The sequence below is a fragment of the Colletotrichum spaethianum genome, assembly GCF_022836535.1.
Source record: "Colletotrichum spaethianum MAFF 239500 DNA, contig01, whole genome shotgun sequence".
In the NCBI taxonomy this organism is placed as follows: Eukaryota; Fungi; Ascomycota; class Sordariomycetes; order Glomerellales; family Glomerellaceae; genus Colletotrichum; species Colletotrichum spaethianum.
In genome coordinates, this window is record NW_026054771.1 from 1,670,954 (window position 1) to 1,943,036 (window position 272,083).

The following is a 272,083-nucleotide window of genomic DNA, read 5'->3' on the forward strand; positions in this document are numbered from 1 at the left end:
AATATAAAGCTAGATAGGTAGTATAAGGTTATAACTAATATATAGGTATAGACTACCTAGAAACCTTTAGTATTACCTGTAAACTAGAAAACTATAAAGCTATATTTATAATAGGTATTAAACTAGGCTGGATATTTAGGTAGTTTAACGTAACTAATGCCTTCTGCTATGCCAATATAAATAAAGATATATAGGTCTAATAACCTACAGGATTTTCTTATATAAATAATACCTATTAATATATAAATAATAACTATAAGAATAGTAACTTATACTATAAGCTAAATAAAGCTTTATATAGTTTAAAATAAAGCCCTAGACTTTAGTATAAATATTTAAGATCTATAATAAATAAATTAAGCTTTAAAGAATCTTTTTATAATAAAGGAATCTTTATAGCTAATAATAATACTATATAAGCTATATTAATGTATTATGTAGATAATATTATAATAGTAGCTTTGTTAGAAGAATATATAAATAAACTTCTAGATAAATATAATAAAAGGGATATATACCTTTATAATATGCCTTTAGACCTTAATATAAAACTAAGAAAAAATATAAGGTAAGTAACACAAGAAGATATAATAAGATACTAATAAGAAGTAGGATTTTTACTTTTTGCTAGCCTAAAAACTAGGCCTAATATTATATATCTAGTTAATATATATGCTTAATATATAAGTAATCCCTCTAAGGAGCATTTTATTGCCCTTAATAAAATGTAAGGATATTTAAATAAATACTCTAATAAAGGATTAGTATATAATTATAATATTAACCTCTAATTAGTTAGATTTTTAGACTTAAATTAAGCTAGAGACCTAGATAATAGGATATTAACTATAAGATATATAACTACTCTAAGGTATTATAATATAATAAGCTAAAATAGTATAAAACAGAAAACTGTTACTTTATCTACTTGTAAAGCTAAATATATGGCTTTGTATGAAGCTATTAAAGAAATAATATACTTATATAATTTATATAATTATATAATATTAAATTTAAATTTAAAACTAAATCTTAATATACCTATTATCCTTATAAATAATAAAGCCACATAACGGATAATAGAAAATCCAGAGCTATATAAGAAAGCAAAGCATATTAATATAAAATATCACTTTTCTAGACAAGCTGTTAATAATAATAAAGTATCCCTATTTTATATATATATAAGTAATAATATTACTAATATATTTATTAAAGTAATAAATAAAAATACGTTTAATTACTTTATAGAGACTATAAACCTTAATATAAAAGGGTTTTTACCTATAGAAACTAAAGATAATAATAATAACCTTAATATAAAGAAGGTTAAACAGCTAAAATACTAAGGTTTCCCTTTTAATAAATTTTTTTATATACTTTTTCCTTATAATATAAGGTTTTTTATTATAACAATATATATAACTATAATAATATATATAAATATATAACTATAGTTTTTCTTTTATATATAAAGGTTTTTACTATAAGATATAATATACTATAAGTTTATTTTAACCTAGAATAAACTTAAAGGGAAAACTAAGAATAAGATTTATTATAAGAACTCTTATCTTATCTAATTATATCTTTATATCTAATAACTATATAAACTTACTATATCTATATTTAAATTAAGTAAAATAGGAGCTTTATAACCATATATAACTTGTCTATATATAAGATAAGCTTATAAGAATCAGGTTAACCCTAGAATTCTAGTCTTAGATCTAGTTAACCCTAGAATTCCAGCCTTAGATCTAGTTAACCCTAGATTCCAAAAAACCAACTCCTAGATTCCAAATAAGATTATTTTATTAGATAATCATATTACTAATAAGATATCAAGAAAAGGATATAAGCCTAAGATATTCCCACCTTTTAGAAAGAAATGATAATATAATAATATAGAAAAAATACAATAACCTTATCTTTTTACCTTTACTTTTATTAAGTCTCTTTACTTCCCTATAACTATCTAAAAATATTACTAACATATTCTAAGTAATAAACTTTATAAAACACTAACTTTAATAAATAAAAGGCTATAAAAAGGCTATTTATTACTAGAAAAATAGCATTAAAGAGGTTTACTTTTATTAGAAAATAGCTAAAAAAAATTAAAGAGTTAATAATAGTACCCTTATCTCTAGACTTACCTCTTATATAAGCCTTTTTACTAATTTTCTTCTTATATAAACCTAGTTCTCTAATTAAAGCTTATACTAAAATAACTTCTAATTACTTTTAGCCTAGGTATTTAAATTCCTTTATAAGCACTAAAATAAACAATTTATTAACCTAATAAGCTACATTAAAGCAAATATCTTAATACTAAGAATTAAGAAGTAAAATTCTTATAATTCTTATATATAAATCTCTTTATAACTCTATAACTAAAAGTCCTATAAATATATAGTTATTTTTTCTAGATTCTTCTTTAAAAATAACCTATAAAAGTATATATTACTATATATAACTATACTAATACAAACTACTACAAACTAATATAGTCTACTATATATAAACGCATATACTTCTAAGTATTATATATACCGGCGCTTATACCTATCTACAAACATATACAAGTATATATATATATATACAAAAAACATATAAGTACCTCTCAGTACTTAAATATACGCTTAGATATACGCTTAGATACTATATATATCTAAGGGACTTTCTATATAACTAAGAGATATTTCCTCTACTTAGACAGTTTTTAAGGATAACGAAGTATAACAAAACCTTAATAGTTAATATATATATACCTTTTCTATCTACCTTTATTCTTCTCTACTTTTCCTTATAACTATTATAAATAACTCCCTATTATTCTTATAGTAAGAATAACAGGAGGTTATTTATTAGATAAAGTAAATTATTTAGATTATAAAGAGATATTTAAAGAGGTAGTTCTTTATTAAAGAGTAGTTATATTAAGAAAAGCTTAAACTAAAATAGATATGTTGTTTATAAAGCTAGATTATATTTAGAAGGTAAAAAGAATAGTGTTTTAAAAAGGTAACGCTATATTATCTTTTATTAATAGTAAAGATTTAGAGGTATTAGTGGTTTATAAAGTTTAGTTAATAAGGGGCTTTAGTATAGTTAACTTGTCTTTTTTTGCTTTTTTTAATCCTAGTAATTTATTCTAGTAGTTATTTAGTGAATTACTTACTGAGGGTTTTGTAGTTAAGGGTTCTAGGACCTGTAATAGTCCTAGAGGAGTTGTTAGGAATGCTAGAGGTTCTTAACTAGTTCTTATAAGTTATTCTTATGTTTATATTTTTTTTATTTAATAAGATATTATGTTTTTTTATTTTTTTTTTATTTATTAATAATTTATTTAACTTTATATTTTAGTTTATTAGGTTCTATAATAATATAATTATTAATATTTAATTTTTATAATACTAGTTTAAGTAAAATAATATGAAAGACTAAATAGATTTTTATTATATCTAGTAAGTTAAGTTTAAAGTTAATGTTTAAGATTTTTTAAATAATTTTAAAGGGTCTAAGTTTTTTATAATTTAATTTATTATTTAGCTATTTTATTTTAATATTATATTATAAAAGATATATATTATTTTTCTCTTTAAAGGTTAGTCCCTTAACTTTTAATATATTAATATATTTTTTTATTTATACTTTAATAAATTTAAGATCTTTAATAATATTCTCTTAGATTTTTTATAATTTATTATAATCTATTATAGCTTTTAGTACTTATAGTCTTTATTAAAGTTCTTTATATATTATAGGCTTAAATCTATAATTTAAGTAAAATAAGAAGTTTAGTATACTTTCTCTTATAGTATTATTATAAGCAAATTAGGCTATTAGTAATAGTAATACCTAATTATTTTAGTTATAGTTAACATAATATTATAAATATTATTTAAATATCTAATTAATTTATTTAGTTTATTTATTAGTTTATAGGTAAAAAGCAGTTAATAGCTTATAATTAGCTCCTAGTTATAAAATCAGGGATTTCTAAAACTTAGATATAAATAGTTTATCTTTATTAAATATAATTTCCTTAGGTAATTTATAGTTATTAATAATATATTTTAAAAATATATATACTAAATCTTTTATTATACTTAATTCTAAGTATAAGATAAAGTATATGTATTTTATAAGTTAGTTAATAATAACTAATATATTATTATAGTAGGTTCTTATAAGTAGTTCTTTTAACTTAAGGAGTTTAATAATAAAGTCTAAAGAGATTAAGTACTAGGCTTTTAATAACGCTAATAGTAGTTATAATTACTTATATAACTTATAAAGACTATTTTTACTTTTCTTATATATATTATAATCCTTAATTACTTTAACTACTTCTACTTAAGTAATTTACTTATTATAGTATTATTAAATTCACTTAAAGGTTTTTATTACACCTTAGTATCTATATACTTTAGTACTATGAATTTCTCTAATCTGTTTAGGTATTATTCTTTTAGTTATACTAGTATTAGTATATTAACTAATTATTAGGAGTTTTTAGGCTAGTATAAAGTCTTTTTTATTATTCTTTTTTAAGATAATAAGTATTTCTTCTAGTATTAGTGTTTTATAGTCTAGTCTTTTACTTAAAGTATTTATTCTTCTATTTTTAGATCTTTTAATATAAATAATTTAGAAGTTAAATTTAAAAAAGAATTTAAATTAATAAATTTATTATTTATTAAAAGCTTTTAAGGTAATAAAGTAAGCTAGGTTCTTATAATCTATATAAACCTTAACTTTATGCTTTATTCTTAATAGTTAAGGTTTTTATTCTTTAAATATTTTAATAATTACTATAAGTTCTTTATTATAGATTTAGTAGTTTAGTTTAAATCTATTAAGTTTTTAGAAAAAGAATATATTAAGGTATAACTTTCTCTTATTATCTTATTATCTAAGTTATTTACTAATAGTATAATTTAAAGTATTTATTTTAATTTTGAATGGTTTTTAAGGGTCTAAGATAATTAAGATTAGTTCTAATAAAACTTCTTATTTAATTTTATTAAATATTTTTTTTTATTTTTTAGTTTACTTAAAAAAGGTATCTTTTTTAGTAAGCTTAATAAGTAGATTAATTTTCTTTAAGTATCCTTTAAGGAATTATTAGTAAAAGTTAATAAATTCTAAAAAGGATTATATATCTTTAATATTTTAAGGCTATAGCTAGTCTTTTATTACTATAATTTTTCTATTTTTTATTTAAATTTTACTAAGTATAATAATAAATCTTAAGAAGTTAACTTATTAGCTATAAAATATACTTTTTTTTAGTTTTACTAAGAGCTTAGTTTCTTATAGCTTTTAAAGAACTTAGTAAACCTACTTCTTATAATCTTTAAGATTATAAAAAAAAATAAGAATATTATTTAGATAAACTGTTACCGGTCGGAGAGATGTATGAAGGATGATTGTATTAAGGTCTATCTTGACGTGCACACCGCTACTTATAGTTGGGCACGCACTACCCACGTGATGGCTGGCATCACGTGACGCTGGCAGTGGCCACCCTGCCAAGGGGGTAACAACTGCCCCCCGACGCTTTAATAAGCAATAGTCCCTATTGCTTCACTGGGCTAGTCCGGTAACCTTCTTCTGCAACGGCAGAAGGCGTGTCGGTAAGCGTGTTGGTAGGCGTGTTGGTAAACGTGTTGGTGGGTTTGTTGGTAAGCGCGTTGGTAAGTATGTCGGTAAGCGCGTCAGATAGATAGGGTTGAATTGAAGGTCGGCAGATAGGGGTGTCGTCTACTGCAGAGAGGTCGATCGCAACGTACGAGTGTAGGGCGTAGGTGTTGTTGCCTTTGTTTACCGAGGTTTGCTTCTCGGCCTGACTGGAAGGTCTGGCGGCTGACTCGAGGGTCAGCCAATTAATTGCCCTTACGTGAAGGTGCAATTATAGCTCTTTTAAGAAGTTGCTATCTTCCTGCCCTTTCTGTAAGGTGGCAGCTCCTTAGCCTTTGTTTACCGAGGTTCGCTTCTCGGCCTGACCGGAAGGTCTGGCAGCCGACTCAAAGGTCGGCCAATTGCCCTCACGTGAAGGTGCAATTATGGCTCTTTTGAGAAGTTGCTATCTTCCTGCCCTTTCTGTGAGGTGGCAGCTCCTTGGCCTTTCGGCCGATACACCTGTCTCCCTACCCGTACAGAGGTTGTGCTACCACTTGTTACCGGTCGGAGAGATGTATGAAGGATGATTGTATTAAGGTCTATCTTGACGTGCACACCGCTACTTATAGTTGGGTACGCACTACCCACGTGATGGCTGGCATCACGTGACGCTGGCAGTGGCCACCCTGCCAAGGGGGTAACATAAACTATAATAAATATATCTATAAATTCTTTAAGTATATAGTTAATTATAGTCTAAAAAATAATAGGTATATTTATAAGTCTAAAAGGTATTACTAAGTATTTATAGTTACCTTTATAAGTACAAAAACACGTTTTTTATTTCTTACTTTCTTTTATCTTAATTAAGTTATAAGCTCCCTTAAAGTTAAGAGCTATAAACTACTTAGCGTTATATAATAGGTCTTATAATTTAAAGATAAGAGGTAATAAATAATAATTCTTAATTATAATATTATTAAGTTATTAGTAATTTATATAAAGTTATAGTTTACTATTCTTTTTAGGTATAAACAAGATAAGGTATTCTACTAAGAATATAGATAGTTAGATATAACCTTTTTAGAGGTTTTCTTTAAGGTACTTATTAAGTACCTCTTATTTTGTTTTATTAAGTCTATAGATCTTATAAAACCTTAGGTATTCTTTTTCTTTAAAAAGAATCTTATAATTATAGATACTATATTCTAATAAGCTTATTTCTAATTCTTTAATAAATAGTTTTTTATATTTATAGTATTCTTTTAAAATTAAAGAAAATTATTCTTTTTTTTATTATTTATTAGTAAAGGACTTAAATTACTTATCTTTTATAGGTCTAATCTTCTTTATAATAGTAATATATCTATATTATTTTAGCTTACTTAGGGGTTATAGTATATAATATTAACCTATAACTAAGTTTATTTTTTATTAAAGTTAGCTTATTCTCTAATCTATTTACAGATTATACTTCTATAGCTATAAGATTCCTAGAATAATATTATAGTCTCTTATCTCTATTATATTAAAAATAAGTTATTCTTAATAGTTATAAGTAACTATAAAGAGTTATATAGTCTCTATATTAATAGTATTTTTACTATACTTAACCTTATCTCTTTTAATAGTTTTTAGCTAATAGTTATCTTTTTTTCTTTTTTATAATATTTTTTATTAATTTATTTATTATAGTAATATAAAGTTTTTTTATATATTAAAGTTAATTATTATAGCTAAGGACTATTTATTAATCTAGATTTTAAGTTTTAGGTGTTCTTTGTTACTTATTATAGTAAAGTAAAGGGATTTTTTTTTAAAGGCCTTCTATAATACCTTTATAGTTAGCGTTTATTGTTTTTTGACTATTAGTGGTCTTTATACTATAGGCAGGGTAGACTAAGTTATTCCTTATCTTTCTTTTGTTTCTTGAGTTCTTGTTTTTTATACCTTTAAGCTTATGCCTTAAAGATATAATAGATTCTATACTTATTTATTCTATAATCTTCCTATTATATAGTAATCTAGTTAATATATTTTATAAGGTATTTAGGGCTAAGAGTAAATATTACTATATTATACTTATTTATTTATTTAAGTTCTTATAGTTTTAACTAGTTATTTATATATACTTTAAGGATAACGTTAATACTATATCTTCTTAGAAAGAACTAGTATTTATACTTATATATTATATACTTAATATAATAGTCCTAGATATATTTTATCTAAAAGATTATTTAGTGTTTAGGGTATTTAGGATTAAGTATTATATAATCTTTAAGTCTTAGTTATATAAGTAATTATCTAGCTACTTAGTATATTTATAGTTTATAGAGTTCTATTTATTAGTTATCTTTGTCTAAGTATATAGTTTTCTTTATAATTTACTAAGGTATTATATTTTCTTTTTTTTTCTTTTTACTAAAAGTATTATTAACGCTAAAGGTCCTCTGAAGTGTTCTTTAAGGTTCTAGTGTAATATATAAGCTAATAGCCTCTATTAAAGATTCTAGGTAATACTTATATTTATTAGCTACTTAATATAATTATCTCTAGTATTATAGTAGTATTTTAATAGTTATTACTATATTATTTAAGATAAATAATCTAAGGTATACTATAAATAGTACTTAGTACTCCTAGATTTATAATATTCTATTTAACTATTCTTAAGCCTTTTTAGCTAACTTCTAGTTAGGGGTTTTTTGTTTTATTACTAAAACTTTAATTTTTAGTAGTTCTTAGCTTTATTTTAATTCCTTTTAGAATTATTTTTTAAGTATTCTAAGTTTTATAAGGTTTCTTTTTAGGTCTAATTTTTATTTAATTTATTAAATTAGTTTATATAAAGTATAACTAAAATAAGGTTTCTCTAAGAGTTATTTAATTCCTTTTATATATATATTTTAAAAGATTTAGATATACTTTTTATTATATCCTTTAACTATAATAAGCTTATAAGGTTTAATGCTTAGGACTGTTTATTAATTAATTATTAGGCCTAAGTTAAATAAAGTTCTGCTTTTAAGAACTAGCTTTTATAAAAAGGTATTTTTAAAGTTATAATTATTATTTACTTAATATTCTACTACTAAAGTCTTAACTTATAGTTCTTTAAAGTACTATTTTACTTGTTTTTTATATTTTTAGTAAATAGTATATTTATTATTATAATAAGTAGTCTATATAAGCGATTTATAAAAGATCTTATAAGCTATATTAAGATTCTTAGACTTCTTAAGGATTAATTAAAATTCTTTCTTTTTAAAGCTTTAATACTTATTAGTATAGTATCTTATTTTATTATAGTTATAACATTTAATAGTCTTAATATCTTATTTTAACTAATCTTTATTAGTTATACTTAGGTTTATAGGTCTACTATATTATTTATAAGTAATACTCTAGTTGTTTTTCTAGTAACTACTAGGTTATATAGACTTAGGTCTTTATAGTATATACTTTTTACTAGTATTTAGCTAAAAGTAGTAGTTTTTTCTCTTTTTTTTTTATTATTTATATAGCTAAGTATTAATTTAAATTACTATTTCTATATATTAAAAAAAGTTATTAAGTTAATCTATTTTTAATAATTTATCTTTTATTTCTTTTTTTAGTTCTTAGTAAAACATAAAGATTTTAATGTTATTAATATAGTCTAGTTATATATAGATTTTTTAGAACTTTATAGTATAACTAATAGCTAACTTAGTTTATTTAAGGTTTAATAAGTCTTATTTAGCTTATTATTTTTTATTTAGGTCTTAAAATAAAAATTTTAAGATATACTTAAATCCTATAAAGCTTCTAAAGATTTATTAGATCTCTAAGTTATAGTATTCTAGAGTTTTATTATCTAAATAGTCTTTTAAATAAGGTTTAAACTAAAAAAAAACTTATTCTTTAAAAAAGATATTTATATAGATAATTTTTTTTATTTTTATATAGAAGTTACTAAAATAAAACGTTTAATAGGTCTTAACTTATATTAAGAATCCCTTAAGTATTTTAAAAGTCTTATTATAAATAATAAAAGAATTAAGCTTAAGTTTTTTTTATTTATTTACTAAAATTAAAATAATATTAGTAATAGCTTAAAGAGTATAAACTTTTTTCTTAAAGTTATTAGTTTATTAGACTTTAACTTAAAGTTAATTAAAGAGTATTATATTATTATTAAATATCTATTATATATTTATAATATTTTTATAGGCTTTTTTAAGTTATTTAGCTATTTTAGTATTATTATTTTTATTATTAAAAGATTTAATACTTTTTATTTTTTAATTTAAGCTTATAGGTTTAAAGAGAATAATTACCTTTTTTTTAGATTTATTAAAAAATAAAGTTAAAGTAGCTTTAAAAGATATTATTATTATTTAGTAAATATTAAAATTAACTTATTAAATAAAAATAATTAAAGTATTATAATTAAATATTTAATAATAGTATTTTTTATTATTAAATAACTAAAATTAATACTTAGTAATAGTAAAGTAAGTTTAGTTAATAATTTAACTAAGTTATAGTTAACTAATAATTAGTTAATTATTTAAAATATAAGTAACTTATATAGCTTTATAATAAAAAAATAATTTAAAAGTTATTTATAATAAAATAAATTATAAAATTAATTATTAAAGAGCTATAAAAGTTTATCCTTAAATATATCTAAGTTTATTTTATATATAAGTTTAGTATTTAATACTATTATTCTAATTTTATTAGCCTATTAATAGTAATTATTTACTTAGTTCTATTAATTAATTACTTGTATCTACTGATCGATTAGTAGGTCTATTGATCGGTCAGTGGGTCCTGTAGAGTGATCACCTTATCTTATTTGCACGTGACTTGTACCATAGTTCTTCCTGTTCTGGGGAGTCATCTGTCCGTTCTTGTGTCTTGTCTATACAAATGTTATGCTGCCCGCGTCCTGCCTTGTCCGGGTGGGGCGTTACTGTTGGTAACTTGTTGGGTCGTAACATGATTCCACACTTCTGACCCCCCACTGTATCTTTAAGTACCTGCCACGCTAAGCAGGAGCGGGCTGTGGAGCCCTGGCCTAGCTTGGAGCTTGGGCCACACTCCGGCTGATTAGCCAATCATACGACCTCAGGATGTCTCGCCCACCGAAACAATTCAAGCAACTAGTCTGGTAATGAAAGCAGACGTCCTCTACAGCACAGGAGCCTTCACGTGTGTTGAGATCTTGCTATATCGCATGAAGAGTCAAAGAGTCGTCTAAAGAAACCCGCCTGATTGTCGCGGGTGATTACAGGTAGCTAGCTAGCTAATTGACCGCATAGGCCTTTGCTATTACATGTATTGTCTCATTTGTTTCCATGGTGGTTTGTAAAGTACCTGCGATTGCGAATTTCTGACCGTATACAATATTTTTGTCTTGCAAATACTCGCGTTTATATCTGAAGAAAACGGAAACTCCATGAGGAGGCCGAGCCCTTATGGTGTACACGTGCCATCCATGAAACTGAAGTGCATCGAATCATCCCCTTCAAGTGTTATGTCGAGGACCGACGCTTCTTGATGTGTACTACCAATGGCGGTTTCTTCCAAATGGCCCAGGCCTTGTGTTTTGAATACGGCTGCGTCCACTCGCGGGACGACTGACCTAGCTTCATGTCAAACTCCCAGAGCAAACGTGCCATGATCAAGCGCATCTCGTTATAAGCCAGGTGCTTGCCGACACAGTTTCGTGGGCCATATGAGAACGGCTGGATAGCGTCTCGCTTGTCCGCGTAGAACGGAGACGATGGGTCCTGAGCGACGTTAGGAAGCCATCTCTCAGGGAGGAAGGACTCCGGCTGCGCAAAGTTAGAAGTCGAGAGCCCGGCGGAAGATTGATGGACGCCAACCCGAGTCTGTGAGTTGTTCCTTTTCGTCAGCATTGATTGCATGGAAACTTGGGAGGACAAAAGACTGTAGTGACGAATGAAATGCGAATCAAGGCGTTTCGTTTAGTACTTACTCCGTGAGGGATGTGCATCCCCTCAATATAAATCAGCTCTCCAGTATTGGGGACAACTCTCTCGAGCGATGCTGGCACGGGGGGGTACAGCCTGAGTGTCTCATTGAGCACGGCAAGCAGGTAAGGCAAGCGTGCGGTGGCGTTGATGAAGTTGATATCGTCTGCTGATTCGAAAGCTTGTCGAACTTCCTCCACTGCTCTTTTATGAGTGTGGGGCGCTGATAAAAGGTAGAATATGCAAGCCGTCATGAGCGTGGCGGTGGTGTCGCTTCCAGCCACGAAAAGAGTGTTCGAGTTCGTGATTATCTCTTCAATAGAATTGAGCGTTTTCTCGTCTCTTCCCCGTTGAAGACCTTTCATAAAGTCCTTGCGAGCCTCCTCTGAGTCGTTTGCCAAACGCCTGTTCACGGCCTTTTTCGTGAAGTTGTATTGATCCATGAAACCCTTTTGCACGTCTCTTGCAAGGAACGGCATAACTATCATTGCCAGTGGGCCAAGCAGGCTGTTAAATTCGAAGATCTTCTTGCCTCTCTCAATGAACAAGAGTACAGAGTTTACCACATGATGTAGTTCGTTGTTCTCAAGGCCGCCCAAAGACTCTCCGAATGTCAAGTCGCCGACAATGTCGAAAGACACGATGTGAAACCACCTCCCCATCTCTGTAGGCATACGGGACTCTGCGACATCGGACAATCTTTGCACCAGCTTGTTGACGTAGCCGTGGATGATGGGCTCCTGCTCTGCTAATGACCTTGGAGAGAAAGCGTGAGCAACCCCGCGGCGGATTCGAGCGTGGTTCATATCGTCGGCGGTAAGTATGTTTGATTGAGGGTCGAATAGCTTGTTGGAAAAATATTTGGGGAATTGCCCGTGTCCGTGACCGTAGATGGTTTTCCAGGCCTCCGCGGTCGTAAACGAGACGGCGTCCGGCGTGTAGCGCACCGCATTGCCATACTTTTGATGGAAATGGCGAATATCCTGGTCAATAGTGCCGAGGAGTGTCTTCACCTTTGGGATGAATGGGAATATCGTCCACAACTTGGGGCCGGGAACATGACGTAGTGGGTGAAAGTAAGCCTGGTATATGCCTTTGACAATGTAAAGAAGTAGCCACGAACTGACAGCTAATATAGCGATTTGACTGATTGGCCCCGTACCCTTAGGGAAGAAAGAGCTTAAACCCATAGTGATGAAAACGTGTAAGCTGCTACGAACACTCATTAGCCCACTCCAGACCAGAATGACTTCAAAGAGCATCAACGAAGGGCGGAACAGATGCCTTTTATTTATTTAATGACCTCGATTATGCAACTTCTCTCATAAACTCTAGCTACACTCCGCATCTTGTTACCCCCTCACCCCTCTCTTTTGGCTTTGTTAACCTGAGGATGAAGTCGTTGCGCATCCCCGTCACCCCACATTTTACTCTGATCCGCTCTGAGACACCTCGCGGAAGCACCCGCCCTTATCTACCAACTCGCCTAAGAATAACGGGTTACATCATCTTATACGGACTACGAGGCGTCAGGAAAAGTCCGTGTTATGTATGGCGATGACTAATGATGTAACAGAAGATAATGCACACAGTGTCGGGGTCCATGTATTTTCCGTAACCGACGCGGTCGCAGAAAAATACGTCTCCGTCCCGTGCGGTTGAGTAGGCACAATCTCTGAAAGCAGGCCTCTTATTGTCCGCAATGAAAACGCACCGCGCGGATTCCGGAAAATAACGGTGTTAGGGCGTTAGGGCGCTCTGCTGCTGGGAAGTTACTTTTTTCCAGCAGGGGTCACCCACTTCTATTGCGATGCCTTTGGTGGGCAAAAGAGCCTTTCCAGGCAGCCCAGTTCTATTATGGGATTTTCTTCTCCCGTGAAATTTGTTGATCAAGTGTAGTTCAAATGCTTCAGTCTACTTGTTTCCACTACTGTGATAATAGAAGAAAAGTAATTGCGTTCTTTGGGGAGGGGTGAAGGAAGGCAGAGGTGGCGGGCGACTCGTACGGCGGCCAGTCCAGCTCAGCAGAACAGGATGCGTTGCATAAATCATTAACACTGTCTTAACCTCAAGTGCCGGATGGCACCGTACCCGGGCGGTTTATTCGCGGTGTGATTTCATGATGTACACGACGCAAGCAAGCGGGATAGGAACGGAACTCGAAAAACATGATTTGCGGTAGAACCTCGACAAAAGCTGAGAAGACGTATAGACAAAGCAGGGAAGAGAGAAGGATTGAACTAGCGGGCTAGATCTACCTTAAAACTAAGGGTAGGGTATGGCCATTATAAATGGAATAAATAAATACCCTAGTTTTGCCCTTTGGTGTAAGCTCTAAGATCTGGTCCCCTGGATTGTGGATAGCTTAAATTGTATACCTTTAGACAATGTTATGTATTATAGGTCTTGCTTAGCTACTTGGTCCTCGGCTCAGGCTCGCTTCAGTCTCGCAGGTGGTAAGAGCTCAAGTCAGCCGCCCAAGAGGGGTAGAGGGGACGGGGTCAATGTGACAAAGGTGGTTGATTGACCAATGGCAGAAGCTCGGAATGTCACCCATACAAAAAAAGTGAAGCATCAAAGGCAGATATCCTTATTGTGGGATTTCTAGTAGGGCCGCAAAGCTTTCCCAATTATCGGATAGTGAAATAGCAATGAAGGCAGTGAAGCAAGCAAAAAGCAAGTAACAGGCAGCAAGGCAAGTAAAGGTACGTCAAGATATTCGTAAGTGTTCATGGTTGAGCTTCCTTTGGTCAAGGTCAAGTAGGAGATTGGCTAAATCCTCTATGGACACTCGAGAATCCGAAGCAGAGCGGAGAAAACCCGACAATTTGCCCACAAGCCCATTGCTCAGCAAAGCTCAACCTCTGTCAGCTGGCTTCTGCTTGGGTAGGCTCCTTCCGGCTTGAAGGGTCAGTCACCGTCTTCAAGCAAGAAAGAAGAAAAGAAGAAAAAACAACCACGGAACCACCATCAATGCCGCTTTCTGAGACCTTTGCTAAAGACTGCTAGTAAAAAGCACGATGGATATTGATCTCTCTTTCATTGTCTCTCTTTGCTGTCCTTGCGACTTTGCTTTGCACACGGTCCGACACGGGCCTGAACAAGACCCTTGTTCTCTATTGATTCGCACACCCTCTTGCCATTTATGCTTCTCACTCCTTTGCAATTTGGTCGAGTTCCTGTCAGCTTGGTCAGTCTTGCATTGCGGCCTTGATTGTAGCGGTCCAGCACACCCTGCCGCCGCTCCAATGCATTGTAAAATATAGTATATTAAGACAAGAAGTAAGAGGTATAACGATGTCTATATACTCCTAGAGACTTTTCTACATGCTTATTACTACCCTACCCTCAAAAGCTCTTAACCTTCTGCATGCTACCCTCCTCCATAAGAGCCTTGTGCATATCAAAAGTGTTGAAAAGTAGATGAGGCTCGTGGCCCATGCCCTTACGAAGGCATTCGAACTCAGCCTTGTCAAAATAACGTTCCAGAATGGGCTGGTAGACCGGGTGGGCACATTTCTTGATAATGACACGAGCACGCTCGCGGGGGCTCAGGCCCCGGACATCTGCAAGGCCTTGCTCAGTCACGATAACGTCGAGATCCTGTAAAACAAAAACTATTAGCATGGTGATCCCAGCAGCCGTTTTAGATACGATAGGCAAAAAAGCCCATAAAAGGTGCTGCGTGTTGCACCACAACGCAGCCAAGGTGCGCGATGGGCAGCAGCGCAACGATGTAACTCAAAACAGGAAGTAAAGGGTCAAACTTAAATGTTCGGTTTGATCGATATGTGTACACATAGGGACGATACAGCTGACTCCGTGAGGGTCGGTTTTGGATGGGCGAGTGGAGGGAGTATGCATGATGCTATATTTGGCGTTGCGCAGGAAATCGGCGCTACCGCCGAGGCCGTTGAGCATGCGGGACCCCATAACGCACGTGCTGTTGGCGTGTGCGTAAATGTCAACTTCGACCGGGGTGTTCATGCCAATAACGCCGAGGCGGCGGATGATTTCGGGGGAGTTAGAAACCTGTTGGCTGCGGAGGAGGAGCTTGTTGTGGTAGTTGTCCCAGTTGTCATAGAAGCGCTGGAAACCGTCGGGAGAAAAGCGGACGGAAGTGGCAGTCGCGAAATCGAGGTGGCCCGAGTCGAAAAGGTCGAGGAAAGTGTCCTGGATGACTTCGGTCCAGACCTTGAGGTTCCAGAAGTTGGAGTCCTTGAGGCCGCCGACGACGGCGTTGGCGATATTGCCGATGCCGGACTGCAGCGGCAAGAGGTTCTTGGGCATGCGGCCGTGCCTGACCTCGTGCTCAAAGTACTCGATGAGGTGGCCGGCGATGGCGCGCGAGGAGGCGTCGGCGGGGGTGTTTGGTGCGGTCTGGTCGGGGTAGTCGGACTCGATGACACCGACGACCTTCTCGGTGTCGATGGGGATGGAGGTGGTGCCGATGCGGTCCTCGACGCCCGTGATGAGGTAGGGCTTGCGGCGCGGGGGCAGGTCGGTCATGGTGATGTCGTGCAGGCCGTCGAAGCTGGGCAGCGAGGTGTTGACCTCGATGATGATCTTGTCGGCCATCTGGACGAGCTCGGGAGTGGCGCCGACAGAGGCGCCCGGGACGATGCTGCCATCCTCCTTGATCTCGGTGGCCTCGACGACGACAACGTCGAGGTTCTTGTTGGGGCGGTCCTTGGTGTAAAAGCCGTAGACGAGGTCGACGGGGAACTGGGACAAGTGCTTGTCGTAGAAGTTGATGCGGCCCTCGTTGATGCCCTTGGAGATGGCCTTGCCGACCTGGTGAGGGCTGCGGCGCTCAATCATGTTGAGGCCGGCCCAGCGGTTCTCCGTCTCGGCGCCGGAGGAAGCGCCGACGAACAGGCTGTAGCGCAGCTGGCCCTGGAGGTTGTTCTGCTCGACGTGGTCGGCGAGGAAGGTCGGCATCTTCTTGGGGTAGCCGACGCCGGTGAAGCCGGACCAGCCGATGTAGGCGCCGTGGGGAAAGTGCTGGAGGAGGTCCTGGGGGCGGGTGAGCTTGTTCAGCATCGACGCGCGCTTGACGCGGGACCGCAGGGCGGCCGAGGCGACGGGAGACGCCATTCTGGGAGGATGTGGGATTTGGTGAGAAAAGCAAACACGAAGGAGAAGAGAGACGATCGCGGATCAGAGTGGAGAGGCTCACTGAGGGTCGAAGCCCGGGGGAAAGAGGGGAGATGGGGGTATGAGCCTGGCCAGAAAACCGGTCAAAGGGGAGAAGGAAGAACACAAGAACGGGGTGTCTTCGGAGCACGAAGTGGGTGACAGTGAGCTTTTGTAACGAGAGCTATTCGAGTGAAAGGGGCAGAGGGAAAATGTCGGCCGAGTCCCTTTTTCTCAGGGTGAGAGACGAGAGTGAGTGAAAGATCAGGTCACTTCGGTCTTCCCTGGAGCCCCTCGGTGGAGAATGACGCAGCACCGCCTGCGAAGCGACAGGGGAGCTCTGTGATCGTTGAGAGCTTTCTAGGAGAATGTGGACTCTTTTCCATGCATTAAATCATCAAGGGAGCTGATTTGATTGGCTTGGAGGGTGCTGTGGCTCGGTAACCGTCGGTAACACCCTTGCCAGGAGACAGCCGCACGGCCGCTAGAGCGGGAACCTTACTCACCTTACATAGTACAGCGCGGAAACAACGCCACGGGCCCTGGGCAGCCTGCTCTTGGTAGGGTTTGGGAGCACATCTTCCGGGCACCTCGACACGAGGCCCTCTCGGTGAGAGCCAGCGCTGGCAGCCATTGGCCAATCAGATGACCGGAACTTCGCGCCAATTGAGGACATCTGCTCGATTCTATTGTAATGCTACAATGTTTCTATAAGCTGGACATATGTGGATGGTCAATCTTTGTATTTTGGGCCTTCAAACAGCCCCCGCTGTCACCGTCCAAGCATCAGGTACCCAGCTTCGAATGTGCAAAAATAAAGTGGGTCATCTTCAAACTTCCGTAGATGCGAGCCATCCTTTCGGCACAGCTCGGCCGGACGAATCTCGGCTTTAAAGCGCGTTCGTCGCGCTCGGTCTCGCGCGCCGGACCCATTTTTCACCGGCCGGTCTCCGCTCCGCCTGGTCTGGATTGAGGGCATGCTCAGCCAACAAACAACACGCACACTCACCATAGTGCACTCAGAAGACCTGGGAATAGCTTCAAATCCTTCTAGCTCCCAACGCATTATTTTAGCTTTCTCTAACCTTGTCCCTTTTGTTTTCTACTCCGGGATCTTGGCCTCCTCCGCAGGGACACCCGCCTTCCATCGGTATGACGCCGCGACGTGCTCGTCCAGCGGACCTGTCTGTCCCTTCTTGCGGTAAAAGTTCTCTCTGTATGTGCCGCCAGGGACGGCGTAGTCGTCCCAGAATAGACCGCGACGCCGCAGCTCGGGAAGCAGCAGGTCGATGATGTCTTTGAAGGACTGCGGAAAGAGGGCGTACGCCTGCGCTCAGGTGTCAGCAACCGCCTATCGTCACGCCTCGATGTCCATGAAAGCATCGGCTTGCCACTCACAAAATTGAATCCATCGACGTCGGCCTCCTCAATCCATGCCTCAAGCCCGTCGGCAACCTGCGCGGCCGTGCCCACAAAGATGGGTCCGTTGCCGCCGATGCTGACATGCTCCGCGATCGTGTGCTTTGTCCACTTTGACGTGCCGGGCGAGAACCGCGCATAGCCCTCAACCGTGGACTTGACGGCATTGCTCTCAACCTGCCTCAGCTCCTCGTCGTCGCCGTATTTGCTCAGGTCGATGCCTGTCCAGCCGCCAAAGAGCGCCAGCGCGCCTTCGTGCGAGGCGTACTGTCGGTAGTCCGCCAGCTTCTTCTGCGCCTCCTCCTCCGTCGCTCCCAGGATCGGTGTGACGAGCGCGAGCACCTTGATGTCGTTCCCGTTGCGGCCGTACTGCGTGCGCGCGAGTTCGCGGATCTCGGCAATGTTCTTGGCGCAGACGGCGGGCGCGTGCGCCGACACGAAGATGGCCTCGGCGTGCTGCGCGGCGAACTGCTTGCCGGCCTTGGAGGTGCCGGCCTGCAGGAGGAGAGGCGTGCGCTGCGGGCTAGGCTGCACGATGTGCGGGCCGGGAACTTTGAAGAAGCGGCCGTTGTGGTCGATCTTGCGCACCAGGTCGGGCTGGGTATAGACACCGGACTTGCGGTCGAGCTTGACGGCGTCGTCGCGCCAAGAGGACTCGAAGAGCTTGTACATGACCTTGATGTACTCCTCGGCCTGTGCGTACCTGTCGTCGTGCTGTGGTTGTTAGTGCCTGAAATTGCGATTCGGTAAATGATCGAGGTTCTCACTTGGGGCTGCTGGGCGAGACCCATGTTCTTCGCCGCCGAATCGAGGTAGCTGGTCACGATCTGTCTCTGTCAGCATGCGGTTCGCTCACTCGCTGTCCATCAATCACTGACATTCCACCCTAAGCTGCAACGTTGTCAGTCTGAGATTACCGCAGAGGAAACGACAAGGACACCTACCGGCCACCACTGAGATGGTCTACTGTGGACAGCCGTCTTGCCAAATGGTACGGCTGTTCATATGTTGTCGAAACCGTCACGCCGAAACCGATGCTCTTCGTCACTGCAGCCATGGCGGCTATGGGTGCCAATGGCTCGTTAACAGGCCACTGAGCGCCAGAAATCTTCGCAGGGTCGAGAGATTGCGAGTACACGTCGTAGCCACCTTCGCGAGCGTTAGTAATCCCCTCAGAGGTAACAGGTGCTGGGCAACAAACGTACCAAGAACATCGGCGATGAAGATGCCGTGAAACTTGGCCTCCTCAAGTAGCTTCGCAAGCTCAACCCAATGGCTGATCTCGTTGAATCGCCATGACTGGTCGTCGGGATGCCTCCAGAGACCGGGCGACTGATGTCCACTGCCTATATCGCGGTTGTCAGCTACAGTCCATCTCGTGCTTCACATGGCGAGGAGGTCGCAGGCTCCTTACACATCTCCACGAAGGCATTGAGCACAAGGCTCTTCTTCGGTTTGCTTCCAGTCGTGTCGGCCATGGCTGCTTTGATGTAATCGCTCTGATATGCTTGTACTCTGGATGCACGTCAATCTCGTGTTTGAAAAGAGTTTGAAAGAGTGTGAGGACTGTATCACTGCAAAGCTTCAGGGAAAAAGTTGCGAGCTGTCCTCGACGACCGCGGGATAACAATAGGGCTTGGAGGGGTCGCGTCGAAACTGGCGTGACGTGACGCACCTTGGAGACTTTCCGGAGTTTGGTCTCACAAGTTACCCCAAAAGCCCCTCCCGATGTTCGGCGTGGGTCCGGTACCGTGGAGCCGGGGTGATGATGCCACCGGACGGCTCGGTGGCGCAAGACGCACGACGACACACAACGGGCATGGCGGACCCCACGCCAATGCCGCCCTCCCATGCAACCAACCCGTCGCCAAGCTACAAGGGAAGCTCCTGCACGAAGCCTCGGATGAGATCTTCAACACTCTCCTTATCTGTAACTAATAGCAGTCTAGCGGTTAAGCTGCAAGATGCACAGCTAGCTTGAAAGACAGCTTCAACAGTCTCCGCCGGCAATCGCATGTCGTGGAGCTCAGAGTTTAACGTGAGGCCATCACGTCATGTTAGCTCCGATGAGATGGGCCAACAGGAGACTTGCGGACTGTCTCGTGGCATGCTGACGGATGGTCAATACCCGTCAGTGACAAAACAGCGCCATTTACAAGGGGCAAGTGGAAGCGCCTGTGTCGCTGCGATATCGAGGTTGTGATTCGTTAATTGCTATTCACGCAGCGTCGTGATTCCACGATTACTCTGGGGACGACCACTTCATTGACACTATTTGCACAGGCGATTTGAGCTTGAGGTCATTCAATTAAGGTTCAGGCGAACAAATTAACTCAACCAAACAGGGAAATGTCTATCTCTATGGCACTATTGAACCCCCATCTTAGCGATCGGCGCCAGTCTACCGGAACATCGGAACCATTTGCCAAATCCCGACATCTTGGGAATGGTGCTGACTCGAGCGTGAATCCCGCGTCTATTGCTGCTTGGTATCCGACTCACCGTCCTCGCTCGACACCACGGCAGTAACACCCCGAACCTCCTCAACGTGCGCTTCCAGCCCGGAGCCGAAGTGTCTCAAGACAAACCACGCAGGCCCAATGGCAAGGGCCCATAGCGCAAAGTTGAAGTAGATGCCGCCCACCTCGCCGAAAATCGTGAGTGAGGTGAGGCCATAGCTGACAGCCTGCCATGCCGATTCGACACCACGGAGGAGTGCAGCGTAGCGGATAACTTCTTCCTCGCCCTTGGCTAGGTTCGTGACGATGAAGTAACTTGTCCTTGTTAGCGCGATGTTCTACCAGCTCCGAGTGGTGATGGAGGAGAAACTTACAGGAAGAGATAGTTGAGCTGGAACCCGATGGTGAGGAAGATGTAAACGGCAAAGGCAGAGCCGAAGCCCGGGCTGACCCAGTCATGCGTTGGGCGCGTCTGGCGGAAGCGCGTGGCGAGGATGGTGGCCCAAAGCCACCAGGCGCCCTGGGTGACAACGAGAGCCCAGAAGGTAGACCGGGTTCGGGTCTTGAGCGAGACCTTGGCACGATCGAGCCAGTGCTTTGGTTAAGTTAGTATTGTAGGATGGCTTTCATAATGGATCCCATCAACTGTGACTTACACCCAGGAGGTTGCCAGATATCACGGCAACAATTCCTGACAAGAAAGATCCCAAAGCTCTGGATCGAACAGAAAACCACGCTGCGCATCACCTATCAGCACCGTCCTATCCCAAGACATCAGGCTTGTCGAGACTTACTGGCAAGGTAGGTGAAGAACACAGCCTCCGCAAAAACAGCCTGGCCGATCCAGAGGATGATGAGGAGGAACTTGGGTGTGAACAAATTCTTCGTTGTAGCCTTGATCTCGTACCACGGGTTCTCCAAGATAGCCAAGCTGACCTTCCGCCCGTCCTGCCGCTCGACCTTTTCCGGTTTGTTCAGAAACAAGCCTACAAACGGGCCCGCTGCCTGGATGGCGATGAAGACGATGAAGACGGTGTACGATACCTTGCCGGCCTGGTCGTTGTCGGCGTTGAGGCCAAGGTTGATCGCACCGCCGAGGATCTGACCGCAAAGGCGGTACGTAAGCCAGTAGCCCAGGGCCTTGCCGCGGTTCCAAGGCTCTGGGTAGGCGATGGCGATGGCGGCCTCGGCCATCCAAAAGACACCGGCCGATATGCCGCAGAGAGCGGCGCCGAGGAGCATGAGCCACTCGATGCCGTAGCGGTTATTGGTGTACAAGCCAGCGGCGAAGGGGGCATATCCGATGCTGTTATGTGTACGCGTCAGCACATGCTCTATTCCAGACATCCGTTAGATGGATATGCTCACGTTCCAAAGATCAAAGCGCCTTTGATCCCGATGTAGTGGACGATGACCGAAGAGAAGTAGCATGACACGACCATCAGACAGAACGTCAGGGCGTTGGCGGCGTTGACTACCTTGGGCGATGCTGCGCCGCCAGCGCCGAGGGAGTTCATTGCGCCCCAAATACCAGGTGCTGCGAGGTTACACAAACCGAGGATGGTCATGTTGTAGAATGTCGAGCGGTACCACCGCACTTCGATGCTTCATGTCAGCATATCTGAGCATGTGGTGATTCAAAGTTGAACAGGAGGGCTGACCTGGGTGACGCTCCGACTTGGGAGGAATGACATCGCCCGCGGAGGCGTCGGCGTACTCTGCCATCTTGACGTGTCTTTGCAATCAAATAATGGTAAACGAAGGAACGATGTTGAACAACGACAATCTGGTTCAAGGAGACTGGCCAAGACCTGAGTATCCGGTTGGTACGTCGCCCATCGACCCCAATGGGAACGGGAATCCTTCGTCTTATGGATCAGACCAGGGAGACTTACAGACTGAGTATGCAGGGATGGGTGTCATAGTCAGGGTTGCCGTGCTGCTATTCGCAGCCTAGCTCCTGTCATAGAGGCAAGATTGATGTGCCATCGACACATGCCGGGACCAAAGGTGCAGGGTCCAGACAAACTTTTTTCTTCCCTCTTTTCTGACTATCCCAGTTCCACCCCCAGAGTTACTCCAATTATCTAGTAGCTCAGCGTTTGAAACTAAACTCGACAGGTATTTTGTACAAATTACTGGCGACTGGGGGCATTGGTTGAGTGGGTGGTTCTGCTCGGCGTTGCGAAATCAACCGGGTTCAGCACGCCATTCCGCTGCCGGCGCACAGATGCCAGAGTACCACTCACGCTGGCCCATCATCACCCAAAATAATTAGCTTGAACCAAAAAGCACGCGAGAATTGGAAACAAGCGCGAGTTACCAGAGCTTTCAGGACTGTGCAGTCCATGTCAACTGGCCCCAAGCACGTGGGATGGGCCCTTGTGGCTTTGAACGTATTCCGCTGAACTATTACATTAGGGTCTTTGGGTTTGTTAACCGGGATGTCACCGTCAATGATGACGGCTTGGCGTCGGCTCTCGGGTTGAAGGGTCTGCAAAGCGTACCATGCCGCCGGTAAACCGGTTAAGGCATAATCAGGTCCATATCGATAGTTGGTTCTGGGTGCTGGCTTTTTGAAAATGCCGGGAAGTTCACGTTATCGAGTGAGAGCTTTCTGTAAGGACTTTCAAACGAGCGAATTGAGTCTTGATGAACTGTGCTATCGAGAGATAATACTACCCTAAGGGTATAGCAGCCTCAACGAGAGGTGTGGCCCACTCGTTTTTCTTGATATCTATAATTCTTTCACCTTGAAAGTCTCGATTACCCAATTGGAGCATTTATGGCACACTCCACCAGCTCTCATGAACATCCTTAACATCAACACCACCAGCCTTCAGATATGGTGTGACATCAGCCTCCGGATCCAGTTCCTTCTTCGTACACCCTTTGCCGAAGTACCACAAGAAAGGGTTCTCCGATTCACCTACATACTCATACTCGAAATCCTCCCATCTCGGCTCCCGCTGCACGATAGTCGCCAATGTCGCCGACCCCGGCCACAGACCATGGATCCTCGACCCGGCCTTACCACTGTTATACCACGAGCTGCAGTTTTCCGACAAAACTGTGGTCGCGAAGAAAGCGTCCGAGTACTGTGTAAAGTTATCCGCCGCCTTTTTAGTAGGCTGGATGCTCTTGATGCCCTCGCGACTCGCCTTGCGCAGGATCCGCGCGAAATACGTGATCTGGTTCTCAACATTGTGCGGGACCGTGCCAGAGCGGCCGCTGCCGTTAGGTCCGTGGATGAAGAGCAGGTTGGGGAAACCTGGAGTAGCGGAGCCGAAGTAGGTGTAAGGCCCGTCGGGGCGCCAGAGTTGCGTGAGGTCCTGGCCCTTGGCTGTGATAGGGAACGGCGGCACCATGTCGACATTGGCGCCTGTTGCACAAAAGATTGCGTCGACTTCGCGGTGCTTGCCGTCTTCTGTCTCGATACCGGTTTCAGTGATGCGCTTGATGCGGGTTTGAATGTAATCCGTCTTCTCGGATGTGATGGCCTCGAGGTAGCCCGGTCCAGGGGTCAAGCGACGGCAGTGTGGGGAGAACTCAGGGATAAGGGCGTCGATGAGCTCCGGCTTTTTGGTAAGACGATCGTTCATGAATTTGCGGAAATTCTCCCGCGCGCCTTCGTTTTCACTAGATCCCTTGAGCCAACCGGTGAAGTGGCGAAAGTATTTGCTTTCGTTGTCCTTGCGGTACTTGAGGTACGCCTCCGGGTCTTTGCGGAAGGTCTCTTTCAAGTCTTCTGGGATAAGAATTGGCTCGATCGAGGTCTCATCGCCGGCAAAGGACGCCGTGATCCACGTCTTGTTTCGCGCATAGTGGTCCAGGTGTGAGACGACCTTGTGCAAGTTGGAGGTGAGTTGGATGCCGCTGGCACCGTTGCCGATCACGGCGACCTTTTTGTCCCTGGGGTCGAAGTTGGGATCCCAGTTCGAGGCATGTCTAAGAACGCCCTTAAAGTCCTTGAGACCAGGGTAGTCTGGCAGCTTCCAGGCGTTGAAGCGGCCAATGGCAGTCAGGACGAATTCGGCCTCTTCAATCCTGATTGCGTCCGTTTTTAGATCGCGGATGGTAATTTGCCATATCGAGCGCGAGTCGACCCAATTCAGACCCTCGACACGTTGTGAAAGCTGAAGGTACTTGTATACATCATACTTGCGCGCCAAACCCTGCCAGTAGTTGCGGATCTCAGCACCTTGAGCAAATTCCTCTGTCCACTGAGTGTTTGGATCGAAGGTCGACTGGTAGACGTGGGCTGGTACGTCGCAGCGGACGCCGGGGTAGATGTTTTCGAACCAAGTTCCACCCTGAATTCTCCCTGTTAGTCTTTGTCGAATCTTTGTGTCTTGGGTTTCTGAGGACTTACCACGTCTGCGTTCTTTTCGTAGACAGTAAGCTTGATGCCAGGAACCTTTGCTGGGAGAAGCACACCGGCGAGAACTCCAGAAAGACCTGCACCGACGACGGCCACCCGCAATTCTTGAGGCTCATCTATGTATCTGTCGACAAGCTTGATAGGGAAATCATCGTAAATAGACTTTGGGGGTGTGAGAAGTGAGTCTACTGTCCGGTCGATGAGTGTCTGTTGATCCAGGCCGCTTTTGGCGGGTGTCTCAGTCACAACGTCTTTTTGATCGTCGGTCGTACCCAGCACATCGCTAGTCGTGGGCGACGTTGTCGTCTCAATATGGTCACCCATCATGGAATATTTACGGTGCGTGTTACTTCAAAGACCACGTCCTAAGCCGATAAACTTAGACAGCTTCAAGCACAGCTCGAGGGCAGATGAGATGGGGGACCTCCATTTTGTCCAACCTCTAATCTGCCCCTCGCGGGACCGGACATCGGAATCACGTCAGACACTTGCTTGAACGCGTTACACGCCCAAGGAAGGGATGTTATAAGCTCTCAGATTTGGTTCAACCCGGGACCACCTCGTCAACCACAAAGTATCCTATCAGAGATGAGACATTGTTATCTCGAGCAACAGCTCGACACTCTGGGCAGCTGTCTACCCCACCATGAAGCTTCTGTTTTACCCCGCCGCTGATGGTGCGGGTAATCCTCCGCCATGGTTGTTGCCGGAGATGAGGTGCGCGGGATATGGGGAGCACGCCATCTCCCCACTTTCTTGGGGAATATCCACGAACGCTCAACCCCCAACTATGCGCTCCCCTACCTCCCTGGATCGGAGCTCAACACCACATGCAATCGAGGCTCCGACTTGCCGGTTGCGCCCTTTGAAGGCAATTGCAAAAGTACACTGATTTGTCTCCAATTCTGCGAGGTGATAGAGGGGATGCATGGATGATGCTATCTGGTGGTGTGGGACCGAATGGCTGGGGTTCGAGTGGTCTATCATAATAAAGAGGCGCCTCACCTTTCCTCTTTACATCTGATCAATTGTCACATCAATGAGCCCTGGTATGGTGCAATGGCCCATCCTCTGCGTGCTTTGTTGCTGTAACGTCTCGTCGCGCCCCTCCACTCCATGGTCGGGCTTGGTGCTATGCCAATACGCAGTAGCCTTCGACTTTTCACCTTGGGTAACGCCAGCGCCAAGTTTTGCTTCACAGGCCTGCGTGATATTCTTCTCTGGACCTTTGTATCAAGGCCTGAAAAGATTCTTCGTGGGCGCTTTGACATGGGACAGGAAAATTTGACAATAGGGGCTGGGGTGTCAGGTTTATACTAAAATTGAAGATTCCTTTGAATCCATTTTCCTCGATTGTATTGCTCCATTACCATGCAATAAAACCTTCAACATCTTTTTTCGTCTATTTTTGTTCAGGAACCAATTCCTGAGTCTCTATCATGGTGGTTCAAGCTCGTAGGCGGTGGTGGCATATCCAATGGTTCGCCGATACCGACACGCCGGAGGAACGCAAGCTCATCAACAAGTTGGACCTCCTCATCGTTCCATACGCGGTATTGAGTTATTGGGTCAAGTATATTGACCAGGCCAATCTCAACAACGCCTATGTCGCTGGACTCAAGGAAGACCTTGGGTTCAAAGGCAATGAGCTTGTACAGCTTCAGACATTCTACATCATTGGCGCTGTCACTGGGCAGCTACCAATGATGTTTATCCTTACTTATGTTCCAATTCATTGGCTCATTCCTTTCTTGGACATTGCTTGGGGTGTTTTCACGCTACTTCAGTTCCGCGTTACCGGCTTTGCTGAGCTTGCTGCATATCGGTTCCTCGTTGGATGGTTCGAGGCCGCCTTTTTTCCGGTCATGCACTATCTATTTGGTGAGTCGAGCCATAATAGAGCTGAGAATCCGTATGGTTTACTAACTACCCATAGGATCCTGGTATCGCGGCGATGAAATTGCAAGACGTGGTGGCATCTTTTATGTTGGCCTTTCCTTGGGCACGCTCACTGCCGGTCTCATTCAAGCCGGTGCCTCATCTCGGCTTGAAGGTGTGAATGGTCTTGCAGGATGGCGGTGGATGTACATCATCTGCGCTCTCATCACCATTCCCATTGGTATTCTGGGCTATTTCGTCATCCCAGGTACCCCTGAACAGCCGAACCGCCTAGTTTTGAAGAGAGAAAATATCGAGTTGAGCGTAGAAAGACTGAAGCGCGCTGGTCATTCATCACATGGCAAGCTCAGATTTGGTGCTTTAAAGAAAGTCTTCTTATCACCACAATTCTGGGGTATCATCCTTGTCGATGTTTTTTTCTGGAACGCCGGCATTCATACATCTTCCGGAAGCTTCCTGTTGTGGATCAAGAGTCTCGGTCGGTATTCCGCTGCAAAGGTCAACGAGCTCGGCACAATTGCACCTGCACTGGGTATCTTCTACACATTGTTCATCTGCTTCGCTTCAGATCTTGTTCTGGGCCCGGCATGGGCTATCACTCTATCGCATGCATGGAATATCATCGGATTGATCATTCTGGTCATTTGGAACGTTCCTGAACCTGCTAAGTGGTTCGCTTTCTCAACTATCTACTCATCATACGCGATGTCAAGCGTCTTCCATGGATGGGTGAATACTCAACTGCGATCATCGCCGGCCGAGCGTTCCTTCACTCTGGTTCTTATCAATGCAATATCTCAGTCTTCTACGGCATGGACTCCTCTGTTGGTATTTCCCACTGTTGAGGCCCCTCGGTATCCCAAAGGCTTTGCGTTCACACTCGGTTCTTCAATCCTTCTGATAATCGCCACTCACATTTTGCGGATATATTTGAAACGAAAAGAGTAAGTCGCTTCTGCCATTGGAACTTAAATGATTTCACCCAAGGTCACTGACGGTCATCCAGCCCGCAAGTCGAGAATTCAACTGGTTTTCCTGAGAGTGGCCCAGAAGGTCACACCACTATTGAAGGTAACAAACCATTGCCAATAGTGTTAAACGGTAGTGGTGACCGAAGCGACTGAAGAAACAGTCTTGGAAGTGCTGCTCGAAGCTGATTATCGGTGAGCATGGGATTCCACATTGTAAAGAGCTCAAGGTCGAGGAAGTCAAGGCGTGAGTCCTTGGAAGACGCACAAGCGGAGAGCTTTGTCATGTGCAAGTTTCCTAAAACCCTGAGAGTAGCCGGCTATTAATTGTGATAATACTGGTGTCCTATCAATTGAGTCCTCTTTATAACGAGGGCCTTTGTTACACCAACTCTTCCCACTACGTGAACGCTCGATGACTGATTACTCAAGCTAATCTGCCTTCGGTGTTCACGCTATATTCTACTTTAAGATATTTCCAAATGGAATGGATTTTTGCAATTTCCTTCTGCTGAACTCTAGTCCCCTACCTCGGTATTCTGGTTTGGTTCAAGTCGCTACTCCAACTCGTTCGAAGAAAAGCTGAAACTGGGCCATGTAGTATCACTCAACGTTGACCTAGAGCCCTATGTATCGACCAATTGGTCAGCATTGGAGAGCGTTATGTTGAAGCCTCGCTATTTCATCGTCAATAATTTCGGATTATGAAATCTTGTGGCCATAAAGTAAATATGTATGTGAGAAGATGAGGTCTTTTTTGGCCGTCTAATTAGTATCGTGTTATTTGAGATGGTTATCGTTGTGGCCTGCATGAATTTCTGCAAGCAGGTTTCGACCCGCTATGGAAACGCAGTTCTATTTGGCCCACCACACCGTCGGCGAACCAAGCGTCGGGTCGAGAACCAATGAGTAGACATTGTCAGGTCTTAGAGATCTTTATTGCTTGTCTGATGTCAAAATAGCCGACCGGCGTCGAGCCCGAAACGTAATTCTTTGCTTCATACTGAGGGAATGACGGATGGCACCATCCACGCCCGCAATCACGCCAACGTTCCGCCCTGCGTTGGAGACGTTGAATTGGAGACTACGTGCAGATAACGTTCCGCGCCAGTCCCACGCAACGGGCGACAACGGCGATGACGACATGGCGACTGGCTGAAGGAGTTTCTTGCGTCGTGTGTATGCGCCAAGTGGAAGAGATCAGGATGCTTCGTGTACGGTTAAAAAGCCGGAAGGCCGCGCAGTTTGAACAAAGCTGGTGGATGAGATTTAGGTATTACTTGATGCAAACATATCCAAAATGACTTCGGTACCGATACACAGCTCTATCAATGGTGACAGTGGCGTCAGTTCAAGGGTGAAGAAGCAAATCCTGCTGAACGCTTTTGATATGTCGACCGTCGGACACCTCTCTCCTGGGCAGTGGAAGGTTTGTCGCTCTTCTACGCAATTTTGTCGAAAGATGGATCATTTGGTAGCTAAGCGTCTTCCAGAACCCTGCCGACAAATCAGCAACCAAGAGAGATCTTAACTACTGGATTGATCTTGCGAAGCTGTTGGAAAGAGGTGGCATCAACGCCCTTTTCCTAGCCGATACGTATGGGGGTTACGATACATACGAAGGCAGTCTTGATAACTGTATTCGCCGCGCGGCCCAATGGCCAATGACGGATCCGACAATTGTGGGGAAAGTCCTTATCATTGAGGAGAGTCCTAGCTAACAAAGTCGTAGCCCATTAGCGCCATGGCGGCAGTGACCAAGAACCTCACTTTCGCCATCACCGCATCCACGTCTTTCGAGCCACCTTTTTTGCTTGCGAAACGCTTCTCGACTCTAGATCATTTCACGAGAGGTCGAATTGGCTGGAACATCGTCACTTCTTGGAAAAAGGCAGCGTTCAAGGCCATTGGACTTGATAGCCCAATTCCCCACGATGAGCGATACGCACAAGCGGATGAGTACCTGCGAGTGCTGTACAAGTTGGTCTCTCTCCTCGGGACCGTAGACTGTGTCTACTCTTGAATTGGTGCTAACCAATTGTATCAGGCTTTGGGAAGGTTCATGGGCAGACGACGCGATTACACCTGATCCCGAGAACGACAGCTATGCTGACCCCGATAAAATCCGAACAATTCACCATCACGGAAAGTTCTTCGATCTTGACACACGTCACATTGTCGATCCATCTCCTCAGAGAACCCCTTTCCTCTTTCAAGCAGGCACTTCAGCGGCCGGTTCCGAGTTCGCGGCTACCCACGCCGAGGGTATATTTGTTTCGTCTCATTCGCCACAGCTCCTACGGCCCAAGATCAAGCAGATCAGAGAGAAGGCCGCAGCTCTTGGCCGAGACCCTCAGTCTTTGAAGTTTTTCGCTACTTTCACTCCTATCGTTGGTCGAACAGATGAAGAGGCTCAAGCTAAGCATGAAGAGCTGAAGAAGTACGCCTCCGTAATTGGTGGATTGGTCCTCGTTAGTGGTTGGACGGGTATCGATCTCTCCAAGATCCCTGTCGACCAGGAAGTCACTGCTGCCGACTCACTGGAGGCACACAAGGTTCGCAGTATCCTCGATTCATTCACAACAACGAGCGAGCACGTACCTAAATGGACACCGCGGGTCATCGCTGAGCGAGCGGCAATTGGAGGTCTTGGCCCTGTATCCGTTGGAAGCCCACAGAAGGTGGCCGACGATCTGGAGTATTGGATTCGAGAGGGTGACCTAGATGGATTTAATCTCGGATATGTGACAACACCTGGTACATTTGAAGATGTTGTTGATCTTCTTATTCCCGAGCTTCGACGTCGAGGAATTTACCCAGAGGCACCCGCGGAGGATGTACAGCTGACGGCTAGAGAAAAGGTCTATGGTGAGGGGCAAAAGGGCTTAAGAACCGATCACCCCGGTTCTACTTACAAATACGACGTCTATAAGGAGGACAGCACCGAGTCACAAGAGCAGGATCCCATTCACTAAAGCACAGTTACATGTAAGTTCCACTTTCAATGGAAAATGGGCTTGGAAGGGTACCACTTGGGTGCATTAGGCAGACACCTATGCGTCAACATAAGGGCTAGCCTAAGCAGGCTAATGAGAGTTCAGTCACACAATGTATTTCTCTTTTTTGGGCGTTTTCTAGTTCCCCTTATCTGAATCAAATCACCTCGTGTCGTTTGCATAACTCTATAAGATACAAAATGAGTCTTTCAATCCTATCGTCCCTTAACGGGCTTATAGATGCTTGCATGGCTTTGCTACTATCATGGACCGTCTCTTTCACTTTGACTACGTCTATTCGCCCTTAGGTGACGGGCCCACATTCAGATTATTGAACTTCAATCGTCAGGAATATTCGATTGTTAAGTTCGTTTTAGCACTCGTGAGATCGATCTTGAGACATATCATGGCACCTGCTATGAAACCATGATATACACGTGAGGAAAAGACAGGTTTCTTGGACGACCTCAAGTGGATGAATGGAACAAATGGGGGTGGATGCGAGCTTGGCTGAGGGGTAGCACACACCTTGTATGTACATTTGGTAAAACCTTTTGACGTACCATATCAACAACGTGAATTTCAAGAGAATATAGGAATATTGAGTTTATGGATAGTTTCGAAAGCCTTGAGCATGCAGTTCTTTAAGCCTTCTTAAGGCCGATTAGAATCCCTTGGAACAAGTTCTCGCGGTCAAGGCCCTTAGTCAAAGTTTCGAAGGGAAAATTAAATATAGAACGAATTGACTCTATGTACATGTCTAATCGGAATATTTACACATTGAAGGGGCGCCCGCAGCTCTAATCTGTCCAGAACAACAGTCGAACCAGTCGAATCGATGCACCAGAATCAAGGTGGAGAGACCAATGTGGTTCTTTAAGCGACAGAGATGGTGTAGGCAGTGGTCTTGAACACGGCATTGCTTCCGGAGAAGGGCTCCGTACCGGCCTGCAGGCTGGTGACAACGTTGGTCTTGGCGACGCCCTGCTTGGAAGTGAGGTAGTTGAAGAAGCCCATCAAATCACCGTTGAAACTCTTGATAGCACTGGGCGCGACAAAGGAGTAGACAGTGGTGTCACCGTTGGGGCCTAGTGGTCGAAGTTAGACAGCAACCCTTTGTGATTCCGTAACGCTTCATTTACCTTTGTAGAGAGACCACTTGGTACCAGCGATGGTAGGAGTGTCAATGGTTTTGCCAGTGCTGGAGATTGGGCCGGCACCGCCGAGGGCGTTGAGCCAGATCATGATCTCGTACTTGTTGTTGGCACCAACAGAGGGAGCGAGCCAGAGGTCGTAAGCAACATCAGCTACAATGTTGGAGCCGGTGTAGCTGGCAAAGTTGTCAGATCGAGAAACCAGCAACAGGCTCGCGGGAATGAAACTCACCTCCAGGTCCACTTGGAAGGGATGGACTTGATAGCAGAGAGCTGCTTGTTGACCTTCTCGAGAGCAACGTTGGAGTAGGATTTGACCTGTCCCGCACCTCCGTTCCAAGTCCAGGATGTTGACCAAGCGACGGAGCCGGACTTCAGGGATTCGAAAGTGGTGCACTGGCTGCCAGAGGTGGCTTGCTTCGCGCCCCAGTTGTTGTGGTAGATAGTAAGACCTCCGGTAGTAACAGAGCCGAAAGAGTCACACATCTTGGTGGCGCGCTTGTCAACGGTCACGGGCGTGGGGGTGGCCACGGCCGTGACAGCCAGGATGGCCGAGACGACGTAAGAGGAGAAATGCATGGCAGAAGACGTTCAACGGCAAGGTTAGAATGAATGACTAAAACGAATGTGGTTTAGGAGAGAACGTAGTGTTAGAACGAACTTAAAAGCTTGTTGCCGAGTAGAAGTTCCCAGGCGGGCAGGCGGCAGTTGATATATACTTACTACATGATCTTACGTCAATGACGGAGGTTTTTTTTTTTTCCTTTTCTAGAAGAAGAGAAGTCCCTCCAATTACGGCGCAAAGTGCCGACTGGAACGCTAGTAGGCGGCCACAATGTTACGATAGGGGTGAGTACCCGACCCTGTGCTGCTTTCCTTGACCGGGATGTCAGAGCTAAGCTTCGGACGGAAAGCTTAATGCGGGTTTAGTGAGTGTCCACCATAGTGGTGTCCACTAGGTACGGTTTCAATTAAATCACTTTCCCAGCGCGCAAAGCCGTGGCCACGCGGTTTCCAAATGACTCCACCATTAGGGGATTGTGGGCGGGTAATCTTCTCATTGCGTTTATTCTCATATAAAATAGATTGTTTTTTGAGGGACAGTAATCAAGAAACCCTAAATTAGAAATGCAAATCCACATTATCCTTGGAGCAATATCCCAAAAGGTAATGGACAAAAAAGATAGAGGTGAGTCTCGACTCGTGTTCGATCAACTTAAGTTGACATTGAAGACCAGCCCCAATCATCATCTTGGAAATAAAAAAATCAAAAGAGTCTGTCCAGTTAACGTTACAACGATCCTCCGCTCTCGGGTCATCCCGAACATTGGCCTGGTAGTTGTTGTCGGCTGTTACAGTTCTTTTCGTCATATAGGCTTGTTCACTAGAGCACCCAAGCTTCAGTGAGCAACCCTGTCTTCACTAAACACAGGATCAGCCAGTACAATCGTTCTCCTTGCCCACCTCAATTCGAAACTCCGCTGCAGTATATATATGAAGCTGCCGCCACGGACAGGCTAAAATTTGGCACATGCAGTTCACACTAGGTCGCGCGCGGCTGCAGCGGCACTTGTTGCTTTCATCTTGCGACGTCAAACCTTCTGTGACCTATGTCTCAAGTGTATATTTGCCATGGCTACACAATCTGATGACCTGCGACCGAGTATTCGTAGCCGACTTTGCGACAAAACTTATAGAACGATGGGAGGTTGCTGGCGACACCTCAATGCCCCAATTTTGCCGACTGTCCCGGCTTGAGGATGCTGTGTCATTCGGTAGAGCCGAATTAGGCCAAGATCCGATCGAGCCGAAGACAAACGGAACCGGCTCAGCGGTGCTCTCCCAGATTCCCAGGATCTTCATCCCCTGCCGAGCAAGAGCACCTGCAGCCTCTCAGAAAGTCTGTCTCGGGGCACCGAAAACGAAAACGGTAACGGAGCCCGACTACCGACATGAGCGCATCCACACGAACCATACGTGCTGCGTCTGACGAAAATGCGGTCTAGACCTTGTTGATTTGCCATCCATTTCGCTTTTCCCGTTCTTGCTCGCTTAGGTTCAATGTCCGCCGTTGTCCTTCTCAAAGAAGACGATGGAAGACTATCATTGATGTGATGATTCTGAGCTGCCTCGATATCCGATACTACGTGGATTTGAACTGGCGAGTGGGTTCTGGCGAATTGACGCGCAGTGGGCAACGCTAGAAGGTCGTCTCAGCCGCCACGCCAGTATTCCCGTCCTGGCACCAACAACCAAATTAGGAGAAGAGGATATTAACTTAATCTCGACTTCTTTCAACTCTCGATTGCTGACTCGGGCTTATACAGGCAGAGACACAAGCAGAGGAGGCTATCATGCTCAGAAGTACTCCGTAATATGCAGGCGTTCAAAGTCAGCGTCGGTTGGATGCAACTGTGCCAACTCCGACCCTCATCTCGCTAAAACCTTGCAGTGCAGCACCGCAGCGGAATCCACTTGGGTAAGAGTGTTCTCTGCATTATACAACATTACCGGCTGTGTGTTCTAGTGGATTATGATTTCTCGTTCACAAGTATGTGCACTTGATCCCGAGAAGGTCGCAGGTTCGAGCCCTGCCACGGTCATAGCAATTTCTTTTGCCGTCGTGTTCAATCCCCTGTTTTGAGATGGAATGCCCGGGTTCACGATGTGACACCCGCACATTGACTAAGCATTTACAACTGTCACTGTGTGTTATTGTATGTTTTGCTTTTATCTAGTCATCTTATGTCTACGGCCGTGCCCCCAAGGAGAACATTTGTGACCAATCCCCGTGCTGTCCAGGAGGCATATAATACCTTACTCGACAATCAGCGAGTTTCTCATCTGTCAGTGCCCTTGGCGACTTATGTTGTACTTTCTAAGCCCAACTTTTGGCGTTGTTTCCTCATTCTTCTGGCGCAATCCGTGCTCAAGAGTATATCCACCTTGTCAATTGTTTTCTTCATTGCGTCCGCAATTCGTTCTGCAGGGTTGCACTCCGAATGCTTTTCATAGCAAGTCATATATGAAAGCACCCTTTTGAGAGATTTGAGCAGGTCCATGATGCTCTCGTCTGACCTGATCTCAACCTCTGTTCTTCTGGTGCCTCGGACGTATATCAATCCCGCAAACACACTCCCCAGAACAACATAGTCGCATTTCTTGTCTCTAGTGATGGGTATGTCGGAGATGCCGGCACACAGCCATTTTCCGTCTATCAACCTATTGATAAGGCTGTTCAGGTGTGCTGGCAGATCTGAAGCCAGTTGGCTCCGCAGTGTACGGATGTTTTCTGAGAAAGTATTAGATAATACCTGGTGAAGAATAGTGTGTCCTTCTGCTTACCAGATATCATGGGTGAGCCGAGAGAGTCGTGGATGTAGTTGTCCAAACGAACTCCTTCAGTAGTCACCATGTGGCCCTCGTTGTCGGCGACACAAGTGAGGGCAATCTTGATGATTGTTCTTGAGAAGAGCCTCTCATCGCCTAGTGTCCAAGCCATGCAGGCCAACATCCCCAGGTCATGTCCGTTTCGACTAGTTTCCGCACTCTTCAATACTCCATACCACTGCGTGATCCACGGTTGTAGAACCTGCTCCATTTCGTATGAGCTTGCGAGACACAAGGTGTTATAGATCTCCGTGAGAGTAGGATCTCTTGGTACTTGGTAGAACTTGGAATGGATGATGTTGAGAAGGATAACCAGGCCAGATGACTTGTCAAATTGACAAGCGTAGAGCGACGGGGTGCATTCCCAGCATTCGCCATCGTGCGTTCTGATCTCGGAAACCGTCTCGTAGAGCGACCTTCTCCAAAAGGGTGATGAGCGCTGTAATGTGTTGGAGCAAACGCGGTATGATCTAGTATCGCCAGAGGAAGGATCGGTCCCGATTCGCAGTAGCAAATCACCGTTGGGATCTATCTGAATCTCATCTTCGTCTGCTACAGTATCAACAGATGGTGTCTGGATCCATTCGGCCTCCATATCGCTGTCGTATTCATCAACCGCATCAGCAGCTGGGCGCAGAGCAAGGTTCTTGATCTCCATGACTATGATGTTTTGGTCCTCCGATTTTCAGACACTAGATGGGGGTTGTATTGGAAAGAAAATGAAATTTCTTAACGATGGCGGAATGCACAATGATGTCGTTCAAGGCGAGCACCGCCCGCCCGCTGCCCCAGCACGGAGGTCACGGGGCGTCTTGGGATGTCATGTCTTGTTACATGGCAGAGTTTCTTGGGTCACAAACTCTGTGTTGCGCAAAGACTGTGCACATGAGGGGAGCAGAAACACACGGAAGTACCAGTTTTACGTAATGATACAGGCTCAACCATGGGCCGATTGACCTGATAGGTTGATAATGCTTGGCATCTCGTACATGGAAACGGCCACAACCATGGTCGATAGTGTCAATTCCGCCAATGTCCCAGGCGAACTGTGACTGTTTCGCGGGGAAGGACCCGGGCTCCGGAGGTCAGGCGGGATGGTCCGTAGGGCTTGGCCTTGTTCAGACTAAGGGCCAAAGCTTCACCGCATACGTAGGGCTTGGTATGTGCAACGCAATTCAAGACTCATCGTGCGGAGAAGTGTCAAGTCCGGGCACCAGGGTAAGTCGTTTTGCTTTGTTTGACTTTTATCTGAAGCAACAGATTTACTTTTTGAGCGAACTTGGCTGGTCTCTGTTTAACTTATCAATTTCATAACTTAGTACTAAAGTATCAATGAATGTGTGTCGCTGACAGCATTTTTTGTGATCAATGGAGTGGATGGTTGAACATAAGTGCTGTGCAACTGATTCATTTGACAGAGTTACGAGGGCGTCATGATGCAAGGTTTGATAAATTGAGACTAGTAATCTATAAATAGTAATGTTTACACTAATGCGTGAAAGGAGAGAAAGAAGAGAGAAAAATAGCCCATGAAGCTCAGACGTAATGACCTGGACTCTTTATGATAGTGAAGTAGACTTGAGGCAGTTGCATCTTTGATTGTCAAAAGGACTGCCTCAACCGACCTCAGCGTCCTTCTCGATGAAGACAGCAGGGAAGTCGAAATAGCATGTAGGAAATTCACCTCAAGCCAGTTTGCTCAACTCAACCTTGTTTTTGTCATCCCCGCCATTTAGTGCACAGTTGATAATGGCACGGTAGTATGGGTTCCTGGTGCCAAGTCCATACGATGTCAACTTGTCATAGATCTCCAACTCGACCTCAATCCAGTCATTCCTGCATATTGCTTTCGGTGAGTTCGTCCTCACGCAGAAACAGTACTCCTCATCGTCCCTAAGCGCAATCCACTGGCGACCAGGGGCAAAGCCACGGTCTTCGCGCGGGCGGATGTTCTCGCGCTTGTCAGCGACAAGGTAGAGCTTGCAATCGCTCATGACATCGTTGGCTACCTTGGGCTTGGTGATGTTGCTGATGAGCTGCAGGGTGACTGTAACGGGCTTCATCATCATTGATTAGGAACCACCCCCCGTTAAAAAACTTGGCAATTTTGCTTTCGTAGGTATCCCATTTTGGGGCAGGCAGGGAGTTGTACTCTTCGTCACGGATTCCAGATTGAAGGCGACGCGTGATAAGGGTTTTGGTGCACAATAGCATCACCGAATTCCAGCAATGGTGTTCAATCCATCCTCGGCATTCAGATTTACTGCTTGGCTGGCTGGTTGGCCAAAATATTGACGCCTGTTATGACTGGTTGCTGGCTAAACAAATTCTAGGGGGCCGATGGCGATTGTCCTACGAGCAATCATGTTAATTTTCTAAAAGATAAGGACTTTGGTACTAGCCCCAGAGTGTTCTGACTGGCGAAGGACCCTGTCGCATCGGTTCGTAGCCGTTGGCAGCATGTCAGAATCCAATCCAAAGCTGCAGGGTAGAGGACACAGCCTTAATAAGGGGCCCATATGACCTGGGAGCACGGTTCCGGCCCCAACTACGGGATATGAAGGGCGTAGCAGCGTAAATAGACCCACCATCGTGGGAACATTCGTCGAGCTACATAGCACAGTTCAAGCAGATATGATTAGGCTTGTTTATCAGTGGACCCCGAGCATCTAGCTTTTGCCTGTCAGTGACGGGATTTGATCGTAGACACGACATAATTCGATCGACAAGAGAACTTCTTGGCAGGGAACGAGACTGAGAACCTAAGGGGCAAGCATATATTCTCCAACTGGTTAGCTCGCTTTCCGTCACTATTGCTAACAAGGTTGACCCGCTATTCGTTGGGTCTCCAAGCTGGTGGGTTCTAAATTTCACTTAGTCTTACAACACTTACCATTCTTCCTTATTGTGCTGGGAAGAACAAGTATTGTCCAGTCTCCAGGTCTTAACCTCCCATCCTGGTATCCGGGAAGGTGGCACAGCGGTCCGTATTCCTTCGCTGGAGATGGTTAAGCCACAATGGAATACCGAATCCTGCAATGAGCTGTAGCTATACTAGTGAAACTATTCTTATTACGTCTTCAATTTTCGTGGACCATTCATTGAATGACCGAGAAAGTCTTCGGTAACAATAGCGCCCTAAAACACCATACAGTGTAGACATGGCAAAATTTAGCGAACATGACATCACGATGCAGGACTTATCTCCAACCGCAAAGTCAATTTAGATCCCTTGATTTGTCAGTAACTACGAAACAAAATGTCATCCAAGGTTCTCCCTTTGTCTCACACTACCATCCTCTTTGCCCCTCTACTCATATGGTACAATAGGCGAGATTTTTAGTCCCTGGCTCTCCCCAGCACTACACTTGAAGCCAGGAGCAATTGGTTGCGGGCCAGTCAATTGGCCACCAGTGCAGGTTGCAAAATGTGTCTCATCTGGCAAGCAGGTAAGGTAGCCCTCGGTACAAGCATTAGGAGGAGTTGGTTGAGACATATTGGGCGAAGAAATTGGCTTAACCCCAGTCACGTCTGCAGGGGCTGGTGTAACAACCATGGTGGCAGTGGCGGTGATAGTAACCTCAGTTGTCACAGTCGTAACTCTCGTTGCAGGTCAAAAACTGGTCGGGGCTTCAGTCTTGCTAGGAGTCGTAACGCCGGGGCTAGGCTCAGCTGGGGGAGCAGACTCACCGGGTGCGACAGTCTCATCTGGGACAGTAGGCTCAACTGATGTCGTAGAAGGGACAGGATATGTCTCGGATGTAACAGATAAGGAGACAGAAGATGGCGCAGCGATAGGCGAGGCGGTGGAAATAATTGTGCCATATGTTGCAGTTGAATTTGGAGCAGCATTTCCAGTCGAGCTAGAAGGAGCATCGACCCCAACAGATGGTTCCGCCGGTGTTTTTGCTCGAGGGTTGCCATCACATGGCTGCTTGTACAAATTCTCTGTTCCCTCGGGGTGCTCGACATAGATACCAGGGTTGGGGAACGCAATAGGGATTTGTGCATTCAGGGCTTCTCCAGTAGTGCAACCGCTAGAAACCACACCAAGGTTTGCCATAAAGAGCTCAGGGAACTGCTCCCGCTTGGTCAGCGACGCACGGCGATCGGCAAAGTACTCACGCTTTATTTTGATGCCGGTAACAGTGATCGGGGCACAGTTCATGTAGTACTCGGGCTGGCCGCCAACTCTTGCAAGCCATATCCAAGCAAAGACATAGTCACCGGGTACGATGCTGGTGGGGATCTGGAACGGGTACTTATCTTCATTAGGGCCCTCGAGATTACCCTTTTGGTTGCGGGCCGGACATCCACCTTCAATGGAGTGAATGACCATCCATCTTGAGTCCTTAGTTGGTTTTGGGTCGGCACTAAGAGCTAACTGGCAGCTGCCACCTCCATGTACAGCTTGCCCTTTGAAGGTAGCTTCGAAAGTCTCGCCAATAGCAATGGTTGTTGGAGATCCGTCGATCTCATAGCCCGCTCCAGCCGGGATCTTGCAAGGAAAGTCGTCGCCTGTGGTAGAAATGGGATTCGTAGGACCGTCAGCGACAAACTTGAAGGGCTTTGGGTTCTCAAGAACGACGTGTCCCAAGGTTGTTGATGCCAGCATCGACGCAAAGAAGATAAATTGGTACATGTCAGAAGGCCTGCTAAGTATTAAGGGCTAAGAGGTAAAGACGCGAAGAATCGGATTTAAGAGAAAAGAAGAAAGGAATTTTGAAACTGAAGTGGCATAGTGATGATGAAGTGGGAGCTTTCGATGTCGGAGTTTTGTGAAGTGATGTTAGGATCAAGTTGTAGTTTAACATCTGAGACATTGTAAGTTAAGATATAAGTCAAGTCACCCACTTCTGGGCACCCCACCCATGTGGGCACCCACAAAACGAAGCTATCGCAACAACACCACCCTTTTCAATTGACTATCGCCAAGGCCCAGATGCAACTATGATACAGCTTTCTGCCTCACTAGGGCAATCAGATGCGCTGGATTCATTTGTGTCAATTTTAGCATCACTAGCCTTGATCTGGGCTTGCCGTATATCGCTAATGTTAGTGAACTTAGTGTTAGGGTCAATTTTAATAGTCTTCCTTTTCCTTACTATAGTGTTGTTGACTTAGGCTTGGAGAAGCTATATCTGGTGCTAGGTAATAGCTAGCTAAAAGGACTGCTCTTAGAAGCCTTTTTTGACCTTTCTAAAGAGCTAGCATTATGTTACGACCCAACAAGTTACCAACAGTAATGCCCCACCCGGACAAGGCAGGACGCGGGCGGCATGACATTTGTATGGACAAGACATAAGAATGGACGGATGACTCCCCGGAACAGGAAGAACTATAGTATAGGTCACGTACAGATAAGATAAAGTGATTACTCTATAAGACCTATTAACTAATTAATAGACTTACTAATTAATTAGTAGATATAAGTAATTAATTAATAGAACTAAGTAAATAATTATTATTAATAAGTTAATAAAATTAGAATAATAGTATTAGATACTAAACCTATATATAAGATAAACTTAAATATACTTAAGGATAAACTTTTATAGCTTTTTAATAATTAACTTTATAATTTACTTTATTATAAATAACTCTTAGATTATTTTTCTATTATAAAGCTATATAAGTTACTTATACTTTAAATAACTAACTAATTATTAACTAACTATAACCTAGTTAAATTACTAACTAAACTTACTTTATTATTACTAAGTATTAACTTTAGCTATTTAATAATAAAAAATACTATTATTAAATATTTAACTATAATACTTTAATTACTTTTATTTAGTAAATTAACTTTAATATTTATTAAATAATAATAATATCTTTTAAAGTTACTTTAACTTTATTTTTTAATAAATCTAAAAAAAAAGTAATTATTTCTTTTAAACTTATAAGCTTAGACTAAAAAATAAAAAGCATTAAATCCTTTAATAATAAAAATAATAATACTAAAATAACTAAATAACTTAAAAAAACCTATAAAGATATTATAAATATATAATAAATATTTAATAATAATATAATACTCTTTAATTAACTTTAAGCTAAAGTCTAATAAACTAATAACCTTAAAAAAAAAGTTTATACTCTTTAAGCTACTATTAATATTATTTTAACTTTAGTAAATAAATAAAAGAAACTTAAGCTTAACTCTTTTACTACTTATAATAAGACCCTTAGAATACTTAAAGGATTTTTAATATAAGTTAAGACCTACTAAACGTTTTACTTTAATAACTTTTATATAAAAATAAAAAGAATTATTTATATAAATATCTTTTTTAAAGAATAAGTCTTTTCTTAGTTTAAACTTTACTTAAAAAACTACTTAAATAATAAAACTTTAAAATACTATAACCTAGAGACCTAGTAAATCTTTAGAAGCTTTATAGGATTTAAGTATACCCTAAAATCCTTATTCTAAGACCTAAATAAGAAACAATAAGCTAAATAAGACTTATTAAACCTTAAATAAACCAAGTTAACTACTAGCTATATTATAAAGTTCTAAAGAATCTATATATAACTAAACTATATTAATAATACTAAAATCTTTATATTTTATTAAAAACTAAAAAAAGAAATAAAAAATAAATTATTAAAAATAAATTAACCTAATAACTTCTTCTAATATATAGAAATAGTAATTTAAATTAATACCTAGCTATATAAATAGTAAAAAGAAAAGAAAAAAAACTACTACTTTTAGTTAAATACTAGTAAAAAGTATATATTATAAGGACCTAAGTCTATATAACTTAGTAGTTACTAAAAAAACAACTAAAGTATTACTTATAAATAATATAGTAGACCTATAGACCTAAGTATAACTAATAAAAATTAGCTAAAATAAGATATTAAAACTATCAAATATTATAACTATAATAAAATAAAACACTATACTAATAAGTATTAAAGCCTTAAAAAGAAAAGATTTTAATTAGTTTCTAAGAAGTCTAAGAATCTTAATATAGCTTATAAGATCTTTTATAAACAGCTTATATAAACCGTTTACTATAATAATAAGTATACTACTTACTAAGAATATAAAAAATAAGTAAAATAATACCTTAAAGAACTATAAGTTAAGACTTTAATAGTAGGATATTAAATAAATAATAATTATAACCTTAAGGACACTTTTTTATAAAAGCTAATTCCTAAAAGTAGAACTCTATTTAACTTAGGCCTAATAATTAATTAATAAATAGTCCTAGGCATTAAACCTTATAGGCTTATTATAGTTAAAGGATATAATAAAAAGTATATTTAAATCCTTTAAAACGTATATATAAAAAGAATTAAATAACTCTTAGAAAAACCTTATTTTAGCTACACCTTATATAAACTAATCTAATAGATTAAGTAAAGATTAGACCTAAAAGGAAACTTTATAAAACTCAAAATACTTAAAGAATAATTTTAAAAGGAATTAAGATAAAGCTAAGAACTACTAAAAATTAAAGTTCTAGTAATAAAATAAAGAACTTTTAACTAGAAGTTAACTAAGAAGGCTTAAGAATAGTTAAATAGGATATTATAAATCTAAGAGTATTAAATACTATTTATAGTATACCTTAAATTATTTATTTTAAATAATATAATAATAACTATTAAAATACTATTATAGTACTAGAAATAGCTATATTAAGTAGCTAATAAATATAAGTATTACCTAGAATCTTTAATAGAGGCTATTAGCTTATATACTATACTAGAACCTTAAAGGATACTTTAAAGGACCTTTAACGTTAATAATACCTTTAATAAAAAGAAAAAAGAAGAAAATATAATACCTTAATAAATTATAAAGAAAACTATATACTTAGATAAAGATAACTAATAAATAGAACTTTATAGACTATAAATACACTAAGTAGCTAGATAATTACTTATATAACTAAGACTTAAAGATTATATAATACTTAATCCTAAACACCTTAAATACTAAACAATCTTCTAAGCAAAATACATCTAAGACTATTATATTAAGCATATAACATATAAGTATAAATACTAGTTCTTTCTAAAAAGATATAATATTAACATTATCCTTAAAGTATATATAAATAACTAATTAAAACTATAAGAACTTAAATAAATAAATAAGTATAACATAATAATATTTACTTTTAGCTTTAAATACCTTATAAAATATATTAACTAAATCACTATATAATAAAAAGATTATAAAATAGATAAGTATAGAATCTATTATATCTTTAAGGTATAAGCCTAAAGGTATAAAAAGTAAGAACTTAAGAAATAAAGAAAAAACAAAAAATAACCTAGTCTACTTTACCTATAGTATAAAGACCACTAATAGTTAAAAAATAATAAACGTTAACTATAAAGGTATTATAAAAGGCCTTTAAAGGAAAATCCCTTTACTCTACTATAATAAGTAATAAAGAACACTTAAAACTTAAAGTCTAGATTAATAAATAGTCCTTAGCTATAATAATTAATTCTAGTATATAAGAAAACTTTATATTACTATAATAAATAAACTAATAAAAAATACTATAAAGAAGAAAAAAAAATAGCTATTAGCTAAGAACTATTAAAGGAGATAAGGTTAAGTATAATAAAAACATTATTAATATAAAGACTATATAACTCCTTATAGTTACCTATAACTATTAAGAATAACTTATCTTTAACATAACAGAAATAAAAGACTATAATATTATTCTAGGAATCCTATAGCTATAAAAGCATAATCTATAAATAGATTAAAAAATAAGCTAACTTTAATAAAAAATAAACTTAACTATAGGTTAATATTATATACTATAACCTCTAAGTAAGCTAAAATAATATAAATATATTACTATTATAAAAAAGATTAGACTTATAAAAGATAAGTAATTTAAGTCTTTTATTAATAAACAATAAAAAGAGAAATAACTCTTTTTAATTCTAAAAAAATATTATAAATATAAAAAACTATTTACTAAAGAATTAAAAATAAGCCTATTAAAATATAATATTTATAATTATAAGATTCCTTTTAAGGAAAAAGAACACTTAAAGTTCTATAAGATTTATAGACTTAATAAAATAGAATAAAAGATACTTAATAAGTACCTTAAAGAAAACCTCTAGAAAAGTTATATTTAATTATCTATATTCTTAGTAAAATACCTTATCTTATTTATACTTAAGAAAAACAATAAACTATAACTCTATATAGATTACTAATAACTTAATAATATTATAATTAAGAATTATTACCTATTATTTTTTATCTTTAAATTATAAGACCTATTATATAACACTAAGTAGTTTATAGCTCTTGACTTTAAGGGAGCCTATAACTTAATTAAAATAAAAGAAAACAAGAAATAGAAAATATGTTTTTATACCTATAAAAGTAACTATAAATACTTAGTAATACCTTTTAGACTTATAAATACACTTATTACTTTTTAAACTATAATTAACTATATACTTAAAGAATTTATAAATATATTTATTATAGTTTATTTAAATAATATTCTTATTTTTTTTTATAATCTTAAAGACTATAAGAAGTAGGTTTACTAAGTTCTTTAAAAGTTATAAGAAGTTAAGCTTTTAGTAAAACTAGAAAAAAGTATATTTTATAGCTAATAAGTTAACTTCTTAGGATTTATTATTATACTTAGTAAAATTTAAATAAAAAATAAAAAGATTATAGTAATAAAAGACTAGCTATAGCCTTAGAATGTTAAAGATATATAATCCTTTTTAGGATTTATTAACTTCTACTAATAATTCCTTAAAGAATACTTAAAAAAAATTAATTTACTTATTAAGCTTACTAAAAAAGACACTTCTTTTAAGTAGACTAAAAAATAAAAAAAAATATTTAATAAAATTAAGTAGTAAGTTCTATTAAAACCAGTCTTAATTATCCTAGACCCTTAGAAACTATTCAAGATTAAGATAAATGCCTTAGATTATGTTATTAGTAGATAACTTAGATAACAAGATAATAAAAAAAGGTTATACTTTAATATATTCTTTTCTTAAAAACTTAATAGACCTAAACTAAACTACTAAATTTATAATAAAGAACTTATAGTAATTATTAAAGTATTTAAAGAATAGAAACCTTAACTATTAAGAATAAAGTATAAAATTAAGGTTTATATAGATTATAAAAACCTAGTTTACTTTATTACCTTAAAAGCCTTTAATAAACAATAAATTTATTAGTCTAAATTTTTTTTTAAATTTAATTTCTAAATTATTTATATTAAAGGATCTAAAAATAAAAAAACAAATACCTTAAGTAAAAGACCAGACTATAAAACACTAACACTAAAAGAAACACTTATTATCCTAAAAAAAAATAATAAAAAAGACCTTATACTAGCCTAAAAACTCTTAATAATTAGTTAATATACTAATACTAATATAACTAAAAGAATAACGCCTAAATAGATTAGAGAAATTTATAACGCTAAAGCATATAAATACTAAGGTATAATAAAAACCTTTAAGCAAATTTAATAATACTATAATAAGTAAATTACTTAAATAAAAGTAACTAAAGTAATTAAAAACTATAATATATATAAAAAAAGTAAAAATAGTCCCTATAAGCTATATAAGTAATTATAACCACTACTAGCGTTACTAAAAGCCTAGTACTTAATCTCTTTAGACTTTATTATTAAACTCTCTAAGTTAAGAGAACTACTTATAAGAACCTACTATAATAGCATATTAGTTATTATTAACTAACTTATAAAATATATATACTTTATTTTATATTTAGAATTAAGTATAATAAAAGATCTAGTATATATATTTCTAAAATATATTATTAGTAACTATAAATTACTTAAAGAAATTATATTTAATAAAGATAAACTATTTATATTTAAGTTTTAAAAATCCTTGATTTTATAACTAAGAGCTAATTATAAGCTATTAACTGCTTTTTACTTATAAACTAATAAATAAACTAAATAAATTAATTAAATACTTAAATAATATCTATAATATTATATTAACTATAACTAAAATAATTAAGTACTACTGCTACTAATAGCTTAATTTACTTACAACAATACTATAAAAGAAAATACACTGAACTCTTTATTTTATTTAAATTATAGATTTAAGCCTATAGTATATAAAAAACTTTAATAAGGACTATAAGTATTAAAGGCTATAGTAAATTATAATAAATTATAAAAAATCTAAGAGAATATTACTAAAAATCTTAAATTTATTAAAGTATAAATAAAAAAATATATTAATATATTAAGGGTTAAGGGACTAACTTTTAAAGAAAAAGATAACGTATATCTTTTATAATATAATATTAAAATAAAATAACTAAATAATAAATTAGATTATAAAAAACTTAGACCCTTTAAAATCATTTAAAAAGTCTTAGATATTAACTTTAAACTTAACTTACTAAACATAATAAAAATTTATCTAGTCTTTTATATTACTTTACTTAAACTAGTACTATAAGGATTAAATATTAATAATTATATTATTATAAAACTTAATAAACTAAAGTATAAAGTTAAATAAATTATTAATAAATAAAAAAAAAATAAAAAAATATAATATCTTATTAAATAAAAAAGATATAAACATAAGGATAACTTATAAGAACTAGTTAAGAACTTTTAGTATTCCTAACAACTCCTCTAGGACTATTATAAGTCCTAGAACCCTTAACTACAAAACCCTTAGTAAATAATTTATTAAATAACTACTAGGATAAATCACTAGAATTAAAGGAAGCAAAAAAAGATAAGTTAACTACACTAAAGCCTTTTATTAACTAAACTTTATAAACTACTAATACCTCTAAATCCTTACTGTTAACAAAGAATAATATAGTGTTACCTTTTTAAAACACTATTCTTTTTATTTTCTAGATATAATCTAGCTTTATAAACAACATATCTATTTTAGCCTAAGCTTTTCTTAGCGTAGCTACTCTTTAACAAAGAATTACCTTTTTAGATATCTCTTTATAATCTAAATAATTTACTTTATTTAATAAATAGTTAACTAAAATATAATTAGTAATAATAAAGAACTTATAATAAAATAACTTATAAAAATAAATTATATTTTAAGTTATATTATAAGGATAACTTAAATAAATATATTTACTATAAATATTTATTTTTACTATTATTTTATAATAAACCCCTTAAAAATAATAATAAGAGTATAGTATAACTTTAAAGCTAAATTAGGTAATCTTTAAGGTATAACGTTTATAATAAAAGGTTAAAGTTACTAGCTACTAATTAAGAGACTTTAATATTTTATTAGTATAATAAAGAAAAAGAACTTAATAATTCCTTAACCTAGAAAACAACTTACTTATATAAGTCTTAAAGATAAGACCTTTAAAAAAAAGACCTAATATTATAACCTAATAAGTTACTAATAGTAATGCCTTACCTAGATAAAGCAGGATATAAGTAATATAACATTTATATAAATAAGATATAAGAATAGATAAATAACTCCTTAGAACAAGAAGAATTATAGTATAAGTTATATATAAATAAGATAAGGTAATTACTTTATAGGACCTACTAACCAATTAGTAGACCTACTAATTAATTAGTAGATATAAGTGATTAATTAATAGAACCAAGTAAGTAATCACTACTAATAGGCTGGTAAGATTAGGACAATAGTATTAGATACTAAACCTATATATAGGATAGACTTGGATGCACTTAAGGACAGACTTCTATAGCTCTTCAGTAATTAACTTTGTGATTTACTTTACTATAAGTGACTCTTAGATTATCCTTCTATTATAAAGCTATATAAGCTACCTATGCCTTAAACGACTAACTGATCACCAGCCGACTACGACCTAGCTAGATTACTAACTAGACTTACCTTACTATTACTAAGTATCAACCTTAGCTATCTAATAGCAGAAAACACCACTGTTAAATATCTGACCGTAACACATTATATGGTAATACTTTGATTTAGCTTATTGAATAAGTCTAGTTAACTATTAAGGTCCCTTATCTTTCTAGGCGTAGACTATGTAATAGTAGATAAAGTAGATGCTTATCCCTCTATATCCTAGGTATCCTAGATACCCTAGGCACCTTAGGTAGCCTTATTAAGTGGTATTACTAGTGTTATTGCTTTAGGTAGTAGTAAAAAGCTTATAAGAGGTTTATTTATAGTAATAGGCTATAGTCTAATATATTTTTAGCTACTTAAAATATTTTTTTTATTAACCTAGTTAAGCGTATTAGTTAATAATAAGATAAAAAGTATTTTTTGTTTATTATAGTTAAATTATTTTATTAGCTAAAGTTAAGCTAGAGCTTTTTATAATAGGTTACCTTAACTAGGCTAAAGACTAACTGATCTAGTAGCTAAAGGATATAAGAGGTATATAGTAGTAAAAATAATAGATAGATATTATTAATATAGTATTACTATATAAATTTTATTATTATATAACTCTTATACTTATCTAGGACTAGTAGTCTAGCTTAATTAAGCTAAGAGGAAATAGTCTATAGTAAAAAGACTTTTAGTAGCTATTTAATAGTAGTTTTATTAGTTATTTATTTATTCTTTATTATTATAAACTCTTATTTATTATAAAGGCTAAGATCTAAAGGAAACTACTACTACTAGACTATCTTGCCCTTATATATTATAAGAGGATATAGTACTAGGCTATTAGCTAAGATATACTTAATAATAAATACCTAGGCTTATAATCTAAGCTATTTTTTATATATAGACTTTATCTTTGCTTTGCTTAGCATTAGCTTATTTACTCCTTAACCCTTAAGGATACTAGTCTTATCTATATTATATTTATTAGCTAGCTAAATAGCTAATATTAATAAGATTATAAGATATTTAAACTAGTCCCTAATAATCTCAGTAGATACCTTATTAATACATCTAGAATTAATAGATTAACTTCTTTAAACCTTAATAGATATGTAACAGCACAACTCCCTTAGCCAGATGGTTATACGTCACAAGGGCATATAAGCAGTGTTGACAGCAGGGCTTGCACGCGTGCAAGCACTGACGGATCTTTTGGGTCAATTGGGTCAATTGGTTAGGCCGTAGAGTCAAAGGGTCCTTGCGACCGACGTCACTGTCAGCGTCTGTTACAAGATAGGTTTCTTTATATAAAGGCGTCTATTTATCTTTTCCCTAGAGGCTAAGTATTACCTATAGTATAAAGGATACGCTAAACAAAAACCTTGACTTGTTAATACGTTAACATAAACCTAAGGTCAGCCTATATCTATACCTAATTAGCCAGCTTAGCCTCTTGACTAACAGAGAGCTGCTAGAGGTCAGTAAATGCAATATCTCTAGGTTAGATACCCTTAAGGCAATTCTGAAGTGTTAACCGAGGAACGCCCTATTTCCTAGATGCTGCCTGGACAGGGACGCCGTTGGCAATATCCCCAAGAGCCTTGCTAACCTCATACTCGGTATATTAACCTATAGGGTATAAAAGAAGGTATCTACAAAAGATGAAGTAATTTAGATAAGGGATAAAAATGTTGTGATAGTTTGAAGTGGGAGGCTGGTCATGGTGTTGAGGGATTTTTGGGGTGCCCACATGGGTGGGGTGCCCAGAAGTGGGTGACTTGACTTACAATCATGATGTTTGATGGCGGGCAAACTTGAGTGCGTGACAGCTTTCTTGTTGTGTCAGAGCAACAACTATCAGTTACACACTTCTCACATAGACAGTTTGCTGTTCAGTTGATAAAATTTCAACGGTTTTGTTTTGTTTCTTCCTTTCTTTCTTTCGAGGCGACACCAAACTTACTCAACAGAACCAGGCTGTTGTTTTGCTGTTGCTGTCAAAAATTCCGAAAAAGAGTCTTAGGTCCTGTCATGGCCAACACCCGACCATTCTTTCTTACAAACCTGTGATAAAGAATGGAACCCGGGTTCTTTTTATGTGCTTCTGGTCAAAGCCACCATTGTGTGATAAAGCAACTTTTCCCTTTTGGACAAAAGCACAATGCTTTTAAGTAATTGACAGTCACCGATTCAGTTGGCCACACAACGTTGATAACAGTTCGTATGGACTTTAACCTGTGTTGAATTCTTGCTTTCTTTCTTCCTTGTTTCCGTAGGAAAAACCCGGAAAGCCACGCTTGCTTCACAAGTGCAATCAAACGGCATCCGATTTCTTGAGCCGAGGGTTGCGGTCAGTCTGTGGCGAACTGTCGGTATTTACGCTGTCGCAGGCCAGCCACAGATTCACTGCTTCTAAACGGAGTTCCGTCCGGGTGTTGGGTGACACATATGTGGGTTGAGCAACTCAGAATCATGTGGCCATTACATCCCGAGACATGAATGAAGGTTGTCATACCTAGCATTTCAGAAGATTTGATTCACCAGGTAGTTTTTCCAACAGGCATACTTGCAGTGACTGCGCCAATGGTATCAAAGCTGCTAGGGAAGGTCAATGTGGCTGGAGGCTAAGTTCATGAGCCCCGAGCCGACATTCAAGTATCATCAAAGCGCCAATAGGAGCACTAAACGTCATCGAATATTTGGTGATCACCTGCGCACACTTTGCAATCGAGCGTGCGTAGACATAAACTGTCACGATTGTGATCACACAGCTGGCTAAACTATCAAGGCAAGATCAACTTAGCGCTGGCTACTGAGTGCATTGTTGGTCACGGACTAGTTTCTCCAAGAGTTACTCTATTGGGAAGCAATGCGTCGATTACAACCATACCTCTCAATTCATTATCGCATAAGACGAAAAGCGTATGTAAATTGGATCAAAATGATCGTCTCTGAGAAAGAAGAACACGCGTAAATGCCAAGAATAATGTTGGACAGCCTGTCATTCTATTGTTTGCCCGAGCTAGCAGTGTTTCCCCGCGATCGCCGTCGAGGATTGGAGCGGCATTATCCATTTCCGACGACGTGGTTCATAGCCGCATTCCGTTATGACGCTTTCATCTGAAGCTAGTGTCGGCGCCACGACGACTGGAACACTTTAAGCAGTGCCCAAGCTCTCATCCGTCAACCGGACCCAACGAACCAGACTAATGCGGCATAAGTCACATTCCCCAAGTCTCCGATTCATCTCAAGTGCCCCACATCTAAGCGCCACGCCAAGCACGTTCAGCGTAGTAGCTCTTCGACATCGTCAGTGGCACAGTGGTAGCTCTGTTTTGGAACCCATACCCAGCTGAGCGGTTCGACGCTTTAACTCCATCGTTACACAACATGGAGTCGATGCGCTGTATTGGACGGTCATCGTGATCCAGCGATGACGTGCTGCATAGCATTTACTCACTTTACTCGAGCATGGATCGAGAGGAATGAGGATGCAATAGACCAAAGCTCTGAGCATCGGTAGCGGTTGGACAACTTGAGACCTAATGTTGCATGACGTTCAAGTGTTGTCAACCAGGCGCCGAGCGCTTCTTGGATCTCCAAGCTTTATAGAGTGCAGAGTTATATATACTAGAGGATAATCATCCAGAAAAGCTATCCCGATTTATCACTCACCACTCGCATTACATTACAGCAACCAACAAGCAAAACACCAAACCTAAGTCTTCTAAAATAGTCATCATGGACAAAGCCAAGCAAGCCGTTTCAAGCTTCGTCTCTAAGGATGGCCACCACAAGACCACCGTCGATGAGGATGTCAACAGATCTGTCACTGAAGAGCAGGTTCGCCCTCACCGCCATGAGGAGATAACCACTGCCGTTGACAAGGAGGTTCACCAAGACCATCACCATACTACGATCCAGCCTATCAAGGACCAACAGACTCTGTAAGTCGTTCAATTCCTCATCAATTAGCTTGTTTCACTAACATGGATGACCAGCCCCGAGAAGCACCATCATAACGTCGTTCCTGTCGCACACAAGACTGTTGAGCACGGAAACGATAGAGAAACCAAGGACATCCTTGACCGCGAGCACGCGAAGTTCAAGAACACCTCTACTACTCATGAGACCACCCACACTTCGACCGCCGCCCCCGTGGTGACAGGTGAGCGCGTCCACCACCACGTCCACGAGCATATCCAGCCCGTCATCCAGAAGGAAACAATCCAGCCTCATGTCGTACACACGACTGTGCCAATCCATGAGACGCACCACGCTAAGCCAGTCCACCACGGCACTACCACCCTTCCCACCAAGACTCTTCATGAGTTCACCAAGGAGAAGGGCAGCCTTGACGGACCCCGTCACCACAAGTACGATGAGTTTGATGGATGCCCGGACAAGATTAACAAGGGCTTCGCGGATTCCGAGCATGCTGGCGTAGCCGGAACCCACAGCCACAGCCACGGCCATTCCCACGGAACTGGCGCTGGTAAGACTGCTGTCGCTGCCGCTGGCGCTGCCGCCGCCGGAGCTTCCACCACCCACCATGGACACAACACCAGCTCCACCCACGGTTCGGACAGCCTTGCCGCAGCTCAGTCTGCCAACGCTCGCCACACTGTAGGTGACAATTCTACTACTACTAGTACCACGAAGGGAATTAGACATGGTACTCACACCACTGGCGTCCAGAATGATGCCAACTACGCCCCCGGTAGCACAGCTCACGGCGCTTCCTCTTTGAACAAGTCTGAGGTATGTATTTCATGAACCACTAGTCAAACTAAGCTTACCATCAATTAATTAGCCTCGCTTCGGTTCCACCACCACCAGCACTGATCCCACGCACGATGCTACAGGCAAGAAGGTTTCTCTTGTTGACAAGCTGAACCCCTTCAAGGACGCTGATGGAGATGGCCATAAGGGTATTATGAGCTAGATAATTGGAACATCGTTGAATATGTATACTAGTACACATTAATACTCTCGAATTACAATATTATACTCTTGATTATGTTGTACAAGCACCAACTTGTGATCCATAACTCATATTTTCTCTCGGCTTTTTTCATTCACTTGCCTTTTGGGAAAGCGACCTTTCTAAACCCAACTCTTCACGCCTTTTGTCCATTTTTTCCACACTCATCTTGGTCAGTTTCACAATACGACCTCGGGTGAATTTATTCAGCATCGTAACAATCCTTGGTGCCGGGTTGCATTTTCCGTTGTGTCCATCGTGAGTAGAGATGCCTTCGGCGATAGCTTTGATGGACTCGGCAAATTTTGCCACACTTTCTCCCTCATTCCCCGCCAAAGTCAGAGAAATAGCACCCCTAGTCTTTGCCATTCCTCTTAGGAGACTGCCGAGAATAATATCGTTGCAGTCGGCCTTCTCGTCAGAGGACGCCTTCTTGTCGACACAGCAGCCCGGCCCTTCTGTCAGCTCGGCAATGACAGAGTTGAGTTGGGAAGGAAGTGCACTGAAGATGTCTAGCTGTTGTCTACGCAAGAAACCTGGGAGGGGTTGTCAATACCAGTTCATATCACCAAACCGTATAAAGCCCTTACCGAGTAACCCTGGAGGGCCGATGGGATCAAAGTCATCCAATACCACGCCGTCGCCGGTGACCATCTGGCCGTCTTTGTCAATGGACGAATAAAGCAACAACTCTTTCATCATCTTTCTGTGCAGCTCAACCTGGCCCAGTTCCCATGCGACGTATGTTAACGCAGCCATGCTCCTCCCGTCTGCCGTAGTGGCATAACTCTCTGCCACTTCCAACCATGCATTTGCCCACGGCTTCAGCGCTGGGATCATGTCGTATTTGTTCGCCATCCGGAAAACCTCGTATAGCTCGGCCAGGCTCGGCGCGGTCGGTACCAGGGGAAAATTCGCATGGATGATGTTTAGGAGAATTCCCAAAGCATCGGGATCGTCGTCGGGGAGGTTGACGAGCCATGTCCCGAAAGCCGGTTTGGACTCTTTGAACGGGCCAAAGAGCATCTTTTTCCACACCTGGGATGAGCGCCGTAGTGCACTCGTGCAAACGCGGAATGATTTCTCGGGCTCCTCCGTTTGCTGCCCTGCGCGAAGGACAAGATCTCCATCTGGGTCGACTGGGATTTCCTCGCTTAAAGAACTAACCGCATCGAAGGGCGGAACACCGGTCTCACCACTGCCGATAGCGCCCTCCCCTATGTCCTGGACGCTGCCGTTCATCGAGATATGTGTAGTAGTAAATGAGTTCGATAACTGGTCACCTGCAAAGCAGAGGAATTGCCCACTACTGATACTCGTACGTCATTGTATCAAAAGTGGAGGTGGAATGTTTTGTTACAAGGCCTAAGGCATTGACTCAAAAAGTTGGCAAAGTTGGAAGCTTAAGGACTAAGATAACTCCTCAGGGTTCAGGGACCACCCGTGCATTTCGAGGCACCATTGATGGTTTACATAAGCAGTCTGGTTACATGAACTTGTAATAATTAGCATCACGAAGGACAGGTCTCGATGAAATCAACAAATGGTGCGTGATCGAACACGGATAAGCTCATCAAGTTAGCATCCCGGCATTCTTGTTAGTGATGCACTGTAGATCAGGCGAGATGGGGTCCTCTCCGGCAGCCCGATTTGGGCTAATAGGAAGCTTAAATTTACTCCACTGTCATCCGCTCTTCAAGTTACCTCTCGGCATATCAGAATTTCGAAAGGGAGCAGGCCGCCAGGATTTATTAGTGTAACAGTGTAACAAACAATGAAAGGACATCGAAACAAAATGTTGTTGTAGACACATGGTGTGAACGATGTGAGACAGCTTATCGCCAGAGCCAACAGTCATTGAAATCTCAAGAAGGGGCGACAGTCTGATGCAATAATGTGGCAATATTCCGGCCCAGAGAGTGGTTTGATCTGGAAGTCTTCCTCGAAATTTTGATTTTCGAGCGACTTATCTTAATGAGAGTATCGCTTGGGATTGATTATAACTAGCATCTACTATAGCCCTCCTACGAAATCCGATGTACTGAGAGCTAAACAGACTCTGCCTGAATCAAATGAATTATCTCCCTCTGTAAACTGGTCGACCTCATGCACGTGCTTGAGACTAAAATAAGTGTACTTTGATAAAGCTCGCTTGCGATAGTTGGTAGTGTGCAGATCGACTTGAGGAGTTATTGCTCTATTCGGTGATTGGTTACTGGGAAGGGAAGATATCCATGCCGAATACAAGGATTAAATCATCGGGATCACTTCGATAGAAGACAACTATTTAACGCAAAAAGCGATTATGGGTATGTGCTGGTGGTAGATAGTAGTCGAGAGATGCCAGCTTACTTCATATAACAAAGATATGTTGTGGTGAGTGATGCTGCTTGTTTTTGTAATTCCAGCCAACAATGCTTGCTAAACCTACTTCGGCTGTATTTTGTTTAAGTTCTTCATGTTCTACTAGCACGGTACACCTAGTAATGTTTTCATTAAAGTTACTAACTGGCTTTTACGACATCTGGCTGAATTTGTGATCATCCGCGTGAGCCATGCATCAGATAAATCTCGTGCGAGACTTTCAGAAATCAGTGAGATGTCAACTTTGAACACTGCCGTCCCAGATACCCGACCTTCCAAGTTACTTAACCACAAGACAGTAAGCTTCCAAACAAGTCTTCGCTCATCGCGTCGATAATTTGGTCTGCCGAACCTTGTCTGGTGACTGGTCTGCGCCCTGCAAAGAAATCGAGCAGAAGCGACAGGTACGAGCCGTACAAAAGCAGAACTGCCAGGGAGGCTGTCCCCAAGAACAACATAATCGGGCAAAGAATCATTTATAAAGGGTACAGTATACTTAGAAAGTAATCATGTCATATGGTACGGTCATTGGCATGGCCCGCACACACAGGAGCAAGTATTGTTGGGGCGAAGGCAATGCGTCGAAGCATTAACTATAAAATGTGTTCAACAGCTTAGACTTTCCTTATTCTTTATCTTTCTAGCTTACCGAATTCTGTTATTATACTGTTGTGAGAGCTCAAATGCACAGGGTATTGAAATTGACTGATTTGGGTGGCTACATTAGTCCAAGCTACGCGCATGCCATTCGAATCGATTGAACCCATTTCGGCTGGTAATTGGGCTGGTGTATATTGCCACTGGCTCGACATATAGAATATCTCGCATTTGTCTAAGCAAGGTTTATTCCGTGATGCCACGCCCTGTTCGTGGATTCAATTGATCCAAGGACACAGAGCAGACCCCATGCCGCATCTTGTTTCGAGGTTGGTTGATCACTGCTGGTTCCCATCCTTATCTTACATAACCTGCCATGGGGTATCGTATGCGGTTGATCCATATACCAACAAGCCTCAATTGAACGGAAACAAGTACATTGAATTTCCTATGTTTGCTGGAATTGTGTAGCATTGTGTGGCAGTTATCACATTTGGGCAACCCTATTCAATGCATCCGTCACTTCAGTGCAGAAAAGCTGCCTTGGCACGCAATCGCCCCTTCCGACCGCGAGCAACTCGCAGCCGCCCAAAATCACGAGCTTGAATTAATCAGCAAGCCTACATCGGCGAAGGTCCTATCGAGATTGGCAACAATCCTGCGACATGTCGTGACAGGCGTAGTGGAGCGTTGGGAGGGGTCGGCTGTGGCTGGCCCCGGGCTGTCGTTGGCTCAACTCGGCCTCTTCGTCTCCTCTTCCGCATCGGCCGGGCGGGCATCGCGCCGCTCCAGTGAAGCGAAAGAGGCAGCGAGGAGGCCGGAATTATCCTCGGCAACCACAAGCGCGGAAGGTCCTGCCGCTAACAAGACTATAAGATGACAAGAAGCAGAGGGTCAACGGCAGGCATGCCAGATTCATACCAGCGCATGCAAGATAGCCCACTCCTTTGGCCGACCTGCTCCAATTAGCCGGCCATGTCCCAAGGTTTGACGCGGCGGTTTTGAGTGAGTTCGGCAAGTTATCGGGAAACCTTGGCCCTGTTGGGCGCTTTTTGGGGGGGGGGTTCGCGGGGGGTTGTGTGTGGTCGATGGCGATGCAGCCATCTTGGGGAAGAATCACGCAATGCGGGACTGCGAGAGCACGTAATTCCCCCAGCACCCAAGCAAAAGCGTGCGGCCGATCAACAACCCTCCGGCCATCGGGAGGGGGTGAAAGGGGTCGAAGAAATGTCTCTTATCTTTAGCGGAAAGGAATGAAGGACACTGAACAAAAGGAAAAAAAGTCTAACAAGTCTATTGTCTAAGTGATTGGAGTATTCTCCAGCTCTACTTCTCCTGCAGTTATCTGGAGATTTGCTCGTAAGTCCCGAGACTTCCTCCCATCGACTCACTTCGACTCAGCTCAACTCAGCGTAAACTTGGAAGGGAACTGTTGCCCAAGGCGAGAGAGACGCACACTCAGTCAAGCGACGTCGAACGCCCGCAGACAGCCACTTTCATCTCATCCCCTCACCGGGATACACTCACCTCCTTCACTCTGCCGCCCGACCAATGAGAGCGACGAGGCCATAAACCACCACAGCCATGGCAGAAATACCAGAGACGCAAACCGTGCTCATCCTCCATGCGGCCAAGCAGCCGTATGAGACGGCGGAGGGATACCAAGTGCCCGAGATTCGAGATGAGCGGGAAGTGCTGGTGAGAACGGAACACATCGGCCTGAACCCGATCGACTGGAAAGCGCCGTAGGTCTTCCCCCCCTTATCCCATTAACCGGCCAGAGCCAACCCTCTGAACCAGTGCTGACAAGCGCGGAAACCCAGCGACTTCAACTTCGCGATCCCGACGCTGCCCTACATCTCCGGCCGCGAGCTCGTCGGCCGCGTCGTCCGTCGCCAGCAGTCCTCGCAGAGTCGCCTCAGCGACGGCGACCGCGTCCTCGTCATCTCGACCGACTACCGCGACCTCCGCAAGGCGGCCTACCAGCAGTACGTCGTGACCTCGGACTTCAACGCCGCGCGCATCCCGCCCAACGTCTCGCCGCGCGCCGGCGCAACCCTCGGCGTCGCCTTCGTCGCAGCTGTGCTCTCGCTCGGCGTCTGCATGGGCGTCGACTTCTCGGGCGTGCTCGGCGGGCCGGACCTGCTGAAGCTACTGCGCGAGATCCCTGCCGAGAGCCTGCCGCAGGATATCCGGGCCGAGTGTCTGAGCGGGATCCGGGACCACGAGAGGGCCGTGGCCGGGGACTGGGTCGTCATCTGGGGCGGGTCGTCGACGTCGGCGAACCTGGCCGTGCAGCTTGCGCGGCTGGCCGGGCTGAAGGTCGTGACCGTCGTGGACAAGTTGAGGCACGGCCTGCGGTTGTCGAACCACACGGTTTTGCGGCCTGATTTGCTCGTCGATAGCCACGACCCGTCGCGAGCGATCGACATCATCCGGGCCAATGTCGGGAAGAACCTGCGCTTCGCTTTGGATACCAGCGGCAGGGAATCGGCTGGCTGGCTGTTGCGCGCGTTGACGCCGGCGCTGGATGCCGGAGCGCCGCCTAGCCCGCCAGATACCCCTCGCAACAGCAGCCCTACCCTGAAGCATCTCATTGGTTTGACGGGCCTGCCCAAGGATCAGGCCCCTGAGGCAGTTGCGTACCACACTGTTCCCATCAAGGTCTTTCACGAGGTGCCCGCCGTCGGCGAGGCGCTCGTCACCTGGCTCGAGAGGTTGCTGGAGAGCGGCCTCGTCAGCCCTCCTGAGCTCCTTGGCGTGGAAGAAGGCTTCGAAGGCATCAACCGTGGTCTCGATCGAATGAGGAGAGGCGAGATCCGCGGTGGACGGATGGTCGTTAGTCTCGAGCCCGAGAGGACGGAACAGGCAGTGACCAGAGACCCGAGTGTACCGCCCGCGCTGGTTGACTCGCCTATGGCCGGTGGTGTGGAGGAGCCTCAACGATCCGAGTCGTCGGTAGCATCAAGCCCCGAGTTTACGTCCCAGAAGCTTGCCGACACAGGCTTGAGGAGGGGAAGCGCGACGTTGTGGCAAGGTGGTCCGGCGGTCAACTCGGTCCCTAGAAGCGTGCCTGACGAACAGCTTTCATCGGGGGAGCCGGCTCCATATGCGACGCAGAGGAGAAACTCACTGTGGCAGCCAAAGTCAGCGGCAGTCGTCACGGAGAAGCCCCTCTCATGACCCAGGCTTGGGAGTTTGGGAGACCTGATGCAGCCTCTTGGGTAAGGCTGAATGATGATATGAAAGACTGAATGTTCATAAGGAGAGAGAAATTTGATTCTTAGAGCAGGTAGATCAAATCCAAAGAATGTCGTGAAGCATGGTGAAGATCCCAGTTGATTGTGTTTGGTGCCAAATCTTGGTCCAGTCTCTCGGTGAAGCTGCAATCGGCGCGGCGCGGGGGAGCGGGGTCGCTCCGAGACCCCTCACCGAGCTGCTGGTGCCTGGTTAGTGATGACGTCCCCTCACTCGCTCGACGTCTCACTTTCTCTGTCTCATTTTCGATGATTAGCCTTATCAGATATCAATCGCTTGTCACTTGGGATTTCCAAGTATTCCAAACTTCACTCAAAACACACAGCAGCGATTGGGATGTCACTCCCTCAGACTGAGCCGTGGCGACTCCCGCCCGAGCTTATCTTGCACATCATTGAGAGCCTCCTCCCGCCGAATGAAACGGCAATCTTGCCCGCTTCACACAGCGCAACAAAGGCCCTCATCAACCTCACACTGGTTTCGCGCTCGACATATGACTTTACCATCCGCTTACTCCGGAAACGATGCATGCACGTTGACTCGACCAAGCGTTTAAGCTTGCTTCTGCTCAGCATCCTGTCTCCCTCGCTCAAGAGCCTACCACCGACGCTGTCTCTCAAATGCATCACGTCCCTCTATATAAGCCCATTTGGGAAGTCGTTGGACGATAAGCCTACCGCCATGTGGGTGCGCGAGCTTTTCTGCGAGGTCTGCGAGACTCTCAAGCGGCTCATAGTCGACATGCCCTTCGGAAGTCTGTCTGGGTACGACGACCACCTGGACGTGAGACCGACCCTGACCGACGGGTTCCAGAGGCTCTCCAAGCTGGAGGAGCTTGTGTGCCTGCGAGACTATCCGGCCCTGACGTTCATGTCCCGGACTTTCACGGTCAACTGTTGGAGCCTATGGCCCAAGCTGCGGCGTGTGGTGCTGTTTAGGGCCCCCATAGGGAGCCACTGCTTTTGGTATGACACTGCCAACACGCCTTCGCTGGAGCAAGTCATGCTTGCGCGACCATTGGACTTGGGGACGGCCAATATCAAGAACGACTACAATGACATGCTGAAGAAGTTCGACCACCTGGTACCACGGAAGCTCAAGATAGTGTTAGCAGATGTTGAAAACGACTTGCCGGAAGTACAGACGGCAAGTTGGGCAGAGTGCGATCCAGAAGGGTTGATTGCCGTTGAGAAATATCACATACCCACCTCTTTCTATGGCGACGAGGAGGCGGATGAGTTGTGCTGTGGCTGGGTCAAGACAGCTGCGCTGAACGGCTCGATATGGAGCTGGGAAGGCCAGCCCGTGGCGGCTGCGCCGCTGGATGTCGGCGAACAGTCAGTGGTGGTAGCAGATGCGTGATGGCAGCAGATGCGATGGTTGCGTTGTTTACCAGGCCCCAAGATGGCCCTGCGGGCCTTTTTAATTACCAACTTCACATCGTCGTCGGGATTTCTCCTTCCAAATACATACCAACAGCTTCTTGCAAGCTAGACCCAAGCTGCCATGTCTCGCATGTATTTAGCGGGTAACACCCGGGGTCTGTGATCCGGGGGTGACCAGTGCCAACGTGCCCAGAATGGGGCTGCCAAGATGTCGGGACCGTCTTGTGTGAGGATGACGGCTCAAGCTGCTTTTTGTTCGAATGACTACGCTCTCTCGCGGGCAGCATCAGACGGGAAGGCTTCTCGGTTGTCGCCTTCAGGCAGCCATTGGCATGGGCACTTCCTCGTGGCATAATCTCGCGAAGGAATCCTGCGCCGCCGGATTACGCAACGCGTACCACCGCAGGACGCGTATCTCCCACCGCCAATACGCGGCTTCAACTTCCATCGGCTAAGCACGGATAAGTCCCACACCCACACTGGCAACGGGGCCGTGCAACGGCTGACAGTCGCCCGAAGGAGTGCTTACATGGCAGGCGGCAGGCTGCGGTACTCGGGCTTCGAGACCCGCTGCATTTCAGCAGGATAGGCTAATCTGTCCACCAAAGCTACTCTGAAGAAAGAACCAAAATGTAGTGCGGCCTGTTCGCGAGGGCCCAGAATGCGGGGGTTCGAGACAAGTGATGCTGGGAACCTTGGACACAGCTGGCGACTGAGGGGTAATTGGCTAGACCCGGGGTTCTACCCGTTGCACAGGATGGGTGGTGGTGAGAGACGGCTCTAGCTGCGGATGTTTGTACTGCTGTAGGGAGCGTCGAAGTGCTTGGGAAACGTCCGATGGTTCGGACATGCTGGGAGTCTTTTGTCAAGGTGCAGCAGCAGCAACAGCCAGAGAGGCTCGGGAGAATGACGGACAGCGGACAAATGAGCGGGAGTACTGCGGCAGGGCCGGTATGATGATTGGTGGTCAGCTACTGCTGATGCAGAGCCCCGAAGGGCCAGCGGGTGACGAAGGGTAGAGTGACGTTGCATTGGAGAGTTTTGCTTCTCCAAACCCCCACGTCGCAGCCACAGGGACAGACGGTGCCTCGGTCCTCCCCAATCAGGTGGCTTCGCCAGTGCGCAGACCGCCCATCAGTCCCGATTGAAGCGTCGCCTTGCAGAAAGGAACGGGAGTTTCTGGGATGCGGTTGGTCGCAGAAGCAGGGCAAATGGAGGGAGACTCAGGGCGGGCCGGGATAGGTTGTGCATGCCCATGGCAGGCTTCCAGAACGTGTCGTGGAACATGCACGTCGACGTCCTCAAGCCTGTGATGTAGTGTGTCCGGCGGCGGCGGCACACGGATGAAGGGCCAGTGCAGTGCAGCCAAAGTCGTCTATGGCGAACGCTGAGGTTAGGTAAGGTCTGTCCGCATCTGCTGCTCAGTGACATCGGGCGATGACTGGCAGGCGTACGTAGTAGGCGGTGTTTGTGCGGGGAGCTAGGAAACGAGCTGGGAACGAGCTAGCTGAGGGGATCGATTGGCCAGGGCCGGAACATCGATGGCCGAGACGACCGAGCGGGTGGGGCGGGCGGTGCCGGGTCCAGAAGTCGTGGCGCTGCGCAAGAAGGAAAAAGAAAAAGGTCCATGGGAAAGTGATTTCAGGTTTTAGCGCCTGAAGGTTTTTGGGGTCGAATCATAATATCGGGAACCCGGGCTTCCCCCGAACTCGGCTTGCAGCGCGGTTTCTTTCTTCGGCACCTGCCCAATCGACGTCCGGCCGAGTGAAAGAGCGGCCCGTCTTGTGGTTCCTTAAAAGCAGGTTCGAAGAAGCAACCTGGGGTATGCAAAAAGAAGGAGGGCGGCGGCGGAGGATAGCAGTCGCTAAAGGCAGACATACAGAAGGAAGTGACCGGTGACTATGGGCGGGACCTGGTCGACACGGCTGCGAGGACGCAACCTTTGCAAGGCGATGGCGGCGGCGGCGGCGGCGGCGGGATTTCCCTCGCGCAGGCGCATAATGGAGGAGGAGCACCTGCCTATGTGTGTATGCACTATGTAGTAGGTGAATCGCGGAGAGGCGGGCCTAGCTAGCATGGATTGACTGCCACCATTCTACACCACTCCAGCCTCACCTTCGGACCTTGTCCTGGCTGTCTTTATACCATGACCAATCCAGTCCAATCCAGCAGTTTTCTCCGCTGTAATACTGCGGTGCACCTGTCTCTCTCCAGCTTCTTCTTCTTCTTCTCCTCCTCCTCCTCCTCTTCTCCTCACCTCAACCTTACCTCAGACTTGCCCAGAGGGGGGCACTCGGATGCTGCTGCGCTCCTCTGACTGATAGACAATTGTACCAGGCGACATGCTTGTTCGTCGAGCCCCTTGAGCCAGCAAACACCAGCCGGCAGACTAACCCGTCCCCGTTTTAATCCTCGTCGGCGCTCCTCTTTCTATCCGCACTTTTGGTCTGCACACCGACACTGCATCCCCGCCCAACCCGGGTAGTCATTTCCTGTCTCTCATGTTCTCTCCTACCTACTCGCTCACCTCGCTTGACGCTCGACGCTACCACCACTCGCCGACCCCGACCCCCGATCCCCCGAGTCGGCGACATCTCCATTTTACCCCATTTTTGCTCTGCGCACCCCCGTCTCAGTGCCCCCCCCTTCACCCCCTTCACCCGTTCCAACAACCCGGTGTGTCCCATCACAGACCCTCTTGGTCCAGTCCACCTCTTCTCCAGTCTCCAGTCTCCAGTCTCGCCTCACCTCTCTTCCGTCATTTTCTCCTCCCCCTTCACCTTCACCCGCCAATCTGTCCAGCCATACCCGTTTAGGGTCTTCCTCTTCGGTAATCATCGGCACCATCTCGTACGCGTCGAAGAGACAATGTTGAACTCCTGCACCTCTACTGGCCCGGTCATCACATGGTTATGAGCTTGCTCCTTGCTTAGTCTCAATAGCATAGGTGGGTTTTGACTTCCGCCCTGCGCAGCTGAGAGCCTCGGGAGAGACGGGTGTAACGGTGCGAGGCCACCACCACCACCACCACGACGGGACGAAGATAGGTTTTTGTCGAAGGGAAACCAGAGCTGACGTTCTTCAGGTGTCACATCCTGCCGATTGTCGCGCACTCTAGCGCACTACCCCGAAACCCTCCTCGTCCGCTTTCTTCTCCCGAACCACCCGAACCCCAGATATGCCCGACAAAAACATTACGACCATTTCCTATGCCGCCGGCGCATCCCTAGCCGCCATTGCCCTCGTCTACGTCTTTGCGCCGACGTTCACAATCGACGAATCCAGCACCTCTTCGTCTCGGAGGAAGGGCGTCGTCGGTTTGCGCAATGCTGCCAACGACTGTTTCATCAACTCGACGTTGCAGGCCCTGGCCGGCCTCGTCGAGCTGCGCGTCTACCTGATCCGCGAAACCCACCGCCGCAATATCGACGATGAGGGTGTTTACGCCCAATTGGTCCAGCCGCCTGGCAAGACCTACCCGGACTGGAAGATTGAGGGTATGCAGCGCGGCTTGGTTACACAGGGGCTGAAAGACATGCTTGACTCGCTGAACGAGCGGCCAATCTACAAGAAGTCAATATCCGCCATTGAGTTCGTGCGGGTGCTGGAGACCGCCTTCCGACAGCGCATCAGCCGACAGCAGCAGGACGCTCAGGAGTTTCTGCAAATCGTGGCCGAGAGACTCAAGGAGGAGTACCACGCAGGCGAAAGGGCCCGCGCACATGCGAGATTGGCGGCCTCGCGAGCCACGTCACAGGGCGCCGCCGTCAATGGCGACGCAGTGCAGCAAAAGCTCGAGAATCTCGACCTAGCCAACGGTCACGAGTCGTCTTCCGCGTTGCCGACGCCCACGATACCCCAGATTCAAACCAACGGCATCCATCCACCCCTCGACGAAGACGAAGGCTTTCCCATGGAAGGCAAATACGAGTCGCAGTCAGAGTGCCAGACGTGTGGTCACAAAACCAAGCCGAGGGAAGAGTCCTTCTACATGCTGACATTGAACGTGCCTCAAGTCAGCTCCACCACGCTTAGCTCGTGCTTCGACGAGATCTTCAAGACGGAGATGATTGATGACTTCAAGTGCGAGAGGTGCCGGTTGATCCAGGCGGAAGAGTCCCTCAAGAGGGACATGGCCAACGCCCGGAATGAGAGCGAGAAGACGGCACTGGAAGAAGCGGTGCGTAAATTGCGCCATGCAATTGACTTTGACCCGGAACACGTCCCCGAGGATGTGCTCCTTCCCAATATTAGCGAGGCGCCCAAGCGCAAAATCGCACGGTCGACGCGCCTCACCTCCTTTCCGCGCATCCTGGCTGTTCATCTTTCGCGTTCCATCTACGACCAGACATCGACCAAGAACTCGGCCAAGGTCGCCTTCCCCGAGCGCCTGCCCCTGGGCGGCCTCCGCGACCGCCGCAACTATAAGCTGCTGGGCCTGGTTACGCACAAGGGAAGCCACCACAGCGGCCATTACGAATCGTTCCGGCGCCAAAACACGTACGCCCCTTACTCGAACCAGAATACGTTCCAGCCCTCGGGCATCTACAGCAAGACAGCCAGCCCCGCCGCAACACCGCAGCCGTCAACACCGCAGCTTGACGCCATCGCACGCGGGGTGAGCCCTGCGGTGTCGACACCCGATCTCCTAACCCCGAGCTCCGAAACGGACTCGTCTACCCCGTCCATCTCCTCGTTCGACGCATCGTCAAGGGACCACATGAGGAAGCGCGTCAGCCCGACCTCTGCCCCGCGCGACAAGCACAGAGAGCCCGACTCGGCGAGCATCCGATCCGTGCGCTCGCTCACTGCCTCGGCGAAGAGCACCGTGTCCAAGTTCTCGCACAGGGTCAACGGCAACAGCACGCCCGGAAGTAGCCCGCCGCGCTCGACGCCGATGGCCGTAGCACCGCGGCCGCCGGTGCACAAGTCGCGCAAGAAGCAGCCCGCCGACCGCTGGTGGCGCATCAGCGACGAAAAGGTCCGCGAGGCCAAGACGAGCGAGGTGCTCGACCTGCGCCGCGAGGTCTACCTGCTATTCTACGAGCTCGAGAGGGAAGGCAGCCCGTAGAGCGAGGCTGGCGATGCTCCCCCTCAGCGCGGGGCATTGCCTACTGAATTGGAGCCGTTCCGGTGCTACACGGCCGCCGCCTCCATGAGGATGACTCTGTGGCGATGATCCGGGGGTCACCATGGCATCGGGAGAGAGGCCAAGCACTTTTCGTCTCCATCGTCTGAACATACTCCACCACTCGCTTGCATATACGGCTGCATCGAGGAACACAAAAATTGCATCGGCCGGCGTAGTAGTCTTTTTCAAGTTTGGTTTTCGTTCATCTAGCATTGGCATGTTGGGTATTCCCTCTGTTGAATTCCAATCAGCATTTTGGCGAAGAAGAAGAAGAAGGAACATTCTGACGGACTTGTCTTGGTGAGGGGAGGGTTAGAGGTCCGGATTGTAAAATGCGGTACGGTACATATATGTGGTACATGGGAGGGACGTTGCCAAAGAAATTACATGTACAAAAAATTCCCCGAGGCCGAATCAATCGTTTTGCCATTGCCGTTACGCAACCTGCTCACTTACCTCTCAGCCCTTGCCTCGTCGCATGACGGATGCATGTATTCATGTGCGCAGCGTCCGATGGGCCCGCCTTTCAGATGCAACTGCGTGAGAGGCTCCAGATCGGACGACGTACTCTTGAGGACGAGGCGGAACGGTTCATTCTAGGGCTGTTTCAAGACGCGGGATGATTTACATAATCAAGAGCGATTTGATTAACAGCTTCAAGTTCTAGAGGGTGATGTATAACAAAACAAAGCGAGATGTCCCGTCCGATTAATAGTACCTTGCTACATAGTATTGTACCGCGCGCGTGTACTGGACAACTCCAAGCGCCAACATGCTAGCTGTACAGTCCCGTCCTCCATCCCATCCCAAGACGGCCTGCCCCAGTCTTGGAACCCGTTTTATATATATAAAAAAAGTCTTGCTTGTCCGTGTACGTTTTCATTCTCAGCCATGCCATCGTCATCTTTTCATGATGATGTCTGTCCCAGAATCTCCTCGGCAATCTTGGCCTGGTCGGCCTCGCTCAGGGCGGCCTGGCTGCGCACCTTGTCGGCCTTCTCGGCGTCGTACCGCCACAGGCCGCCCGTCTTCTCCGCGTCGCCGGTGGCCGGCAGCCCGACGTGGGCGCCGAGGGACTCGAGGACGGCGTCGCCGGCGCTCTGGCGGTCGGTGAAGTACCTGCGCTCCCAGACGCGGCCCTCGGCCTTCTCCTTTGCGCGGAGTTCGCGCTGGGCCTTCTCGATGGCGCTCTTCTCGCGGGAGACGAGGTCCATGTCGCCCTTTGCGATGCCGTCGGCGACGCCCTTCCAGGCGCGGCGCGACTCGAGCGGGTGCTGCTTGTCGATGGGCGCGACAATAAGCTTGGACGTCGGGTGCTGCGCGGCGTCGTACGTCTCGAGGAGCGTCTTTGACGAGTTGTGCTTGGGGGTCCCCTCGTGGATCTCAAAGGACTTTGTCCAGACGCCCGTGATGTTGTAGACGGCGTCCTTCTCCTTGCCCGTCGGGTAGACGGTGGCGGTGACGCTGTTCTTCTTGCCGGACAGCCAGCCCTTGCCCGAGTAGTCGATCTTGGAGGTGAAGCCGGTGGACGAGGTGATGAAGGAGGTGCCCTCGAGCTCGATGAAGGGGGCGCCGAAGATGAGGCCCTCGATGTGCAGGGCGGGCAGGGTGATGAGGTACGTCTCCTTCTGGCCGCCCTCGGCGGTAGGGACAGTCAAGAGGGCGTGGCCGATCTGTTTGATGTTGATTGTGCGGCTGAAGGTGGCCTTTTGGGCGTTGTAGCCCTCAAGGTGAACGCCGGACGCGAGGTTGGTAATCGAGTAGGCCGTCGCGGGAGGGTGGTGGCTACGCAAAGCACAGCAGGTCAGCATTGCGTTACGACGCAGAGGTGTAAAGAGACGGAGAGAATAGGGGGGAACGTGTCTTACCTAACCTGCTCGCTGATGAGCTCTGTGGTGCCGGCCTCGTCCTCCCATTTACCGAGGAAGAGCTCGCCGAGGAAGGGGTTGAGGGGCTTCTTCTCGTTGCCGTACTGCTCGCTGCGGGAAGCGTACTGCTGCTTGAGGGTGGTGATGAACCATTTCGTGACGAGCAGGGCACGTTTGGCGGGGTCGGTCTCCTTGGCAGGGGCGGCGAAGATGGAGGGGTGCTCGCACCAGTAGGAGGAGAACTCGGTCAAGGACGTGCTCGAGAGGATGAAGGGCGGGGCTGTCAGGGAGGAGAGGTCGCCGTTGAAGGAGGCGATGGACTGTTGGAGAAGAGGGAGAGCGTCAATTGCGGTTCACGATTTGAGTCTAAGTGGGAGCAAGAGGGGGTGCAGTACCTTGAGGAAAGCTCCCCAGCTGCCCTGGTTGGCCTGGGCCTGAGCTGCTGTCGGGGTTTGGGCCGCCATTGTCGGAGTCGTGTGTGTTGGAGATGGGGTGGGAGAGGGATCCGAGGCGGGACAAGGACAATGTGTGATTCTTTTCGATTCGATTCGTAAAAGGCCTCGCAGAAAGAAAGGGAGTCTTTTGTTGGAGGTGTGTAAGTTTTCCAAGAGGTAGGTAGGCGGGGGGGTCTCGCGTTGCTGTACTGTGTGTCCCGGTGTCGTCTTTATGAGAAAGTGGGATGTCGCAGCGTCAAGGTCGATGCTGTGGTACCGGGGTACGTATCGGCTTAGTGGCCGCTGTGGGTGGTTACGGCACCGACAGCGACAGAGACTGGAGCTGGGGCCGCCCTCAACAGGGGTTGCAGCTGCGTTTGGGGCAGTTGGCCAGGTGCGCTGACGGAATACGGAAGGATGTTGCGTGCCAACTAATTAAGGCAAGGAATGGCTAGGCTACCGATCTGGACCTGGGAAATGAGGCAGATCCGCTCCGTTGACTGGGCAATGGACAGCAGCTGGAGGGCAACCTGGAAGTGGTATGTTTTGTGAGAGGCTTTGGTCGAGCTTTACTACGCTACGCTACGAGAGAGAGAGAGAGAGAGCTGGACGAAATGCATGAGAATGGAGGCAATTCGTAGGTATCGTTGAACGTTGGGGATAATCAAGAATTGCTGCCAGTTCCCCAAGAAAGGGGGGGCGGTCGTGGTTAGAATTGACGTCAATTGTCCGTCGCCTTTCGTCCACACACACACACACTCCCTCACATCAGCTCAAGGTGCACCGGACTAATTGCAGAGGCGAAAAAAAAAAAAATGCTGGGATGGAGCGTGGCTGAGTGTGTGCGTTCCAAATCAAGACGTCATCGTCATTGACGGGCAACCATCGGACGGGACGGTAGGGAGTACACTAGGAGGGAGGGGTTGCACGCACACTCTGCTAGTCTGCGCGCTGACGACGTTTCGTTTCGTTTCGTGGGGTTAAGTCGAGGCCAGCTGGTACCGCTTAGTCAGCTACACGTGCTCGCGAAGAGGGGGAATGTCGGGCGTAAGGCCGCGCCACGTGTGGCTTTTCTCCACTTCAGCTGTCCATGGGTCAGACGAAGCAGTCGGTCGGCCGCCCGGGACGCCCGGGCCGCTCTCGGGTTCGAGCTGCGTCCCGCCCGAGCCTGAACTCTCCGTGTGCACACCTTTGGAACGCTCCCAGCGGGAACACGAACACGCAGCACCCAGTACACGAGGTGAAGCATGAACAGCCGGCGTCGACCGTCGATATGCTGCAGATGCAGGTTATTGCGAAAAGCCAAAGTGTTGTCTTGATGACATAAGACTGACCGGAATACAAGTATCCAACGCCATTGGCCCCAGCCCATCCCGAGTGTATATGTAAATCGACCTGTTTGCGGCCTCAACGCCTGTATTTCTCTTGGGTATCATTGCTTTCATGCCTTCCGTTCGTCAGATCGGCCCTCGCCCTCGCCCTCTCAGCAGCTCTGCTGCAGCTTCTCAACCTCTCCGACGTTGATGCCCGAGTAGTGGCCGTCGACAGGCTCGCCCAGGATCATCCACGGGCTCAGCCTGCACTCCCTGCTCTGCTCAACCCACGTCCACGCCAGGCACTTGCCCGCCAGGCCCTCACATGCCCTCAAGCACGCTTCCGCCGTTTCTGTTGACGGCAGCACTCTCGCCCGCTCGTCGGTCCGTCCCACGTAGTCTCGCCCGCTCCGGATCGGTGACCGCTTGAACTCCTCTATCGACGGCGCCCCGTAAATCTCCCACAGCTGCCCCCAGAACACGGGGCTCCTCTCGTCCCTGAAGGCGGCCCCGATCTTCTTCATCTCCTCGGGGTCCGCCACGCCGTGGAACGACACCAGCGGCGAGCAGAACCGGTCCGCCATGATCTTGGAGATGTTCGGCCGCTCCCCGTTGAAGAAGTGGCTGTAGCGTTCGTCGAGATAGACGCCAATCTTTTGGAACGCCGTCGCGATGAGCTTGTCGCCCCACGTCTCGTCGAGCGAGTGCTCCTGCGCCGCGGCCACGACGTCGCGCCGCGAGAGCAGCTGCCTCGCCGCCTCGTGCGAGATGACCACCGCCGACCCGCCGTGCGCGAAACGTCCCTTGAAGTCGCCGACGGCGTTGCCAATGTACTGCGGCACGTCCGAGTCCCAGTGCGCCAGCAGGAGCCGGAGGACGACTTGACGAGGTAGGTATCGTCGTCGAGGATGACATACCACTTTTTCGGCGGGAGGTTGTCGTAGACGTACTCGAGGCCCCAGATGAACTGCGGCAGTGTCAGCGTGAGCCCTGGAGTAATTGCGACCACGCGGAGTTGAAGAAAAGTACCTTGAGCGCATCGAGATCCCACCCGAAGCTCTTGCCAATCTCAGTCGCCTTTGCGTCGTCGCCGTTCTGCACGGCCTCCTTGAGGGCCAGGTACTCCTGGAACTTTGGCGCATCGTGGTGGGACCTCATCTCGGGCATGGCCATCACCCCGCCAATAGCATCTTGGACTTCAACACCCCCGATCTTGCTGTCCGCGCGCGGCGTCCAGTCACCCACGACGACAAAGGCGTCGGCGTTTTCCGTCGTCAGGTCGAACGCCTCGAGCTGCGCGGCCAGGCGATGCCGGGTGCCGTAGCCGGTCTTGATGAGCAACCCCACATCGGTGCGGTATTCGATGGGGTACTTGGCCGGCTTATACAGCCAGGCGTCCTTCTCGATTCCGGACCCGCGGAACCAGAGCTGCAGTCCCGAAAAGTTGAAGCGGAAGGCCAGCACGAGCGGGTTGTCGTATGGTAAGATCAGGTACAGCAGAGCGTTGCCGATGAGGAGGGAGAAGAAGACGAGAACGAGCAGGCGCTTGATGCGCGGTGAGGGGAGAATCATGGCTGACGGGCTATGATTGGTGCGCTGGCGGGGTTGATGGTGATGAGGGGTCGGTGGTATGGTGAGGTTGTCATGAGATGATGGTGGCCCTCATACCCCCGCGATTGGGCGATGCTGGCGAGAGATGCAGGCTAGGGTTGCATGCGGAGGAGAGCTAAAGGACAGACAGCCGAGCCTCGACGCTTCGCTAGGGTATTTTCGTGATGTCTCAATGCGCGGCTTGCAATCCTCGTCAATTCGTCTTACGGAGTGAAGAATCGGGTTTGCCAGGGAGAGGTGACGCAGGCAATGGAAGCGGGCTGGTCGTAATACAACTGAGGCGAGGGCCTGTGGCGCAAAGCGGTTGGTGATGAGATTAGGTGAGTCGTAATGAAAGAGTCGTCGCCCTCTGATGTCGCAGAGATCGATGACGGTGGCCGGCTGAAGCTATCGCGACGTCGACGATTACAATACTACAATTGTCAAACGGATGAAACTCGAAGGAGATGTCGTCGGGAATGATTGAGGAAAAATCTAGCCACATGTTTCTCAAGCCTCGGGGCCAGGCAAACCATAAGCAAACCGCCCACACCGTCCCGAAGGAGTGAGACCGGATGGGGGGGGGAAACACCAAGGAAAAGCCTCAGAGGGAAAAAGGTCGAGCACAAGCGCGCCAAGGGCCCCCCTCATCTGCCGCAGTAGGCCGCGCCACCGGCAGAGCGCATACCTTTGCCGGTATCGCGTCAAGTCATTGGACGGTACCTGGCCGGCCAAGAGCACCCAAGAAGTCCCCGACGTGAGCCCTTGGGTTTGCTGCTTCAGTTTTTACTAGCCAGCAAGTCCCCATACTGTTTGAAATGAGTGCCGCGCTGCCGTCCCGTGCTCTTTGTTGTCAACTCGTCTTGGAATGTCTTGGGTGCCCTGGATGCCCAGAAAGCAAATCCGGCACAGCCCCGGCCGAGAATTGCGCGTCTCATGTCCATGTCTGCGTCAAATCCCTCGCGCCCCCCCCCCCTCCCCCAAAACAAATGCGGACTAGAGCTGCGAGATGATGAGAGGATGAGAGAAGAAACGGAACTTTTGCCCATCTTCTCCCCGTCATCCCGAGTTATTACCAGACGTCTCCTCTTTACCCCCTTGTTTTTATTCTTGAACACTCAAGCCGCCCGTCGAACCCTGCTGAATGACTTGCGCCGCCGGCCCCACCTTGGTTTTCTCATCCTTGGGAAGATCCAGTTACCAGCACAACGGCACACTCGGACATTTCCCCGGGTTGGAGGCACTCCACGGCGCCGATCCACATCTTCGGTGCCTCCCGAGCTGTCACTTGTCATAAGCTTCGTGTGAGGAGATCTGTCACCGTTTCATTGTCACGGCACTGGTCTTGTTGCATTCTCTGTTTTGCATCCTGACTGGACATTACAACTTGCACGTAACGGTGCGAGATACCGAAGCCTACAGCCCCCACGCTCTCGTCAAAACGTCACCGTGTCGAAGTTGCTCTTCTGCCTGATCGTTCGTCCAAACTTGAAAAAGGCCCACGGAACCGGCATCAACCCTAGCGCGATGAAGCCCAGCAGACTACTAGCCCAGCCGATACCCAGATTGGTGTACACTGGATCCCATACGTCAGCACCGTGTCCCACTGTCACAGGCATTGGGGACTTACTTTGGACGATGAACAGAGGGAACGCGCCTGCGAGGACGTACCTGGCCAGGCTGTTCGCACTCGCTGCACTGGCAATGGTCGTTCCCTGGTAGACATCGACAAGGTACTGCATGGTGCTCACAAAGAGACAGATGTTTCCCCAGGCAAAAGGCACAATGGCAACCACCGGGCTGGCCCAGGAGATGTCTTCGCGAGCCGTCCATCCGAACCAGAAGAGACCCAGCGGGAGCCCGATGCTGCCAATCATGGCCGGGTACAGCCGGTGCTCTGGCGGCGTGCGCTGTGGAGGGTATTTCTTCGTCTGCGGGAGGTAGAGGACGGCGTTGCACAGCAGGACCGTTAGACACCCCAGGACACAGCCCACAGCGATGGAGATGAAGACTAGGCCCTGCTGCTCGATGCCAAAGCCGTACACGGTGCCGAAGACGTACGGAAGGGCGGCGAAGAAGGAAAACAAGGTGGCGAATTCGCAGGCCACGTACAGGCAAATGAACGAGACGATGGGCTCGGTGAACATCATTCGAACAGGCCGCGCGATAGCCGTGGTCACGAACTTTTGGACGCGCTCGCGCGCTGCAGGTTGGGGCTCGACGGGCAGGCCGAGCTGTGTCGCGCGCCGGCGCTTGAGGACGGTGTGGTAGGTCTCCTTGCTGAAGAAGGTCGATATCATGGCGGTGATGATGAAGAAAAGCATTGTCCACTGTGTCCAGCGCCAGCCCTTCCGATTGATGACGAAGGCGCCGATTACGGGTCTTTTCCCAAAGTCAGCATCTTTGTCTTGCCAGTGGTATTGTCGACCTACCCCAGTCCCGGGCCGAGAAACGGCATGAGGATGTACGTGGTGGAAGGCAGCGCGCGCTCCGAGGGCCTGAACGTTTCGTTGATGGTCCCACTGCCGATGGCCAGGCTCGGCGAGAGGCAGAACCCGCGAGGAAGCGCAGGATACAGATTCCGGCAAAGCTGTGGCAGAAGCCCACGCCGAGGGTGAAAAGGCCGCCGAGAGGGAGACTGATGAGGTAGACGGGATGCCTGCCCACCGTTTCCGACAGCGGGCCGCCGACAATGGGACCCAGGCCAAGGGCAAAGACGTACATCGACAGCGGGACGATGGCCTGTGTCATGGTGACATCGAACTCTTGCATGAGCTGGGCGCGGGCTGGGCTGATTATGGAGGTGCCGACGGATCTGGATGGCTGTCAGGACATTTTCCAGCCTACGAGGAGAGCCGTAGGAGCTTACGCTGTGAAGGCCGCTAGAGAAAGCATCACAATCTGCCTGACTTTGTGGCGTGTTGGCCAGTTCATGGGATTGTGAGGATCTGTATCCCAGTTCCATCTCGCCCTCCCATCGGCGTCGTTCTTTGATGCTTCACCGGACTGTGTCTCGTCGCTCTTGGCACCATCTTGCTTCTCGGGGTCGTGGTTCAAATGATCATGGTTGGAATGAGCTGTCTGCGTCTCCTCCGAGGAGCGTGCTGGTGACTGCGAAGCCATGGAGACGCGGTGGCCGGTGAACGTAGGCTGCAAAGTTGTCCAGAGCAATGGAGCACTTGAAGAACCAAGCGATTAAGTGGGAAACCAGCTCGGCTATAAGACATGTCGAGACGGAAGAGTGATAAGCAGACCCTAGTCACATATAGATCAACATCAACGGCGGACAACGAAAAGCCACAGGGACAGGGCGTGCATGTATTAGCAATACGTGAATCATACTGCAAGTCAAACAATGGTCAACGCAGCGCACCGGAAATTGGAAATCAAGTCAAGCTTCTTCGAGTGATGCGGGCGTGAGTCCGAGGATGCAGCGAAGATCTCCTCTAGGCCCGGACCGGACAAGCCATCTGACGACATCGCCCTGGGCTGTCTCAAGCTAGAGCAGGGCTACTGGTTTGCCGTGTTTGCCGCTTTATCAACGAGGTGAGTGATACTGCAGCCAGTTAATACCCGTCCATGGAAATGAGCTCCTTGGAAAAAAACACATCGCTGAGAAATCGTCCGGCTCTATCTAGCCCCAAGGCGGGAGATGGGGTGGCTCTCCCCGGACGTTTAATAATCACTTGGAGGTTACGATGAACCCCCCGTTGAGCAAGGGAGCGCCCGAAAGCTTAAACCTCGGCAATACTATGTATAGCGTGTGATACGGCCTATCTGGCTGTGCTCTGAAATTGATTACTGATCTAAATATTACAAAGCGCCCAGGTGTTGTCCAGAGCGAATACCCGATAAGATCGTTCCCAGGTTCCCCGACTTGTCGACAGGGGGAGGGCCGAGTCGGACAGGGCTCCGTCGTTCGGCGCTGCAGCAGAGGGGTGGAGCCTCTAAGCCGGCGACCGGGGGGGTTTCCCTCAGCGTTTCGTCATCCCTGCAAACAGCTCCCAAAAATTCGTCTCCGTCACTTTTCCCGCTTCCCGCCAATCCACCACGACACATCATCGCGCGATGCGATCTCGAAGCCACCACACCCGCCGTCCGTAATGTCCTCGACCGCACCGACCGCATCGACAGCAGCATCCGCCTCGGCCTCGGTGCTCAGCCTCGATGCGCTCTTCAACAACCCCCTCTTCGCCGGCGGCATCGGCCTCGCTAGCCTAGGCGCCGCGGCGGCCTTTGCCCGCAAAGGCGTCGTCGTCGCCGCGGGAGCCGCCCGCCGCCGCCTCCTCGTCAACGTCGAGATCAGCAAGCAGGACCCGGCCTACCCGTGGATCCTTGCCTGGCTCTCGCAGCCGCGCGAGCAGGTTGGGTTCCTGGCCTCGCGCATCACGCGCATCCACAACCTCTCCGTCTCAACCACCACCACCGCCCAGCGCGGCGCGACCGGCCCGACGAATGCGCACTTCTTCCTGCAGCCCGGCTACGGCCGGCACATTGTCAAGCACAAGAACGCCTACATCGCCATCAATCGCGAGAAGCACAGCACGGCGAACATGAACACGGGCGAGCCGCACGAGATTGTGCAGCTGACGACGCTGTGGGCGCACCGGCACGTGTTCGAGGACGTGTTTGGCGAGGCGCACGCGCTGGCGGCCAAGGCGAATGAGGGAAAGACGATTGTCTACGCTGCGAGAGGGATGGAATGGGCGCCGCTCGGCGACCCCCGGAAGAAGCGCCCGCTTGGCTCGGTGGTGCTGGACGAAGGAGTCAAGGAAGGCATCGTAGACGATGTCAAGGATTTCTTGGGCCGGCAGCAGTGGTATGTCGACCGTGGCATTCCCTACCGACGTGGATATCTCCTCTTTGGACCGCCCGGCAGCGGAAAGAGTTCCTTCATCCAGTCCCTTGCCGGTGAACTGGATTTTAGCGTGGCCATGATCAACCTCAGCGAGATGGGCATGACGGACGACAAGCTGGCATACCTTTTGACGAAGCTCCCGCGTCGGAGCATCCTCCTGCTGGAAGACGCAGACTCGGCGTTTGTTAACCGCCGTCAGCGCGATGCGGATGGCTACAGTGGTGCCAGCGTCACGTTCTCCGGTCTGCTCAATGCGCTGGACGGCTTGGCCGCCGGCGAAGAGCGTATTGCCTTCCTGACGACCAACCACATCGAGCGTCTTGACCCGGCACTCATCCGCCCCGGACGCGTGGACATGATGATGCGCATCGGCGAGGCGACCAAGTATCAGGCTGGCCAGATGTGGGATCGCTTCTATGGCGACGTCGACGCCGATGGTTCGGGTCGCGAGCGCTTCCTGCAGAGACTTGAGGACCTTGGTCTGTTTGGCAACGGAACGGGAGAGACGGCCAACAGGTCCACCAGCACGGCTGCCATCCAGGGCTTGTTCTTGTTCAACAAGAACGACATGCAAGGCGCCATCGACATGGCCGAAGGTCTTATCCCGCGCAAGTTCGAGGCCGAGGACGCGATTCCCGAAGGCGCCATCAAGACGCGTGCCTAGAAAATTCCAGGATGCTGTCGAGGAGTCCTCACGCTATTCGCGGTCAAGCTGTACACTCTTGTAACAACATGTACAATTCTACATAGACAAAAATCTGAAATGATACCCATGCTCGATATCGACCTGATTCAACGGCGTCCTGACTGTTGGGACAAGTGTTGCATGTTCAACACGTGAAATCCGACGGTAGCGTAGCGCGCTAAGTGAGTCACCCCGGCCAGTTTCCGTCCAAGTTCCCTGCTGCCAACCTTATTTTCACATCTCATTCAACCACACACCACTCAATATCGTGTCTCATTCGGTCACCATTGAGGTCAAAAAACGCCGCGGAAGACCTCCTTTCCCGACAATATTGGGTTCTTTGCAATAATACGCCAGCAATCGTCCTGTGAAATACCCCACATCAGCGCATCAATAAGCGCGTCTCATTCGGACGGGTTCCAGGCAACCACTTCCAACCAACGTCCACACACCCATCGCGCTTCTCATCCCGCAGATTTTTCATCAACCACACAACTGGCACGCCTGACATAGCCCGCCATGTCCGGCAACTCGCGTCAAACGAACCTCTTCGAGTTCGCCTTCTCTAAGAACGGAGGAAACCGAACTCACAAACCCCAAGACGCACCTCAACAACCAAGCCAACAAGCATCCACACAATCAACCTCGTCGTCCTTCCCCACCCCGTCATCCTCCTCAACCACAACACCGCAATCTTCCCAATCTCAGTCCCGCAGCGACGGCGGTGGCGGCGACCGCTCGAACCCATCCCTCGCCTCCGTCTCCGCCGAGACCCGCACCGTCCTCCCCCGCATCCTCCCCAACCTACCACACCTCAACGCCTCGAAATCCGAGTCCCTGCACATGGACTACCTCCCGCCCCTAAAGGCCTCCGCGTGTCCCGCGCACACCCCCCGCGCAAAGATCAAGATCGTCAACGCCGACACCCTGAACGCGGCCATCGACCTCGCGGCGCAGCGGCCCGACGGCGGCCGCGTCGCGGTGCTCAACATGGCCTCCGACATCCACCCCGGCGGCGGCTGGCTCAAGGGCGCCGTCGCGCAGGAGGAGGCCATCTGCTACCGCTCCTCACTGTATCTGAGCCTCCACAAGCGGTATTACCCGTTCAAGCGCCGCGGCGGGGTGTACACGCCCGACGTCGTCGTCATCCGCAGCGACATGGCGAGCGGGCACAGGCTGCTCGTCCCTGGGATCGCGTACGCGGACCTGCCGGTTGTGAGCGTGCTCAGCATCGCAGCGATCCGGAGACCAGAGGTTAGGAGGCGGAAGGTCGTCACGACGGCGGGGACAGAAGAGGTGTACGAGTTTGCGAGGACCGGGGACCGGGCGCTAACGATGGAGAAGATGAGGCTCTGCTTGCGGATGGCGGCGAGCCGGGACCACAGTTTGCTTGTGCTCGGCGCGTTGGGGTGCGGTGCGTTCCGAAACCCGCCGGAGGAGGTTGCGAGGTGTTGGCTTGAGGTGCTGGACGAGGCCGAGTTTGGGGCGGGTGGTGGAGGGAGGTTTGGTTCGCGGTTTACGATCGCAAGAATGAGGGCAACTTTGAAGTATTTGATGAGTTGTTGGGCGGTGTCGTGGTCTAAAAGGTGCGATGCTGGTATCACTAATGTCTCTGTTCTCATATGTAGTAAATGAAGTATCATGACGAGGCAAAAGGCACAAATGAGCTGTGCGTCAAAGCATTTGAGTTCATATAAGCCGCCTTCCCAGCGGTGTTACGTTGCGTGCAACGTAGATGGTGCATCTTGTCCACCACCAGCCCGCAAGAAAATCGCCAAGATATTTTCCCCTGATTGCAATGCCACTTCCTAGAATCCACCACTTGCCATTCAACAAAGCCCGAATCTAGACTCAATGCCGTAATGCCTACGCAAATTATATATAGATTTACCATGTACAATAGTGTTCGGTATTATACACTGGGTTCTATTCTCAGCCGAGGCACTTTATGTTCGACCCTCCCAGTTAAGTAGCCGGAAGCTAGAACCCGCTCTATTATGCATGCTCGATTGATCCCATTCTGTGCGGAGCCTAGTGCTTGGGTATGCTTGTTCAATGTCCAAATTCCCTTTATTTGGTGTGAGCGTTCAACATTGTCAAAAACGGCTTAGCACTCTAGGCTTACTAGAAGCAGGCTCACGGAACCGGTATTGTCCCACGAAGCTGGCATACTCGCGCGTCTCAAAGACGATCACCCTATCCACTGCACGGAAATCGCCGCCTGTGGACGCCGAGAAGCCGCCTAGATTGTAGTCGTCAACTTGCAGGGGTCTGTTGCTGCCACGGCGCGGAACAAGGGGTGCTGTGGAAGAAAGCACTTATTAGTAAAGGGCCCCGCTAAATGAACTGGAGAGCATGCAGACAACATACGGATTAGCTCCTCGTGGCACTGGTTTCGATGCCGCATCCACTGAAAAATAGCGTAGGCTGTCGGCGGCAAAGCAATAATGATAGCTACAATAGCTATGATAGCCTCTGTTGACATGCTTGACATATGATTTGCGATTGTCTGGACGCTGGTGCAGCTGAGGGCTGTTTGCCTCTTCTTTCGTCTTCGAAAAGATTGTTCAGAGCCAACGTGCTTAGGGAGAGATGGTTCTAAGAGCGAGTCCTGGCCCAGAGATGTAGGAATGGCAAACCTCCTTGCCTTTGGCAAGGGTCAATTGATATATGATCTAGCGGTTGCGTGTTTCGTGGAATATGGAAACGGGGGAAGGAATTCTTGAAGTCGTGTCCTTGAGCTGTGAGACTTGTTACAAGCTCTTTGAGGGTTGGGATGGTGGTGAAGCCAGGTTTGCACGACTAGCAGTGACGTTGTAAGGTGTGTGAGCACGGAAACAAACAAGAGGCACTGGTGTGTTTCGGCAATGATATGAATAGGCAGGATCAAACAAAATACTCGAAAACACATGTGTACCAAACTGCACGCAAGCAAAAGACAGTATGCAAAATGAGAGGAGTGGGCGGATGAGGCGGTGATGTTGGAATCAAATTAGAGAGAGTGCTGAGGTTTTTGGTGTCCGTCAAATATACATACATCATGGAGCTGAATGGGGGCAGTGCATCACCCAGTAGACCCGCAGACCAATCATGACCCGTCAAAGGATGCGTGAGATCTGGTGAAGTCTCCCGTGCACGCTAGAACACTTCTCGAAGACTTCCTTAAGCGGCCACCTAGCCTTCCACCGTATAAGAAATCGCGAAGGGGATTCGCTGCTTGTCGACAAATCCTGCTCAATAAGAAGCCCCGCGGGGTCCACAACGAGGCTCAAACGCAGCTCAACCCCTTGATTCCTTCCATCACTAACATGGGGTCTAGCAGCATTTGGAGGTTGGAGCAGCCGCAGTAAGCTAGACATTGTGTGGATTCGAGCATCTTAAGGAAGGAAAAAGAGAAAGAGAAAGACATGATCTCGTCTTGCAATCCCTAAACATGTTGAACAGATGTGTTGTGGCCCTTGGTCGAATGTGTATTGTCTCCTAGGTCTTTGTATTCCAGGTCCCAGGTACCAGTACGTCCCCAAGAGCAACCGCCTTAGATGCAGCTGAAAAGGTGTCCATTCAAGCATTGGAATTTTGTTAGTTCCTCATACCCAAAGCCATCCCATTGTCTGGTATAAATCTCACAATTAAGCGCTAGGTTAGTCTTGTCCATGAATGTGCGGGAATTATCTTCATGGTAATCATGCTATGTGTTACACTCCTCAATCGAACTGATTTTGGACTAGACATTTGCTTCAAACAGCAAACCGCGATCCTCACAACGTTACGACCTATCTTGCCGCTTTTCTCTAGGAAGAGCAGCTCAATAGGGATTCTTTAGTGCCCCCTTGACCCTGCGTTTGTTGTTAGTACTGTTGCCTGTCATGAGTTGGATTTGCATGCTTACCACCAGGTAAACTGTTCAGTTGTTACATATAGTTATTCAATCGTTCTCATATACTCGCAAATATCTACAGTGGCAGGGTATCTTCTTATTTTGGTGGCACACTATGCAAAGGGTACCAAGATCCTCAAGATGCTGCACTACATGTATGTTTGTCGCTGTGGGGTCTCATATCATGAACAATGATGATATAGAGTGTAGATACTCTGAAATCTGCAGGTTGAATTTTGAATTATCGAATCCATATTCTCACGACTTTACACAATTGCTATTCATAACACGCGTTCGTGAGACAGTGTTTATGCTGCGTTGACACGAGGAAGGGAGCTGCACATCTTTCCTCTTTCTTCTTCAGCAGGGATTAGCGAAACTCTTTCAGCGGCACCGTATTGATTGATACTTGACTGAATGCTGCGATAGGTCTTGGGGATTCATACGGAAACGGGAAGAAAAGATGCTCAATACCTTGAATTTGCCTTTGTGATGCCAATGGCTAGTGCTAGATTTGTTTGTAGAACTAAAATAACAAAGCTCTCCATGCGTTGACAGAAACCTAGGGTATCAACAACGTTAATCATGACACAGCGACATATCACACGAACCAAAGTCAAAAATTCGGGTATAGATTCATGGATGATAGTAGGTAGCCTCTGAATTATGGAGAGCGTTATTCCTTCTTCCGACAGTTCAGAGATGATTTTAGTGCGCATTTAATCCTTTCACACCCTTGCAGTCAAGAATTCACCCGGTACTGATCCACAGCGATCACCAGGACTGATCCCCCTTCTACCAACGCTGTTCTGGGCAGTTGAGCCAGGGCAGGAACACAAGCACGCGAGCGAACAACGTTTCAGCACAGGTGTCAGCTGGGCATAGCATTTGTACCGACCATCCACCATCGTCTGAGAGGCGGTCGCAACTACTCGGAAAATTGCATATCTTCCGACGGGACCGTCGTTAGACCTTCTTTGAAACAGGAAAGAGACAAAATTATCCTTTTTCTCGCTCCGCTCCATCGTCGCGACGGTCTTTCTCAGCACCTGCCTGCCACTATAATTTTCTCTCTTCTACATCGCAGTCTTGCCTAGTGCGATTACGGCGCCGTCGTGCACTACTGGACACTAAAATGGAGGTTCGAGCTAATATGGGAGTAACCTAGGAGGATAACGATGAAGATTGAAGTTTGCCATGAATGCGTTTATTTCTCTTCTGAGGCGGATGATAGACATCGTGTCAAAACACTAACATGTCTCCAGAAGGCGCTCTGGAGATCACGGAAGGGCGCCACAAATGAATCAAGCATTGGGTTCTGTTTGGAATGAGCAATGATGTAGGGAAGCACCCAAAATCCCTGTCTAGGATTAAGGTAAGAAATAAGGATTCGGCTATGCTATGTGAAATTGACTGGCTACATGAGCCACTTAAAACGTTGGGAGACGAGGAGTCTGACAACATTCAGAGCCGTATTATGACCTAGTTACACACTCCAGTCTCTGGTGAGTGTTCAAAGCCATCTTCGTTACATACAATGGTACTTCCCGAATAGAAGAGTTGCTGACCAGGAGTACGATTCCCTCATTACGCAGCTAGTTTTATAGACATGGTGCTGACAGCACCCAAAGTACAGTGTTTTTGTGAGGTGAAATGTCTCACGAGAGTTCTTCGATCAAGACACCAATTTTGCCCAACCTTGCATCGTGTGTCCCTGTATCTCTGAATGATAGCAACTCTCGGTTTGGTTTATCCACTCCATAGTTCACTGTAATCGAGCTTCGTGCTCAATGTGTATGCGCACTTGATACAGCGAAATGAAATCAACACACAATATACTGAAGCGATCGAAAGAGCGAGAATTTACATTGATGGTCTTAATTACCAAGAAGTACCGAGGTGGATATGAGTAATCACAAAAGACAAGGCGCCAGCGGGTTTCACAAAATGAATTTGATTGGTGCCACTGAGGCTGACCCGGGCTTGGCAGCGGTAATGGCTTTCAAGAAGCTTGGTAAATGCCGTCGAACTCCAAACACGTTGCGACATTGCTACATTACCAATCTACTGACATTACTCATCACGATATTTTAAGAAACATTGGAAGATGGTAACCTTGGTTTGCCAGGACAGGATATTGCGCTCACTTCCACCAGCGGTTTATTGTAAAGCTTGACGATACTTATTTTAATAGCCGCAGGTGTCCTGACCCGGGACATGGTATTTAATGAAGACATCTATCTCATAAACCATCACCCAACCTACAATAACAATCTGAAACATCTAATTCACAATTAGCACAATAATTGAGTAATTGTCAAGATGTCTGACTCAACTCTTTTCAAACCACTGCAAGTAGGCAACACGACCCTCCAACACAGGGTCGTGATGTCTCCTCTGAGCAGATTCCGGGCACACCACGAGACGCATGCTCCTCTCCCGATGGCCAAGGAGTATTATACCCAGCGGGCGTCGGTGCCTGGCACCATGATCATCACCGAGGCTACCTTCGTCTCCCGACAGGTCGATGGCTACTCGTACGCTGGCCTCCACCACACTCCAGGCATATACACTAGAGACCAGATAGCGTCTTGGAAAGAGATTACAGATGCCGTCCACGCTAAAGGCAGCTTCATATGGATGCAGCTCTGGGCTCTTGGCCGCGTTGCCGACCCCAAGGCAGCAAGCACCAGAGGCTTCACCGTCAAAGGCCCAAGTGCGATTCCAGAAGGAGAGGGCAAGCACATGCCGGAGGAGATGACCAAGGAGGACATCAGGAGCGTAATTGCGGACTTTGCGCAGGCAGCCCGCAACGCAATCGAGGCTGGCTTCGATGGCGTCGAGCTGCACGGTGCAAACGGCTATCTGATCGACCAATTCATCCAAGACAGGGCGAACCAGCGAATAGACGAATATGGAGGCAGTATTGAGAACCGGGCGCGGTTTGTTATTGAGACTGCCAGCGCCGTCGTTGCCGCTGTCGGCGCGGATAGAGTCGGGATCCGGTTCTCGCCATGGTCGACCTTCCAGGGAATGCGCATGACGGATCCGATCCCGCAGTTCACACATGTCGCCCGGGAGCTGAAGAAGCTCAAACTGGCTTATTTGCATGTTGTCGAGGGCCGCGTCGATGGCAATGCAGATGCAGACAGTGCGGACAGTATCCATTTCATGCTTGACGCTTGGGAAAATGAGTCGCCCGTGCTTATTGCGGGCGGCTTCAACCCCCAAAATGCCAAGCGAGCTGCGGAGGATTATTATAGGAACACAAAAGTGGCCATTGTCTTCGGCCGGTGGTTTATTTCGAACCCAGACTTGCCCTTCAGGATTCGAAGAGACATTCCTCTTACACCGTACGATCGAAAGACCTTCTATGCCGAGACGGATGTGGGCTATACAGATTATGCTTTCAGCGACGAGTTTGTTGAAAGTATTTACTCATCACCGGCTGGTGTAGGAAAGAAGACACAAATCAAGAAGTAGACGTGATTTCTTGATACGACACTTGTTAGACTAGTATAGACTTGCTTTTCAATAATTTACCACTTGAGTCGAATAGGCATAATGAAGAAGTTTCAGGTAACCGTATATCCGGTATATAGCATCTTACCTACTCCACGAATATTTTCCCTTTGAGCTATTTGAGAAATTTCCTAGAAGGGGCCAGGTAGCAAGATAGCACTGAGTACACAGTCATTAGATTCCTAAGAAATCATTGGATACCGAACTTGGTTGAGAAGCCGCGCAGAGATTGAGTGTTCAGCGTATGAATGACAGAATTGTTCACGGTGCGCCTTTTAAAGGAAAGAAAAGGAAGTCTAGACTGTGAAGTAATACTTGGTCTCTTTCTGGACATCTCAAAAGGCTTGTGAAGGGGGTGATCTGCAAGTTCAATAAGATGATGTTTCCACGACTCCTTAGGGTTGAGTGACTTGCATCATAGGTCTCGATGAATTTAGGCCTATTTCAAATGCTTATGGGTGGGGTAGAAATTGATCAATCACTGTATTACCTTGTCATGGACAGGAAGCTATCGTACGCTATACTTAGTCCACATCCATTGAGTGGTCAATATGCGAACTACGCTTCTTGCTCCTCGCTCCAAGTCCCTGGTCCCATCGTTGTAGAACTTCAACCATGGATTCTAGTCCCGATTCCAATGCGTAATATAGTATGTCTTCCATCTCCGATGATTCATCATGACAAACGTTTCTCTCTAAGAGGAACTCGAGAAGTGCTGTATGCTCAAGACGTACAGCATTCTTCAGGAGAGCGAATCCCCAAATTCCAGGACTTGCGCAATGACCCATGAGCTTGCGCACAATGGACATGCTTCCAGCAGAAGTCGCCGCATGTAGAGGGTGTATGTCGCTCGGGTCACATTCGGCGTTCATACCGCACTCGAGTAAGAAATCAACTACGTCTTCCCGCCATCCGCGGGCGGCACCAACCAGACAGTTTTGTCTTGGCGTGTTTTCATGACCGTACATGTTGAGTTTCGAAAAGCCGTAAGTGTTGACCAAATGCTTGACAATTTCTAGGTTGCCCCATTCGCATTGTTCCCTGACGAAGCCGCCGTGAAATATCATGTTTCTGTCTTTTCCGTGCTCGAAGAAGGAAGTGATGTAAGTGAATGCCTCTACTGATCTTGTCTTGCGGGCTGCCCTGTAAAGCTCGCAAACTCGTTAGTCGTACGGGTCCTCCACAACAACCTGTCCGTATGGGAAACCGGCAAAGTCAGAGGTGCCCGGTTGAATCCGTGAAGGGGGGTATATGGCCAGACGGAGCATGTCCAAATCCCCACGAATTGCAGCTCCTGTGATGGCACCAATGGCACCAGGTCCGGTTTTCGCCCGCCATTGCTTGATTCCCGTACCATAGCATTCGTACTCGGGCAGCTGCTCCTGGAACAGCTTCAAGATGTCGGCGTGGCCCGCCCAAGCGGCAAGGCGCAGGGGCTCGTCGAAGAGCTCGTTGGTATCTTCCGGGCAGTGGCCCTCCTCCAACAATTCTTTGGCCAGCGACAAGTTGCCAAGATATGCCGCTACGCTTAAGAGGCTGACGCCGGGATCCGGGACCGGGCCCCGCTCAGAGTCAAACCGATAGGGGTTCAGCACATACATATTGGCGCGAACAGGGCATCTGGCAGCTCGCTCGAGCGCCATCCAGCAAAGAGTGTCGATGGTGCCGGCCAAGTCAGTTGACCCCGTCTTGCTGCAGTACGCTTCCGCAATTTGTCGAATCTTGACCAGCCGGCCGACTTGTGGGTCGCCTTCGTTTCGGACCCGGTACGCAATATAGGAGTGCCAAAAATCCTCGGCGCCATGGTGTTCTCGCATATACCAATCACTCATGTGTTCGGTGTTGCGATCATGGATATAATTGACCTGGCCATATTGGAATTTATCGAGAAGACGCGTTTCGAATAGAGCAGGCTGTAAAGAATCCCGGAACACCTCTACGCAATACCGTTAGCTCTGAGGGCAGAAGACAATCATTTCCGACATACTGCATACAAGGCGCAACCTAAGAGCTCGGGTAACGCCACGGGATAGTGCCATGTGGTAAAGCAGCATGTGGATCAACTCTGGTGGAAAGTCTAGGATATGCATTTTGATGAGCTGATTGATAACAAGAGTATGTTGGAAGATGCGGGGAAATCGGCAAACGAAAAGGATTGGGATGGAAAGACAACAGCTTGAGGTTTTGGCCGGGTGACGCTGCTCTAATTATGCTCTATGCTGCGTGTTTGTTGGCTGTTGGTTGGGGCAATTATGGCGTCAGGGGCGGTGCACAGTTTCCTTCAGCCTGCGGCAAGATGAAATAAATTGTCACAGAACAGGATTCGTCGTCTCGGCGCTTACCTAGGCTGTTTGACCACCCCCAACCGAGGGCGAGAGAGCCCGCAGCATCATATGCAGTCAAGCTAATGTCGATTTCAGAACAAAGTAAGGACTTGAACTGTGTGTCATATTCAGTGGGAGAAAACTTGAGTTGTAAAGCTTATAAACTAAGCGAGGTAAGAACAGCAGCGCAAAAGTTCTATTGTATACGCGGGTGCTAATAGATAGCGAGCTGAAGTAGCAAATAGCAAACAAGTCGGATATCTGGACCCTCCAAAAAGTCCAAAAACCAATAAGAAAGAAGAAAGCCTGGAGAAAAGGGTGGAAAGCTGTGGGCGAAACAACTCGACCACACTAAAGTGAGACTGCTACAGAATTGTGCAGGACAAGTAGAGGATTAATCCTTGATGATGAGCGGAGGTCTTAGGGGAATAGGGCGTCTAGATTAAGGATTGTTGTGTCAGTAACGTAGACCCGGTAAGCTGAGATGCCTTCTTGATGTAGTCATTGTCCACCCAGTGTGCGTTCTTTCCAAACGTAGTCTGTGAGATATCGTCGAAGATTTTCTTGTCAGCACCAGTGGAAGAAACGCTGACGGTGATATCCAGGCCTCCCTTCTCGGTCCTTGCGGCCTGTATTACTGGCTTAGTCTTCGACTCCACGACGTTTGTATAGGTGAGCTTTTTCGTCTTCTCAGGAGTGATGCCCTGCTTCTTCAAGACCTCAATCTGAATGTTAAAGAGCTTGACATGTGCCTTTGCGGGCATCTTAATCTTAGCGTCCTTTAACATCGCATGAAACACAGTCAATGATCCTTCTTTATTGTTTACTGAGCCGGAAACCGCGTTGGCATAACTCTGGTGGTCCACCTTAAAACCCTTCTCTGCGAATCCAGGCATCACAGTGATTTTCCATCCATTGCCCGGGCCAAGAATTCCTCGGGTGTCCTGGTAGGCTATACAGCCGATCATAGTCAGCATTCCGAGCCGACTTTTCGCCTCCAAGAGTAGTCACATCTGGACATAGATGCTTACGTCCAGTTTCGGACAGATGACTTACAGGAGTGGTATGCGTTGGATTAGAGAGAGTTCCGCCGGGAAGGCCACCTGGACCACGACCCGGGCCACCAGAGACCGGGAACTTGTCGTTCAAAGGAGTGTTCTTTGGTCGCTTGAGTGGTGGTAGAGCAGGAATTAGGCTGTCAGGGCGAGAACTGCAGTATGGAAGGTGGTTTCCAGAGGTCTGTGGGTCATATTGTAAGTAGTGTCGAGACACCTATGTAGAGTTGCTCACTACTTTGTATGTTTTGCTGCAGGTAGGCAAGGCATTAGAGCCATTGAAAGTGGCGATAAACCCTATGAGGGCAACGAAAGCCACATTCAGGACGGAGTAGCGCATTTTGGTATCAAGTTATGAATGAGTTGAGGAGCGAAAACGATTGTGAATAGGTAAACAAAGGCAAGTTTGCGTTGGAGAGTTGTTGAGTGGTTGTTGATGCTGAGTATGATGCTCAGTGTTTCCTTCTCATGGCGTTCAACAAGGTTTTATAACCTTCAGTCATGTAATATACCTTCCGAATGTATCTTGTTGAATCCGAGTGAAAAGAACTTGCTCCAGGCGCACAGGGGACATTGAGAATGGGGCATCATCCTGAAAGGAGGAGTAAGGGGTCAACTACACGGATCAAAAAGCATTCCCGGTCCCTGACCAACGGTTTAAACTGTAATCTATCTTCAAGAAATAAGATCTTCCAGATAAGTCAAGCAGTTGGCAGTCAAATCTGCGCCGCAATAGTGTGTACCGGACAGTAATCCCACAAAAGTAGAATGTTGAACACATACGTTTCCTCGCCAGCTGTATGCAATCTAATTGAGGATGCAATAATGATACATATAAAGTAACCAACGGCAATGCCAGGAATGAACTCACATGGAAACAAGTCTAATAAAATTGATCGTTACGCCCCCACGCGTATGTTCCCAAGCCACGAAAAAAGCTCCCCCAAATAAAAGAAAGAAGGGGGGGGGGGATGAAAAGAAACGAAACGCATCCACGGGGATTCCCATCTAGATCTGTTCAAATCTTCTTTTCTTTTCAAAACTTACAAGAGTGATAGATTTCTCTCAAGTCGTATATTTTGAGATGGAGGCCTCTTTCCGCCCGGCTAATACATCAATCTGCAGCTGGCGGCTCCAACGGCCCCTTTGGCCCCGGCTGGATTCCTTCGCCCTGGCATGCTCGGCTACACTCGAATGTCACTGGCAACTCCGGCCCCGTTTAGCACTGTTCGCCACGGTGATGGTTGAAAGACATATGGCATCCTCATCATGATTGCTCAGCATGATGTAGTAGGGGTCTGCGCCTTTCCCCCGTTCTGGTTGTGCTTGACAACAATTTGTCCGTTTCGATCTCCGTCTGCACCAGATGCTATCTTCTGATTCTTCTTGGGGTGCCATTGCGCGATGCGACTTCCGTGGTCATCCCACAGAGCTATATGAGGTATTTTGCCACCAGCACCGGTTAGTTTCTCGTGTTGACCAGTGGTGAAAGTGACTAGCGTTGCAGGATCATTTGATGCAGGCTTCGACGCGTCGACCAACATCTTGACGCTGACAATTGTAGAGGCTAGGTCCATCAAGAATCCAGCAGCTTGAAATGCCATTTTGATTACTTGTTTTCTGTCAAGTGAAGTGGTAAATGCGAGTCTGATCAGAGTGATGGCGGCTTGGGGAGTGATGAAGACCGTGAAAGATGGAAAGGTTTCAAGTGTAAACCTGTATAAGGGTGAGTTTATAAGTGTGAATAATGTTAAATAGGACGTCTTTGTGGCGCGATGTGGATTGGTTCTTATATTCCAAGTCGGCGCTGTAGAAGCTATATAACTAGTGACCGAAGTATTGAGAATACTTTGCTGTGTCCCTGCAAGGCTTATTGCAGACAGCTTTCATTACCTCAGCCATCTAAGAACGATGGCGTACGGTCATGCCTTTGCTCTCATGATGATGATTGAGTCCGTCCGAATGTCTCCACCAGCAACCAACGAGCACTCCGGCCCTGGTTTTCGACAATGAAGTATGAGAGAGGGGGCTGGGCGCAAAGCCGGGATACAGCAAGGACTGAATTTCTAATTGGGGCCGGATATTATCGCCCCCGAAATTACAGGTAAGTCTGGGGGCAATGGTTCATGTTGTTTCCACAGGCGGTTGGATACTCGTACGAGTGATAGCGACGGTCACGGCAGAATGATGATATTGCTTGTTGGTTGTAGGTATGTAGATGGGAAGTCTAATTGCGTGGTCGACTGCAGAATCCCGCCCGCCCTCAACCCCCCACCTTCCAAGCCTCGGAAGCCTGATTCAAACAGCCAGCAGGCAGACTTGGATACGAACTAAGGATCACTTAGTTAATGCTCCATAACCCATGTTGGACCAAGGTTCAAGTCCCCAACTATTCCAGGATAATTTGCAATCATCAATGCAAATTGCGACGAAGGCTCTGTGCCCACATGCGTGCTGCGCCATCTGGGGGAACGCAATAAAGTGACAAAAGCACAGCCTGCACCGTGTCACACCAGCACAACGTTGATCACTTTCACCTCTTGTTCATTTGTTGTTGTTTCTCGCACTCCACCCCCCCCTCTCTCTCTCTCTTTCTCTCTTTCTCTCTTCCAAAGAAACCACCTTCAATTCGCCATGTTCGCTTCCTCCTCACCCAGGAGTATATTACAAGGCGAAGCCATGCCAGCAGCCGATTTCGTTTCCTTTACTACACGTGATAAAGATAGGCAAAACAACGGAGCCTCTAAGAACAAAATGCAGATGTCTTTATCTGCTAAGAAGCTTTCCTTCATCGCAGCCTTTATTCTCGGCCCTGCTCTCCTCATGACGTCAGTTCTTCACCTGGTGTTGCGTGCAAAGTCTCTGGGAGAGGTCCAGGAGTGGATGTATAGCCATCGTTACACATATAAGAGTGGCGTTCTCAGAACAATGCCTAACGACCCTGATTACTACGGCGGCGGGCAGCTGATGAGATACGACCCTCGAAACATGCTTCCACTCAACTACGAGTTGCATCTTGCAAACAGCGTGACCAGCCTTATCATCGCGCTTGCCCTCAACACCATCACTTTTTTAGCCATCTTCCAAGGCCCCGTTCGGGTGAGAATTTCACATAACCCGTCTCCAAAGTCGCCGCCTCGAGTGAAACTTGTTAACGTGGCATTTAAGACCGCGAATTGGGCACGATCAAGCCTCTTTTTTGCCTTAGGATTCAACAGTACTCTAGCTTTGATATCGATGGCGTCCACGCTCGTCGCTCTCGGGCAGTCAGCCCACTTCGATTTCGAATACGCAAACTCCTTACCCTTTCCTGACGAAATATTCTACGACAAGGGCAAGTTTTCGGCACAAATCTGGGCGTGTGAGGTCAAAAACATACCAAACTTTGATAAAGACAAATGGCTGGGATCTGTTTGCAGCTTATCGCAGGGATCCACGGTTCTTGGAGTGATTCTATTCGTTTTGTTGTTGTCCTATTGTTATGTCTTGTTTTGGGACTGGAGGGGTGAAAAATCTATTCTTACGACTCAAATGAGACGACAATCCAGCTGGCAGTCAGACTACATTTAACCGTGAAGAGGAGAGAATAGGGAATATAGTTTTACCTAACGTTCTTCCTCTCGATATGCCTTCGTCCACGAGGTGTTACGGACACGACAAACCAATATGTGAGGTAATACTGCTAGAGGACCGTGTAGGTGGATAGCTCCGTCTCATATGCCGAGGAGCTGCCTTACATGGTCCATAGACACCTTCCATACCGTCCCTTGGGCTAGCCACTACCAGCCATAATGCAAATTACTATATCGTTAACAAAAAGCGTAACTTGGCCACCTAAAAAATGAAATTGTCGGAACAGCTCTCGTGCGCTGCTGGGGGCACACGATAGTAGGGGGTTGACCGTTAATGTATTGTTGCCGATGATGTTCTAAGTCCTAGATATCTGGCAGATCTGGCCCTTACCTAGACTGGATCCTGCTGACTAATTTACAGGTGGTATTGCCGCTTGGATACGTATGAATGCGTATAAATCTCTATTCTAACAGGAATAGTCCTATATTTAGGGGAATTATTCCTACTAAAGGTAGGTTTTCCGTCTTTTAAGTACGCTAACAAATCAATAGTCTATATTCTAAAAACTTGTCCTCTGGGAGAGTAAATTCTGGCTCGAGGAATAGTCAAGACCGTCTGAAGGCATAACAGAACTTGTGGTCCCAGCAGTTTCTTCATCGTTAGCTAGGGATTTCGGAATAGAGATAGAAGAAGCTGTTGTATTCATAGCTCTGTAGGAGATCTGCCTTATATACTGGTAGACTTCCTGTACGTGATGGTAAGGGCCACCTTTTACCTCCACCCAGACTGTTATCAGCCTCCTTTGCTTCCTCATCGACCTCATTTGTTCCTTCTACTACCGACTTTAAGCAGTACACTACGACAAATATAGCGTTAAGCTCTGTCAGCCATGATGAGACCATTGGTGAAACTCGGGAGGGCCATTCACTGTTGTCATGCTTGCTGTTGGTTCAATGGCCTTTATATATATACATGAATAGCCCGATGCCAAGTAAGAAATTACTTGGTATTATAATCCAGGACATTTGTCTGAAAGTATCAAGTAAATAAGAGTATGTACAATTAGAAGAACTTGATAACATCTAATGATAGCAAAAAATACATCTATCAATGATCGAAAAAGACTGAAACCAATTAACATCATTATCGAACCCACCTTTCCTTTCTCATGACCTCCCTAGTCCACTCCTCTAATCTCTCCGCAAGCGTCCAGTCTTTCGCCGCAGCACTTTGCCACCTTGGCTCCCCAAAGCGCCGAAAAATTTCAAAGTACATACCACTTTGCTCCGCCTTCATATCCCGACTCGCCGCACAGAATACACTAGTCCACGACCCCTTATCGGCAGGCCAAGTCAATCCGAACATGCGTAAGATCGAGAAAACACCCATCATGGCCCAATCCAACTCCCCATTGACTTGGCAAGGTTTGTCTCAACCAAACCTGGATGCACAGACGAGACCCAGATCTCGCCCTCTCGGTTCCGCGCATTACTAGAGTCAGGACCGTACATGTTGTGTAGAATATTAGTGTGCAGAATGTTGGCAAGCTTGCTCTGTCCATATCGCGGCCACGGACCGCTATCCTGGAGCGATAGATCCTTGAAATTGATGCCGCACTTGGGTGCGCTCAAGTGGCCCGATGAAGTGAGGTTCACGATACGCACGCTGCCGGGGGGGAGCGTCTTGGCGGTCCGTAGCATCAGAGGAACCAGGTACTCCGTGAAAACCCAGTGCGCAAGGTAGTTGGTCTGCCACTGGGCCTCGTGACCATCTTTGGTCATTTCGAAGGGCGTCGCCATGATACCTGCGTTGTTGACTAGTCCATGAAGAGCCCTTTCGAGGGTGAGAAAGTGTTTGGCGGCCGCGACGACGCTGGTGAGATCCATGTGGTCCATTTGTAGGAGGTCGACATTGGCTGAGGGGTGCATTTTCTTGATGCTGGCGATTGCTGCCGCGCCCTTTTCTACTGATCGGGCGCACATGTAAACGCGGGCACCGTGTTCTGCTAGGTGGGCTACGGTATAGTATCCTCTTCAGTTTGGCGATATCAGCGATGCGGACTTCGTAATGAGACGGAACAAGGGAGCCTTACATGCCGGAATTCCCGCCTGTGACTATGAATACTGTGCCCTTGAGATCGGGGAGAGTGTCTGGACGGAAACTCATATTCAAACGGAATACTTGATGTCAAATTTTACTTGGAGTTAATAGTAAGAAACAAAACGCCTTGGATCGAGCTCTGTTTTCTTGATGATACGAAAAGATTCGCCAAAGTTGAAGGCTACTGCGATCGTTATAAAGCGCTTGTTGAAAATCGTCCGAGATGCTTGCATCTTGGATGTTATTGCGAGCATCGGGCGTTGTGAGCACGCTGCATGACCGTTGGGCTAATCATGTCAGATTTAACGTGGATATACTGAGGATATGAACAAATGAGAGGATGGAGTGAGCGAGTGAGCCAGATGCATGAAGCGTGGGGCTCACTGCCAGTTCTCTAGCTTCTGTCCAGTTTAGGCACCATCGGGAAATCAGAAGGTTGCGTTTGTCAATCAAGTGGTTCATTTGTGATGCTGGACCTTGTGATCCCGGTCTACAATGTGAGCAGGTTGCATAACGCTAGACTCCCTTTAGTTAGACACTCATTACCAGTAGTGAGATGATATCTTGCTATGACACTAACCCATGTCTGACTGCGCCTCAGCTGCGGAAAACCAGAGCATATCTGTTCCTTCATCCCCGAGTGTGAAGACTCCTTAATGTGAGCAGGCTGCATGAACCGCTTTGGTCGGTCTGAAGAAAACAACATCATTCATCACCAATTTCATCATTAACACAATTCGAACGTACACTAGCATTATGGTTAGTACGTATCAGCCTGCAAATTCAACAGCACCACGCATCCAACTCGCTTCGATGCCACAACTGGCTGAGGCACGTACCAGGCCGTCTTCAATCATCAAAACGACACAACATGCTCACTGTGAACAGGCGATAAGAAGGGAAGATGACTGGACTGGGACTAAGGACGCTGCAGCACGCAGACGAGCACAGACAAGACTCAACACAAGGGCATACCGTAAGTAAGGCCTTCTTTCCCCACTTCGGTCCAAATCAGGAGGCAGCAACATTTCAACCAGTGAGATGTATCCAGTTTTTGGGATTGACAGTGTAGTAGGGAAGCGCAAAGCCCTAGAAAAGAAAACCGAAGCATCCGGTGCCATAACCGGGACATTGATCAAACCAGAAGCGCTGGTGGAATGCTGGGACAATGAGAAACAATCAGTTTCTATCGTCTCAGAATACCGTGTCAAGCAATTATACAATGCAAGAGGTCCTCTGCTGCCAGAGAAGTTCAAAAAACAGCCCTGTAACATTATCTTCCCCCTCTGCCCAGACCACCTCATCACACTCCTCCAATTTAACGTCCTCCGTGCCCTGGCCGTCAACCGCACTCTAATCTCGGGCATCCTCGTTACGCCGCTCGACTGCAGTGAGGAAGCAATCCACGTCGTCCCTTACCCTTCCAAGCCCGAACTACTCCCTTCAACACTCCTGCCCACTACCACTCAACAAATGGTGCCGCACGGTGACTGGATCGACATGTTCCCGTGTCCTGAGGCACGGGACCGCCTGATCCGGGCCGCTGGTACTTTTGACGAGGATGACCTCTGGGCCGACTGCATCGGAGGGCTGTACGAGGGCTTCCCTGACGACGAGGTCGAGCGACGCGGGATTATTGCGTGGTCGCCACCCTGGGACATCGGGGGTGGGAGATGTCGGAAGGGTTTTTAAGGAAATGGGGTTGGTTGTTTGATGGGTTGCCGGGGGTGTTAGAGGCGACAAATCGGTGGCGGATAGAGAGAGGCGAAGACCCACTTGTTTCTGGATCCCATATGTTACCTGAAACTATATGATCTGTTTGTTTCGCAGCTATTTCAAACCAAACTACCCTCCTACTAACTAGACTTTACATCACGTTCTTTTTCGAAATATAGATATCTAACGGAGGTAAAATAAAACGTAGATTTATCTACAATTTCTAGGCAATACCAAAGAAGAAACAGTTAAGCTAGTTGTTCTTAATGTGTCGGCTGTGTTTCTTAATAATTTCTCTTAGAAGCACTAACTTGTCTAACTTTGATAGCCAACCATAGGAAATATTGTGGCAAAACCTTCTCCTCTAGATTCTAAATTACGACGTAGACTAAGCCAGCATGAATCTTGTGAGTGACTAGCCAGACATTAACACTATGTAGAGACGGCTAACAGAGCTTACCCCCTAAGCGGCGAATGTGGAGTAGACAGTACGACACGGCAACGTGGGCTTGATCTAGTTCTTTTTATCTAGTTTTAGATCCCCTATCTGTGTTCCTCAAATCCCGTGAAATTGGAAGACATGACATTATACTAAATGTTCAATGCGGACTGGTTAGCTCATAGCATTCGTTGCATAGTTCCGCGAACATTCACAAGAAGTAGGGCCCTTCAGCTCTGGGTCTCAGGGCTTAGCTTCCTTCAGTAGATCGTCATCCGAAGTGTGGGGAAAGGAACGGCTGATTTAACTTCATATAAACACTGCGTCTGCTCAAGTCTTTAGGCCGATAGAGTCAGTCATACCTGTAAACATGACTTGAAGCACGTCGCCACCTCTGATCAGGACTTGCTGATTGTTGTGATTTCTATGATTTGAGCTACTGCATACATCGGTAAATGAGAGGTTGTGAACGCAGTGCCTACAATGTGATAATATGCATATTGAATTCGATGGACGAAACGCAGAGCCGCAGCGTAGTCTTTGTCGGGAATTCAATCAATGAGATTTTGGATGAAAGAGTAAAGGTGGACAACACTGACAATTATGGTCATGTTGAAAATAACTGTTGGCAATCGTCAGTTGGTAAGTAGTTAAAGCTCGAGAACCATGATAGCATAACAGCAACTGAGAACTCATTAAGTGCTTTTAGAAATATTGTTTCGTGGAAATGTTTAGTGAAGCTTTAGTGCGGCCGTCCGCAGAGTATGACGTCCAAAGTGCATGATAGACATTCCAGAAATATAAACTAGGACCTACTGCGTCCGGAGTGGTTGTTATACCACTAAGACAATCGCCCAAGCAATAACCTATAGAATTCTTGATTCGATCACAGCTGAGAAGTCATAGGGATGATGAGCATATCGAGGAGCCCAGTTTCAAGTCGCAGACCGTATGGGCTCTGGGGACCGTTAATTGCGGAATGGCTCGAGCAACTATCGCTTTGCGCAAAACGTATGTCTTTTCCCTAAGAATAGGTTATCTGGCCAGAAGAAGCAGTCAATTGTAGCACAGCCGGTCTTATCGATACTCGATTAGATGAGAATGATACAACTTCTAGTCAACTTTACAAAGGCGGTAACTCATAGTCCACCGGTTGTTATGATATATAGCAGGAACACAAATGAAACAATGAGCTACCCATTCAAGAAGGTCTCCTATTCTAAAACTCGGTCAGACCTATCCAGGATCGATTTGAGTGAACACTGGATGGCCAGAACTTACAACTGTTACCTATCTGATTGGAGAGCGTCAATGACCTCCTTTGCAGCTCTCTTACCCGAAGTGATGGCACCCTCTAAGTAACCTTTCCAGGCGTATGCAGTCTCCCCTCCACCAAAATGCAAGTCTCCAAAGGATTCTCTCAGTGAAGTGCCATATTTGCGAAGCATACCTGGCCCCATAGATGATGTAGGTCCTCCCCAGAGGTACTCCTCTTTCGTCCACTCAAGAACATTATACTCCGAAACGTTACGCGCCTCTGCAGCCAGGTCTGAGCCGACGAGCGTAGCCAAGTGCTCGATGATGGCATCCTCTCGCCCCAAATCAGTCAGTTCGTGCCAAGCAGCAGCGATACTGCCCGCCACAAACAGAGCGAGACTGTATTGCTCTGTCTCAAGATCAGAAGTGTCCCAACTAAAGCAGATTGGACCGACTTCCGAAGAAAACTTGCCCACTAGGCCGGAATCCCGCCACCAGGGTCTCGAATAGTTCAAAATCACCTTGGCATAGATTCCTGGCATCGTTCTCGTAGATAAGCCTCTTTTAAAAGGTGGCAGGGGTGGCGTGAAGTGGATGTTGGAGTATGTGTTGGAGGGGATCGCAATGATCACCTTCTTTGACTTGTAACTCTGTCCCTGGCTCGTCGTCACGAGAACCTCTCCATCACCGAGCTGAACGATGCGGTTCACAGGATTATTTACCGTCACGCTCCCTTTATCCATGGTGCTAACAAGTGCGTCCGTTAGTGCCGATGTACCTATATGTGTAAGCAGGGGCATTCCAAAACAGGCCGCGAAGAATCCAATACCTTTCTTGATTTTGAGTGATTGCGCACCAAATATTCCTTCCGTAGATAGACTCAAGAGACCCTTTCCCGACTGCACATAATCCAAGAAATAATGTGCACCGACTTCTTGTGGCATGCGGCCAACGATAGCGCTGGTCATACTTTCGGCAGCCGCCCGTACTTCAGGCTTGTCCCAAAGCCCCTTTTGAGCTATCCAGTCGGCTAATGCGACGTCTTCACCCTCTGGAAACTGGTCAAACTTATAAATGTTGGTCTTGTTCGCGGCGTCAGCTATCAAGATGTTAAGTAGATCGACGGAACTAGGTTCATTAGTCTTGCCAGGAAAGCTCACGTTAGCAAGATTCTCTACTATCCAGTACATGTATCGCACAGAAACCTTTACAACTTACCTGGTTGAGATCCTGAGATTCCCGATGAATCGTGCCACTAAAGTCTTGACGTATAACATCTCCCGTAGTGTACTGTTCCGCAGTCTCTAGGCCAAACTGCTCACAAAGAGCGTAGATGAAAGGCTGAGTTATCTTATTGATCCAGGTTGCGCCCATTTCAACAGTCTTCTCTGGGGCACTCTGCAAGGCTTGAGTCTGACTTCGGCCACCAATACGATGTCTAGCCTCGAGGAGTAGAGTCTTGTAGCCGGCCTGCGAGACGTCGTACGCTGCCATGACTCCAGAGAAGCCGCCGCCAACTATGATGACATCTTTCTCGGCCACCAGCGGCACAGGCATTGTTTCTATGGTAGCCCTGTCATACGTGGGCTCTGATACCGGTGTCGTCAGGCTCTTCGAAGCTTGGCCGAGAACTTCATCCATGCTTGTATCAAGCCCAAACACAGGCATGATGAGCGTGAGAAGTCCGACGACGGCCGTAACAAAGTTCATTGTTAGGCTGTTGCTTTGATTTTCGACGGAGGATTGGAAATGGGTGATGTCTTTGGTTATAAGCGTAAGTATGGTGGCAAGGTAAGTCGATAATCTTTTTCTCCTGCTTTTACTGATATTGTGAAAGGAGAATATTCTGGATTAAAGGCTGCTGACTATAGGTTTTGTATGAATCGATAAAAACCCCATCAAAACTTCTTAGGCCAGCATTTATAGGCAACTCTTACCATATTGCAACTGGGTATTTCGCACTCGGATGACGCGTGTTGTTGGTCAGCTCAGCCTCAATACGCTGCCAACTATTGATGTAGCCAGGCATTCTCACGCGAGTAAGAAATCGCTGGGCACGATAACACTACCCTAGTCATTATCCAAGTATCTCTTGGGGAATTTCTTGGAATTTTGGAGAGCTTGGTAGATGAAGACCCTCGCTAGACCGCGGATGCCGAAGCCTTGGCCTACAGACACGGGCGACTTTTCCAAGAACGCCTCTCGCATTCGCACCCTCATGGAATGTCTCAGCTTTTGGTTGGGTAAGCTGTGTCTGCCAAAGTGGCGTCCAGTGCCGCGCTGGCCACATATCGCATGGCACAGTACGCCATTTATGTGCGCCAACGCCGGAAGGATCATTTTCCAGCTTGGTCGACGCCCGGTTTCTCTACGCATGGGCTGCTACGTTAATCGCATAAATGCCACTTTTAGTATGCCCAGACGGCTATGACGGGGTGGCAAGCATGGTCCAATGACATACATGAGTTCTTGTCAGCAGCAGTTTACTAAGCGAGATAGTGCTGTAAGGCGAGAAGGAATCAATAATTCGCAGACACAGAACTAGTGCTGTGCCCTCTTGCATGAGTTATCTCGAATGCTGAAGGTCCAAATACGTCAAGCGCCAATGGTAAGCTACGGAAGGTCATGAGAAGGCTGCACTAATTGAACGTCAAGTCAAAATCTGCGGCGAGAGACAGACGAACGTTACTTGCGCAAGACTCCGTAGACAGTCTGCGATGTGTACCTGTACAAAGCTTGTCCTGTAATACATGGGATCACGCTCAATTTTCGGGGCTCGAAAGCCGACGCATAAAACTGACGTCCTTGGCAGCCCCTACCATTACGACCTAAGAGATGTGGTGGCACCCAGACCTTGAGTGATGAACCCTCAAGATGTCGAGGCACAAAGCAGAGAAGTCGGGGATGTGCACGAATATGAATGACACAGGTGGCTTGTTGAAAACTTTGACGAAATCAAGCAGGAACGACAAAAAGACTTGACAGCTAACGTTATAAACATGAGAACCATGATGTTCTCATTAAGATAAACTGATTCAATGTTTCTTGCGTAGGATTGTTTCAGTTCAGCGGTTGAGGGATATGTCTTTCGAAAGCAGCACCTCATGGCCTCCAACCGCAACATTGCCAAGACCGATTACGAAGTACATAAAACAGAGTATAGAGGCGCCGAAAATTGCCTATAACTGGTCATTAGAACACATTTCCCTTCGTCTGCTTGCCTTTCTCCTCCTCAATCGTCTTGACATTGATGTTACGCCAGATTATCAACGAAAGAAAAATCAAGGGAATGAAAGCGCAGCCGGCAATAACCATCTTTCTCTGGACATCTGAGTAGGCGACAATGATAGCCTCGCGGATGGGACTGCCCATGGGGTACGAAAGCTGCGTGGTGATACTGGCGAAGATGCTGTCTGTGAGGTCTTTGCTGTCTGCAGGAAGCTGCTGATAGAGTGTCTTCTTAAGAACGTTGTTCCAGATACCGCCAGCGATGGCGAGCCCGATGGCGGCTCCAATAGAACCGAAGAGACCCTGTAGAGCAAGAGCAATAGCAATCTCCTGGTGAGTGACGCACGACATGATGGCAATTTGCGAGCAGATGCTGAAGATGCCGCTAGCAACGCCGTTGAAAATCTGACACATGACAAGATAGCCGACGGTAGTCGTGGGGGTACGGAAATAAATGAGCAGAGCAGTGCCAAGGATGCAGATGGGCACGCCAGCGATGGCGATGTACTTGAAGCGGCCAGTGTAACGGATTGCCCTGGATCTTTATCAGCATATTGTGTTTACTTAATTTTATGCGGGTCAACAACTCACAAACCAACAAAAGGGGAGATGATGGCTGAAGTCAAACTGAAGGCGTTCAGAATGTAACCAGAGCTGGTTATGTCCTGGTTGTGCACAACCTGCAGGTAAGACTGGTAGTAGGAGTCCCAGCAGCTAGCAGCCACGTTAGTACTTTGCTAGCCGTAATCTTGAGCGTTGCTGGACATACTAGATGGAGATGAACATGATGCCATAGACTAAGCATGAACCAAGGACAGTCCTATCCTTGAGGAAGTGGTAGGGGAACAGAGAAACCTTGGCAAAAAACTTCTCCCAAGCCGCGAAGAGAACCAGACCGATAAACCCGAAAACAATCAGGCAGATAATGGTTGGGCTTTTCCATTGGTGGGTCGCATTCGACACGAGGGAGAATGGCAAGAGCAGCATGGACCATCCACTCATGGCCAAAACCAAACCGACGACTGTGATTGTCAGAACTCGAATACCTTTACTTGCAATTGCAGAAATCAGGGGCTAGTACATACTGTCAAACTCAACGAAATAATGCTTAACGGACTCCACAGTGGAACGAGTTTTCTCCTTAGGAGGGATCAGACCGGTCTTCTTGGCCTTGGCCTCGCTAAAGAAGAAAATGATGGCGATTGGGATACTAAAAGCAACCAAAATAATGGCGAAAGCACCGAAGGCCCAGCGAAAATTGACCTGGTCGTAGAAGAGCTGCGCAATCTTGGGTCCAGCAAAGGTTGTGGCAATAGTGGGCGTGCCGTTAATCGCGATAAGGGTCATGCGGTTCTTCAGAGTCGTCATGTCGGCTAGAACGATGGTGATGATGTATATCAGCCCAAGGTAGCCGACCCAAAAAATGGTCTGGGCGGCGGCGTAGGTCTCGACATTTTGGCATGTAGCCTTCATGATCATGCCGATGGCGATGAGGAAGACCATACCGACGAAGCCCTCGGCACGGCCACGGATATCGATAATCTTAGCGATGGTGAGCTGGGAGACACCACCGAGAATCGTGGAGACAATGCTGGTTGTGGCCAAAAGTCCGTGCTGTCCGAAAGCAGAGGTCACGTAGGGCGTTAGATTGCTTTGTACGGACTGCAACAGATCGTCGGTGAAGGTAACGAGGTACAAGCTGTAGCCGTAATGTTAGTCGTCTCTCATTCCAGGCGACAAGTTGGAGAGACGTCTCAAATAGTGGAAGAACTTACAGAGCGAAGACAATCCAGAACATTTTCATAGACCACACCGATGTGATCGCCTCCACCTTCTTGACACCTTCTTGCTTGTGTTCCGGGCTGCCATGCGACTCATTCTTCAAAGAGTCGGCATGGATGTCAACCACATTCTGATCGGTGTTCTTCTCAATATCATGTTCTCCCGCGACACGATTTTGCTCCGACGCCTTAGGCGTCGTCTCCTGGTTGAAAGAAGCCATAATCAGTGTGGTTCAAGGAAGAATCCAAAAAGGAAAGTGCTGCAAGATGTGCGAGCACGTTGGAGATAGAGAGACAAAGGGGCACTTAGGCCAGCAGCAACGACTAAGAGACTCGAGCAGAAAGGCGTGAGCGGGAGGGAACAAGATAAGATCTAGCTTGGCGCGCAGGACTTGAAAGGATTTATACTATCGCGTACCTGCAAATGTTTGACCCATCGCTGATCCCACATCGGGACCCACGTTGCAGAGAGAGATCGTCACCAACACAGGATACCCGTGGGGCCATAGCGATCCAGCCGAAGTCTGCTGCTGCTGATTCGTCAGAAAGATCTATTCGTCCGTGATGGAATTGTGGACTAGACGGAACAGTTGCTCTTAGCGTCAGTGTCCGGATCAGTGGGCGTTGTGTGCAGAGCCGATGACCCGGCACGGCCAATGAAGTTCGGCAGCAGCGCGACCCCCAATATTTTTCCCTGGCGGACCACCGATGTCGCCGCGTGTGTTGCACTGTTATCAGATGATCTGACAAGCCTTTTATGGAGACTCTCCCACCCCAATTCCTCTTTTAGTCTCTTTCGAGCTAAGGGTATCCCAGTCATTACGAGGGAAATTTCTCACAGGTTGCCTCAACAGCTGGATTCCGTCGCGAAATCTTTTCCCTTCGGACTGACAAAAATTATAGTTCGCATCGCGCGTCTACGACACCACATTGGAGAGGGGACTATGAAGCGGGAGCTGGCTCCCAAACTTCCCGGCCTCTGATTTTATGGAAGGTTGAAATCAATTCTCCAAAATAGATCGACTTAAAGTAGACAAAATCGTTAATTTATTATCCTCTTCAACTTCTTTTGCAGCTTCAGTTGACGGTCTTGATGTTGGAGCGCATGCCAAGAGCGATCAATGCACAACCCCTGCAGTCCGTCATTGGCAAAAGCTTGCCTTCCACCACTGCATCATCGCTTAACCAGTGCCGTGTTAATTACCGGCTCCGCGTCACGCTGAATGCGTGGCCCGATCCGGCGCTAATACGAGCATCTGTTCTCGTCCCGTCTACTCCCGATCCAGCTGCTCCTCATAAGAGGGTCACCAATATGAACCGACAACAAGCATTGAACTCGCCGGCTGTGACCTAGAGCCATTGTGATTTCGATGATTAGGTCACACGGCAGACCAAAATCAATCTCGTCACGATCGGACCGCGCTGTGGATGCCATCTTTTCGACGGCAGGTTTAGTACAGCGATGGTTTTCGTACCATGTGCATTGGGTGGAAAGCCGAGAAAGCAATACTGTGTGGCCGGACATTCGATGATGGATACGGAATTAACGGCGCTTTACCCATCCCTGTTCCCCCTTCGATTCGCGGTGGCACTCTTCAACAGCTGTACCCCACTGGAGTTCGTCGTGTTCCAACCAGAAGTTCGTTACCCTATCCCGCCACTTTCGAGAGTCATACTGCAGGACGTCTCCAGCAAACAATGGGGCGGTTGACTCGTGGCAATCATTTCCGGTCGCTAAGCATCTCTTCGCGTCAAGCTCCCCTAGCCAAATGACCCTCATATGCTGCCATTCTGAGTGTTCCTGCATTGTTTTGAATGATAGACTGAGAGTCAGATATTCTATTCATAAGTATCAGAGAGTAGCAAAATAATTAGCTTGAGAGCGCATAACAACTCGCAGATTTCTTAACATCGAACTCACGTAACGTCATCCGATGGAAAACCATAATTAAACGCACGGAGAGAGGCGCAGTCATACTAGAAGGACAGGCTTAGTATGCGATGTTTGGTAATCCTGGCTCATGGACAAACCGATCTCGAAAGGCTCGGTTTAGTCAAATTCGATGTTGAATCTCCGTCTTGGTTGACAGGTTGCCTCGGCCTCCATAAACTTACAGTCTACCTTGGCGCAAAAGTAATTGCTTGCTTGACCGTTGCATAACAACATTGCATTTTGTCCCAAGTCACGCATTTTCGAGCACTAAAGGACTCATTGATAGCCAATAAAACCACAATGGTTCCATGAATGATAAGTTTCATAAGATATATGGTCTTAAGAGTGACAGAATGCACCCCCTTTCGGCTCAGCACCAGAGTGACTCGTTCACTGATGTTGCAGAAGACAGATTTTCGAGAGGAGCTAGACTCATCTTCAGCAAAGGTACTGCTCAAGTCAGGCTTCAAATTTGGAAAGTATTCAATGCAAAGGTCAGATTTCAACTGCCCTATCTCTACGGCACAGGAACAGGCCGACCGGTACGAATGGTAAGAGTTTTGAAGTCGGCCTAGAGTCGGCCGGATCCCAAACATTTTAACGCGCCGACCGCGCCGGAGCCCATCACCCCTTCCGATCAATGCCCAGCGCAAGGCCGACAATTGGACCATCGCATACACTTCAAAACATATCAAAGACATTCCCTAGTAACCCGACGCAACCCGCGCCCAGAACCGCGCAGACTCCGTCGCCCAATATCCAAGTCGTGACGTTACCCGCCATCACCAGCACGCTCTCCGAGAACCAAAGTGGGTTAACGAAAACATCGTTTCCGTGACATGAACCAGCTCTTTTCCACCCCTCCCTCAGAATCCATAGCTTCCGATCCCTTCCCCTCTCGCTCTTTACCTTCTAACACATCAATAACCATCTTTCACAGGATGCCATGCCTCCCAACACCCACCTCGCAAAACAACTCCCCAAGACTCTGCAGGCCTGATCCCTCGCTCACAGTGCCAGGAGAAGTATATCTGCCGGAACAGTCTCAGCGACGGCCAAGGCGTAGTAGGCTTCAGCCTTCACCGATGTGCCGTCCTTCCAGTTCGTCGAGATCATCGGAAGCTGGGAGGCAACTCACCTCGGATCTTATATAAGAGAGCGCACTAGCAGGATCTCGTGTGAAGGCCGAAAACCACTTAGCTCGATAACGTCTTCCTTGCTTCCTAGCCAGCTTACGCAACATGAGATTATTTTGACTAGATTCGTTGTGTTTCCTGGGGAAGACGATTGGTCCTCTGATGCGATGTGTATATTCGGATCGGGCGGAAACTAAGGGGGGTGGGGTAATGCTTCGAAAAATCTCAACTCGGATGAGATCTAGTCAGAAAGTCCTTCAGTGATAATTGAGCATTGAAATTCCGCGAAAGCCATTTCTATGCGTAGAAGACATAAGAAGACATAATCCCATGGTTGCCCTTACAATAAGGTGAAACGAGGTTCTCTCTTTGACCCTTATATAGAAGCTCTGAACTTCCATTGATCTACCTGTTCATACGGCATTACCTGGTGTGCTGGGCTCCCAAAGTCTCTCCTTAAGGTTCAGCACGAGATCATCTTATTGTCAATGCCCCTATTTATGGACTCAATTGGGTCCAGAGATACGCCTGCCAAGAATCAGTAACAATGAGGGCCTATCATAATTGGTGATATTCGGTTCTCGCCTGAGTGCGTAGCGCCTAACTAATATACGAACTTCTTTGGTCCAACTTCTTCTGATCCAATCTGTGGCTGATTGCCCACTCCTCGATCTTGGTCCATTTCTTGCAGTCGTGTATGGTCGTAGCATTTGGAAAATGCTTCCCTGGATTTGGCACCCAATCCCACTGTACTAGGCTAATGTCTACGTTGCACATGAAACTTTGCCGGATACTATCAATGCAATGATATTTGTGCGTGGTCCGTAGGCCACGCAATAGATGCTCACTGGAATGGTAATTTGCAACCAATTTTCGAATGTCGTTAAGGCAATAAAGCTGATGATAGACATCCAGATCAGTGACAAAGTAATTCGGATCTTTCGATATTTTGGAGATACGACGAAAGATATCCTTTGCTTCCTGCTCGTTGATCTGGACAGTATAAGAATCTATTAATCTTTCCAGGCTTTGTTTGCTTCTGAAGACGCGCCGTACAACTTCGTGGTTCCCGAGCTATTGTATATGTCAGGGATCGGGACTCTACTTCATCTAGAAGGGTCGGAACCTACTGATCTTCAGCAAAATCTGAGTTAAACGTCACTATAACATAGTCCACCGCTCCATGAGCTGGCTCTGCGTCATCCATGTAAGAATCTATGATAAAACCAGAAGCCTTAACTTTACTACTTACGGTACAATGTGTATGGCCATGGCGGAAGGGGTGATGCATTTGCGACGGATTCTCTCCAAAACCAAACGCACAACATAGTCAAGAGGACATTGAGCCAAACAGAAAAGACAGTCGCGACTCTCTGAAACGAACAAGACTTGGTTCGTGAACTCCGCCGGTAGTCTCTGAACTCACCTTTTCCCTCGTTTACATGGGCATAATCTCCAGCCAGTAGATGTCACCCGCTCTCATGGGCGTGTGAAGAAGATAGTCCCATCCTGACAATAACGAAGATATGGCGATAACTGCACTACTTTAGATGCTCCCGCCAACGAACGTAAAACAATGGAAAGGATTTCGTCTCCAACTTCCCTTGTGGTTCCTTAAGGACTCAAGACTTATCAAAGTCACTCGGATGAGGTATGGGCGAGCGGAGGATGTCTTCTCTACCCGATCCATTTGAGATCCATCATTGAGCTGTCGCAATTTGGGATCCTTACAGGTTCCAGCAGTAAGTGAAACCCCGGTTCTCCGAATAAAAACAAGTGCCTGATTTCTACCATCATCGTGATGTCTAGTAAAATTCCGCGAATTGGCATGAAGAGTTGGGGTGCGCCTATCCCGCGCAAGGATCAACTTGAGCATCCTTTACCGCAAAGACTTACACCGAGAAAGTCACGGCATCTAAGTAGCCTTAAGCTTCATGACTGCAATATTTTATTAAAAATCATCATGTGCCCGGTGTGTCACGAGGATATTGAATGCTTTCAGATCACCCAAGATCACCATAATTCATCTATTGTCACCATATATTAAAGGTGAAGTACTCTATTTACACCCTGGCGCTTGTCGCTCCTCTTCTTGCCCTAGGAGCCCCAGTGCCCGAGGAGATAAAAGCCACTCAAGATGCTGATGCCGAGAGTTTCTTCCTTCAGACTGATTTCGGCTGGTTTGACGGCGGTGACAGCAAGAAGCGTGAGGCATCTATCGAGCAGTAGTAATCTACATGAACTTTGTCTTTCATGTAGGGTATGTTGGCATCCCCAAAATTCTACCAGGATCAAAATGCTGAACACCCAGAGGTAAAGACCCAGAACCAATGGTACTCTTATATTATCTTACACGAGCTATGCGACTCGAAGAACTATGCCATACGATACTTCTTGCACATCGGAGTATATGTATACATGTTACAGGAAGAAATTTAGACTGATCAAGTAGATTGAACGAAATTTGGTACGTTTTCGGACTCGTCTCAAGGCACTTACATTCTTGAATTCCCTTTATCGAATTCCACAAGATTGAAACCCTATGTAAAGAACGACATGAATCAACTTCGGTACAAACTGACTGACCAACAAGATAAATAGTGACACACAATCGGAGCAGTAAGTTAACTACCGTTTGTGGTCTACTCAAGTCCCACCCCTGCGAGTTGGCCTTTGACCCATTCCTCCACACTGGTTGGTTCATGTCCCAAAAGCAACTTCAGTACGTTAGGATTCCCAACCAATCCATATCTGTTGTAGAACAAGATGAGTCTCTCGGCTTCATCTTTGCTGATGTCAGTTCTCAGGTCCCCCTTATTACCAGTGATACCAAACCCTGAGTGTGCACCATCAACCTCTGTTTTGATGTGTCCGAATAGCAAGCTCATGAGCTTGTCGACCCCTTTCTCGAAAGAGGGCTTATTAACCACTACTTCCTTGTCAATATGCTTGCTGATGATACGGGCTATAGTCGCATCTGATATTGGCGTTGTGCTGCATAACGGATACTGCGCGTAGTAGTGTATCTTGCCTTCGGTCAAGACTTTGGTTGCTGCTTCCGCAAGATCCCGTAAAGCAATGACACTATTGGCAACGTCGGGGTCCCACAATCGCTCCATCACTGGTGTGTCCATCTTGAGCAATTGAGTGACAGGATATGCATCCATGAAGTTCGTGGGTTGCAATATTGTCCATGGAACAGGACTAAGCATCAAACGCTCCTCCACGTAGCTCTTCAAATCATGCTGCATGAGCTTGCGATGTTGAGTGCTCAGCACGCTGGAGAACACGAAATGCCTCAACCGATTCCCAGGGGTTTGTAATTCTGCAGTGGCGGCGTCGATCATGTTGAAGCCCATCTCTCGCTCGCGGGAATGGATGCTAGGGCCAACGTGAAATACGACGCTTGCGCCTCTAACCAGCTCACGACAGTCGGAAAGTGACACGAGATCAACAACTACAACTTCGGCATCGGGATACTTCGTTTGAAGCTTGGAAGCTGAGTTCTTGGAGTGAGCAGCCAGCCGAAGATTGAAGTTGCTGTTGCTCGAGCTGAGAAGTGGGAGGAGATGTGAGCACTGTCTGCCGCCAGGGCTAGTAACAACGAGAATATTTGACATGATTTGCGAGTCGAGTGTAGTTCTGATGGGAAGGATGAGATTTGTACGAAACTTGAGGTTCAAAATACCCCAGAGATGCTTCTCGGGGTAATTATGTGGTCTTATTTATTCATTGCCCGGCTGTGCCGGTTCACTCACCGACGAAGGTAATACTAACTTTTGCTATGGATAGAATGCTACTGGTCAACTGCTCGGCATTCAAAGTGCTGCCAAGATGCATCGCACCTAAGTCGGAACATGGATCTTGCTATTGAGACGAATCGGATTTGTGGCGTAAGCCCGAGCTTAGAAGAGCCGGCGATCATGTCCCAAAGGGCATCATGGGTGAGGTAAGCGGCTTTCCATTAGTGTGAAGTGTGACTGCCGGGCCAACATTGAACCCTCCTGTGATGTAGTCCTCGGACGAAAAACGAAAAAAACGATAGTCTAGTTAAATGTACGACGTTGCCCAAAACAGCTTCGTCATATCAAAAATGGGCCAAGGACCAAGACATTATCGAAGCAAAACTGCGTGATTTGTGGTTTTGATCGTTTCCCAAGGTTAGAGGGTGAAATTCCATGCCCTCAACCGAGTAGCGGTCTAAAGCCGCTCGAAAATCTCCAAGCAAAGTTGATATCTATATACGAATCCATGACTTGTGAGTAGTCTGAATGAGAGGCTTCCATTCATTTAACCCGGCTCAGAAACCTGGTTTATGTCATCCTCTCGTGTACTGCTGTCTACAAGAAAACCGAAACCATAAGTGACGTCGTTACTGCGAAGGATGCTGGTATATCACCTCCCCTAGTCAACAACTTACAAAAGTGTCGTCGGGGCAAATACACAGCAGCAGCGTCGGTAATCCCATTTGCACTAGTATCCTGTGCTCTTCCGATGACGTGGAGTTTCCAGGTTGCGGGTACTCAACATCTTGGCAGTCCTTGCTCGTAAGATCTTTGATGTATGCCACGGTATCGGGAACCCTTACCAGTGAAGAAGCAATAAGGCTCATCAAGGCAAGACTCAGTATTAAAGATGATAAACAATTATGCAATGCGTTTCTGGAGGAAGAGTCGGTAGTTGTTAACAGAGATCGCTTGTGAATTCAAAACCCGAATATATAACCACAGCCATCTCTGGTAAGGTGGCGAAAGTAAAAGTAGTGTAGAGTACAGAAGAAAAAGAGGCAAAGAAGGAATAGGGGGGTTCGCTGGCCATGGTAGCTATGTTCAGCTCTCAATTTCCATGAGTACTCAGCTTTAAGAAAATCGACAAAAGTCGACCGATAGGTAACCTCTGTCTGGGCATAATTCAATTACACGTGTTTAAAGGCGCCATTGTGGTCGAGATAGGATTAGCGGCTCCCCTTCATTTGCTGTGTGACATTCTTTCGACTTGGCAGAGGGGACTTCTAGGGGAAACACAGCTTGGCTGTAATGCTTAGATTGCTGCTGCAGCCAACCCGAGGCAGTCCGAGGCTCTCGCATCACCAGTGCTACTGGATCGGGCTGCTCCCTCGTCCAAGCCGAAGAAGTACGAATCTCTCGCAGCGCCGGTGGTTATTCGGTAGAAAGTTCTGACCTATGAAAACGGCAGTATAGTGGATCAATTCCGTGCTTCGGGACCAAGCCGGACTGATTGCAATAAACGCGAGGCGAGGGGGGCTCGGTTGACAAGCAACTAGAGTGTTCTTCTTTTTTCGTCCTCGCCATCACTAAGCAGAGTCTGCTAGATACAAGGCGAGAAATGGACCAACACAAATTGCGAGATGCCGAAACATCGCCAAGAAACACGCCTATTCATGAAGCCGGCAATTACACTTGTCAAGCTTGATATAAATATTTGAGCATCTGCTCCTGGACAGAGAAGTAAGAAGTACCTTACCGTTCCTCATCAGGCTCTATCATTCATTCTCTCTGCTTCGAGTTGCCCAATTCTCTCATCACATTCTTTTCTATCTTATAACCATGAAAGGTCTTCTTGCTTTCGGCCTGCTTGCAGCGCCTTTTGTCCAGGGACATTACATCTTCAGTCAGCTATACGTCGACAACAAAGCCATTGGAAGTGACTACACCTACATCCGCAAGAACAGTAACTCTTACAACCCTGTCATTACCTCCGAGATTGTAAACTCTCCGGAGTTGCGATGCAACAAGGGCGCCACTACCGGAACCGCTCAAACCTACACTGTGGCCGCCGGCAGTAAGGTCGGCTTCAAGATCTGGTTCAACGAACTCATCGAGCACCCTGGCCCAGGCTTCGTCTACATGTCTAAAGCGCCTGGTGAACTCAACACTTACGACGGTTCTGGTGACTGGTTTAAGGTCTACGAGACCGGTCTTTGCGGCAGCAACCCCAGCGTCGACACGGACTGGTGCAGCTGGCAGAAGGACCGTATCGAGTTTACGATCCCGACGAACACTCCGCCTGGAAACTACCTCGTTCGCGTTGAGCACATTGGTATTCACGAGAGCCACGTCGGCAAGGCCCAGTTCTACATGGAGTGCGCCCATCTCAAGATCACTGGCAGCGGCAGTGGCACTCCGGGCCCTCTGGTGAAGATCCCTGGCATGTACAAGGCCAGCGACCCCGGCATTGCGTACAACAAGTGGACCTCCAACCCAGCTCCGTATGTCATGCCCGGTCCTGCAGTCTGGGATGGTTCCGCGAGCAGCAGCAACACCGATACTGCCGTGATCGAAGATATTCCCGCGACCAATACCACCTCCCCAAGCGAACCCGCGGCGAGTGCACCGGCCGCGAGCAACCCTCCCTCAAGCTCCGGTGCTTCTCTGTACGGTCAGTGCGGTGGTCAGGGATGGTCTGGCGCTACCACATGTGCGCAGGGAACCTGCCAGGAGATCAACGCGTACTACAGCCAGTGCGCGTAAAGGGCGAAAACCGCATCACACTTCCAGTCCATATTCTCTAGCAGATACAAGGAGCACTTCAGACCCTTCAATGAAGCCGCAAGCGGCTTCCACGTACATTTTACGTTCAGCTATATATACTTAGTACACTTTATCAATACGTTACTTACAATATTTCAAACTCTGCTTGTGACTCATCGAATCATCCATGTGACTGTGTAATGCTTCCAAGTTTGACTGAGTTTACATTTCAGGTTCCCTCTTTGGTTCCGAATGAATCTGAATATGTCCGGTATTTGCGAGCCTATAATGGGTCAAGAAGACGTGTCAGCATGGAAGTCAAGAGTCACTTAATTAGTTTCTTACCTCGGTACTCTGCAGCATTGTTGCGCCGCCGTTACCGCTCCAATACTTCAATTTCTGTGCTACGCTATCTATAACTTCAAACAAGTACTGTACTTTCAATGTGAAAATCTCCTTTTGGACACGCTCATTCTTAAAGGCTGTGGGGGAAATGCGTTCCAATAACACGGAAGGATCTGACATCATATGCTTGACAGGCATATTGCTAAGCTTATTGGGGGTTTTGACTCATCCCCGGACTCAAGAAGATGGATGTGTTAAGACTTCGGGTGGAACAATTTGTTTGAAAAAGGTTTGCATAATTGTGAAATATGGTTCTTTATGGAAAGTATATACCATCAGGTTGAGGGCTTGGCAGAACAGTACAAGACTTGGCGATCTTGGCAAGGTTAGACTATGAAAATGGCGCTCAAGTAACAAGTGCTTCAGAGGCAGCACCATGTCGGAAATCAATAAGCTCGGAATACCTCATTAACAAGCTGGCCTGTTCTGATGTGGTTGAACTCATCGATCAACTGATAGAATCTGCTAGGTAGATCGCAGTTCCTGGGTCCCCTCCTTCGAAGCAATTACCGATTTAATGTGCAACTCGAAGTCCCCATCTTGCTCGGCGAAAAAGCTGAGATATTGTTAGTCTTCATCTTGTCGAGGTTCTCTCAAACTGTTTACCTTCGAATCATAATGTTGACTCGCTTGATGCTAGTCAGGTCAAGAGGCGCCGTATTGTTCTGCACCCGGCCACGGAAAGTAGGCACAAAGTCTGAAATCGGCATGACAACTTTCTCAACCTGGCCGTCGGTGTGGTTGACAGCAGGAAGCTGGAAATCGAATTCCCAGCTCACACCAGACTGTTCCACGCCGTTGATGGGCGGTGGAACCGTGTCTTTGAGGTTGAAGGTGTACCTCTTGCCATCTGCGTAGGAGATCTCCAGGGTAATGGTATCGTAGGCCGAAATGTCAAGACCGGGCCAGTCGTCAACGGTTCTTTGCGAAGCAAAACCAGCGCCGCCAAGCGTAGCGTAGTCCAGCTTTCCGTGAAAGTTCGCAATGGGCACTGAGAACGGGTTGCCGGCGGTGCCGGGCTGAATGATGTCCAAAGCCGAATGACTCGTACCGTTACGGACGGTGTCATCGGAGGCGACCCACTGACTTTTGTCCCAGGGAGTGAAGAGGGCCGCTGTTGCCACGGCGCGGAGTGCGGCGAGAATATGCATTTCGGCTGATAGAATAAACTGAGGCGGTGGACGATCGATTTAGTAGCCGCGCTGAAACAAAACGACAAAGCTGGTTGGAGGTAGCAACTGCGTGAAATTTGAGGTTATCGCTTGGGCGGACACGTTGGCTATTAAAGCTCCAGAAACCATTGTGCGTCTCCGCTTATAAAGTTTAATAGAGTTTCGCTGACAAGCGACTTGTGGCTGTTTCTATCTTTTGGAGTAATCGAATGCGTTGGTCCAGTCCATCGTGGATTCGTTAATACTATGATTGTCAAACTTTATTTTGTGCTGATCAATCCCATGTTGCTGTTCGTTCAATTTGTGGGGTTTTCAATTAACAATGTCATGGGTACAGGATCTTCACTCCTATCCACCGAAAGCATAGAAACATAGCCACGAGCCGAGCGCGCCGGTGTTGCCAAGAACTGGTTTGCCAGGGAATGTCAGCCCTTAGGAAAATTCCAATATAAACAAACATGTTTTAGACAGTGGACGTGTGCCAGCCGGACGGTCTCCTGAAGCATCGGAAACCTAGGCATTGCGGGTTTTTGCCCCCACGTCAGTCGATACGTCAATTATTGGTTTGGGATGGTTGTCATAGCTCCTCACTGCGCTGTACTTCACCACCATTACTCTTTAACGCTCGCACCTGACCGCAAATAACTAGCGATATGAGCTCTTACCATTTTAGGAAGTACTCTTCACTAAGACACGACGAGCCTGTGAGCGATAGCCATTTGCTCTGCTTCGCTTGGGTAAGGTTTGTCAATAAAATATGACAATACTGATACGTTTGCTAAAATTGATCCATTTCGGAGGCCAGTGACTGCCATCAAGATTGTCCTTTAATACTTCTTTGAGCTCGAGCCCAAGAACCCCCGAACAAGGTCCATTGCAAGACCGACCTCTTGGCGCGGATACGTTTCTCTTCTCCACGCTCGCAGGTGTGATGTTCGTACGTTGATGAACCTGCAAATTCCTCGCGTTTGTCTCTTGAGTCTGATCGATGGCAAACAAAGAACATGGTCAACATTGAAATGTCCATGACAGACGTACGTATCTTGTTGTTTAAAGAGCAGAACCTCGCTTGTAACAGGGCAAAAACTTCGATGGAGCGGGTTGAGCTCTTGACCCCACACCGTTAGTGGGGTCGTCAGTCAAATGTGAAAAGGCGACGGGTATGTAGCCCATTGGTACGAACAGTGCAGCGCCGTATCCTTACATGTACTTCACGCTGACTACTACTATGTAAGCGATCAACGTCGCCAAGAGTGTGCAGCTTATAAAGGTCGACAGATTCACTCACTGTTACTCACTCTTTCACATATCCATACAACACACCCATTCACACAAACAAAACCTGTATATCCTCATCATCCTACTTCGAATATGGCAACTAGCAATGACACGGCCTCGTTTACAGTGGAGGCGGCCCCCGGCTCAGACATCTGGCGAAAGCCTGGTCACAATGCGTGGTCCAGTAAGCAAATTGTTCAACTCCCACTCACCTGCATTGTACTTACACCATATCGCTAGTCCCGAGCGTCTACACCAGCTCTGGCCCCCTTAAATCCTTCCTCTCCGTCCGTGCCACCTTCTCAGCGAACTGGGAGAGCCTCTACGACCAGTCCGGCGTGCTACTCGTGCCGCGCCGGGCCTCGGACACCGCGGCGCCAAACAGCAAGTGGATCAAGACGGGCATCGAGCTCTACGACGGCAGGCCGCATCTGAGCACCGTCACTTGCGACAGGTACGCTGATTGGGGCCTCTATCCACTGAAGATGGCGGCGGATACCTCGACGGATATCAAGAACGTGACGATTGAGGTATTCCGGGACGGCGGTGTGGGCGGCAAGAATGCCTGGGTACACCGCCTCGTGCTGGACGAGGACGGGAATGTCAAGGAAAGGGTGCCGCTGAGGAAGATTTGCTGGATTTTTGCAGACGAGGATGAGGGCGAATGGGTCTTGGATGTTAGCCCCTTGGCGGCGAGGCCGGACAAAGCTGCAAAGGACGCGCTGAAGGTTGAGTTTAGCGAGTTCAAAATACAGTGGAACCAGTGAATCATGGTAGTCAGTTAACAAGTCCATTTGATTGAGGCTCCAATGGCCTCATCTCGCGGACATACCAAATCTTTCAACGATACACCGTACACTGGCGCAGCCTATGGAAGGCTCACAATACGACATCCCTTGTCGAGCTAATTTTGCTATCGCGGGGGAGTAATTCTAGCACCACTAGGTTGACAGTGAAACTTCCCCCACATCAAGTCACCAAATCAAGTTAGAAAAGTACCCAATAAGTACAAGATTGCAAAGCCCATCCAGGTTACCGTAAGGTGGGGATGCAGGACCTGCATGTGCGGGAGCATCTACCATAAAAGGAAACAGTGAGCACCCAGCTAGCGTGGAAAAGTGGAGCGGTCTCGCTCTTAGAACGGTAGGCAGCGATCCTTCGATCACCGTCCATAACACACAATGCGCATAACCAACACAAATACCATAAAAGCTTGAAACATCTCATACGCGAAAGAACTCTGCTTTTTTTTACTATCGACTTGTTATATCTAAGACCGCAGTACTCGAACTGTTCGAACCTCTTGGCCATCCACAGCCATGGAAACTGATTTTTTACTTTATGGATACCGACTTCGACAAGTAATTTAGAGGTCGCAACTCGACAGAGAGAAAGAAGTTTCTTCTCTCACACCATTCTAACATGGAAAGTCGAGTCACGTCTGTTTAGATTATATTGCTAAAGTCCGGCCCCTTTTTCGAAGACCGATGTTGCCGTATGAAGCCTCCTTAAAACAATAGGAAGCTGGGAAAGAGAAAGCTGCTGAAAATAGAAACGTTTTCAGAAGGTAGGAGCTCTTGTTGCTTGGACTTGTGTTGAGCCTAGATACATATCAATATCTGAGATGTTTCCCGGAATCCTGAGAAGGGGCGGGATGGCTTGTAATACCTCTTGATACGGGTGGAGAGGAAGTCGTTGGTTAAGATGTCGATTGCTGTGAGGTCTCATGCAGTCGAGAATCGTAAGTTCAGGTCTTATAGCCTGTAAGTGTGGTTATACATGAATCTCCGAAGAGCTTGTTGTGGAAAGAATCATTTATGTTGGGGCATTCTCCCTCGTCTAGGCCTGTCCGTGAGGGCTTGGGAGTCCATGATCGCGGCCGCTGTGGCGACGACGACCTCGTCCCTTTCGATGATTGTCCTTCTTGTCATCATTGTATTGAAGCTTCTTGATCTTTGACTCATCCCGAAGCTGGACAGCAGAGATGGAGGCTTCCGGCTCTGGAAAGACAGACGCGGCGCCAGGCTTGACATCTTCAGTAATATTCGTACCTCCAACGTTGTCATCATCAGTTCCCAGACCCTGACTAGTGATCTTGACTCGAGGCCGAGTGTTTGGGAGCGATCTGATGATACCAAAACCGGGAGTTTGCTTCTCTGTGTTCTGTACGGTATCAGACAGCTGAGATTGCTTCTTCTTCTTCTTCTTCTTAGACTTGTTCCGCTTTTGGTTAGGGCCCTGGTGGTGGTTATCAGTCCCCTGCTGTGAGCTGATCTTCTGGAAATGGTCTTGCTGGCCTTTGAGTTGACCAGGCAGAGTAGGCTGAATCGAATGAGTAACCTGAATTGACTGAGTCTCATTCTGTTGAGACTGGTTCTGGAGTTGGCTGTGACCAGCATGCTGGCCACCCTGTTCTAGGAAATGAAGAGCATCGTTTCCATCATTGAATACCAATTTATTAATATTGCTGATCATGGATTCAGTATTCGAAGGTTGCTTAAAGCTCTGCACTGTAGGATTGTCACCAAGACTGGACCACTGAGTGGCTTGATTCGAAGGCAGCGAAAAACTTGTTAACCCCTGGCGCTGTGAAGTCTGGTTGGAGGTTGACAAATGCTCTCCGCCGTTCTTCTGAGCGTTCCCGCCAACTTTCGACTTAGTGTTGAGACCGTTGAGTTGACCGGCGAGGTTCATGTTTTGAGTATGATCGAAATGTTGACGGCCACCGCGAGGTTGCTGATAATGAACACCGTAAATACCACGAGAAACACGGCCACCACGTCTACCCCTTCGAGTATCGTGGCCCGTTGGATGATGGTTTCCGCCACCAGCAGCGATCTGAGAGGGTGTGTTGACAGCCGACGGTTGATTGTATGCAGTGACTAGTACAAACTCATTGAGTTGGAGTGCACGATCACGAGCCTCGCGAGCACTGCGGTTGATGGCACAGAGGGACGCGTGCAGACGATTGACGCGAATGCGCCTATCCTGTGGGTTCTCAACCCAGGGGAAGACGTCTTTCTGAACCTCAAACGGGCACATGTTGACAACTCGCTTGAACCGCCGCTGTTTCTGAATCCGAGTCACCGATTCATAACAATACTGGTCGGTAGCGAAGATGCCTCTGGCATGAGTGATTTGCTCAGTCTCGCTGTGTCCGCGCCGGTCCTGGTTCCATTCCGCAATGAAGTCATTGCTCATGAGACACATGAAGCGTTTCCTAAGATCAGGTGTGTTCAGGGTAAGCCAGTAGAAAGACTCAGTCAGTGCATCCCTGAGAAATTTCTCATCGTCGTGGCCCATGGAAAGAATCTTGAATGCGTCCATGTAGTCGACGACGAACTCGGCATGATATAGCACGTCCATGTCACGCGCCTCCTTTTTCACCTTGTCCCATGATGCGTGCGTGGTGTTGAGGAGAGTCAGGAACATCTGTCTCAAAATGCAGAGGAGCGAACGGTGAAGAAAGCGATCGGCGAGAGTAACAACCTCGGCTAGCATTCGCAGCTTCAGCTTCGGGATCTCTAGGTGAGCTCTCTTGAAGGGCTCCTCCTGGATGGGCTCGATCAACGAGTTGAAGTAGTCGGCGGGCACAACTCGGATGCCGCGAAACCTTATTTCGAAGAACCAGGAATGCGTTAGATTAAGATAGACCTCGAGGGCCTCAGGATTGACGTCATCTTCGAAAGTAATCTCTTGGCTATAGGCCTCTTTAAAAAAGCCAAACAGCGAGCTCTCAAAGTACATGGATCCAGCGGTGATGACATCTCGGAAGACAATGAATACAACTTTGCCACAATGAATGTGGCCGAACTCATCGGTGTCGCTGATTTGAGTCAGTCTGAGCTCGGCAGACGACGTAAAGCAGGTATTGCTACTTACAGTTCAACGACACCGGGTTTGCCCTCACGTCGGCCTCTCGCGTTGACGACCAGTGCAAGGTTGACCGCATCGGGTCGGAAATCGCGAGTTCTGATCATTTCGGACTTCGAGCTAAGTTGCGCGATGGCGAAGGAGGTATGAGTTGTTGGCGGTGTATCAGGATCCGAGGCCCTTACCAAAAGGTAATCGGGTGAAGGTCAGAGGCGTGAAGCTGGGACGGCTGAGTCAAGATGATTCCAACTACGCTTGGCTGATGTCATGGAGAGAAGAAATGAGGAGGAAAGTAAGATTAATAGAGAAGGGAGATGCTGCCCTAGTAAAAGGTAGGAGATCGTGTGCCCCGTTCCTTCCCTTTGACAAGAGAAAATCAGGGCTTATCCTTGAAAGCCATGAAAGCCAGGCCGCGATGCGTCTGAGTGAGTCTCAAGTGCGACTTGGTTGTAGGTATCAGGGAGAAAAAGTCGCTCCAAGTCAGTTGACCCGTTCAGAGTGTTTGGAGCAGTGGCTGAACGACGTCTGCTTTGGGCCCACTTGTCTCCGTGGTGACCTCCGGGGGGCTCCGGGCACGTGTCGGAACCTGAACGACACTAAAGCAACAACAAAAGATGCCAAACTTTGACAAAGCAATGCAAGCGACCAATAGTTTGTGCCATTTCCAAGACTTTATGCTGCTTGCTTTTTGTGCCATTGTAGCCAGGTAATTTGCTCCTAAGGGGAAAGGCAACATTGAGTTTTGCTCGGCGTGCCTCATCCTGCTGGAAAAAGAGAACAACTTATTGACGTCCTTGGTTTCTGCTTTCAATATCGTGGACTTTTACGACGATCGTGGGCTGCTCCACATCTCTCGTGTTCAATTTCTTGATTCCACGACAATCCGTGATTCACTCAAGCGGCACCCTGCCTTGTACTGTGTTTTTAGCAGTGTCATTATTATCTCACACAGTGCAAACATCGCCCCTTCCGGCAACAAACGGAGCCTTGGTCTCTGAACCCTTCTCATCCTCTCAAGGCAGGACCTCCTCAAACCAGAGAAAGGTGCTCCTGCTTCTCATCAAAATCCATCTTTAAGGCCCCATGCCCTCTGTCCCTCATCACGAACAACCTGTACCTGGGCTGGGTAAGGCTTTATCGGCTCCACGGCACCTACCCCGCGACTTTCACAAACATTTGCAGATAACCCTTTGCAGACCACGCGGCTTCCACTATTATCAGCTGGAAAAGTTCAGAAAATTGCAGTACGGCTATCTGGGTAGATCCTTCTTCCATTTAAGATTACAGACTCTCTTGCTCGTCTGAGCCGCTGCACGAATTGGTGGCGCAGCCATTCGAGTCACTCTCCGATCACTGAGTCACTCTAGCTTCTGCTCTGACATTTCCTGATCAACCAATGCTGTCTCTTGCATCGTCGAGCTTTTCAACAAAGATCATTACATACAGGCACTCCTCATCACTACTGCATCCACAGAGATATATCCTGCGGCAATCGCCCTTCGCCGAGTTTACCAGCACCAACGCGTACAGCGGATCTGTCTCGAACTCCATGTTGATGCTGCACAACCTGGGTACGTTGAGAAACAATCTCGCCATGGGCTAGGCTGACTTGTAATTTTTGAAGACTCAAGAGCCCTTTAGCCCAGCTGCATCAACCATGGGAGGCTCCGCCTTTGCGTCGGGCGAGCATCCTCTCGATACTCCGCGTATGCCGCCCGAGGTCTACCAGCACGTGAAGGCCAAGTGTACTACAGCTTTGCGGGAAATTTACATCTGCGTTGCAAGTCCCATAGAGGGACCCGAGAAGGAAAACTTCGGTGACATCGACATCCTCGTCACCTGGGAGAAAGCCGCCTTTCAGGGTAGATCCGGCCCGAAAACAACACCAGCAGCAGCAGACGGGAGAAGCAAGATCCAACAGCATGATCTTGACGGCGAGGCAGACGATGGAATTGACGAGGAAGAGGAACAAGAGCGGTCACCGGGTCATTCGCTGATGTCCTGTGACGAGGCACGCCAAGCCATCCGAGCTGCCTTGGGAGCTGAGTACACCATCTTTACCAAGGCCAGCGATCATTACGCCATCCCATGGCCATCCTCCGCTGACAATGTCGACACCACCGGCATTCCCAAGAGATACGTTCAGGTTGACATCACAATCTGTGACTCTTTGCAGCAAATGCAATGGATTCTGTTCAAGCACGCACACGGCGATCTGTGGAGCATCCTCGGGACTATCATCAAACCGTACACGCTCACTGCCGATGGGCATGCCCTTTTCTTGCGGAACCCAGACATTGAAAAGTTCGAAAAGTACAAGAGCTTAGCAAAGATTCGTCTGACAAGAGACCCGGCTGAGGTTCTTTTGTTCCTTGGTCTTGACGTCGCTAGATATTCGGAACCCTTTGCATCCCGTCAGGAGATGTACGAATACGCTGCCAGCTGCCGTTTTTTCCGCGCCCAACTTGACGCAGATGACGAAGAGCTGAGGCGAGCAGACTCAGTCGGCTCGCCCGTGTCGACAGAGCCAGCCACACCGTCAACTGCACCAGGCTCCGCAGGGTCGCCAACGTCAACAGATCCCGCGACGTCAGCGACGTCAGCGACGTCAGCGACATCAACAGGACCAGAACCTCTCACAATGTCGGAGCTGAAACTGAGTGACGGTAGAGAGGAGCCAGCCAGAAAGAAGCTCAAGTCTAAGGATAGGAAGCGTCTGAAGTGCAGGCCGGCATTCCGCCAGTGGCATGAAGAATTTGTTCCTCGTTACCAAGCAGAAGGCTACCTCCCCAGAGAAAAGCTGACTTGGTTGAAGGTGACAGACGAAGCTTTCGACCGTTTCTGTGTCGGGCCATGGTACAAGCGTGTCCACCTCGATGTCGTCCGTGGTCGAAGCGAGGACAGAGTCTTGGCAGCCGTCCTCAAGACAATTGACGACGTCGTTCCCGCCGACCTGGCCGATACCAAGAGATGCCAGTTCCGTGGCAGCTTGAAGAAAGCTCTCAAGAGGATCATCTTCCAAGACGACAAAAGCTATGGAGTAGTACCCGACAAGGAGCTCAGGGATGGTCTGGGTCTGATGATTAAGGGCGAGGTCGAAAAGTTTGTGAGCAAGAAGTGGGAGGAGGTCGGGAACGCAGCCATGGAGAAGCATCAAAAGAGATATGAAGAGCATTGCCGTGAGAAGGGGAATCCATAAGTAGGAGAGGTGTGGGCCGGTTTGATTGAGATGGGGGAGCATACATTATACTACAAGTTCTCCTGGTCGGTATGTCATACATAGCAGGAGCTCGGGAGGTATTGGTAACAAAGGAATTGAGCTTATGATCTTCTGACCCATATGAAGTGCCCTTTTCTATTCTGACGTCGGCATCTCGGATGCTGCAAAGGCACTTTAAGGCAAACCATCGACTATCATGAGGAGTCCCTGGGGCTAATAGGATGGCACAGCGCTCTCCACAACTTAAACGATGCTTGAGTAAGTGTTCTCATAGCTCAGTGATAGAAATGGATTTCCTGACGATGGCTCGATACCGCCACTCAACACAGTCAGGTAGTTTCAGGAGGAGGTAGCGGTTATCTCGTTGGAGAGTGTTTGTTCAGCGAGGTGCCGTACTTCCATTCCCATCACGAATCGAGGTGAACTTCAATACCAGTTGCTATATCAGCACAACGACATCATCCCGCCTCAGCCGCTTCCCACTTCACCAACCGAATTCAAGCCGCAGCTTGACGAAGATGAGTCGCCATGGAGATCAAACGACATACTCACACACGGCCAACATTGAAACCCCTCCGCTCCTCTTCCTTTCTTGGCTCGAGCCTTTCATCTCCTTGTCCTACTTCAAGCTCAGGTCCCCATCCGCTTTCGCTCAGCAAACGCAACTTCGCGACCATTATCAGAAGGCAAAGAAAACCTCTGCTACTTGACGTTGCTAATCTTTCACCGTGGGCTCATCACTTTCTTTACAAAGTTTATTCGTCTAATACTTTCTTCCAGGTCAGTCAACTCTCCGGCGGCGTTGTTCTGCCCTCAGCAAGGACTAGAAACTTCTTCAACCATGTAAGCATTCTCATCTCTAGGTTTCCTCGGGTTTCTTCTTTCTGTCCAGTTGTATGTTGACGACACAAAGCAACCCTCATCAGAACGTCGTCATAAGAAGAATGTCTCGCGGGCTGGCCTACGACGGCGAGGTCAACATAAGGGAAACCCCCAACTGTTTGAACCAACTAACTAACACGGCAAACAGGACATCGGCACCTCCGCCGAGGAAGAGCGTGGTCGTACCCGCCTCCGAGCCGTCGATATCCAGACTCTGGCTCCGCAGCAGCAGCAGCAACAAGCTCCCGCCACCCGCGCCAGCGTCCATACCCTCACTGCCTCCCCTGCGTCCTCCTTTGTCCATCTTTCCCTCGCCACGGGCAACGACCCTGCCCTCGGCGCCGACGACACGATCCATCGCTCCCGCTCCCGCAGCGCCGCACCGTCCCTCCCCATCCCCATCCCGGGCGCCGTCGGCAGCCGCCGCGTCGCCTTCCACAGCGCCGAGCGCGCCGCCGCCGAGGACGACAGCGGCAATGACAGCGGAGGCAGATCCCCAGCCGGCCGGATCCCCTAGGACGGTCCGCGCCGCCGTACCGTCTCCGACGTTTCCCGTGCCGGAGGTTACTCTCCCGCGGAGCTAAGCGCGCAGGCCACGCGCCTGCACCAGGGCATTGGTGTCGGCCGGTCCTGGCTCGTAAGCAACCCCCCTCCCTTTTCCTATGCTCTTCGTCCCGAAGATGTTGGTGTCTAACGCACCGACAACATCACAGGACCCCGCGGGCCGCCTTCGCCAGCTGCCTTTGGGCACTCGCCTCCCGTCGCCTCCGCCTCTCACGGAGGAACAGCTCGAGAGGGCCCGCACCCTCGGGGCGCAGCCCCTGCCCCCATACCCCCGCCGCCCCCTCTCCCCTGCGTCCCTCCCTGTGTATGGTCCCATGACCTATGCGGAGCATATGCGGAGCGTGGAGGAGCGGGCCGCGGAGTACAGAGCGTTCTAGACTGAAAGAAGACAAAATAGATGCTGCCGGGGCATCTGGGGCATATATATCATGGTGCCCACAGCAGCTGAGTGGCGGCTTAGAAAGGAGAGAAGCTCTGCGTGGGCTTCTATCTCACGTACAGATTCATCAGGAGGTACGACAGGGAGTACTACAAGCAGCAATTCATAAATATCTTGGGCTGTACAGTGCGGCTTCCTCTCGTCCTGTCTTACTTCCACCTTGTGCCTAATCCGCTTGTGATATGTTGAGACGGAATTCCAAATGAACTGTTTTTGCAAGAGCAAACCAAGCGGCGTGGTAAACCTTGAGCAGCTTCGATTTGATAATCGAGTCTGTCCCAGGGTCCGGTGGTTTCTTGTCTTCCACCATAAACTGTCAAACACCAGAATTACAAGCCTCGGGGTGGCACAAACCCGACCCCTCAAAGCTTCGTCAACCCCGAGGCGAACCCCGGAACGTTCATTCTAGAGCCCAAGCCTCTCCAACAAAGTCAACCTGGTCACGGGATCCTCCACTGGAATCTCGGCTCCGACATCGCTCTCCAGTCACATACCTCTGTGGAACTCTGGCATGTGGTGTCTCAAACAAGGCTCACCTAATTGATCCGTCAGCCCTAGGAAAAGGAGCGCCCGCCACTGGACGGATCCCCACGCAGAGGTTACCGCGCATCGTCTCCATGGCAAATTAACCAGACCAGAGATAGAGAAGAGATCAATATATCATGAAAGGTCGATCAGGGATGGGTCCGCCAGGTAGGGCAGCCCGTACCAAGATGATGGCTTCCAGTCCAGGCATTGCTCATCAACCACAAGCCGCCTGCCCGGCTAGCTCGATCGGTAGAGCGTGAGACTCTTAATCTCAAGACTGTGGGTTCGACCCGTAGGCGCTTATCTGATCCTCCCAAGGCATGGACATTGCAACTAACACATACTAGCCACGTCGGGCTCAATACCCGTCAGCGATTGACACCCCTCTTTTTCACGATTTTCTCTTTTCCATGTGTTGACAGTTGTGCGACCCACCGGAGCGTTGTGAGGTGGGTGGATTGAGAGCTATGCGACCTGTTGATTTCTCAGCTCCCGGAGCCGAGGCGCGGAGCGGGCCTGTGTTCGGCCCGGCCTGCGGTAACGATGAGGAGCAAGGTACCTAGTGTACAGTACCCGACAGGGTTGAGAGAAAGAGGGAGGCGGGTGCTATGCCAACCTGGTGTTGACGTTCTTGTCAATGCTCATGGTAATGCTGATAAGCAACGATGAGCCAAGGGGGGTAACGGAATATTGCCGTGTCTATTATGCACGCGTCCATTTCAGACACCTTCCATCCCCATGCGTCGGCCGATACAAATCTACCGTCGAGTGAATCAAGTGAATCAGGCAAAGAAGACTAGCCGGGACCGACCCAAAGGATGATCAGGGCTAGCAAAGGCCAGATTGGGCTCATCAAACCCCAACATTTTGCTGGAGGCGGGGCGCCAGTAAGCAAAGGTGCAGCAGGGTGCCCTTGCAATCCAGCCAGGGGTGCAGCAAGATATTGCTTTTCATGCCACTGGGACCAAGAGCGGTGAGACACGTGAGATCCCACGGCTGGGATAGCCAGGTCCGGACCACGGGCGGTATGCTTCTTGGCATTAAGGCGCGGATTAAGGCAGTCCAAAGCCAGCCACGACGTTTACCGGACGGTTTTCTGGTCAACGTTCATGGCGGCCGTTTTTGAGCGGGGGCTTGCTACCAGCGGGAAGTCGGAAGCCACCCGGGGGAGGTTAAATCCAAACCTTGAAGGTCCAAGAGCTTGGTGTGTGGCTGCAATTGGCCCATGGCGTCTACGGTTAATCAAAATACGCCATCAATGGACTCAATATTCGAGGCTCGAAAAGCGGCCTAAAGGTTTCAGAACAGCGGTCAACCTGCGGCTACCCATCTGAACGGGTTGTTGTGAGGCAAGGTGATGCTGGTGACTTTGGGTGCATTCCTCTCCCATTTCCGGACCTCAAGGTGACTGGATTCGTTGATGAGAGTGACATCAAGTGCCTTGCATATCTACAGGGATATGCCGTGTGCTGAGAACCGGCGATCCGCGCCACGCTCCCTCAACTGGAGCTGCACCTGCGTAACCCGGGCCTTGATTGGTCTTTGCCGACGGCGGGGTGAGACGCCCCAGCTCTTTTGGCTTCCAAGTCATCCTCCAATTTCGCTGTCGGTAGATGTTTGAAGAGGCACAGCGGCTTGAAGGAGGTTGTGCCAGCAGTCAAAGGTGAGACTGTGACTCAGGGCGATGACATCTGCAGGCAGGCAGAGATGAGGCGACAGGTTGTGATGGAAATGTTGCACGAGCCACCGCAGAGGCTTACACTCAGTCAGCAAGTGTTACCAACGGATTGGTACTCCAATTGCTCACGGGAACAAATCGATTTGCTGAGAACACATTGTAAGTACACATCGACTTTTGTGCAATTCCTCGGTGTCGATGGGAGTTGGTGCCGTGCATATGCAAGCTGCGCATCCCAGGGGAGCCTGGGGCTTGTCGGAACCCGAGATTTGGGGCTCCTTTCACATTTGGACTGGGGTTCTCCGTCGCGGCGCATGGGCGAGCTCTGTTAGGTATGCCTGAAGCGCCCCAAAACCCACCACCCCATCCTACCCCATCTCGACTCAGGTACGCCTTGCCAGGCCTCCCATAACCACCACACCCACTCAATCAGCATCGGCCGAGCCACAGCCCTGTGAATCAAGACATGGCACCGCACTGCGTGAGAGAAGCAATTCATGTTGTCCTCGTGCCGAAGCCAATTGTATACGTCGTATGCGGCATTACCTTCTCGATGCTGCTGATCCCGTCGGCCACGGCGATGTCCGGTGAGGGCCTGAAAGCAGGCAGCATGGCGGCTCAACAGTGTGCAAGGCACCCTTCTGGATCTTGTGGATGTCGGTGTCCAGCGCGCGTTCCATAGTTGCGTCGTAAGACGCGTGAGCCCGTCTTTTCTGGGGTATCCATATCGTACTCTGCATTCGCAATCCCGTGCCAGTGAACCCAGGCAGTGCGGTGGACCGTAGTCGGGAATGCGACTTGTGCAACTGATTGATGCTGATGTCCTATGACTCCCCCCAAGCTCAAGGCAGACATGAGGACGACGACGGCGGCGGCGGCGGAATTGTTGACTTGGTTTAAAGATCCGCTGCTCCCGTTCGCAAGATATGACGCCAAGCTTGCACCTGCACCACGGCTCATCTTCTTCAATCCCCCGCGCACCCGTTCACAAGCTCACGCAATCCTGCGACGTGGATGCGCACAAGCGAAGCTGTATCCATTGTGTCAGGCTGCCAGTCTCATTGCCGCGTCCTTCGCTCGCTCGCTCGCTCGCTCGTTCGCTTGGGCTCTTGTACCTTCGAATTCCGCAATATCCCATCACCTGGGCCGTGTAAGAGAAACGCACAGGGCAGGTGGGAAGAATTGGACAAACAAACTGGCCCAGCCAGGTCAGCCCGGAGCTTGGTGTATCCACCTCTTGCGTTCCATTCCAGGCCTATTTGCAACATCCGCAACCTTGATGGATATCTGAGTCAGGACAGAGACCTCAATGGCTGATCCAAACATTTCCTGCCAAGCTTGTTAGACGACAGATCAACGTCCGTCTTCTGGTCCTGCTTCTCCTGATCAATAATCAAATTGTATCAAGCCAAATTGCGGTAGAGAACTCGCAGCGAACGATTCACCTACCCGTACGAAACAAAACCTTTTGGGACAGGCCTCTGCATCTGCGGTTCCTGCTTGATTGCTCGAGAATCTCTAATCGGAATCACCATCCTCACCTTGGCCAATCTTATTTGCTACGGTCATATTGACTGGGGTTAGAGGAGCATCGCACAGCTTGGGTGACACGCTTGTGTCCCCTCGGGACCTTTTCTAGGGAGTGATTTTTTCCCCCTCTCTCCGTCAAATTTGTGCTGCATATTCAGCTCAAATAAGCAACACCATCCCGACCACTTGAACGGTTGAGAGAACGACACGAAGCCAATTTGCAGTGTGCTTGCGTGGTTGTCAAACGCGAAATTCCTAGGAAGTCATCAGAAAACGTGGTTTGGGGCGTCCGACGTCTTCCGTCCGGATTTCCACGTTGACTGCCTTAGGTTTGAGGCAAGGCAAGGCGGCCGCAGAGAAGCCGCTGCCGTCGCAGCAGCAGCAGCACAAGGCGAGACGAGACGAGGGGAGGGAGACGAGGGAGACAAGCAGAGTTCTTGCAGAATCGCAGGCGCGTCCTCCCTGTTGTCCCGGGTCCTGGTGTTCATCCTTGTGTCAGTGTTGCACACGAGAGACAGTGTTGGATTTTGGTCAGGGACGCGCGCACATCGTGCAGAAGCAGCGGCAGCAGCAGCGCCGCCAACCAACGCAGGGCGAACGGCAGATAGACGAAACACGGTTGGGATTGTCGCCATTTCCCAGAGCTGCGCGACCATTGCATTTTGGGACCGAATTTTCGAAAACGCCTTCCAGGGAGAAGGGACAGATTGCCTTCGCTCACACCTTTTTTTTTTCCTTTCCTCCTCTTCCTGCACCTCGACCGGGGGAGGTCTCCGCACCTTACCTTACCTTACCTTATCGTACCGTACCTTCCGTACCCTTACCTGCCTTACCTGCCTTACCTTGCCATACTTGACCTGACCTTGCCTTCCTCTTCCTCGCCAGTCCTCATTAGGAAGGGAATCGAAAAGAGACAGAAAGGGAAACTGTCAAAGGGAACCCGGCCAAAGAGCTTGCACCCTGCAGCTCCCTTTTTCTGAGACGTCCTCGCCCGTCCACGTTCCCTCCGCTCAGACCGTCCTGCCCTTTGCATTGCATTGGCTCGACACGCGCATATCCTCTCTACCTCTGTCTCTCTCCGTCAGCCTTTCTCTATCTCTCTCTTGTGTCTATTTCCTCAACAGAAGCACCAAGGAACCTTGACGGCTTTGTCATCAACTACTCTCGCCCTCCACCCCCCCTGCCGCCCCCTTCTTTCATAACCTTGCCCGCCCGTCCTCTGGTTTTCCAGACAGGCATCCACTTCCCATATAGCGCCTCTCTGGACCTAGCTTGTCCTCCGGTGTCAGCCTCTCCTAGGTGCTTGTGTCTTCTTCATCTTAGATTGCCTTTCTAGAGGCTGAGAGCTGCCCTATCTTTGTCGACTCTTACGTGGCCGGTCTTGCATTGTCCTTGTATTACCGTGCATCGACCATCTCACCTGCCATCGCCAACTTGAACCCCTGGAAATAACCAACCAACGAAACAATCTGTCCGCCTGGGTCCGTTCAGTGTCTCTTGCTACCAACATCATCCTTGCTCCTCGCCTGCAAACCGTAACAGAGCTCGGGGAAGGAAACGAAACAGAGCACCCCGTACCCGGCAGGCAGCCCTTCCCGTCTTCCCCGTTTTGCGCCATCCCTGCTACGGCCTGAGAACATCAGATCACATACAACTCTATCCCTGGCCCGAGCAGTCAGCATATACGCTCGTCATCCACCCATCATCGAATTTCCCCTAGTTCTCACACCCTCCTCGACTGTCATTTGCCGGAGCTTTCTCTGTCGCTTGTCGCCTTTTCGGAATCCCTCTGGCTGGCACATCCACAACCCGGGTTATATCGCTGTCCAATCGCTCCAAGGGTTCGGATTTGTTCCCCCACATCCTCACCAACAGCCGCCGCAATGGCAACTCTCGAAGAGCTTCTCGATAGCCTCCACTACCTCTATCCGGCTCTGGCTTTCACCTACTTCGTCGTTGCTTCGGCCGTTGCTGTTTGCACTCTTCAGACTCTCCGAGCTGCCAACAGCCCTGGAAAAGAGTTCATTCCTCGCTCGTGGATCCTCAATCTCTTCGTCGCCTTCGTTTTGACCTACATTGCCCAGCTTGCTATCATCGCCATTCAATCCATCCTTCTGAAAGAATGGATTGGTCAGGAGCATGAGGTCATTGGCCTGCTTTCCTGCGTTCTTGTGTTCGGCACTCAGCTGGCCTTCCTCTCCGATACGGCGCACCCAGTATGGACGCCTTACTGGGGATCATGGCTCATTTCTCTGGCACTCGAACCCATGATCGCCGTCCCAGACCTGATTCTTCGGCGATCCAGCACATTCGAGCATTGCCGCATTGGCCATTTTGTCTTCGCCGGCCTGCGCTACTACTTGCTCCTTACCATCGTCTCTGTCTATGTCGTTCAGCGTATTCGAGCCAGCCAGGAAGAGGCCTCGGACGAAGAGCGACAGTCTCTGCTTGGCCAAGATGACCCCAAGTCCCGGCTTAGCAGCTCTGGGAACGGTAGCCAGAGCTCGGGCTCGGGCTATGGGACCAACGACCCTCCCGAGTCGTACTGGGCAGAAAGACAGCGCAAGGCCCAAGAGGAGATGGAGAAGCGGCTCCAGGAAGAGGGCAACTGGCTCACGTATATCAAAGGCTTCACAGTAAGTAAATGCCATTTCAAACTGTCATTTGTAGCTGTCTCGTAGGCAACGACTGACTTTGCCCCAGATCCTATTCCCTTACATCTGGCCTGTGGGCCAGAAATCCCTGCAGCTGCGTCTTGTTCTTGTCGGCCTCTGTCTTCTTGCCGGCAATGCTCTCAACCTTTTGATTCCCCGCCAATTCGGTATCATTGTCGACGAGCTCAAGGATCGGGACTTCAGTGGTGCCTGGATCGGCGTGGCCATTTACGGCCTTTTGAGAATTGCCGCCTCTGACGCCGGTATCGAGTTCTTGCGTGAATGGCTGTACCTCCCACTCGAGGTCTACGCCGATGGGGCTTTGAGCACGGCTGCGTACCGACACATCTTGAACCTGTCTGCGGATTTCCACGACTCCAAGAGTACATCCGACATCAGCTTGGCCATGTACGGTGGTTCCAGCATTTCTGACCTTTTGGAGTCCATCTGCTTTCAAGCTCTTCCCATGTTGATCGACCTGGTCGTTGCTGTTGTGTACCTGTCAGTCATCCTTGGACCATACGAGGGTCTCATCACCATTGCCACGAGCACTCTTTTCCTCTTCATCGCCACGAAGATGATTGCTGTCATGAAGGAGCGTCGCCGGGCTCATGTGAACGCCCAGTACGCTGAGCACTACGTACGCCAGACTGGGATTACCGGGTGGCACACCGTCGCGTCCTTCAACCAGACAACATACGAGGATGTTCGCTACTCGAACGCCATCCACACTCGCATCAACTGGACCAAACGTGTTCGTCTTGGTTGGTTTACGGCACAGGCGTTCCAGTCACTTGTCCTCCTCTGCGGTCTTTTGGCTGGTGCCATTCTAGCCGTCTACAGGATAAAGAGCAGCAAGGCCACGCCTGGTGACTTGACGATGCTCCTGATGTACTGGGCTCAGCTTACCTCGCCGCTACGCTTCATGGCAAGTCTTGGTAAGAAGATTGGAAGCGATCTCATCGACGCGGAGCGACTATTGGACATCATGAAGAAGGAACCAACCATTGTCAACAAAAAGGGGGCGCGGCCCCTCAAGCTTGTCGGTGGCAATGTCGAGTTCAACGACGTCAGCTTCACATATGACAAAAAGAAGAAGATCATCAACGGAATTACCCTTTCCGTCCCTGGCGGCCAGACGGTTGCATTTGTCGGCGCTACCGGTGCTGGGAAGTCCACAATGTTGAAGTTGCTCAACCGTTTCTACGATGCCAGCGAAGGATCCATCCTGATTGACGGGCAAGACGTTCGTGAAGTGGACTTGCACAGCCTGCGGGACCGGATCGGTCTGGTGCCCCAGAACCCGATCCTTTTTGACGATACAATCATTAGCAACATTCGATATGCGAGAATTACGGCCTCCGACGACGAAGTATTCGAAGCTTGCAAGGCGGCTTGTATCCATGATAAGATCATGACTTTTACAGATGGTTACAACACGCGGGTCGGCGAGAGAGGAATGTTAGTAGCCTTCGACCCTTCAAGGAGACACCCAACTGACCAACCTTAGTAAACTTTCTGGCGGCGAACTCCAGCGTGTCGCAATTGCCCGCGCCATCCTCAAGCAGCCTGAGATTGTCCTTCTTGACGAGGCAACGAGTTCCGTGGATACCGACACGGAGCAGAAGATCCAACAGTCGTTCATGCAGCTATGCAAGGGACGGACGACCTTCATAGTAGCGTAAGTCATTATACTGTCCCCGCTACACTAACGCTATTGCGTCGTGTGGTCCTGGCATGAAAACTGTAAACTCCCACTAACTGAACGCAGGCATCGACTGTCGACAATCATGAACGCAGACCGAATTGTCGTCATTGAAGACGGCGAAGTCGTCGAGCAGGGCAACCATGCTGATCTTGTTACCGCCAATGGCAGATACGCCGACCTGTGGTCCAAGCAGACATTCATCAAGCCCAAGGACAATGAATCTACCGACGATAAGAAGCCAACCACAACGGATGGCTGCGCTCCCAAGCCGAATGGTGACTTGGAGGCCAATGTGAAGGCAGACCAAGGTCCGCACGCCGTAGCGGCCCAAACGAGCAAGGGTAACGAGGGCGTCCAAACTCCCGGTAATCACAAGAAAGAGGTAGAGTCAGCTGAAGATTCATCTTTGGCAGATTCTGACCACTGATTGTGTAGGGATCGCGACTGAACCCCGTTGCACCTGAGTTCACGCCCAAGTCTGCAGCCGTCGTGAGCACCTCTGCTTCAACGCCCAATCGCCCAAATGTCCCCAAGTTGGGAACTTCGATTGTTCCGTCGGTCTGCAAACCCCTTAAACCGGTGCTGGACTGGGCCAGTGCTACTTCATCGGATGACGACTCCCCCAAGAATCTTGTTAAAGCATCCCCGACCCAGGATGTGGGAAGACCGCCTCAGCCAACCCCTACTTCAGTCCCGGCCAAGTTCACCCAAACAAAAACCTTTCAAAAAAGCATTTCGGACATTCTGGCAACTCAAGCTGCACACGACGAGACTGATAATCTGGACTCGGACGATAACTCCGTCAATACTGTCATCAAGCTTGAAGGACCTCAGTTCAGAACCCCCCATGCCACCGCCCGTCGTTTCAATGCGAAAAGCGACTCAACTGGAGCACCCGTTGAAGCTCCCGATGGTAGAGACCAAATCAGCGATGGTTTGGATGAGTCCATTCCTGCAGCTTGTCAACAGCTTGTGACTGTAGAAATGGAACCCGGGTGTCAACAGGAGCTTCGACATGTGTCGGCGCCCCTTCTGAAGATGGAATCTGTCGCCTCGGAACAGGAGGCTGTGGCGTCTCCCGCAACCGTCATTATTCCAAAGACACCCACAGACGACCATTTGACTAAGCCAACGCTCAGTACGCCAGCCGACCGCGCCTCAACTTCTTCGATCACCTCACTCAAGGAAACCACCCTACCGAGGCTTCCCACCCCGTCGCCTGCTGCCGGATCGCAGCATTCCAGCCAGCAACGAGGCCATAAAGGAAGATGCAACCGTGGCAAGGGCCGCGGGCGTGGCCGCCATGGCAATTCCAGGACCCACGTCCCTGGCGCTCAAACCCAAGCCAACAACTTCAACGGCTGACCCGAAAAAAAGCTCTTACTCTTTCTTATTTCTATCGTCTTCTTCACACTAACTCTTTCTTTGCCCGAATGGGAGTTGAGGTCTCTCTGTACTATCAGTGCGTGTACTATTATTATCTGACCTGGTGGCACTTGCGCCGTTACTCTATGTGGTATTATTTAGAGATGAGTGCCTGCGCAGGCTGGCTTACGGAAAACTTACGGAAAACGGATTGTTGGTGAAAGTTTCATCATGAAAACGAAGAAACGGCCTATGAAATCAGCAAGAAGGCAAAAGGGGACAAAGCAGTATTAGACTCGGTTAAAGGGACGAAAAGCCAGAGCTGCAAAGTCTCACAGCTTAGATTAGACAGGATGTATGGATATGGTGGCCGGCAACCTGATCAAAAGCTTTAATCAAAGAAGTTCAATTACATTGTTGATGATGTGCAACTCTTGTCACGGTTGTTCATTTCTAGCAAGTTTTGGCTACGCTTGTTCTTGTTCGTCCCAAGAGACCGCCAACCGTGTTCTATCCATGCATCGGTAACTCATGTGTCGACGTAAGGTAGGTCTAGTGATCCACCGGGGATGGTGGTCCCCTGTAATATCAATTCGCAAACGGTATCGTTTGTTCAAGCAAGGCATGACAATACTCCGTGATACGGTCAATCCTAAGCAGAGCCTCCACGTCCAGCACCAGCACCTCCGCCAGGGGCACCACCGGGGGCACCACCGGGAGCGCCGCCGCCACCACCCATCATGTTACGGGCCCTACGACCTTCGGTCAGTACTTTCTGCACGTAGAACAGCCCGTCAGGAACAGGGGACACTTACATGTCGGCAATGTTAGGGTCGGACATCAGGGAGTTGAGGTCGGGCATGCCGCCACCGCTGCCGAAGCGGTCGGCCATCTCGCGCAGGCGAGGGTTGCTCATGAGGTTGCCCATCATCTCGGGGTTGCTCATCAGGTTCTGGGCCATGCTGGCGAACATGGGGTTGTTCATGATCTGGCTAAAGTCGGGCATGCCACCACCGGCACCACCGGCGCCGCCACCGCCGAGCATGCTCGCCAAGCTGCTCAGGTCGGGCATGCCGCCGCCGCCAGCACCACCACCAATACCGGGCGACTGGCGGGGGAGGTCAGTCTCCTCGACCTGCATCTCCTCGACACGGCGCTTGGCCGTCTCGAAGCCCTTCTTCATCGCCTCGCTGCCGCCGGAACCCTCGTACTCGATGCCCTTGCCGTAGGCCTCCATGGCGCCCTTTGCGTCGCCGAGGGCGAAGCGCGCGAGGCCCAGACGGGACCAGGCTTTCGTGTAGGCAGGGTCGATGGCGACGGCGGCCTCGGCGTCGGCCTTGGCCGACTCGTGGTCCTTGGCGGCCGAGTGCGCGGCGGCGCGGTTCGAGAGGAAGACAGCGTTGCCTGGGTTCAGCGCCAGGGCCTGGGTGTAGAGGGAGATGGCGGCGGGGTAGTCCTTGGAGGCCATGGCGGCGTTGCCACGCGACTTCAGGGCGTCGGCCTCCTTCTTCTCTTCCTCGGTGGGGACCTTTGACGACGCGGTACCGGCGGCATCGGTGGCGCCCGCGGCTGCGGCGGGTGTTGACGAGTTCTTGAGCTTTTCGTAGACGGAGTAGACCTGGTAGAGGTTCTGGGCGCCGACGGCCTCGGCGAGGAGCTTCTTGTCGGTGGGGTCGACCTTGAAGGAGTCGGCGATGCACTGGATGGCGACATCGATGGAATCCTTGTCGTCGGCGGGGAGGGTGCCGTCGTTGACCGAGGTGGAGAGGAATTCGCAGATCGCGACCGCGAGGCGCTGTTTGGATGTGACTGTGGCCTAGGAGGGGGAGGGGTAATTGATTAGCTCCATGTCCCGCACCATTGTAGTTCTCCTTGCTATCGAGGGACAGAGGCGGGGAGAACTTACCATTTTGAAGGACCTTGTGTATATACCCAAGGGGAAAAGGGGAGATTCGGCACGGGGGTATCAAAAAAAGAAGTCGAGGGTATTGTGGGATGGGAGAAACACAAATACGATGGACGTGTTGTTGGTTTTTTAGGATCAATCCCAAGTGACGATTAGGTTGCGGCTGCTGGCGCCGTCCCTCTCCTGTTCGTCGTTTTTGTTTGGCTGGAAGGTTCCAGCGGGTACGGTGGATGTGGGGTGCGGCGTTGTAGTTTACCCCGCTGATTCGGAAGGTGCATAGACCTCGGTTTCATGCAATTAGGCGAGTGTGCACATGTTCACGATCATGTCGGCGTCACGCAAGACTGCGTTCAATGAGATTGGCTGCTTGTTACACCGAATCATAGGCTGGAGCTGTCCAAATAGCTTCAAAAGGCCACTGTCGTCCCCCATGTCAAACATCTACTCATACAGAAAAAAGGTATCCTTCCCTGGCCATGTCCGGCTCCCGCCAACGCCGATGATATGCATTTGTGTACTGTGCTGTAGTATGTTCCGTCGATCGTTCTTCATAACGAAGTGGACGAGCTTTGGTTCCTCCGTCGGTCCACGTTTCGAATTTTGCGCAGCGGCTTGTTCTGGGCCATACGGTACTTGGTGTACAGCCGGAAAGCGTCGCGAAGCACGATGTACATGCAGCCGCCGACAAGATTCCGGCCCCATTGGTCCTGTAGCAGACCGGTCCGCACCTTGAACCGACCAAATCCGCCAACCGGTGTGGTCCAGTGCTTGGGCAGAACCAAGCGAAGGAGCTCGCCCATGCCAGCCGAGAGTACAGGCAGAAGTAGTGTGCTCGCCAGAGCATTTGTGACGTCCCGGAGGCTAGCTTGGATGCCGCGCTGGCGCGGGGCTACGGGTGCCGGCTGCGCGGGTTGCTGCGCCGCCGCTGGTTGGTCGTTTTCTTGCTGCTGCGGCTGGGCATCCGGGCGCGGCTCCGGCTCAACAATAGCATCCGCGAGCTCCCTGACTGCGTTTTCCCTCTCGGCATCATCCTCTTCGAGCTCCTCCACAAGAATCTCGACGCGGGCGACACCTTCCTCTTCTCCCATTTCGACTTCCTCGAGTTCAACTTCCATTGCAACGTCGGGAATGTCCAGCATGTCGATGGCTGCACCAAGCAGACCTCCCACAATGCCGACGTTCCGACCGCCGTCGTTGTTCCTAGCCCGGCGCTGACGGTTCCCGTTGGGCCTGTTGTTCGCTGGCGGTGCCACTGGTTCAGGCAGACCTGCTATCCTGCGCTCCCACCTCCGCTCGTACGGGCACACAAACTCGTGGTAGAAGTTGTTATATACGGCTCTGATGTACGGGAAACATGCTGCGGCCAGTTGGGGAGAGGGCGGCCAGGAGAAGAAATGGTCGTCGCGCGCCATGTGAAAGACGCCATACTATATCGTATCAGTCAGCATTTCTCAGAAAGAAGTAAATCAGGGTGTCTTTTACCAATGCTGCCGCGGGCATGAAGAAGACATTGCCCAGGACGGGGAACGACTGGCCCAAGATCAGGGCAGGCGCGATCGTAGGTAGGATAGCAACATGAACCCAGTTCACCATGGGTATTCCCCTAGGATTGCTATCGTTGAAGAAAAATCGATAGGTCGCCTCGGGACCCGCAAAGACGCGCACCGCGATGTTCCCGTACATAGCGAGACCGACCCACGTGCCCGCGCCGAGACCTCCGAGAATGAGTCCCGGTGAAACTTTGCTGAACGTCTTGTAGATCTGATTGTTGAGAGCAAGCGCTGGATCAAAGGGCTCGTCGATGTGAACAGTTGCCTTGCAGACTGGGCATTGGATCTCCTTTCCCTCGCGCTCCAGCTCCGTCACCCACTGGATCATGCAGTCCTGGTGGCCCTCGAGGGTGCAAGGGCACGGGTTGACCCAGGCGGACTCGGAGGAGCCGGACTCGTTCTCGTCCATGAGACATATGAAGCATCGCTTCTCACCATCTTGCGGAGCGGCTTGTTGAGGTGACATCTCGGCCATGGTGGGAAGGTTGGCGGAAGAGGGGCGGTGGTGGTGATCGTCGGTTCGTCAGCGTTCGGGGCCGAGGGTGTCGTGTGCCCGAGTTTAGAACCGATGGGCTGCGCAAACAACGCGATGGACAGGAAATGGCCTTGCTAGCGCATGTTAAAGTATCAACAGGAAGACTGCAGCGTATCCTCTCGTACTTCAAGAAGGCACAAGTGAGGAAGTGACGGTAGGATCGTGGGGTTACAAGTGTGGTGTTTCCGGACAGCCTGATTGCTCGCCGCTCGGTGATTGACAAGCTTGGGCCCGTGTGACATCAGCAACCCAACGGCGAAAGCTAGGTAGGTAGCCGAGGCGTAAGGTGGGGCATTCGCCATGTGTGGCTTAGGATCAAGTAGTGTGGCTGTGCCAATGCCAAACTGCCACATAAACTTACATCAGAGCTTGACTCTAACGGGTTCAGATCTGCCTTCACTGGCTGTTCCCTGGGCCAAAGGCATCCACTGCGCGGAGGGAAACAACTTTAAACTGAGTAGGTATCATCGCCCAGCAATCCCACAATACGTCGGTATCGCGAATTGGCATTAATCAACTACAAACCACTAGGCCGACTCACAAATTTGATCTAATGACATAAATCAATGGTTTCTGCTCCAAGCCACAGCCTTTATCAGACGATGCCGTGCTCAACTCCTGAACAAGATATTGATGAGTCTGCAGTAGTCGGTATTTGTATTCTGTTAAGACGTATGGAGGCCAAGGCTGGTGTACTGTGAGATGATTGACCAAATATGTTCATGCCAACCCTGACCCTACTCGTCTTTATGCCTTTTGGTCAGCATACTGGGTATGTGCAAAATCATACTTACCATACTCTTAAGAAGGTAGTAGTACCAGCGACGAAATCGTTCTCCAAGGATAGCCTCATTCTGGACTTTTTTGCACCAGCTTGGATATCGTTAGTCGCCATACACGCCGCCTAGAAGTCTTGCGCCGCCATGACCCAGAGGCACTGCGCCTCACGTACTTCTATTTCCCCGTCGCATTTAGTCTCTAGTATCGTCTATGTACTCACATCTGTCACAGGGAAATTGAGATGCACGGGTCGTACGATCCTTAAACAATGCATCAATAATTATCAATCTGGTTCGTAGACGGTACATACAGTAAGGCGTCCAAGTTATATCGCCGAGCCCAGCTCCTCGCTTCCACAATGCTGCTTTAAATCTGGCAAAGTAGTGAGTGTGATATGTCAAGATTGAGCATGGTGAGCGCGTTAGTACAACTTCATTGGTTTAATTCTTTTCTGACGTAAGCCTTTGTTTCAACGTTGTGGCCTCGGCAAGAGATCGGCCTCCTCGTCATCAATATATTAGCTGTGGAATAACAGCACTCTTTGCCGGACAACAGAAGGATAAGCCTATTTAGCCTGCCAGGAAGAATCCACTGACCCGATCATCTGTCACATTCCGTAAACCGGCGGCATGTGGTGATCTTGAACCGTAGGGATGGAATAGATTGTCTGATATTCTTGTGTTAATCGAAACGACACGTCATATTTGGGTTAGAGCATCGTGAATGACTGAAAACAGGCAAGCCGATACCTCGACTTTCAGATGTAGGAGATGCACCGAACCTCTCATATACGGCTCTTTGAGCTGGAAATGATGCGGAAGCGATGCTAACAAGTACGTAAGATTCTGCTGGCAATCCTACTGAAAACTCTCTGCAATACCTATATAAGAGGATTATCTTGAGAGCGTGAACTACTGCTGCAGAATTACGATTGATACACTAGTGACCATGCCAAGATGATATCAGAATAATCAAAATGCTAGATGATAGTATCCGATTTGAGCGACTAGCTCTACACGCATAGTCCCAACAATTTGCGAAGCACTTATGGCCTGCGCTGTAAAAGAAAGGGTCTACACTTCTCTATTGTCTTTGAGCCAGGTTCCATTACGTGGCTTTAAGTTTTGCACTGGAAGCTACTGACTTGTCGTTCCAATCTCCGGAGAGACTGTTGACGCGGCCGGAGGAGCCATGTCAGCCTCCCCTACAGCTCGTATCCCGGAACATGAAACAGTACATGCTGCCCTTGACCTCGTAAGAGGAAACCCTGTCATTGAAGTCGGGATCGATGTGGTCTGTGGGTAGGGTCAGTGGGCTTGAATGGTGTGACGCAAATGTGAGGAAGCGCGCAGCATCATAGAAGCGTGGCATGGTAGAATGTAATAGCACTTATAGCACGTCCTGTCCTGAATGCTTCAGGTCTTGCAGGGACCTTTCAAGTCAGCGTCCATGCAGACCTTTAGGTTTTTAGCCTGGCGGGCCTCAAGGACCTCGAGACCCTCGAAGGTTCCCTGCTGGATCTCAGTCGGTGCAGCAGTGGTGAGGGGCAGCACGAAGCTGATGGCGAGGACTGTGAGCTTTCCGATCTGCATGATGAGAATATCAAAGTCGGTTCAATGAGAACTGGTAGCTTTATTGCGCGAAGTACGATGAGTGAAGGTAGACTTAGAATTTAGGCCGATGCTCTGATGAATTCAGAAACGAGAAACAGCCGGTACAAGTGGAGGCATTTATACCTTTTCCTCTTCGTAACTTTTCTCCTGGCAAGTACGAGACCGTATTTATATTCACACGCGACCAGCTTCAGACGTCATCGACACAGAATCAACAGAGCCAAGAGCTAAGAGCCAAGAGATGCTGTATAAAATCTCCTAGCATCAGCTGAGTGAGTTACTATTGTCTTTTCGGTAATGGCTTCATCTTCTGGTACTAGCTCTGAGACCTTTTGGCATGCTTGTAAGGCAACTTTCAGTACCAAACTGAGTGCCAGGCCTTACAGGAGGGTGGGAGACCCTTTAAATTGCCTACATTTAAAGCCGAAAACAGATCTTGGCTAGGAATCGATTTTGTGATACTTTCGGAGTCCTACAAGCCGTTAGTACATGAATCATAATTTGACAAGATCGATTGCTTCCTCGACGAAGGTATGTGATGATGGTAAGCGCACGTAGACAGTTAGTAGCGATGCTTCCTTCCGCTATTTACCGCTTATTCAATGTTGCCTCTGCCGATTTGATACACTATCGGTCCGGTTTCAGCTTTCACCATTGAGTTTTACAAGTATTAACCACGTATTTCGTCGGGTGCGATGAGCACAAGAATACGCTGTTTATCTGCGAATCTCTCTACTTTGAGTTTCTAATAGATTGATCTAAAGTGTAGATCTCTTCTGACCGACTACGACCTCAAATATCAAGTACTACAGTCCAACGAAACTAAAGGGGCAAAACCGCTTCGGATTATAATAGAGAGACATGCTTCCTCATTAGGCAGGTGATCCCCTTACAATACAGTCAGCAAGGAGAGCAAAGTCTAATGGATGATGTACCCTGCTCCCTCATTTGAAGTGATTTCACGGATGTAGCGTTATTTGGCGGATGAAGTGTCTGCCAATATTGGTTCATGCGATATTATAAATCACGTGCATAAGACCGCATTTCATCTGTCAATAGCTGGATCCCGAGATATATGGGACCCGAGGCGCTTAGACGTCCACCTTGCTTCCCGTTTATTAATCTTGGACTTTTGGACTAGGAAGTTTTGGAACAACACCCTCTCAGCGACGGCCAGCGAACACCTGTTGTTGTATGGTTTTTACTTGTATTTCAACTTAGCTGGACTGTCATGGTGCTACCTGCAACCGAGAGCCTGTTCAGAGACGGCATGTGGTATCATAGAGGCGTTTTTTCGCACACACCTTGTTCCAATGGTGTCAAGAGGCTAAGTTCTACTTTAACGCTGACTGATTTTAGCCTTCGAGTCACATTTTCTACGTTACTAAGCCCATGCAGGAGTTGCATGACAAAACACAACGTCGGGGGTCTTTTGACCACTCAGAATCGGCGTCCTATTAGATGATGATAAAACGCATTGTTCTTTAGAAGGATGCCAGCTCATGGATTTTTGAGATGTGTGCATGCGCGCGATTCACAGACTGGGCTAACTTGCCGTAGCTAATGTAAAGCACAATCTGCAGGTCGGTCTTGCTAATTTGTAGCATCCAAAACCAACTGCAGGAACGAGGTCACACTGATGAGAAACCCTTAAACTTTTACAGAATCATTGCAAGGATCAACGCTCAAGGACGAGCTCTTAACGGCCTACGAGCTATAGTGGTTGAAAAAGGGTTGTTGGTGACTGAAAGCTGATGGCAAGAAAGTCTCGGGAAAAAATTTCTTTTTTGAGACTTTATTCCTGCTTACACATAACATGCTGGATTCGTGACTGTAGGATGGTAGTGTGTTGGTTGCGAAGAAAGACAAATGATCTTCATCGGAACGCTTTGGAGACACCCTGTTGTGGTTGCTGGCCAACCTGGAAAATTTCGGGAATGCGTGGTGTCCAAGGTGGTTGGTACTTAAGCGTGCATCCCGTCGTTCAGCTCCAATTCGACCCAACAACGAAAGCATCCGCAAGCAACGTAATCCATCCGCGCGCGGAGACTGTAGTGCGATTGCGATGATTCGTGTGCGAACCCTCATTGGGATTTTTGTGGCAATGTTCGTTCCGTTTGTAGATCTGCCGACCTCGTTAGCTCCTCAGCCGTCCCCCGGTAGGACAACTACCACCGTTGACGGACTGTGGGCGTCCGGGATCCGGCGATGCCCTTGCAGGTGTCATTTCCTTGACGGGCTTAGTGCGATCGATAGTGCCAAGGCCGCCGACGTCGTGTCTTCGTGTTCGACGAACAATGATACCAGGGCGGCAAAACCGATGGCAACGGGGGTTGATGAGGAACGTGGACAAGACCTTGCCTGGGATGGTCGCGACTTTCCGCGACAGGTCAGCCTTCAATTCTGTGATGTAAGGTTACCCAATGAGCTTACAAACATGTTTCGTCTGAAGAGCACAGCCTGAACATCGCTTCAATCAAAAACCCAAGTTTGGTCTCGTTTTGAGTTGGAAAGATGCTTATGTTTCTCCGCTGAAAAACCAAGGATGCTGTCCGATTCCAAAGGGGGCCTCCCAACTTGTTCCCGCCAGCGTTCGTTTGCCGTCCAGCACCGTCTCAAACCCCTAACCCCCAAACCACGCAGTTTGAGAGTTGTAACCTGCCAGAGGAGAGGGTGTCGGGCCCAAGCCACCCTGAGAGGCGGCATCAGCCACTGAGGTTTGAGACTCGAGCGTTGGTCATCCCGTCTCACCATTTTAGGCCCCATCGAACGGAGCACGTGCTGGGCGGTCCTATTGGTGACTTGCGCTTGACAAGACGCACTGGCTTTTAACAGCATGGACGGCCTCCCGGCACGGCACTTCGGATGGTGGGCGCTGCTGCCCTGGGAGACAAGCTGTGGTCTGGCAGGGGAGACAAGTACAGCCACCCCAGCACGCGCGTCGCCCCCCAGTAGATTTCGCCCACTAACCTAACAAACCCCACCAACAACGCATCCCCACTCCTCGGGGCGCCGAATGGGAGGGGTGCTTTGTGGTTGGCTGCACTCTCAAACGTACGTCAGCCTCCTTGGGGTTGTGGTGGGCAGCGGTTTGAGTCGGTGGTTGGCTCCCGCTTTTTATAACTCGGGTGGCCGGCGGGATGGGGGTTCTCCCAGCAAAACTCAAACACCAGGTATCCATGTACATGCGGCATCTCGTCGATTCTGCCCTTCTATGTATGTAGTTTATAATGGAGACGTGTGACCCGCACCGTAATAAGGGGGCGGGTTTGTTTTCATGGTCCTCGACTGAATGCCCTCTTCTCCCCTTTCCATTCACTCAGTTCTCTTCTTTTCCTATTATTACACTATCGTTGAATTGAATTCGGAGGGTTTTTTTCCTCGCCGTAAAACCACACACAATGGCGATGTCTTTCGTTCGTCAAGCGTCTCTGGTTGCTCTTCTCGCAACTTCGACTTTTGCTCAAACTTTCACCGACTGCGACCCTACTAAAAGTAAGTTTGAGGAGGATCAGCATTCAATCTTGAGGGCATTCCCGATGCACCACTTTGCCTCACGACGCTTCAGATTTCTGTGAGGAAAACTTTATTGACATGAGGCCCCTCAGAAACATGCCCCGCCAACGCCGGCTTGACCACGAGCAACTACGAGGTTGACTTCACCAAGGGTGCCGACAATGCTGCCTGGACGGTCGCCGCCGGAAACATCTCCTACACCTCCAACGGTGCCGAGTTCACCCTAGCGAAGAAGGGCGATGCCCCGACCATCGAGACATCGTGGTACTTCTTCTTTGGCCGCGCCGAGGTCATCATGAAGGCCGCTCCCGGCACCGGCGTGGTCAGCAGCGTCGTCGTCGAATCCGACGATCTGGACGAGGTTGATTGGGAATGGCTCGGCGGCAAGGACGCCGAGGTTCAGACTAACTACTTCGGAAAGGGCAACACCACAACCTTTGACCGCGGCGCGTTCCACACCGTTGCCGCCACCCAAGGCGAGTTCCACAACTACACCATCGACTGGACCACTGAGGCCGTCACCTGGTACATCGACAACAACCTGGTTCGCACCCTTAACTTCGCCGACGCCGTCGGCGGCAAGAACTTCCCCCAGACCCGGCTCGCCTGCGCCTCGGCATCTGGGCCGGCGGCGACCCGGACAACGACCCCGGCACCATCACCTGGGCTGGCGGTGAGACCGACTACACCAAGGGCCCCTACACCATGACCGTGCAGAAGGTCGCCATCACCAACTCGAACCCGGCCAAGTCCTACACCTACAGCGACATGACGGGCAACTGGCAAAGCATCAAGATGGTAGCCGCCGACTCCACCGACGACGGCACCAACTCCGGCCAGAACGACACATCCTCAGGTACCGCTTCTTCTACTACTTCTTCTTCCGAAGGCTCCTCTGCGACCGCGACGCTGTCCACTGGGTCTCCCTCATCCTCGGACTCCCCGCTGAGTAATTCCACAGCGACAGGTACTACGCTGCGCCCGACAGCGTCGACTTCAGCCACTCAGTCCGGTTCTGCCGCTAGCGCGACTGCCTCCACTGGCTCCAGCGCTGCTGCTGGCAAGCTGCTGAGTGGTGCCACTGTCGGCACAGGTCTGTTCGGAGTTGCTCTCTTCGCCATGGCTGGTCTGTTTTAGATGAGATATATCCCTGTAAAGAGTAGTGTGTGTACCTTATTTTTTCCCACAACTATTTAGATGTTAATACGGGTCCAACAAAATCCTATCTTTGACCATGTTCGTAAAGCGAATCCCAGTTGTTTCCGGCGCTCTCTGGCCATCGGAGTGGTCTAAGCTTAATCACTGTCGTTCATCCGTTCGAGACGTCGTTGATCCTGATCAGCTTGGGGGGATCACCGATGCCTCAAGGGTCTTCACAGTAGCCTCACGATCGGCTTGAGTATGGGAACGAGCACGAGTCACATTGGCATGGGTGTGTTTGGGAAAACCGTTAATGCCTGATCTGATTCTTCTATATTCAGCCCGCTTTTCATGCCTGCGCACGTGAAGCACAAGATCATCGGTTCGAGGCATGCTTCATTTATTAAAGGGTGCCAAAATATCTGACTCTACACAAATATCCTTCTAATCACTGAGCATCCACCTGACTCACGGTGACGGATGACTGAGGTCGATAATCCAACCCAAAATATCTCCGTAAGCTATTATGGAGACTGTCTGCTATCCGCAGGATCTTATCTTCAGCACCGACCAGTTCTTTTATCAGTGCGGTGAAACACACAAGGAAATGATGATCTTCTAATTGATGAAAATTACTCATGAGCCAATCTCAACCATTTTGTTCCGTAATTCGATGCCGCATTCAAAGCATCGAACTTACATCATTTTTTCACCACTACGCATTCAGATTGCTCACAGCAAAAGGGCTGGACGCAATGGACTGCCGGTGATAAGTATATAATAGTTATATCATTCAGTCCCTAAAAGCCCTGGGATTCCAATGTAACCAGACAAAACTTTCCGGCTATACTACTTGTGGCAATGCAAAAAAGATTGAGTTTGACTGTCTCTTGCATCCAACTCGTCCAGTCTGAGCATCACATCTATATCAAAATGATATGCGGAAAGATCAAATCCTACCGCCCTCAAGCAAGGAACATTGGCCGACATAAAAAGTGACTTTGATCAACAAAGCCACAGAGGTAATCTACAGTTCTGCTATTAACCCGCAGTCAGCGAAGTTGACTTTCCTGCTGGAAGCTACGAGGGTTAGTTACCGGCAAACAGCCTTGGTGAAGTTCGCGTGGATCACTCATCACAAAGGAGCCAGCTGACAAGATCCAATCCACCGTCTTCAAGGTGCCCAGTATGATTGTGACGAGTACCCACCAGCGAATTACTTCGATTGACAGAAGCCTGCCTCTGTTAACGCCGGAATTATCTCATTGGTAGCTCATGCGCTTTCTGCCTGCCAGTGGGAATTGGGGGGCAGTGAGCGATATTGTGCAGGTCAGCTCCCGATTTCTGCGGGCAATTGAACCTCAACCCTGGCATTCTACAGACGCCGCCCACAATACTGATCGTTGGTCTACGGGAAATGGAGGAACAGGCCACCTTCCCTGGTTATTATAACGGACTTTAAGACAACCATCAAATTAGAGTTCGGCCACTCCCCTCTGATCATTGCCTCTAATGAATGTTCCCGTGCCGTTCGGAGTCTAACAACCTAGCAGCTCGGCGACCTCTTGTAGGCAACAACTCTTTAAAAATGGGGCAGCATCCACTCAGCACAATCTCCACTGCTACGGTCTCTCAGATGTAGTCGGGCTATCTGAATGCTGTTGAAGCAGTAGATTTTGTGTTGGATGTCTCTTTAGAGAACTTGATAATGCTTCGCCTTAGGTCCCAAATTCGCGTTGCATGATTACCTTCTGCTTCCTCTACGGAATACATAGAGTAAAGACGATAAGCGGCAGAACTACAATAACCGTGTAAGACTCGAACTAGTATAAGCCACCGAGACCAACGTCGATGTCAACTCAAGCTGGAAACCCACTGAAAGAAGCTATCTACGAAGGGATCTACAAATTCAGCCGTAGTATGGGGGTCCATAGAATCCTTTCAAGATCCTTTCGAAATCCTTCCGATATCCTTCCGAATATCTATCGTCGACAGAAGTGGTCCTTGTAGGAAAGCATGCAGTTATCCTTTGCAGTCAAGCAGTATAAATATCGGCATTATGCCTCTGTAGAGATTCAAAGTTCAACCCAACTCACACACACATTTAACTACACTCATCCAGCACCATCCTGAACTATCCCGCACCAGACTCTTTACCGAACACTCAACACAACAAAAGGTATGCCTGCCATCTTCTTTACTCCCATTTTTATCAAAAAATACGGGTTTTACTAACACCCGAAAACAGTCAACTTCTCTCCCGTCAAAATGCAGACCACCTTTGCCTCCGTTCTGGCTGTCACCGCCATTCTGGCACCCATTGCCAGCGCATTCTCCATCACCAACTGCGTCACCGGACAGTACACCAACTTTGGACAGTCCGGTAACGGCAAGTGCAAGAACTTCAACGCTGGCACTTCCCTCGCCTACGACAGCAACAAGGGCTTGACCTTGACGGCTTTCCAGGGAACCGACTGCCAGGGTCCCTCGTTCACTACCACCGTCCAGAACTCTTGCCAGGGCGCGCCTTTCACCGTGCTGTCCGTCAAGGCCGAGTAAGAGGAATAGCAACCTACACCACTATCACATGAGGTTTTTGGGGAACTTCTCTGAGACTCTTGTATCAGACTTAGAAGATAGGAAGACTGTGCGTGTATAAATTTCTGAAGTAGATACGGATTAGCAGAAATATTAAGTTGGTGGCACTATCTGCTGCTCTATAAGGACCCCGTATAACTTACTACAACCTAAAGTGTATCTCTAAAGTATTCCCACCTGCTTGACTTGACCTAACTAGTAACAGAAGCGTTCTAATGCAGCAGTAGCATTTTGCTACTTGATTTATTCTTTACTGTTTTTAGCATAGTAAACCTAACTAAGTTCCTCACCTTCTTACAGAGAAGAAGGTGATTTTCGAAGAGGTTGACCTTAGCTTTGACGAGGGTGGATCCCGTCTCTAATTTGATTATATTCTTAATCAAACAGAAGCTCGGAAAAGCGCTGTTTGGCTTCGTTTGGGTCCCAGTCAATAATACACCCTTCCTTCGACTCGGCCATTTTCCTCTCTACAAAGTATTCCATGGCGGCTCTCTCTTCCTCGCTCAAAAGCTCTCCTCTCGTCTTCCATTAACCAGCCTCGGAAACACTGCGTTCTCGGTCACCAAAGAATTTCTCGTCCAGAAACCTCCAGTACATGGTGTCAAACGCCCAACTTTTTCTGCACGTATAGCTGAGAAAAAGCCGTCCCGTTTCCCAGCTCTCTCGCATATATGTGGACAGCGATGCCGGTAGAAGATTGGGTTCTGTTTGCGCCTGCTTCCGCTGCTTCCATGGCAGAGAGCCTAGTTTTCAAGCGCATGTCATACGTTTCTCTCCACTCGTCGATGCCGGATGACCACATCTCAGCCGTCTCAGTTAGGAGCCACCAAGGCGGGTCAAGGATAAACTGCGTAGGCCCAACATAGGTGTATTCCCAGTCGATGAGGGCAGCGATCTCATCCGAGTCTGTGAGGAGTATGTTTCCCGCCCGAAAATCGTCCCCCACAGTCGGAAGGAGTCGGAGCAGAAGGGGCTGGAGAGAGCTTGGGAGCTCACATCTTGGATGAATGGGCAGACCAGTTGTCCTCGGCGAATTCAAAAGTAGAGAGCCGACCTTGTTTGGCCAATCTTTGGAAGACTTGGCGTGCCACGTATTTATTTCGACAATCATCCTTAGAAGTGACTAGGTCGTTGTGTTGGAAGATGAGCTGTGCAACGTGCATATCTGCTAATGTAGTATACCATTTATCTGCAGTCTCGTACGTCTTGCCCTCTTGTGGGAGGACGCAACGAGGAATATTCGTGAGTCGAACTATATCGGTCATGTTGTGAGTTATAGGCCTACCGACCACCTCAAAGGAGCCGTCATTGGCCTCAACCAAAAATTCAATCCGTGGAAGGTTATCTGGGAAAGCTGCAGCAGACAGTGTGCTACCTTGCTCCAGATGGCCTCTAGCGTAGTCTCGGAGACGTTGGGGTCCAGAACATGAGGCGCTGAAGAGTCATCGCTGGGTCGAGTCAGTCTCGCTGACACGCTCCCGCAGTTCTCCACACGTTCCATGATAACGAAGGGGCCAGCCGTCGGATCTTGGCAATAGAAAAGTTGTCGGGGTATAGGCAGTTGTCTTTTTTCCGCAATTAAGGCGGCCGTGGCCGCCTCGTAAACGGGTTTCTCATTGGGAAACTGAATAAGACTTGGGCAGGGGAGACGAACCATAACATCTGGAGACGTATTTTCGAGGTGTATTCTGTAGATGATGTTGAATCCACCGAAGACGAAGGGTGACATCAAGGTTGCGGGTTTCCCGAGTTTTTTCTTCTGCGAACTCTTCCTCTTTGCGACAGGTATTTTTGAATCGCATTTGGTTCTGTGCCTCCGTAGAGTCCTTGTCGTTCTTGTCTCAGACAAGGTTATCGAGTTCTTCTTGTCCGTCGTACATGTCGTTGTGAGAGGTTGCCACCGAAACGGCGCTTCTTACGATGGTGTCGAACCTCAAAGACGAAGATAATGATGCAGAAATACAGCAGTGCCGCAAGAAAGATGAACAACCTTTTTCTCAAGTGGCAGGTCGGATTATGTCGAACTGTTTGGAGAGGGGAAGATTCTGGTGACAGGTGTCAATCCGTATTCAGCCCATCGCATAGTCATCCTGCAGCTGAGCAACGTTAGTGCAGTGAGCTGCCCCACCTACTGCCTGTACAGTAGCCTTACTGGCCTCGGATATCCTCAGTCACATTTACTGGCTTTGTGTATCGATTTGTCTTCACGGCGGCCCATACCTTATGTAGCCAGTAGTTGACCCGGCGAAGAACGATCTTACTATTCTAGGAAGCTACCGCTGCACTTCTCTCGTGCGCACCCACAGTTCTGGTTTTGTCATGGAATGAAAGACCTTCATAGGTTTAAGGTTCCCGTCCAGTCCCCAAATCTCATTAGTCCTCTTGTGCTTCTCGATATCAAGCGCCATGTCAAAGTTCCACAGCAAATGCGCTGAGATGAGACGCATCTCCATGTAAGCTAGGTTCTTCCCAATACAGACCCTGGGTCCTGTGCCAAAAGGCAGGGAGGCATTAAGTTGGTCGCCAGAGAATTTGGTCTCCTCGCTCAGCCATCGCTCCGGTCGAAACTCATCGGGCTCGGCAAAGTTTTGAGACGAGTGCGTCGATACCCAAGGCGGGACAGCCACTGTCATGCCCGCGGGGACATAGTAGCCGTCAATGGTGGCGCCTCCCGGTGGGACAATGCGCTGTTGACTTGCGGGCGACGGCGGGAACAGGCGTAGTGCCTCGTATATGGTGGCCTCGAGGTAGCGTAGGTGACGGACTTTGTCCCACCGTATGTCCTCATGGGATGCCAGGGCCCCCCGAACCTCGCCAACCAGGCGCTGATAGACGTCGGGATGAGTGCAGATGAAGTAGGTCCAGCCCGTCAGGGCGGTGGCGGTGGTGTCTGTGCCAGCGCTGATGAAGAGGGCCATGTTGAGGACGATCTCAGTCTCGGAAAGTAGCTTCTTCGACTCGCTGTTGAGGATGTAATACATGAAATCCGGGTGGTCTCGGTCCGGATCGGCGAGACGACGAAGTGTTTTCTCGCGTGAGTTTGTTAGGTGTGTGCGCCGCCACTCGGCCGCCCGCGCGGGTACGAGGAGCCAAGTCAAGAAAGACTCAAGCCAGGTCCCGGTGCCAGACAGCCGGCGGATGCCCTGCGTCCAGGTCGCGGCTACAAAGACGTTGATGACTGAGGTAGACCACTCTGTAGCCGAGGCCTGGCCCAGGCATCCGAAGGGCTCGGCGAAACATACGTCGCCCATGATATCGAAGGCGAGGTAGGTATCTTATGTAGAGGATGTCAGTCAACAGTTATAATTATATCAAAAGCACAGATCCAGTCTCAGAGGGGCTTACACCAACTCGACACGTCGACTGACTCGTGTTGACTCATCTTCTCTTCGATCACGGAGATGAAATAGTCAACTTGTTGGCGGAACAGATGCTCGAAGCGGAGCAACGCGCTGTTGGTAAATAGATAGCCCAAGGCTTTCCGCTGGCGGATGTGGTCTGCATTAAGAGCCAGACTCACGCCGGTCTGCCCGTCAGTGCTACCAACAGCGCCGAGAAATATCGGGCTCTTCTCCATCAGAAGCTTACCTTTCTGTTGGTAAAGGTTAATCCCTATCTGAGCCTCGAAGGGAAAGTGGTATCATGATGGTTGCTGAACTTACGCGGAAGCCGTAAATCTCTTCCCGTGCATCCGGGCTTATGAAGCTGAGCTCGCTAGGCGAGACTCTTACGATGGGTCCATACTTCTCGTGCAGCGACCTGTAGTAGGTGTGCTGGTTGCCTCTGACCAGCTGCAGGGCGGCGGGCAACTCGGACACGCTGTTGATCCAAGGACCGGGTGCCGAGCGGAGCGGATGAAAGAAGAATCTGTAAAAAACCTGGATGATCCATCTGGCGGCGAGCTATACTTTGATGGTAAGTGAGGCATTCTCTTTTGGGGACGGCTGATCTGAGCGAGGACTCACGAGGAATACAACAGTTGTTGTCACCGGACCTGTCGACAATAGATGGGTAATCATGGTAATCCAGGCGTGACAGAGCTCATGCCCCGCCGGCGTGCTTTGGTAGTAGTGATGAAATCAACCTTGGAAATGCTGCCTTAGTGAATGTTTGCCACCTTTTCATCACAATCTCATGTATACTGGATCCAGAACAGTTGCACAGGCTCTCTAATGCCTAAGATATGTATACATCACATGAGATCGAATGCTCGATGGTTGTAAAGCATCACAAAATATGGAGGATGAAAAAGGCTTTGGAGGTACCGATATACCTGATAACCCTTTTCATGCTAGTTACCTTGATCTTGTCTTGTTCATTAAAGATACACGTGCAACGCTTCCTCTGAGGCCGCAGATGTGGATGTTGTAGGTAGAAGTCACAGGTACCTAAGGCGGAGTTTAGGGTGGAGGGGTGCCCTCTTGAAGAGCCAGCTTGAACTTCCCTTAGCCTACACCCCGCTGCGGCCGTTGCCGTAGCGGGCCCACAACAGCACTCAAGCGACCTGCCTCCTGATCCTACCGAATCGACTCAGCTGACAGGCGACTACTGCATGCTAAATGTAACCGAGTGAGTTTGAGCACGTTTATTGCGACGGCGTCAAGGTTGTAGACTAAAGACTTCCGTCTTTTGAAGCCAGCTCCAAAAGGGGTTACCAGGTCTCTCTCATCTATCCGAACTTGCTATGCACTCACGATTCAGCGGAGCCAAACGGGCTCGTCGCATTTGATTTAATGTATCCGGACAGGATGGGATATATACTCTATGCACGAATCGTAGTAGCTGGCAGACTACATGAGATAAAATCGCCAAACTAGTTCGTCAAATCGACATAAGGCCGTTCGCCAGTGTCTTTGGCAGCCCATTCCGGAGTTACAGCAGAAGCAGCAACACGTCACGCCGAAGCCATGGCAGACACCGACGAATTGGCCAGAGGATACACCCTGGTAAACGACACCCAGTACTCAGCAGGACTGTTCCTTCTAGACAGACTGGCGGTTACCCCCGGTGAGCGCGTCCTTGACGTTGGCTGCGGACCCGGCAACCTCACAGCGCACATTGCCGACCTTGTCGGGCCTGGCGGCAGCGTGGTCGGCGTCGATCCCAGCCCGGAGCGCATCGCTCTTGCTCACGAGAGGACACGGACGAACCTCGAGTTTCACAAGGGTCGTGCCGAGGATCTGTCGCGCTTCGCCGCTGGCAGCTTCGACGTTGTATACGTCAACTCTACATTCCACTGGGTTCAGGACCAGCCCGCTGCTGCCGCCGAGTTCGCCCGCGTGCTCCAGCCCGGCGGCCGCCTCGGTATCTCAGGCGGCTCTGGAGATTTTGTAGCCGCCCACGAGCTCATCAAGGCCGATGTACTGGCGCGCCAGCCCTACAGGAATTATCCAAGCCATAGCAACGGACCAAAGTTCCTCAAGCGGGCGGAACTTGACAGCATTCTAGGGGGCGCGGGATTCAACGAGAGGCTTATCGTGGTGAACAAGATTGTCAAATCTGCAAAGGACGGCTACGCCATGATCGACTGGCTGGATACGAGCTCGTCAGGCAAGACATACGGAGGCATCCCGCTGGAATTGCGGCCGCGGGCGCGGGAGGAGATGAAGGAGGAATGGGATAAGATCACCACTGAGGATGGCATTCACATGGACATGGAGTTATTGGTGACTGTAGCCATCAGAGACTGAAGTTCGTGAGGTAGTTGTGCTGATGTGACAGCACTGTCCACGCACTTTACGTTTGTTCGGACGATCTAGAAGAGCGCTGGCAAACCCCAATATGCATTGGCGTCACTTGCACTTTGATGTGCTATCTGTGCCGATCTGTCCGGTTGTCTGCCAATTTGGCGAAAGTAGTGGTTCAATATGAGTTCATCCAATAACAGAGAGGTAATATTTAGAGAAGCTTTCGTGTCAACTTATTGCCAATGCATGTCATGCCTTGACCTCGGCGGCAAAGCGTAAATCGGTCTGCATGTTTTATGAGATAATGGGACGAATCACAGAGGGATGTCCCGGATGTCTCCCTTCCGAGTAACTAGACCAGCCGACAGTCAACCCCCACACATCCGCTCGACCGCACCCGCATGAAACAAAATCTGTGGCTGGGCGGTGGGTTGAGGAGTCGCCCATGGGGAAGCATACATAATAAGGAGGGCGATGCATGGCATGGGGGGGTTACATTTGCAGGTGGTGCCACGACCAACCCCTACTTGCTTAGCCAAGGAAAACTAACTACCTCATGTTGCCTTGCCCACTTCTGGTTAAAGCAACGGCACTCTTATTGACTAAAAGATGGCACCATCATTAGGATTATCTTGTGCACTACTCTCACGATGTTGTCTCTCCGTGGATACACATCGGTCATTCTGCTATGGCTGCGCTGGAGACGAATAACCCTGTTACCAATGCAGATGGCGTGTGAAACAACTTCCGAGGAGAAGTATGCAAATCAACAGCAACAACAGCAAACTGGCTCGACAATATTTCTCTCTTTGGAGCCCGAGACCTCGGATGAGGCACAGCAACGGCTTCAGCGCGATGACGGGCTTATGGTACGCTGGGACGAGCCAGAAGACCAAGACCCACAGAACCCTATGAATTGGCGGCCGTTGGCGAAATGGGCCAACATCCTCACAATATCTGTGATCAGCTTCTTAGTGTAAGTCGGATAATCAATCCATATATCTGGAAGCCTATCCTCCAACGTCCTGTCTACTAGCCGGAATCGTTAACATTGCAAACAAGGCCCTCGTGTCATCAATGCTCGCGCCGGCAGTGCCACAGATCATGGTGGAGTTTGGCACCACCTCATCGACGTTCGCGACCTTTGTGGTATCCATCTTCGTATTGGGCTTCGCCTGCGGGCCGTTGCTGCTGGCACCGCTGAGCGAGCTATATGGACGCGTACCCATCTACAACGCCTCGAACGCGTTGTTTCTAGTCGCCACCGTGTTGTGCGCTCTCTCGCGTGGCGAAAGCATGCTGCTCTTTTCCCGTTTTCTGTCCGGCTTCGCCGGCGTCGCCACTATCACCATCGGCTCCGGGACCATTGCTGACCTGATTCTTCGAGAGGATAGAGGAAAATTTGCGGCTATCGTCTCTGTCGGTACCATCCTCGGTCCCATGGTTGGCCCCGTCATTGGCGGCTCCGTGGCGGAGAATATGGGCTGGAGGTGGATGTTTTGGGTCATCTCCATCGTCGTAAGTTGCTTATCTGCTTGGTCCCACCGTGGAAATTCATTGCTCAAGCAAAAGAAATAGATCGGGGCCGTCTCCATAATTGCATTTCTCATCCTCAGAGAAACGTATCCTCCTGTGCTGCTGGAGAAAAAAGCGGCGAGACTCCGCAAGGAGACGGGAAACCTCAGCTACCGGTCCAGCCTTGCCTCCAACTACACCCCCAGGGAGCTCTTCAGACGCAGTATCATCCGCCCAATGAGGCTGCTCCTTTTCCGCCCATTCGTCACCGTTATATGCGCTTATGTTGCCGTACTATACGGCACTCTTTACCTCCTTTTCGCGACTTACTCGTTTGTCTTCTCTGAGGTGTACGGTTTCTCCACCGTCGCCATCGGCCTTGTATTCCTCCCCGGTGGTCTTGGCACGCTTCTGGGCGCCTTCTACGTGGGAGTTTTCAGCGACCGGACGCTCAAGAGACGTGCTGCTGCCGGTAGGACCAACTTGCCCGAGGATCGTCTTGCCCCCATCATCACGGTGCCCGGAGCTTTGACGTTTCCTGCGGGCATGTTCGTCTATGGCTGGTGTGTTGAAGGCCGAGTGCACTGGGCCGCTTCGCTGGCCGGCACGGCCGTGACTGGGTTTGGATCGATCCTTATCTTTACGGGTATCCAGACATACCTCATCGATGCGTTCGAGGGATACGCCGCCAGCGCTGTAGGCGCCAACGCAGTGTTCAGGGGTGTTGCGGGCGCGCTCATTCCACTCAGTGGCCTGGGCCTGTACGAAGGTCTCGGATGGGGATGGGGGAACAGCTTGCTGGCCTTCTTAGCATTGGCGTTTGCCCCTCTGCCGTTGGTGTACGGAGTGTATGGTGCTAGGATCCGCAGCATGCCGTGCAACAAGGTGACATTTTGAGACTGATTGGCAGCTCCGGTTACAGAAATTCTATGCATTAGTTGGAAAATCCCGAGACGGCCGCACATGAGACTACATATATGAAAAGTGGATCTCTGGATCATATCAACGCAAAGTTGATTTCTTCTTCCACTGTTTTCATCTGCCTGTATTGAGGATGTTTAATTACGTCCACTTCAGCAGTGAAGTCTAGTATGAACAGAGTTTGACTTTGCAAGCCTCACCCCCACGAACGGTATGCACATGGTTTGGCTCGTCGCGCAATGGTAAAAGGTGGAGACTATCCTTCCTTGCCTACTCAACAGGGACACCCCTACTTGTCATCAACCCGTGATAGATAACCCCTTGTAACATGCTCACTCTGCTTGGTGAAATCAATGACTTCCATGGCTAAGCATCTCTCCTAAAGCCGAGCTTCGTTTTGTGATGTCAAGTATGGACTGAACATATTGATGAGCTCGCCGTGCCCGACGCCGTCGAGGTGAAGCTTCCTGAGGTTCCTCCCCGTTTTTCTGAACTCGATCCCTGTGGCCATCTCGGCAAGAATAATGACGGCGGCAATAGGCGAGGCATCGACGCCGACCTTCTCTGCTAGGCCATGCCAGCACACCAGTAGGTCGGCAACGTCCTCCGAGATGTTGCGGTTCTCAATGTCGGCCGGAGCGCGCAGTTTGTTGTGTGGCGGCGAATTGCGGGCCAAGTCAACCAGGTCAGAGAAGGCCTGGCCGTAGCATTCGTTGGAAATGTCAACGGCGCTCATAGTGGGCAGACCGAACTTGGCGCCGACTTCCATACGCACGCGGTCGATGGCCAGCATGGCGTTGGCGACGGATCTTGTCAGGCCGTCGCGATAGAGCAGGAAGTCGCCAGCGGTATCCTCGATGCGGCCCGCATTCATCAGCATCATCAGTGGGTGGAATACGCCGTTGACATTGGATAAGCAAACCTCGACTACGTTGTCGCACCATCGGAGCTTCGTGGGAAAGATGCTCTGAATTTCCTCGTAGAAGCCTGGTTGGACGCCGATGTTTCGCCGCGCCGCGATGAAGACGACGCTTTTACGGCCGAAGACAAGCAGGTTGCCGTCTTCCATGCGGCACGAGTACGGCGACAGGTTGGTCTCTAGAATATTTTCTGCTTCGATGTTGACGTCTTTGAGCAGCGAGAACAGGTTGCCCGGGATGGCGATTATGATATGACGCTGCAAGTCGTGATGCCTCAGGTCGTCCAGGATCGTCAACTGACCAGTGGACGGCACGGTTAGGATAAGAAACCTTGAGAAGGCCACAGCCTCGGCTATGTCGGTGGTGAGGCGCAAGTTCGTGAAGCCCTCCATTGCGCAGCTCAGCTGGAGACGGCCCGTCTTCATCACGGCTTTGGCGTGCCGTAAGTGAGTCCGGTGAGAGTACAGCAGCGCATTCGTCCCACGGTTCTGAAGGTCTGCGGCCAGAGCGAATCCGGCCGGCCCAGCGCCCAATACTGACACGCTCGACACCATTTTTATGTTCTCATGGGTCTTGGGCGGTGCTAAAGATATTAACCAGGACTATAACGAGGAGCTACAAAAAGGGAACAATAGAGAAAGAGAAAGAGAAAGATTTCGTAGTGCTTTCGTTCGTCTCATCAACTTCTGACTTGAATACACCTACATTATCTATAAAAGGTTCATTTCGTCACATCATCACTTCTCGTGGGCGCCACAACTGCTTAAGAAAAATAGAAACGACATGCGACAGGGGTGAAGTGCGAAACCAAGTACATCTGAGAGCAATGTTACCTGCCCCATGATGCACGATGGATAGAGATCGTTGCAATATCTACGGCCACGACAAGCCAGATGTTGTCGAAAACTGCCTCACAATAGCTACTTGTGATGGACGATGTGCCAGATCTTCCCCAGATTGGGGTTGGGTTGTCTAGACTCTGCCCGATTCATGCCAAGTGGGGCGCTAGAGTAGGGCGCGTGTTACCCGCTCAAGATAGCGCCTCTTTTCGAAGTTCTGGGCCCTTGTACTCTGTACTTTATGGGCAAACAGACCAAAAGAAGCATGGCCAGAATAGCCTCTCGACCCTAGTGTTTTACCACCTTGCATCTGCGGAATGCTGCGCTTGAACGAGCAAGTTTGCGCAGTTCAGCCTGGCGTCGCTGGGTGACTGAACTGGACTCGCCAACGATAATCAGCGCCGGTCATCCATGGTTTTTTACAATTTCTCACGAGTTCCTTAGTCGCCGCCAAGTTTGGGACAGAGCATTCACTTAATCGAACGGAAGTCTATGGGATTTATGCCATACATAGTAGAGAAGTAGGCGTCGAGAGTAATTGGGTACGTATACACACTCTTTTCAGGGACCAACACACACTCAACTAGTTTTCGGCTAAACATGGGCTGTTTCGAAATCGGACCCTTCCATCCCGTGGCTTTCCAGCCACAGAGCGGAGTTCCTAGCAACGGCGTTCATCGGCTTCGAGAAAACCAGCTCAAACTCTCTCACCCCCCAGTCTGCAAGCAGCACTTGGTTCCATCGCTTTTCAGAGCCGGCTCATCAACACCCATGCTTCTTAACTTCTTCTTGGGTGTATAGTTAAAGGTGAAGCAAAGGGCTAACAAACTGTAACCATGGGTCGTGTGAGTGTTACTCTGTAGTCTGTCCGGGCTGCCCCTAAAACAGCCTGCTTCTTATCAATAATTGCCTGCAAATGGGCTCACTGACATTGATTAATTGATAGTGATAAGGAATTGAAAAGCTATCACCTTGTATCTAACCAAAATTCAAGTAAAACCCAGCCTCTTGTTTTCTTCATTCAACTGGAATTGAGGTTCCTGCTGTAAAACCTTTTCTTTCCGTCTATTGTCAGCGGAGACAAACCCCTCACCCTTGCATACCCCCATCGCGACTTCAATCTACTCTGCTTTCTCTCAGTCTCAGTCAAACCTCATCTTCGTTGTTAGTTGTTGGCCAAGTCCCATTTCACGTCGCGCCTCGCCTCAGGCCTCGCCCGCCATGGGTCCGTCGATCGGGCTTGTCGTCCTCTTTTCTCTGGTCACCAATGTCTACGCCCAGACTGGCTCCGGTATCATTGGCTTCGGCATCTCGCTTTACCAAGACTTATGCTGCCAAGCATGCCACGACTCACTTTCCGCCCTGTACCTGAGCTGCACCACCTTCAGCGACATGGACATGAGCGGCATGGGGGGATGGACATGTCTGGCATGGACATGCAGATGGGTACCACCAGTGCCGATTGCTACGCTTCCAATACTCCGTGGCTGCAGACTATGGCGTACTGCATTCAGCAGAACTGCAATGCCCACGGATATTCAGCAGATAAACAGGCCAAGTGCTTCAGCACCCAAGCTGTCGCTGGCGCCTCGTCACCGACTTTCCAGGAGAGTCTTCCCTCCGTGGCTCCCACCGTCGAGCTCGCCTCGGATGCCATGTGGCTCAACGAGACCAGCTTGGTTAACCAGAGCCTCTACGATTCGACCTACGGTAGCGAAGGCGAGTTCGCCAGATCAGAATACTTACACACGAGATACTCGTATGTTTGCTCCCCTTCACACTCAACAATCTTGTCATCTTTTTCCTCTAGCTTGGACGGGCACTCACCTATCTTCTGCTATAGCATCGCCCTCTACTTGACTGTCATTGGCATCTGCCTCCTCTGTGGCGTGGTGGTCCAGCTTACAAGCGCGGTCCCTACACTGTACAAGAAACTCCAAAGCTTGGCATTGTGGACAAAGCTTCGACAACATGTCTTCCTTCCCGCCTTGGTCGGCCATCGGCGCCTAGAACCTCTTCCTGGGCAGATTGGCTATGTACCAAGCAGAACGCTAAGCATCTTCATCGCCATCTACATCATTCTCAATGTTGTCTTTTCTGCCATCAACTTCAGCAGCTACCAGCCCAACATCTACTTCTTTTCCATGGGTTTCGAGCTCTGCGAGTATGTCGGCAACCGCACTGGTACTCTCAGTCTCGTCAACGCGAGCATCTCTATCCTTTTTGCCGGTCGCAACAACGTCTTGATTGCGCTTACGGGATGGAGCCAAACGACCTTTTTGACCTTGCATCGCTGGACTGCCCGCGTCGCCAGCCTGCAGGCCATTGTGCACTCTATAGTCTACACGATGGCATACTGGGAACCCGGGTATGGGGGTTATTCTGAGTACGCCGCCAAAGTGGTGGAGCCATTCTACGTAGGCGCTCTTCCAGATACCCCTCTCTCTTTATTAAATGACGCTCGCTAACATCCTTTGCCTCCGACAGTGGTGGGGAATTATTGCCACAGTTACGTTCAGTTTGGCAACCGCCTTCGCCGTATTGCCGTTCCGCATCAGATTCTACGAAACCTTCCTCGTTATTCACATCATCCTCGTCGTCCTTGCTCTTGTCGGATGCTGGTATCACTTGGTCCCCCACTTCGGCTACACCTATGGCTACCAGACCTGGCTCTACATCTGCTTCGCCTACTGGGCTTTCGAGCGCTTCGTCAGAATCTTCCGTCTCGCCTTTTACAATCTCGGCAACTCAAAGGCTGAAGTCACAGCCATTCCTGGTTCCAATGTCATGCAGGTGACGATTCACCCCCGGACCTTGATGGGGTTCGGTCCAGGGCAGCACAGCTTCCTCTACTTTCCAAAATCAGGGAAGATTTGGGAGAGCCACCCGTTCAGTGTTGCTGGTTGGAGGACTGCAGGCAGTTCTGCGCCTAGTGTGACTTTTCCTGCTTCCCCTACAGATGAGAACAAGAAAGACGTCGTTGTGTCAGTGAGAAAATCAGAGAACCAAGACGTTGCGTCCGTCACCTTCCTGGTCCGCGCCCACAGCGGTGCCACGGCGTGGCTCCAAAGCCAGCTCGCATCCTCCTCCAGTCCTACCATTACGACTTTCGTTCTCACAGAAGGGCCCTACGCGGGTCACCGCGCCACCCACCAGTCGCTCCTCGTCGCTGACACTGTCTTGTGCGTTATCGGCGGCATCGGCATCACCGGCGCACTGGGATTCATCCAGCAGTACGCTAAATCATGGGTTGGGGAGGCATCGAACAAGGCGAAGCGATTTGTTCTGGTCTGGTCCGCCAGGGAGATGTCAGTCATCGAACACGTGCGCCGCAACTTCCTTGACAAAGCACCGGGCGTAGAGTGTTCGTTCTACTGCACCGGTGCCAGCTCCGACGATGCGTCCGGGCAAAAGGAGCATACCTCAGGTGATGCTGACGCCACGGTAGCGGGTGTGACCCTCGGTAGGATGGATGTCGGCGCCGTAATCCGCTCCCACCTGGAGAAGAACCACCATACGGCTGTGCTCGTCTGTGGTCCCGGACAGATGGCGGACGAAGCCGTCGTACATGTGGTCAACGGCGTAAAGGATGGCTTTAAGGTGGATGTGATCGAAGAAGCCTTCGCCTGGTGATCCATCGGATCTCACGTATACCACCGTCAACCCAAGCCCTACTCAACTGTAGGAAAGGGGGGTTTTCATTGTTCATCTTAATGTTATGTAGACGCTATTATATCCACTTACGCATTTCTGTGTTCTTCCTTTATATGATTGATGTTTTAAACTGGTTTTGTATTCATTGTCGACATACGGGTTGACGTATACGCCAATAACGAAGCACACTCCTGCCAAATTGGCTACAGAAACTACAACATAGATACGGCGAATGACAAACAAACCAACTAGTGGACCTTGGCGATATCCAAGGCTCAGACTGATAGAAGAAACTGTGAGGCTTGATAATGGATTCCTCTCGTATTAATCTGACCAAACGCTTTACGCAAGGAACTCCAGGCTGTGATACCAGCTCGCGAGATTCGAATTTCCAGGTGAGAAATTGAAATCTTGCGGTACTTTACAAAAAAACACAGATTATCTCACCTCTCCAGCATCGTGCATCATCATAGTTTCATACAAAGGATATCTCATCACGTACTGAGATATCATGACTTTCATACCACAATATCAACATGAATATTTTTCTGTACAACTATGAACCGTTTAGAATGGTAGCTTTTGATCTTCTCCACTAGATGCCATTGACCATTCTAGGCAACAACACGTTATTGTGCTCCCACAAGACAGTCGAGAAACCCGCAGAGAAAGCAGCACCCGTATACCAAGTCGAGCGATGGCCCTGAAGGGCACTCTGCTTCGAAATGAACCCGGCACGAAGCTCATCGCCCGTGACCCGGGGGTGCATCTTACCGTGATTTGCGAAAGCGGAGAATGTGACGGTGCCGTTGGACTCGGGAATGGTACCCGCCGCGATCATGGTGTCGATAGACTGGGCGATAAGAGCTTTCATGCTCTCCGCAGTGTCTTCTTCAGTACCAACGGCGGTGAATTGAAACAAGTCTTCGGTGCCGCCGATGTAGGCGATGCTACCAACTTGCGACGCCAGTGGGAAGACGGTGTAGTTGCTGGAACCAGGGGCGGGCGACCTGTTCGAGTAGGCAGCGCTGATCTGCAGTGACGGATGGCGGAGGATTCCAGCGTAGACGGTAGCAAAACCGAACTTGTCAAAGACTTGTTCCTCCGTATCATCCGTCTCGAACGGTGCCAGGCTTTCGGTGGTGGGCTCAAAGGCAACAAGAAGGCGCTTGGCGTCGATGCAGGTCAATTTGCCGTCCGCACCTTGCACTTTCAGCGCAACTCCCTCATCGTCGCGTTGGGTGGTCGAATCAACGGTGCTTGAGTAGAGGACGTCATCGCCCAGGAACTTGGCAACGCTCTCGTACAACTCATACAGACGTCCCGAGGCAGGCGTGGCTGCCGCGGCAGTGCCTAGCAGAGCGCGAACCATCGGGACTCCGGATGCCTGCGTCACGAAGATGGTGGGTACGTCCATGGTGTCGCCGAGGCCCATTGCGGTGGAATCCCATATCTGGGGGACGGCGGCTGCAATGTCGTACTTCTCGACGAAGTCACCGAACGGCATGATCAGGTCCTCCGGGATGGACCCTGCCTCGGGGAAGTTCCCGAAACCGGGAAGAGTGATGTTCTCGTACTTCTCGAGAACATTCAAATATCTCTGTAGGGCTGGGTACATGGCATCAGACGCGGGAGCCACCCAGTCTTTGACCGGTTGTCCTGTCTTGAAATCGACATAATTGTAGTTGAGAGTGGTGAATTGCATAGACCCGCTTGTCGATACGTTCATGCGCTTTGGAAAGTCAAAAGTGTCCTTGTATTCCATCCACGCCTGAACGCCGACGTTGATTGACTTGTTCGTGACAGGATCATGGTAGAAGGCCGTGTGACCACCCTTGAGCTTAAATTAGCAGCGATTCGACGCAAGAAACATCGAAGGAGCAGGGGGAGGAAATGTATAACTCACGAGTTGGCTGGCCTTTTCCACAACGATTACACTGTGGCCATGATCGCGCAACCAAACGGCGGCATGAGCACCAGACGCACCACCGCCAACGACAACGACGTCCCGAGAAACGGTCTGGTTGCAGCAGTTCTCGCCAGCGACAAGCCCTCGGGCCAAGAGCGTAGCCACAAAGCCGAGGCCTGTACGCATCCTGTTGCTACGCATGTCGGCCAAGAAACGTCTCGCTTGGTGTTACACGTTACTGGAACCCGTGGCGATTGTGATTGCTGCAGTGTCACCGGGGTATGGAAGGTTGACTGGTAACGGGATGCAATGCACGTTTACGGCGAGTCTGCAGGCTCACGAGTCTTTAAATCGAGTTTTGCAACATCTTCCCGGACTATCCATGGATTGTTAAAAAGAGGGAGTTGGAACGAATTGCATATAGGCTTTGCCCGAAGCGGCAGTTAGCCGCATCTCAGTTAGGATTCTCTCCAGCTTAGCCGACCACCGCAGTCACCGGAAACTCCACCGTTCTGCGTCACGCAATTGCAAGTCGGAGATTGCCATATAGCTAGCTCATGGGTCGTAAGTAACAGCCAACTGCACGTTCTGGGTAACAATATCGAACCAACAAGAAAAGCATATAGCAGGCATGGCCTAATTCCCTTCCAACACGCAAGAGAGCTGCGAAGGAGGAAAAGCTCCTCTTCGGTCGTCGGATTCCAAGCCAATACCGACAAATTGGCCGAGTGGATTGGCTAGGGGTCAGATGCAGGGGCGCGGCGCGGTAACTCCTCACTACCCCACCCGGCCCGGTCAGCCCATATTCCGGACCAACAGATTTAACTGCATTCTACATAGGATAGCATATTTCAGGGATCCCCGGCAATTATTGAAAATTGCAGTACGAGCTCGGGTGATGCCGTTGACGCTTGTCCGATTTCCCCCTCCAACTACCCCAGTTTCTGGAGGATCGGCTAGCACTGGAGTGGATACGTGGGAGGGCACGAATTTGACAACAGGGTTCGCATTGCATTAATCCTCGCGAGTAATATGGTATGCGTGTACATGGCAGCGCCAAGATGTTGGAATAGAAGGATCAAAATGCGGGCAGGGTTGGTATTTGTGGTATTAAGAGAGAATTCTCGCAATGCCCTTGCCTCCAGCTAGATGCTCAAATCATGGCACGCAGTAGTAACGTCGCAGATTCCTTCCTCGGTCTTTACGACTCTTTAGTTATAGCCTGATGCTGCGGGTTTTCGGAGTAACTATCTCGAATGGTACCAGACCATCCGTCCAAGGTATCAGTCATAATGATAAATGTACTGTGCTCCCAAAGCCGGTGTGTTTTGCAAGTTGCATTCTCGCCTCCTATCCTGCTTCTCACTGTAGCAAACCGATTGGTAACCGACTTTCCAATCGGTCGGTTCGCCTGAGGAATCCTGTGCCGTGCCAAAGCCCTTAGCGTTGCGTGACGGGTGGAATGTACGCATGCATGCACAGCAGTGGATCTCTTGAAGCAGAGAACTGACATGTAATACTCGTACGAGTCAACCGATGTGCTCGTACTATATGGTCATTTGACGCGCATACGAACGCAATAACTCGGCATTGTTAGTCTAAATTCTGGTGAAACCGATGGATTTTAACAAGGTTCAAGTCGATCTTGCGGAAAAGGTGACATCTCATCCAACTATCCGTCTAGAATGATGAACGATGATCGCTGAACGGTGGTTCATGTGTCTCTATTGATGCCTCGTGGGGCTATTTCGGCGGAATAGATGTGCTCATTACTCAGGTGGAGCATTTGCGTGTAAAGCTGGAAAGTTTCCTAACCTTGTTCATAAAACCTTGCTGCGCCCGCAGAACAGGGTGCTCATCAACAGCGATACAAGATGATTGTCGTCCATCGCCTTTTCGTTGCCTTGTTCATTGCCTTTAGTTATGAGATAGGATGGACAAGTTCCCTCCGGAATATGTCAATGCTAGCAACGCAAGCCGGATCGTTGGAGTCGTTGGCGTGTTCCACTTCGTCGCCTTGACATTCGTTTCCCTGCGTATCTATGCTCGGCTGGTCATTCTTAGGGCGTTCGGAGCAGAAGATGCGCTCATCGTTATTGCCGTTGTAAGTCAAACATACTCGCTCGAAGAAAGGCCTGGCGTCACAGTTCCAGAAAATTGCTAACTCTTTTCATCACAGATCCTCGCGCTGGCGGCATGGATATGCTTAATCCTACAGATACCCTACGGTCTCGGACGCCATAGCCTGACGATTCCGACCGAAGACCGCATAGATTTCGAACGTATCACATTTTGGAAGACGGTGCTCTCCGACGGCATTGCCATGGGGCTGCTGAGAATATCTATGGCGATCAGTCTATTGCGACTCAAGAGGGACCTGAATTGGTATCGATGGTCGTTGTACGCTGTAATAGGTAATACATACCAATTGCTGGTGTCTTTGCTCCATCCTTATTCCAAGGCTGATTGCGCTTAGGATTTGTTGTGGCGTATTCTATCCAAGCAATTGTCTGGTTGTTCGTCTATTGTACTCCGTACTCGGGGTGGTGGGAGTTTCAGTGGATGAATCCCTTTGACCCTAGATGTCACAACTTCAATATCTTTCTTAATCTTACGTATTGGAATATTTGTAAGTTTATCCTACCATCACTGGTGGGTCACAGATACTAACCAAGAGGCGCGTAGCCTGCAATATCTTCACTGATATATGCCTGGGAGCTCTGCCAATCCCCATCATCTGGAACCTCAAGATGAAGTTCCGAGTGCGTCTCTACGTGATTGGCATCCTTAACCTGGGATATTTGTGAGTATACCTGAGAAGGAGACACGCAGAGTGTTGATTATGTGAAGTTATTTTGGAATAACTAATATTCTTCGTTGTACCCAGTGCCATCATCATGGGCATTCTGAAAGCTGTCTTTATGCTCACGACGGGCGGCGACCCAGACAACATCTTTAATTATTGGGTTCACTTTTGGCAAAAGTAAGCTGCAAAAGGAGATCGTTCCGTCGTATCAGATTGGCTTTCGAACACCAGACTGACTTCTCCGACGCGAACAGCCTCCAGCTCAACATAGGCATTATCGCAGCATGCGCATCATTTCTCAAACCGCTATTTGGACGTTTGCTGAAGATCAACAGCTCTGCCGGGTACTATCCCAGCGACCTAAACTACAATCGAAGCAATCAGACGCCTCTTGGCGCTGGAACCTCTCGCAGCAATACGTACTCAGCGAGCAGAAAAAAGAACATCACCATAGACCAAAGCTTGCATGACGAGTTTGAAATGCATACCAATGACAGCATTCATGTGGCAGAACGACAGGTGGTATCGTCGATTGGAGGCCAAGGGGATCAGACAACGAGGGCTAAGGTGCCTCTGCAGGAACGGTCGTCGGCTGAAGCCTCTTATGGTTACACACTCTCTTCCGGAGCAAGTAGCGAGGAGGTCATTTTGCAGCCGGACGGAGAACGAGTAATTGTGTGTACGAGGGATTTCAGCGTAAAGTATAGCAATAGGTGATTGGGTTTGGCCTCAACCCGGTCTGGGCTCTTGGCAACTCAACAGCCAACTCAGGAAGTTGGTTCTAGGACAACAACTTCAATTTGATCATACTGTTAACTAGATGTTTCAGGCATGAAGAAGTCAGCCAATCGTTAAATTTACCACCCGATGATACGAATATCTCGTCGTCCTGTGGCAGAACCTAGCTTGTAGCCAACGAAGCAACTTGTGCACGAGCCATCAAAAACAACTGACAAGAATTCTCGTTAGAACGGTTCCGGGACTGGCTCTTCCTTGTATATCTTTTCGGCTCTTCGCCTTTCGGTTTTCCTGTGTCCTTCTTCTCTTCCTATCAGCTTTGCTAGTAAAGGATCATGGAGTGTGTCGTTGTTGAAAGATCCTAGAGGCACCCTGGTAAAGAGGTGACTGATAGCAAGTTTTGAACACCTCAGTGGATGCAAACGGCATTGGAGTTCGATAAATAGGAGTCTGATGTTCTTCAAAGCTCTAGAAAGAACCATGAATGAACGCGAGTATCGAAGGGAGGTTCGCTACACTCCACAGCTATCCGATCTTCAATATCAAGCTGCTTTGCAGCGGGAAGGCAAAAAATTCCATGCTGGTCTATTGGCGTCAAGGGTTTACATTGGTTTATGTTACAGATAGCAACGGAATGCTTCGCAAAGTCATTACACTTGCTTGAGTCCAGCGTCTTTGGGAAGAGCAATTGATGTCAGGTGAGAAACCGCGATTAGTCTAATCGCATTAAATACACTAAGATGCGAAGCACTCGGGTAGCTCGTGATTGGAAACTTGGAAGGCCCGATTCTCATAGTAGTCTTCAACTTAGGCCAGCCCTTCGGGTCTTGATAAGCCACGGAAAGTCTACTAGTCCAGCTATCACTCACTCAAGAGACCAGTAGAACCCTACCGTCGAATACAACGTAGCAGCAGGTTGGGTTGCGGAGGTCGAGAGGCGCGGAGAGGCGCGCGCCACATCTCAGATGACGCACATGCATGCTGCACAGCGCCGCGAACGGTCTCTTGCACTTTGACAGTACGCCCAAGCAGATGTGAGAGCTAGAGCAGACGAGCATGCAACAGCTGGCAGGTCAGCCGTTAAATCCCGCTTGTGCTGTGGTCTTGCTGTCTTCTCGGCGTGGATTTCCCGAGGTCAGCATGCCTTCATCGTGGGCCGTGGTTCCCGTGTCGATTTGCCTAAGTTCGTTGCCAGAGCACTGCGAACCCCCTGTGTAAACATCCATCTCTCCACTGTTGAAACACGACCTCAGAGTGTCCACCAGCCCATTTGCCAGGATCTCTTACCCAGTCTCGCTAGTTGTCGGTCAATTTGAAGACCCTAAGGTTGGGGGAATACAAGGCAAGACCCTGAGCTTCGGCAAGACATGACCGCGGACGAGGACACGAACAAAGACTGTCGAGTGCATCGTTCTCCGATCGTCTCCCACCTCCCCCGCACCGCAGCGCGCCCAGAGATTCGGTGCCGGCGTCCCATTGGTCGCGGGCTGAGTCCTTCCCAAAAGGGCAGCCAGCAGAAAAGGCCCACCTGCGGTCCACTCCGGTCTGAGCGTCCGGCCCCGGCCAACCATCGTCTCGGTGGGAAAGTGGGGGCTGGCGAACTGCACCTGCCAGTGAATTGAAGCTTGCGTCCCTCCTTCCTCGTGATAAAAGTGGCCTTAGCTTCGTCTTTGGCTGTACGTCATTCGCCACTTTTCCCGAACCGCAACCGTCGATTGTCTCCCCAAAGTATGTCGGATATAGGCTGAGACGGATGCAGGAGGAGGCGGGCAAGGCGGGGTGGGAAGGTCCTTCCCGCGCTTCTCTTATCAAACCGGCGTCAGAGCTAAGCACCGCTGGCTGCCGTGGGGCGGCCGATTAGCGGTTTCCCTGAAGAACATGTGGTCTATCTGTTTGGCAGGAGACGTCGGGGAAGAATATGACACTCGACTTGCGCCGGTCTTTCCTTCCAGCTGAGGAGCTCAGCTTCCTCGGCGTATGGCACATTAGATAATCAGGGCCATTACTTAAATCGAGCCGGCCTCACCCGTCATCCTTGACTTTCTCCTTCTACATCACCACATCAAGCAAACCAGAAAAACACACGACTCCGGTCAAGATCAATCAAGAAAACCAGCCTTTTCAACTCAACACATAAACCCCTACACTCTACCAATCCATCATCATGAGCGGCTGTGGATGCGCTTCCTCTGGCTCCTGCGGCTGCGGCTCCAGCTGCTCCTGCGAAGGCTGCCCCGTAAGTTTGCCCGGCCCGATTGCATCATCCGTGGCGTTTATCTTGCACTGACACGTCTTCAGCACAAATAAGCAACGTCAAGTCAGGGTCGTAAGATCGTCATGGTTCGTCGGTGGATCTCTGGGTAGTGTAAAGAACCGCGTCCATGGAACATGAATGGTTGCGCGACACCATAATGGATGTCCTTTTTTCTATTTCTTTGCACACTCGTGCGCAGTGGTTAGAATGAGAAATCGAAAGTTGATGTTGACATAATATTGATCTCGTTGTCGCATGGCGTGAGCTGTGATTGAGTGGTGTTGTTTGTAGTTCGGTTCCACATATTGTGATACTGTAGATCTGTGCAACATCAGATCCATCACATCATGCCCAGTCGTCCTCCTCTTTGTGGTCCTTGTATAATGCAATCCAGTTTTCTCCATCCCAGGACCAGCCTTCCAACAGCGACTGCGATGTCAACGCATCCGCCTTGCCGTCTCGCTTGCCGCTCTGATATGCCAGCCATCCTAAAGAGCCGATAATCTTCGCAATATATAGCGACCTGTATCTTGTCAGTCTTCATTCCGTGTTCGAACTGCTTCCAGCCTTCCAGTATCTTACGCAGCCAGTGTCGCCCAAGCATATCCCCATTTCGCAACTCTGCACCATCCACGGTTCTGGACCCAAGCTTCGTCGCAGCTCCGCACGAGATACCACGGTCTCTCGCTGAGATGTTGGGGATCAGAGAAGTCGGACCCGTCCTGCGCCGCGGCGCTGCAGGCCCACAGAACAGCGAGAAAAACATCGTACGCGAGGTTCGTCCATCGAGCTTCGTATTGCAGGGCGGCCATCATGAGGCGGGCAAAGAAGATCGACGCTGCAAGGACCGCGGTGGCCATGTTCGATGTCGTTAGTCTAGTGAAGCGAAGAAGAAAAGTCAGTATCTGGAGCATGGACGAGACGGGCGGCAAGGAAGGCACAACAACGACGCCGTGACACACACCTTTGACTCCATATCAAAGGAATCTCTGGCGGTTCTTCGTGGTTGGCATAGAAGTAAATCCTCAACCGCGGGTTCGAGCACCACCCTTCCTCTCCGCCGTTCCTCCACAACCGCGAGCGGAAGCGGTCCGGATACGCTATACCAAACAGGATGAGGGTCGCGACGACAACACTAGCCTCGAGGCACAGTAGCCCGGCGACCAAGTTTGCACGTCCAAGGCAGCGGTCTCGTCTCTGGAACCAGTTCGATTTACCGATAGAAGCCATGGTGGACGGGACAGACTGGCCGTTCGGGCAGCGCAACCGCAAATGAAAGCGCCATGGCGGTCGACGTCGCTATGTCCGCGTTAAGATATGGCATTTTCCGAACTCCCGGAAAGACGACAAGGTAGCAAAGAATGCCTCAAATGTGCTCATTTCGGGGCGGGGTGTGGTGCGGTTTTACGTCCTTCGAGAGCACGTCGTTCGGGGAGCGACGGCTGGGCGCGGGGAGCCTCGTGAGGGGGTGAAAACTTGCTCATTCTTGCGCATGTGTCTGCCTCTCAGAGCACCATCTGACACTCTGCGCCTACCTATTTGATGCATGACAGGCCCTAGGCTTTTGCTAAGAGAGCGTTTAATTAACAAAACAAAAAGCAAATTTGCAGTTCTTCCTGTCCTTCTAGGGTCCTCTTCGCCAAAGACCCTCTCTGCTGGCCTTGCTCAGATGCTTAGCGGACCGGCCCGCGTCGTCCTCTCCACGTGCTAGAGCTTAAAGTGCCGCTAGGCTCGTATAAGCGTCCGGAAATTGACATCAAACCTCTTCCACCGGCTCTGATTACATCCTCTTGACGGCTCACTGTGATTTGGTTTCTACCGCGTTTTCTCTCTGTAGTGGACTGCGAGCAAGGTACAAATGAAAGCCATGCAGCTGATACGGGTCAGAAAATAGTGAAGGGTTGTATCTTAGAAAAATCTACGGTCCTGGAAGAAACTAAGATTTCCTCTAGACCACTTAACGTTTCTCAAACGCCGTATAACGTTGTGTTGATGCGTATACGACAGCCGACGTCATCGATCTGCTCCTTGACAGGAGCAACCATCCACGAAGACCATTCAGCAAGCCCATTTCCCACATTTCTTCCTCCTAGATACATTGGAACATGTTTCACTCAGTGTTCTTCGCCGTCCAAGACATGCTCCTCTCTCGCTTCTCTCTATACCGAACGTTCGTTTCTCGGATGTTCTGGTCGATACTTCGTTGCTAGTAACAAAGGGTCATATCAGTTGGCTTTGTTCGGGTGTAACACGGCTTTTAACGGACGTAAGACAGAAAACTTACTGACAACCACTCTCGTGCGCGTTCTTTAAATACGCCGTGTCTTCCCGGCTGGAAAACGCAAGCAAAAGACCGGTAACACGACTAGGACATCACTGGTACCAACAAGCCGGGACAATACCAAACTCTTCACGCTGCCTCCTCAGTAGCTCGTCCCTCTTCCGTCTCGTGGCGACAACCCCCTCCTCCTCGAGAAATCCAAGTGTAACGCCCAACTAAGACGCAATCACCGGCCTCGGCGACCCTCCTGTGCCCACAGCCAATGCACCAGGCGCCTCACGGTACGCGAACGACAGCAATTCTGCTGTGAAGCGTGAGATATCGAACTGGTGGAAACTGTGGTCCTGCACGCCGTCACCCTTGAGTACGTGGCGGCGCGTGCGGTAGTACGCCATCGTGGCCCATACGTAGCTCCGTTCCGCGACGCGCGACGATTCGGCCGTCAGCCAGTCAAGGTAGGCTGTCAAGTGCGGGATGGCGGAGACGGGAACGCTGAGGGTGCGCACGAGGCCGACAAGCTGGCAGTGCGAGCGGACGCGGACGACGTTGAGGCGATCATAGACATAGGCCGGTGGGCAGGTCTTGAGTTGGCGGAGGCGGTAGATGATGCCGCTGCCCTCGTCGTTAGGGTTGAGAGTACTGTGAGGGGAGTCGGAGGTGTGCCAGTAGAGGTCCCAGTGAAACTCTTCGGAGGACAGGCCATCAGAGACCATGAGCTCGTAGGTGCAGAAAGGGAAGGTCGGATCGTCGGGCAAGGCGGTTGCGTAAGTGTGTTTCTTACGGCCGAGGTAGATGGGAAGAGGAATTGAGATCATGATGTAGAGCGAACCGACCTCGAGCTTATCCATGATGAGGGGTGGGTGGGTGAACGGCGAGTAAGGCGCTGCTGGAGCCTTCATTGTGGTCGCCATATCGTTGCTGATAGACGTTCTTGCTGAAGCTGAAGTCCTGACTCTCACCCAAGAGCAAAAGAAGGTGGAAATGAACAGTGTTGGTAGCGCAAAATGAGTTTGTCGGTGGTGCCAGAAAAGGAGTTGAAAGGTGAAGAGTGAAAGGGCGGGGGTGATGCAAAAGGAGTGAGAGATATTCAACGTTGCTGTGGCCTACGTTGTGAAGTTGGGCATGGGCTATCGCTTGCAAGATCTGACCGACGATGAGGTTACAACAGTTTTGTTGTTTCTGCCTGAAATTTTTCGTTTTCTATCGAATGAACTATCTCTTGTATTTCAAGAAACGACGCAAAAGACATTACACAATGGAAGAGGACATGGTTCACAGTCGTGGCCACGACTTGGGACTTGCAGAACGTCAACTGGTTTGAGGAAGTTTCAGTCAAGTCATTTCCTATCGCTATCCAAACCTGCCTGTCACTGTTTGAGAAGGCAGGGTATGACATCAGGATCAGCCTGAGGAAGGCATGACAACCAAGTAATTGTATACCACTAGGTCTGTCAAGCAGCCTGAATACACCACACAGTAATAAGAATCTAGTGATATACGACACCAGATTCTTAGCATGTTAAGGAGCCATCTCCAAGAAAACATGAAAAAGAACCCCATGGGCCATAGGCAGTTGAGGCAAAACGACGTTATGAAGCTGACTAGGCCGGCTTCGAAGCAGAGCCTTGCGTGTTGTCTCGCCTGCCGCTATCAACCAATCAATACCTCATCATCCGCTCAAGGATTATTTAATCTGTGGTAAGCAACCCCCGATCTACCCCTCACTTTCCTTCAATGTCTACCTTCGTCTGAGGTGCGATTTGCCGGTACACCACCCTAGTTATTCATGATGAGCTCTGACAACGATGCCAACATCGTCCTGCCCTCCGAGCAAAATTCGGCGTTATGCGAATCATGTCAAGCACTGTTTAGTGCTAAATGTGACGAGAAGGTTGTGGTTCAGGAACAGTTCGAGGAATCGACAAGACGAACGGTTAAGGCCTCGACGGGCCTGGTGAATTCTCACTGTTCGCTCTGCCAGGTACTTTCAGAATGTCATTATCAAAACTTTGGCATTGCGTACCCGTTGCAAGACGTAGAACATTCGTGGACGAAGTTCTTTGAATTTAGTAGAGAGCACCAGCGCATGTGTCTTTTCGACAATGCAGAATCTTTACTAGCCGAAGTCACCATCCTTTTGCTCAAGCCAGGTAAGCAGTTGTCCCATTGACAACCAAGTAAAGCGCTTGAATCAAATCATCTAACAGCAGTTTGCACGTGAAAGTTTCCGAATCGAGGAAAGAGCCTATCAGCACAAACAGCGGCTCCGTTGAAAGTTGGAACACTGTGAGTGGCTGGGTGTCCAGCTGCATCACGAATCATTCATCATGCCGCCCCAGTCCAGCCGCCAATCAGTCGCTGCCAGCAAGAATCATCGACCTAGGTTCAGGACCGGTTCCCATGCCAAAGCTCTGTATCGTGAGTGGAAGCACGGCTTTGGAGCCCTACGCCACCCTGAGCCATTGCTGGGGCTCTCATCGACCAATGCAGCTGCTTGGGAAAAACATCAAAGACATGGTTGAGGGGATACCAATTGAGGAAACTAGCCAAACATTCCGCGATGCTTTTGATGCTACTCGCAAACTCAACTTGCGGTACATCTGGATCGATTCGCTCTGCATCATTCAAGACTCCGAAGAGGACTGGCGTGAGCAGTCGGCTCAAATGATTCAGGTATACTCCAACGCCTTTATCAACATCACTGCGACCCATGCTCCTGACGGACAACATGGCTGTTTCGTCGAGAGAGACCCTGCTACGACCGGACCTGTCACGGTTCGTCTCGAATGGGGCCCTAATCCGGGGACTTACTACATGATCAATCCCGAAGACTTTCAGCACAACGTTGAGCGCGCCCCGCTTCATAAAAGGGCGTGGGTTGTCCAGGAGCGCATCATGGCTCAGCGAAGCATCCACTGCTGCAAGTCTCAGTTGTTCTGGGAGTGTAGCGAAGTACTCGCTAACGAATGCTTCCCTAGCGGGCTGATCTACGGTCCTAACAGGCTGGAGTACAGTCTTGAAATATCGGATTACGCTCTCGAAAGGTTGGAGTACCATCTGGAAAGGACGTGGGCCGGTAGCATAATGAACTCTATCGACCCAGGGATACAAGGCAGAATAACCCCAGCCGTGCGAGGAATGCCATCCGATTCCAGGCTTCAGCTGTACAGAGTGTGGGGTAGAATCGTTCTACAGTACTCGCGCTGTGATCTCACTGTTAGCACGGACAAACTCATCGCGCTGTCTGGTTTAGCAGCAAGAATGCACCGATCCATGAAATGCCGCTACGTGGCCGGCATGTGGGAAGACCATCTCCCATATCAGTTGTTATGGAGAGGAAGCCTTGATCCGCTTACAAAGCCCGAGACATATGTCGCTCCGAGCTGGTCGTGGGCGTCAGTCAATGGGAAAGCTCTTGGGTCTGGGAGGGTAGTATTCCATGACGGCCGTGAGATCATGATTAACCTCCACGACATCCAAGTTGACCTTTACAGTCCCAAGTATGTTTTCGGTGCGGTAACCGGCGGTTATTTGCACCTGGAAGGTGTACTGGCTGATCAGAATATTACGGTTACGCCACCTAAAGCTTCCGATCTCGGCCAAAGCCCCTGGGTCAGAGTCAACGGGCTTTTCCTCACACGCCCATACATGGACGATGTTACTTACGTCGTAGAAGACAAAGAGCTGTGTTTCATGCCTGTGAGATACGCCGTGCACCCCCCACGAGATACATCTAGGGCACAAGTTGAAGGGCTAGTGTTGGAACCTACCGGAAGGCGGTCGGACGAATACAGGCGCGTTGGACAGTTCGAGGTTGTTGTACGTGGAATCAAATATACCTCAAGAAAAGATGCGGACGCAGGTGCATTGGAAGCATTCAGAGAGGCCTGCATACTCTCCAGCGGGCCTGGAAACGCAGGTCCATACGGAGATTGGGGAAAGAAAAGAGATTTGACAATTGTGTGAAGGGCAGAAGCAAAATAAAGGAAAACATCTTATTGTACGGATTACTGGTTGCCAGGTTGGCGATACTTGAATACATGGGTGACTTTTACGCTGGCTGGCCGAGGCTTAATCGGGCTTAGATAATCCTCAGTGAGGATGGACTGCATGCCGGTAAACGTGGAAGCAAGAGTCTTTGTACAGCGCTGCAAGGACAGTGAGTTTCAACAGGTATTATTGGGCCTGGCTAAACTACCATGAGGATCACTGAGTTGAGTTGGCGGTGGAACAAATGATGACAGACGAATCAGAAGTTAGACACATGGAGGACAAAACTATCAAATGATGAAATCCAAGTAAACAACTTCGTGGACTCAGATGCTCGGAGGAAAAGAGATACATCAAAAGTATTCGAGACTGGAAGCAATGGCAAAAGATTGATTTCGCCCGGACTTGAACCGGAGACCTTCAGTGTGTTAGACTGACGTGATAACCAACTACACCACGAAACCATGCTAAGCTTTGCGCTTGTTGAAAGCCAGTGGACAAGTAAGCAATATTAATCCACATTGAGCAAAATTCCATGATGCACAATCTTCCAACAATTCATCTCGTACTCATGATGACCGCCGTCCAATTCCAATTGGGAATTCATCAAGGCGTCTGCTGATTTCGCGCACAAGTCAAGATTAAGTTACAGGCTTTAACAACTTTGGCTCTGTCTGCGGCCTTACAAATATTTCACTTGTCAAGACACCAGCAGTATCTCACCAGCCCTTGGGGGGGAAAGACTACTCACAACTCCCTACAAGACCTGATCCCCGCACATGTAGTTCTTCAGAATCTGTCGGTGGCATGCACATTGACTAGCGTGACGACGGTGCCAGTTCGTTCCTTAGGGTAGCGGCTGGAGATGTCAACCCCCACTAGAGAAAAAAGTCGCTCGCCCCCGACATCCCCGCGATGGCCTGGATAAGATCCCGGAACCCAGTCAGCCATTGCGCCAGGTCGTGATGGCATGCAACCACCCCACTGGTGTGCCTTGGCTGTCGTCCCTGGGTTCTTCCATTTGATGTTCCAGAAAGCGTGGTGTAGCATTCGCATCAGAGCCTAGGCTTGCAAAATGCGTGCTGTTCAGGGTCTTTGATCTCAAATTTTTACCGTGATTGCTTGTGTTCATCCACCTTTGTCGAATTGCCCAACCCAGCGCTAGTCCCAAGCTTGATGTTGCAGCCGAGGCTCTCAAGCTCTCCGCCGGTTTTCCGAGAGCGGCCCGCAATGAAATGGGGCACCAGACCTTGAGCTGGAGACCCCGGATGGTCCAGAAATCAGCGCACCAGGTCTCTTGGTTGCTAGGCCGGATGGTGAGCTTTAGCTTAAGTCCAACGTGGTGGTCTTCCCGAAAGATCTAGGTATAGGCGGCCACGCGACAGGAACCATGTCAAGAAGAAAGATGCTGATGAAAGTTCTCCAAGACGGTGAAATTCTTACCCGAGGTGGAGCACAGCTGGCCCGAAGTGTGACAATGCGCTTGCAGCTCTCTTCACCTGATGCCTTGCGTGACTCTTGCTGGTCAAACAGAATCGCAACCCTTTTCAACTCTTGGTCCTTTGAATCGACAGTCCACTCAGTTTTCTTATCAGTTGATGAGGCCAAGGTCCAGCGACGAGACTTGAGCGAGATACTCCAGTCCAGCTCTCGCTCACTCTTCAGACGAGGATCGCCAAACGAGGGGCAATTGCGGGGTAGCAATTCAGCACATCCGCACCACTTCCATCGCAGCAACAAGCAACAGGCACGCGCCAGAAAACCACCAAAGCTCCATCGCGGGGTTATTCCGGCGCATCGTCAACAACCCAGCGTCGTCCCACCCCACCACCAAGAGAGGGACCGCCCCCAAACGTCATAAGGGAACCACCTTCTTCACATCTTCCCAGTCCTCTTTTCCCTCTCACGTCCTGTCAACCGGCTTCCACCTTTCTTTTATTTCAGCATCAAGATACCCCAAGGAGTCAAGCAGCACATCGCCCATCATGGCCGGCCCCGTTCCCACCGCGACCTCGCTGGCCGACATCTACACAGAAGATGCGCTCCCCGTCCAGACGAAGCGCTGGTCCTCGCTGCTGTCGCAGTTCCAGTCCGAGTACGGCCATGCTGCCACCGTTGTCGCCCGCTCCCCGGGCCGCGTGAACATCATCGGCGAGCACATCGACTACTCCCTCTACTCGGTCCTGCCCATGGCCATCACCGCCGACGCCATTCTCGCCTTCTCCGTCACAGACACCCCCGCCGGCTCTGAGACCTTTACCCTGCGCGTCGCAAACGCCCAGTCCGACAAGTACCCCTCGCGCACCTTCGAGGTCCCCATCGCCGGCGACGTACCGATTGACTCCAAGGTTCACGAGTGGTCCAACTACTTCAAGAGCGGCCTGCGCGGCGCCCTCGAGCTGCTGCGCCGCAAGCACGGCGAGAACTTCAGGCCCAAGGGCATGAAGATCCTCATGGACGGCACTGTCCCTGTCGGTGGCGGCCTCAGTTCTAGCGCCGCTTTCGTCAGCGCTTCTGCGCTGGCCGTCATGCTTGCCAACGGCGAGCAGACGGTCGACAAGACGGAGCTGACCGAGTTGGCCATCGTCAGTGAGCGCGCCGTCGGCGTCAACTCTGGCGGGTGAGATTCCTTTCGTCAAAGTCATGCCGTAGATCCCAACTGACAAGCCACAGCATGGACCAGTCCGCCTCCGTCTTCTCCCAGCGTGGCTCCGCCCTCTTCGTCTCTTTCGCCCCGTCCCTGACCGCTCGTCCCGTCTTCTTCCCAACCACCAACCCGGAGCTTTCCTTCCTTATCGCTCAGTCCTTCGTCACCTCCAATAAGCAGGTCACCGGGCCCATCCACTACAACCTCCGCGTCGTCGAGTGCAGCATGGCCGGCGCCTACCTCAACGCGGCCCTTAACCCATCCGGCACCAAGCTTCCCAAGGATGCCTCCCCGCTCGGCATCTCTCTGCACGGCTTCCACGATGCTTACTTTGCCAACAACAAGCAGCCTCAGGCCGACGGCGTGTCCAAGGAGGAGGCCTCTGAGGCGCAGCTCCGCGAGCTCATCGACGTCACCAAGAAGACCCTAACCAACCCCGAGGGTTACACGCGCGAGGAGATCGCCAAGGTGTTGGGCGTTTCCGTCGCCGAGCTCGAAGAGATCTTCATGTCCAAGCTCTCAGTGCGCGCTGAACGCTTCAAGCTTCAGCAGCGCGCCCTGCACGTCTTCGAGGAGGCCCTGCGCGTGCTGCAGTTCATGAAGGTTCTGGAGCAGGAGGCCCCCAAGGACACGGCCGACACCACCGACTACAACAAGCGCCTCGGCAACCTGCTTAACGCGACACAGGACTCGTGCCGTGACCTGTACGAGTGCAGTGCACCTGAGATCGACGAGCTGTGCCGCATTGCGCTCGAGAACGGCTCGTATGGTAGCAGACTTACCGGTGCCGGATGGGGTGGATGCACCGTCCACATGGTACCTGCTAACAAGGTCGCCGCTGTCAAGGAGGCTTGGGAGAGGGAGTACTACTCCAAGCGCGAGCTTACCAAGGAGCAGAAAGAGGGTGCTGTTGTTGTGAGCCAGCCGGGCAGTGGAAGCGTAACCTATTTGCTCAAGGAGGGCGCTTTGTAGATAGGATCTTCAGAAGAAGGTAAAGAGGAGGATCCGGTGCTATTGCAACGCATTCATCATGGTATATATACGCAGGGGATATCTGGAAGAAAAGCGTTCTGTGTTCCCAAAAGGCGTCCGTTTCCTGGTGCCATTTTGAAACTAAATACTTCGTTCCAAAACTTCAACATTTGTTGACTTCAAAAGTGGACCGAGGGGAAGGCTTCTCTCAATAACACGAAGCTGGGGCTACAAGATGCGGGTGTCTAGATGCGAGCAGGACATGCGGCCCGTAAAACGGCCGTGGCAACCGATCTCCTGCGGCTGATAACGTTGCCCCTTTCCTCATCATCCACTCTGATCAAGGCGCACTTTACGATGAAGCCAGCGGCAGGGGTTATTGTAAATAGCTAACCAATCAAGTGCCTAGTCAAGTGAGGGGAACGTAACGAAGCGCCAACCGCGCTCGGTTTCCCATCCCCTTTTTCTATTTCTTCAACTGCTTACTGTGTGTTCGTTTTGGTCCGTCTCGCCCCTTGTTTCGTTCTCCGACCCATGTGGTGTTGCTGTTGACAACATTTTCTTCGACGTTCACATTTCTTAAACCACTCTTTCTCAAAATCGAGTAGCATTTCGCCGATTGCGTTAGGAGAACATCGCATACTATCTACCATCGCGGCTACGTTGTCGACATGATCTGCAGTGTTTGTCGAGAAACGCTAGAGGGGATACATGATCCGTCCCGGTCCAAACGCCTTGCGTTTCGAGAAGACCTGGACTGTTGTCAGCCTTCGTGGTCTGGGCTCAATGAAGAACTTGAAGTAGGCCTGGACAAGGCCGTTACGTCTAGTGAGACATCACGTTTTACATTTTCAACCTACCTCTTGAGTTTCCTAATGAGCCAGCAGAACAATGTGATCCGCTGGGCCCAGAACACTTCATTTATGGGCACCATAGATCTGAAGAATCCGCGAAACAGTCTTTGGCAGAAGGCTGTGTTGCATGTAGTCGACGTGGCAATGACAACAAGGGTAGTGGCGAGAAGTTTGGTTATGTCACAATACTGCTAGTGGATTTCCACTCAGATGGTTCCAAACAGGCGACTTTTGAAATAAGAGTCAACTACGACGATGACCCACGCCGTTACTCCCCAGTAAGGTTTCTGATGTATCCTGGTAGGAGATCACTCGCATAGTTATGTCGCCGCAAATTGTCAGTGGCTAATGCCCGTGCAACGCACTCCAGAAGAGACACGCAGACTCCATGGTTTGTTGGCGAGCTATACAGGAAGTCTTGCCACATGGGGTTTTGCTGAAATTTGGCTGAACAAATGCATCCAGACGCATGAAACTTGCAACACCAACCAGGGTTATATACCTACTCGACTATTGAAGCTGGAGCCAGCTACCGGAACCTTCCGTCTGATCTTGCGTGATGAGGTTGAATCTGGAGCAAGATTCGCAGAATTGAGCCATTGCTGGGGCACGAAGGCATGGGATCCAGACCTGATTCTCAACCGCAAGAATTTTGCCGGTTTGCAAAAGCAGAACGCTCTTGACAAACTCCCAAAGACCTTCAGGGAGGCTTTTGAGGTCTTGCAGCGACTCAACCTCCATTACGTGTGGATTGACCGTTTCTGCATCATGCAAGATTCTGTTGAAGACTGGCAGACCCAAGCATCATTGATGTATGAAGTTTACAGAAATGCCTTTATCTGTATATCGGTATTAGGCGCCGCAGACGACGCCACTGGTTGCTTCTTCAACAGAGATATCGAGGACGTGAAGCCTTCGGTCGTCACGCTATCGCTCGATGGAACAAGCCCGGCCAGGTCCTACTTGAATGACAAGGAGATATACCGGTGGCAAGATCGGTTCGCAAGCGAGCCCTTGGCACGGCGCGCTTGGGTGGTGCAGGAACGCCTCCTAGCCCCGAGAACTCTTCACTTTGGAAGCAGTCAGACCTATTGGGAATGTCATGAAGAAACTTGTTGCGAAACCGATCCAGACTACGATTGGTGGAGGGTTGCTCTCTATGGGGACTCCTCCAAAATTCAAAGTTCGTGGAAAGGCCTGATTGGCATGAAGAGGCTATACGCCCAGGACCCAGTCTTTGCTCTCACAGAAGATTGGGGAAACATCGCGAGAGTCTACGGCAGCTGCCAACTCACCAACTCCAGGGACAAGCTCGTGGAAATCTCAGCTATAGCAAAAGACATGAAAAAAAGTCTGCAGAGTCTTGGAGAACCTGCTCGATATCTCGCCGGCATCTGGGGGCAGTGGCTGCCACGATCCCTGCTATGGTTCATAATTCCAACAACGGCAGGTGACGAACGCCCCAGGCCATACCGCGCCCCCTCATGGTCTTGGGCTTCTGTCAACGGCGACGTTCGAACGGGGGAAACGAGCCATTTGGACGACCTTACCATGTTGCTTTCGTCTGTAAGTGACGCAGAAGCAACGCCCTTGACCAACGATGATACCGGCCAAGTGCACGGCGGTACGGTCACTCTGAAAGGCAAGTTGGTCGTGGCGAAACTGGACAACTGTACGCATGGCCCATGGAAGGCAGAGTCCGACGGTGTCATGAACCTTTGGCAGGTTGATGGATTCGAAACCACTGACGGGACCACCATCGAGTGCGATGTCCGGCCAGCAGATGACATCCGTCAGAACTGCTATTACGGTAGCGTTCTCTTCGACACAGAACAAGACATGTGTCGTGATGTTTTGTTTCTACCCATCTCAGTCTCCCTCTTCGAAGGTCCCAACTACCAGTACTCTGGATTGCTCCTATCGAAGGCTGAACATGGGTATAGACGGCTTGGATTGATGAATGTGGGCATGGCTGGGGAGCAAGAGCGTGGCGCGTGGTTGAATGAGATTACAGAGCGAGAGTTGCATATAGAGTAGATATATATATCGGCTGTAGTACGATGATAAGACTGAAGAGCCTAGCTGGTACATCTGCTTTCTGGTATTGTGTCAAGCACCCTGGAATCGTTGTACAAAAGCGTTCGCCAATATGAATTACATATCAAGTTGAGGGCTGGTATAACATGCAAACCATGTTGTTAGCAGTTTGTTTTGAACCAGCCATGGATATTTGTTTTCAGAAGGGAGTTCTTCTGACGACATATCTTTCCTATAATCAAACTGGAAGCCAGGTAGCCGATGCATGGCTTTTGGTCGTCCCAGAGACTAAAAATGTCTCGATTGATCGTAGGCATACACGCCTCATCCTCTAAACTTGAACAGCTAGCAATCAGAGATGGGTTACTTTAGTCGATTTCTTGATGAGAAAATGGTTCAGACAGGGCCGATCAAATGATATCGACAGATGGTAACAATGTCATAGGACTTCTCAAGGACACACCTCCTGTTATCGAGAGAACACGTGCCTGTAAGAGACGATACCTTTCAGTTACCAGACGCAGGGCCCTGGTCAGCCGTTGGAATATCTTGCATGAAAATGCAGCAAACGTCTCGGAACTTTGCAAAGCTGCAACAGCACAGCACAGGACCGCAGCTGGCCACAACTAGTCGAAACGTGATCTCAGTCAAATGCGACAGCTGATCAGAACTACCGAGAGGACTTGCCGACAAGGGGAAAGATGAGAGAAAGAAAAAAGACGAAGAACGGAGAAAGAAAGAGTACAAGAACCTCACATCGAAAGCCTCGGGAATCTCGTGAAATTCAAATGACAGTACCATTGCTTGATGATCATGCCGCAGACATCGTCGAGCAAATCCTGGCATGACTATACAAGGCCACGTCTGACAACCTGGGAGCCGGAGTGGGAAGGACGGACGACGGGACCCTCCGAGCACAATGAGGCCCGGCCGGGCTGGTGCGTGTGCCTGGCCCTGAGATGAGAAGCTTCGGAGTATGGTCGGCGAAAGACCACGGTCCGCGAAGGAGAGATTACGGGGGGACGAGAAAGAAACCAAGACGCCACCAAAAGAAGTTCACAAACAGTTTGGCGATTGTTTGACTTGGAGATCCGGGGCCTAGATTACTACTCGAGGTTACGTGTACCAGGCTGAAAACCTCCCGATGTGGGCGTGTCGAGTCATGCGATCGGCCCCGAGATCTTGACAACGGCGACCGGCTGGGCTATCGAGCATCCGTGTCATATTCGCTTGGCAACTACCGGCCTTGACACCTATCCAGCGGGAAAGTGACAAAAGGTACAACGCCAAGAGTCTCGCTCCATCACTAATTGAAAAAGTATATTCTGTTGAGAATGGAACGACGCAGCTGTCCGTGCCCAGGGGCCGGCACCGAAAAGTAGCCCGATTCGGAGCGTCTGCCGCCGGAATCTGGCCGAGAGAATCGGATAGGCGAGTAAGGGCAAACCAATCTCTTTTATTGTTGATTACTTTGCCTAGGGGAGGCCGGAGTTCAGCGGATTGGAACATGAACGGCATTGCCAGGAGTTGAAACAGTCAGAGGCCATGTCATGTTGTGGGTGACAAGCCGGCAGATTGCGACGTTCGTCCACGGGAGTCGTTTGCCGAGACCTTGAAACCTCAGTGAACGAACATTGGCTGAGCAGGACAACCACGCTCTGTACAACAATGGGAAATTCATAGAGCCATCGATTGGACGCGAGCGCATCTGGCAGGCATCGAACAGCACAGAGGCACACACATATGCTGACGGCGCAAGACCGTTGCAGCTGAAGAACAGCTGCGTTCAGCCGCTCCGATATTAGTGACGCTGATAAGTGCTGAGGGCCAAGAGACGAGCGCCACCAAGCTGACACACGTCTACTCGCCTGGCGAGGGTCTCGGTAGCCGGGTACTTTTGATGTCGTGGACATTGACCGCCAGATGAGCAGTGAAGCTGTCGTCTCCGGACAGAGTCAAATTTGTTGGTTTTGCGACGGGAACGAGTCCGAGCTTTTTGTCATTCACATGTGTCGTGGATCGGGGAGGTGGACGGTGCTATCGGGAGGAGCCCCACCCGGTCGGCCAATGGGTGGACCCGCGAGTCCCGCACTAGTCCCAGGTGGGCCGGACTGCCACGAGAAGAAAAAAAGAATGTGTAATTGTTCAGTGTAAGACACGAGGACGGCACGATGGAAGGACGCGATGGCGCCGCGATATCGACCAAGCTTGACGCGGGCAGAAAAGCAAAACTGGGCGGTGTTGCGTCATGGGCAGCCGGAATGGAGATCGGCTGCATGCTTCTGGGGGATTGCTGTGCGTTCCAGAACGACTCTACGAGCTGCTAAGGTTGTCGGAAGCGGGCGTGTTGATGTGTTGGCTTGGTGGCCCGCGGAGGTGAGTCCTTTGAGGAAGCCAATAGCGGCGTTCTCGAAGTACTCGGGGTTGAACCTTCGCCCAGTGGGTCGGGAGTCGACGAGTTTGTAGGTTTCAAAGCTGGGCAGCGCAATCAACAGTTGCGGCAAGTCCGCAAGGGGAGAGAGAGAGAGAGAGAGTAAGAGAGTAGATGATGGTAATTTGACATTCACCCGACGGTGGTTATGTTATCAACCTGAGCCTGGAGGGGAGGGGACACGAGCTGCAGGGTGTCACGGCACCCCCTGCAGCAGCGCGATGTTGCCACGAGTCCCGTGAAGTGGTTGCGAGGGTGAGTTGGGGTGGTGAGAAGTGATGAAAAGCGACGTGAGATGATTAGACTGTAGCAGGCGTGAAACGGGGGGGGTGTTGATCTCGTTGTTTGTCTGATGGACGTCTGGATCCCAAGCAAACGGGATAGCTCAAAACCTTGAGCGAGCAAAGAGGCAGGGGCAGGCCCGGGGGAACAATCCGGAGTGCGGGTGAAGAAGGTGTTCACGGCACTGGGCAGCAAAGTTTGTCAGCGGAAAATTCTCTGTTTGTGGGCGAGGGTGGGCACTGCCGCTGGGGAGGGCATTCGATATCACCCAAGGCTTGCATCCGTTTCGCAAGTGCAGCGTTTCCTAGGGGCATCGTTGCAGCAGAAATTGAGAGGCAGCGAGTTTAAGTTTGGAGGCCGCAGAAGCAGTGTCTGTCGCTAACATGATTTGGGTAGATGAGGCAGTTTGGGACGTTCCGCCTAGCGCTTATCTAAGCAGCATCCACATGTACCGTGTACATCGCTGGCTGTGCAATTCGAACGCGCACTCTGAGTGGTTGCTTCCTGTCCAGTTGCTCGACGGGGAAGCTTGACAATGATTTGAGAAAGGCTGATTGCAGGGCAGCCTCGAATTTGAGCGACGCAGGTACGTACACATCGCCTGGCAAGACAGACTCACAAGCCATGATGTGCGTAGGTAGTACACTACTATGGTATGTATCCGTGTTGAAACAGGACCACTCTAGGTATGTGTTCAACTGCAAGCGCCTAGAGTTTCCAGTCTATTGGCACTTGCAGCGGGCAACAAGTAGGAAGCAAAGTCCCTGCCAGGAACCCACTGCATCTCCTGTACCGGTATCTCGTGCACTTGCACTCAGAAGCAAGTTCGGAGGGAACCCGCCAAGTGGTTCACGTACACTGCGGCTGCTGAAGGCTATACACTATTTGCACGTGTGTACAGGAGCAGTAAGTAGTGTGTACCGGCACTGCTGCTGCAGGTCGATGGCTGGGACTCGACAAGGTAGACTGACGCCCAAAATGTATGGAAATATACTTGACATTACTTGAGTTGGGGATTGAGGGCAAGTGGTGGCACATGGTGCCTTCCTCGCTTCGCAATTGCCAGGTTCCCCCCACGCCTTCCCCCCACCAACTCTGTACCGGACTGCCATCACAGTGTGTACGGTAAATACCTCCATCAAGCTTCGCTTCAATCATTTCCGTGACACAGCTTGAAGGCAAAATAGAACAGCCTGCCATCACTTCATCATCCGCCGTCCTGCGTCCGCGCCGTCCTCATCGATTCGCTTCTGGTCATCTACTGCCGACGTCCCCCATACGCGACACGCCAGAACGGGAATGCTTGTCGGACCAAAGAAGCAACGACTGTCAATGTCACGCAACCGACTGAACAAGCAAACATGTAGTGCGCCTACCGTCTCGCCTGTGTCTTCGAACACTGGCGCTGATCTCGGACGCCTACGGATGGCCGACTACCCTGTTCCTCCCTCTCTCCTTCACGTGTTTGTCTCTCAGTCAAGGCAGAGACCAGGTGGGACTCGCTGGAGGGCTGCGCGGGCTATCCCACTCAAACCAGCCCTGCTCGTCTCAGGGGTATTACAGTACGCCGGTGACCCTGTCTCCTCGACAGGCCCTTGGCCCGCATGTCCCGGCCATCAATTGACTCTGGCAAGATTACCGTACGCTACACTACGTACCTACACTACACCACGTCTCATTTGGGAGTCATCCAGGTACGGACGGACGGACCTCGCTCCTGATGCCGTCCTTTTTCCCAGTCCCAGCCCGATAAAGCAGCCCAGCCGTATCTCCCCTTCGACCCTGGTTTCGAGGCAAGGGCCGAGTGTAACCCGCTGCAAGTCACGGAGTCCAGTGGAGCCCGCAAGCCTGCCTGTCAGGCGTTGGAAAAAGCGTCATGCTTGACATGAGCCTGGGCATGCCGATATCATTATCTCGACTCGGCGCAGCTTTATGATGGAATCGAGTGCCATTGTGCGTCTTGCCCATGGGCGGCGGATGGAACGAACCGACGAGCAAGGCCCAAGAGGGGTGGCCGTCGTCAGGGGTCCCTCGCATCTCTCCTGCATCGACTGCCTCCCACCACCACATTTGGGACCACCACCACCATCTCCTTGGCTCGCACACCCTGGGTCGACGACAGCCACAGCTTGCCCAGTCCTTTCGGTGTGTGCTGCGTGCTGTGCCGTGCTGTGAATGGGGCACTGGGCAGCGCGAGGCACGGCACCAGCCCTGCAAGTCTTCTGCCTCACCCTGGGAGAGGCAGCGGTCTTGATTCTGTTTCCTTTTGCCTTTATCTCTGGGCTATCCTTGGTTGGCTTAGCGGTGGCGTCGTCGTCGTCCGCTAAACCTGTCTCGTTATCGCACCCCAAATGCCACCAAAGACGTCGAAACTCGTCGGCCTGCTGGCCTGGGATTCCCTCGGATTGGTCCCTTTCCCTTCCCTCCTAGCACGGTCACTAGCTGCGACCCCCGGTTCCCCTTACCAAGTTGTTCATTGCAGAGTACGACGGGGATCAGGACCTGAACGATACGCAGCACGACAAAACGGACAGTCCACTTTTCTCCAAGCCGAACTGAGGGCCGAATTGGTCCTCGGGCAACGTGGGAGGAAGAGGGGAGGAAAAGAGAAGCCCACACACCCAGGGGAAGCACAATGGTTTGCTGCTCTGGATTCTCTCGCTCATATCGGCGCGCGGCCCATCCCAACCCAAGTCCGTCTGAACCCACGCAAGCCAGGCTGTCAGGGGATGCCATACTAGAGAGACCGACCGAGACAGTGAGATTGAAGAGAGCACTGCGCTGCATTTCCCCTCAGTCAACTGCACACCAGCTCAGCCTTTTTCCCTTCCACGACTCTTTTCTCTACTTCTCTTTCCCCTTCGCACTCTTTCCTTCGTCATTCCTCTCGTCTCGAATCGACAGGGCGATGCCAGCGAGGAAACAACCGTATCGACGAGTGAATTGGAAGCCCGGCACACCGACCCTCCCAAAGTCCTGCACGCCAGCACTCAAATAAACGCGGCCCCGACATAAACCCAACGGCTGCCTTTTGCCTTACCGTTGTCCCTTCTTCAACCCATCCGATTTCTTGGGTCCGAGAGAGCCACGAGCTACTGAGGAGCGCCCGTCTTGCCGTCAACGAGACCAGCCCAGCCTTCCGGGGCGCCAGTTGTTCCAAGGACACGGACAAATCCACAGTCATCGGCATCTACGCGCATCATCAAAATCCCCTTTAGCCTTACTCCTGACGAGGCTCAAACTCCAAAGTTCCTGTCTTCACGCCCGCACTAACGAAGATCCCGTGTCGGATCACGTCAACTTGGATGCAGGTCCAGAGAGGCGAAGAGACAAGCACCTCAAGCCACAGTCCATCGAGCTGGTTGCTCCGATAGCCCAACCCTGCTTTCTCGGCCAAGCCTGAGCCAGCCTGGCCTGGTCAGTTGGGGGCATTCCTTTGCTGCCACCGTTACTTAGGTGCACCGATTCCCTCCCCATTATCAATCTTGTCCACCCTTCCATACTATTTCTCCTCGTTCCCGCGTTGCGCCCAGCGCTAGATCCCAGGCTCCCGGCCGCCTGGAAAACTTGCTCTCCACTGTCCGCACTTTACCCCCATTGTCATTCTCACTGCGGTAGACTCCTTTTTTCTCAATCGTCTATCAGCGATACATACCACCACACAAAATACCTCACGGTCGACAAGCCACTTGATCGAGTGCCGATTCTTGCGACAACACACCGGTACAGGTTCGCGCACATTCTTATCTGGTTCTTGGACGATCCGGCCAACGTCGACGCATAACCGGGGCCATGTCCGCAAATTCTTGGCCCGGGGCCGACGGCGCCTCCCAACAGTCTGGGCAGCTGTCGCAGAAGGATATCGTCCTCGACCGACAGATGATCAAGCACCTTCTCGGCCGATATGGACCAGACGAATTGAGTCGCCTTATCCAGGAGACTACAGGTCCTCGTAAGTGCAACTTTTCTTAATTTTACTGCTTCCTCCATTGACTGAGCAACCCGTAGAGTCGGACGGTGCATCCATTGTGTCGTCGGCGCAGTCATCCATCTTGTCGGATGACCCGTCGAGCGTTTGGGACACCCAGAGCGTCAGAACCTTTTCGTCCGACGCATCCTCCATCACCGGCAGCATCATTTCCAACGTTTCTCGGGGCACTTCCAAAATCTTGGGCAGACGGAGTCAGAGCAGTAGTGCTACGGCTGCGGCCCAGGCCCAGGCAGCTGCCCAGACCCAACATGAAGAATCGTGGAACGATGTGCCCACATCATCCGACACAGCACCCGACGCTGCCTCGAGCACGACGAGCGCATCGAAACAGAAGGGGGCTTTCATGTGCGGCTTCTGCAAGGAGGAGGACATCACCAAGACGTGCACGCGAAAAAACGACTTGAAGCGTCACATCGAGGACTTTCACAACGTCAACGCCCAATGGTTCTGCCGGCACCGTGGTTGTCAAATGGTTTTCGACTGGCAAGGCGCATACAAGACGCACTTGAAGCAGGCCCACGGGGGTTCCAGAATGTCTTTGGACGAGGCCAAAGTCAATCTTTGCCCGCAGGTGGTTTTTGCATGCGGCTTCGACAACTGCCTGCAAGTTTTCGAGGCGCAAGGCGATTCCGACGCCGGCTCTACGTTCAAGGAGTACGTGAGCCACGTGGTGAAGCACTTTGACGAAGGGTCCAACAGCGGCGAGTGGTCGTACTCGGCAAGGATACGCAACCTGTTGCGGCAGAGCCAGGTGCAGGCTGCTTGGAACGAATCAATGTGGAACGAGGCGTCGCGGACCACTCTGCAATGGAGCCCCCAAACCTCTGGAATCCTGAGGAAAAGACTGGAATGCCGACACATTGGCGATGCCAAACTACTTGTGCAGTACGCTCTCATGCTCGGCTCCGACTCTGGTGCCATCAAGTTCCGCGAGGATTTCATCACGCCCGTTGCCGACACGTGCACCCTGCACATGCCTGGCCACAAGTCGCGACAACAGAGTGTCGCACCGCCAGAGCCGGCCGACCCTTTCTCTTTCAAGATATCGCGCGGTGCAAACCCGGCCCTCGCCGCCTACATGGCATCTCAGCGGAGAGTCTACGTGCCAAGACAACAGCGAGTGGTGAGACCACCCCAACTACACCATCCGCACCAGCAAGTGCCGTCATCGAATCCGATGGCCAGCCATTCCCGGCTGTCCCACTCTTCCCACTCAAGCCATCACGGCCATCAGCAGACCCATCCGAACGGCCAGAACCACAGTACCCTCGGGCATTTCTTCCAAACCCCCATGGATTCATCAATGTACGACCCGAGCAGCAACGCCCAGGCTTTCGGATCCAGTAGCGGTGCATTGCATCATAACGGCATTATTGCAGACGACATGCAGAGCTTGAGGGGCATGGCAGCAGGCACACCTGAATCTTCGGATGTGGAAATGCAGGATCCGGGCATGATGGCGGATTTCTCTTCGCAGTACGCGCCGCACGCAGCCAACCTGGCGAGTCCAGCAATCTCGGGCCACACGGACGGATTCTTCCCCCCTGGGCAAGCCTATTAGATGGCGACCCCGGGAGCTTCAACTCGATCCGCCTCACCGACATTGCCGATCTCGGCGAGCGGGCCAGCTAATCCATGTACCAACATCCACACGCATGACAAGCATCCCAAACTTCCGCCTCAGCTTCATCTCGCGCAGCAGATGGTTTTCTTTCATCAATTTGTTTTCTTTGTCGGAGTTTCTAGCAAGATGATATACCCAACAACGGTCGGCCGCCACATTTCCTATTTTCGTTGTATCTACAACCTGGACAACACACGACTGGACGAAAAGAGGAGGACTCTGTATATTACGATTGGTCACTGGCCCAGGGTCATCCCAAGGCGGGCTGTTTCACGAGCGAGTAGATAGGCACAGAAAAGGTGGTCGGCCTCTTTTTAGAGAGATGGGACGAGGCGCGGCAGGAAACAGGAACATTTACAGACCAGCAGTAGAGCTGGCGGAGGAGGGATGACCAGGATTCAACGGGAGCATTCAAGCAAAGTACGAGGCTTACTTAGTGCTCTGCGTCCTATATCCACCGGCGAAACGGTAGAAATCGAACACACTTCCCGAATTACGTGTTACTATTCGTGTCCCAGTTTGATTAGACGACTATGTTGAGATGGCTTTTGGCTTCGCGCAGCGTCCCATTGGATCAACTGCGCTCGTGTGTGTCTTTGCTCGTTGCTCACGCCGCGCGTTCGGGGTCTCCCAAAGCTGGCGATTCAGAGGGGCATCGGAGTTGATACCGAGAGGACCAGATTCAATGGTTCGTCAGGTCAGAAACGAGTCATGCACGGGATACTATAGAGCACGAACAAGCCCCCAGCAATAGTTGCGGGATTGCTTTGCAACGGCCGTCGGACCACGTGGCACCCCTTGGCCTTGGGGACTGTACGAGGACGAAGGAAGAGAAGCGAGATTCTGCCGTTCAGCCTCCTTCCGTCCATCGGTCGTGTTTGGTCATCCACGGAAAGGGGAACCCTTTCCATGGGGCCTTGTTTCTAGCCCTATATCCCGAAGTGGTAAAGGGTCCATGACAAAGGCAAGGCAGCTCTTTGTCTGCGATGTCGTTTCATTTACCAACGGGGTCAGAGACCGTTGGCCTTTCTGGGGACGAGCTGAAAGAGTATTGCCACATGCGGGCTCGAGCCTGTTGTCAGCAACATGTGCGCGTCACAAACAGGGGAGGGAAACGTGATCAAGACGGAATGCTTTCGTGATTTACGCATGACTTGGGGTGGTCTCCTCTCAAGCCTATCGGCTGGAGCCGTCCGTTGGGCAGGGTCATGAGACGACGCCTCATTGTGAGGGGCATGAGAGGAAGGGAAAAAAGAGAGTTTCTTTGTGGGCAGAATTCAAAACGGCTCCTGTCTTCTTTGGTGCTCTTGGAGCATCCCGGGTGTGCGATGGTTTACCAGGTTGGGAATGCGGTTGGGTGTGGAGCTGGGTTTCCGTAGGGCAGACGCGGAGTTGAAGCGGATGGGAGACGGTCGGGAAACACTCAACGGGGCTGATAGTCAGTGCGGGAGGGAGGGGGGGGAGCAGGCTGGAGTCGTTGCAACGACTGGGGAGGGGGTGATCAGCGGAGACTCCGTCACGGATAGCGCTTCTTTAGTGGGGGAGGAGGACTTGGCGGTTTCTTGTCGCTGGGATGGAGCTGAGGGGACTCGAGCAACAAACAGGGTGCGCTTGAGGGCCTGAGAGGAGATTTTTGGAGGGAGAAGGGAAAGGGACACGCGGCGTTGGGTCGGGATGTTGGCTTGGGGCTCCGGAGAGTTGAGTTGAGTTCGTCTCGGGGTTCCTTGGGCCCAGGTGGGAGCAAGGCAAGAAAGGCAAGACAGCACGACAGAAGGTATGTTTGGGAGGTGTGGTGGATTCCCCGAAATGACATTTTGACGTACTTTACAGAAAGCGAGGCAGCGAATGGAAACCCCCGTGGCGGTATTGAGGGAATTGTTACGGAGATGGGAAACCGTGGATGGAGAATATCCTAGATGGAGAGAAGAGACGAGGCAATGGGCATGTGCGGGTCGGTTGCAGAGAGGCACGCACCACGGTTGAGGGTCGTTTTGCCCAAGGATTTTTTTGACCCAATGGTGGTACGCTTTTGTGCTCTCCATTGGGGTGATTGAATGGGTTGAGTGGGCCGTCTCTCCTTTTTTCCACTTTCTTCACCTCATCTTGCCTGCACTATTCACTGACAGCCAAGACATGAGATTGGACAGGACATGAGATGCCCATCTTGTCTGGCCTCTCAGTCTGATGGGTTTCTCTGCGGCGGTAGCTAGGACCTCATTATGGGCCGAAATGCCTCGGAGCTTCCTCTTCGTAGCGTCTGCCAACGGCTCACTAATTAGCACAAACGCTCTGTGACGCCGGGGACATCAAGAGTCCGAGGCTGAGGACGGAAACGTGCTTCAACGGCCGTACACGATGGCTTCTCTCTCCCAAATACCCCTTGACCGGCAACGCACGTGTCTGAGGCTTGCAATGCCTTTAAGACCCGGTACGGCATGTTTCCAGGGCACGCGACAGCTGGTCGAAAGAACAATAAGAATGATTCCTCAGATCCCATCTGCCTTCCCGCGCGACTCGACAAAGAAACCCCGAGTCCTAGCGTCCTCGGGAGATAAAGAAAGCAGGCAAATGAAAGAATGAGACCAAGACGACAAGAAAGGGGGAGAGAAGAATAAGCAATTGTCACCCGCCGTTTTCCGCCCCATCGAACGACGGACTCAGCTGCGGACCACGCGAGGCCCGTTCTGTTCGAGTCGATGGTCTCACGCGACCAAGCACGAAACAGCCCAGGGTGAAGACGACGACAACAGCGTGGCCCTGACACCACGACGAGGGCGACGAAGACGATGGGCCCTCGAGACTAGCGAGCCTATTGACGCTATCGAAGAAGCGAACCACCACAGTCGTCATACTCACCCCCCTGCTGTCGAGCTATGCGATCCTTTGTTCTAGCGTTCTTCTAGAAGCCGGCTAACGGTCTTGGCTTTCCCCAACTTGGCATTCCAACTGGGAGGGACGCCGGCGCAAGCGACACAGCCCCGCCAGCCTGTCTCCCTATGATCTGCACCTGTCATCCGGACACGACGAAGGGAGGAATTCTGCCGTGCCTGACTCTAGTTCGCCAAGGGGGTCTTCTGACACCCGGCGCACAGGGTAACGGATTCGATTTTGGATGGATCTGCAATGATCCATTTCACCCGCCGCCCACGCCGGTTGGTTGGCCGTTGGACCGTGGCGCTTGACGTCGAAGGGGACGAGCTTGTGTGGTCCCCCCTACTATCCAGATCTACTAGTCGATCCATTTGTTCTGGAAGGCTTCGTCGGGGCTGACGAGAGATGTCCCCTAGCAACTAGTCTTGGTGCCGACCAACCGTCATACGCGCTTTTCAAGATTACCTCTGCGTCAGGAACGCTTCAGCTCGCGATCCTGAGATGCAGCTCGGCAGGACGCTCAACGCCAATGTGATTCCCAGCCGCCCGCCGTTGTTGCCTTGCTCTTGAAGAATCGGTGTTCTCCGCAGCTCCAGGCACACGTCCATCCTGGCCGTCGCTCACGATGCGGCCTCAGTCCTGAGCCCTGCGCCCACGCTAATGCGCAAAAGAGGCGCCAGTCCCAACCACACGTACCGGACGGCCGTGATGACCGTGAAGGCCAGCGTGGGGCTAGTCGCCACACCTCAGACAGCGCCGCCGTCGTCGTTGCCTCGCACCCGTTCTTCATTGGCGCCTTGCCCGGCTTGTGCTGCACGACATTGGCGTCCCCTGGGCCCTTTGACGGTATATTCTTGGCGGAGAATACAAATGTCGAACCGCCGCTCCCTTCCGTGCCTGGATCTGGTGTCATTCTTCTCTGTTATTCGACTCTCCAAACATCCGTTTTGTTGTTTTCGTCGCATCCGCATTGCATCGCGTCGAGTCCTTCGTTCACTACATAACAAGCGGTCTTTCTCTCGCTCTGTGACACTTTGACACATCCGTCATCGTTGTCCGCTCGTCCACTCCCTTTCGAGCCCGTCAAGACACCTACCTACTCCTTCGTCGGACGCTCGACGAACACCCCTATGCGATCATAGACACAGCACGCATCAGTCTCGGCGCGGCTGAACGTAAACTATGCACTCAAGACCAGAATCATCTACCATGTCGCCGGAAGACATACGGCTTCTCCGTGAGCTCGCCGGACGGTACGGGTCTGGGAGCTTGGAGAACACCCTCCGGAGCCTCGGCAGCACCCACACACCCCTCCGGCCGCCGCCCCAGCATCACCAGCAGCAACAACACGTGAGCGCGACCGCGCGGCACTCGAACTTCTCCACGTCGACGTTCGGCAGCAACCACACCGCGCCGTCGCTGACGAGCTCCGGCCCCTGGAGCAGCTCTGACGCCTCGGTCTGCGGCTCCGACGCCGCCTCCCTGGCCGGGAGCCTCTATGGCGGGCAGCAAGCCCAGAGCACCTGGAACGACGCCAACGACGTCCCTTTCCTTCTCTCGCCCTCGCTGACGCCCTCCATCTCGGGCTCCGAGTGGCAGGACCTCCACATCAACGAGCACCTCACTTCCCCGTCCCGCGACAAGCAGGTCACCGCCGTCAAGTCCCCGTGCCGACGCAAGCCCATCGAGTGCCCCATGTGCGCCGTCTACGACGTCTACGTCGGCTTCGGCAGGAAGAGCGACTTCAAGAAGCACCTCCAGAACTTCCACAACACAGACTGCCTCTGGGCCTGCCCGCAGCGGGGCTGCCGCATGGTCTTCGACTTTGAAAAGGCCTACGTCACCCACTTCAAGATCGACCACAGCGACGTCCACCCGCCGCCGGAACAGGTCAAGGTCGAGCTGTGCACGCAGGTCGTCTTCGCCTGCGGCTTCCTCGGGTGCAAGGAGGTCATCGAGGCCTCGGACGACGGCGCCGCCGCCGCGGCCGCCGACAGGTTCTTCGACCACCTCGCCGGGCACTTTGACAAGCGCAGCGCCGCCTCGTCCGAGTGGACCTTTTACCACCAGATGCAGAACCTCCTGCGCCAGCGCGCCCTCAAGGACGACTGGAAGCACACCCTCTGGGACAAGGCGGCGCGCAACCAGCTGCGCTGGCAGCCGCGCTCCTCGGGCGACCTCAAGAAGCTCCTCGAGTGCCGCCACCTCGCCGACGTCCCCAGGGTCCTCCACGCCGCCTGGACGCTGGGCCAGACCTCCTTCTCGTCCCCCGAGCAGCCGGCCCCGGACTTCCCCGGCAAGGCCACCCGGCCCCTCCGCCACCAGTGCCCGCTGTCCATTACCGGCCACAACGAGCTGCACCGCGGCTCCTTTGGCCAGCGCCAGCCCGTCTTCCACACCACGCTGGCCACCGTCTCGCACCCGCCGCCGCGCACCGCCCCCGACGAGCCCGACTCCCTCGCCTACCCGCATCCCGGCACGCCCCTCGTCCTCCCCGAGCGCGACGCCTGGTCCACCGACGTCGTCCTTGGCCCCCGCGAGAATGAGTTCTTCGACGACCCCATGCTGTACGCGGGCGGCGGTAACCCGAGCCACATCAGCCCTTGGGCCGGCGCCCACTCACTGGGCGGTCTGGAGCAGCACGCACAGGACGACCATGAGCCTTTTGGGACGTTCCTTACAGTCCCCCCGCACTCAAAGCGGCCTGGCTCGTGGGCGATGAAGAGCATCGAGAACCTCCGTCTCAAGCGCCGAGGTCGGCCCTCGCCCGTCGAGGAGAAGGCAACCGTCCACCCCGCGTGGATCTAGCCCTAGTTTGTTTTTTCCCTTGTCCTCGCGCGTGCTATTCTTGGAAACCATGACGCCGGTCTTTCTGGTTTTCCATTGTTCATATCAACCTTTTGTTCTTCTTCTCCACCTGTATTATCTAATGCCTGCATGACACGACATGGCGGCGGCGCAGCTTATAGACACGTTTTCCTTTTGTCTACCTTTGTCTTTTTTTTTTCTTTCTCTTTGTCTCCAAAAAACCATAGACTACAAGATACCCGATGGGAGTGGGGTGGGGGAGACTTGAGGGATGGTGGTGGCTGTGTGGAAACGGCGCGGCTGGGGTGTCGTTTGTTCGGCGGTCGCCACGACTGAACCGTACGGGATCTGGGATGACACATGACCTTGACGACTTGCGATAGCGGGAAATACCATATAGACGCTAGAATTGGAGTTTGACTTTTTTTTCATCTTATGATGCCTTGTTTGCCGGCTTGCCGCTCTTGACTGGTGACTCGAGTTCGGCGACGGACTTTGATCAAGGGGGGTTAGTATTTGTAACCCCAAGGGTCTACTACCCACGCAGAAGCGTTCATTATGTTGTTCAAGGCACTTGCTTGGACTAACTCGTAGTGTCCGTGTACAGTTAGCATACACAGTCACAGATCCAGACTCCTAAGTAAGTGACGATACCTCGTTCCTCGGGTGTAAGTGGCAGTTTACACCGAAGACCAAAGCCAACCTCGTCTCGACCATGATCACTAGACGAGTATGGAAACTCTATATATAAAAAAGGGATTGTCAAAGGGAATTAAAAAGATTTGCGTCAATCGCTGACGGGAATTGAGCCCGACGTGGCTATTTCATGTTAGACGGTCCGTCGCAACCTATCTTGCCGTGGGTGGTGATGAACTTACGGGTCGAACCCACAACCTTGAGATTAAGAGTCTCACGCTCTACCGATTGAGCTAGCCGGGCAACCGGCTTTTGGGAACTGGGTGGGATTTTCCCGGACCCGTATGGCTCAAGTTTCCCCGTCCGGACCGTTCGCCTGGTTCTCTCTGTTTCTGCTGTGTAAGTGAGGGACTGGAATTGCGGCGGTTTGTGGGTGGACAAAGTGGGCGCGTCTGGACTGTGCATCGTTGCGGGGCCTCAGGGTTTCTGGTTCGTCTTGTCGTGGCGTCAATACATGTGGGGAGATCGACCGACGCCTGCTCGAGACCGCTCCGATTTGGAGGAACGTCATGCTGATGCTGGCAGGTTGCGAATGTCGCATCAAAACACAGAACGCAGCGTGCAGAAAGAACACAGGTAGTCTCTATTAGCCAACGCTGGCGCATCGCTTCGCCATCGAAGCTGGCTGGAACGGCTTGCCCCCTCCGCGTGTGGCAGCTATCCGGGCAAAAAACCCCCAAGGGGGCTCGATTACTGAGTTTCAAAGAAAGTTCCTACATCGACTCTCCCACAGAACCACGTCTCCGTCGTCGGACTCAAGGTGTTCTCTTGGCCTGCTTCTCCCTCTCCGCGCCAATATGTCCTGAATCCCTAGTGACCTTGTTGATGCGGCCCGTCTGCATGGCGCGAAACATTCCTCTAAAGAGTCTCTCAGACGTGCCGAGACTCTCAGTCGGGGACACAGACCTCGATCCCTCGCTAGATGGACGGTCCTACTGCCCCCTAGCCAAGAATGCCGCCGCGCCGCTGCCGATGATGGGGCTTCCGATCTCGCCTGGGGCACCCACTGCTCTGTGGTGAGGTTGTGCCATGTCATTGAACTCGGCCACCCACCGGACCGAGTGCTTGCCGGGGCCGTTTGCGTCCCGCCGAATCTCAAAAGTGCCTCCGCCGTTGTGGGCGTTGCCTTCCGTTTCGGCAAGGGCCAGCAGATCTTCTTCTGAGATGGCCTCCGTCCTGCTCAGTTGGTCCACCTCGGCCTTAATCGCCGTCAGATCTACGAATGGCTCGGCGCTGTCGGTATTGTGAGCTTGCAACTCCTGGCAGGCACGGCACAGCATCAGGCGAACCGTGACCGAACGAGGGTTCCCACCAGTGCGGATCTGACCCAGCGAGGGCATCGGCGGGATCATAGGGCTGCCCCAAGTGGGATTGCCCAGCCCGGGAGGCGGAACGAAGCCCATCGGCGATGGCCCCCATACGTTGTTGTGCATGTTGTGGAACCCATTGTCCATGCCTCCAACAAACGGGATGGTCGGGAACGCCGGTCGCGGAACCTGGTTGCGGTGCCTGGCCGCGTTGATGGCCGCGTTCATCGGGTCCTCGGCATCGTCTAGCAGAGCGCTGCTGCCGAGATGCTGGTTGGCAAAGTCGTCTGGCTGGTCGTTGCGCTGCCCATGCACCACGCTGCCGGGCCGTCCAATGGGCGCTGGTCTTCCAATGGGTTGCGCCGGAGCCGGCGACGAGGCCGGGTCGAAGCTCCCAGAAGCCTGCCTTGAGTGTGTCGCGGGCCCTGGTGCCATGTTGTGCATCGGGTCGCCCATGGGCTGTCCGAAACCAGGAGGAGGGTGCGGCATGAAGCCGCGTCCAGCGGGCCCGTTGAGCCCGGGCGGGCCGGGCATCATGCCGGGTGGTGGTCTGCCAAAGCCAGGGATACCGGGCGGACCAAAGATGGGGTCGTGCATGCGGTTTGCGAGTCCTGGAGGCGGCACTCCGAAGCCAGGGGGGGGCATGCTCATGGGCATACCAAAAGGACCCGGCTGCATCGGTCCCTTGATACTGGAAGGCGATACTGAGTGAGGATGTGGTAGTGAACTCGTGGTTGCCACGCTCGTCTTCCGAGACCCAATCGGCGCCGGGCTCGTGTGGCCGGGCGTTGCGGGGTGCGGTGACGGGTTCTGGCTGCCAGTAGAGCCAGGCTGCGAAGCCTGAGATTCCGGCAGGCTTGATTCCAGGGGCTGGGACGCATGCTTGGGGCGGATCGGTGTTGGAGCCTTGGGCAGGGCCGGCGTCGCAACGGGTATCTTTGGAGAAGCGTATGATGCTGGGTTGGGCGGGTGCGTCGGGATCGGCACTGGGTGTTGCGATGGACGCCGGCCCGAGTTGGGAATAGGGATGGGAGCAGCGGTGATCGTAGCGGCCTTTTGCGCCGCCTTCTCTTCCTGCTTGAGCCGTTCGCTGCTCTCCTTGTCAGCTTTGGCTTCCCGATCGGCCTTGGCTCTGGCCTCCTTGTCGCGTTTGGTCTGGTCTTGCTTCTCCTTCCGCTCCCGCATCTCCTTTTCTTTCTGCTCTCGAGCCTCCTTCTCACGTAATCGAGCTTCCTCCTTGAGCTTCTGCGCCTTTTCCTTGGCTTCTCGAGCCTTGCGTTCCTGCTCTGCACGCTTCTCCTGTTGTTCCTGGAGACGCCTTTGCCGCTCCGTCTCTTTGCGGAGGCGCTCCTCCTCTTCGAGACGTTTCTGCTCCTCCTTCTTTCGGCGTTTCTCTTCGGCTCGGAGTCGCTGCTCTTCGGCCTTCCTTCGCTGTTCCTCGAGTCGTGCAGCTTCCTCGGCCGCCTTTTCGGCCTCCTTCCGCGCCTTCTCCTCGGCCTGCTGCTGTTTCTTCAACGCGGCCTTGTCCTTGCGCTTCTGGTTCTCCTTGGCCTTCTTTGCCTTTCGCTGAGCGTCTTGCCGGTTCTCCTCCTCGAGCTCCTCGATGAGCTGTTGTTGGCGTTGCTTGGCGACCATGTCCCGATAGGCTGTCAGGACCCGTTGCTCGAACATTCGAGCGGCGAAGATCTGGAACATGCGACGACCCTCTTCCATGCGCTGTTCCTCGGTCATCGTGTCCTGATGATGACAACAGTAATGCTCAGTACTCGAGTGTTTATGGTCATATGTGTATTGAGAGGAGCTCACTTCTTCATCCTCGTATTCCTCTTCTTGGCTGTCATCATAGTCCTCATCCTCCTCCTCGTCTTCGTCGTCGTAGTCGTCTTCGGGAGGAGGATGGTTATGATTCGAGTAAGAGCCGTTGGCGGGATGACCGTAGCCGCGGGAAAAGTGCTCCTTGGCGTCCTCTTCCCGCGCCATGCGGCGCTCGGCGAGCTGCTCCATCATTTCGATAAAGCGCTTGCCGTCGTTCTTGAGGAGGTCATCCGCAACGGTGAGTATGCCGCCTAAGTCCATGTTACCATATCTGCAGAGTAGAGAGTCCAGAAGCTGCATACCCTTGACTTGCAGGCTGTTACCAAAGGTCAAGAAGTCGGCCACATCTCGATCGTGAGGGTGAGCATCCTCTGGCGGTTCGTCTTCTTCGCTGTACTCGTCGTCTTCTTCCTCTTCCTCCTCGTCCTCGAGCTCGTCTTCTTCGTCGCTGTACTCCTCCTCGGGATCCTCTTCGTCCTCGTCATCGCCCACATGTTCCACTATGCGACCGCGCGACGGCGGTTGCCCCGAGTAGGTTGACGGAAGGCGTGAGGGTCGCAAGGGGAATTCGCGGTGGGGTGGGAGGATGTGCGGTCCCTCCCCGTTGTTCGCAAACGTCTCGAGCTCCTCGTAGTAGGCGTCGTAAAGGCCCTCCAGCTCCTCCTCGATGGCGGTGCGCTTCCGGCCGCAGACGGTGCAGCTGCACGTGTGCTTCTGCTGCTCCTTCATCTTCTTCAGAACGGCGTCCTTTTCAACCTTGACCAGGGATTTGCGCTCATCTTCGCCGAGCCCAAGCCAGAACTCCTTGATGCGTTCCCTCTCCTCCTGCGAGCTGGTGTTCCAGATCTTATCCTTGGAGATTCCAGGCCCACGGGGCGTCAATGGCGAGTGGGAGTGGGAATGCGGGACGTTGTCGAACTGGGGGTTGGCGAGATGCGGGTTCTTTGCGTTCTTCTTCTTCTTCTTTTTGGACTTTTTCGATTTGGTCGAGGCAACGCCGTTCGCACCGGGGTGGTCCTCGAGGGAGTGGTGGTCGTCGGCGTCGTCGTCGCTGGAGTCCTGGTCGTCGTCATCTTGGGTAGCCTGAGGTTTGGAGGCGGGTGCGCCAGATGCGGGACTTGAGCGTCCGTTGGGCGTTTGGCCGACGGCCTGCTCGGCGGCAGCCTTCGCGGCCGCCTTTGCGCGACGCTTCTGCTTCTTGCGGTTGACAGTAGGCGCCGAGTCGTCGGCACCGCTGGTGGCTGTGGCCTGCACACTCGGGGCCCTTGCCGACGAGGTCGGGGTCGATGGCTGCGAGGGTTCGGTGGAGGGGGGCCCTTCGGAACGGTGATGATCTTGGAGCCGTCTTTGTTGGTGTAGCGAGCCGTGGCCTTTGTGTTGGGAGACGCAGGCGTCTGTGATGCCGCCTGGCGGTGGTTGGCCGGCATGTCGAATCTCTGCTACCAAGCACCAAGCGTCGATGTCATAGAGAGAGAGGAAGGGAAGGGTCCGGTCTGCGAGGGGCGGTTGGGAGGGAGAGCAGAGGTCGAGGTCGGGACTCGGCGGGCGGGCGGGCGGTCGATCGGGCCTCGCGATTGAAGAGATGCTGGGTAAATCTATGTCGAGATGGGTGAGCAAAAACAAGACGTTGCCCCTCTTCGCGAGAAGTTGGTTGGGTTGGGCGGCTGGCGTTTGTGGGTAAGAGGGTAGCGGCTCGCGAAAATGGCAGGCGGGATCAGGTACAGCGCGCAGGGCGGGCTGAGGTGGTGGTGCTGGTGGTGATGAGGCAGGACTCACAGGTGGAGGCGAATATTATTCGAGATGGGCAGCCACACTTGCTCGCCAAGGGACAGCAGCAAGGCACTGTAGCGTACAGCAAGCAGCAAGCGGGAGTCCAGCACAGTACAGCGCAGCGCAGCGGAGCACAGACACCACTGGCATTTATCAGCCCTGGCTTCTGGAGAGGTACCTTGACGTAGGTTGGATTAATTAACGAGGCGCTCTTGTGCGGGTATCGCAATTCGCAAGGCTAGGCTTGACGACGACGACGATAACGACAATGCAGTCTGGCCCGATATTGAAGACGATGGGAAGTTCTTCGGCCTCTTGGCTGGTCCAGTTTCTTTTCAGCGAGGAAGCAAGTCGTCAGCCCAGTGTCCAATGTTGGTTGTCGTTTGGCGTCAGGCCAAGCAAGGTCTGGTGGGCGAGCGAGGGAGATGCCAGGCGGCGGATTGGGAATGTGCAAGTCACTCGTGGGCGCAGTTGCATGGGAGGGGTACATGGGGGTGGGACAGGACAGGACAGACATACGCTTAGTACCTTGGTACGCCAACAGCCCCAACACTGCAAGTCAGCCAGCGCGCGCTGGGCGAATAGGCGAAATGGATGGGGGTCTGCTGGCCTGTGCCTGTGCCTGTGCCTGTCTGCACCTTTACACTACTTGGAGGTACTCGGGCGACATGGCCTCCCTCAGCAGTTGTCACATTTCGAGGCTGAGAAGGTGCGGTTGCGATTGTGCTGTGGTCCACGTGACTGTCTGCCCGCTGGCACCAACCCGGTCGGCCGTCAAGCTCTGTCTGGTCCGTGCTTCCCTCTCTCCCCTTGCTGCCTGAGGGTTGAAGTGGAGTCTGTCAGGCATCACCAGATCAAATTGGAAAACCCTGACATAATCAGACTTGGACTGGTCCGAGCTGAGATGCGATTCTGAGAACCCGGACAGATATTCCATCCCTACCTCCCATATTACCTAAGCTGACCTGGAGGGCAAAAAGGTACTTTGGGATCGGGTAAGGCAGGTCCAGGCCAGGTCCGTCCCGCTCTCTAAACCATGCCATGGGAAGTTTGGTTTCGTGACCTGATGTCATCCCATCACCTGCGTCGTCTAACTTCAGCTTCCCTCCCGTCCCGAGGAACGCACCAGCACCACATTCGCTCGACCGACCAAGGCCATTGCATTACGTTTCATCAATGCCCCCAACAACTGCTGCAGCAGACCTCTCCTTCATGTGTGAGCTGCGAGCTGCAGTTTATCAAAACCCTTGCTACACTTTGAGGGTAAACAGCTATCTGCTTTCTTGAGTTTACCTGGTCCACCCACGGCTAAGACGACAATGCAGCGGACGCTTCTTTACCACATCCCGCCATGGAAACAGCAACACGTCACAGCCACGCACCGGAGCTATTTAACCCGAATGCCCAGCGCTGCTTGGCGAACATGGCCTGCTCATCACACGGGTTCACACGGGATTGCGACGGCTCAGTCCCAATTGTTGGCCAAGCAGCCCCTGTGTGATACATTGGCTTACCCAGTGCTTTGGTACCTTTTAATCGTCAAATACATTGTATGCTTCTCTTCCACACGACGCTGAGGCCGCAGCATGCCGCGCAGGACAACTCAACCGGCTCCCTCCTCGAGGAAGGCGTTCATCGCCAACAGTGGCTGCTGGTGGGCAGCGTCAACCAATCCCTCGCTGCCCCAAAGCTTACGCTTACCCGCCGTTGCCGAGTCTACCGGGCGGTATCACAATGACAAGACTAGGCGGAGGTCACGGAAGACATCCCACCCGTTCCGAAGCGTCCCGCATTTTCAGCCTCCAGAACCGGAGCCGCGCGGCCCCCGTCCTCTTTCGGATGACCAATGACGGCCCCCGTCCCGATCGCCCTGCGTCGTTGGGAGTGCATTTGCATGTATGCGGCAGCAAGCAGCGTGCAGTCGGCAAAGTTGTTGGCCCCCTTGGGGTGTGCCTTAGCAGCTCCCCGATGGGCCCCACTGATCAACAACACGTCCCTGACCAAGCCATCTCACGGCGAATTTGTAGCGTTTGCCGGCCGGACATTCCGGCAACGTCCCCGAAGCCCGTTCTGCCATTGTCGTGCTGGATTCGATTGTCTAGACGCCGCTGACGAACGCCAGCCGTAGACCAAGAGCTCCCCGACGTTTCATCGACAATCGACAGCTTGACAATGTAAGGAACAGCCATTATGGCACTGTCTCGGGGGAAAAGCAGATGTTGTGCACTCTCAGTTGGTCGATCAGGTCCGGCGTCGTTGCATATCTCAAACAGCAGTGACCAGCGGATTCTGGGCGGTAGCGCATCCCAATTTTGCGGGCAAGAGTGCAACGCAAGTCGGCCAGTGGTTAGTCGTGCATATGTATAAACAGGCGACACTCACCAAACGGGCGTACCGCGCGACCGTTAACCTTGGGCTCATCTGCCAACCGACTGACATCCAGCAAACGCCGGCCCTAATCAGCAGCGGTTGCTTGGGAGGGAGCCTCCATGGCAGCGCACCACGTGCCAACAAAGTCAACACTGCCCCTTCGGTCTACAATAACAAGGCGGGCCATACGGTCTCCACCGCGGAAGACGGGCCCATAACATGGGGTTTGCCGACGCGTCTCTGGTGATGTGACGGAGCGAAAGCCGAAGAAAGAAAAGGATGCTTCTGTTCGCTTGGTTCCGACTCCAGAATGAGCCATTATATCCAGGGGGCGAGCCTCATATCCCAGGATATTTGCGAATCCCGTGAGCGTCCATGTGGCCCAAGGAGGATCAATATGGCAGATGAACACAAACGGGTCACCTTGTAGGCCAGTCCTTCGTAGTAGGTTTAGCGAGTGTGAGAAGTACTACCTATGAACAGAGGGCGGCTTCTTTGGCAAGAAACGCTCTTACGTGTACGTCAACGATGCCCCCTGCTGAGAAGTTGATCAGACACAGTGGTAGGCGCTTCGTATTAGGACGTTGTTTTCAAGATCCCACCCAAAATGCATCTGCTGTATCCGTAAAGACGGTCCGACTAGACACCCTAGCAGCAGACACCGACAACCTCAGCTGCCCTCCACAAAGGAGGGGTGACGGTACGTATGGCGGGCAATTGCAGACCAGAGGGACTGCAGTACCGCGGTACAGTGACACAACAACACAGCCCAGGCGGTGCAGACGTTGCACAGACCGGGGCACAGCACCTGGGGTGGTGCGGGTGGCTGCACAGAGAGACGGAGATACGGCGCACGGCGACGTTGGTTGATTCTTGACTAGCCAGCGGCCTGGCGTGCGCTACTGGCTACTGGGGTGGCTCCCTACCCGCACTCCGGGGACCGGATGGCGCAGGGCTCTTTATTACTTACTCCAGGGCTGCGCATGACGATTGGGGTGCGGGACAAGACGGTCGGGAAAAGGGCCCGGTGGGGGTTGGGGATGACGATGACACAGAGAGGCCTGCGGTGCAATCGGTGCCGCCACGGCATCCGAAGTCGTGTCTTCCTCAAACGTACGGGTACGCAACACATGGCGTAGCTGACGATAGCAGTCGGCGGACGAGATTCGCCATGACAGATAGCGCAGAGGTAAAGTCAAGCATGTCTGCGGGACGAGGACGACGGGGTCATCCCTTCACGGTAGCCATGGGCGCAAGGGGCAAGGGGCAAGGAATAGGGACCGGAAGTGAGTCGACATGCGCCGAAGCCGCATAACCAGGCAATGCAAAGAAACCTGGAAGTTGGAAATGTTTCGACACTAATCCGTAGGTTCGGCGATCGGCCCTGAAAACCTTAGCGATGATTTGCATTTCGCAGGCGAGCCGCGAGGGACATGGTTGAAAGAGAGTGTCTTAATTTAGAAAGGGGCGTCCTTGAGGCTGGAATTTTCTAACTTTTTTTCTTATCTATCTTTCGATTTTTGGCGACGGTCGCAGTAGTTCAGCCTTCGGCGGCAGAACGTACCGCCTGTGGTGTGTCTTGGCCCCATTTTGGATCGTCGCCAGTTTTCCATGGGGGTTTCGAGGTCTCTTCCAACCTCATTGCAACACAGCGAAGCCGATCATGGCAGGGCCGGGAGCATGTTCTTGGAAGAGTTTGTTTCTTGCCGGTACCTGGCAGCAAGGCGATCAATCTTGGACGGCGATATGGGGGCTCGCAGCGCATACACCATGCGCTCAGCCTCCCGGAACCCCGTCTGTCCCTGGGGCCGGCTAAGGCCAATTGGGTTCCCAACCACACACCACGCAGCGCAGTACGACGGGCAGGTCGCCGGAGACGTCAGACGGTTGGCTGTGTATTGTTTGTCTGTCATTGCCTCCACAGGACCCGTCGGATCCCCAAGTGGTTCGTGCGTGCCTTTGGGCCGCGTTGGCGGGCATCTGATGGTGCCCATCCACCTCTCATGCACCGCTGCAGCTGGTGCAGCAGCAGGCGCTGCTACTGCGGGCAGTCAGGGTTCGAGGGTCGCTGTCCGTCTCTCTGCTTCGATCGAGCCGGTCTGCAAACCCCCGCACCGGCCGCATCAACGAGCCGAATGTGGTCTGTTGTTGGTGGTGGTGCGGCGAGAGGATGCGCAAGTCCAGGATTGGCTTTGCTGGGACTCTGCCAGGTGGACTTATTGGATCGGACGTAAAGGACCAGATGGGGGGGCTGGGCCGGGCTGGACTGGACGGGCCTCAGGTCCAGAAAGGGCGCATCCGAGTGCATTTGACGTCCTCGTCCCTTGTTTTCCCTGGAGTGACCCTGAAGTGCCCTTCCTCGAGGCATGGTGTCTTCTTGCTGTGCCACCACACGCACCACACGGCGCACCGCACGGTGGGCTCCCTGGAGTCGTTACCTGGGGGAGGGGAGGTAACCCCGAGTGGACTGGTCTGTTCCGCGGTTTGGGTTCTTTTTAGCTCCCCGGAAGTTTGACGTAGCTTTGGCAGTGGACAGCGCGACCCCGGTTTGGTCCCTCTGGTTCTGCACGTCTGTACGCAACAAACATTGGTGATGGGATAGGTACAGCTGCCCGTTGCCAGAAACTCAGACAGAACGCTGCTGCGCACGCCAAGCACTCGACGTACGTGTACTAACTGCATCTAGGTAGACGTGTGTTCTACTGCTTGGCCAAACGTCTACTCTCAACTCGGCCCAGGTCTTCCCATTGGCTCTGGGATTGTATTTTGTTTCGCTTAACGGGGGCCGTTCTGCCCGAGCAAGAAGGCTCTTCTCATCACTGTAACTGGTTGCCGATGATTGGGAACACTTCTCATCCACACCATTTGCAGTACTGGAAATCAGCAGTCAGGCCAGGTTGAGAGTCAGTTGCCAGGCCCAGACAGTTCACTGAGGCCAATTGACCGTCAGTGCATACCATTCTACACACACGCACACATCATGCAAGGGTTGTGGTGGTGGTGGTGATGGTGGTGGTGGGATACCGTTCCGCTCACCTGTACTCCGCAAACCCGGCGCACCAGGTACTTTTTTTTTTCCCCCCTGGACCTTGTCCTGGAGTCCTGGAGTCCTGAACATTTTACAGTCTTGCTGGTCCAGCTCTAGCTCCGACTCGCAGGAGCTCTTCGTTGGCTTTTTTTTCGTTTATTACTATTTTTTACTCGAGCTTCCCGTCTGTTCCCACGGCATTGCATTGCGCGCTCTCTCCTTCTCTCTCTCTCTAGTTCCCTTTCTTCAACGCGCGGTTCATCACCCTCCCCCCGGCGTCTTCTTCAGCTCGTATTCCCTCACCCCCCAGGTCCAACGCTTTCACCTCGCCCGCCTTACCTCACTGCCTTTTCACCTAGCGCCCGTCCCTCTCACACCTCCCGTCGCCCTCCCGTTCCTTTTCCCCCGAAAAAAAACACAAGGGCGCCCTCCTACCTGGCCGAATACTATATACTCATCTTTTTTTCCCCTTCCCTCCCCATCGGCCTCATCTCTGGCCAACTTCTCGCATCTCTGCAATCTCACCATCCCCCCTCCTCTCCTCTTCTCCCTCCGACATATCCGCCATTGCCCTCTCTGCAAATTTCTTTTCCTAGTGCAGGTTCATTTCCAGCCACCAAAGAAGAAGAAATTATTCCCATACATCCACCACCTCGAAGGGCAGCATTGCGTAGAGCCACCGTCGCATCACTTATTCGTTCGCCCCGACGCTACTCCCGTGGCCCCTCCGATACGACTCGACGACCGGCACCGCATACGAGCCCACCCAACTCAGGCGTCGACCACGCTCGTAAATTGCCTCCCGTGCAGAGGCCAGACACCGCTCTCTTGATTTCGGTTCTCGATCGGCTCCGTCACTCTGCCCCCCCCCCCCCCCCCCCCCCCCGGCTCGACATCGACAGCCGTCGCAGACGGTCCGATCAGTCTTTCAATTGACCTCGGGTCGATATCTTTCTCCACATCTCTCCGTCTGGTAGACGATAGCAGCTATGGCCGCAGCAAATAACGCCCAGAACGTCATCCGCAGGTACGGCCACACTGTCCATTTCACTTTGGTCCCCCCTCCGTTTGTCTTTTCGAACTGGCGGCTATACATCATGCCATTGCGCCATGCTCACGGCACCTATTCATGTTATCGAGCCGGCAGCCTCGCCCTGTCGGCTGTTCCTGCACTTTCTTGCTTGCTGACCTGCTGGCCATAGGAAACTCGTCATTATTGGCGACGGTGCTTGCGGAAAGACTAGTCTGCTAAGCGTCTTTACCCTAGGCTATTTTCCCACAGTAAGTCTGCTTTGACACCCGTTGTGGTCTGTTTCCGAGGACCGGCCTTTACTAACTGCTCTCGTTCCTAGCATTACGTCAGTGCCACACCCAACAACTCGTCTCCTCCAGACCCGGTCCCTAACGAGCCCTGAGCTATAGATCCCAACCGTTTTCGAGAACTATGTGACGGACTGCAGAGTAGATGGCAAGTCGGTTCAGCTGGCGCTATGGGATACCGCCGGACAAGAGGACTACGAGCGGTTACGTCCCCTAGCATATTCCAAAGCCCACGTCATCCTCATCGGTTTCTCCGTCGACACCCCCGATTCTCTCGACAACGTCAAGCACAAGGTTCGTTCTAGTGGGCTTGGACCCTCGGCGCTTTTAGGTCCGGAGCTGACGAGTGGTTACAGTGGGTGGAGGAGGTCACGCGTCTCTGCCCTGGCGTTCCCATCATTCTCGTCGGGCTGAAGAAGGATCTCCGCGAAGATCCCGTCGCCATTGAGGAAATGCGCAAGAAGTCGCTGCGCTTCGTCACCCACCAGGAGGGCGACGCCGCCGCCAAGGAGATCGGCGCCCGCAAGTACCTCGAGTGCTCCAGTCTCAGCGGCGAGGGAGTCGACGACGTCTTCGAGGCCGCTACGCGCGCCGCCTTGCTGACCTTTGAGAAGGGTGAGGGCGGCGGCTGCTGCGTCATTCTGTGAGCGGTGCGGCCTCGTTACTAGTATATTCCCTTTTCGACCAACCACCAGTGCGGGCACGACATAGCGAAGACGCGGGAACTCGACGAGGTCTGCAGAGGGCGGCAAGTTGGATCACGAAACCATGAGATTGCAGCTTAGTGCAGATGCGGAAGTTTTGCCGATCCAAATCGACCGTTGGACGAGCCGGCTGCCACGAATAGGCACCGCGCCTATACCGAACACACACATACGCCAGGAAGCAAAATCAAGATGGATAGCACTCCCTGACGGTCTCGCTTGGACACCACCATCTTACGCGTATCGCGTATCATACGAGTCAACTTTTAATGCCTCTTTTTTTGTTGTTTTTTTATCCGTACAGCGGTGCTGCAATGAGCGGAAGCAGCGCGAAATCTTGGCGGGAGACGTCTTTGAGAACGTAAAGGGGGGGGGGGTTTGCCCGTGAACCCCATTGTATTAATAGGAGGACAGCGTAACATAGAATGAGCCGAAAAAAGTTCACGCTTAGGAAAGCTGATCTGGGGGAGTTTTGGGAGGATCGCGTTCGTCTTACCCTTGCTTCGGGAGAGATGACAGTCACTTTTACGCAAATAAACACTGGAATCTTGCACATGCCGCTATCCAACTTGAAGTTATTGACACTTTTTCCTTTTCTTTCTGCATTGTACAATTGGCCATTCCTACAGCATGGTACAGTAGAATGACAACGGTGAGGTAGTGGTGGTGGTGGTGGTACATGGGAGACGCACAGTCTCTCGTCCGGTTCTACATCTTATCCACGGCTCTCCACGCCGTCTCCTTGAGTATTTCTCGATGCCCCCCTCGCCTTGACTTCTGTCCACTGGAAAGGGGGGGGGGGGGGGGCGCGCCCATCTACCGCTTCCACTCGTGGTTCCACGCCTGCCGGGCGGGCGTCTCGCTCTGGTAGCGCGCGTACTCGATGGGGACGGCGCCGGCGCCGTAGACGCCCTTCTTCTCCTGCGCGACGCGGTACAGCCAGCCCTCGTCCCTGGTGCCGGGGCCGGCGGTGCGGCGGAGCTCCTCGTTGGCGACGTACATGCTCTGCTGCATGCGGTGGAGCTCGCGCTCGCGCTGCTCGCGCTGCTGGCGCTGCAGGAGGAGCCAGGCGCGGTGAATGGTCCAGTGGCGGAGGTGGCGGTTGCGGGCCATGCGCAGCGGCGGCGGCGCCTGCGCGAAGAGGTGCTGCCGGATGTTGGCCACGCGGTCGGCGTACTCGGGCGTGCCGGCCGCTGTGGCCTTGCGGGCGGCGAGGGGGGCCGTTGTGGAGAGGGCGCGGGCGGCGGCGGCGGGTGGTGTCGGGGCGAGGGATGTGAGGGTCGGGGCGAGGGATGTGAGGGTCGGGCGGAGGCCGCGGAGGGACGCGAGGGAGGCCATTTTGGAGGGTTGGTGTGTGTGTGTGTGTGTGTGTGTGACGTTTTACGGAGGATTCGCGGATGTGGTTTGAGGAGCGGGTTACTACGGGCGTTGGTGGTTTGCCTCTGGTTTTGGTCGGAATGAAGGGTTTCGTTACAGCTACGGCTGTTTCGTCGCCTGCGAGATCGGGAGCCGAGGATTAGGGGAGGCTCGGTCGGTGGTGCGTTTCGAGGATTGGGCGTCGGCGTCTTGTGCTCTTGCGCGGTGGCTCCTGCTCGGCGGAAGAGGTGTCCTTCTCTTTCTCTTCAAGTTTTCTCTTCCTCGGTGCAGCAATGGCCGGCTTGGGTCGGAGCTCTGGCGTCGGGGAGTCGGTCTCGGCTTCGGGTGGGAGCTCGAATCGCGATCGAATGTTGTCGTGCGCGGCTAGGACCTCGTCGGGGATCGGGACGGAGCTGGAGTCTGTGTCGTCGGGATCGAGGTCTGGATCCCGGGGGAGGAGCGGGTGGGCGGTCGGGTAGAAGAGGGCGCCGGCTGTGGGGTGGAAGCGGCCGGTGTAGGATGCGTAGAGGGCGTGGATTGACTGCGGGAGGGAGACGTGTGTCAGTTTCGATCACCAGATTGAAGTTTGGACCGGAAATTTTGGACGGGCGAGGTGTGGAGGTGGAGAATGGTTTATCCGCGACCGGTGGGCTTTTTTCTGGGTGGACGGGGGTGGATTGGGGAATGGGGGATGCTGGACTGGACCCTGCAGGGTTGCATCGACACCCTGACGTGAGCTCGGATCAAGTTGGAGCTTGGGATCGACGACGCTGGCCACCTTGAAACAAGGGGATTCACGACGACGATAATGGGGAGTCGGGACATACCTTGTTGATGACGGCGCCTTCTCTATACACCAGTGCGCGATTATACTGCTCTTCTTTGAAGACCACGTCCCGCGCCTGACGGCCCTCGTCTTCGACATGCAGCTTCGCGATGTGCAGCAGCGCCTCGCACGCCGATCCATCTGCGGTCCTATCTGAGGTCAAGACGTTGATGACAGGTAAGAGCACTTTCCACAGGCCGCGCGCTCGCCGCGTTTCCTCGAGAGACTGGTGATGGGTTTGGTCGAAGCAAGCGCGGTGGACCAGCCAGGCGAACTCCCGCACCAGCGCGCTGCTCCGGAGGAAGTGCGCGTACGCTGCCGTCCCCGCCGTAGGCCTCCTGCCGAACTTGGCCTTCCAGTATAACTGGATCCTCCAGAGGACTTCATCCTCAAGGTCGTCAACCTCGTCCATCAGCTCACTGCACTCCACGGGGAAAACAGAAACTTTCTCGGGGGAGAATGCGAGGATGACGACGAGCTGCGCCAGGACCTTGGGTAGGATGAGCCGCAAGCGCAGCAGGTCCTCTCTAGGGTCGCGGGGGACGCGACCGCGGTAAGTGAAGTTTCTTTCGTCGGCGGGATGGAAGAGTGGCGAATGTTCGTAGGAGAAGATCGGGTCGCGTGGGTCGTGGCCGAGGAAGTATTCCGTGTTGACGAGGGAGGTTGCGACCCTGAGCGTGTTCCCCTCCTCTTTCGAAGTCTCGGGCTCTGAGGGAACGGACATGTCGAGAGTGAGGGGCATCGGGTCCCAACATTTCTCGCGCTGCTCCTTCTCCATCGCGAGACGTGCTCGTCGGGATGCGAGACGCAGGGCCGTGGGTTTGAGGAGCTGCTCCTCGGCCCTCCAGTGCGGGTTCACGTCCGCCGGCAAGCAGTCGACGACGAGGCCGATCCTGTCCCAGATGCTCAGGATGGAATCCCCGATGGCCGCGCGACGGTCGGTGGGCACTCGCAGGGCTACGAGGACGCTGGCGCATTGTTGGTCGATGTGGGCCGGTGACGTGTGGAAGATGATGCGGAGGTTGTGGATGTCGAGGAATCGGTTCCAGGATCTGTGGAGGGCGGCGTCGCCTGGCGGCGTATTCAACGGGCCTGGAAGTCCTAGGGAGGACATTTCAAATTACCCGGGGATGCTTGGCGGATGATTAAGGTGTTCATCCGCTTGTGGGTGATATTTTTCTCTATTTTCCCTCCCTTTCCGTTCTCCATAGCGACGATGCGGATGAGGATACAATACTAGAGGATGACATTTCGGAGATATGTCAACTACCTAGTTCTGGTTGTCCTATCTCGGTTGGTTCAATATGGCCGGCCCATTTGTAGCACGAAACGCTTCAACATCACTGGCTGAGCCATTCTTCCTTGATCGGCAGCCGTTTCCATTATACTTCAAACTATCCTACTATCTGAAAGTGCACAGCAAGCTCAGTTGTCCGCCTTTCAACCTGCGTATTTCGGTTAATAGAGATTATTCGTGCTTCTCGGCACTTGAGACTGTTTAGTACGATCAAGACTCTGAGAAGCAAGAGAAGGACCAAAGACCCGGTTGATGTTCCGTTGTATGTATTCCTTATAACAGATCCAGCGCTAAAGGTGTATGCCAGTCCTTTGACTTGACGTCAACAGAAACTACCAACTTGTTTTCCAGTGAAGACATTCTTTGAGCTACGCAGCTCTTTGAGAGAAGATGACTCAACAGCCGTTTGATCCAGCCACTCCGTCTGCCTCTGTTTTCTCTTTGAAGACGGAAGGGACGAACGGCGGCATCCGTGCTCTCAGAGACACATGCAAGCCCGCCGGCATCGGCTCCACCCGCCTGACTGGCCGTTCCGAGGCGGCAACACTAATGCCGAAGAAGCCGCACGCTCCCGGAAAGTTCTCGACTCGCGCAATAGCGCCTTCCTTGATCTGCCGAGACCTTGAGTTGTCACCGCCCGTTTGTCATGCCTCTTGCCCCCCCGCATATCCACCGGGCGCATCAGATGCTTCGGTTCAGAATGTCGTACCCGGCACAAGAACCGTCTTCCATGTTCCGATCATGCAAACAGAAAGCTAACTACCCTGAAAAGTCAATGCTCCCCCTTCCCGTCCGTCCCACGACCTGGTCTTGGGAGCTTGGGGCAGCGGACGCGAATCAGCACATGTCACAGACCTTGAAGAGGACAACTGACAAATTCCTTTCCCACGACTTCGTCCGACCTCTTGCCGCAACACAGTCAACATGTCCTTCCGCACCACATCAGACGTCGACCGTCCGCAAAACTATGAGGAGTTCATCGCCGACATGACGGGCGGAAACACTGCGGTCATACGATGGACGCATACACCAGACGGCACGGGCTTTGATGACGCTGCCGCGTTCAAGGTCATCCGAGGCGCGATCCTAGAGGAGAACAACGATCCGCGGAGGCTGCGCAAGGTCGCTGTCGAGATCGCGGCATTGTTGCCGGCGTACCGGCCTTCGGACGACGTGCTGAGTTCGCTGTGGAGGTTGTTCATCTCGTTGGCGCAGCAGACGCCGTCGGGAAACCTTGCCATACTGGACCTGGTGGTGATTCTCGACCACCTATCCTCATCACCAAGAACGACGGCTACGGTAACAGTGGTGAGCTCAGCTACGTGCTTGTGCTGGCTTGTCGGCTAATGGTTTATAGGATGGCTTCGAGCAGTTGAGCCGTCTTCACGGCCTGAACCAGATCATAAGGGAGAGCATGATTTGTAAGTCTTTGGCCTGCCCTTTTCAGCCTTGTAAGCGGTATGTGACGAGAGACTTACGTCTTGCCGAAGCTCCCTATCAATCCTCAAACAGGAAGGATACACTCACCCGTTGGATAAACCTCAACGCCTTCGCCGCCCTCCTCTGGTCCTACAACCTCATTGACGGCCGCGACTTCGCCATCCAGCAACTCCGCGCCGCCTTCGAAGACCGCCGCTCCTCGGATGCCGGGGATAGAGACGGCGCCGATGCACGGCTGATAGCTGCGGCGCAGTGGGCTATTCACTCCTGCCAGCGGCTGTACCACCTCTCCGTGACGTCGGAGGCGACGGAGCCAGCGGGTGGTCTTGGCGCCAAAGAATCCAACGGCAACGGAAACGGAAACGGAAACGGTAGGAGCAAGGCTGGGGAGAAGTGGAATCCTGGGCCGAGGTTCAAGGGGCGCGCGGGGTTCTCGTTCAGGAGGTGGGAGTTTTGGCAGCAGGGGTTTGAGGAAGCGCACGAGTTTGGGAATGGGGGCATAGAGGCCAAGGTGGAGGCCCAGGCGGCGGCGGGGATGATGGAGAAGGTACTTTACGCTGGGTTCGAGGGATAGACATGAAAAAGCTCCTGGATGCGGGCGTTTGGGGCTCAATGGAAGAGCGGCAAGGCACCATCGGTGGCTTTGAGTTGATTCATAACGCCAAGCTCGTTTCAGAGCAAATCAACAAGGTCAAGCCATTTTGCCCTAGTTTTGGTATGACTTATGGTCGCTTGTTTGCTTGCGTATACCGTGTGACGAGATACTCCATGCAGCGTTAACTTGGACGACAACCCTTCTGTGAGGGACTCGTTGTAAACATGTGTAGCCAGGTCCTTGTCTTTCTTCGTAAGTCGTGGGATTAAAGACCGTATGGTATGCTCGTAATTAGCAGATAGTGCGTAAGAGTAAGAACAGAAGTGGCATAGAATAGGTTTTCCTACTGCTTTGATAAAACTGACTAGTTGTGCTGCCATGAATGTCTTGCTAGACCCGGACATATCTTATATCCAAAATAGGCATTTCTGCGGCCTCCCGAAATCAAGACTTCACCGTGGAAAATTGCATGGTCGATTCAGGGGTTGCTTTTTGAATATTTACGCTTCTGGAGCGGCTAAATGGGAGAGTCTTGAAGGCGTCCTGGGACACAGACTTAGAATGCTGCTGCTAGCATGCCGATCGTTACTGTTTTGAGTTGCAACGCTGCTGCCTGATCCCATTGCACAGTTGTTTGCTTGGCCATGTTCCCGCTGGAGGGGCAAAGAATGGCAGGATGCTAAATAGTGTCATAACAGACACAGACGCAAATCCAGGTCTATTCAGAAATCGCAACACCGACCAAGATGTCAAGTCGAAAATGAAGCCGCCTACTTCCCACGAATCCAGAGTCGAACCCAAGCAGGGGACAACTCCACCGAACAAGAATTGCCGCTGGTGCCACACTGGCAAAAGCGGAGAGAGGCATGATTGGGCCTGCTCCTTCTGCGTGGAAGCGTCCTCCAGGCGACAGGTGAATGCTCTGCTCTGCCAAGCTTGCCAAACCTGGGACGACTTCACACACGTAGTCTTCTGTCAAGATGCCGTGTATGCTCGAATCGATCCCCGATCGTTCGACTTCAATGCCACTGGCTGGAGAGATCACACTGAGCGAACCGAATACTTCGACCAGGGGCTGTCGGACCTGGATTTCCGGCCACGGCAGTTCTACGCTCCAACCAAACAGTGCATCCTCTGCTCTCACATAGGGAAGACGCTCGAAAGCCTTGACTGCGACGACGGAGAGGATTATGGAGTTTCCATTTGGAGACCTTTCCCTATGCATCACTGCCAACCCATCCAAAGGATTACTGATGCTGAAAAAGCCCGGCCCATGGTTGAGCAATGCATTCTCCCTATTTGTTTGAGGAAAACGTCCAATGGTGTCACAAACTTCGAACCACTGGTTTTGGAGGTTGAGCTCTACTACGGACTCTGGGGTCAGAAGCTCCAGCAAGTCAAGGCTTGGGATCGACGATTTTGCAACATACCAAGACTGAATCAGTGGCTGCTTAATTGTACTGACCAACACGGCCATCAATGCAACGTGCCGGTATCACAGACGCAGTTGCCAGCTGGCTTCCGACTTATCGACACCACTCTTCAGTGCGTGGCGAGGGTGAAGGACGTAGCCGACTTTGTAGCATTGAGCTACCAATGGCGCACTGCGACAGCATACAAAGATAGGGATCTTCAACTAACGAAGGCCAATGTGGAAGAGTTGGAGAGGCCTTACTGTTTGCGAGACTCCCTGATCCCTGAGGTTATCAGTGATGCGATGCAGCTGTGCCGCGAAATTGGCCGCCGGTATCTATGGGTGGACCGGATGTGCATTGTTCAAGACGATGAGGGTCTTAAAGTCTCTCAAATTCAGGCCATGGACACAATATACCAGCAGGCCTTTGTCACCATTGTTGCCTGTGCTGATGGGGTCGGCGCTGGACTACCCGGACTATGCTGCAGACCTCGAAGACAAAACCTAAAGAATAGATGGTGGAATTTCGGCATCGATGGACACTACGTCGGAGCCAGCATGGTTAACACCACCCAGGTTGTTGACAGTTCTGAATGGAACACAAGAGCTTGGACATACCAGGAAAGGATTTTGAGTCGCCGGCATATCTTTTTTAGCGACGTGGACGTCTTCGTCAGTTGCTTCCACGTCAGCTCAAGACTCGATGTTGGGGAAGCCGAGCATGATTATAACCTACGCCGAGATCTCCAGTCAAATGGCCACGGATTTGAGACGGGTCTTCGACGAGACGAATCCTACTATGGAGGTTTCATTGAGATGTACGGGGTGTTGACAGAGACCTACACTCGTCGAATATTGAGTTATAGAGCCGACATTCTCAACGCCTTTGATGGCGTATGCAGGCTTTTCTGTTCCTTGACCAACACCGTTATGCTCTTTGGAATTCCAGAGCGTTTCATGCTACAGGGGCTTCTCTGGGGCCACGAAGGGACAAAAGGTCTGGCGACGGAACCACTCGGGCTGCCCACCTGGACCTGGGCGGCGTGGGAAGGACAAGTCAACTTCAGAGACCACCCCTTAAGGTTCTTGCAGCCCCTCAGCCGCTTCCACTTTGGCAACCTCGTTTCCATATTCTATTGTGACCAGGACAGAGGGGTTTCGCGCTTGAGACCGCTGGAAGAGGAAAGATTATGGTTCAACTCACAGCCCTTGGAAGGAGGGCACGCCAATGCAGCACAGCAAGTACTCTGGAACACAACCAACAAAAGCAGGGCTGGCGATGACCCGGTCGCTGTGTGGACCAACTGTGTCCATGGACCCCTCAACGCCCTCGAGCACGTTGATATTGACGACATAACTCGAGCAAGGGCGGAAGCGCACCCTCACTGCCTCGCCTTCAACACCACAGTGGCCTCGCTTCGTCTTGGCCTCCTGCCTTCGGATGAAGAGGACAACGGGACGGATACTCACATTCGAATGGGAATTTACAGCCAACAGGGCGGGCTAGTCGGGGAAACCGCATTAATGGACCGAAGATGGGCCCAGAAGCAGTTCGATGCGGAAGCCTACCACGTATTCGCTCTGGCCGCAGGTCACATGTTCAAAAGTGCTGACAGAGAAGAAGTGTTTTTCTCGGGGAAATACCCCTTCTTTCGGCCTCGCGAGCCCTGGAGTATTATTGTCATGATCGCATCTAGGGAAGGTCCCTTCTACTCGCGTCTGGCCCTGGGGAGGGTTAGTCCTGCGACTTGGACAAGCGTGAACCCGCGATGGGAGCCGGTCATCTTGGTATGATGACGCGCTAATTATTGAATGTGAATCAAATATAATTTTCGCGGCCCAGAGATATAACTTGGCATTTGAGAGAAAATTGGAAAACACGCAGCATCAAGATATGAGGCGCCAGTCAGGTTCCGAAGTCATCTTTGTCATCGGTTGTTGCAGATGCTTAAATCCCTGTAACGGTCACGTCGATGGTATGTGCCCCTGAGGAAAATCTTGGTCTCACCGCTGTTAAACGGAATCCCATCGTATTGAAGTGTGATCCTGATGGCTCAGCAACAAATTTCTACTGGGAAGGGACCCGAGGCAGTTCCGGACGTGACCATCAAACGGAACCCGCACAGGTCTTGACCATTTCGTCCATGACACACCACCAGTAAATTTTGAGCCTCATGGGAATATTTGCGTCAAGGATATGGTATCATGTGTGCTTTTCATTTTCCCATCATCTCTGATAAACCTTGACGACCGACGAGACGACTCAACCACGCCGTGCTGCCTGGCTTCAAGTCGCCCATATCCAAACCCCCTCTTCTGTATGTGTAAAGTCGTCCCAGTCGTATACCGTCTTTCCCTCTTCAGTCCGAGCCGAGTCTCCAGAGGCCATCGCCAAGGAAATGCGCCTCCTCCACCACGGGGCCCTTGCCCTTGTCCTTGACCTCCTTGGTGCCAGCAACCAACAGGCCCACGGCGCATGCTTCCGTCTTGCCCTCGGCCATGATGATGACCGGCTCGCCCTTCTCCAGCTCGCGGCTCCAGTGCCCCTCCTCGTCCACACCCTCGTCGCCGTCCCTGGGCTCGGGCAACCTGCCGCCGGCGCTCGTCAGGCCGGGCGCCATGAGGGTCGCGCCCGAGAGCACGAAGCGGATGGCGCCGCGGTCGATGCGGATCGTGGGGAAGGCCTGGGGGAAGCGGTGGACGAGCTTGAGGTGGGGCATGAGGGTGGTGTTGTCCTGCTGGTAGAAGAGGGGCTGCTGCTCGCAGACGTAGAGGGAGCAGCGATCGGGCAGCTTCATCTGCTCGAGCGAGGCCTTCTTGGGCATCACCTCGTCGATGTAGGGGTTCAGGAGCGGGTAGCTCGCGAGAAGCGAGTTGCGGAGGGAGCGCTGGACCGAGGACTTGAGCTTCTGTTTTGGCGCCGAGGTGATGCTGCGCGGAAGGAGGGGTAACTGTTAGCTTTTTCCCGTCATGGTTTTCCCCTCGCGGGGTAGAGGACGCGCATTAATTGGCATGGATTGGCACTCTTACTCTTTCTTGAACATTTTGGCGGTATTGAATCGACGTCTCTAGGTTCGGGGTATCACTGGCAATCGGTCGTCGTTTGAGGGTCTCGTCGCGTCGGTCAAGTCGTGAGTTGGGTGTCGTGGGTGATGGTGGGGTTGCTTGTAGCGAACATCGCAGAGAGGAAAACTGCCCCGCAATTGGGCGGGCGGGGCGGACCAGACATGCACTCATGGAGGGGCAGCCGTGCTACGGGGGTTGGGGCGCGAGAGGGGCGCTGCAGACACATCACGTCACTCGATTTTGGAGATGCAGGATCACAGGGTCGATGAAGAAAGTGTTAAAGGTCGTACTCTGTAAAAGTTCATAGCTGTGCAGGCATGCAAAATCTATCGTAAACCATGATCGCGTATCCGTCGCCGGAGCCCGTCCGTCGTCTCTCGGGGCGCCGGCACCATCACCATATCGACTCAACCGTGCTGGACGTGGGAGACGGTGCCATCCTCCTTGACGTGCACGTTCAATCTGTCGGGCTTGAAGTCCTTGGTGACCATCATGCCGGGCTCAATGACGCGCGTCTCCTTGGGGAGGTCTCTCTTGCAGAACGTCTAGGACGATGGCAACGTTAGCGCAGTCGACAACGGAAGCAGAAAGCACCTGCAACTTACCGTCTCGTTAGACTCCTCCTCATGCAGCTTCTTTCCGACCAGCTTGTTGGTCCATTCCTCGGTCTTGTCACCGGAGGAGTTGTTGTTGATACCAGGAACGACGAGAGGCATCGTAACTGTTTCTGTGGGGAGGTTTGGGGGGTGTTTGTCTTTTGGCTTGTTACGGTTGGAGAGAGGGTTCGGGGAGTTGCGGAATCAGGGGGGTTAAAGTAAGTTGGGGGAGGATGCTGGAGGTTTAATACAAAACCAAGTCCACGGATGGATGCCTAGCTTGGACGAGGTGAGGTATTGCAAGCTTGGAGGTTCTGGAAGCCGGCGCGGTCCGATGACGTCGTAATTGTGTGGGGGCGGGGGGTGTTCAGTGTTTCTGTTGCATTTCAGGGTCCGAGCCGGTTTCTTCGTCCGACGCAAACCGCTGGACCGGACTATGTCGAGCAGGAACTACGTCAAAAACTCTAGTTCTGAGCCGCATTGCATCCCTACTTATTTCCTAGATAGGCAGGCCGTCGGTATGGGTATGCTAGGCGATGATACGTTGTTTTCGCTGACTGAAGGCCCGGCGTGCTTTGGTTGCGTAGTACATGTTCTCATAACTGGCGCCAATAACGCTCGCGAATGGCTTGGCGAGGTGACGTAGGCTAAACTTGTGTTCAATCCGTGTTAGAAATCTCTATGTCAGAATCTACTGTTTCTTGCTTCGATATGAGTTGGTTTATCGTAATTGCCGGTGACTGGGCTTGTGAGCATAATGCATCAATAGTTGTGAGAGTGTCCCAGCCTCGATGCACGGCTAGTGAATCAAGCCTAGATGCGAACCTTAAGTACAATCACAACTAGTGTTTGCTCTAATCGCAAGCACGTGGCCGGCCAGCTTTCATTCCAACCCACAAGGAGTAAATGGTATCGGGGCAAGGGGCATCTGCTAGGACCGTCTGATCTCACTTATCCAGCCGGCATCAACTCCATAATAATCTGTCCCCAAAAACAGTTGCTTCATCAGATGACACCATATAAGAAGAAGAAGGATCCGAAAGGGCAAAAATCGCGTCGATATAGCTGATACTTAGAGTCTGACTAACCAGCAACTTGGAACCAAATCTTGGCAGAACAAAACTCCACAGATCGTACGCGTAACATCTTTCTGCAATATGTAACATGAGACCGCACTGATTCCGAACAGGTTTAGCTAGTCGAGAACTCATGTCAATCGGTCAATGACCTTATGTTTTACAACCTTGAACGTGAGCTTTTCTGTGCATCATCTGATCTGAGGAAGTCCATCACGGCCGCCCAAGCTCAGACTGAGATTTGGGACACTCTTACATAGCTGAATGGTAAATTGGAATATTTTCTCTACGTGGTGACAAATCCTTAAGCACAACCTGAAAGGGTCTGAAATATCTTCCCATTAGAGCACCGCCAGAGTCCAGTGGAACATCGAGTCGCGGGTGACATTCATATCTCGGCTACTGCAACAGAGAATAACTCCAATAGGATTTGGAAATTGCAAGTTGTGAGCAGAGATGGAAAGTACACAGTATCCATCATCATCATCCCGGCTGCCGATTACCGGGGCGTTCTGAAGCTCCACCAACGGCGACTAGATCCCGCAAAGTTATTTGCCATCATGCTTTCATCAATACCACTCATTGGAGGCTGTTAACAAGGATTAAGCTATAAACGGCAACTCGACGGTGCTTCTCTCTCATAGCGTTGAGAGATGGGCAGCCTTTGATGTCCTGATACTGGGGCTGCACTGGCTGGACCATGGTTGTACTTGAAGTGATGTGTTTTGTTATGAAAAAAAATATGCTAGGTGACTGCGCTAACATCCTATGGAAAAGCCACTCATAATGTCATTCAGATGGGGTTTGCATAGGAGAAATTTCTTTTCACCTCGGTTAGTATTGCTTGAAAGAAGAAAGAACGCTTCATAAAGGAAGTCCAAGGATGTGCGCGTATTACATAATCATATATACGTACAGTATCTACGGGCTCGTGCGCCGTTCATACCCCAGCCCAGGGCATTCGTTCGTTCCTTCCATCCTTCTAGGCAGACGAATTTGACCGTGATAGTCTCCATCGCCAGGAACGACGAAAATAACCACGACTCCATCAAGGATGGCTAGACTCCAGCTGCACCGAAGATGGAATATGACCTTCCATTCCCATCTCGCCTTACCGACAACCAACACTGGTTCGTCCAATCTCTCTCCGCCATGCTGCTTAACCAGCGGGTAATCGGACGCCGCCCCGCTCCGCTGTGAGCTGACAACAAACGACTCAGCCCAAATCATTGGGGAAAATGCTTCCTTCTGCTGACAGCCCCTCTTCTGTTGGCTCTTCGTGCTTAACCCCCTAGCTACGACGGAAACAGTGACATCGTCGCCTTGTTGATCCTACAACGTTTAACCGCGCCAGTCCTGTTTCCTGGCCATCTCTTTTCTGAGATGACACAGATAGCCCTCTTTACAGCGGGTGCAACGGCCTGTCTTCGCTCCTCTCCCACAAAGATGGGCAGACAAGCACGACAACCTGACACAAAGCAGATGCCGTCCGCAAAGTATCCTGGCAGCGAGGAAGGGGCTTCAGATGGTGTACGGCGTCGCCCAAACAAGGTCCATGAAGTGGCCCAGCTCCCAATCTAGGGTGGTAGGTCTCAGCCACGAGCCACCCCAGCCCACCTTAACAGACCAACAAGCGACTGAGAGCCGCAGCAGGGATGCATCACCACAGCCCGCAGCACCAACATCCTTTCCATCGCAAACGAGGGCGGCATTTCTTTTCCTCATCTGCGGTAGCTTGCAGTTGCCACCAAAATGGCCCCGCGCCCGAGGAATGCTGCAGCCTGTCAAATACAACACAGCCAATCTGACACGACAAGGCAGAAACAATCCGATACCACCCATTGCCATTGGCCCACCTCCGTAGTTCGGTACAAGATTTTCCTTCGAACTTCTTGGGGGGAGGGGGCTGCCATCCTTAGAGTTTGCGCGTACCAGCCGCCCTTGCACGGTTCCGGGAAAGCTGTGCGACGAGAACAGCACAAGCTATCTTAGCTTGGAGCCATAGCCAGTGAGCTGAGAGCTCTGTCCACCCTCACCAACCTCAGGCCAAGTCATGGTAGCCTTTGGGCGAGCTCAGAGGTATCACCATCTTCCAGGGTTGACAGGAAGCAAAAGTTCGAACACCATCGAACAGCCTTCACTGCATGAAAATAAGCAGCGTGGGGATAAACCTTTGAGATGAGATCAGACGAGACATCCTAGTGAGGTTGTCGAGTACAGGCCTTGTGTTCGCGGTAGGACTCGACAGGGCTAATTATGGAGGCGGACGCCGTCAGCCACCACGACTTCCGCTCCTGCTGACCAGCTGCAACCAAAGGGCAAAACTACAAGGGCTGTGCTGCAGGAAGCTGGCGGCACCATCAAGACCCCCGAGCGTCCAACAGTGCACCGTGGCCGGCTAGACAACCTCTCCCCCCCAGCCTTACAAGTCCAAGCCTGGCTTGCCTGGGTCCAAGTGCTGCAGGCTTACATCGAAAGAGTGGAGAGTGGGAGAGTAAGAAACCAAAACTTGACCAATCGAGACCCCAACGGGCACTGGGTCCGTCCCCTGTGCTGAGCTGCAGATGCTCGTGGGATAGGCGTTGGCGTCCCTCAGCTCACGGTCAGAAAGAAAGAAAGACAAGACAAGACCACCGAGGATGGTAACGAGCCAAAATAGGTTCCAACAGGTCCAGCCCAGCCCCAAAGCGCCAGGAGGCGTCCTTCTTTCTTGCCTTCTTAATAATGCTCATTCCCATCTCACCCGCCGCCATCTTGTGTGCTTCCCTCCCCTTCTTCTCCCTTTATTCCATCAAAGTACATTGCATTTTTGTCGTCCCTTCGCGTCCCCTCCTAGATCTTAGAGACCAGTCCAAACCGGTCGCCATCCCACTCGCATGCGATTTCATAGACGACTCTACACAAAGACGGCATCTCGACCCGAGGCCGCATACGCTGCCGATTGCTGAAGCTAGCTTCCATATCAGGAAGCTGCCAGAGCACGAGTGTTGACTCGTCGCACACAACACCACTACGTCGTTTGCCGCAATCCTGGGGCCGGCATTTGGGCGCCCACTCCGAACCACTGCCAATCCCACCACCCCCGACCGACCCCTATCCCGGCAATTCCTGCAGTACCCCACAAATCCCGGTCAAGATGCGATCATCTCATTCCGCCTCGGCGCTTGCTGCGCTCCTCCTCGCGACCGCGGTTTCGGCTCTGTCGCCGGCGAAGCTGCACTGCCTTCGATCGAGAAATCTCGAGCTGGCCAGGCTCGCGGCTTGTGGTGAACCGGGGTCCGTGGCCCACTGCCTGGACATGCTCCCCGATGAGTTCACGCAGACCGATCTCGAGAGATGCTACGTTCACGCCGGCTGCGAACTCGCCGAGGCCATTATCGAGTCGCAATGGACCCTGGACCGATGTGGTGACGACGGAAATGTCCCCGCCGAGCTGCGCAAGCGTCACGTTCCCGTGCTCGCGCGCCAAACCACCGCAGCGACGACGGCCGCCGAGGCGGCCAACACGGCAACGGCCACGGGCACCAGCACCCGCTCGACGCTCATCTGCTCCACGACGACGACGAAGTCAACGACGCAATGCCCGGTCATCTCGACGGGCGTGAGGAAAGGCCAGACGCTCAAGGATGGCTGCTTCCCGACGCAGGTGGTCTACGCGACGTGTGCCGCGGGCCTACTCTGCAAGGACGACAGTGCAGGCAACCCGGCGTGCCTGAAGCTGGACAACACCGTCTACCCCGGGGGCGTCGCGTTGGCGCTCTTCTTTGCGGTGGCCATCACGGGGTCCATCTCGTGGATCACGTTCCTTTGTTGCCGCGAGCGGAAGCAGAAGAAGCGCATCGCGGCCAGGGCCGAGGCTGCGGCGATTGCTAGGCAGTCCGCCAAGAAGCCGACGGTGCAGGTCCAGAACCCGGACAGCCAGCCGCTTATGTCGCACGGCCAGCCGCCTGCTGGGTACGATGTGCACGGTCCGTTTGGCGACCAACATCGGATGTAAGGCGGAGATTGGGAAAGGAGAGCACATTGAGTCACTGTAACATGGACCCCGAGTCTATTATTATTATTATCATGTTTCACTTTTCGGGTGTCGGCTGGTGATGGGAGTATAGCAGTCATGGTTAAGATACCTCTGAAGGCGATTTCCGAGTTTCGGATGATGGATGGCTTCCTGCATTGAGAGCAAAAAGGCAATGGATTAGCAAATGAGCAAAAAAATTACATAGTTTTCCCGTCTCTCCCGAAGTCGCCTCGTCAACTGCTGTGCTGTACTGTGCTGCGCTGTGATCATCAGCTCATTGCTGACCCTGCATAAGAACTCATTAGCCGCTGGGTCAAGGGACCGGGACAGACCGGATGAGGGGGGAACGGCCCCTCGAACCCAATGGGCCGGCAACCCCAGAATCACGCAGGAGGGGTCCGGTCGACGGGCGACCCTCGACTGTTGAACTTGCAACCCATCACGTATATATGATGAATATTGCAAGGGAGAAGAGAAGAGTGCGGCACGTGTTGGACGGCTTCGGCTGGAAATGGCATTTAGTGGCGGCAGCTCCCATGTCTCGTCTGCTTGGGATCGACCGTTTTTGACAGCTAGCTCCCGCATACGCATGCGTGCCTTCGGTTGGTAGGGACGAATGAGCGAATCTATGTTTGTGTTTTTTGGTTGGGTGCCATGATGCGAGACGCAACTGTGGTGCAACGAGGAGCCAGGCGTGGGTGGGATGGTAGAGGAAGAGGCGGTGTTAGTACTGGTGGGCTTAACTATGTGATAGGAAAAGATAGGAAATGATAGTCAGGTCTGGTGGGGGATTTGTGACTCTTTCACTGCCGCCCGTCTTTGGTCTCCCGTCTCCGACTGGCATGGCAGGTTTGGCAGGAACAGCGTGTAGATGGTCGCAGAAGCATGTTTGCTCCTTCTCCCACTTTCCTCGGTTGGACATGCTTTTCAGTCATCCGGTGCGGTTCCGGGGAGCGGGGCTGGGGTGGTGGGGGATGACCAATGAGGTTGAGTCATAAACCAATCCAGACTGAAAGTGTGCAGATGCAGGTGCAGAGACGGAGTTGGCGGTGGACGGCAACATGCAGCAGCGGCAACGGCAGCAGCAGCAGCACCGCAAACAAACCCAGCTGCGTGCGAGCGAACCTCGAGGGGGGCCGATATCGCCACCCCAGATTGGATTTATGGTCCGTGCGCCTCCCCCGATGCGCAACGCTTGTTCGTTCTTGCCTCTGTCGAGCCCCTTCCAGCCAGTCATCGCATGGCTACCCCACACATCGACAGCCGATAATTTTTTTTGGTTTTTTCCCTGCCTCCGAAACAGCAGCCGCCGCTTGTCAGTCCGTCACCACCGTCCTCCGCTGGGTCTCTGAGTCGCCTCTGCCTCTCTGCCTCTTTGCTTTCTCTGCCAGGAAGGGGTCCTTGACCGGAGGAATCCCAGCCCAACTCTGTTGTTCCCCCTTTGGTCCTCTGACTCTGACTCTTTAGCTACCGCTCTGCCCGTGTGTCTGTGTGTGTGCGCGCGCCCCCCCGGTCCCAATCTTGAATTTGAGATCTGCCCAATTTACACACAAACTGTGACTGCTTCTTTCCTCCTTCCTTCCTCCCCTCCCCATTGAACTTCGACCTCTGCATCTTCTAGACCCTGCGATCGTCCAATTCGACGAGCCGCCTCTCTCTCTCTCCCTCCAAGGATCTCGACGAGGCATCACGCCGAGTGACTTTTCTTCTCCTTCTTTTCGACTCCCGTGCTTCTTCTTTTCCCTCCTTTTTCGGAACCCTCTCCACTCTCCGCCCATCATGATGCTCCGAAGCCGCCACGCCGCCCGCGCCCTCAAGGCCATCTCGCGGCCCAGCGCTCCCCGCGCCCTCACCACCTCATCCGCCGTTTCTGCTATCCAGGCCGCGAAGAAGGTCCCTTCCGGCGTGAGGAATCAGGCCACCTCTGCCACCTCGCCCGCTCCGTAAGCTTCTCCTGCCCTCGTGTGTTTTTGCAACGCCTAGCCGTCACAGATGGACTAGGTGACTCACGGGATGATTCCGCTGACAAGAGTGCTTCCCGACTGTAGTGAGGTTCGAAACACGCCCGCACACGCCTTCAATGCCGACAAGGACCGCAGCCATGTCCAGCCTCTTGTCGGCGCTCGTGGCCCCGAGATGGACGAGTCGTACGTAGCCGTCGCTGGCATACCTAACGCCATTGCCGAGGTGTAAGCGTGCGGAAAAGCTTACTGGAATACAGGTTCATTGGCAAGACTGGAGGAGAGATCTTCCACGAGATGATGTTGAGACACAACGTCAAGCACATCTGTTTGTGCCCCCAATTGCGCCCCCCCCCCCCCCCCCCCCAATACAACCAGAGGCCTTTGAGGAGAGACATGGCTGACCGTGACTCACAGTTGGATACCCCGGAGGAGCCATTCTCCCCGTCTTCGACGCCATCTACAACTCAAAACACTTTGACTTCATCCTCCCCAAGCACGAGCAGGGTGCCGGCCACATGGCCGAGGGTTATGCCCGTGCCTCGGGCAAGTGCGGAGTCGTCCTCGTCACCTCCGGCCCCGGCGCGACCAACGTCATCACCCCGATGCAGGACGCCCTCTCCGACGGTACCCCCATGGTTGTCTTCTGCGGTCAGGTCGTCACCACTGCTATCGGCAGCGACGCCTTCCAGGAGGCCGACGTCACCGGTATCTCCCGTGCTTGCACCAAGTGGAACGTCATGGTTAAGAACATCGCCGAGCTCCCCCGCCGCATCAACGAGGCTTTCGAGATCGCCACCAGCGGCCGCCCCGGCCCCGTCCTCGTCGACCTTCCCAAGGACGTCACTGCCGGTGTCCTGAGACGAGCCATCCCCACCGAGACCTCCCTCCCATCCCTCCCGAGCGCCGCCTCGAGAGCCGCCATGGCTCTGCTCCAGAAGCAGCTCGAGCAGTCCATCAAGCGCGTTGCTGACCTTGTCAACATTGCCAAGAAGCCTATCATCTATGCCGGCCAGGGTATCTCCCAGTCCGAGGGCGGCCCTGAGATCCTCAAGGAGCTTGCCGAGAAGATGTCCATCCCCGTCACCACCACCCTGCACGGCCTGGGTTCCTTCGACGAGCTCGACGAGAAGTCTCTCCACATGCTCGGCATGCACGGCTCCGCCTACGCCAACATGTCTATTCAGCAGGCTGATCTCATCATCGCCCTCGGTGCCCGCTTCGACGATCGTGTCACCCTCAACGTCGCCAAGTTTGCCCCTGGTGCCAAGGCGGCCGCGGCCGAGGGCCGTGGTGGTATCGTTCACTTCGAGATCATGCCCAAGAACATCAACAAGGTTGTCCAGGCCACCGAGGCCGTCGAGGGTGACGTCGCCACCAACCTCCGCACCCTCATGCCCTACCTGAAGCCCAAGTCGATGGAAGACCGCAAGGAGTGGTTCGATAAGATTAGGGAGTGGAAGGCTAAGTGGCCCATGTCCGACTACGAGAAGGCTGAGCGCTCCGGCATGATCAAGCCCCAGACCCTTGTTGAGGAGCTCAGCAACCTGACCGCCGACCGCAAGGAGACGACCATCATCTCCACCGGTGTCGGTCAGCATCAGATGTGGACTGCCCAGCACTTCCGCTGGAGACACCCCAGAACCATGATCACCTCCGGTGGCCTGGGAACCATGGGATACGGTCTGCCCGCCGCCATCGGCGCTAAGGTTGCCAAGCCCGACGCTCTCGTCATCGACATTGACGGCGATGCCTCCTTCAACATGACCCTCACTGAGCTTTCCACCGCCGCGCAGTTCAACATTGGTGTCAAGGTCATTGTCCTGAACAACGAGGAGCAGGGCATGGTCACGCAATGGCAGAACCTCTTCTACGAGGACCGCTACGCTCACACCCATCAGCAGAACCCTGACTTCATGAAGCTGGCCGATGCCATGGGTGTTCAGCACCGTAGAGTGATCAAGCCCGATGAGGTTGTTGACGCCCTCAAGTGGCTCATCAACACCGACGGCCCTGCTCTTCTCGAGGTCGTCACCGACAAGAAGGTGCCCGTCTTGCCCATGGTGCCGTCTGGATCAGCCCTCCACGAGTTCTTGACATGGGATGGAGGTTAGTACTGCCCTTTCCACCCCCCTGACAGTTTAGGCGCTAACCCCCTCGCAGCAAAGGATAAGAAGCGCCGCGAGTTGATGCGCGAGAGAACGTGTGGTCTCCATGGCTAAACCGCCTACGCCCGTCTCTTTCTTGTTAATCTAATCTTTTTGCAACTCGGAGGCGTCCATGCATATTGCTCTCTCTCATCTTATACCACCACCAGCTTCGACAAGAATCTTTTTTCCATTGGGACCAGGGTTTGAATGGGCAATGGGTCGTATCCCGACAATCACGGGTCGTCCGGAGCAACACGAAAACAACAAAAATCCCTCAAAAAGTGCTTTCAGTCTCTTCTAGCATTCGCCGCATTCTAAAGAGCCCGCGGGGGCTCCGTTCGGTATTGAAAAATCAACCTATCAGGGAGTTGGGTTGCCTCAGCTTGTCAAGAGAATGTACATATATAAACTTACGAGTTGAACGTTCAAAAGTTTTGTAAAACCATACATGTCGAGATCTGCATGGTAGACCTCATTTATCGTGCCGTGTTCGTGCGTGGACTCGGGTTCTGAATGCCCTTCGCTCCTGTTCCAAAAAAATTTTTTTGACTACCAACGCACATGGTACCCGTTGAAGAATATCTGCCCAACCCTGAGCTGCTGTCGCCGTGTATCACCAAGGGTTGCTCCCTTTAATCTCATCACTGATTCTTCTTGAGTGTGACCGTGTGACCAGTGCTCACCGGCTAGCAGAGAATTGTAGGTATGTATGTTTTGATGTCAACATGTCGTGGTCAAGTACGCCGCTGGGAAGGCTTCTCGGCGGCAGATGTGTTCCCCTTATACTAGACACTGACGAAAAGGTGACGTGATGAATGAGCTCGCTGGCACATGAACTTTTAGTGTCACCTCCAGGTGCTCGTACTCGATCAGCATTACCCCTTTTCCCTCCAGCAGATCGTTGGCACAGTGAAGGATCCGAGCTGGGTACACTGTGACTTGACAGTATGAGCCAAAAAAAAAAAGGGGGGGGGGGGGTGGGTTCGCGGGCTGTGTCTTGAACGTGGCTTTCGGTCACTTTGCTCGGCTATACAGATGTGTGTCTCGTCAATTGCGGGGCCGAGACTCTTCATGGCGTTTCTGTTCCAGGGAACGGGCCTCGACGGGCACAGAAGAAGTCTTTTTTGGGGGGAATGTACCACAGCCATGCTAGGCAGACGTCTCGTCGTGATGGTTTGAGTTGGAGCTGTTATCGGGACTCTCGAAAGACAACCGTATAGAGTTTTCTGGGCTTTGTGTCTTGGCTTGGGCTGCCCAATCTTTTCAAGTCTGAGGTCTGGTGGTAGGTCTGTAAGCCCGGTCACAATCCATCGAAGGCTGGACAGAGTTGCGTGCAGTTGCCTCTCCGTCTTGATCCATGGATCTGGTGTGGTTGAAGTTGACCGTCCCATGGTCTGTCTGTATGATTGTGGGCTTGAGTCCTCAAAGATGCGTCTGGAAGTGTCGACGGCGTTGACCTTTGGCTATAAGACTCGGATCCCTATGAATAATTCTGCTTCTGGAGTTCCTTTCACTTGCACACATCAATCTCTCAGTTTTTTCTACTCTTCAATACGACCAAACCTCTTTCATACAGTAGAGCCTGTCAAACTCCTTCCACTACAACCAAACCCCTCCCAACTGTTTAGAAAGATAAACGTGGTACACACACACACTACACCCAGCAACTCATCACACTCTGAGACAGCAAGCCATCGTCACAACCACCAAGATGATGGAAATGTCTCCTTACATCCCCAGCCATTCCTCATCAAGGACACAACAGCCGCGATGCCAGAGGTCCCCTCTCTTCCAGCACACCTCCAAGCCGCGTCCACGTCCCCCTCGGACGCCGCCGCTCTAGAAGCCCTCCACCGTGACCTCCATGAGCTCCTCTGGAATCGCCGCAACAAGTACTACACCTGGTGGGGCGACTTCATCGCTAAGCTCCGACGCAGACAGGCCGTCCTCGACAGCCACCGTCGCGAGCAATCTCAAACCCGGCACACAGCCGGCACCGGGGCTGGCGCCAACGGCAGAAACACAAGGCGCAGAGTCGCCTATCCTGTGCTCGACCAGCTGCTCCTCGGGGAGGAGCGTGTGCTGAACACGGTCCGCGGGATCGTGCTCCGCGCCGAGGCGCTGCTGCGCATGCGGGACCGGGATGGGTGTGTTGTTGATTTCGTCCTGTACGGGCTGAAGAGCCTGGAACGTGCCATGGAAGGGGTCGAGGTCTTTTGCGAGAGGGACAAGGAGTATGAGAGGATGCGGGATGGCGAGACGGGGACTTGTTGGAGGTATTTGGAGTTATTGGAGCTGGATAAGGACTGAACTGAGACAGGTGAACACGCTTGATTGTCCGTTGTTACAGGACAGTTGTGTGATTTGGGAGACCGGGAATTTGGCAGAATCACTTTCTACCTTAAGCTTGGCTTCTCCTCAGGTGTTTGGGGCAGATGCGAACCCAAAGAACCGGCGGAAAGAATGGGGAAAGCGAGGGGTTACACATGGTACGAGGCTTTATTCGGCATGGTCAAGGGTTCTGTGTTCTTAGGAGCCGCTTTCCGTTGTTTCCATCATCCTCGTTTCGATGGAGAGGCTTATATCAAGCAGGGTAAAGCCATTGCCAAGTCGACCGTACAATCCATGTTCGTCAAATACTTTAGATTCGCGTAACAGTGTATAGGGAAAATCCCCAATTGAATTATCAGAGCAACTGGTGTGAGAACACCTGGTTGGAATATCCGTTCAATAATACCGTGCCACCCAGCCTCCTCATATTGACCACTCTCATTTTTGAGTAACACTGACTAGCTAGAAATTAGCAAGTTTCGAAACTTTTTTTTTTATAGGATCGAAGGGGAATTAGTTCGATAATGCGCTAAACGGTGTAAAATCAAGAAAAGAGACTTGCAAGTACGAGGTGTCAAGAGTGTCACATAGAATCGCACCTAAGCTTTGTGACATCGTATATCATCGATGCCACATTTATTTTCATCTTCAATTTCGTCGGCAGTTATTTTTTATATTGAATTTGAAAAGACCACATCTAGTAAACCACAACTTCTACGCAAAAATGCGTCTGCTGCGATTTGCAGCCTGCGAACAATCCGCACCTGTTTGCATGGCTGCAAAGGTGAGGTCATACTCAGAACAAGCTATGGTGCCTATCAACATCCCGCCATTCCCTTCCTAAACTTCGAAACCTGAAAGTGGACTTACTAGTTTGCAGCATTTCATTCAGCTGTAAACATCAGAGAATAGCCGAAGATCAGGTGCAACTATTTCAAGAACCAGTTTCGCAACCGGGTTCCCCAAATCGATATTCAACCCGATATCGAATGTTTCTACGTCTAATAGGCTACTTAAATACAACCGCATGTCTAGAAACTGCCGCAAAGAAAGAAGATCCGTCCCGAGACTCTCGAGTTCTTTGGTACTGTTGACGGCGGCCACCCTTAGCAACTGCCCCGGGCGCCTTCTGAAATCACGCCAGGAAGATTGACGGCTCGGATGGCCAACGTGCTGAAGTTTCTCTTGGAGTTTGCAAAATAAGATTACTTGCATTATTCAACTCCGATTGGGCCGCTGTCGCACATTTTCTCCGAGTCTTGAGCGACCCTGATGCACTGGGGCTACTAGCTGGCCTTTGCGACACCATGAGCCAGGGCCCGGACTGATTTCCAATTTCGACAGAGATGCTCTGCTTCTTTCGCACTCAACCTATTATTAAACGGAAGTCTCTTTGTTGCTGACTGCCTGTCCGTAGGGTATTGCTTCTATCACGAATTCGCACTTTGGCCTTGGAACGTATGTTGGACCCACAAATGGGTTTGGAAACACCCATGTGTAGCCCATAGGTAGATGGGCTTCAGGAGAGCGATTGGGCTGTATAGAATCTTTAGAGGTTTATGTTCAAATCGAATGGTTGGAGTAGCGACAGGGCGAGCTTATGGCCAGAGACCATGTTGAAAACTGTAAGACCTGAGAGCTTCCGAATACCACCAATGCTGCGCCTCGCGTTCTTTCCGAGTTTCTCCAATAGAAAAGCCGAAACATCATGAAAGAAGTAAAAATCTGCGGGTTGTGTAGACTTCTCTAGATAACCCGATCATGCCCCTAAGTCTTATTCTCAAAAAGGACAGCTCAAGGAACAGTTGATAAAGTCTACTAGCCTGGAATAGAATGCGATTACAACTGTATTGACTGCGAGGAAATTTTGGTAGAAAGCTTTGCATGGTAATGAGAGAGCAAAACTGTGTCATAAACTGGTGGGTACGACAACGCCCACGTCTCGGTTCTAGCGAACTCTGGTACGTCCATGAGCAGCATTTTTTTGGATGCCAGCTTCTGTTCTCATCATAAAATTTTGGGGAGAAAGACTGGTCGTCGCATTCGGAAACACAAATCTTACTGTTGGAAGTCAGCAAGATCAACTAGACTCTATGGCGTGGCTCTGTGCAAAAGTCAACCCCCACCGTTTCGCTTCAAGTCTTTCCATGGAATTGAGTTCTTGACTTCAACGTCTTAGCGGAGGAAGACCCCACATACTAGAATCTCATGGCGCACAAGTGATGGAAGCCTGGACATCTAAAGATCATCGTTAGGGTTTGGGACTGACAATCTGGACTGCTCGGTTCTCCCTAGTCCTTGGAGGTACACCAGAAGAAGACCACCTATTCGCAACACGCGTATCTTTGGCCCAATTTTTTGAGTCATGTCGGGTCGGAGGCGAGAGCACGGTTTGAGCTTGGACAAAGCTCGGCCGGTTCCCACGGCGTTGGGTGTTCTTAAGATGGCCACATCGAAAAGCTTGGGGCTCTTTGCATAGAACAGCTCAAACAGCCTTGAATCCAATCCGCCCCGCAAACGATCATTGGGTTTCTTGGCAAGAATTATGCGGCTGTCCGTTTGTGGGTAAAACAGACGAGGGTTCTTTTCTCTCTCTGGTCTACCATCTGCGATCCGACGCGAGTCGCACAGACTGGAGTTGAGGGTCAAACTTGTCAACATCGATGACAACTACCACTCTAGATCAGGTCTTCCCCTCTTTCGCAGAAGATTCTAGCGCGCTTCTCCAGTCTTTCATCTGTATCGCTCATTTGCTTGCCAAAATTCGCGGTTATGCCGGACTGGAATCCACCACCAAGAGTCATGGCGCTGACTACCTCAAACCCGGCTCGGTTAAAGCGAACAAACCCCCAATCACTCCGGAGTTTACCGCATTCGGGAATTGCGCGGCCCGTTGCGATGCGTCTCTGCAGACAAGCAAGCGAACTCAGCTGATCACAGAGGGGTCAGAGAGGAGGAGGAGAGGCTGCCGTTAGGCATCTGAGCACAAAGTTATACCGGCCAAGACACAGAACTCACCCGAAGCGGAAGACAAGACCCACCGGCACGTCGGCAGAGGCCGAGAAAGTCGCTTAGAATAACGGCCTGGCGCTACAGGACGGCCGGCGGAGGCTAGTCCGCAGTGTAAAATGACATTCGCGGGAGAAGCATATGGATTGGGCGATGGCTGGGAAACCCATGACATCACGCTCCGCCTGGTTAGGTAACAGGCGTAAGCGGCTTGGCTATTGGGGGCTGTGGGCGAATGACGGAAGGTTTTCTTGGGGGGTTGGAGGGACATTCCTCTCTGTCTCACACCGCAAACCGACTTTAATCTGACTTCTCTCTCCCTCCCATCCCATCGCTCTCACTCAACCTACCCACCATTTTGCCCGAAAGAGGAGTGACTGAGGTCATCCCAAGGTTTCGAGTGCCTGGGATCATCGCCTAGGTAGGACAAGGTCTCAAAACAAGTTGTGTGCCTCATCTCCTGTGTTCGCCAACGGCCTTCCCCCGCGTCTCACATCACCCTTTTCCCCTTCTGAAAGTAGCGGAGAGCAATATTGGGGGCTGAGTTTGACGCGCTGATTGGTCGCCATCACATCTCTTGACCGGCCTCCGGATCGACCTTGCATGGGTTGGGGCAACAGCGCTCATTTCATCAATCCACCCTCTTCCTGTTGGAAATGCACGAGCCAAAGGGAGGACAAGATAATGGCGTAGTCGAGCTTGGGGCGCAGGTTTGCCATGGCTACTCTACCCTGGTTCCCGCCCAACTAAGAACGTTAGCCCAGCCCATTCGCTGAGCCCGTTTCAGCTGCCGAGCTGACTGTACAGTCAGAAGCCTGCTTTCGGCGGGCAGAATCTGATGACGGGGATGGCTGGACGAAGTGTCTCTCCGTGTAGCGGTGCGTCACTAGATTAGACGTCGTCGCGTAGTTTGTTCCCTCACTTTGCTAGGCTATCCCCTCCCTGCCAATCTTGTAAGTTCGGTTCACACAACCTCCATGCATGAGCCGCGTGCTTCTGATGGCACCTGGTCCTTCTTGGCGGTTGTGTTTATTAGATGAGAGTGGCCCGCCTCTCTGTTACGGATGATGTGGTTTCCCACAACCAAGTATCGCATTCAGCCATTTAGCACTTTTGGTTTGTAAATGACGATGAAAGGTCGCAGCTGGAGCCCAGTGGGGACCCGCCGGAGGGGACTGAAGTCGTTCGCCGCCCGGCTGACGCTTCGGTTTCTTGCCGTTGCTTCCATCGTCGTCATGTACCACCTCCTTGAGCTACACCTTCGATATCGAGAGGCTATGCGCGCCAAGTATCTGCCAACCGAGTTTGACATTCACTCGGAGTACGATGAAGCGATTCTTACTAGTACAGGATGGGAGCCTGACTTGGAAGCGACAAACACAGAGCGCAGCAACTTGCTTCATAATAAAAAACATTGGAAGGAACTCGGAAAGGGCCGCGAAGGAGAGACGTTCACTTTCAACAATACCGTCATCAAGATCTACAACGAACAGACCAGCCCGTTTCGCAACTGCCTGCAAAACACTGGTGTATTACCGATACGATGGCCAACAGAGATACCAGCCAGTTTAATCGTGGGAGGACACGAGGACAGCTCATTACTATCCAACGACGACCCATACAGGGAATTATTCGTTCCTGTTAAAGACTACTTTCTAGCCACCCCAGACCCACTAATGCCTCCAAAATGGCATCTAGTCACACCGTTTCTCAAGTCAGGCACCCTCAAAAAGCTAGCAAAGAAGCTACGCGCCTCAAACGACTCTCCGTCATATCGCGAGCTCGACCAGATGTTCAGAGCATCCTTCGAGGCTCTCCTCTCGGCACTTGACAACCTACACATGACACACAGCCTCTGCCACGACGATATAAAGCTTGCAAATATATTTGTAGCTTCTGAACATGACCCCAGGCAGTGGAAGCTCGGTGACCTTGGCAACGCTCGTGAGCCCGACCACCCCTACCACTCCACACCTCTGTGGACGGCCGACACGCCCCAGCTGCGCGATTGCCGCGCCAATGATGCGCTCCGCCTGACAAAAGTGTACCTCCAGTTCCTCCGTCTTTCCAGCAGAAACTCGGAAGAGTTCGACGAGGCTTTGTTCAAAGGCACCGATACCTTGAGTAGGTTCTACTGGACCATTGCTCGCGCCCCGGCTCCGGCCACGGCGGCACAGATTTGGCAACTATCTGGTGTATACCCACCACAAGTGGACGGAAAGCAGACGCCATGGTTGACTATGCAGCCGGCCGGCGTCAAAGAGCCCCGTGGTTGGGCTCCGGCTGCCGAGGCCGTCTTTGGATGGAAGTGGTCCTTGAGGAGCGCGGTGAAGAATGAATTACGGGTTGGCGCTAAAGAGAACATGGGAAAATTTCTTGGTTTAACTTGGATTTTGGGAGTCCCCATTGGCGTGTGTCAGGTTGTCTAACACGCCTATTTGGGCTTGAGCATTTGGAAGAAGTTAAAGAGTGGGAGTGGCGGCGTTTGGCGATGAAGTCTTTTTTTGGCCGATGCAGCGACACCCTTCGATTGAATAAGGTATGTTTCTAACAATATGCTCCTTGAAACGTGTGCAGGTCATGATAAGTGCCGTCAAGCGGCTCAGAGAAAAACTCCGGGGTCTGTGCCGATGCCTGTTGACGAGGCAGTTGCATGTCATCCCATACCTCGCTCTACCAAGAGCGAATTGGATAAATGCATCTCGAGCATGTCAGGAGTTTGTAAGTGAACCTCTGAATAAAAGCCTTTGTAAATCGATACAAAACTTTCGAATCATCGATTAACATTAAATGTACCAAAATTGCAGTGGTGGTGTTTTGAGCTACATGTAAACGTATGTGCGTGGTTTATCGAATCACAGGATTCTTGACATCTTCAAAACGGACTAAAGAATTATGCTGGTGGTCATGTTGCTTCACTCGACCATACATCAGATCTTCCAAGATAGCCCAAATAGCAAACTAGCCAAACAAACCCTGTTGTCACTATCTCAAATCGTTCGGAGCGTTATACCCCGCGTCCAGGTGCTTACAGTGGCGGCCATTGCCCGGGGTGGCTTGGGCCCCCAGTTGAAGCAACTCTTGCCATTGGTGGTTTTTATATTGCTGATATGCCATTAACTTACAAGAACCGTTCCGTCCACTCGATTGTCGGGTGTTTGGCTGTTCTGTGACTACGAAATAAGAGCCATCGTAGTATACTGTAGTATCAACTAAAACCTTGAGGCTTCGGAAGAGTATCTAGTTGCGGTACTAATAGACCTGTTGTCTGGGCATTTTATGCTACTCTCCAGGATTGCCGCTCATGGGACCTTCATATGAGAGAAAACATGTGTAGCTCAAGTCGAAACTTTGTTGTTTTCCGTGTTTATCTGCTTGCTTAATGAATGATCAATAAGAAAACCAAGAAAACCCCTATGTGTTGAGCTCAGTAGTATACACTATCTCGTTCGTGTGCAACCAGAAAGCAGTTTTATTGTTGGGTTCCCTGCAAGTATTCTTTTCCACTAATGGGGAATTACTCTGATATTGCTTCCACGTGGTGGCAGCAAAATTAAGGTCATCAGACAAACGCGCTCTAGTTGCCGCATAAGCTTTCCTTGGTAAATGCGGCTTGACCGGGTGTGTGGGGTACATTCGGGTGCGTCCTGGCGAGAGCCCCTGCGTCGACCTAGAAGCCTTGGATGTGACAGCGCTCAAAGGGGCTTGGTCAGGATTTTGATGCATCGGTCATCTCCCTACTAGGAAACATAAATGAAATTCGACTGATCACCACTGGTGGAAATTCAGACGGGAAAATCGCCTCCTAGAGTCACCGCCCATGAGATTGAGTATAGCAAATCATGCTTTGATTGCCACTAAAGAAGCTGAGTGTCTGCATTGTGAGAATGCCAACAAATGATATCGGTCTTTGGAGATCTATAAGTATACTGGTATATCCTCAGTTCAACTAAGATCTTCAAGCTCGAGTATCATATCATCAAACCAATAACTCTAGCTCCCCGTTCTTACACACTGCCAAGATGCACCAATACTACCTCCTTGTCCTTCTTCCCACGGCCTTGGGTTGTTTGAATGCGAACTCAAACTCTTGCGCCAGCTACATCAAGTCCAATGCTGCGGCTTCTACCTTCTGCGCTACTTTCACGAAGAGCACTGTCACTGCAACAACTGCTCTCCCTGCTTGGGCTACCAATTGTTCGAACAAGCCTAGTCTTATCTCCGCTGAATGTACTTGTAACTACAGCGGTGCCGGAGGCAGCTCGCCGAGCACGACGCTCAAGACCACCACTACTCAGGGTGGTGCTGTAGTCACTCCGACTGGAGTCACCACCACTCTTCCCAAGTCTTCTGGGGCTACCTCTACCAGCAAGCCTATAACCGTCTCCGCTGGACAATCTTACGATGGTGGTATGAAGAAGTTTGACCGAAGTCGTAAGTTCAAGTTTTTCCATGAATCGTATGTTCACTGTGAGTGCTGATGCTGCTGTAGCCAGGGTTTGCGCCGAGCAGGACGAGACCGGTGAGGCAGATGCCATGTTTGTCCTAGAGAATGGCGCTACCCTCTCAAACGTAATCATCGGACCTGACCAAGCTGAGGGTGTTCACTGCAAGGGAACATGGTGAGTTTACTATCCTTGACATAAGAGCAGCAAACAATTAACAAAAACAGTACTCTGTAAGCTGAAACCACAACTTCCTCAAATGATGCATCCCTAATCTTATTCAAGCAACAACGTCTGGTGGGAAGATGTCTGTGAAGATGCTCTGTAAGCCGACTTATATTTGATGCGAGATAACATCGTTGTCTAATCCCCCCACAGTACTTTGAAACAGTCCAGCGGAACCTCTTACGTTAATGGCGGCGGTGCCTTCAAAGCATCCGACAAGATTGTTCAGTTCAACGGTTTTGGAACCGTCAGTATCAAGAGCTTCTACACCAACGACTATGGTAAGGTTGTCCGAAGCTGCGGCAACTGCAGTGGCAATGGCGGGGCCCGTCACATACTCATGGACAATGTCATTGCCACTGATGGCGGCGTTCTCTGTGGTATTAACACCAACTACGGTGATACCTGCATCGTGACCAACAGCTGCCAAGACAGTAACAAGATCTGCGACCGATACACGGGCAACAATAACGGTGCTGAACCTCCGAAAATCGGTTCTGGACCTGACGGTACCTACTGCAAGGCAACTGGCTTCACCACTGCCTGCTGAATCTGGTTGGGATGGATGGAAGGGGATATATGAAAGCATACTGAAACACCAAGAAAGGTTCAAGAAATATTGACCGAGCTTTAGGAGTCGCAAGATGTTGGATATTTCGTTTCGTCGAACATTATTGATTCATATTAGGCCAAGATATGGTCTCGTACCAAGTCAATCATTAAATGTTTATCTCATATTCTATAACTAACGGTTGATAATGTCATTCCAGCTTCCAGACTGGAAACACTGCCTTTTTCTATGCGTCAAGCTTATGAACTGTTTATGTTGAGATTTTATGCATGCCAGATCATACTCAACATTGCAAACGCCAAATCTGTCAGCTTTTGCGAAATGTGTCAAAACAACATCGAGATAATTAGCAGGCCCCGCAGGGGCAGGTTGTTGGGTTAGACGACTCCCTATCGAACAGTTTTCAACGATAGGTGTGTCAGCTTCAACACCTTGGAGCCTCGCTCCCTTCATCGCTGTCTCTCCATCTTTATTCCGATTGACGTCGTGTTAAGTTTTTCTTGGAAACAAGGAACATCCATGTTCGAATGGGTTGAAGATACAGTGGGCAGTCAATCGTGGCTCATGTGAAGCCGTCTCCTTACTGCCTCTGCGCTCAGGAAGAAAACCTAGATGGCACATCATTTGAGCGTCAGGGACTTACATAGGCTCGTGGGTGACTTTTGATTCAGTATCGGAGAAAATCGGATACTGGAGGTGAAGTTCGATGATACTGACAAAGGATCCACTGAGCCAGGATCCACAATGGTAAAGCCGGTTCCGATCGCGCGAAATCCGTAAGCCGAAATTTTCATTTCCGTTTCGTCGGTTCCCAGAACTTTCATCAGAGCCGATACAACGTTTGCTGCATCGGGAAAATAATGCGGTCAAGTCTTTCGTGCGAATTTTGTCGGTAAGTTATCTCGGTGCCGGTGCATGCTCCGGTGATTGTCGGTTCCGATGTAACCACCGCTTACCCCTTTTCCTACTCCGCAGGCGGTCCAAGATCAAATGCGTTAACAGCGGAACTCCGCCGTGCAACAAATGCGAGAAGTCGGGGAGATTGGACTGCGCGCTGACCAGACCGTACGTCGCGTCTACTGGGCGAGCGGCTAAACGGGCACGGAGAGCAACTGAGGAGGCACCGTCAATGTCGTGCGATCATGATGTTGACTCCCAGCGCCTTCTGGTCTCTGCACCTCAATCTCGGGGTCCAGCGACTCCCTCCTCGGGAATGGACTATCGAGATGGTCGAGGGGAAATGGACAGACATATTGAACAAATCCCCAAAGATGTGGTGTTCATAGCATTGGAAGCTTTCTGGCGCAAGTTTCCAGAACTCCGTGTTATCCACCCCTCTTCGTTTATGCAATCTTTCGGATCAACCTGTCCAAGGGAAAGTAGGGCATTGTTGGCAACCGTACTGGCAATGACCAAAACCCAGAAACCCGACTCGGATCGACTGAGAACGCAGCTTTTGTATGCCAGCGAACGCTATGCGTCTTATGCCTGTGACGTCTTGGCAGCATGCATACTGCAGCCACCGGACGTTAAGGTGATTCAGGCGCTGCTCATCTTGACGCTATATGAATGGGGTACTCGCGACTTTCACAAGGCTTGGATGCATTGTGGTGAGAAAATTTATGCGCAAGAAATTCGCCCTTTTCTGACGTGACGCAGGTATCGCGATCCGCATGATGCAGCTACTCCACAGTTCACGAGTTGCGCCTTTCCCGCTCGAAATACCCCATCGTAGTGAACCCAATAGCCTCACTCCCGCCATTGAGACCAGGACATTTTGGGCGTGCTTCATTATGGACTGCATGGTCAGTTCTGGTACCTATAACCCACGCGTACTACCAAAACAAGAAATGACCAAGCTCAACGTTCCGCGACCGCCCACTTCCACAGAGTTTGCCCTCGGACCAGGATCTTCGGCGCTACCAGAGCAGCCAGATGTGATTTCAGCTTCAAGTGAAGCAAGTACCTCTGTTTACCTTGACCTTGACCAAAGCTTTGGCATCATGGCGGATGGTTTTGACATTTACTCCGACGTCATGGCCTTTGTTTTCAATGATGGGCGCAAAGCGCCAGGGATGTGCCTGCCAGAAAATTGCCCTTGGGTCCCAACATCTCCAGTGGCTTGTTGGCGTCGCAGACTTGAAGAATGGAGGTCGAAACAGCATCACCGGCTACACTATCCTAACAATAGTGTTGCAGCGCATGCGACTTTGGGGTACGGCGAATCGTTTGTTTATCTTAATCTGCTATATTATCAAAGGTAAGCAGTGTTTTGGGAAGACTCAGTTCCAGCATTGATGGCTGAGACATTGTAGTATCATGATGCTCCAGAGAGAATACTTTCCTTTCCTACCGACTATAGACATGACCCCTCATGGACCGATTGACCCGCCCACCCTCGAAGCCGAAGCTCCACCGGGTTGGTGGGAACAGAGCGCGAAAGGGTTGTTCGAAGCAGCCGCGCATCTAGCAAGTATTCTTCAAGAGGCTTCAGAATGCGGCGTGGCAGTTATGACGCCCTTTGCTGGATTTTGCGCTTTTTCCTCATGCTATATCAATCTTTATGGATTCAGATTCCCACGTATTACTTGCGGTTATGGGACAAGAGCTGAAGAGCTGATGAACTCGAGCATTGAATATCTCAAAAAGTTTCGTGAGGTCTGGGACCTCGGTGATGGTTGGGTGAGTAATACTGACAGTAAAGCCTTTGGCGCTCTCAGATATTAAGATAAAACTAACATGTGCCAGCTCAAAACCATTCAGAACGGCTCGTTGATGTATCAAAGAGCAACTTCGGACATCCAGAAGTATCGTGGCCGGTCTCGCTTCGACTTCAGCGTCCTGCATCAATCCGTACATGAGTTTCGAGTTGTCGACAGGTCAGCACAGCATTTAGAGGAGATCAACAACGCTGAAAGAAGTGTGACCAGCACTGCAGAGGGAGATGTCTTGACTGAGAAGCAGCAAAACAACAGCAGCAGTATCAACGCCCAGGCATTGCTAGACGCCACTGGTACCATAGATGACCAAGGGCTTTGGCCCAACTGGTGGTCTATGCTAGAAGATGTTGATACTTCAGAGCTATTCACATTGACTTGACTGTATTCGAGAGGGGCTGAACGTTGTTGACTAAACATAAAAACGCTGTACAAGTATAATCATGCCGAACACAGGCTCCTGTTTGATGGTGTCGTCTAATCATACCCTCCTTAGAGCGTTTCCGCCTCAATTTCTTCAACTGATTCCCGGAAAACTTTGCAAATCTCCATCAGTTGCTCATCTGTGGTGGTGAATGGAGGCGCAAGCAACACGTGGTCACCTCTGGAGCCATCCACTGTGCCAGCGCCAGGATACACTGCCACTCCCTTTTCGAAGGCTCGTTCTTGGACACGAAGTCCAAAACGGGTCTTGGGGTTGAAAGTCTCCTTGGTGTCTCGATCTTTAACAAACTCTACTCCCCAGAACAATCCCCTGCCTCTGATATCACCAACTGATCGGCAATTGATCAACTCATTGCGCAGCATAACCTCGAGGTGCTTACCCAAATTTGCGCAGCGAGCCACAAGATTGTCACGCTTCACAATCTGTTGAACGGCCAAAGCAGCGGCGCAGGCAATAGGGTGAGCCTGGTATGTGTGTCCGTGGTTGAATGCGTTGGAGCCCTGTCTCAAAACAGTGACCACCTTTTCGTGCATCAAAACACCCGCAATGGGCCCGTATCCTCCTCCCAATCCCTTTGCGACTGTGACAATGTCGGGCACAACGCCTTCTTGTTCAAAGGCAAAAAAGGTTCCAGTGCGCCCGGTGCCACACATGACTTCGTCGAGAATAAGAAGAGCGCCATGCTTGTCGCAAATTTGTCGAACGCCGGCGAGATAGCCGACAGGCGGCGCCACGCATCCTGCGGTGGCACCAACCATGGTCTCTGCGGTAAAGGCGATGACCTTTTCTGGCCCAATGCGCTGAAATTCCGCTTCGATTTCTGCGAGGAGCCGAGCTGTATACTCGTCTTCGGTTTCGTCTCTGCGTTGGTATTGGTAGGCATATGCTGGAGACACGTAAGAGACGTGGGGGTAGCTGAAGCCTTCGTAAGGGACTTTTCTTGCGGCAACAGTGGAAATTGACATTGTCGCCATAGTGTTGCCGTGGTATGCTTGTCGTCTGCCAATAAAGTGCAATCTCTGAGGTTGCCCCTTTTCAAAGTGGTATTGGCGAGCCAGCTTCAACGCCGACTCAACAGCCTCGCTTCCACTACAGACGAAGAATGCTTTTTCCAGGCCGTGAGGGTTTCCATCAAGGATCAAATTGGCTAGTTCTTCAGCAGGCTCCGTGGTGTATGCCTGGGTATGGACGTAACTAACTTTCCGAGCCTGGTCGGTGATGGCTTGGATGACTTCTTCGTTGCCGTGTCCAATCAACGCAACGGCAGCGCCGCCACAAGCATCAATGATCTTTTGGCCGTTGGTCAGATTTAGATAGATTCCACTGGCTGATTCGACCATCGACGGGTGTTGGATCAAAGAACGGTGCATCAACCGACCTTCATTCCCTTTGGATTTCACGTTGACGGGGTTCTGGCCAGCAGTGGCCGATGAAACAAGCTCGTCGTCTCTTGCGGGAGCCATGATTGCAATGGGCTTGTAAGAATGAGAAAACTTTCCGAATTATTGCTGCCAGAAAAAAACAATCCTGTTTAAGAAAATGGGAAACATAAACGTTCGAGTAACATAGATATACTCTCTGCACTCGGCGCTAGTGTTTAAAACCGAGAGGCATCGGGATCGACATTACCCGGACACGGAGCATGGCCGGTCATCAAGTCGGGGTTCTTGATCAGAACTATTGGGCAGATTGCTGAGAGATCCGCTAGAAGCCCAGTGGAATCAACTAATGCGGAAAGAAAATGTTACATCGGATCTGAATCAAACCCGAGACCCGAAAGCCGACTTTCAACATACAATTTCCTAGAATCGAGATCACATAAACTGCGACCACCGTGAAACAGAGAAGAACTTCCCATTGTAGCCTGAGATCAAATTAATCTTGAAGAAGTCCTTGCTGCATTTTCGCCATGGATCCCGAAAAAGGTATCGCGGATCCCGCCTCCCCCGACGCAATGCCTGCCTTAAGGCAAGATGGACATGACACAGACCATTCGAGCGACGATCCCTCGAACATTCCGGTCGTGAAATCAGAAGAACAAACATACGATGACCGAAAAGCTTGGATCACGGTTGCGGCCTCGTCTTTGACAATGTTTGTCTATCTTGGAGTCATCTACTCCTGGGGCATCATGCAAGTCAGGCTAGTCGAGACGACCGGTTCAAGTTTAACAACCCTGACATTTGTTGGCTCCTTGGCAACCTCGTTCATGATTTGCTTCAGCATCGTTTCGGACAAGATTGTTTGTCGGATTGGTTACCGACTCGCTGCATTGGTTGGCGGTGTCTTTATGGGACTTGGAGAGGTCCTCGCAAGCTTCACGACCCATCATGTTGTCGCTTTATTCTTTTTGCACGGCCTAGTTTTTGGCCTTGGTGGTGGACTTTGTGTGTTTGTGAGTACTTCGACCTTCTATTATACTACCAATCTGGCTTTTCCCCCCACAGTCCTGTGCCCTAAGTTGTTGACTTTTTACCTTACCTACAGTCTGCCTCAACTGCTCCGATGAACCTATTCAAGAGACACAAAGCATTGGCAATGGGATTCGTATTTGGCGGTGGCAGCTTGGGTTCTGCCGTAATGAGCGTCGCCACCAACTTTCTTGTGAAGGGCCTCGATGTTGCCTGGACATTTCGTATCCTCGGTTTCATCCTCTGGGGTGTGTCAATACCCGCCTCGTACTTCCTGCCGAAAAGAAATGTTTCTGGCAAGAATGTCTCTCGTCAACTTCAATGGTAGGCACAGTAATATAAAAATCTGAGATAACTATAAACTGACAGATCTAGGTATCGCTTCAAGCAACCACGCTTCCTCTTGCTCGTGGGTGGGACGGTTCTGGCTTGTTTCCCTCTGTTCATCCCGCCCTACTTCATACCGATCTTCTCGAGATCGATGGGCTACTCAAAAGAGATTGGAATCATAATTCTCGCAGCGTGGAATCTGGCGTCTACTTTGGGACGCATCATGGCTGGTTGGGTTGCCGATACACTGCTAGGTCCAGTTGAGAGCCTTGCAATCTGCATGCTCTTCATGAGTTTAAGCTCTCTCATTGTTTGGCCCCTGTCATCGTCCATCGGCATCTTTGCGGTCTACCTAATTTTCAACGGCATCGGCTGCGGAGCATTTTTCAGCCTGACGCCCATTGCTGTTAGCGCAACATTCGGTGGTGACAACACTCTCAGCATCATTCCCGTAGTCTGGACCACATGGTTTTGCGGTTTTTTCTTCGTAAGTCCTGTACCCCCCGCTGTTTAGGCTACTTTATTGATCAGATTCAGGGTACACCGATAGCTTCCGGACTATACTCTCTCTCGGGAGACGTCAACGGTCTAGAAAGTTTCAGACCCGCTGCGTATTACGCCGGTGCTATGGCTATGGCGGGGTTTGCCTGCGTGCTGGGAATACAGTTCACTCGCACAAAAGAAAGAACGGCAAAAGCCTAGAACTTCTAATCAAGAGAAATCAAAACGAAGATATAGCCATAGTTTAATGGGATCGCTTATTGACGAGACACTTCCAGTACCAGGACCGTGCCAACCGCAAATTTGTTCACAGGTTCGCAAAATATCCGTGATGGTTAGGACTCAGCCGTAGAGCACCAAGGCTTGATTATTGAGAGATATACCATTCCAGTCTGACTGAAAATCGTGAACATGATAACTAGGTAGGCGTCAGCAACCGGGGTAAAAGGAATTATTCATTGGCGGATTTTGCGCGTTCAATGCCAATTTCGTGATGCGGGGAAATACCTCGTTGACTGGTGGGTTTTGTTTGTTTCGATCGACATCTGGGTACAACGTCACATCAAGCCCTTCCCCGAACCTAAGGATCCGCTTGGCAACACCCTCGGCCCATCATTTTACATGTAACGCATATTGGAGGAGCGTATCGGCGCTGTTGAAACATCCAAGGGGCGGTGGTGCGGGAGAGGGATCTTTCGCCCTGCTCCACCTGCCACAATGCTTGGCGCACATCAAAGGTCAGCTAACTCTGATAAGATTCGGCCCAATGATGGCCCTTTTAGGATCTTCAACTGCCCCTATGATACAAATTAATATGAAAAAATGACACAAAAAATCATGCGTCTAGTTCGGGAAATGGGTCTTCGTCCGAAGCTTGAGACTTATGTGTTGGTGGTATAAGTTATCCACTGCCCCATCGCTCAACTCCGGGGGCCTTATGGTTCTATAGAAATTATCTGGAAAAGTGCAGTCTTTTGTTATTCTAATGTTTAATATGAAGTTGCTTTCATTCCTCTTTGTTCTTCTCCAAGGTTCCCTGGTGGTTCATGGCGACGTCGTAGAGAGACAAGTTGCCGGTTGTCTCGCCTCTGCTCCCGGGTTCGCTTCTCTTAACGGCGGCACCACTGGTGGCGCAGGCGGCACTGAAGTGACTGTCACAACCCAGGCTGAATTAGAAAAGTACGCTGTCGCATCTGGAAAGTATGTGATCAAGGTTAACGGCCGAATTACCATCAACCCTCTTGGGAAGGAGATCAAGGTCACTAGTGATAAGACGATTATTGGACTGGGCGACTCTGGCGAGCTCTACCGGGGTAAGTTCTCAACTAAACATGCGATAACAAATTTCACAATTTAACGGGATTTCGAAGGCGGTCTGGGCCTGAATGGAGTCAACAATGTCATCATTCGAAACTTGAAGATCGGGCACACGAACTTGAACGACGGCGTTGAGAACGACCGCGACGGTATCCAGGCCGACACCAGCAGAAACGTCTGGATCGATCATTGTCTTTTTGAGGACGGCGGCGATGGCCTGCTTGACCTCAGGAAGGATACCACTTTTTTCACAGTCTCGAACAACATTTTCCGCAATCACGACAAGAACTTCGGTATCGGCTGGACAGAAAATGTTTCGGCCTGTGGCACTATCAGCCACAACTGGTTCGACAAAACCAATCAACGAAATCCCTCCGCAGATAATCTGGCCCAGGTTCACTTGTACAACAACTACCTCTTTGAAATTACGTCCTACGGCCACTATGCTCGTGGCAGCACTAATGCGCGTGTCGAAAACGTCTTTTTCGAGAACACCAAGAATCCATTGACCAAGGACTCTACGGCCGTTCTCAACGCTTCTGGCAACACATACAAAAGGTGTACTGGGACTATTGCAGTTAATTCTGGTATCTCTTTCGACCCAAAGAGCTATTACACTTACACGCTTACTCCGACTGCAGACGTACCTGCTTACGTCAAAGCCAATGCCGGCCCTAAGTCGTCGGTTTGCTTCTGAACCGAATTTGAAGAAAAGTGCATGGGGATCACTCGCGAATTTCTATTTCTTAGGTAGAGTGCAGAGTTAGTAGTTATGTGACAGGTTGCTGAGTGTAGTTCGTCGATGGAATCCGGTGGCAGTTTTTAGATGCCAAACATCATGAAACATTCATTTTCTCTCCGCCACGATGCTATCTTGCCTTTTGACACTGTCCAGCTCGTATCCGGTTGTACACTCCTCGCTGTCGTGCTCTTCGCCATGGCACACCAACTACTATAGCCAACCAGAGAGAGGCGGACACGACAATAATGAGACTCACAACAGTAGGAGCGAAATGGGGAACAAAGACCTGTACATTTGAGCACACAAGTCTCCCTCCTAACATCGACAGAGGAGGTCAAATTTGGATTGCCGCATGCAAAAGTCATCAAATCTCCTACTGCCATTAGTTCTATTTGAAAAGGGAAGCACATTGCTCTTAGGATTCAAGATTGCCTCACATGACACTTGTTCCGTCGTCAATCGCCACGTCATTCTGATCAATCTTTTTTCTCTTGGTCTGCTGACATTTTCATTTAGAGATGTATGGATGGGATTACTGCAGTGTCGTCGAAATTAGCGTCGGGGTAAATGCCAGCGGTGGGGATAGGGACGGTGTAACATCGACGGAAAATTTTGATCCACCTCTTCCTTCCTTCCATCTTCCCTCAAATATAGATTGCGACACCCTCGAAAAAGGAGCAATCTGTGACTAGTCCAATTGAGTCAACTCTCAAGCATCATGGCGGGTCATATGCGATACAGCCAAGCCATTAGCCAACGCGACCCGTCAATGGCAAACCACTAGTAATCGTCTTTCTTGGCCGCAAGACATTTTGTACTTAAACAGGACTTCAGCTTGTTAGTATCTAGATAAAGTTTTATTACTAGATACACACAGACCATAAAAATTTCAGATCATAAACATCATGAAGCTCCTCAAACTTTTCTCGATCCTGGTTGCTTTGGCGGGTAATGTCTTGGCTGCTTCCCGAACTTCCCCGCCCTCTGGGTCTATTGTGGTTGCTAAGTCTGGCGGCCAATACACATCTGTAAGGGTCACTGTCATGGATTCAAGCGATATATTCGGAACCGGGCTTCGTTTCTCTCAGTGTTCACGCTAACTAAATGATCTTGTAGCTCCAAGCTGCCGTTAACTCCATTTCAACGAGTTCCACTGAAACTAGCATAATATTCATCCAGCCAGGAACTTACTCAGGACAGGTTTCAATCCCCAACTTGAAGGGAAAGCTAGTTATCTACGCCTACACTACCAATGACCAGGACTATTCCAAGAACCAGGTCACCCTGACCAACACGTTATCAGCTGCTGATGCTGGAAGCAACGACCTCTCTGCTACCCTGCGCGTTGCCACAAGCTATTTTAGTCTTTACAACGTCAACCTTATAAACGGATACGGCAAGGGCTCGCAGGCTTTGGCTGTTTCTGCTAACGGTCAGTACCAAGCATACTACGGCTGCAGCTTCGTTGGGTACCAGGACACCATCTACACGAACAAGCCCCACCAGGTCTACAAGAACAGTTACATCGAGGGTGCTACTGATTTCATCTTCGGCAACGATGGAAACGCCTGGTTTGAGAAATGCATAATCGCCATCAACGGCGCCGGATATATCACCGCTAGCGGTCGTGATAGTGCTGACGCCTATTGGTACGTTATAAACAAGGCGAAGATCGCTGCCAAGTCAGGCGCTGGTGTCTTAAAAGAATCTACGGTTCTCGGTCGCCCTTGGAGGGAGTATGCGCGTGTGGTTGTGCAAAACTCGGAATTGAGTGATGTTGTCAAACCCGTCGGATGGTCTGCATGGGGAACTAACCCAACTGCAAACGTCTACTATGCTGAATTCGGCAATACTGGAACAGGCGCGAGCGGCACTCGTGTGAGCTGGGCGAAGAAGCTGTCAAGTGCTGTGTCCATCGACACTATCTTGCCTGGGTGGACCTCTTGGGTTGACGTAGGCTACTGGAACTCTTCTTGAACCTCCTTAAGGTCAATTAAGGATGGCAATGTATTGAAAGGCAGCAGTGAGAGGTTGAACATGATTAAGTCAGAAGATGAGACATACTTATGCCTCAACCAACCATGACACTATCATCTTTACTTTGACGAATTATCTTCTGCCGCTCGCATGCTGCTCAGCAGCTTGAAACTACCTCGTGGGTATCAAACAAAGCCTTACCCGCCTCTTGATCAATGCCATCGTGAAACCCCTTGCGATCGTCCACAATACGATTCAGTATGCGCGGGTTTACCGAGCGGCATGAAGTCTGGTACGACAGAGAGTTTTTCTGGCGGAAGGGCATCAGAAAAGTACGGGGAATACCATAAGTTGTGATGGCGTAGTCAAAGAATTCAATTTTAATAAGAGAACATTCTTCTTATTGACTAATCAGATCTATAGACTTTCTATATCGTGTCCCGTCCACATCTGCTCATCTGTCTCATGAGTATCCTACAAAAGTAACTAATGGTGAGCTTTCCCTGGCCTCTGGAGGTCTGTCATTGGCACAAGATCCGTCTCATCACTGTCACTGTAGGACACTGTGAACGTTTTTTGGAACTTGATGTGCTGGTTGTCTGCATCATGAACTGAATTACTCCTGTCCACTGTGACGACGCCGATGGTGTGTGGTTGGTCTCGTAACGTTTTTGATCTGACGTCACTACCGTACTGTTGATAGTACTGTCGTCCTTTGCTCCGGAGTGTTGATCCAGACAAGGCCGGGAAAATCTTCACAAGAATCATTCGGATAGAGGGCAGACATGCGCACATGATGCCCACACAGATCTCAATTGTACTCCATATGCTGACGTCAATGAAGTCCATCGTAGCGTTATGCCCTTTTGCAAAGTTGACAAGAGATTGTAAGCGGATAATGCTCACGACAGTCACACTTGAGAATATTAGCTGACACTCGACTTGCAATAGATAGCAGATAAACTTACAATGTGCCGACGATGAACATCAACGCCACGCCGACCTTCTTCTTCCAGTGCAGCTTCAAAGCTCTCAGTTGCCACAATGGAATGGCCAGCATCCAAAGATCCAACGCGATGCTGATTGAGGCATTCGACCAACTGACAGCATTGGCATCTGCACAACTGCCTTCGTGTAGTCCATCCCACTTCGTCCAGAAGTAGTGAATAGGTTTACACTGGAAGATAGCCGTGATGACAAAGGCAGAACCCCATACAATGATAAAGATCGTCGTGGCCCAGAGCACGCGCTGTACCTCTCTGGCAGGGAAAATCCGCATGTAAAAAAATATGATTGCAAGCTTCACCAGCGTCACCTGTAGAAAGTACAGCCATGCCATGATGTAAAAATAGAAGAGGACGTTGGTGATTTGTTGGGGCTCCAATGTCCAGATATCCTTTCCCAAGCCATTCGCGGTCGTTCCATGGACAGTGATGACGGCACTTGGCATGGCTGCGATCAATGTCGCCATGACGAACCAATCATCCCAACCAACATCGAGGCCGGCGAAGAAAACCTTATAGGCGAAACGACTCAAGACGCAAATCGCTGCCATGATGGCCATAGTGTTGGAAAGGATCACGTATCCTTGGGCTCGGTTCTCCACTGGGGCACCACAGTTGGTAAGACTCGCATTCTTGGTAGCTACGTGTTATTGCAGGTCAGACGCCAAAGTTCTTCGCATTCGTAAGAGGGTCATGCCTACAGAGAGCCTCCGGTATGGTGCAGCTTGCTGACACGCAAAGAGTTACGTTAAGTTGAAACTGCTCATTGGTGCAGATGCAAGTTTGGTTCGTGGGAGCACAGAGGCCACCACCAAGAGCACCAGCGATACATTTTGACTGGAGAGGGACATACCGTTAGTCAAAGCCTCTTGCTTCACGTCACTTGAGCTGGTTGTGTTGATGTACTGAAGACTCCAAAAGGGAATTAAGGGAGAACTTACGGCACAGGCCGGGTAGCTAGGTTTGTAGGATGCTGTCTCCTGCGCCTGTACGGCAACGAGGACGCCAAGGACCAACACTAACACAAGGTGAAGGAAGGGTGCCATGTTGTTTTGCAGGCAGTTCCGTCTTAAGGTTTCCAGTGATCCGGATGATCACCTCTTCATAAATGATGTCGACAGATTTTTGCATGAAGACTTTCCCGCCCCTTGTGTGGTAGTCAGCAAAGTGCCAGGACTTTCGCCATCATTGCAAAAATTCTAGGGCGGCGCTAGTTTCTCCCTTGCTCCGGTCGATGATACACTATTGCTTCAACCAAAGGTTTCTGGTGCACGGCCGGACACTGATGATAGTCTCCGGAGAGGGGCTGTATCAGCACTCTAACAGGGCTAGTATGGTTTCTAGCCAGAGTCTGTACCACGAGCTGGCTGTTGGAGTTGGGGGCTCCAAGCTTGGCCCCTTCTTGGCAGACCCAAACGGGAGCCAGCCCCGATCAAGCCAAGAGCTCCTGCAGGAAAGGCGCAGTAACGATGCAACGAGGATCCAAAATCACCGGCGGCACAGCACCGCATAAGTCCTGAATCCCGGAAATTAGTACTCTACCAAGTCTTGGGTTGAACCGTTGGAGAATACTCTGCAGCACGTGGCATTCACATCGTTCTTCGACAGCGCTGGACCGAAGTCCATAGCTGCATTGATCGTGGCTGGATGTGTCCGTGCCTGTGTTCGCACCAGACCAATAATTTTCGTTGTGGTTGATTTAGTCATTAGTTCCCCAAACAAGTCCTAATCAATTTCAACCACCTCCAGATCTACGCCAGTGTGGGATAGCATGGAAACAGGAATGGAGACAAAATCGGGTCAACAACCCCGCGTAGGGATTAACACTGGGCTTGCCGGGGCCATCCGGTGCCTCATCTGATCTCCCCGACTGCATCCTATTTAACCCTATCTTTCATAACCTATGTGATGCGCGTGGCAATCGGATGTCGCACTCCGTAATAGGAAGCTCTCCAACATTGCTCCGATAAGTGGGTGTCATTGAACGTGTATTTCCGAAGGTCCCCATACTCCAAGCTTCCGTCGGTCCAATTCCGGGCATCCAGCCGGCAGTCTATCGATCAGCAACGGTTAGTTGCTGCTGCTCCCTAATATCTCACATACTATCAATGGATACGCAGGCGAAGATGTGGAGTTCGGGTCTACTGCAGGCTGAAGTGCTTCCGTATAACCCTCATGCTTTTCAGGGGCGGTGGAATACGCGCATGAGCTAGGCCCATAGATGCGAGGGATATATGAGTTGCAGAGACAGTCACACTTTTTGTGGTTGGGACCTGGCTTGTCACCCCTCCATTCTTTTACCTCCTTTGGCTACTTGTCCAACTCAAGTCATCATTATGAGGATCTCTTATCTGGCCGTGGCCACCGCCTTGGCTACCCTCACTTCAGCCGCCGCCGCTCCCAAGCAACAGTGCCATTGCTTGCCTGGCGATAGTTGCTGGCCGTCGACTGCGTCTTGGGATAAGTTGAACGCTACTGTCAGCGGAAGTCTAGTTGCCACCGTCCCCATTGGTTCGCCTTGCCATGATCCTACCTATGATGCGGCCGCCTGCGCTGCGCTGCAGTCATCCTGGGCGAACCCCTTGACCCAGTTTGTCTCCCATTCCTACTACATCTAAGAGGCATAGTATTGACGGTGTTTTAGTATCCCCTCCTCATCCTCTGTGATGCAATCGTACTTCGCCAACCAGTCCTGCGACCCCTTCACTGACAGAGCTATCCCTTGCACTCTCGGCAACTATGTTAGCTATGCTGTCGATGTCCGCTGCACTGCAGATGTTAGCAACGCTCTCAAGTTTGCTAAGGCTAACAACCTTCGTGTCGTTGTCCGCAACACTGGCCATGAGTAAGTCACAAATGGCTATTAGCCGACCTTGTATATCTCTGCAAAGTTGCAAATTCAGGCTGACTGTGAATTCTATAGCTTCCTTGGCCGATCTACAGGTGCTGGTGCTCTGGCGATTTGGACCAATCACCTCAAGACCATCGATTTCACCACCTGGTCTGACAAGTACTACTCCGGTCCGGCCGTGAACGTGGGTGCCGGTGTCCTCGGATACGAAATTCTCGAAGCAGCCCATGCCAAGGGGCTCAGTGTGGTGACTGGCGAGTGTGCTACCGTCGGTCTTGCTGGAGGCTTTATTCAAGGTGGAGGTCACAGTGCTCTGTCTACCGAATTTGGTCTCGGGGCTGATCAGACGCTTGCCTTCCAAGTCGTCACCGCGGATGGCAAGACCGTCGTGGCTTCGCCTTCTCAAAACGCTGATCTTTACTGGGCTCTCAGTGGTGGCGGTGGGGGCACTTTCGGTGTCGTGACTGGTGTCACCGTCCGCGCCTACAAGGCGGAGACTGTTGGCGGAGCGGCCTTCCAGCTGCTTGCTGCGACGACCACGCCTGAGAAGTACAACGCTGCCATCTCCAAGTTCCATGAGCTGTTACCCAATATGACGGACCACGGCGCCTTCACTGTCTTCCTACACAACTCCCAGTTCTTCGTTGTCCGTCCTATGACTGTTTGGAACTCGACTGCCGCTTACGTTCGAGACGTTGTTCTCGCCCCATTCACCAGAGCGCTAGAAGAGATCGGTATCACCTTGCCAGTCGCTTATAGTGAGCTCTCGTACCGCGATCATTACGACCGTTACATGGGTCCTCTCCCTCAGGGTAACCTCGAGGTGACTCGTTACCAGTTCGGTGGACGCTTGATCCCCCGCGAGGTCATCGAGAACAACAGTGAAGAGTACCAAGAGGTCGTCAGGAACCTTACTGCCAACGGCGTTCTCCTCGCCGGCAGCACCGGTCAGTATAAAAAGCCGGTCGGTGCCCCTGACAACTCGGTTCACCCCGCGTGGCGCAATGCCGTCATGCAGCTCCAGCTGATCACCAACTGGGATAACGCGGCGTCGTGGGACGACATGGAGGCCGCGCAAAGACGCATGACGGAGGAATTCATGCCTCTGATCCAGTCCGTGACGCCGGGAAGCGGTTCTTATATGAATGAGGCCGACTTCAGACAGCCGGATTGGCAAAACGCCTTCTTTGGTGACAACTACGCAAAGTTGCTATCCATCAAGAAGAAGTGGGATCCTGAATCGCTTTTCTACGTGCTCAAGGGCGTGGGCAGCGAGGCGTGGAATGTCGCACCTAATGGGCAGATGTGCCGTGCTTAAGTCATGTACCACAATATCTAACAACAATTACCTTCATCCAGTCGCAATGGTTACAAGCTGCGAGACAATTCTGCGTGATGCATTGTGCGTTTGAAAGTTTGATGCATCGGTGGAAACAATGGCCTTGAAGCTCACATTCAATGACGATGACTCCTACCCTACAAAGTGCACTTGAAAACCCATGTGAATCGCTTATAATTACCAGATATTTACTCGGGGACGCCAAAAGCTTTAGGTGGCAGTCTCCTCACGTGCAACAAATCGCGCATCAAGACCTTCCTGTTGTACCACCCGCCAAACGATCAAATCAGCGCTAAGTCGTGGTGGAGAGTTAGTCCACCCACGTGCATCAACGAACCAAAGCCGCAACACCAAGCAAGTAACGTGAGATTCAGGTACCTTACTTTTCAAGTGACGCATCCCTTCGTAATCAAACGAATTGCGCCGCACTCGGAAAAGGAGCATCACGAGCAATCTCTGCAGCACAAGCGCTGTCCATCCTGTCTTGATTAAACCTTTCAAAAAGCCGGCCTTATCCTCAAGGCCCGCCAAACAATGTCTGTTTCAGAGGCCCTTTATTCCGCTTTAGGTCGCGAAACGAGATCGATCAGACTCTTGAAATTTCACCCCCGAAACAAAATGATGTTTTTCGTTGTACCTTGACAGACCATTCACTTGATGGCGCGCCCCCTTTTATTGCGGTATCATATGTCTGGGGAGCCCCGGAACCATCTGACGAGATCGCGGTCAATGGCGTGACGTTCAAGATTCGGAAAAACCTCTGGCATGCCCTTGAGCAGTTGGTGCATATTGCAACCAGTGAAGACAATTGCATATTGGAGCAGAAGAAGTCGAACACTAAGCTGCCACAGTATTTCTGGATCGACGCGATTTGCATCAATCAAAATGACACCTCTGAGCGTGGCCACCAAGTCGGCCTCATGAAAGACATATTCTCGACAGCTCACCTTGTCATTGCTTGGATCGGATTGGAGGAAGGCAACATCGACCTTTTGTTCGACTACCTGCGTGATTTAAAACACACAGCTCGACGCGAAAGAAACCATTACCTACGCTCTCAGAAGAGAAAATTCTCCTTCAAAGATGCGAAGTGGTTTGTTTCGCGGCCTTACTGGTCCAGGATCTGGATCGTACAAGAATTCACTTTGGCAAGGGAGCTATGGGTATTGTGCGGGTCGTCCGCCATCTCCTGGGCGTCTTTGCAACAGTTTAGGCCCTTTGGCATTTCGCGACAGACAAATTTGGGATTCAAGCACTTGTCAAAACAAGAACATCACCACAGTGTTGAAAAGCACGTCGAAAGTTGCAGGGAGTTGTCGAAACTGCGGAGGTCCTGGCAGACTGACCCCAAACGTCTGTCGTTCACGGACAAAGAGCCCGGTTTTGGTGCGCGACCACGCCTCACCAGGCTTTTGGCTTTCTCAAAAGACTATCACTGTACAGACCCTAGAGATCGAGTCTATGGTCTCCTAGGGTTGACAGAGACTGACGGCGAGGACCGTATCCCTGCCGACTACGATATCACACCTTTTCAGCTCTATCATCGCGTCATGTTTCATCTCAAGCAACAAGGGCAAACTTTTCAGTCTCAGGTCTTCCGTGAACGGCTTGCCCAAGGACTCCAGATTTTCGACCACAATGATCTTCCCAGATCCAATTTTGTCTATGAAGCTGCGGCCAGCCGTTGTGTGAGAAAATTGTTCTCCACAGAATCTAACATATGGCGAAATCAGTTTTTGAACGATATTACAGATCACCTCGAACTAGAAAGCAACCGAGATGATCCACACGAATTTCACAATTGGATTAAATACCACTTCCGGTCATTTCCCTCGGATCAGGACCCAGCAACCTGGAATCAGTTTGAGGATGCTGTGAAATTGGCCCTTCAAATTACCGAGAAAGCGAAGGAACGACGTTGAAGCGCTGCCAATGCTGATAGCTTGTCTTCGGAGAGGGAGGACTGTTCCATCCTAATTTTCCGGTACTTGCGTTACTGGTTCTATCAGCACCGACAAATCTGGCATGCATCCGAGACCTTGTGGGAATTTCAAAGAATTTTATTTGCATACAGAGCATTTGGCGAGGACAATAATTAAAACTTTGGTACACAAGTGGCCCTAAGTGCCATAACGAACTAATCTGGAGAATCTCATGCCCCAATCGCGTCGAGCTCGAATATTATTTTATTTAGCCGTTTTGTTAACTCTAAGTCACCAGCACATTGAGCACGACGCTTTCGCATTTGTCCCTTCCTGGAGGACTCAGGCTTACAACTCTCAGAAATTTCATGAGAACCTGCAGTGTGCCAACTTTGAGGTGTTCAGTTTCAGAGCAGCTGTTTTATGACTACTCTGTAGGCTTTCTTCAAGTGGGCAAGATACTTAAGCGTGTCTCTATCCTAAACCGGTCAACAAAGTTATGTAACTTAACTCACTCAGTGGCCCAAGGCACATTCGCTGAAGCACTGTTGGGCTTAGAGGTTGGCGGTCATGACTTACGAGAACTACCAAAGATTAATGGTCTCCGTCTTTGGAAAGCGTAATATGTTTCGGTTGTCCCGGCCGTCTTCTGACTTCAGGGTTTGCAACAAATTTAATTAGCTGCTCCTCCACTGGAATTCGTCACTGGAATCACACAACAGTCTTCATTGTAATTTGAGATATCTAGGTTGGCTCCCTTATCAATACAGGCTTGCAGCAGCATAGCCACTCCAGATCGATATGTTGCAACTGTCTTGTTCATTATGTCATATACGGTCATGGCCACCTCTATTCAACGGCGCCAAACAATGCTAGACTCCCATGCTTGAACACAACATTCAGCGGCTGCTTTATGCCGAACCGTCTCCAAAAATCTCCTATAGTTCCCAACTCTTATCTCTCTCTGTCACATGCTCATCCGGTGTATTGACAATGAGGAGGCAAACACGTTCCTTTTTGGTCTTCGTTAGCAAAATCACTAAGCTTTGTACGATAAACTTACAGTTTCCAAAACCTTCAACACTCCAGTAGTGAAGGAAGACAGCAGGGTACTGCTATGAGAATCTGTGTCCTCTAGTTCCTTCTGCAGGGTCGAATGCTTGATTGGCCCTTCTTTGATATTTTCGGTCATTGTGAAATTGGTTGAATCCGTGTGTGAGCTCGAAACGTCGGTGGTATTCTTCTCGTCCAAGGTCAAACACCCGCCTGAGCTCATGATAGCGACTTGACCATCAGGATTTACCCCTGAGACCCCACCATTGTTTGCTAATTGAAATTGGATCCCTTCCTGTGAGTGAATTTGAGCTTTGACTCCTGCCGATGTGAGCCGTGATCCACAGTGAGCCTCCATGTCTTGCACAACAACACCTTGATCTGTATGACTGTGTATAGATGTTGCGCTATGAATTTGAATAGGGTGTTGGTTCCACGCCGTCGAGACTCCGACCTCTTGTAGCGTGTCCGTATCTCCGTTGATAAGATCGAGTGACGATGGTTGAGACCATTCAAATATGCCCATCCCGTGAAACGGGCTGCGTCTTGCTCCCGAACGTTGCATTCTGCTCCTTCGCTCATCTTTTGCCGGTTTCAATACTCTTCCCTTGGTTGCACGATCTGACGAAAGGTTGTCGGGGCCTTCGGACTTCCAAGTCATCAGAATACATATGAGCCCCTTTGGCCTGAAAAGCTCATGATTCGTCTTCTCGATGAACTTGTTCATTACTGTGCTATGTTGGATTTTGCTCATAGTCTCGACGGCCATGCTGACTGCCATTGAGATGAAATAGTCGTGATGCGTATTGAAGCACAAATTTGTGAACCCGGTAAAGTCGACAGCTTGAGCACCTGGTTTGAGCTGGGCTATCCTGTTGAGTTGGTTGATAAAATTTGAGAATGATTTCTCATTGACGCCGGCATTCCGTAAAGACGACGAATAATTGCAGACGAATCCTCGCGTGCGGTTCGTAATCCTTCGTTGGTGAATCAATACGGGGTATGGCAACCGGACGAAAGCCATATCGCCGGGCAACGGTGCCGCTGGTGTTGGGGTGAGAGTGTAAGCCTCGGCCTCGTGTTGCCGTAGGACTTCAAGATACTGTTTTAGCTCCCCGGTGCGTTCTGGACATTGATGTCCTCGTCTTTTGACAGTCTTCAATTTTTCCTCCTCGGAGTGTGGTCCGTTAACTTTGCTGTCCCAAACGAGACCTTCGTGCGGTGATTTGCGTTTGTCCCTATGATGTCGATAGCTCGTGGATGCCAATCCGCTTCCGCTCGCCACACGCTGCGCAAGTTGAAGCTGAAGATTCCGGATGACTTCTGCGGGAGACTTCTGTTTTGGGGGTGTCGGTCTGCTGTTCAGATTGTTTGACATGGTCAAGACTACTGACACAGAACCCATTGCGAACAGAAGTGCCGTTGACTCTCATGAAGATCGCGATTGTGTACCAAACTTTATCGAGGGAGACATGGAGAAAGCAATTGGAGTTTTGATGGATTCTGCGTCAAGAAGACGTCGGAGTTTGGGTAGGTGAAAAGAACCAATCATCCAATGCATGTAACGAGAGGCGTCTTCAGACATGTCGAACCACGTTTTGTTCTCATCTTAGCTCACGTGCGTAGACGAGTCCGATGGTCGCACAAGGAGTGCATATGCGCAAGCGTGTGCGAATGCGAAAAGGGGCCCGGGCTTCCACCCCGTTTCGGCTGCTGACAAAAGTTGAGACGAAACTGCCTGCAAAGGAAACAGGTGGCTCTGAAAATTGGTTATCTTTGTTAATTTGTGACTAGGGTATTGAATTAAGCTGCATCAAATCCTTCGACGCGCCAGGGTCCGAAGCGCTATGTTAACGACCAAGCTCAACCCCACTACTGTGGGCAGAAAAGGCGGCAGCCGCATATGCTCGAGTCTGTACATCATCGGAGATCATACCACGTCACCTAAGGAGATCTGGTTCAGAAGCTCTTCAGCAGTCTTCTCCACCACGGAAGCCTGTTCAAATCGAGTTCGCCGGTCTCAATCTCTTGAGGCTCATCCAGATCTCTACGCCGACCGGAGAGTAAATCGATTTCGTTCGCTCGCCAAAAATGAGTCTTGAACCAGAATTTGTATCCAAACCAGATAATTGGGAACAAGGGCAGAAGGATGTAGGCGTCGACAAACGATCCGGCGTCGAAAGGCGCCAGAGTCGTCCAGCCCTGCACGATGGCCAAAAAAATGTTGGCTGCCAGGCCAAAATAAGCGTTCCAAGGATACCATAGTGATACGAACGGAAGAGAGCTTTCAGCATGCCCCTGAGCTTTCCACGCCTGCCGAAAACGGATGTGAATGAAAGAGATGGACCCCCAGACGAGGAAAGTCGAGACACCGCTGAGGTTCACGATGTAAGAGTACGCCTTACTCGCGCCCGTGCTGATGTTCATCATAGACAACGCACCACAAAGATTGGTGAAAACAATGGCCGGAATAGGCACACCGCGGCCGTCAGTCTTACCCAGAATCTTGGGTGCCTTTCCATCCTGTCCCATATACAGGAGGGTGCGAGAGCCAATGAATATGGATGAGTTAACAGCCGATAAGCATGTTATGGCAATGAAGGCGTTAATAAGGTGCACACCACCCACCCATCCGGCGTTTTGTATGGCAACGGTCATAGGGCTTTTGACAGCCCGAGACCCTCCATTGACAAGCTCATCGGCATTTGCGGGACAGGTAAGACCGAAGAAGAAAGCAGAGCCCATGTAGATGAAAATGATCCGCCAGAAGACCTGACGAATGGCAAGCGGCACAGCGACGCGCGGGTTTTTGGTCTCGGTGGCCGCAACGGCGACGGACTCTACTCCAGCATAAAAGGTTGAGCAGAAAACGAACACTTTTGCAACGCCGCGAAAACCATCGGTAAAAGCGCCAGGGTCATGCCAGTATCGAAAACCGAGGGCGTCTTTCCCAGGTATCCCTCCAGCAGCATAGCTAAGCGATAGTCAGAAGGAGACGGAGGGCCAGAGTTCGTTGATACTGACATGATGGAGAAAAGAAAGTAGGCTACCAAGCCTATGAGCTTCAAAAGAGCCAACCAGAACTCGGCCTCTCCAAAAGCCTCGATCCCAAGTAGTTGGAACCCGAGGAAAACCGTCTAAGATGCTATTAGCCAGCCCGCCCTTGTCAAGAGTTATCAGAGCAGCATACCCAGAAAATCAGGAAGTATCCCCACAGAGGCACCTTGTCACTCCAAAAGACGAAGATGCTGGATAACACATTATACTCGTTGGCCAAAACGCACATCCAAATGATAAAATAGTTCCATCCAAGAGCGACTCCGAAGCCCTTGTCAACGAAGCGATCTGCTAGTCCCGTGAAGGCACCCCCAGTGGGATACAGCGTGGTAAGCTCGCCGAGGCTCTGCATGATGCTGAAAGCAATGATGCCAATGACGCCAAACCCGATGAGCAAAGCCGCCGGACCACCATTAGAGAGCGCACCTCCAGCGCCGATCAACAGGCCTGGTCCGATGATGCCTGCCAAGGCCATCATGCTGAGATGCCGCGTCTTCAGGCCTCGCTTGACGCCGCTGTGTGGGTCGAAGGCGGAGAAGTCGGCATCGGTCGAGTTTGATCCTTCCCCATATACGGCGCGGATGCCTGTGTCCTCGATGACGGGGACGTCATCATCCTTATCGTAGGCTCTATAATGCGACATCGTGACGCTGGAGCGAGGAACGAAGGAGCGGATTGTGTGGATTTCTGAACGGATAAGGCCTTTCGATTAATCCTTTCAGCAATCTCCTACCAATCACCTCAATGTTCAAGATCAGACTGGGAGACTCTGATGTTGTTGGTTCGTTGGTTGGTTGGTTGGGAAAAGGAAATTTTAAAACATCTCGAGGCAATGGACCCAGTAGACCGGGCTGAGACCCTCATACATGCATTAACGCGAAATAAGAGTTGTGCCAGGATAGTTAGTAAAATCTTGCAGTGCGCTTTTTTGTTCCTAAAAGCGTTCAGAGTGGCAGGTTTGTGATGGCGGACTTGCGCCGCGCAATCGCGTCATTGCATGTCGATGCCTTGCGAAGGACTCCAATTGGACGCCGGCGGGGCCCCAGTTGTTTGAGACCCGCTCAGCTTCCGGTCTACTGCGGAGGAGACCCCGTAGTTGCCCACGATCCATCCTCGTTTGGGGAATTTTCATTGGAAGTTGACATCAAATACTAATATTGCGATTAGGCTGGCTCACGAGGAAGTCTAAATTTTTAAGATGAATACTGTTCTCAGAAGGCGTCCTGACAGTTGAAACAGTGACACATCTCTTGAAAACCTTGACATACGTTTACGTGCATATTCTTCTCAAATTGAAACCAAGGAGTCATGGTCAAGAAACCCGTATAAATATGAATACATATATCAAGCGGAAGCTTGGAAACTACAACATTACAAGTGAATGTCTGAGGTGTGCTATATAGCTGTGAGTTTTGCTTGCACTGAGGCCAGAGTAATCCTCATCTCCTACGAATGCCCAAATGGCAATGGCCATTGGTTACCGAAACTCAAATGGGAGAATGGAATCGCAATCAGCGGGTCGACGAAAGGATCCATTTCCGCACAAGCCAATTGATGGATTAGTTCGCCCGCTTATTCATAGCTTCGGCTGCGGTTCGCGCCTGTCCACGTTAAACTATGAGCTCGTTATCCATCCCGTAAAACAAGAACGAAGGTCAGTAAACGAGGATATAGAATAAGAAAGAACAAAGTTTTCTCTGCTGTTTGCATTTTCCCAATTAATAAATTGTTCACATTGAGTACAGTTGTATCTTTTGATGGGGAAATAAGTAAATACTGTAACTGACAATGTCCGGGAAAGCAATAAGCTCAAATAAGCTAATTCCTGAGAACCTTGGTTGTGAATGCAATTCAAAATCTTTTGAAGACGAAGATCACACACTAGATTCTGTTCCAAACACGATTTGGGCCGCCGCAGATGCACCCTTATTACAGGAAGACTTTCGGCAGTACTGCGAGCCACAAGAGCATCGTGAGAACACAAAACATGACGATCTTTGATTTATGGCAGCCGGCGATAGCTTGATTGATGAAACTGGTTCTGATCAGGAGATTTCAAAATCTTTGTATGGGGATAGAGAGAGGTAAAAGGACGTAGGACGACAGGTGTTCATCACATAAGACCACTTCTATATATAGTTATTCCCATGCTTAACATACCTTCTGTGCCGTTCTTGTTGAACTCAGCGAATGTACCGAAGTACTCACCCCTAAGCCGGTAGGGTGCCGATTATTCACAAGAACATGTTTGAAGGCCTGGGTGGGAACTTATTCAAAGACACCGAGGACATCCTGAGTCCTTATTTCTTGACTTAGGTCCAGCGCAGGAAGTTCTGTAACCAGGATATCTTGGTCGGTCAACTTCTCATCACCCATGAGTGTCAGGAGGTTGCGAACGAGAGTTACAGATTGCACTGCGAGGCATCGAGAAAAACAGCCGATCGTGCCATTCATCAACAAGCGCTAAGTTAGGGACTATACGTGCGTGGACGCTGGCTTGCATGTCAGATTGCCACGCTTCACGCCAGTGTACTCGGTGATACATAATGCAAAGGACCCATATCCAAACGCGAGCTGTATTAATCATTCTTCGCCGATTGACTCGTATTCAAAAGCTTGTGTGATTCTCATAATGCTGACAAGATCCCCCTTTGAACATAGCGGTGAATATCGTGATTTAGATATAGACAGATCCCATTGGTCCTTGTTAGTTTATCATTGGGAACCAACCCATAACTGGATGAACTCCGAAGTACCATCCCAAGCGGGTCATCTCGAATATTTTGAGCATCTTACAACGTTGAAGTCAGATAGTTACTCCGTAACGACCCAACAGACCCTTTGGTGGGTCGCAACTCGTTCCCCATCTTGGATTGAACAACCCCTACATTTCTCTACGAGGGAATCAACTATAAACTTCAATCACCACATTTCAAGCGACCTCGCCGATCACTTCAATTTGGATCGTCATTTTCTGATGGTAAGCTAACCGGCCGTACCCATCGCGGAACTATTGCCAGACTTGGACATCAAAAACGATGTTTTCAGACGGGTCTCCGTCTTCGCGCGTTAGCTTATCGTATTGTAGCTTTTCGTTCCAGGGTCTTGAGGGGTAAGCCCACTAACAGGCTGCGACGACACCAACAACACTGTTGCTCCATAATTACTCCAGCAAAAGGCCGACAATGATTGCGCAAGTGTCTGGTCTGGCCTGGTCCGCAGGATTAGCCCCAACAAAGCTATTGTCAGTGTAAGCGTATGTTTCGAAATTGCAAAGCCGATCTTCACACCGGTAAGTCGTGGGCAAAGTCTAAGGATGATGTGAGGTGGATTTATTGGTTTATTCTACGCTAGATGTATGGAGAACGTTCAAAATCCACAAGATCCGCACCCTTTACAGTTTAGACAGCTTTATCTCTTGTTACATCGTGAGCGCTTAAATGCAGAGGAATGGGGGGGCTTCTCAGCTCATGCCTTCGTAATGTACATGGACTGCGCATTGCAGTACGCCTTAAGACCGCCAGCACCGTATTCGTATCCAACGCCGCTCTGCTTGTGACCGCCGAAAGGCGCGTTGTACTGCAGCTCCAAGTGAGTGTTGATCCAGACGTTGCCGGCCTTGAGCTTCTTTGCAATGCGCTGCGCCTTCTCGAGATCCTTGGACCAGACTGAAGCGCCGAGACCCATGAGGGTGTCGTTGGCGCGGTGAATAACATCCTTCTCGTCGCTCCACTTCAGGACGGGAAAGACGGGACCTGGGATACCCCATGTTAGTCTGGGTGGGGTCTTTTATTTGCAGCGGGTAAAAGGGGAATGAGAAATGGAGGGGGTGATTGAGTTTTCAGGTGCATGAACATCACTTACCAAAAGGCTCCTCCACGACAATCCTAGAGTTGTCGGGCGGGTTGTCGATAATCGTGGGCGTGATGAAGTAGCCCTTGCCGTTGGAAGCAGGCGCCGTGGATCCGGCGGCGATCTTGAGCTTCTGCTCCTCGATGTCCTTGAGAAGCTCCTTGACACGTTCGAATTGCATTTGGTTCTGAACAGGGCCCAGGACCGTGCCTTCTTGTTGACCGTCACCGACAGGCAGGTTCTTGACAACGTTGGCCATTTCGGCGACAAGCTCGTCATAAATGGCCTCGTGGATGTAGATACGCTTGATAGCAACGCAGACCTAATTGTAACCGTTAGCAAATTATATTCAAGGGACTTCCTCAAGCAACCATAAAAACGCACTTGTCCAGAGTTGTACAAAGCAAGCATTGCAATCTAGTAAGTATTAGCACGAGCTGCATACGGTTGAGCATGAGTGTAGACTGACCTTGGGCGCAACAGCCTTAACATCTACGTCGGGAAGCACGACAGCTGCGTCGTTTCCACCACTGCGAGTTCATGAATCAGTCTCAACGTCCACAAGCCTGACGCCGTTGTAACTTCACTTACAGCTCCAAAGTAACACGCTTGAGGGTCTTGCTGCAGCTCTCCATCACACGCTTTCCGGTCGCGGTTGAGCCAGTGAAGCTGACCTTGTCGACACCAGGGTGGGAGGTCAACCAGGGGCCAAGGTTGTCATCACCACTGAGCACCTGGAAGACACCAGGAGGAAAAAACTGCTGAGCAAGCTCGACGAGCTTCAGGCCGCAGTAAGGAGTGAAGGGACTTTAAGAATGTTAGTTTGTGACCTAAGCAGTGCGGCTATTCCGAGCTTACGAGGGCTTGAGGATGAAGGCATTTCCGGTGACTAGGCCAGGACCGATCTTGCCGCAGGCTATGTTTTCGTATTAGTACATTGCTTGCGTCATAAGTATAGTCGGAAGACTCGTACCAAGAAGGATAGGGACTGTTAAACGTTAGCAACCTCATCCAGTGCGAATCTCGGAACGAATGGTGACTTACAGTTCCAAGGGACAATGCCGACGGCGACACCTTGGTTGAGAGTCAGTCCTGTGTCTGCCAACCTAGATGGAGGGCTTATTATACGAACCCAACGGCGTGTATCTTGTAATGACCCGGCGGTCTGGGTTGTTGTCCAGAACCTCTTCAGGGAAGGGCAGGTTGGACATTCCCTTGAAATGCTTGACGGCTTCGCCGAGCTCGAACTGTGCGAATTGGAGCTGTCCGGGCGCGTTGCGCGTTAACTTGACTGAAGCCAAAAATGCTTGTCTTTCTCAATAACTTACAGGCTTACCCTGCTCCTTGGTGAGCATCAGCGCAAACTCCTCCGCATGCGCCTCCAGGGCTTCACCGAATTTCGCGATAGCCTTCTGGCGCTCTTCATACGGTGTCTCAGCCCAGGCCTCCTGGGCTTTCTTCGCAGCCTGCACAGCTCTGTCGACATCCTCGGGGGTGGAAACAGGGACTTCAGGGTTGGCCTCGAGTGTAGAAGGGTTTACGCTGTGTCTGGTCTTGCTAGTCGTCTCGAGCTTTCCGTCGATGACATTGTAGAATTTTGTCCAGTCCAGCTTGGACGTGCCGTTCGTAGCCATGATGGAGAAGTGTTTGTTTGGCAGAGGCGGAAAGTTACGCTGCGGTCCGGACGTGATATGGGAGTATTAAGATTGGACGCTGGTACCTGGCACACGAAGATCGGGTGAAGAAAGAGCAGGGAGAAGAAGAAGTAGATGAGGGAACGGATATGCGAAAGCGACCCTGCCTTGTGTTTCTTTACACTTCCTTCCTCGCCCCCTGGCTAAGAGGGGTCAACAATTGCTCACAAAAGAGACAGCGAACCAGTGGAGGACGTGGAGAGAGAGCAGGGCTCAATACAAGGATTACATAGCTTCAACCGAGGTGTGTCGTCCGCACCCCACCGTCGATACCACGAGAGCCGTTGACGATTGACATAGACTATTCGCAGAATGGAGTCTGGCTCCGCGGGAAGCGGGGCACAAGGGAAAGTCCATTGCTGTTTTGGGTAGCTCACCGATGGAGACCCCCCTTAGTCGTTCTGCTGTTAGACTGCCCTGTCCCACTGCGTGCCTTATTGCAACACTCTTGTCTCCCCCGCGCCGCACCAACAAGTTACAACACACAGCCAGCCAAGCTAAGACGGGGCCGGCATTGAAACGCGGATGAGCTGATCGGCTAAGGATGAGGTACGTACCTTTTTCTGACGAATTCCATTCCTAAACGCTGCTGTCAATGCTGACACAGACTGTGCTTCTGCTGCGCGATCCGGTGCCGTGGAAGCCAAAGTTGGAGAAAAGACGAAGGTCTCGGCAGGGTGCCGCCCCCGCCTCCTCCACATTCAACGATTTTGTTCTCAATCCATCATGTTTCTTAGCTGTAAAGTTCTGACTCGACCAGAACCTGCACCGTGTTGCGTCACCTAGCTTGCCTCATGCTGGTTTTAGTGCCTCCTGCAAGGTTGTCATGCATGCAGATTCAGGCCGAGTCAACCATTGCAGCTGCTGGTTGGTTAACGTTGGTTCTCCGGCTCAGCGCCGGCATGGAAAACTACCTCTGCCTTTGCTTCGGCAATTGCTGCGGTCGCATTGCTGTATTATGAGTGGCATGATGAAGCTGGATCCCGATGGTGTGGTTCGCTGGGTACCACCAATGCAATTAAGAATGTGAGAGCCCAGTCAAGTTTATCCAATTTCGGAGTTCCTCGCAGACGCGCGTGCTCCCTTGTTCCGAGAAATATAATGACATACATCCCTCTCAATTCCATGTAATACATTAATCGGGCAACAACACAACGTTGACCTATCTTTTTATGGCGACCAACATGGGCGGCGAGAGTAGGTATAATCGCGCGGTCGTGTACACGGAGCCTGGCACCACTAAGACCGAGGTCGTGGAAGTTCCGATACCGAAACCTGGGCCGGGAGAAGTACTGATTCGCCTGTGAGACTTCCCTCTCTTCTGTCTTACCCTACGGGATGTGTTATAATACTGCCCAAGTACTTATGACGTTACCGTTGCAGACAGTATTCTGGCGTCTGCCACACTGATTATGGCTTCTGCATGAATGCTTTCTCATCGGTACCCTTTCCTACACCCAAAGGTATGTCATGGTTGTGCTCTACCGTTTTGCTTAGCCCGGATCTGATAGCAATATCACAGGACAAGTAGGCGGTCATGAAGGTCAGTAGCACTCCTTTGTCAGCCTTGGAGTCCGGCAGAATAGAGGAAGTCAATCTCTGTGTAACTATTACTAACTCTTGACAAGGAGTTGGTAAAGTTGTTGCAATTGGAACCGGTGTAACATCACCTGCGATTGGTGACAGAGTAGGGATTAAGTACGCGGCTGACGCATGTCTGAATTGTGGTAAGACGGCTGTGCGCAGTGCATTTTTTGTACTCATACCAATTGACCTCCGTCTAAGATCGATGCCTTCAGGGCGGCGAGTCATCATGTGCGGAAGTTAAGCTGTCTGGCTATTTCACCCCAGGAACCTTTCAGCAGTACTGCGTATCAACAGCGCGATATGTCACGCCGATTCCCGACTCTCTGGACTCAGCGCAAGCGGCGCCTTTGATGTGCGGTGGCGTCACAGTCTATACCGCACTCAAGCGTGCGAAAGCTCGACACGGTGATTGGGTCGTTATTTCTGGCGCTGGAGGAGGTATTGGTCATCTCGCCATTCAGTATGCGCGCACGCTCGGCTGTCGCATCCTCGCCATGGACCTAGGTGCAAAAGAGAAGTTCTGCCGGGAACTTGGCGCTGACGAGTTTGTCGACTTTACAACGTATCCTAACGAGGAAGATCTTACCGCAACAATCAAGAGGATGACAGGCGGCGGTGCCCGAATCGTGCTGATGTGCTCGTCGAACAAGAAGGCCTATATGCAGTCTCCGAGTTGGCTGGGTTTCCGAGGCAAATTAGTTTGCCTCGGTGTTCCTGAACGCAATAGCGTGACCATCGCAGACGTTGAGCCTCTGCTCGCGGATGAGCTTACTATTTTTGGTAGGTTGGCTCAACCCTCTTGATGTTTTCATGTGACCCTTGTTAAGCTTCATCGCTGACATAAAGTCACAGGTGTCAAGACCGGCAACCGACTCGAAGCCAAGGAGTGCCTAGAAGTTGCAGCACTGGGCAACATCAAAACTCACTTTCAACTTCGACGAATGACAAGCCTGACTAAGGTAAGTAATTGCGAAACCGATTGACCAATGACGGTGATAATGGAATGGCTAATATGTTATTTTCTAGATTTTCGCCGAAATGGAATCAGGAGATATTCAAGGGCGAGTAGTCATAGATTTAAAGTAGTCTACCAATGGGTATCACCGCGAAACCTAAAAACACCTTGTTTTCATCTCAATAATCATACGATCTCGGTGCAGGCTGCGCTCTGACAAACAAGCCACGTGTGCTCATATTTTAGCATCTTATATTGTCCGATTGAACTTTGGATTTTCGGAGCTTCAGATGCACCTAGGGCTATGGTACTGGCAGCGCAGCGTTGCTAAATTAACTCGCCAAAATGGGACTTGCCTTTGGGCGTAAGTGCCGATAACAAGCTAGGTTATCGGGCTAAACTACAGACATCATGTTAGGTCATGGCTTTACTGGTGAACTTGGCTCATAGTGTCAACAATCTAATAGATCAACGTACACACCTGCCCCAGCCATTCAGATAAAGGTTAGTGAGCTAATCAAACCTTTTGCGGGGAAGAACATGGAGAGCTTCCCCAGATTTACGAGGTGGAGAAGAGGGAGAGATGGTAATCGACGACCCATGACCCCGCGAAACCCCGCGGTTCTTCCCCAGATAGGTCGAGTCAGCATTTATTGAGGATTCTGAGTCGACTATTCTGTAGAAATAATGGGTTTATTCTTCAACGGACCAGTGAGACTGCATTAAGTGATTATATCCTCGGCCCTGTCATAAGTCGACAACAAGATGAATCGGGTCGGCCGAGTTGCCAAGCCATATAGCTGGTCAGGCAAGCTGAGCTGCCCAGTCATTTTTCGCTTGCTGGGATATTTTCCAGAGAAATAGTAAATGTTCTGACTCGAAATTACGTTTGCATGCTGGATCGCGAGTGAAATTCCATTCTGATACGGCGAGCTCATGGTGTTATTGTTTGCCAAACCTGGTGTTTATTGGCCACCGGATGGATGGCGATACGCTTCTGACGCAGGTCGTTGTCATGTGATTCGCCTAATATGTCACTCGACGATCTTTTAATGCTATCGATTCATATACTAACTCTGATGGTGCGAAATATGCTGGATATGCTTCGATCCTTTGGTTCTCTTCAACTTCCTCTATAACGTCTCCAAGACTTTGATCGTATTCATCGAATAGCAAATATGACCGACTTGAAGCTCCTTCAAGCTCATTTCCTTTTCTTTTCGATTGGCATCCAGCTTCACGTGTTAGTTTTCCGCAAGGGAGAATGGGATACCGCTACAACAAGGTTGATCAGGAACTTCACCTTAGGCATAGGGTTGCTTACAGCCTCCCTTATCTGGCTGGCGCCTGGAACTTTCCAAACTAATGTTGCTGCCTTCAAAACAGCCACTTCCCTTATGACTGCCCTAATTGTCGGGATTTATAGCAGCCTGGTCATATACCGCGCAACATTCCATCGGCTAAACTCTTTCAACGGCCCTTATTTAGCAAGAATCTCTAACCTATGGATCACTTCACGAGTAGTCAAGGAGTTACACACGTATTCAGAAGTTCAAGAGCTCCACAAACGATACGGTGATATTGTCAGAATTGGTAGGGCCCTCAACGCAATATAATTGTCAAGTTGCTCATTTGCATGACTTGCCTAGGTCCTAGTGAGCTATCTATCAACAACCCAAAGGCAGTTATGCCAATTCACTCGAACCGGTCACCATGCACTAAAGGACCGTGGTACGGGGTCTTGCACCCCTTGTACTCCTTACAGCTGGTTCGAGACAAACAGACGCACGCTCAGCGACGCAGGGCTTGGGACAGAGGGTTTAGCTCCAAAGGTAACTTCTTAATTCAGGAGACCTATCTTGTATTGTCAGGATTTATGAACTGACTTGATAACTAGTCCTCAGAGACTACGAGTTCAGGGTCGCAGACTACACCAACCAATTGCTATCGCAGATTGATGCACACAAGTCAGAACCTTTCAACATCGCGGATTGGTTCAACTTTTACAGCTTTGATGTCATGGGAGACTTGGCTTTTGGCAAGTCTTTCGGGATGCTTAAGAAAGGAATTAAGCACTACTTCATGACCTCATTACATCAAGACATGCAGGCTATTGGGATGTTTAGCCACATGCTTTGGCTCTTTCCCGTTTTCAAAAACACGCCAATTCTAAATGCTAACAATAAGCGATTTTGGAAATTTGTCAAGTCTCAAGTGGATAACAGGGTCAAGGTAACGTGAAAAGCCGGATACTCGAAGGAGTTACTTATAAACTAATCAATACCACAGAACACACCCGACCGTCCCGATGTATTCTCGTGGATATTGGAAGATTACGAGTCAATTAACAATCCTACCTGGCAAGACACGCTCAATCTATACGGGGATGCCTACCTTATTATTGTTGCTGGAAGGTATGTCTCGCGCCCACTCCAGAAGCGAAGTCTTTGGTCCGCCAGCTAAATCACATTGTAGTGACACAACTGCTGCATCCCTCACTTGCCTCTTTTTTGAACTAGCTCAGAAACAGGAGGTCTATAACCGCCTAAGGGGGGAGATCGACAGGTATTTCGCACAGAATGCCGAGCCTGAACACTCCGCCCTGTCTAGGCTCCCGTACCTGCAGGCGTGCATCGACGAAACTTTGAGACTTCACCCTCCGGTACCCTCGGGCCTTCAGCGAATGACACCACCCGAGGGCATGGAAATCGATGGCACGTTCATCCCGGGAAACACCATTGTCCAAGTGCCAACATACACGATGTTCAGAGGCAAGTTTTCACATGCTTTCAGTCCCCCGTTGGGCTCAGTTGGGAAATATGTCTTAACGGTTAATTTGTGGCGAATTAGATGAGCGCTTGTTTCCGCAGGCAAACGAGTTCATTCCCGAGCGATGGACCACTCGGCCCGAGATGGCCAAGGACCATACAGTTTTTATCCCTTTCGGCACAGGTAGGCATCTAAACCCCACGTCGTGCCTTGCGGATCTGCACGCCACCAGAGCTGACGAGGTGGGGCATCATAGGCAAATATTCCTGCGTCGGCAAGCAGCTTGGGCTGATGGAGATACGATACTGCGCCAGCCAGATTATTCACCGGTATGACATAGCATTCGCTCCGGAACAAACCACGCGTGCTTTCATTGAAGGGAAGAAGGATGGCTTTACCCTATCACTGCCGGAGTTGGAAGTGATTTTCAACCCGAGGGAGGATGGAAGCAGATTGTCTAGATAGGAGATCACGATTTGGAGATGACTCCAACAGCGCTAGGCTGGAATGTCTTATGAACCATGTTTAACACTGGGTCAAGTTGTCCAGTGATAAATCACAGGTTTAAGTTCACATTACAGCTCAACCCACCGTTAGCTTTGACAACCAGGGACTCAGCTGCTGGTGTGGCACTGGTGTGGCTACACGAGCTAGATGATGTGCAGGGTTGAGGTGCTTTTAGTCTCTCTCATAGGCCTTCCTGGCGCGGCACCCGCGGAATGTGGAAGCGTACTAATTAGCCCGTTAGAATTGGAGTTGGAACAGTCGACATGCGACAACTAAGACATTTAAAGACGTATGTGCCTTGCTGTTGGCCCCGGCGCGGTATCTGGAGGCGATGATTCGTTAGCTGTAAGTGCTAATTGAGTGCGGAGCTCTCGCGTCCGAACTCTATCAAAGCCACCGAACGAAGGTTTGCACCTAGTGTCACGCAGGAATCCCAGCTCAGCTAATCCAGGGCAAGCGAGGTAACGCAAGGAAAAGCTCTATCCAAGCAAGTGTCAAGCCCAGCAGAGAGCATGGGGTGGCAGCATTTTACCCCACATTCTCTGATCCTGTTCTCAACTCAACTTCTTGCCCCTTCTCCCATCTGTGTGTTTGGAGCCCAGGGCTCCTGTTAGCTGTGTCTGAATCCCATTACCTTGCAATTAACCCTTCTAAAAGAAACTTTGTCTTTGTCTTTTCAACTCCCGGTTTCCTCCCATCCTTGATTGACAATAATGTCCGCTCGATCCACTTCCGTACATGGACGCCAACTTTCTTCGACACCATCTGTGCCCAATTCAATTGATTCCCATCTTTCCGCTGACATATTCTGTTTCCCCATTTTACTTGCGACCAGACACAAACGACAGAAGAAGTGCGCAAACACACATTAATCCCCTCGCGCATTCGCGCCCTCTCTCTTTCCTTGTAATATCTCCTCTCTTGTGAGCTATGGCATCCAGTGGACAAAACGATAGCCCCACTCCAGCATCAGGTGATCCGCCAGCAAAGATTCCCTCCGAAAAAGAGCTTGCCCGAAAAATCCGGAAACGCGAGCTCGACCGCCGAGCCCAAAGACAAGCCCGCGAGCGTACACGCAACCGCATCGCCGAGCTCGAAGCTCAAGTTAAGGAATTACGGAAGGATGATTCGACGAGGTTATCAGCCTGCATGGAGCAGCTGGCCGCCACCACCCGCGAGCGAGACCGCCTGCTCGACACGTTCAAGTCCATTGAGCAAACGATCCGCGATCATGTGCTGCCGAGCCGTCCGACCCCAGCAGCGCAGAAACTCTCTCCTCCGGCACCTCCAAGATCCCTGCCCAGCTCTCAGGATACGATGCTGACAGGGCTACCGGCGCACTCATACGAAGCACCAATCGGCCTGCTGCCCCAAATTCCCTCTATTGTTGACGCTAACGCATTCTACGGCAGTGGTTGTGACAATGGACATGGAGTTATCGGCACCGCGCCGAATGGGGTCTCAGCCTCCAGCGTGCACGCGCCGAGTGTTCACGCGCCTAGCTCCACGTCCG

At 50.2% G+C, this 272,083-nt stretch overlaps 82 protein-coding genes and 4 non-coding genes across 86 annotated transcripts in view; 46 read left to right on the forward strand and 40 right to left on the reverse strand.

Moving 5' to 3' along the window:
* Positions 1-11,156: 11,156 nt before the first annotated feature.
* ColSpa_00446 (cytochrome P450 monooxygenase dtxS2) lies at positions 11,157-12,880 on the reverse strand (the record flags this gene model as incomplete). The annotated part of the gene is made up of 2 exons (XM_049266658.1): positions 11,157-11,516; positions 11,624-12,880. 2 exons carry the CDS (start codon positions 12,878-12,880, stop codon positions 11,157-11,159), a joined length of 1,617 nt encoding a protein of 538 aa, XP_049122615.1.
* A 2,086-nt stretch (positions 12,881-14,966) lies between these two features.
* On the reverse strand, positions 14,967-16,715 carry ColSpa_00447 (acetyl-CoA hydrolase; the record flags this gene model as incomplete). The annotated part of the gene is made up of 2 exons (XM_049266659.1): positions 14,967-15,221; positions 15,438-16,715. 2 exons carry the CDS (start codon positions 16,713-16,715, stop codon positions 14,967-14,969), a joined length of 1,533 nt encoding a protein of 510 aa, XP_049122616.1.
* Positions 16,716-17,856: 1,141 nt separating this feature from the next.
* Positions 17,857-19,651, reverse strand: ColSpa_00448 (dimethyl-sulfide monooxygenase; the record flags this gene model as incomplete). Its single annotated transcript, XM_049266660.1, has 6 exons — positions 17,857-18,081; positions 18,153-18,887; positions 18,941-18,989; positions 19,118-19,322; positions 19,379-19,519; positions 19,588-19,651. The coding sequence occupies 6 exons, from the start codon at positions 19,649-19,651 to the stop codon at positions 17,857-17,859; spliced, it is 1,419 nt and encodes a 472-aa protein (XP_049122617.1).
* Positions 19,652-20,649: 998 nt separating this feature from the next.
* On the reverse strand, positions 20,650-22,357 carry ColSpa_00449 (UNC93-like protein; the record flags this gene model as incomplete). Its single annotated transcript, XM_049266661.1, has 6 exons — positions 20,650-20,953; positions 21,007-21,227; positions 21,289-21,323; positions 21,427-21,938; positions 22,001-22,229; positions 22,294-22,357. The coding sequence occupies 6 exons, from the start codon at positions 22,355-22,357 to the stop codon at positions 20,650-20,652; spliced, it is 1,365 nt and encodes a 454-aa protein (XP_049122618.1).
* Positions 22,358-23,415: 1,058 nt separating this feature from the next.
* On the reverse strand, positions 23,416-25,337 carry ColSpa_00450 (FAD-binding monooxygenase moxY; the record flags this gene model as incomplete). Its single annotated transcript, XM_049266662.1, has 2 exons — positions 23,416-24,945; positions 25,005-25,337. The coding sequence occupies 2 exons, from the start codon at positions 25,335-25,337 to the stop codon at positions 23,416-23,418; spliced, it is 1,863 nt and encodes a 620-aa protein (XP_049122619.1).
* Positions 25,338-26,452: 1,115 nt separating this feature from the next.
* ColSpa_00451 (putative transporter SEO1) lies at positions 26,453-27,860 on the forward strand (the record flags this gene model as incomplete). The annotated part of the gene is made up of 2 exons (XM_049266663.1): positions 26,453-26,894; positions 26,950-27,860. The coding sequence occupies 2 exons, from the start codon at positions 26,453-26,455 to the stop codon at positions 27,858-27,860; spliced, it is 1,353 nt and encodes a 450-aa protein (XP_049122620.1).
* Positions 27,861-29,180: 1,320 nt separating this feature from the next.
* Positions 29,181-29,601, forward strand: ColSpa_00452 (dimethyl-sulfide monooxygenase; the record flags this gene model as incomplete). The annotated part of the gene is made up of 2 exons (XM_049266664.1): positions 29,181-29,309; positions 29,359-29,601. The coding sequence occupies 2 exons, from the start codon at positions 29,181-29,183 to the stop codon at positions 29,599-29,601; spliced, it is 372 nt and encodes a 123-aa protein (XP_049122621.1).
* A 23-nt stretch (positions 29,602-29,624) lies between these two features.
* Positions 29,625-30,855, forward strand: ColSpa_00453 (dimethyl-sulfide monooxygenase; the record flags this gene model as incomplete). Its single annotated transcript, XM_049266665.1, has 2 exons — positions 29,625-29,860; positions 29,928-30,855. 2 exons carry the CDS (start codon positions 29,625-29,627, stop codon positions 30,853-30,855), a joined length of 1,164 nt encoding a protein of 387 aa, XP_049122622.1.
* An 897-nt stretch (positions 30,856-31,752) lies between these two features.
* Positions 31,753-32,609, reverse strand: ColSpa_00454 (putative zinc metalloproteinase; the record flags this gene model as incomplete). Its single annotated transcript, XM_049266666.1, has 3 exons — positions 31,753-31,964; positions 32,019-32,206; positions 32,263-32,609. 3 exons carry the CDS (start codon positions 32,607-32,609, stop codon positions 31,753-31,755), a joined length of 747 nt encoding a protein of 248 aa, XP_049122623.1.
* A 1,933-nt stretch (positions 32,610-34,542) lies between these two features.
* Positions 34,543-34,633, forward strand: ColSpa_tRNA_004. The gene is given in 2 exon segments: positions 34,543-34,580; positions 34,598-34,633. It is a non-coding gene; the product is annotated as a tRNA-Val (tRNA).
* Positions 34,634-35,333: 700 nt separating this feature from the next.
* ColSpa_00455 (uncharacterized protein) lies at positions 35,334-36,078 on the reverse strand (the record flags this gene model as incomplete). Its single annotated transcript, XM_049266667.1, has 2 exons — positions 35,334-35,344; positions 35,376-36,078. 2 exons carry the CDS (start codon positions 36,076-36,078, stop codon positions 35,334-35,336), a joined length of 714 nt encoding a protein of 237 aa, XP_049122624.1.
* A 1,027-nt stretch (positions 36,079-37,105) lies between these two features.
* Positions 37,106-37,483, reverse strand: ColSpa_00456 (uncharacterized protein; the record flags this gene model as incomplete). Its single annotated transcript, XM_049266668.1, has 1 exon — positions 37,106-37,483. One exon carries the CDS (start codon positions 37,481-37,483, stop codon positions 37,106-37,108), a length of 378 nt encoding a protein of 125 aa, XP_049122625.1.
* A 1,550-nt stretch (positions 37,484-39,033) lies between these two features.
* On the reverse strand, positions 39,034-40,062 carry ColSpa_00457 (uncharacterized protein; the record flags this gene model as incomplete). The annotated part of the gene is made up of 1 exon (XM_049266669.1): positions 39,034-40,062. The coding sequence occupies one exon, from the start codon at positions 40,060-40,062 to the stop codon at positions 39,034-39,036; it is 1,029 nt and encodes a 342-aa protein (XP_049122626.1).
* Positions 40,063-52,031: 11,969 nt separating this feature from the next.
* On the forward strand, positions 52,032-53,235 carry ColSpa_00458 (uncharacterized protein; the record flags this gene model as incomplete). The annotated part of the gene is made up of 3 exons (XM_049266670.1): positions 52,032-52,237; positions 52,292-53,051; positions 53,104-53,235. 3 exons carry the CDS (start codon positions 52,032-52,034, stop codon positions 53,233-53,235), a joined length of 1,098 nt encoding a protein of 365 aa, XP_049122627.1.
* Positions 53,236-53,823: 588 nt separating this feature from the next.
* ColSpa_00459 (uncharacterized protein) lies at positions 53,824-54,516 on the reverse strand (the record flags this gene model as incomplete). Its single annotated transcript, XM_049266671.1, has 1 exon — positions 53,824-54,516. One exon carries the CDS (start codon positions 54,514-54,516, stop codon positions 53,824-53,826), a length of 693 nt encoding a protein of 230 aa, XP_049122628.1.
* A 3,303-nt stretch (positions 54,517-57,819) lies between these two features.
* Positions 57,820-59,418, forward strand: ColSpa_00460 (trans-enoyl reductase lepG; the record flags this gene model as incomplete). The annotated part of the gene is made up of 3 exons (XM_049266672.1): positions 57,820-57,980; positions 58,059-58,595; positions 58,812-59,418. 3 exons carry the CDS (start codon positions 57,820-57,822, stop codon positions 59,416-59,418), a joined length of 1,305 nt encoding a protein of 434 aa, XP_049122629.1.
* A 756-nt stretch (positions 59,419-60,174) lies between these two features.
* Positions 60,175-60,855, forward strand: ColSpa_00461 (uncharacterized protein; the record flags this gene model as incomplete). Its single annotated transcript, XM_049266673.1, has 1 exon — positions 60,175-60,855. The coding sequence occupies one exon, from the start codon at positions 60,175-60,177 to the stop codon at positions 60,853-60,855; it is 681 nt and encodes a 226-aa protein (XP_049122630.1).
* Positions 60,856-64,056: 3,201 nt separating this feature from the next.
* ColSpa_00462 (ubiquitin carboxyl-terminal hydrolase 2) lies at positions 64,057-65,949 on the forward strand (the record flags this gene model as incomplete). Its single annotated transcript, XM_049266674.1, has 1 exon — positions 64,057-65,949. The coding sequence occupies one exon, from the start codon at positions 64,057-64,059 to the stop codon at positions 65,947-65,949; it is 1,893 nt and encodes a 630-aa protein (XP_049122631.1).
* A 968-nt stretch (positions 65,950-66,917) lies between these two features.
* On the reverse strand, positions 66,918-68,341 carry ColSpa_00463 (oxysterol-binding 4; the record flags this gene model as incomplete). The annotated part of the gene is made up of 3 exons (XM_049266675.1): positions 66,918-67,794; positions 67,878-68,197; positions 68,273-68,341. The coding sequence occupies 3 exons, from the start codon at positions 68,339-68,341 to the stop codon at positions 66,918-66,920; spliced, it is 1,266 nt and encodes a 421-aa protein (XP_049122632.1).
* A 1,453-nt stretch (positions 68,342-69,794) lies between these two features.
* Positions 69,795-71,196, reverse strand: ColSpa_00464 (uncharacterized protein; the record flags this gene model as incomplete). The annotated part of the gene is made up of 3 exons (XM_049266676.1): positions 69,795-70,457; positions 70,511-70,591; positions 70,654-71,196. The coding sequence occupies 3 exons, from the start codon at positions 71,194-71,196 to the stop codon at positions 69,795-69,797; spliced, it is 1,287 nt and encodes a 428-aa protein (XP_049122633.1).
* Positions 71,197-72,650: 1,454 nt separating this feature from the next.
* On the reverse strand, positions 72,651-73,538 carry ColSpa_00465 (polyamine transporter 4; the record flags this gene model as incomplete). The annotated part of the gene is made up of 2 exons (XM_049266677.1): positions 72,651-72,790; positions 72,845-73,538. 2 exons carry the CDS (start codon positions 73,536-73,538, stop codon positions 72,651-72,653), a joined length of 834 nt encoding a protein of 277 aa, XP_049122634.1.
* Positions 73,539-73,642: 104 nt separating this feature from the next.
* On the reverse strand, positions 73,643-74,337 carry ColSpa_00466 (polyamine transporter 4; the record flags this gene model as incomplete). The annotated part of the gene is given in 3 exon segments (XM_049266678.1): positions 73,643-73,804; positions 73,822-74,029; positions 74,084-74,337. The coding sequence occupies 3 exon segments, from the start codon at positions 74,335-74,337 to the stop codon at positions 73,643-73,645; spliced, it is 624 nt and encodes a 207-aa protein (XP_049122635.1).
* A 980-nt stretch (positions 74,338-75,317) lies between these two features.
* Positions 75,318-76,736, forward strand: ColSpa_00467 (mitochondrial chaperone BCS1; the record flags this gene model as incomplete). Its single annotated transcript, XM_049266679.1, has 1 exon — positions 75,318-76,736. One exon carries the CDS (start codon positions 75,318-75,320, stop codon positions 76,734-76,736), a length of 1,419 nt encoding a protein of 472 aa, XP_049122636.1.
* Positions 76,737-77,276: 540 nt separating this feature from the next.
* On the forward strand, positions 77,277-78,392 carry ColSpa_00468 (uncharacterized protein; the record flags this gene model as incomplete). Its single annotated transcript, XM_049266680.1, has 1 exon — positions 77,277-78,392. One exon carries the CDS (start codon positions 77,277-77,279, stop codon positions 78,390-78,392), a length of 1,116 nt encoding a protein of 371 aa, XP_049122637.1.
* Positions 78,393-83,076: 4,684 nt separating this feature from the next.
* ColSpa_00469 (chanoclavine-I aldehyde reductase fgaOx3) lies at positions 83,077-84,117 on the forward strand (the record flags this gene model as incomplete). Its single annotated transcript, XM_049266681.1, has 1 exon — positions 83,077-84,117. The coding sequence occupies one exon, from the start codon at positions 83,077-83,079 to the stop codon at positions 84,115-84,117; it is 1,041 nt and encodes a 346-aa protein (XP_049122638.1).
* Positions 84,118-85,319: 1,202 nt separating this feature from the next.
* ColSpa_00470 (uncharacterized protein) lies at positions 85,320-86,246 on the reverse strand (the record flags this gene model as incomplete). Its single annotated transcript, XM_049266682.1, has 2 exons — positions 85,320-86,069; positions 86,151-86,246. The coding sequence occupies 2 exons, from the start codon at positions 86,244-86,246 to the stop codon at positions 85,320-85,322; spliced, it is 846 nt and encodes a 281-aa protein (XP_049122639.1).
* A 628-nt stretch (positions 86,247-86,874) lies between these two features.
* Positions 86,875-87,244, reverse strand: ColSpa_00471 (uncharacterized protein; the record flags this gene model as incomplete). The annotated part of the gene is made up of 2 exons (XM_049266683.1): positions 86,875-86,917; positions 86,946-87,244. 2 exons carry the CDS (start codon positions 87,242-87,244, stop codon positions 86,875-86,877), a joined length of 342 nt encoding a protein of 113 aa, XP_049122640.1.
* A 1,568-nt stretch (positions 87,245-88,812) lies between these two features.
* On the reverse strand, positions 88,813-89,139 carry ColSpa_00472 (uncharacterized protein; the record flags this gene model as incomplete). Its single annotated transcript, XM_049266684.1, has 1 exon — positions 88,813-89,139. The coding sequence occupies one exon, from the start codon at positions 89,137-89,139 to the stop codon at positions 88,813-88,815; it is 327 nt and encodes a 108-aa protein (XP_049122641.1).
* Positions 89,140-92,496: 3,357 nt separating this feature from the next.
* Positions 92,497-93,036, reverse strand: ColSpa_00473 (putative oxidoreductase; the record flags this gene model as incomplete). Its single annotated transcript, XM_049266685.1, has 1 exon — positions 92,497-93,036. One exon carries the CDS (start codon positions 93,034-93,036, stop codon positions 92,497-92,499), a length of 540 nt encoding a protein of 179 aa, XP_049122642.1.
* Positions 93,037-94,249: 1,213 nt separating this feature from the next.
* On the forward strand, positions 94,250-94,900 carry ColSpa_00474 (uncharacterized protein; the record flags this gene model as incomplete). Its single annotated transcript, XM_049266686.1, has 1 exon — positions 94,250-94,900. The coding sequence occupies one exon, from the start codon at positions 94,250-94,252 to the stop codon at positions 94,898-94,900; it is 651 nt and encodes a 216-aa protein (XP_049122643.1).
* A 1,749-nt stretch (positions 94,901-96,649) lies between these two features.
* ColSpa_00475 (putative formaldehyde dehydrogenase AdhA) lies at positions 96,650-98,330 on the reverse strand (the record flags this gene model as incomplete). The annotated part of the gene is made up of 2 exons (XM_049266687.1): positions 96,650-97,678; positions 97,839-98,330. The coding sequence occupies 2 exons, from the start codon at positions 98,328-98,330 to the stop codon at positions 96,650-96,652; spliced, it is 1,521 nt and encodes a 506-aa protein (XP_049122644.1).
* A 1,482-nt stretch (positions 98,331-99,812) lies between these two features.
* On the reverse strand, positions 99,813-101,850 carry ColSpa_00476 (MFS siderochrome iron transporter 1; the record flags this gene model as incomplete). The annotated part of the gene is made up of 5 exons (XM_049266688.1): positions 99,813-100,383; positions 100,440-100,562; positions 100,618-100,870; positions 100,934-101,547; positions 101,624-101,850. 5 exons carry the CDS (start codon positions 101,848-101,850, stop codon positions 99,813-99,815), a joined length of 1,788 nt encoding a protein of 595 aa, XP_049122645.1.
* Positions 101,851-106,661: 4,811 nt separating this feature from the next.
* On the forward strand, positions 106,662-106,927 carry ColSpa_00477 (uncharacterized protein; the record flags this gene model as incomplete). The annotated part of the gene is made up of 2 exons (XM_049266689.1): positions 106,662-106,670; positions 106,748-106,927. The coding sequence occupies 2 exons, from the start codon at positions 106,662-106,664 to the stop codon at positions 106,925-106,927; spliced, it is 189 nt and encodes a 62-aa protein (XP_049122646.1).
* Positions 106,928-107,340: 413 nt separating this feature from the next.
* On the reverse strand, positions 107,341-108,318 carry ColSpa_00478 (uncharacterized protein; the record flags this gene model as incomplete). Its single annotated transcript, XM_049266690.1, has 1 exon — positions 107,341-108,318. The coding sequence occupies one exon, from the start codon at positions 108,316-108,318 to the stop codon at positions 107,341-107,343; it is 978 nt and encodes a 325-aa protein (XP_049122647.1).
* Positions 108,319-110,265: 1,947 nt separating this feature from the next.
* Positions 110,266-111,189, forward strand: ColSpa_00479 (putative endo-beta-1,4-glucanase D; the record flags this gene model as incomplete). The annotated part of the gene is made up of 1 exon (XM_049266691.1): positions 110,266-111,189. One exon carries the CDS (start codon positions 110,266-110,268, stop codon positions 111,187-111,189), a length of 924 nt encoding a protein of 307 aa, XP_049122648.1.
* Positions 111,190-112,059: 870 nt separating this feature from the next.
* On the reverse strand, positions 112,060-112,745 carry ColSpa_00480 (uncharacterized protein; the record flags this gene model as incomplete). The annotated part of the gene is made up of 2 exons (XM_049266692.1): positions 112,060-112,150; positions 112,201-112,745. The coding sequence occupies 2 exons, from the start codon at positions 112,743-112,745 to the stop codon at positions 112,060-112,062; spliced, it is 636 nt and encodes a 211-aa protein (XP_049122649.1).
* A 1,392-nt stretch (positions 112,746-114,137) lies between these two features.
* ColSpa_00481 (uncharacterized protein) lies at positions 114,138-114,811 on the forward strand (the record flags this gene model as incomplete). Its single annotated transcript, XM_049266693.1, has 2 exons — positions 114,138-114,228; positions 114,285-114,811. 2 exons carry the CDS (start codon positions 114,138-114,140, stop codon positions 114,809-114,811), a joined length of 618 nt encoding a protein of 205 aa, XP_049122650.1.
* A 4,763-nt stretch (positions 114,812-119,574) lies between these two features.
* On the forward strand, positions 119,575-121,116 carry ColSpa_00482 (uncharacterized protein; the record flags this gene model as incomplete). Its single annotated transcript, XM_049266694.1, has 1 exon — positions 119,575-121,116. The coding sequence occupies one exon, from the start codon at positions 119,575-119,577 to the stop codon at positions 121,114-121,116; it is 1,542 nt and encodes a 513-aa protein (XP_049122651.1).
* A 965-nt stretch (positions 121,117-122,081) lies between these two features.
* ColSpa_00483 (uncharacterized protein) lies at positions 122,082-122,536 on the forward strand (the record flags this gene model as incomplete). Its single annotated transcript, XM_049266695.1, has 2 exons — positions 122,082-122,111; positions 122,168-122,536. The coding sequence occupies 2 exons, from the start codon at positions 122,082-122,084 to the stop codon at positions 122,534-122,536; spliced, it is 399 nt and encodes a 132-aa protein (XP_049122652.1).
* Positions 122,537-122,699: 163 nt separating this feature from the next.
* On the forward strand, positions 122,700-122,960 carry ColSpa_00484 (uncharacterized protein; the record flags this gene model as incomplete). The annotated part of the gene is made up of 1 exon (XM_049266696.1): positions 122,700-122,960. The coding sequence occupies one exon, from the start codon at positions 122,700-122,702 to the stop codon at positions 122,958-122,960; it is 261 nt and encodes an 86-aa protein (XP_049122653.1).
* Positions 122,961-123,781: 821 nt separating this feature from the next.
* On the forward strand, positions 123,782-123,877 carry ColSpa_tRNA_005. The gene has a single exon. It is a non-coding gene; the product is annotated as a tRNA-Lys (tRNA).
* A 4,764-nt stretch (positions 123,878-128,641) lies between these two features.
* ColSpa_00485 (heavy metal tolerance protein) lies at positions 128,642-131,097 on the forward strand (the record flags this gene model as incomplete). The annotated part of the gene is made up of 3 exons (XM_049266697.1): positions 128,642-129,394; positions 129,462-130,873; positions 130,923-131,097. The coding sequence occupies 3 exons, from the start codon at positions 128,642-128,644 to the stop codon at positions 131,095-131,097; spliced, it is 2,340 nt and encodes a 779-aa protein (XP_049122654.1).
* Positions 131,098-133,137: 2,040 nt separating this feature from the next.
* On the reverse strand, positions 133,138-134,394 carry ColSpa_00486 (small nuclear ribonucleoprotein E; the record flags this gene model as incomplete). Its single annotated transcript, XM_049266698.1, has 3 exons — positions 133,138-133,237; positions 133,301-134,301; positions 134,344-134,394. The coding sequence occupies 3 exons, from the start codon at positions 134,392-134,394 to the stop codon at positions 133,138-133,140; spliced, it is 1,152 nt and encodes a 383-aa protein (XP_049122655.1).
* A 545-nt stretch (positions 134,395-134,939) lies between these two features.
* ColSpa_00487 (E3 ubiquitin-protein ligase MARCH5) lies at positions 134,940-136,416 on the reverse strand (the record flags this gene model as incomplete). The annotated part of the gene is made up of 2 exons (XM_049266699.1): positions 134,940-135,818; positions 135,874-136,416. 2 exons carry the CDS (start codon positions 136,414-136,416, stop codon positions 134,940-134,942), a joined length of 1,422 nt encoding a protein of 473 aa, XP_049122656.1.
* Positions 136,417-142,270: 5,854 nt separating this feature from the next.
* On the forward strand, positions 142,271-143,522 carry ColSpa_00488 (putative glycosidase crf1; the record flags this gene model as incomplete). Its single annotated transcript, XM_049266700.1, has 3 exons — positions 142,271-142,364; positions 142,478-143,058; positions 143,079-143,522. The coding sequence occupies 3 exons, from the start codon at positions 142,271-142,273 to the stop codon at positions 143,520-143,522; spliced, it is 1,119 nt and encodes a 372-aa protein (XP_049122657.1).
* A 2,271-nt stretch (positions 143,523-145,793) lies between these two features.
* On the forward strand, positions 145,794-146,084 carry ColSpa_00489 (uncharacterized protein; the record flags this gene model as incomplete). The annotated part of the gene is made up of 1 exon (XM_049266701.1): positions 145,794-146,084. One exon carries the CDS (start codon positions 145,794-145,796, stop codon positions 146,082-146,084), a length of 291 nt encoding a protein of 96 aa, XP_049122658.1.
* Positions 146,085-148,396: 2,312 nt separating this feature from the next.
* Positions 148,397-150,142, reverse strand: ColSpa_00490 (averantin hydroxylase; the record flags this gene model as incomplete). The annotated part of the gene is made up of 4 exons (XM_049266702.1): positions 148,397-149,397; positions 149,469-149,706; positions 149,786-150,025; positions 150,089-150,142. The coding sequence occupies 4 exons, from the start codon at positions 150,140-150,142 to the stop codon at positions 148,397-148,399; spliced, it is 1,533 nt and encodes a 510-aa protein (XP_049122659.1).
* Positions 150,143-151,030: 888 nt separating this feature from the next.
* Positions 151,031-151,813, forward strand: ColSpa_00491 (trans-aconitate 3-methyltransferase; the record flags this gene model as incomplete). Its single annotated transcript, XM_049266703.1, has 1 exon — positions 151,031-151,813. The coding sequence occupies one exon, from the start codon at positions 151,031-151,033 to the stop codon at positions 151,811-151,813; it is 783 nt and encodes a 260-aa protein (XP_049122660.1).
* Positions 151,814-152,538: 725 nt separating this feature from the next.
* ColSpa_00492 (efflux pump rdc3) lies at positions 152,539-154,222 on the forward strand (the record flags this gene model as incomplete). Its single annotated transcript, XM_049266704.1, is given in 3 exon segments — positions 152,539-152,769; positions 152,786-153,328; positions 153,389-154,222. 3 exon segments carry the CDS (start codon positions 152,539-152,541, stop codon positions 154,220-154,222), a joined length of 1,608 nt encoding a protein of 535 aa, XP_049122661.1.
* Positions 154,223-154,625: 403 nt separating this feature from the next.
* ColSpa_00493 (VMS1 protein) lies at positions 154,626-155,720 on the reverse strand (the record flags this gene model as incomplete). Its single annotated transcript, XM_049266705.1, has 1 exon — positions 154,626-155,720. The coding sequence occupies one exon, from the start codon at positions 155,718-155,720 to the stop codon at positions 154,626-154,628; it is 1,095 nt and encodes a 364-aa protein (XP_049122662.1).
* Positions 155,721-157,426: 1,706 nt separating this feature from the next.
* ColSpa_00494 (ferric/cupric reductase transmembrane component B) lies at positions 157,427-159,638 on the forward strand (the record flags this gene model as incomplete). The annotated part of the gene is made up of 3 exons (XM_049266706.1): positions 157,427-157,764; positions 157,816-158,422; positions 158,493-159,638. 3 exons carry the CDS (start codon positions 157,427-157,429, stop codon positions 159,636-159,638), a joined length of 2,091 nt encoding a protein of 696 aa, XP_049122663.1.
* Positions 159,639-160,254: 616 nt separating this feature from the next.
* On the reverse strand, positions 160,255-161,769 carry ColSpa_00495 (beta-cyclopiazonate dehydrogenase; the record flags this gene model as incomplete). Its single annotated transcript, XM_049266707.1, has 3 exons — positions 160,255-160,374; positions 160,618-161,499; positions 161,566-161,769. The coding sequence occupies 3 exons, from the start codon at positions 161,767-161,769 to the stop codon at positions 160,255-160,257; spliced, it is 1,206 nt and encodes a 401-aa protein (XP_049122664.1).
* Positions 161,770-163,501: 1,732 nt separating this feature from the next.
* ColSpa_00496 (uncharacterized protein) lies at positions 163,502-164,044 on the forward strand (the record flags this gene model as incomplete). Its single annotated transcript, XM_049266708.1, has 2 exons — positions 163,502-163,672; positions 163,748-164,044. The coding sequence occupies 2 exons, from the start codon at positions 163,502-163,504 to the stop codon at positions 164,042-164,044; spliced, it is 468 nt and encodes a 155-aa protein (XP_049122665.1).
* A 3,667-nt stretch (positions 164,045-167,711) lies between these two features.
* On the reverse strand, positions 167,712-168,596 carry ColSpa_00497 (uncharacterized protein; the record flags this gene model as incomplete). Its single annotated transcript, XM_049266709.1, has 3 exons — positions 167,712-167,889; positions 167,949-168,242; positions 168,331-168,596. 3 exons carry the CDS (start codon positions 168,594-168,596, stop codon positions 167,712-167,714), a joined length of 738 nt encoding a protein of 245 aa, XP_049122666.1.
* Positions 168,597-169,862: 1,266 nt separating this feature from the next.
* On the reverse strand, positions 169,863-170,546 carry ColSpa_00498 (uncharacterized protein; the record flags this gene model as incomplete). The annotated part of the gene is made up of 1 exon (XM_049266710.1): positions 169,863-170,546. One exon carries the CDS (start codon positions 170,544-170,546, stop codon positions 169,863-169,865), a length of 684 nt encoding a protein of 227 aa, XP_049122667.1.
* Positions 170,547-172,161: 1,615 nt separating this feature from the next.
* Positions 172,162-172,667, forward strand: ColSpa_00499 (uncharacterized protein; the record flags this gene model as incomplete). Its single annotated transcript, XM_049266711.1, has 2 exons — positions 172,162-172,599; positions 172,650-172,667. 2 exons carry the CDS (start codon positions 172,162-172,164, stop codon positions 172,665-172,667), a joined length of 456 nt encoding a protein of 151 aa, XP_049122668.1.
* A 1,360-nt stretch (positions 172,668-174,027) lies between these two features.
* ColSpa_tRNA_020 lies at positions 174,028-174,101 on the reverse strand. The gene has a single exon. It is a non-coding gene; the product is annotated as a tRNA-Val (tRNA).
* A 1,521-nt stretch (positions 174,102-175,622) lies between these two features.
* On the forward strand, positions 175,623-177,256 carry ColSpa_00500 (galactokinase; the record flags this gene model as incomplete). Its single annotated transcript, XM_049266712.1, has 2 exons — positions 175,623-176,257; positions 176,311-177,256. 2 exons carry the CDS (start codon positions 175,623-175,625, stop codon positions 177,254-177,256), a joined length of 1,581 nt encoding a protein of 526 aa, XP_049122669.1.
* Positions 177,257-178,878: 1,622 nt separating this feature from the next.
* Positions 178,879-180,147, forward strand: ColSpa_00501 (uncharacterized protein; the record flags this gene model as incomplete). Its single annotated transcript, XM_049266713.1, has 1 exon — positions 178,879-180,147. One exon carries the CDS (start codon positions 178,879-178,881, stop codon positions 180,145-180,147), a length of 1,269 nt encoding a protein of 422 aa, XP_049122670.1.
* Positions 180,148-186,652: 6,505 nt separating this feature from the next.
* ColSpa_00502 (uncharacterized protein) lies at positions 186,653-188,412 on the forward strand (the record flags this gene model as incomplete). The annotated part of the gene is made up of 2 exons (XM_049266714.1): positions 186,653-186,812; positions 186,869-188,412. The coding sequence occupies 2 exons, from the start codon at positions 186,653-186,655 to the stop codon at positions 188,410-188,412; spliced, it is 1,704 nt and encodes a 567-aa protein (XP_049122671.1).
* Positions 188,413-192,555: 4,143 nt separating this feature from the next.
* Positions 192,556-194,154, forward strand: ColSpa_00503 (uncharacterized protein; the record flags this gene model as incomplete). The annotated part of the gene is made up of 1 exon (XM_049266715.1): positions 192,556-194,154. One exon carries the CDS (start codon positions 192,556-192,558, stop codon positions 194,152-194,154), a length of 1,599 nt encoding a protein of 532 aa, XP_049122672.1.
* An 854-nt stretch (positions 194,155-195,008) lies between these two features.
* Positions 195,009-195,100, reverse strand: ColSpa_tRNA_019. Its single transcript has one exon. It is a non-coding gene; the product is annotated as a tRNA-Lys (tRNA).
* A 682-nt stretch (positions 195,101-195,782) lies between these two features.
* ColSpa_00504 (striatin-interacting protein 1) lies at positions 195,783-199,399 on the reverse strand (the record flags this gene model as incomplete). The annotated part of the gene is made up of 2 exons (XM_049266716.1): positions 195,783-199,262; positions 199,298-199,399. 2 exons carry the CDS (start codon positions 199,397-199,399, stop codon positions 195,783-195,785), a joined length of 3,582 nt encoding a protein of 1,193 aa, XP_049122673.1.
* A 6,730-nt stretch (positions 199,400-206,129) lies between these two features.
* On the forward strand, positions 206,130-207,107 carry ColSpa_00505 (GTP-binding protein rho2; the record flags this gene model as incomplete). Its single annotated transcript, XM_049266717.1, is given in 4 exon segments — positions 206,130-206,167; positions 206,343-206,421; positions 206,563-206,754; positions 206,766-207,107. The coding sequence occupies 4 exon segments, from the start codon at positions 206,130-206,132 to the stop codon at positions 207,105-207,107; spliced, it is 651 nt and encodes a 216-aa protein (XP_049122674.1).
* An 873-nt stretch (positions 207,108-207,980) lies between these two features.
* Positions 207,981-208,502, reverse strand: ColSpa_00506 (uncharacterized protein; the record flags this gene model as incomplete). The annotated part of the gene is made up of 1 exon (XM_049266718.1): positions 207,981-208,502. One exon carries the CDS (start codon positions 208,500-208,502, stop codon positions 207,981-207,983), a length of 522 nt encoding a protein of 173 aa, XP_049122675.1.
* Positions 208,503-208,680: 178 nt separating this feature from the next.
* On the reverse strand, positions 208,681-210,460 carry ColSpa_00507 (uncharacterized protein; the record flags this gene model as incomplete). The annotated part of the gene is made up of 2 exons (XM_049266719.1): positions 208,681-209,061; positions 209,348-210,460. The coding sequence occupies 2 exons, from the start codon at positions 210,458-210,460 to the stop codon at positions 208,681-208,683; spliced, it is 1,494 nt and encodes a 497-aa protein (XP_049122676.1).
* A 1,107-nt stretch (positions 210,461-211,567) lies between these two features.
* On the forward strand, positions 211,568-212,657 carry ColSpa_00508 (uncharacterized protein; the record flags this gene model as incomplete). The annotated part of the gene is made up of 3 exons (XM_049266720.1): positions 211,568-211,951; positions 212,001-212,064; positions 212,134-212,657. 3 exons carry the CDS (start codon positions 211,568-211,570, stop codon positions 212,655-212,657), a joined length of 972 nt encoding a protein of 323 aa, XP_049122677.1.
* A 1,294-nt stretch (positions 212,658-213,951) lies between these two features.
* ColSpa_00509 (uncharacterized protein) lies at positions 213,952-215,886 on the forward strand (the record flags this gene model as incomplete). The annotated part of the gene is made up of 1 exon (XM_049266721.1): positions 213,952-215,886. One exon carries the CDS (start codon positions 213,952-213,954, stop codon positions 215,884-215,886), a length of 1,935 nt encoding a protein of 644 aa, XP_049122678.1.
* A 566-nt stretch (positions 215,887-216,452) lies between these two features.
* ColSpa_00510 (translation machinery-associated protein 22) lies at positions 216,453-217,136 on the reverse strand (the record flags this gene model as incomplete). The annotated part of the gene is made up of 2 exons (XM_049266722.1): positions 216,453-217,023; positions 217,123-217,136. 2 exons carry the CDS (start codon positions 217,134-217,136, stop codon positions 216,453-216,455), a joined length of 585 nt encoding a protein of 194 aa, XP_049122679.1.
* Positions 217,137-217,565: 429 nt separating this feature from the next.
* On the reverse strand, positions 217,566-217,874 carry ColSpa_00511 (uncharacterized protein; the record flags this gene model as incomplete). Its single annotated transcript, XM_049266723.1, has 2 exons — positions 217,566-217,703; positions 217,764-217,874. The coding sequence occupies 2 exons, from the start codon at positions 217,872-217,874 to the stop codon at positions 217,566-217,568; spliced, it is 249 nt and encodes an 82-aa protein (XP_049122680.1).
* Positions 217,875-221,966: 4,092 nt separating this feature from the next.
* Positions 221,967-222,827, forward strand: ColSpa_00512 (uncharacterized protein; the record flags this gene model as incomplete). The annotated part of the gene is made up of 1 exon (XM_049266724.1): positions 221,967-222,827. One exon carries the CDS (start codon positions 221,967-221,969, stop codon positions 222,825-222,827), a length of 861 nt encoding a protein of 286 aa, XP_049122681.1.
* A 1,800-nt stretch (positions 222,828-224,627) lies between these two features.
* Positions 224,628-227,031, forward strand: ColSpa_00513 (acetolactate synthase catalytic subunit, mitochondrial; the record flags this gene model as incomplete). The annotated part of the gene is made up of 5 exons (XM_049266725.1): positions 224,628-224,791; positions 224,897-225,037; positions 225,070-225,137; positions 225,227-226,918; positions 226,973-227,031. 5 exons carry the CDS (start codon positions 224,628-224,630, stop codon positions 227,029-227,031), a joined length of 2,124 nt encoding a protein of 707 aa, XP_049122682.1.
* Positions 227,032-228,729: 1,698 nt separating this feature from the next.
* On the forward strand, positions 228,730-229,269 carry ColSpa_00514 (uncharacterized protein; the record flags this gene model as incomplete). The annotated part of the gene is made up of 1 exon (XM_049266726.1): positions 228,730-229,269. The coding sequence occupies one exon, from the start codon at positions 228,730-228,732 to the stop codon at positions 229,267-229,269; it is 540 nt and encodes a 179-aa protein (XP_049122683.1).
* Positions 229,270-233,534: 4,265 nt separating this feature from the next.
* ColSpa_00515 (uncharacterized protein) lies at positions 233,535-234,728 on the forward strand (the record flags this gene model as incomplete). The annotated part of the gene is made up of 1 exon (XM_049266727.1): positions 233,535-234,728. One exon carries the CDS (start codon positions 233,535-233,537, stop codon positions 234,726-234,728), a length of 1,194 nt encoding a protein of 397 aa, XP_049122684.1.
* A 1,593-nt stretch (positions 234,729-236,321) lies between these two features.
* ColSpa_00516 (putative pectate lyase F) lies at positions 236,322-237,519 on the forward strand (the record flags this gene model as incomplete). The annotated part of the gene is made up of 4 exons (XM_049266728.1): positions 236,322-236,733; positions 236,792-236,921; positions 237,030-237,068; positions 237,123-237,519. The coding sequence occupies 4 exons, from the start codon at positions 236,322-236,324 to the stop codon at positions 237,517-237,519; spliced, it is 978 nt and encodes a 325-aa protein (XP_049122685.1).
* Positions 237,520-240,159: 2,640 nt separating this feature from the next.
* On the forward strand, positions 240,160-240,639 carry ColSpa_00517 (uncharacterized protein; the record flags this gene model as incomplete). The annotated part of the gene is made up of 2 exons (XM_049266729.1): positions 240,160-240,222; positions 240,289-240,639. 2 exons carry the CDS (start codon positions 240,160-240,162, stop codon positions 240,637-240,639), a joined length of 414 nt encoding a protein of 137 aa, XP_049122686.1.
* A 110-nt stretch (positions 240,640-240,749) lies between these two features.
* Positions 240,750-242,165, reverse strand: ColSpa_00518 (putative aminotransferase; the record flags this gene model as incomplete). Its single annotated transcript, XM_049266730.1, has 1 exon — positions 240,750-242,165. One exon carries the CDS (start codon positions 242,163-242,165, stop codon positions 240,750-240,752), a length of 1,416 nt encoding a protein of 471 aa, XP_049122687.1.
* Positions 242,166-244,938: 2,773 nt separating this feature from the next.
* Positions 244,939-245,958, forward strand: ColSpa_00519 (pectate trisaccharide-lyase; the record flags this gene model as incomplete). The annotated part of the gene is made up of 2 exons (XM_049266731.1): positions 244,939-245,257; positions 245,315-245,958. The coding sequence occupies 2 exons, from the start codon at positions 244,939-244,941 to the stop codon at positions 245,956-245,958; spliced, it is 963 nt and encodes a 320-aa protein (XP_049122688.1).
* Positions 245,959-246,908: 950 nt separating this feature from the next.
* On the forward strand, positions 246,909-247,980 carry ColSpa_00520 (pectinesterase; the record flags this gene model as incomplete). Its single annotated transcript, XM_049266732.1, has 2 exons — positions 246,909-247,031; positions 247,120-247,980. 2 exons carry the CDS (start codon positions 246,909-246,911, stop codon positions 247,978-247,980), a joined length of 984 nt encoding a protein of 327 aa, XP_049122689.1.
* A 964-nt stretch (positions 247,981-248,944) lies between these two features.
* On the reverse strand, positions 248,945-249,544 carry ColSpa_00521 (satratoxin biosynthesis SC1 cluster protein 4; the record flags this gene model as incomplete). Its single annotated transcript, XM_049266733.1, has 1 exon — positions 248,945-249,544. The coding sequence occupies one exon, from the start codon at positions 249,542-249,544 to the stop codon at positions 248,945-248,947; it is 600 nt and encodes a 199-aa protein (XP_049122690.1).
* A 2,106-nt stretch (positions 249,545-251,650) lies between these two features.
* Positions 251,651-253,153, forward strand: ColSpa_00522 (FAD-linked oxidoreductase ZEB1; the record flags this gene model as incomplete). Its single annotated transcript, XM_049266734.1, has 2 exons — positions 251,651-251,829; positions 251,908-253,153. 2 exons carry the CDS (start codon positions 251,651-251,653, stop codon positions 253,151-253,153), a joined length of 1,425 nt encoding a protein of 474 aa, XP_049122691.1.
* Positions 253,154-258,108: 4,955 nt separating this feature from the next.
* Positions 258,109-259,849, reverse strand: ColSpa_00523 (general amino acid permease AGP3; the record flags this gene model as incomplete). The annotated part of the gene is made up of 3 exons (XM_049266735.1): positions 258,109-259,123; positions 259,174-259,286; positions 259,340-259,849. 3 exons carry the CDS (start codon positions 259,847-259,849, stop codon positions 258,109-258,111), a joined length of 1,638 nt encoding a protein of 545 aa, XP_049122692.1.
* Positions 259,850-262,674: 2,825 nt separating this feature from the next.
* ColSpa_00524 (putative aldehyde dehydrogenase fus7) lies at positions 262,675-264,692 on the reverse strand (the record flags this gene model as incomplete). Its single annotated transcript, XM_049266736.1, has 7 exons — positions 262,675-262,961; positions 263,071-263,380; positions 263,528-263,588; positions 263,650-263,865; positions 263,917-263,974; positions 264,191-264,349; positions 264,395-264,692. The coding sequence occupies 7 exons, from the start codon at positions 264,690-264,692 to the stop codon at positions 262,675-262,677; spliced, it is 1,389 nt and encodes a 462-aa protein (XP_049122693.1).
* A 1,244-nt stretch (positions 264,693-265,936) lies between these two features.
* On the forward strand, positions 265,937-267,425 carry ColSpa_00525 (alcohol dehydrogenase 2; the record flags this gene model as incomplete). The annotated part of the gene is made up of 6 exons (XM_049266737.1): positions 265,937-266,055; positions 266,136-266,215; positions 266,381-266,479; positions 266,538-267,119; positions 267,192-267,298; positions 267,366-267,425. The coding sequence occupies 6 exons, from the start codon at positions 265,937-265,939 to the stop codon at positions 267,423-267,425; spliced, it is 1,047 nt and encodes a 348-aa protein (XP_049122694.1).
* A 1,047-nt stretch (positions 267,426-268,472) lies between these two features.
* Positions 268,473-270,528, forward strand: ColSpa_00526 (cytochrome P450 monooxygenase FCK2; the record flags this gene model as incomplete). Its single annotated transcript, XM_049266738.1, has 7 exons — positions 268,473-268,887; positions 268,944-269,126; positions 269,192-269,526; positions 269,584-269,708; positions 269,770-270,040; positions 270,165-270,246; positions 270,320-270,528. The coding sequence occupies 7 exons, from the start codon at positions 268,473-268,475 to the stop codon at positions 270,526-270,528; spliced, it is 1,620 nt and encodes a 539-aa protein (XP_049122695.1).
* Positions 270,529-271,500: 972 nt separating this feature from the next.
* Positions 271,501-272,083, forward strand: part of ColSpa_00527 (uncharacterized protein) — a gene marked incomplete at both ends in the record, with an annotated part of 1,736 nt that continues 1,153 nt past the window's right edge. Inside the window, one exon of the mRNA XM_049266739.1 lies at positions 271,501-272,083. This exon is cut by the window's right edge and continues 454 nt beyond it. Coding sequence (XP_049122696.1) covers positions 271,501-272,083 — 583 coding nt within the window.